Raw genomic sequence first — 288,358 nt, 5'->3', positions numbered from 1 at the left:
GCCCTCCCCCATCCTGGTTGTCGTGCGAGTTCCATTGTTTGCATCCATATATAGACAGGAGAAAATAGACAATAGGTGCAAGAGGAGGCCATTCGGTCCATCGAGCCAGCACCGCCATTCAATGTGATCATGGCCGATTATGCCAAGGGTTCCCAACCTGGGGTAAATTTCACCTACCCAGGGGGTACATTTGTTGATTCTGAATCTGTACATATTTTGTCTCATTGACTGGACTGTGTTTGGTTCTGGTATCTGTTCATCATTAGTTGTTCATAAATTTAGTGAAATAACATTGTTATGTGCCATTAAAATTGCCAGGGGTAAACGGGACGAAAAAGGTTGCGGACCCCTGATATATCCCTTCGCTATCAACTCCTCCACAGCCAACAATGGACCATTGTGGGCTCCACTTTTCCTTGGCCGTTGGTGCCGGCTCTGATTTGTTCCGAACTTTATCGCACCTCTAGATTCTCTCTCCTCCGACCCAAAACGTCACCTTTTCACCAGAGATACTGCCTGACCCGCAGAGCTACTCCAGTGTTTTATGTCTGGCGAATAAGCCACGCTGGTTTCATTATTTCTATAACATTCAGGAAGTCGGAGACTTTTCACTTTGAGCAGTTCTCACTATGTAACCGACTGCTGTTTCTGCATTCACTCACTGGTGACAGTCATTTCAATTCCTCAATGCTTTCTGAGAATGAAAAAATGTGCAACCACACAATCGTCTGTACATTTTCAAAGGACAACCTGCATTTAAATAGCGCAAACCATTCAATCATTGACAGATACAGCGTAGAAACAGAACCTTTAGTCCACACGGACTGTCAATCACCAGTTCACACATTGCCCCAGGAGAAGACACAAAGTGCTGGAGTGACTCAGTTGGGTCAGGCAGCATCTCTGGAGGACAAGGACAGGTGCGGTTTCAGGTCGGAGTCCTTCACTCCACTTAAAAAAAGGACACAAAGTGTGCTGGAGTAACTTAGTGGTTCAAGCTGTATCTCTGGAGGACAAGGACAGGTGCGGTTTCAGATCGGGACTCTTCTTCCTGCACTGTAACCTGGTCCCAGCACTTTGTGGGGCGCATGTTCCGACCTGAAACAACATCTATCAATGTTCTACTCAGATGCTGCCAGACCCACAGAATTACTCCAGCACTTTGTGTCGTCTGCTACAGGTAATGACATTTTTTTGGTTTGTCCCCGTTTTGGAAAACCCTTGACAACTGCTAATAAAACTAGACTGGACGTCACATGGTCCATTTAAACCCAAGGGCAGCACGGTGGCTCAGCGGTAGAGTTGTCCCCTTACAGCGCCAGAGACCCGGGTTCGATCCTGACTATGGGTGCTGTCTGTACGGAGTTTGCACGTTCTCCCCATGACCTACGTGGGTTTTCTCCGAGATCTTCGGCTTCCTCCCACACTCCCAATATGTAACATAGGCTTCACAAAAAAGCTGGAGAAACTCAGCGGGTGCAGCAGCATCTATGGAGCGAAGGAAATAGGCAACGTTTCGGGCCGAAACCCTTGGTTTCGGCCCGAAACGTTGCCTATTTCCTTCGCTCCATAGATGCTGCTGCACCCGCTGAGTTTCTCCAGCTTTTTTGTGTAACCTTCGATTCTCCAGCATCTGCAGTTCCCTCTTAAACACCAAAGTAACATAGGCTTGTAGGTTAATTGGCTTTGGTAAATGTAAATTGTCCCTCGTATGTGTAGGATAGTGTTAGTGTGTGGGGATCGCTGGTCGGTGCAGACACGGTGGGCCGAAGGGCCTGTTTCCGCGCTGTATCTCAAAATTAAACTCAAATGAATGAATTCAGAAATACACCATGAACGTATCTAGTATATAGATCAGAGGCCGTCTCGATGGGCTGAAGGGCCTGTTTCTGCGCTGTACCTCTAAAGTAAACTAAACAAAACAATCCTTTCTGCATGGTGTCAGTATAACCTTCCAAAAACACATGCTATTTCTTAGAAGCTTTAAATGAAGCAGCAAATCATAGTAGGGGATGCCCTGGAGGTGTGTGTGCTAATTTATGACTGATTTTAAAATGAAATGGTGACGCTAATCTGAAGGAATGTTTCAGGCAGGGACTCCAGCAACATTGGAAAAGTTACCACTGGTGATTTGAACAAAGTGGATGAGCTGTGTTGGTTCTTGTCTAACCACACCCAGGCAAGTTTGTTTAGTTTAGAGATACAACGCAGAAACAGGCCCTTCGGCCCCCTGAGTCCATGCCAACCAGCGATTCTCGTACACTAGCACTATCCAACACACACTGGGGACAATTTACAATCTATACCGAAGGAAACTGTGTCAGAGGAAACCGGTGCACCCGGAGAAAACCCACGTGGGTCATACTAGGAGGACGTACAAACTTCGTACAGTCAGCACCCGTAGTCGGGATCGAACCTGGGACTCTGGCGCTGTGAGGCAGCAACTCTACCTCTGCGCCACCGTGCCGCCCTGATTGCAGATTGTGGAAAAAGAGTTCAGAGTGTTTGCTGTCACCCGAACTGTAACAGAACACTGAAATTCCTACTTGCAGCAGCACAACAGGCATGCAAACATGTCATAGAAAGGACCTGCAGATTACCAGACCAGCTCTGTCCTGCCCCTCCTCTCTTCCAGCTTTCCTTCATCTCTCCCCCCTACAATCAGTCTGAAGAAGGGTCCCAGCCCGGAACGTCACCTATCCATGCTCTCCAGAAATGCAGCCTGACCTGCTGAGTTACTCCAGCACTTTGTGCCTTTCTTTGACTTCACTCAAGTTAATCTGATTTAGTTGTACAATCTTTGATTACTCAGAATCTCAAGTTTCAAAATTGATTGACTGATACTTTATTATCACATGTGACAGGTCACAGTGAAATTCTTAGTTTTGCACACCACACACAAGGTATGTAAAGGGGCAACACATATAGGGCGCTGACAATGTTACAAGTATTCTAATGTGGTCCCAATTGGCCCCCTATTTTCCCCCACGCCGTGAGTGTGGAGTATAGGAGTAAAGAGGCCCTTCTGCAGTAGTACAGGGGCTCTAGACCACAACTGGAGTATTGTGTGCAGTTTTGGTCCCCTAATTTGAGGAAAGACATTCTTGCTATTGAGGGAGTGCAGCGTAGGTTTACAAGGTTAATTCCCGGGATAGCAGGACTGTCATATTCCCCGAGAATGGAGTGGCTGGGCTTGTATACTCTGGAGTTTAGAAGGATGAGAGGCTATCTGATTGAAACATATATGATTATTAGGGGATTGGACACGCTAGAGGCAGGAGGCATGCTCCCGATGTTGGGGGAGTCCAGAACTAGGGGCCACAGTTTAAGAATAAGGAGTAAGCCATTTAGAACGGAGACGAGGAAACACATTTTCCTCACAGAGAGTTGTGAGTCTGTGGAATTCTCTGCCTCAGAGGGCAGTGGAGGCCGGTTCTCTGGATGCTTTCAAGAGAGAGCGCTAGATGGGGCTCTTAAAGATAGCGGAGTCAGGGGATATGGGGAGAAGGCAGGAACGGGGTACTGATTGTGAATGATCAGCCATGATCACATTGAATGGCGGTGCTGGTTCGAAGGGCCGAATGGCCTACTCCTGCACCTATTGTCTATTGACCCTATTTGTTTTCTTAGCGGCCCCCCGGTATACAGAGTTGCCACGAAAAGGGCGCCCAGTTACAAGTGTTCAACGTGGTCCCTCTATTCTCGGCAGCCCCCTGTCCAGGCAGGATTGACTAGCAGAGTGTTACTCCTATATTGCTTGCATTTGATCCACTCTGCCCTCAGGAGTGCAGTTAGTAGAATCAGCGCGGAATGTTGGCTGAAGGGATTTCGTGGAAGAGATCGAGGCAAATAATATTTAGACAGAAACCTGGCACACATCTTCCACAACCAACGCCATGAACGGCTGTTTACATGAAAACCTCGGCCTGTATCAGGAGAACTGCTGCCTGCCAGTTACAGAGACCCAGGTTCGATCTATACCTCGCTTGCTGTCTGTGAAGAGTTTGCACGTTCTCCCTGCGGCCATGGGTTTCCTCCCACATCCCAAAGACGTGCGGGATTGTAGGTCAAAATTGTGTAAAATACCCCGAGTGTGCGGGGGGTGAATGTGAAAGTGGGATAACGCACAACTAGTGTGAACAGGTGATGGATGGCCAGGATGGGCCGAAAGGCCTGATTCCATGCTGTGTCTCTAAATGAAACGAAAATACAACTAAATTACCTCCCACTTGGTGACGTATCAGTAACATCAATAGATACAGAGTGCTGGAGTAACTCAGCGGGTCAGGCAGCATCTGTGGAGAACATGGATAGGTGACGTTTCACAGAGTGCTGGAGTAAGTCAGCGGGTCAGGCAGCATCTGTGGAGAACATGGATAGGTGACGTTTCAGGTTGGGGACCCTTCTTCAGACTGAACAACCTTCTCCAGTCTGAAAAAAGGGTCCCAACCCAAATGCTGCCTGACCTCTTGTGTTTCTCCAGCACTTTGTGTCTTTCTTTGGTACGAAGCAGGATCTGCAGCTCTTTGGCTCCACGTTCTGAAGAAGGTTATGGCTGTCTACTCTATCTAAGCCTCTCATAATTTTATATACACTTCTATCTGGTCCTCCCTGCAACCTCCAAAGAAAACAATCAAATAGTCACTGTGGTGGATGTTCAATGTTAAAAGGTGTTTTGTTTGGTTTGACTCCAATTGTTTGGTCTCCTAATCTGAGGAAGGACATTCTTGCCATAGAGGGAGTACAGAGAAGGTTCACCAGACTGATTCCTGGGATGTCAGGACTTTCATATGAAGAAAGACTGGATAGACTCGGCTTGTACTCGCTAGAATTTAGAAGATTGAGGTGGGATCTTATAGAAAAGTTCAAAATTCTTAAGGGGTTGGACAGGCTAGATGCAGGAAGATTGTTCCCGATGTTGGGGAAATCCAGGACAAGGGGTCACAGTTTAAGGATAAAGGGGAAAACTTTTAGGACCGAGATGAGAAAAACATTTTTCTCACAGAGAGTGGTGAATCTGTGGAATTCTCTGCCACAGAAGGTAGTTGAGGCCAGTTCATTGGATATATTTAAGAGGTAGTTAGATGTGGCCCTTGTGGCTAAAGGGATCGGGGGGTTATGGAGAGAAGGCAGGTACAGGATACTGAGTTGGATGATCAGCCATGATCATATTGAATGGCGGTGCAGGCTCGAAGGGCCGAATGGCCTCTACTCCTGCACATATTTTCTATGTTTCTATGTAAAATGGCTGCCGGAAGGGAGAGTGAATGTTTGCGCGTTTAGCTGCCGCTGCTGTCTTTTTGAATTGTGTGTTGTCCCTACTATTTTTTGTTTCTTGTTTTATTCTGCTTATATGTTTTGTAATCTGATTATTACATTTTGTAAGGCCTCCTTGAGAGTCTTTGAAAGGCGCCCATAAGTATAATGTTAATAATAATAACAGATGCCGGTATACCAGAACCAAACACATTTCAATTGAACACAGTCAATGAGAAAAACATATGTCCAGATCCACAATCAACAAATTTACCTCCCGAGTAGGTAAAGGTTACCCCAGGTTGAGAATCCTTGGTCTAATCCAGGGGTGGGGAACCTGCGGCCTTCTAAGGTTCATAAGGTTCATTTATTGTCATATACACCAATTGGTGTGGTGAAATTTCACTGGCCAGGTCAGTCAAACAATTTAAAGACCATTAAGTGCGGCCTTTTGAATGAATCCAAATTTTGTAGAACAAGTCCTTTTATTTTTATTTAAGAAGGAACTGCAGATGCTGGAAAATCAAAGGTAGACAAAAATGCTGGAGAAACTCAGTGGATGAGGCAGCATCTATGGAGCGATGGAAATAGGTGACGTTTCGGGCCGAGACCCGTCTTCAGGTCTGAAGAAGGGTCTCGAACCGAAACATCGCCTATTTCCTTCGCCCCATAAATGCTGCCTCACCCGCTGAGTATCTCCAGCACTTTTGTCTACTTTTCATTTTTATGAATATGTTTTTGTTCGTCTTTTATTATTTTTATTTTAATCTTAAAATGAACGTATTTAAAATACCAAAGAGTAAAAGAAGATTCAACTAAATAATTCTCCCAGACTGACGGCCACAATTAAAACATTAGTAAGTCACGAGGGCTATTTTAACAAAATAATGTACATTTTGAAGTATGTCTAATTGAAGTTTCTTGGATGCGGCCTTATTCAATTACAGCTAACTATTAATGCGGCATTCCAACATGAAAAGTCCCCACCCCTGGTCAAATCCATCTTCACAAATTCCCAAACTTTGAAATGTTAGCCTGGAGTCCTCAATGTTTTCCTCTCTTCCTGCCTGTGGCTCATCAGACAACTTTACTGCATGCCTTTTACAAAATAAGTAATTACACATTTGTTTTGCATTAAGAATCTACATGCAAAATCTAGCGGGCGAGTTTGAATGAGTTTGAATAAGTTTAATGGCCAATCCTCATAATCTAGTTGCACTAATTCCACGAGTTATTTACTCTGCTCCCTCCGTTGTCCATTGCAGAGGTGAGCGAGGTGTGCACTGTATCTTAAAAACACTTTTAACAATAAGCATACAATGATGTGCTTTAAATGCCACACATTCTTGTCACTAGGGCCTCAAACGAAAATAGAAACACGAGTGAACAAACCGGACTGTAAAGTCAAAGTGCAACTGGCACAACTTGCTTCAACTCTGAACCTATCCACACACTCTCTCTCTCTCTCTCCCCCCGTTCTTAATCAACTACAGCCAAACCACCTGTCAGGAGGATAAAATTAACCAACGGGAGGTAAAAGGCGACTTCCTCCCCCTATCCCCATAAGGGCAATAACAAATTGCACACATCACGCCAGCTGTCGTGAGAGGCAGGAACTCCGGAGAAGTTTCGCCCAGTTAATTTCAGTCTTAAAACTGCAACAAGCGCTGCGACAATGTAACATTTCACAAAGTGTCAGAGTGAAATGCAGCATCGGTGTTGCAAATGTTTGTTTAAACAAAATAATTAGTAAGGTCTTTGAATTGTGAGGGCACATGATGCAGCGCTTCAGAGTTCCCGAGGGTTTAAGCAACTGAGTGAAATGAATGCCCAGCCAGGCTCGCCGACGTTGTGTTTGCTGGAGAGACCCAGACCCAGACACAGACCCTGGGTGCTGAGTGTACACGGTGGGCGCCTGCCTTACCTGCTTGTCTTGCCCGCCGCGACCACCTCCGCACCCTGGCCATCCTTGGCAGCGCCTCCCGTCTCGTTTTCAGCCATTGTTCTTCCTTGCACCGCGGGGATCGGGCTTGCTGGATTGTGTAGTCCAGGCTAGCACAGGCGGAGCATTCAGCCGGCCCAGAACTGCTCGCTGCCAAGACTACAACGCCACCAAACCAACGCGCTTGCTGGACGACCGGTCAAAATAGCAACCTCCCCCAAGTAGCAACTGTGAGAAGCTCCACCTCTCTCTCTCTCTCTCTCTCTGTGTCAGCCGTGCAACCCACTGCATCCAAAACAACAACAAAAACCCCATTGCCCGAGGACATCACAACCTGCTGTTCAAAGTGTGGAGCGGTTAACAAAAAATACCCTGCATTAATCTATCCTTTTGTAAATGTAAATGTCCATTTCATCCCATTATGTCCAGCAGTCAGGTACACAAACATGCTGGAGAAACTCAGCGGGTGCAGCAGCATCTATGGAGCGAAGGAAATGGGCAACGTTTCAGGCCGAAACCCTTCTTCACACCTGCATCTGACTGAAGCATGTTATTTACCCAAACATTACAGGTCTTCCCTACAGGAATATTCCTTTTTTTTCCAAACTGGTAGAATATCCAACAGACAGGGATATTTCTGTAGGGAAGAACTGCAGATGCTGGTTTAAACCGAAGGTAGACACAAAAAGCTGGAGTAACTCAGCGGGACAGGCAGCATCTCTGGAGAGAAGGAACGGGTGACGTTATGTGGTCAAGACCCTTCTTCCAGTCTGAAGAAGTCCAACCCATTCCTTCTCTCTCCAGAGATGTTGTCTGTCCCACTGAGTTACCTACCTTCCAGGGGTCAAGACCCTTCTTCAGACTGAATATCCAACAGTACAAGGACCATCGCAACGTTTAAGAGGCACTTAGACAGATGCATGGATGGATAGGACAGGTTAAGAGGGATATGGGCCAAACGCAGGCAGGTGGCACTACAATGAGTGTAGATGGGGCATGTTGGTCGGTGTGCGCAAGTTGGGCCGAAGGGCCTGTTTCCATGCTGTGTGACTCAATGATTCTACAGCACAGGAACAGGCCCTTCGGCCCGCAATGCCTGTGCCACACATGATTTTTCAATTTCAAAATGTAACTTTATTCAGAATATAAAGCTTGTACAAAACTAAAACTGTGTAAAAACTCTTCCGACGTGACCTTATATGTACTGGTGTCAGAGGTTATGGGGAGAAGGCAGGAGAATGGGGTTAGGAGGGAGAGATAGATATGCCATGATTGAATGACAGAGTAGACTTGATGGGCCGAATGGCCTAATTCTGCACCTATTCCTTATGTCCTATACTGTTTAAGAAAGAACTGCAGATGCTGGAAAAATCGAAGGTCGACAAAAATGCTGGAGAAACCTAGCGGGTGAGGCAGCATCTATGGAGTGAAGGAATAGGTGAGGTTTTGGGTTGAGACCCTTCTTCAGACTGATGTGGGGCGGGAAAAAGAAAGGAAGAGGCGGAGACAGTGGGCTGTGGGAGAGCTGGGAAGGGGAGGGGAAGGAGGGAGAAAGCAGGGACTACCTGAAATTGGAGAAGTCAATGTTCATACCGCTGGGGTGTAAACTGCCCAAGCGAAATATGAGGTGCTGCTCCTCCAATTTACGGTGGGACTCACTCTGGCCATGGAGGAGGCCCAGGTCAGATTCGGAATGGGAGGGGGAGTTGAAGTGTTGGGCCACCGGGAGATCAGGTTGGTTAATGCGAACTGAGAGGAGATATTGGGTGAAGCGATCGCCAAGCCTACGCTTGGTCTCACCGATGTAGAGCAGCTGACACCTAGAGCAGCGGATGCAATAGATGAGGTTGGAGGAGATGCAGGTGAACCTCTGCCGCACCTGGAACGACTGCTTGGGTCCTTGGATGAAGTCAAGGGGGAGTTAAAGCGACAAGTCTAGCATTTCCTGTGGTTGCAAGGGAAAGTACCAGGGGAGGGGGTGGTTTGGGTGGGAAGGGACGAATTGACCAGGGAGTTACGGAGGGAGCGGTCTCTGCGGAAAGCCAAAAGGGGAGGGGATGGGAAGATGTGGCCAGTGGTGGGATCCCGTTGGAGGTGGCGAAAATGTCAGAGGATTATCTGTTGTATGTGACGGCTGGTGGGGTGGAAGGTGAGGACTCTGTCCTTGGTATGAGTGGAGGGATAGAGAGTGAGAGCGGAGTTTACAGGGTACAGAAGAGACCCTGGTGAGAGCCTCATCTATAGTCGAAGAGGGGAACCCCCGTTCCCTAAAGAATGAGAACATCTCCGATGCCCTGGTTTGGAACATCTCATCCTGGGTGCAGATGCGGCGTAGATGGAGGAATTGGGTGTTGGGGATAGAATCCTTACAGGAAGCAGGGTGGGAAGAAGTGTAGTCCAGATAGCCATGGGAGTCAGTGGGTTTGTAGTAGATGTCGGTCAGTGGTCTGTTAGCTGCGATGGATGACCTATATTGGTCTATAAAATCTTGAGGGGAATAGGTTGGGTGAATGCACGGTCATTTGCTCAGGATAGATGCTCAAACAGCAGAGGACGTGGGTTTAAGGAGAAAGGTGAAAGATTTAATAGGATCCCAAGGGGCTATTTCCAATCAGAAGAACAGCTGGTAAAACTAAATATAATAAAGATTTTTAAAAAACATAAAGGCTTGAGTTTACTGACAAAACTTTTGCAAGTTGAATGGAAGTTTCATTATATACGACTAATGTCTTTCACTGTACCTCGGTACACGTGACAATCATCTGAAATCAACTCAAGATAGACACAAAGTGCCGGAGTAACTCAGCAGGACAACTCAGCAGCATCTCTGGATAGAAGGAATGGGTGACGTTTCAGATTGAGCGGTCTGAAGAAGGGTCTTAACCCGAAACGTCATCCATTCCTTCTACCCAGAGATGCTGCCTGTCCCGCTGAGTTACTCCGGCACTTTGTGTCTGTCTTCGGTGTAAACCAGCATCTGCACTCCGTTCCCAAACGAAACTCACCTTCCACATAGACTCATGGACATGCAGGGAATGGAGCGATATTGATTACGTACATGGTTTGGCATTGTGTGTGGCACAGACATTGTGGGCTGAAGGGCCTGTTCCTGTGCTGTACAGTCTGTGTTGTATGGAATGGATACTTGGTAAATTGTGGTTGTATCACAAGCTTCTTCCTTGTGGTTCACTCATCCATTTGCACGTGCAACATTTCAGTTGTCTTCTACTTTAAGACAGCAGGCAGCAAGGAACATGGGTTCAATCCTGACCTCGGGTGCTGGCAGTGTGGAGTTTGCACGTTCTCCGTGTGACCGCACGAGTTTTCCTTGGCTTTCTTTCACATCCCAAAGACGTGCGGGTTTGTAGGTTAATTGGCCTCTGGAAAAATTGCACTGCGCGTGTAAGGGAGTGGTTGAGAAAGTGGGATGACATAGAACGGGTGATCGATGGGCAACGTGGACTCGGGTGGGACAAAGGTCCTGTTTCCATGCTGTGTCTTTCAATTTTAAGAATAAGGGGCAAGCCATTTGGAACGGAGACGAGGGAAACACTTTTCCACACAGAGAGTTGTGAGTCTGTGGAATTCTCTGCCTCAGAGGGCGGTGGAGGCTGGTTCTCTGGATACTTTCAAGAGAGAGCTTGATAGGGCTCTTAAAGATAGCCGAGTCAGTGAATATGGGGAGAAGGCAGGAACGGGGTACTAATTGTGGTGATCAGCCATGATCACATTGAATGGCGGTGCTGGCTAGAAGGGCTGAATGGCCTACTCCTGCACCTATTGTCTACAATTAATCAATTAATTGAACACACCATGTATATAAATATGGATAATAAGAACAGGTTCAGGTGTGAGGTCCCTGGAGCTGATACAATATGCAACTCGCCTTTGTTTTTTTAGAAGGGAGAAAGAGCATCATGCATGCTGTAATCTAAGACGAAGGTTCCATGTACTATTCACAACAGCAAACAATTAGATTATTTTCCCCAATGAATAGCAGGCAACAACAGAGGAGATTTGCACGGTTTGTTTTATTGCAGTTGATTGCTTTCCACAAAGTATAGATTGTAAATCTTTCTGCATTTATCTCAGGCAATCGACAGAATGTCTGAAGAAGGGTCCCGACCCCGAAACGTCACCTATCCATAGTCTGAAGAAGTGACCTGACCCGGAATATCACCTAACCATGTTCTCCAGAGATGCTGCCTGACTCGCTGAGTTACTTTGTTTATGAAAGAACTGCAGAAAAGCTGGAAAAATCAAAGGAAGACAAAAAGCTGGAGATACTCAGCGGGTGAGGCAGCATCTATGGAGCAAAGGAATGGGTGACGTTTCGGGTCGAGACCCTTCTTCAGGAGGGTTTCGAACCGAAACGTCACCCATTCCTTCAGAAGGGTCTAAGAAGTGCTCAGAAGGGTCTCAACCCGAAACGTCACCCATTCTTTTGCTCCATAGATGCTGCCTCACCCGCTGAGTTCCTCCAGCTTTTTGTCCACCCCAGAGTTACTTTGTGTCTTTTTTGATAAACCAGCATCTGCAGTTACTTGAATCTACAATCGAAAGAATGTCCTTGGTAAATTTAGGGTGGCACGTTGGTGCAGCGGTCGAGTTGCTGCCTCACACAGCGCCAGAGAACCGGGTTCGATCCTGACTACGGGTGCTGTCTGTGTGGCGATTGTGCGTTCTCTCCATGACCCACGTGGATTTTCACCCGGTGCTCCGGTTTCCTCCCACATTCCAAAGGCATACGGGTTTATAGGGTTAATTGGCTTGGTAAAATCGTAAATTGTCCTTAGTGTGTGTAAGGTGGTGTTAGTGTGCGGGGGTCGCTGGTCGGCATGGACTCAGTAGACCGAAGGGCCTGTTTCCGTGCTGTATCTCTGAACTAAACTAAATGAAAAATAAACTTGGGAAATTTGTTGACTTACCTGGAAATAACAGCTTGATGGAGTTTGGCTGAAACAGTTGAGGAATAAGCTGAGGTAAATAATTGATCCCATGTGGAATAGAGATGTAAGGAATTAAATCTAATGTTCCGTCGAAACTCATTTATAAAGTCAATTTCTAAATCAATAGAGCTTTAAAAAATGGCGCCTTAACTTGGTCTCAATAAGAAATGGCTTGTGTTTTATCCAATCTCCATTGGAATAAATTGCATCGTTTAACTTGAATTTGATCATACTCAATAGGGCGGCACAGTGGCGTAACGATAGAGTTGCCGCCTTACAGTGCCAGAGATCTCTGTTCTATCCTCAGTATGGGTGCTGTCTGTACTGAGTTTGTATGTTTTCCCCGCGACCTGTGTGGATTTTCACCGGGATCGCTAGTTTCCGCCCACACTGCAAAGCCATGCAGGTTTGTAGGTTAATTGGCTTGGTATTATTGTAGATTGGTGTGTGTGTGTGTGTGTGTGTGTGTGTGTGTGTGTGTGTGTGTGTGTGTGTGTGTGTGTGTGTGTGTGTGTGTGTGTGTGTGTGTGTGTGTGTGTGTGTGTGTGTGTGTGTGTGTGTGTGTGTGTGTGTTCGGTTTCCTCGCACACTCCAAAGACACACAGGTTTTTTAGGTTAATTGGCTTGGTAAATATTTTTAAAAAGTTGTCCCTAGTGGGTATAGGATAGTGTTAATGTGCGGGGATCACTGGTCAGCGCAGACTCGGTGGGCCGAAGGGCCTGGTTCCGCGCTGTATCTTTAAACTAAACTAAACTCAAAGCATGGCAATTACAGCAGGTTTGAAACAGACACATTAAGTGAACATCCAGTATGAAATCGAAAGAACACACTCATTATTTAACATCACTTTAATAAAAGAGATGGGGTTTCATAAGCCGGTAACATAACAAAAAAAAAAAAATCATAATTTTTAAAATAGTCTCGAAGTGATTTTGAACACTCGTACAGAAAATGAATAGTGTTGGCCACAATTTGTCTGTTACTCTGTTAACTTGCACTTTATACGATTCTCTCATGTTTCTAGCTACGCCTTAAAACATACGAGACACTATAACATCGGTATAAATTTTAATGAAGTGAAATCTTTTGCGTATACTTGTATCGTTGCGTACAAATAAACATACATTATTAATAAAGGTACAAAATTGTGGTTTGAAAAACAATGCAGACTTTGCAAATCAAACAGCAGGAATACAGAGTTTACTTAAACGAAATACGGTCCAGTGATGCTAACGTTAATCTTTCATTTTAATCTCGTCCAAACTAGCGTTGTCAATATCACTTGACATTTTCAGACACCAATGATAAACCATACATTCATTTAACAGTAAAAAATCCTTAAACCTTAAATCCCCCCTCCTTCAAACATTTGAGATTTTGAACAGTGTTCACACTGAAAAGCCCTGTTTCCCCAATATATGTAACAACAGCATGTCCAGGTATCTTTTGCACTGCGGTTCTCGATCTTATAGATTTAAATGCAAAAAAAAAAAAGGTTTCCCCACATTTAATAAAATTTCAATCAAAAACAGTTTTATACATATAGCTTGTCAGATGTGACAATAAAGGATTCAATTCAATTCAACATAGCAGTACTGCAAACTGAACTGTAGGACTAATTGGTGGGAGAAATCCGAGAAACCCTTCCATAGTTGGATTTCGTCTGGTGGTACTGATCAATAATTCAGAAACCACGCACTCAAGTGATTTGTGAACCAAAGGGATTTTAATTCGAGCACGCAGTCATCAATAGAAAGGTAGACTGTTTAACAGTAAACAGGTAAGCACATTCAGACAAGCTCAAGAACAGTGCCCTAGCAATTGATTTCAACAGTAATCAAATCTTGATTATGGTTTTAAGAATTTCGAAGTTTAATGGCCCTGTCCCACTTACGCGACTTTTTCGGCGACTGCCGGCACCCGTCGTGGGTCGTTGCAGGTCGCCGAAAATTTCCAACATGTTGAAAATCCAGCGGCGACCAGAACAAGGTACGACTCTTTGGGCGACTGAGGAGACGATTCACGACCATACAGGCGACATGTCGCGGGGTGAAGCCTGTACGGTCGTGAGTAGTCGCCCAAAGAGTCGTACCTTGTTCTGGTCGCCGCTGGATTTTCAACATGTTGAAAATTTTCGGCGACCTGTTACGACCTACGACGGGTGCCGGCAGTCGCCGAAAAAGTTGTGCAAGTGGGACAGGCCCTTGAGGATAACTGCAGCATAAATTTGCATTATTTTACCTTAAATAGGAAACTGATGCGCTACAATGCTGAGAACTATATTCTGCAATCTGTACCTTCTGCTTTGCTCTCTCCATTGTACTCGAGTTTGAACTGATTGTATCTATGTGTGGTATATCTGAGCTGTGTGGGTAGCATGCAAAACAAAGCTTTCCACTGTGTCTCGCTGCGTGTAACAATAATAATCCTGAACCTAAAAGATATCACGACTATTGGTTGCTAGATGGCTCCATACCAAGCCGCCCAATCGGCAGCTATTCTACCGACCCGTCACTTGGACGTTGACCAGCAAGATATTTTGCTGGTGAACATGGTTCACAAAAGGCACTCACCTGTGGGAATAGAAACTATCGGCCAAAACAAAGGAAGGCACGAGGTGCTAGAGTAACTCAGTGGGTCAAGCAGCATCTCTGGAGGATATGGATAGATACAAAGTGCTGGAGAAACTCAGCAGATCTCTGGAGAACGTAGATAGGTGAAGTTTCAGGTTGGGATGCTTCTTCAGGCTTATTGTAGTGGGGTGGGGAGGAGAAAGCTGGAAGAGAGGGGAGGCAGGCCAAAGCCTGGTGAGTGATAGGTGGATATTAGCACCCCTCCCCTACCCCCACCTGTATCCACCTATTGGCCTATTTCCTTTATTATCGTTACTTTTTTACATATCTTGTATTTATTGTTCTTTATCTCTCCACATCATCGCCAAAATCTGTCGCTTCCCTTATCCCTAACGAGTCTGAAGAAAGGTCTCGACCTGAAACGTCACCCGTGCCTTCTCTCCGGAGATGCTGCCTGTCCCGCTGAGTTACTCCAGCTTTTTGTGTCTGCCTTCGGTTTAAACCAACACCCGCAGTTCCCTCCTGCACAATAAACGGTGAGTGCCGTTGTACATCGTCACATCAATTTTCTGGCCAGAATCAGCTTTCAGAAGCTGCTGGCTTTGGAATCCTTGCGTTTACACTTGCACTGGGTAAGGGCCAGTTTGAATCCCACTCACCCCTATGGCGTTCCCCAACACTGTTGTATTTCAGAGACGGTGAGAGAGTCAGAAATGCAGCAGCTCATCATTGAAGATCAACGTACATTGCGTTAGTTCCCCAATCCTAATTCAATCCTATTTTAGAGTTAATGTACTCTAACCTAATGTACAGAAAGTGCACTAGTTGAAACCAGTAGGTAGGAACTGACATATTTATTTTGCACTATAGTCTAATAGGCCACAGTTAGGCAGGATAAAATCTTTACAAACAAAAGATTCAATATAATGCTTGCCATTTTATTCAGTATGTCTAAAGATTACAGTAAATATAGATGGAAACCTACATATTTGGCAGAAGTATGCATTTCTATCAAGTGATAATTCTGATCAGAAAATGTACCTTAAAGTGCATTTGCTACATACTCATTTGGACTGAGACCTGTACGACTCAAAACTTAATTTACACATTAATATTCCACCTCACACGGTATATAAAGCCACAACCTCTTTCTAAATTCACCCTTTTCACTGACTTGCTAAAACAGGACAAGTACTTTTTTAAAATATATATAAGTGCTGTTAAAATTTATTTATGAAGGTGCAGCTGTCAATTAATTTACATAAAACATTTTTTTTTTCTCTAAAATGAGTCAATCACATAATAACATGTACAATTCAATTTTACTGAATCACAGGTAGGAGAATTTCACAAAACATAAAGACTTCCAAAATACAACAGAAAATACAAATCTTCTTTTTCAAAATGCATTTAATTAAAAATCTCATTGCATCTCACTGTCACTCTCAGTGTTTCACAATTAAATGTCAATCAGACTGAAGAAAGATAGTGGTCATTTTACATTAGTCCAGAAATCAGATTGGCCACTTCATAGGTTCCAGAAGCAGAATTAGGCCATTCGGCCCATCGGGTCTAGTCCGCCATTTAATCATGGCGGATCCATCTTTGCCTCTCAATCCCATTCTCCTGCCTTCTCCCCATAACCCCTGACACCTGTACTCATCAAGAATCTGTCAATCTCCGCCTTAAAAATACCCAATGACTTGGCCTCCACAGCCGTCTGTGACAATGAGTTCCCCAAATTCACCACCCTCTGACTAAAGAAATTCCTCCTCGTCTCCTTTCTAAAGGTACGCCCCTTTATTATGGGGCAATGGCCTCTGGTCCTAGACTCTCCCCCTAGTGGAAACTTCCTCTCCACATCCACTCTATCCAAGCCTTTCACTATTCGGTATGTTTCAATGAGCCCCCCCCCCCACCCTCATCCTTCTAAACTCGGGTCTCAGGCTAAACCTCCAGGTCTCAGTCATCCTTGCATCTCCGACATGATCCCCTCATCTGGGATACCATGGTGACTTCATTCCCTGGGCAGAACTTCATTTGGAGCATTACACCGGCCAGATTTAAGTTTAGGAGCAAAGAGGTCCTACTGCAGTTGTACAGGGCCCTGGTGAGACCGCACCTGGAGTATCGTGCCAATTCTGGTCTCCTAATTTAAGGAAGGACATTATTGCTATTGAGGGAGTGCAGCGTGGGTTCACCAAGTTAATTCCCAGGATGGCGGGACTGACATATGATAAAAGAATGGGTCGACTGGGCTTGATTTCACTGGAATTTAGAAGGATGAAAGGAGATCGCATAGAAACATATAACATTCTTAAAGGATTGGACAGGCTAGATGCAGGAAAAAATATTCCTGATGTTGGGGGAGTCCAGAACTGGGGTCACAGTTTAAGAATAAGGGGTAGGACTGAGATGAGGAAAAACCTTTTCACCCAGAGAGTTGTGAATCTGTGGAATTCTCTGCCGCAGAAGGCAGTGGAGGCCAATTCACTAGATGTTTTCAAGAGAGAGAGTTAGATTTAGCTCTTCAGGGTAAAGGAATCAAGGGATCTGGGGAGAAAGCAAGAACGGGGTGCTGATTTGGGATGATCAGCCAGGATCACATTGAATGGCGACGCTGGCTCGAAGGGCCGAATGGCCTACTCCTGCACCTTTGTTCCTATGCCCCTGCTTGAACACAAGATCAGCATCCAGATTGTCTGATCTGTCTGGTTTCCCCCATCATCCCCATCAAATTGCTGGCTTGATGTCCATCCCCGTATCCCAGGCACCCTCCCAACTACTGGTCCTGCCTCCCACCAAATCATCCCATGATCTTCAAATCCATTCCTCTCCCCATGGAGAACATGCAAACTCCACATAGACAGTACCCAAGGTTAGGATCGAACTGGGGTCTCTGGCACCGTGAGACAGCCTTCCCCTATCAGCCTCCCCCCCCCCCCATGTCGAGTGTTTTAACTATGCCCACAAGCATGTCTTGTTATATAAAGTGTTTCTACATTCCCAGTAAACTGCACCAGTGCAGATCAGCAGAAAGATCTGGGATCCAAGGAAATCACAAACCCACACTGGCAAACTATAAAATATAAAGTATAAAGAATTTAGAGTATAAATGGGCGAGAGTACAAAATGCAACACAGTGCTTGCTTAACCATCCAACATTCATGTGAAAGAAATTGCACTTATGGAAGCCTTTCAGTGTTCAGATAAGCGCCAGTTTGCAATGAGGATGGATTTTAAGGAAATACTCCCATTTAATCAGAAGCTGAAAAACATTATCTTGTATAAGAAGGGACTGCAGATGCTGGAAAATCGAGGGTAGACGAAAATGCTGGAGAAACACAGCGGGTGCAGCAGCATCTATGGAGTGAAGGAAATCAAGTCTACTCCGCCATTCAATCATGGCTGATCTATCTCTCCCTCCTAACCCCATTCTCCTGCCTTCTCCCCATAATCCCTGACACCCGTGCTAATCAAGTTCAGACACTGTTGCAGATTTTGTAACCCGTCATTCTCTTAAGTAGGTTGAATAAATGCCAAATCTAATAGATTTTCTTGTACTTTGAAAGATACAGCATGGAACCAGCCGCTCCATGCCACCGAGTTTACTCCCTACACACTAGGGAAATTTTATAGAACGCCAATATCCTACAAATTTGGGCCGCAGGTGGAAACCTGAGCACCCGAAGGAAAGCCACGCGGTCACACAGAGAACTTGCAAACTCCACACTGACAGTACCCGAGGTCAGGATCGAACTCGGTTCTCTGGCGCTGTGAGCAGCATCTCTACCAGCTGTGCTACTGCGCTGCCCAATTAATTTCTTCAAGGTCCTGCCACTGTGCTCTGAAACAGGAAGTTCATACTTCCTTTGCCTTATTCGTGTTTAAAGAGACACTGATGCAAACCGTGTTAGCAAAACCTAATCCGAAGAAAGTGCAATCTTGTTTTTTTCCCCCAACCTGCAACTGTCCACATTCCTGTTCTTCCTGTTTGAAGCTGATTTAGATATTTGTGGTTAAGAGGTGTGTAATGCCTTACTCCTCCGTGGCCAGAGTGAGCCTCACTGAAAATTGGAGGAGCAGCATCTCATATTTTGCTTGGGTAGTTTACACCCTAGCGGTATGAACATTGACTTCTCCAATTTCAGGTAGTCCTTGCTTTCTCCCTCCTTCCCCTCCCCTTCCCAGCTCTCCCACAGCCCACTGTCTCCGCCTCTTCCTTTCTTCTTCCCCCCCCCCCCCCCCCCCCACACCTCCACATCAGTCTGAAGAAGGGTCTCGACCCAAAACGTCACCTATTCCTTCGCTCCATCGATGCTGCCTCACCAGCTGAGTTTCTCCAGCATTTTTGTCTACCTTAGATATTTGTTGGTGTCTATTCTACAGTGCATACACTGGGATGAAGATAGTGGAAGGGGAATTAGTGCAGATAGGGCAAGTGTAGTTGAACAGCAGTGAACAAGATTTCTCCTGTTTATTTAAAATCTCTGGCAAGACATTGTTAGCCTGTCTGTTTTACAATGCGCCAAGGTTAATTACAGAAAATATCAGATGGTGTATTTCCTTCATTAACTCAACACACAAATGTGCCTAAGGTAGACACAAAGTGCTGGAGTAACAGGCAGCACCTCTGGAGAAAAAGGACGGGTGATGTTTCGAGTCGGGACCCTTCATCAATTTGAAGTTTCAATTTCAATTTGAAGAAGGGTCCTGACCTGAAACAACACCCGTCCTTTATGTGTTGCCTGACCCGCTGTTACTCTAGCACTTTGTATCTATCTTTGGTATAAACCAGCATCTGCAGTTCCTTGTTTCTGCTGTTTATACAAATGTGCCTTCGCCGGTGCTGAGGCATCATCAAAGTTTAGTTTAGTTTCCAGATACAGCGCGGAAACAAGCCCTACAGTCCACTGAGTCCGCGCCGACCAGCGATCCCCGCACACGAACACTAACCTACACACGAGGGACAATTTACATTTACACCAAGCCAATTAACCTGCAAACCTGTACTCTTTGTGGAGTGTGGGAGGAAACCGGAACACCTGGAGGAAACCCACGCAGGTCACGAGGGAGAACGTACAAACTCCGTACCGACAGCGCCCGTGGTCAGGATCGAACCCGGGTCTGTGGTGCTGTAAGGCAGCAACTCTACCTTCCTACCTTGGACCTCCAGAACAAGGGGTCACAGTTTAAGGATAAGGGGGAAGGAAGTCTTTTAGGACCGAGATGAGAAAATCATTTTTCACACAGAGAGTGGTGAATCTGTGGAATTCTCTGCCACAGAAGGTAGTTGAGGCCACAGTTCATTGGCTATATTTAAGAGGGAGTTAGATGTGGCCCTTGTGGCTAAAGGGATTAGGGGGTATGGAGAGAAGACAGCTATGGGATATTGATTTGGATGATCAGCCATGATCATATTGAATGGCGGTGCAGGCTCGAAGGGCCGAATGGCCTACTCCTGCACCTGTTTTCTATGTTTCTATGGATTCTTGGATAGGTCTGCACGTCATCCTTCAATTACTAGACCCTGAAACCGGGCGCTAAATCATTCGAAAATAATGAGCCTATGAAATAAGGCATTCTGCAGTAATTCCAATGCACTGAACCTAGAAATAAGAAGTCACATTCACCATATTCAAGGATTAATTTGACTATACACGTTGCCCTTAAGGAAGCTGCCCACAATTATTGATATGAAAATCATGCACCTGCCTATAAAAATTACCCCTACCACCTTCAGTCCCACCATTTATTATATATATGTATATTATATCATTTATAATAGTTATTTTTTGGAAATATATACACAGCCTTGGTTCTATAGTTCTATATAAAAACATTAGTTTATATTGATAAATAATTAGAAATATAAACTAATAGACTTGGATTGCAGTTTAATTATTAAATTTGTCTGTTTAAATAATAAAAAGAATTTCACCGATATAAATAAATAACCAATTTGATCAATGTGCAATCCAATACTAGCTATAAACCAACATTTTTAATATTGTTAAAAAGCGTAACAAATCTCTTTTTTTTGTATTTAACACCTTTTGCCCCGTAATAGTGCCTACTTTATTAAAAAAAATGATAAACTATTAATTCATAGAGCAGTATATAGTAACAAAGCAGTATTAAATAGCCATATAACCCTTTGTGCTAAAACGACTTATGGATTATTTCTCCATTCATTTTTAACCTAGATGCAAGGAGTGGCATTTCTCTGCAAAGACACTCATCCTGTCTGGGCCCAAATGCAGGTGCGTAATATATCGTACTACTTGTTAGGTAGTGCTATCTTATATTAATTTATCATTCTTCATTTATCGTACTTGGAGGCCGGGCGAACATGTCCCCAGAGTAGTGAAGCTGTACCTTAATGTGTACATTCATTGTGCTCCTCCTTGCATCTTCCTTTTTTGCTGCTGGGTAAGGTGTTCCTCCGTTTCACTTTGCTATTGCTCTTCAGACCTGGGGCGCACTGGCTGGTGGTGTGATCTGTCGTGGTCTGTGCTCCCCCAATCTCCTTGTCCCTTCTCGAAAGCTCCAACGTTTTCTCCTTGGGCTTGCGACCCCTCTTCTTGACTGACGAGGGTTCCTTCCTCTCCGAGTTTGCAACCTTCAGTTCTCTTCTGCTCCTCTGTTGGATTTCTGCAGAGGCCCTAAACCAGTTCTGTCAAAGGATATTGAACCTTTAAGTGTCGATTGCGTTTGGACCTTTGGGAAACCTGCATAGCATAATTGTCACTCCAACTATTTTCAGGATAAAACATGAAGTATTAGTGCAACGTGTGCATTTCTGCTACATGTTTACCTTCCTTAATGCAAATTTGTGCAAACCTGTATTTTTATTTTGCTTTCCCAAATCCCAGAGCAGACATTTTCATGCTTTTACAAACATTTAGTTTAGTTTAGTTTCGAGATACAGCCCGCATACTGGGCCCTTCGGCCCGCCAAATCCACGCCATACACTGGTGCTATCCTACACACTAGGGATAAGGTTACAGAAGCCAATTAACCTACAAACACGCACGACTTTGGTGTGTGGGAGGAAATCGGAGCACCCAGAGGAAACCCACGCGGTCACAGGTAGAACATGCAAATTCCACACAGACCGCACCTGTCGTCAGGTTCAAAACCGGGTCTCTGGAGTTTTAAGGCAGCGACTTTACCGCTGCACCAGCGTGCCAACCTGGCCAAAAGAAATCGTGAGATATTCCGCATGAGTAATCCTCTCTCTAATTTCCCCTAACTTTGTAGGAACAGCATCTCATATTTCGCTTGGCCAGCTTTCAGCCCAGTGGTGTGACTATTGATTTCTTTCACTTCAGGTAGCCCCGACATTCCCTCTCTCACTTTCCCTCCTTCACCCAAACCGCACCAGCTTCTCATTTCCACCCAACAAACAGCCTGTTTCCTTTATCATCGGTACTTTTTTTGCCTATCTTTTATTCATTGTTCTTTACCTCTCTAAATCATCATCTATTTCTCTTGTTTCCCTTATCCCTAACCAGTCTGAAGAAGGGTCTCGACCCGGAATGTTACCCATTCCTTCTCTCCAGAGATGCTGCCCGTCCCGCTGAGTTACTCCAGCTTTTTGTGTGGTCTATCTTCGGTTTAAAACAGCATCTGCTGTTCCTTCCTACACTAATTTCCCCTGTATCAGGGCAATATTTATTTCCCACTCAGCACCTCACAGTAAGTGTATGAGTCTTGTCAACACCTCAGCATCCTGAGCTCCCATGTGCTGATGCTCCATGTATAATTGCAAATAAACTAAATCATTTTAATTGAGTTTATTACAAGACTTTTTTCTGCAAATGATAAGCAGAGCAAACTATAATGACCCAGTTCTAAAATCGTACCAATTTGAATTGTTAAGGAAAGATTAAAGTTATATTTTCTCGTTAGAAACTATTTCACCATAATTAGAAAATAAATATGGATTAATGTCCGTCTCTGATAATAATGGCATATTAGCTGATAAACTGTGATTGTTGTTTACATTAGATTATAAATTAATTTTTATATTTATCTTTGAGGGTTGTACATACACTAATCTGTAACAGATCTTGAAGTTTATTTTTAAATTGTCGGAAAAGATGTATTAAACAAAATTAGGATGATATGGTAAACTTACACTAAAGTTTAGTTTAATTTAGAGATACAGCAAGGAAACAGGCCCTTCAGCCTACCGAGTCTACACCGACCAGCGATCCCCGCACACTAACACAGTCCTAGCCACATTCGGGACAATTTTACATTTATACCAAGTCAATTGACCTATAAACCTGTACAACTTTGGAGTGTGGGAGGAAACAGAAGATCTCGGAGAAAACCCACGCAGGTCACGGGGAGAACGTACAGGCTCCGTACAGGCAGCACCCGTAGTCGGGATCGAACCCGGGTCTCCGGCGCTGTGAGGCAGCAACTCTACCGCTGCACCATCATGGTGGTTTGATCGTACAGCAAGGAAATCTAAAATCTGTCATGGTTTAACAGCAAATTTCCAGCAGTTTTGCAATCTCAGCCACAAATGTAGTTCTTAATTTCAAATCCTGTGATGGAGATTTAAATGTAATGGCTTTAGACTTTAGGCTTTAGAGATACAGCGCGGAAACAGGCACCTCGGTCCACCGAGTCCGCACCGACCAGCGATTCCCACACACTAGCACTATCCTACACACAAGGGACAATTTACAATTTTATCAAAGCCAATCAACCTGCAAACCTGTATGTCTTTGGAGGAAACCTGGGCACCCAGAGAAAACCCACGTGGTCACAAGGGAGAACGTACAAACTCTGTACCCATAGTCAGGATCGAACCCAGGTTTCTGGCGCTATAAGGCATCAACTCTACCGCTGCACCACCGTGCCACCCTCAAATGAAAAAGCATGTCAATTATGGACAATCAGTCCATAAATACAGGGAGAAGCTATTCCTGCTAAATTCTTTTGTTATGGGATAGTTCATGAAATGATGTTAGCTTACCTCAGAGTGTGAATTGTTGATGTGATATTTCACTCCACTTTCCGAGCTAAACTCCTTCTGGCAAATCAAACATCTGTATTTCCCGACCAGGTGCTCGCCCTGCCACAAAACAGATTATTAAATTTTTTTTTTTAAACTGTAAATCGCAGAAATGCCGCAAGACTTCACCCCGAGGTCTGCATTTAAGAGGCATCCTTGCATCTCTGCATTGTCAGTAGAGATTGTGCAGTAACGGCTAAAAAACAGCAGAACCTGACTAAACACACTGTGTGGTATATAGAAACATAGAAATTAGGTGCAGGAGTAGGCCATTCGGCCCTTCGAGCCTGCACCGCCATTCAATATGATCATGGCTGATCATCCAACTCAGTATCCCGTACCTGCCTTCTCTCCATACCCCTGATCCCCTTAGCCACAAGGGCCACATCTAACTCCCTCTTAAATATAGCCAATGAACTGGCCTCAACTACCCTCTGCGGCAGAGAGTTCCAGAGATTCACCACTCTCTGTGTGAAAAAGGTTCTTCTCATCTCGGTTTTAAAGGATTTCCCCTTTATCCTTAAGCTGTGACCCCTTGTCCTGGACTTCCCTAACATCGGGAACAATCTTCCTGCATCTAGCCTGTCCAACCCCTTAAGAATTTTGTAAGTTTCTATAAGATCCCCTCTCAATCTCCTAAATTCTAGAGAGTATAAACCAAGTCTATCCAGTCTTTCTTCATAAGACAGTCCTGACATCCCAGGAATCAGTCTGGTGAACCGTCTCTGCACTCCCTCTATGGCAATAATGTCCTTCCTCAGATTTGGAGACCAAAACTGTACGCAATACTCCAGGTGTGGTCTCACCAAGACCCTGTACAACTGCAGTAGAACCTCCCTGCTCCTATACTCAAATCCTATGTGTACTAATCACTCAACAGAAAGCTAGTGTGGTACAGAGTGGAGCAGAAATTCCACATAAGGGAGGTACAAATGCCAGTTTACATAAACTAAACCGCACCTGAACAGTAGGTCGGAGTGTTACTATTTGAAGAAGGGTCTCGCCCCGAAACGTCAGTCTGGAAGAGGGTCTCGACCCTTCCCGATGTTCCCTATGTTGGGGGAGTCCAGAACCAGAGGCCACTGTTTAAGCATAAGGGGTCGGTCATTTAGAACGGAGATAAGGAAAAACCTTTTCACACAGAGAGTTGTGAATCTATGGAATTCTCTGTCTCAGAGGGCAGTGGAGGCTGGTTCTCTGGATGCTTTCAAGAGAGAGCTAGACAGAGCTCTTAAAGATAGCGGAGTCAATGGATCTGGGGAGAAGGCAGGAACGGGGTATTCATTGTGGATGATCAGCCATGATCACAGTGAATGGCGGTGCTGGCTCGAGGGGCCGAATGGCCTACTCCTGCACCTATTGCCTATTGACCATAAAAACGTCAGTCTGAAGAAGGGTCTCATCCCGAAACGTCACCCATTCCTTCTACCCAGAGACGCTGACTGTCCCACTGAGTTACTCCAGCATTTTGTGTCTATTCCCCGTGTAAACCAGCATCTGCAGTTCCTTGCTACACGTGTTATTATTTAACGGGGTGCCTCTGTTACACACCCCGTTAAATCTACCCTATATATTCCCCTCATGATCATATACACGTCTATAAGATCATCCCTCATCCTCCTGCGCTCCAAGGAATACAGTCCTAGCCTGCCCAACCTCTCCCTATAGCTCAGGCCCAAAATCCTCGTAAATCTTCTCTGCACTCTTTCCAGATTAACAATACCTAATTAATTAATTTCAGGTTGTTCTTGCTTTCTCCCTCCTTCCCCTCCCCTTCCCAGCTCTCCCACAGCCTACTGTCCCCACCTCTTCCTTTCTTCTTCACCCCCCCACCCCCACATCAGTCTGAAGAAGGGTCTCGACCCGAAACGTCACCTATTTCCTTCGCTCCATAGATGCTGCCTCACCCGCTGAGTTTCTCCAGCATTTTTGTCTACCTTGCAGCTTAACAACATCTTTCCTCGAGAAGGGTGACCGAAACTGAACACAAATGTGGCCTCGCCAGCATCTTGTGCAGCGGTGATATAATGTCCTCACATCTGCTTTGCTCCAGATTCCAACATCTGCAATCTCTTGAGCTTCTGTGATAATAGAATCCGACTTGTTTGGGCTTCCATGCCCCCTACTGGATGTCTAGAGAGTGACACACGAGGACTCCACAGAAGCACCTCTGGATCTCAGCACTTTGCATCTCTGTCATATTAACATCTTCCTCCCCTCCAATGTACGTAAAAGAATGCTACATGACCCTACAATTCTAATGCCCCTGTCCCACTTAGGAAACCTGAACGGAACCATCTGGAGACTTTGCGCCCCACCCAAGGTTTCCGTGCGGTTCCCAGAGGTTCCCGGAGGTTTTTGTCACTCTCCCTACCTGCTTCCACTACCTGCAACCTCCGGCAACCACCTGCAACCTCCGGGAACCGCACGGAAACCTTGGGTGGAGCGCAAAGTCTCCAGAGGTTTCCGTTCGGGTTTCCAAAGTCGGACAGGGGCATAACCCTAAAGAATGGAAGTGTTTAGAGCGGATCTGATAGAAAAGTATAAAATTATTAAGGGATTGGAGAGGCTAGATGCAGGAAAAATGTTCCCGATGTTGGGGGAGTCCAGAACCAGGGGTCACAGTTTATGAATAAGGGGTAGGCCATTTACAACTGAGATGAGGACATACTTTTTCACCCAGGGAGTTGTGCATCTGTTGAATTCTCTGCCACAGAGATGGCAGTGGAGGCCAATTCACTGGATGGTTTCAAGAGAGAGTTAGATATAACTAATGGCCCACTCCTGCACCTATTGTCTATTGTCTATTGTCAATCAAATAAGATCAAATAGAACAAGTTGACCTATAACTTTAGGCTGTGCACGCCATACGCAAGAAGAAGAAGGATGAGTTACACCCTGGCCACTCCCTATCCTCTCCTATCAGGCAAAAGTTACAGAAGTGTAAAAACGCACACTTCCAGGTTCAGGAACACTTTCCTCCCAGCTGTTATTAGGCAACTGAACCATCCTACCACGGCCAGAGAGCAGTGCTGAATAGCTACCTCCCTCTTTGTAGACACGCGGGCTATCCTTGATCGGAAATGTGGCTTTACCTTGCACTAAACGTTATCATGTAACTATACACTGTAAATGGCTCGATTGTAATCATGTATTATCTTTCTGACAACTGGTTAGCACGCAACACAAGCTTTTCACTGTACCTAGTTACCTTGGTACATGTGACAATAAACTCAACTGGAACTGAACTGAAACTGAAGTTTAGTTATTGTTGCTAGACCAAGAAATTCACCTACTAGATCATAATGAGCCAAGCAAACACGTTCACACATTTATTTTCCAACTGACCTTAGTACATGTTGCTAGATGAGCCTTCAGTCCAGAAAAACTTGAGTAAATTGCTTCACAATGCTGAAACAAAGAACGTGCAAAATGTTCATTTGTTCCATGTGTCTCTCCATCACCGCCTCTATCTCTCTAATTCATCCGGTCAGGCAGCATCTCTGGGGAAAAGAAGTAGGTGACGTTTCCCTTTCCTCTGACTCTCAGTCTGAAGAATGGTGTCAACCCGAAACGTCAACTATTCCTTTTCTCCAGAGACGCTGCTTGCCCCGCTGAATTACTCCAGCTTTTAATGTCAATGTTCGGATTAATCCGGCATCTGCATTTCTACACACACACACACACACACACACACACACACACACGCGCGCATGCGCGCGTGTGTGTGTGTGTGTGTGTGTGCGTGTGTATTTTCATCAGACCCAACAGATAGATAGATAGATAGATAGATAGATAGATAGATAGAGATATGTCATTTATTGTCACTATACATGTACAATGAAATTAAAAGCTGCTCGTACTCAGTGCATACATATAATTTAGTACAAAAAACAAGAAACAGAAAAACAAAAACAGAAGGGAGAAGGGGGGGGGGGGATAGGTGCACAATTCTGCGGCGCTATATATGTAATATACATATATACAGATGGAAGTCCAGTGGTGAGTTGTGGATAATATTGTGATGCAGACTGAGCAGTAAAAATGAGGCTCAGAGAGGGAAGATACATTTCTTGCTGTCTGCTCTGAAGCTGGTTCCAATGATAATAATAATAATAATAATAATTTTATTTATAGAGCACTTTAAAAACAATCATAGTTGCAACAAAGTGCTGTACATCACTAATCATTGACAAAAAAGCTAATACACACCAATAATAACAATCAAAAGAAATAGTAGGAAAAGACATGTAAAATAAAGAAACATTAAAAACAATAAAAAACAGAAGCAAAGTCTCAGGCATGGTCAAAAGCCAGGGAGTACAAATGTGTTTTAACACTGGATTTGAAGATGGACAGTGAGGGGGCCTGTCTGATGTGCAACGGCAGGGTGTTCCAGAGCGCCGGAGCAGCAACAGAGAAGGCTCTATCCCCTCTGAGCCTCCGATTAGACCTCGGTACCTCCAGGAGCAGCTGACCAGCTGACCTGAGGGACCGGGCAGGAGCGTATGGGTGGAGCAGCTCAGAGAGGTACGGCGGGGCGAGTCCATTCAGAGATTTGGCAAGGCAGCAACGAAATAGTTCATGACTGCAAACCATCCTTAACATTCATACTATTGTTTGCTTTTATGCGTGTGTGTATATATAAGTGAGTATATATATATATTAAAATGTGCGCGTATGTGTGAGTAGGTGTATGTATACACACACTGAACTTGTTTTTCCTCGTTTATTATATTGGTTACCTACAGTGTACCATGTTTCCATATTCTGTTGTGCTGCTGCAAGTAAGGATTTCATTGTCTACCTGGGACATATGACTCTTGACTCTTGACACCAGGTGTGCTTGCCCCTATTTGCTCCTGAAGTGAACTGAATACCTCAGCAAGTCACCAGTCATGTCGCGGTGGACTGGGATCGGGCAAGGAAGGAAATGTCCTTCCCAAAAAGACATCATCATATTGAATCTGATGGCCTTTTGGTGGCTGCTCCAAACACAGGGACACAAGCAACATTGGGGTGAGTTTGAAGTTAGAAAAAGATGTAGATAAGATGTGGTTTCATTTAGTTTAGAGATACAGCACGGAAACAGGCCCTTCGTCCCACCGGTTCCGCGCCGGCCAGCGATCCCCGCACACTTACACCATCCTACACCCACTGGGGACAATGTCTACATTTACCAAACCAATTGACCTACAAATCTGTACGTCTTTGGAGTGTGGGAGGAAACCAACAATCTCGGAGTCCGTAGGAGGTCGGAGTAGTTCGTAGATATATCGTAGCGGCTCGTTATGCCGGCCGTAGGTACTTGTGGCATCAGGTAAGTCTGGACATTTTTTCCAGCCCGATAAAAAATGACCACGAGTAAAAAAATGGTCGGGATGAAAGAAATTGCAACTTTTTACTCGTAGGGAGGGCATCGAAATAGTCGTGGGAATACGTAGACATACTCGTAGGAGTTTGTGAACATAGTCGTGGAAGGTGGTACGAGTTCGTAGATCACGACGATCGTGATTTTTTTTTTAGGTTCTTTAAACTCAGCTGAAGTTTTGAATTAAGTTGTGAAAGTGGGACAGGCTCTTTATGCCCCTGTCCCACTTAGGAAACCTGAACGGAAACCTCTGGAGACTTTGCGCCCCACCCAAGTTTTCCGTGCGATTCCTGGAGGTTGCAGGTGGTTGCCGGAGACTGACAAAAACCTCCGGGAACCGCACGGAAACCTTGGGTGGGGCGCAAAGTCTCCAGGGGTTTCCGTTCAGGTTTCCTAAGTGGGACAGGGGTATGAGGATGCAACTCTACCACTGCGCCACAGCGCCACCCTGCTGGAGATGCTGTGTATTATTTTAAGGGGAGCGTTTATAACAGCAGTTTTAAGAGTGGATGGAGAAAAACGTCAACAGGACCCAGTAGCGTGGGAACTGAGATCGGAGGTTGGGTGGTTAATTTGCTGGAAATTGGGTCAAGGAAGGTATACCAAAGATAGAACGGGAGAGTCAGGAGTGAAATAAGATAACACAAAACACCGCTGATGTAGAGATGGAAATATCGAAAATATAACTAGTGCTGCTTTAACTTACGTTATTTGGGCAGCAGATCTGACCATTTTCTTTGACTTCATTTTTCCAACTTTCCAGTTGTGTGGGGTTGAACGTGGGGAATCCAGGACGGGTGTACTTAAGCTGCATCAAAAAAAGAAAGAAGATTTCACTAAGGTAGGAGTATCTGGAGTATCTCAGCAGGACAGGCAGCGTCTCTGGAGAGAAGGAACGGGTGACGTTTCGGGCCGAGACCCTTCTTCAGGCTGGATGAAGGGTCTCAGCTCGAAACGTCATCTGTTCCTTCTCTCCAGAGAGGCTGCCTGTCCCGCTGAGCTATGGGCCTGTCCGACATGGGCGACTGTTCAGGCGACTGCCAGGGACTAGTTTTAATGGAATTCACCTATGACACCTGGTGGTAACCTACAACAACACCTACGACAGCAACAATTGTCAGCGAAAAAATTTCAACATGTTATTTTAGAACGAGGCAAGATGGCGCCCAAGCCAGATGACTCTTTGCGTGTTGGTTTTTTCAACAGTGTGAATAATTTCCAAGAGTAAAAAAATACTCAACATGAAGTACCACGAGTTTGATTTTTTATTAAACTCGGGAGAGCTCTTAGGTAAACTCGCTTCATGGGATAGTGGACCAAGGGGAAACAGCTTTTACAGGTATGTTCCCAACACTTTGACAGATAAATAACTCCCATCTTCGAAAGGAGATGAGGAGGAATTTCTTTACGGTGAATCTGTGGAATTCATTGCAACAGAAGACTCTGGAGACCAAGTTAATAGATATTTTTAAGGTGGAGATTGATAGGATCTTAAATAGTACGGGTGTCAGGAGTTGTGGGGAGAAGGCAGGAGAATGGGGTTGAGAGGGAGAGATAGATCAGTCATGATTGAATGGCAGAGTACACTCAATGGGCCAAATGGCCTAATTCTGCTCCAAGAACATCTGTACTGATCAACATTTTTTAATTGAAGTTGCATTAACAATTATCATGGCACCTTAATTGAAATAAATAGGCTCTTACTCGCTTGATGTCCGGGACTAGGTCATCTTTATTTCTTCTTCTAGTCCAAAGTTTTGACAGCTCATCCTCGGCAATTTCTTGGAGATGGAAGACAGCCACTTGTGCAGATCTTCGGCGAATACGCCCACTCGGAGTCTTCTCAAATGAATTCTCCAACTCTTCATCAACCGACTTGTGATCAGAATCATCAGTTACCTGAACGGTATTCCATTGGAATAGCTATCATCAATGTCATCGCTTCAAAAACACATACTATCCATTTCTCCCCTATTACTAAGGTAGACGCAAAAGCTGGAGTAACTCAGTGGGACGGGCAGCATCTCTGGAGAGAAGGAATGGGTGACGTTTCGGGTCGAGACCCTTCTTCAGACTGGTTAGGGATAAGGGAAACGAGAGATATAGATGGAGTTACTCCAGCTTTTTGTGCCTTATCTTCGGTTTAAACCAGCACCTGCAGTTCCTGCTTGCAGATCTCTCCGATCACTTAATTGATGCATAGCTCATTGATACATGATTCATACTTCATATAGAGTGGCACATTGGCGCAGCTGTGGTGCTGCTGTCTCACCGCGCCCGAGACCCAGGTTCCATCCTGACCTGGGATGGTGGAGTTTGCATGTTCTCCATGTGACCACATCAGTTACCTCTATTGGCCTCTGTAAATTACCCCCCTGGTTTGTAAGGAGTGTGTTTGAAAGTGGGATAACAGAACTAGTGTGAATGGGTGATGATTGGTCGGTATGGACTCAATGGGCCGAAGGGCCTGTTTCCTTGCTGAATCTCTAAATGAAACCGAAGAAGGGTTTCGGCCCAAAACGTCGCCTATTTCCTTCGCTCCATAGACGCTGCTGCTTCACCCGCTGAGTTTCTCCAGCATTTTTGTCTGCCTTCGATTTTCCAGCATCTGCAGTTCCTTCTTAAACAAATAGTTCCTATAGATGTGATTCTTCTCTGAGATGAGAACGAACTGCATATTACAATAACATGCATGTAAAATTATTTCCTCATCTTATTTGCTCTTAATGTTGACCATCAGGTTTAAAGGTGGGTAGATAATTAATAAAGAATGTCTCATGAAGTGAAATCATTTTAAACTGGCAATTATGTACAAAACAAGGAACTGCAGATGTTGGAATCATAAGCAAAACACAAAGTGCTGGAAGAACTCAGCAGGTCAGGCAGCATCTGTGGGGAAAATGAATAAGAAACATTTCAGGTGGAGGTTCTTCAAGACAAATTGTAAGTTAATCCACAAATTGTACGTTAAATCACAGATCGGTTTATTATAAATCATAATCCCTCAATCAAGTGTGTTTAGGCATTTTTGGAGAATAGGATTCGCTACAGTGTTTAAGAAGGAACTGCAGATGCTGGAAAATCGAAGGTAGACAAAAAAGCTGGAGAAACTCAGCGGGTGCAGCAGCATCTATGGTGCGAAGGAAATAGGCAACGTTTCGTCCCGAAACGTTGCCTATTTCCTTCGCTCCATAGATTGGCTACAGTAATTGATGAGGAACTGGTGCTTTTCCAAATAAAGTCGGAAAGAAAGATTATAAAACTCTGCCAATGTTGTTTGCATTCTGTGTTTAATTTCTGCAGTTGGCCCCGTACCTACAAATATCTGACCTGTGAATAATAGTACACCAAGTCAATGTGGCAGAAGCATGTTTACTAAGATTGTGTTGTAAGATTAATGTTTCTGCTGCATAAACTTTGCAGAATGTATGATATGTTTGATAATTCCCATGGAAACATCCTTTCTTTAATAATAGTAGTCTTTCTTCCCAAGTAAAGGTCAAGTCCTAATTAAATGTTTTTTTTAGAGATACAGCATGGAAACAGGCCCTTCAGCGAACCGAGTCCGCGCTGACCAGTGATAGAAACATAGAAATTAGGTGCAGGAGTAGGCCATTCGGCCCTTCGCGCCTGCACTGCCATTCAATATGATCATGGCTGATCATCCAACTCAGTATCCCGTACCTGCCTTCTCTCCATACCCCCTGATTCCCTTAGCCACAAGGGCCACATCTAACTCCCTCTTAAATATAGCCAATGAACTGGCCTCGACTACCCTCTGTGGCAGAGAGTTCCAGAGATTCACCACTCTCTGCATGAAAAAAGTTCTCATCTCATCTCGGTTTTAAAGGATTTCCCCCTTATCCTTAAGCTGTGACCCCTTGTCCGGGACTTCCCCAACATCGGGAACAATCTTCCTGCATCTAGCCTGTCCAAACCCTTAAGAATTTTGTAAGTTTCTATAAGATCCCCGCACACTAACACTATCCTACACACACTAGGGGCAATTTACATTTATACCAAGCCAATTAACCTACAAACCTGTATGTCTTTGGACTGTAGGAGGAAACCGAAGATCTCGGAGAAAACCCACGCAGGTCATGCGGGGAACGTACAAACTCCGTACAGACAGCGCCCGTAGTCGGGATCGAACCCGGGTTTCTGCCGCTGTACGCGCTGTAAGGCAGCAACTCTACCGCTGCACCACCGTGCCGCCCCGAAACTTAATCTAAGGCCTAACATTTTGCTATGTCGCTCTTCCAGGGGGATGCTAAATGCATTTCGTTGTCTCTGTACTGTACACTGACAATGACAATTAAAATTGCATCTGAATCTGAATCTGAATCTGAATCTGAACTGGAAGAGAGGGCTGCACTTTGAGTTGCATTTTCTGTGAAGATGTTACACCAGGGGCTTGGAATTAATGTCTGGCACCATTCCGAGGACATTTTCCAGAGCCTTTATTGGATAGCATTTCGCCCATATAACTAAAGCTAAGTGTTTTATATCTCATTTGTTTGACCGTTTCCTGCTTCTGGTTCCTGCTCTCCCCCACCCCCGCCCTCTATTTTCAGTCTGAAGAAGGGTTTCAACCTGAAATGTCACCCGTCCTTTTTCTCCAGGTTGATTGCATTCATCGAAACAGGGCGGACCACGTGAAGGTTGCAATCTCCCACCCCCATGCCAACCAAGATATCCCACCTAAGCTAATCCTGTTTGCCCACATTTGCCCCATGTCCCTCTAAACCTTACCTATCCATGCAACACCCATTCCTTCTCCCCAGAGATGCTGCCTGCTCCGCTGAATTACCCCAGCATTTTCGTGTCTATCTAAGTCCTCTGGTTCTTGATTCCAAGCCCCTGGATAAACTATACTGTACATTCACCCTTCATCAGTCCCCTCATGAGTTTCTAGGCTTCTATTAACATATATATAACATATAACAATTACAGCACGGAAACAGGCCATCTCGGCCCTACAAGTCTGTGCCGAACAACTTTTTTTTCCCCTTAGTCCCACCTGCTTGCACTCATACCATAACCCTCCATTCCCTTCTCATCCATATGCCTATCCAATTTATTTTAAAATGATACCAATGAACCTGCCTCCACCACTGCCACTGGAAGCTCATTCCACACCGCTACCACTCTCTGAGTCAAGAAGTTCCCCCTCATATTACCCCTAAACTTCTGTCCCTTAATTCTGAAGTCATAGCCTCTGCTATTGAGATTAAGATCATCCCTTAGCCTTCTGCGCTGCAAGGAATAAAGTCCTAGCCTGCCTAATCCCTGTGAACAATTATCCACTGTGTGAATACAAGAACTCTTACCTCTGTATGTTCACATTTTACATGATTGTCGTGACCAGCCTTTGATTTGTATTCTTTCTCACAATGCTCACAAATGAAAACAGCTTTTTCAATATCTTGCGGTTCCTTCCCACATCTTTTTAGATGATATTGGTAGCCCATTAGGCTGGTAAATGTTGTTGTACATCCCTAGGAAGACAATATATGTAAAGACAGTGCCACAAATCCAGAGACAGGCCCAAGGAATATTTTTTCAGATTACTCTGTTATAGTTGTTTTATTTCATAATTGCTTCCAATCAGAAACTACGAAACATAGAAGGATTTGAGTATAGGAGCAGGGAGGTTCTACTGCAGTTGTACAGGGTCTTGGTGAGACCACACCTGGAGTATTGCGTACAGTTTTGGTCTCCAAATCTGAGGAAGGACATTATTGCCATAGAGGGAGTGCAGAGAAGGTTCACCAGACTGATTCCTGGGATGTCAGGACTGTCTTATGAAGAAAGACTGGATAGACTTGGTTTATACTCTCTAGAATTTAGGAGATTGAGAGGGGATCTTATAGAAACTTACAAAATTCTTAAGGGGTTGGACAGGCTAGATGCAGGAAGATTGCTCCCGATGTTGGGGAAGTCCAGGACAAGGGGTCACAGCTTAAGGATAAGGGGGAAATCCTTTTAAAACCGAGATGAGAAGAACTTTTTTTCACACAGAGAGTGGTGAATCTCTGGAACTCTCTGCCGCAGAGGGTAGTTGAGGCTAGTTCATTGGCTATATTTAAGAGGGAGTTAAATGTGACCCTTGTGGCTAAGGGGATCAGAGGGTATGGAGAGAAGGCAGGTACGGGATACTGAGTTGGATGATCAGCCATGATCATATTGAATGGCGGTGCAGGCTCGAAGGGGCCGAATGGCCTACTCCTGCACCTAATTTCTATGTTTCTATATACAGTGGCTTGCAAAAGTTTTCATACCCCTTGAAAAAAATTCCAATTGCACCTCCCCTGCCCGCTGCAGCAATTCCAATTGCAATACCACTTGGCCCTCACCCTCCTGTTGAAATATCCCATTGAGGTGAAAAGTTCAGAGTGTTCCTGTCTTGCAACTACAGCGGCTTGCAAAAGTATTCATACCCCTTGAACTTTTACACATTTTGTCACATTACAACCACAAACGTAAATGTATTTTATTGGGATTTTATGTGATAGACCAACACAAAGTGGTGCATAATTGTGATGTGGAAGGAAAATGATACATGGTTTTCAAATTTTTTTACATGAGAAAATGTGGAAAAGTTCAAGGGGTATGAAAACTTTTGCAAGCCACTGTATATAACTTAAAACTATAAATGATATCAATGTAATTTCCGGGTGGCACTGTGGTGCAACAATAGAGTTGCTGCCTTACAGTGCCAGAGGATACGATCCTGACCACGGGTGCTGTCTGTACGGAGTTTGTACGTTCTCCCCGTGACCTGCGTGGGTTTTCTCCGGGTGCTACGGTTTCCTCCCACACTCCAAAGACGCACAGGTTTGTATGTTAATTTTGCTTCGTTAAAAATGATAAATTGCCCCTCGTATGTAGGATAGTGTTAGTCTACGGGGTGATCTCGTCAGAGTGGACTCGGTGGGTGGAAGGCCTGTTTCCGCGCTGTATTTCTGAAGTCTAAACGATGCCTCTGCTATTGAGGGGTTTGTGATTGTTGCCATGTGGTTCCAGCAAGCAAGAACAACTATTCCCACTATTAACCCCAATAACTATCCAAAATAAAACATTTTGAGAAGCAAATTCAGCATTAACCTTCCATTTAAAAAAAAATTTGGAACGAATTTCACCTCATTGGGGCATTTCAGTTTTCCCATTTGTTTCAGAACACTTCGGAGTCTGTCACGTTCCTGCTGTTCATCCAGTAACTTCTCTGTGTTCATCACAGGCTGAAAGATAGGCCATGAAAAATCTTGCTTTAATATAACTTCAGAATTTCGTGTTTCCATTTTATTATTTCATCCATTGTGTACAGTGTTTATGTTCATAGAAGTCGTAGGAGCAGAAGTAAGCCATTCGGCGCATCGTGTCTACTAGGCTGTTAGGTCATGGCTGATCTATCTCTCCCTCTCAACCCCATTCTCCTGCTTTCTCCCCATAATTCCTGGCACCCGTACTAATCAAGAACCTGTGAATCGCCACCTTAAACATACCCATTGACTTGGTCTCCACAGCCGTCTATGGCAACAAATTCCAAGATTCACCACCCTCTAATGAAATTACTCCTCATTTGCCTTCGAAAGGTACGCCCTTTTATAACGAGGCTATGACCCTTGGTCTTGGACTCTCCCACTAGTGGAAACATCCTCTCCACATCCACTAGTGGGAGAGTCTTTCACTATTCAGTAAGTTTCAGTGAGGTCTTCCCTTCATCCTTCTAAACTCCAGCGAGTACAGGCCCAGTGCCGTTAAAGTTTTGGTCTCCATTGCGTATAGTTTTGGTCTCCTAATCTGAGGAAAGACATTCTTGCCATAGAGGGAGTACAGAGAAGATTCACCAGACTGATTCCTGGGATGTCAGGACTTTCATATGAAGAAAGATTGGATAGACTCGGCTTGTACTCGCTAGAATTTAGAAGATTGAGGGGGGATCTTATAGAAACTTACAAAATTCTTAAGGGGTTGGACAGGCTAGATGCAGGAAGATTGTTCCCGATGTTGGGGAAGTCCAGAACAAGGGGTCACAGTTTAAGGATAAGGGGGAAATCTTTTAGGACCAAGATGAGAAAAACATTTTTCACACAGAGAGTGGTGAATCTCTGGAATTCTTTGCCACAGAAGGTAGTTGAGGCCATCATTGGCTATATTTAAAAGGTAGTTAGATGTGGCCCTTGTGGCTAAAGGGATCAGGGGGTATGGAGAGAAGGCAGGTACAGGATACTGAGTAGGATGATCAGCCATGATCATATTGAATGGCGGTGCAGGCTCGAAGGGCCGAATGGCCTACTCCTGCACCTATTTTCTATGTTTCTATGTTTCTAAACGCTCATCATATGTTAACCCAGTTTACAGACATGTGAGGCTGCTGCACAGAAGAGTCTTATTGTTCCTGAAATATGTGTAAAAAGGAAACATTTGTAACTTTGTCGTGCCCTTTAGGTGGTGACACTTTACATACCCCGCATGCAAAACAAATGATCTCACTGTGACTTGTCACAAGTGACATTAAAGTATCATCAATTAATCAATCAATTAATTGATTGATTAATTAATTGATTGATTCATTTACTCATTCATTCATTCATTTATGCATTCATGTGTTCACTCATTTATTCATACATTAATTCATACATTCATTCATTCAAATACCAGGAGCTACTTTATAGAATCTGTGCGTGGTCCCATCAAGGAACCATGCCTGTTGCAATTTGTAGGGCCCGAATATCTTGTTGCCCTCTTCCAGCAGGTAAGATTTATCGAAGAGAGCTGAAATTTACCAAATTAACTTGGGATGGGTGTACAGGTCCACCACTGATTTTCCGGCACACTTGGTTCCAGAGTCTTTCCGGATTGTCCATGTTGCTGGACCAAACAGAGGTCACGGCCTCCGAGAGGAGTCCATCGGTACTGGAACGTTCCGCCTTGGCCGAGATACCGGCCCGCAAAGTCCGGCCTCGGCAGTCGGCTATGGGAACGGTTCTGCCGGCTCGGGCCGGGCCGGAGATCCAGAGTCCCGGCCGCAGGCGGCAAATTCCACCCGCCGATCGGCCGCGGAGGTCCCAATGAGGTCGAGATCGGCCGTCTCACCCGGCCTAGGGGACACATTTGCGGGGGGAGTTCTGGGGGGGGGGGGGGGGATATAAAGTGCATTTTCATGATTTTTTCTGGATGAAAGGAAGTGCCGGACCACGAGTTGCCGGAAAACCGATGGTGGACCTTGTATTAATTAGCATAAAGACAAAGATAAAGTAGATGTCATGAACTTACTTTATTGTTGTGTTCTGCCAGCATGTGATACTTCAGACCAGCTTTAGATTTAAACTGCTTGCCGCAATGTTGGCATTTCAATGCATCCTGCAACTGCAAGCAAAAAAGCAAAGTGTTTACCCAACTAGTAACACTGCCTCGTATCCTCGTATCACAACCGTCGCAGATCATCTCAAAGAATTAACTCTAATTCTGCAAGAAAATCTATATAAAATAATTAACGTAGCTATTAACGTAGTAATACGTAATAACGTAGATATATCGTAGCGGCATCGTTTTGTCGGCCGTGGGTACTCGGGGCATCAGGTAAATCGGGACGTTTTTTCCAGCATGGCGAAAAATGTCCTCGAGTAAAAAGATAGTCGGGAGGAGAAAAATTGCAACATTTAATGCCCCGAGTCCATACAGCTGACATAACGAGCCGCTACGATATATCTACGGCCTCCTACGGACCTGTTCCGAACATTCTCCGAGTTTGAATCAAGGGGAAAACTCGGGAGAATTCGCGAAAGTGGGACAGGCCCTTTAAGAGCGTGGCGCGATTGTAATATGTGTTTGCAGATCTGCTTCCGCGGCGAGCGCGCCAAGAGTCGCCTGGGTTGGCCGCCATCTTGGAATGCAAACCTATTCTCAGATACGGATCCCAAGTTCCCTTCCGGGAGACTACGGAGACAAATCCTTGGTGTTGCGGGAATCTATTAGGAATGCAGTTTTCATTTCCTGGTGCAGAAACACATTCTAATAAAGACAAGACAAGGGTCACTTCAGTTCAAAGAGGTTCAACTAATTACAGTACTGTCAAATGTAGCCCATTAGGCTGGTAAATATAGATTAATGAAACCCTTTAATTACGGGTCGTGAGTTATCCAAGTGATTGGGATACCAATCCATCAAGTTAATTGGAAAAAAAAACCCTGGAGTCTGCCTTGGGTTAATTCGGCCCGAGACTGCTGCAGGAACTGCTCAGTAGCTTTATGCTATCCTGCTACATTTTTCCTTGCAGTATTGGCCTGCACGGTGGCAAGGGAGCAGTGGGGTAGTGGTAGAGTTGCTGCCCCACATAGCCAGAGACCCTGGTTCGATCCTGACTATGGGTGCTGTCTGTATGGAGTTTTACGTTCTCCCCATGGTCAGCGTGGGCTTTCCCCGGGTGCTCTGGTTTCCTCCCTCATTCCAAAGACATGTAGATTTGTAGGCTAATTGGCTTGGTACGATTATATATTGTCCCTAGTGTGTCGGATACTTGGGCGTCGTTTGCGCGTCACGACGCACGTGATGCGCATTACGCGCGCATGGTGCGTGGTGATGTAGGCAGTGACGTGCGGTTGCGCATGGCGCCCCAGGATTTTGGGATGTACAAAATCTTCACACGCCATCTGCGTGATGCGCAAATGATGCCCACGTGGGAGAGGCCCTTCAGCGTGCTGGGTCGCTGATCAGCGTGGACCCGGCGAGCCAAAGGGCCTGTTTCCGTTCCATATCTCTAAACCAAACAAAATGACACTAAATATTGAAAGTGAGACAAGATGGACATTTTATTTGCCAAAAGGCTGAGATGCCTTCGTTATTTAGTTTCAAAGTTAGGTCAGTGGAGGAACATGACCAACAGCCGGAGGGGAGATAGAGAATTTGAAAGCAGCAGATGGAATCATGAGGGAGGAATGTTGGAACAAGGAACTGCAGGTGCTGGGTTACACAAAAGGACACAAAGTGCTGGAGTAACTCAACGGAGGGCAGGCAGCATCAAAAACATGGATGGGTGATGTATTGGGTTGGGATCTTTCTTTAGACTGAGGAAGGAAGGTGACCCACATATTCACCATGATAGTCTGATCAATTAAGCAAGTCATACACGTTAAGGACCCAAAGCCAAATGAGTTCCCAATCCATTGTCTACAATTGATGTAAGGCATTCCTTCATCCTGCCCACTAACTGCACTCGTGGTGAAATTGGAGTTTAGAAAGTGTAGGCAGAATGGCCTGAATCATTCCCAATTCCCTAGTTTACTGCCTCCCTTCTCCGAGATCTCAATTTGGAAAGGGATATATTTGCCATGCACCTCAATTAAGCTGTCCCAACTTGGAAAATGATGGGGCTCGTTTTTTTGTGTGTTCATTTGGAAGAATGAAGCCTTGCATACCTCCTTGCAAATTTCCAGGTGCTTCTTCAAACCTGCCACAGTCTTTCGGTGCACAGTCACACAGTTAGGACAGATGATCGCTCCTTTCTCTGTAATCTCCTGATGCCACTTTTCTTCCTGGCTACCTGTGATCAGCAGTGTGAGCACAACATTAACAGCAACACGAGGGATCTGTTTCCATCATATTAAGCGCATATCAAGTGTTTCATTTTACATAATACATAATATAGCCTTGCTTGTTAATTACTTATTCAATTATTCAATCCAGCTTATCCAAATACTTAGATACAAGTAGCGAGACACAACGTTTCAGAAACATTTTACAACATTTAAGAAACATTAAGGTACATGGATAGGACAGGTTTGGAGGGATATGGACCAAACACAGGCAGGTGGGACTAGTGTAGATAGGGCATGTTTCTTGATTAGTACGGGTGTCGGGGTCAGAAGTTATTGGGAGAAGGCAGGAGAATGGGGTTGAGAGGGAAAGATAGATCAGCCATGATTGAATGGCAGAGTAGACTTGATGGGCCGAATGGCCAGATTCTGCTCATGACCTCACTTATGACCTTATGTTGGCCGGTGTGGGCAAGTTGGGCCATAGGGCATGTTTCCACACTGTACGACTCGACTGGGCCTGTCTCACTTAGACGACTCTGTAGGCGACTGCCAGGGACTAGTTAAATAGAATTCACCTACGCACCCTACGACAGCACCTATGTCAACCTACGACAGAAAAAATTGTCGCCACTTTTGCCTAAAAATTTTCAACACGTTGAAAATCTTGCGGCAATCGCCTATTGTCGCCCAAAAAATCGCCTAAGTGGGACAGGCCATAAGACTCCATGACAAGGAACTACGTATTCTGGTTTGTACCAAAGATAGACACAAAATGCCGGAGTAATTCAGCGGGTCAGGCAGCATCTCTGGGGAACATAGATAGACACCATTTTGGGTCGGGACCCTACTTCAGACAAAATACTTATATTGCATAGTAAGGAACTGCAGATGCCGGTTTATACCGAAGATAGACACAAAGTGCTGGAGTAAGTCAGCGGGTCAGGCAGCATCTCTGGAGAAAAGGATGAGCAAAGTTTCGGGTCGGGACCCTTCTTTAGACTGAAAGTAGGAATGTATTTAGGACAAATACTTGCATCCTTGGAATGAATTCACTAATTATTCATTAATCCAGCAAAGGGTACTTTAGACATTGACACGGTCGATGGGGTGATGCCTGTTTGGTGGTGAGTAGTCGCCCAACGAGTCGTACCTTTTTCTGGATTTTCAACATTGTGAAAATTTTTGCTGCGACTATGACGGGTGCTGGCAAGTCGCCAAAAAAAATTGCGTAAGTGGGACAGGCCCTTTCTATCTGAGCATGTTAAGGTGGAATGAGCCCAGAGAGGATTTACGAGGATGTTCCTGGTAAACCTCTCAGGGGCTGAGAGGTTGGGCAGTCTAGGGCTATAGTCCTCTAGTCTTATAGATATGCATAGAATATGCATAGAATCATGACAGGAATAAATAGGGTGGATGCACAGTCTTTTACCCAGAGTAGGGAAATCAAAAACTAACGGACAGAAGTTGAAGGTGAGGGGGGAAAGATTGAATAGGAACCAGAGGGTCAACATTTCCACACAGAGGTTGGTGGGCAGATGGAACGGAGGTAGTTGAGGCAGGTACTACAACAATATTTACAGGATAATTGGACAGGTACATGGACAGAAAAGGTTCAGAGGGATATGGACCAAATGGAACTAGCAGAGATGGGGCAACTTGGTCAGGATGGGCAGGTTGGGCCGAAGGGCCTGTTTTGGTACTGTACAACTCTGTGACTCCATTAAACATTTTCACCACAATCACCATTATCTATCTCTGTTTTTTGAATTGTTTAAAGCTGGTTATTTAACTGGCTTTTATGGGTGTTAGCATTGCACATCACAAGTTAAAACAACTGCACACAGCTGTCAGATTCAGCAAAAGAACGATGCATAAGACCAGAACATTGGGAGCTAATGGGATTTTAAACCCAAACAAAGGCAGTAAACAGCTTGAAAATCCAGGCTTTAAAATTCATTAGCTCCCGCTATCCTAGTGAACAAACCACTAGAAGAAAGCGGCATCATTCTTTAAATATATGAATATAGTTCTGATGATGTGATTTTAAGCTGATGTCTATGTAAGGTAGCAATTGAAGTGCATGATATTTATTTTTTAATCAAAAATTGTCAGCATGCTGCTATCTTTGCCTGGAGTAAAACAATCTATGAAAGATATACAATAACCCTCATGTGTGTTTTTTATAGAGACATCGCATTTCATCATTTCGTATTATAGTCAGATATTAGATTATGAAATAGAATCGTTATTTGTTGGATACAATCAGTGGATATTATAAAACTGCACAAACAGTTCTAGAGGGAAACAAGGAAATGCAGAATGCTGGTTTGTAAAAATAACACAAAGTGCTGGAGTAACTCAGTTGGCCAGGCCAAGGATAATCAGCCATGATCACATCGAATGCCGGTTCTGGCTCGAAGGTCCGAATGGCCTACTCCTTCACCTATTGTCTATTGTCTATTGTCAACCTGTCTTCTGAACAAGGAATAGACACCAAAAGCTGGAGTAACTCAGCGGGACAGGCAGCATCTCTGGAGAGAAGGAATGGGTGACGTTTTGGGTCAAGACCCTTCTTCAGATCGAACAAGGGTCCCGACCCAAATTGTTGCCTAGCCATGCCCTACAGAGACGCTGCCTGAACCACTGAGTTAGGTCATAAGTGATAGGAGCCATATTAGGCCATTCGGCCCATCAAGTCTACTCGGCCATTCAATCATGGCTGATCTATCTCTCCCTCCTAACCCCATTCTCCTGCCTTCTCACCGTAACCCCTGACACCCCCTATGTTAGTCCAGCACGTTGTGTTTAAGCAATTCTACACTCGAGTTTAGCGAAGTGCCTCAGTATTTTCAGCATGGCTAATCAATAAGACTTTGAAATGCCCTTACCTGGTAAATGCGTGACAGGTTCTTTTTTTACATGGACTCCCACAGGTTTTTGTTGCACATCTTCAGTGCATGAGCTCTTATTTTTCTTCTTGCCTTTTCCCCTTCTCTTGTCATCTGATTTTGACAGGCCTTTAATTAAATGAAGTAATAAATCCTCAGAAACCACAGAACACCTTCAGAAAATCATGGCCTTCGTCCAACACTATATTTAATTACAGCCTCTGCTATTTCTCAGGGTGTTTTTTTTTAACCCTAGATTTTCCACTCAAAACTATAGGTATTTTATTAAATCTGTTTGGAATGCATTTTCCAGAGTCCCGTGCTGATATGAAACTAAAGGGCCTGTCCCACTTGCGAGACTTTTTCGGCGACTGCTGGCACCCGTCATAGGTCGTTACAGGTCGCCGAAAATTTGCAACATGTTGAAAATCCAACGGCGACCAGAACAAGGTACGACTATTTGGGAGACTACTCACGATCATACAGGCTTCACCCCGCGACATGTCGCCTGTATGGTCGTGAGTCGTCTCCTCAGTCGCCCAAAGAATCGTAGCATCTTTCTGGTCGCCGCTGGATTTTCAACATGTTGTTACCTTCTATGTAGGAAGGAACTGCAAATGCTGGTTTAAATCAAAGATAGACACAAAATGCTTGAGTATCTCAGCGGGACAGGCAGCATCTCTGGAGAGAAGGAATAGGTAACATTTCGGGTCGAGACCCTTGCTAGGCCACAAAGTGGCGGTAAACATAACTATTCACGCACGCTGTATATCACCACACTGGTCTAGTTTTTTTTAACATTTTAACAAGGTGTTGGTGTGGTGTAGAGGCATGTATGATCACAAACAAAACACTGCTATTTATCCTTCATAAGTTTCAAAATTTAACACGGTCAATTTCCCTCCTGGGATAAATAAAGTTCTATCGTATATCGTGTCGTATGGTATCGAGTAATCCCAATTATATAAAATGAGATTGAACTAACGGCAGAGTGGCACAGCTGGTAAAGCTGCAGCCTCCCAATACCAGAGACCCGTGTTCAATCCCAATCTCAGATACTGTCTGTGCGGAGTCTGCAAGTTCTCCCTGTGACTGCGTGGGTTTACTCCGGGTGCTCCGGTTTCCTCCCACACCCCAACACGTGCAGGTTTGTCCCTGGCGTGTTGGAAGTGCATGTGAAAGTGGGATGACATACAACTAGTTTGAACAGGTGATCGATGGTTGGCGTGGACTCGGTGGTCTATTTCCATGTTCTATCTTAAAATAAATTCAATTGATTAGTTCTTTTACCTTTCAGTCCAAAAGTGCCGGATATGGATGGCTGTTCTCCTGTAAACTTCTTAGGTGTCTTCTGTTTCCTTCCTTGCTCAAACAAATGATTGTTAAAAATCAGTGAAGTCTTTTTAGTTATACTGTATATTCACCCTAAGTAACATTCAAACACGTGCTTTTCAACTGATGCCCAAAATGCTTTCATTTAATCGAAGCTGTGTTATAAACAGTCAAAAATTTAACAGGTAGAGTCATTTTAAAATATATATATTTTTTAAAATATCAAAAAAAAGTTAGATAAAGCCATTGGAAGTAGTTAAGAACATCTGAAAGAATTTTACTCAGGTACATTGTTAGGAAAATGTTTAGAAAGTTTAGATAAAATGTTTAGAAGGATACGGGCCAAATTGGACTAGCTTAGATCAAGCATCTTGGTTGGAGTAGACTAGTTGGGCCCAAGGGCTTTTTCCGTGTTGTAAGACTTTATGATTCAATGATTGCAATAAACATTGCACAATAACATTATTAATGGTTTTGGCAGCATCACTTTTTAAATTAATCTTGGAATAATTTTGAGGAATAGTATTTCTCATTTTTCACTGCAATTAATTTGTCGACCAAAGTGAATTACAGGGGGTTAACCTCCACAAGGTCGTGAAGGTCCTACTAATCTGAGGACCAGAAGGATATCTACACTCAGGTGGGAGAACAGTAGTTTATGGGCGGTAGACAAAAACGCTGGAGAAACTCAGCGGGTGCAGCAGCATCTATGGAGCGAAGGAAATAGGTGACGTTTCGGGCCAAAACCCTTCTTCAGACTGCAGCAGGATGTGGCGGTGATGTGCATTTAAGCTGCTGATGTTGTTAGCTTGGTGAGTGAAAAGGTAGAAGCAATTGAGGTGAGGCTCGGGAAAGGTAGATGAAGTATGAGATCAACTTTTTGAGACAAGTTCAATTGGACAATCAGAAATAACAAATAGTATGATGGAGTTATTGATCATTCATAAAGTGTACAGATTTTTAGCAACATTTTTGTTGCATGTCCATAAAACACTAACGAATCTCTCAAAATAAGTACATTTATGTCATGAATATATGTCTTTTGTCATCGAACATCGACATTATATTATGTCTTTGTCATCGAACAAAGAAGCATTTGAGTTGATAAATGTCCCGAAGGGCGACTTAAGTCCAGCAAAATGCCCCAGTGGACAACCTAAAAAATCACTGCAGGGAGGCAGTGCTGCATCAGCTGATGTGAGCAGAAATATTTTGAGAATTTTACGAGAGCACTGAGAAATCGACAGTGAAATAATACTGATATGATAATATTGAAATCAAAAGTCGAACAATGATTCCCTCAAATGAATGAGCCTATTCTCACGTGATTTTGCACCTATCCACAAGATCGGCAGAAGAATCATAAGGTCATAAGTCATAAGTCATTGGCTATATTTAAGAGGGAGTTAGATGTGGCCCTTGTGGCTAAGGGGATCAGAGGGTATGGAGAGAAGGCAGGTACGGGATACTGAGTTGGATGATCAGCCATGATCATATTGAATGGCGGTGCAGGCTCGAAGGGCCGAATGGCCTACTCCTGCACCTAATTTCTATGTTTCTATGTTTCTAAGTAACAGGAGTAGAATTAGGCCATTGGGCAAATCAAGTCTACTCCGCCATTCAATCATAGCTGATCTATCTCTCCCTCCTAACCCCATTCTCCTGCCTTCTCCCCATCACCTCTGACTCTTGTACGAACCAAGAATCTATCTTTCTCTGCCTTAAAAATATCCACTGACTTGGCCTCCACAGACTCGTGTGGCAAAGAATTCCACTGATTCACCGCCCTCTGACTAAAGAAGGTGCTGCCTGCTCCTCAAAATCTTGTTTGTCCGAGCACTAATCCTTTCACGTGGCTGAATCACCTCCGATCTATATAGATGCATTTGTGTGTTTAAGAAGGAACTGCAGATGCTGGAAAATCGAAGGTAGACAAAAGTGCTGGAGAAACTCAGTGGGTGCAGCAGCATCTATGGAGCGAAGGAGATAGGCAACGTTTCACCACTATAGGAAATATTCTCCAATGAACAATCACCACTTTAGGAAATAGGCAACGTTTCGGGCCGAAACCCTTTTGGGTTTCGGCTCGAAACGTTGCCTATTTCCTTCACTCCATAGATGCTGCTGCACCCGCTGAGTTTCTCCAGCACTTTTGTCTACCATAGATACATTCATGCTGTGTGGCTGAATTCATTTTGTTTAGTTCAGTTGTGCTGTTGCAAGTAAGAATGTCATTGTTCTGTCTGGGACATGTGACGATAAAACACTTGACTCCAGAATTGTTTTTGAAACGTCAAAGAAATAACTCACATTGTTTCACCTTTGCGCGTTGCTTAAGCAGAATATTAAATAGATAAGTCATTTCTGTTTTGCACAAGAAAAGCTCGAAGTTCCCTCTCAACCCCATTCTCCTGCCTTCTCCCCATAGCAAAAGGATTTGAGTATAGGAGCAGGGTGGGTTCCACTGCAGTTGTACAGGGTTTTGGTGAGACCACACCTGGAGTATTGAGTACAGTTTTGGTCTCCTAATCCGAGGAAAGACATTCTTGCCATAGAGGGAGTGCAGAGAAGGTTCACCAGACTGATTCCTGGTATGCCAGGACTTTCATATGAAGAAAGACTGGATAGACTCGGTTTGTACTCACTACAATTTAGAAGGTTGAGGGGGGGATCTTATAGAAACATACAAGATTCTTAAGGGGTTGGACAGGCTAGATGCAGGAAGATTGTTCCCGATGTTGGGGAAGTCCAGAACAAAGGGGTCACAGTTTAAGGATAAAGGGGAAATCATTTAGGACCGAGATGAGGAAAACTTTTTTCACACAGAGAGTGGTGAATCTGTGGAATTCTCTGCCGCAGATGGTAGTTGAGGCCAGTTCATTGGCTATATTTAAGAGGGAGTTAGATATGGCCCTTGTGGCTAAAGGGATCAGGGGGTATGGAGAGAAGGCAGGAACAGGATACTGAGTTGGATGATCAGCCATGATCATATTGAATGGCGGTGCAGGCTCGAAGGGCCGAATGGCCTACTCCTGCACCTATTTTCTATGTTTCTATAACTCCTCAGATTCAGATTCAAACTATATTCTCATTGTGCAGTACAGAGACAACGCAAAGCAGTTAGCATCTCTCTAGAAGAGTGACAAAGAATATGAGCAATAAATAAATATATTTACATGCATCCAGTCATAGTAGTGCAATTATTTTTTTCCTGGTGGAAGGAGTGTCCAGGGGGGGGTGATTGGCAGTCACCGAGGTACATTGTTGAGTAGTGTAACAGCCGCAGGGAAGAAGCTGTTCCTGGACCTGCTGGACCGGCAACGGATGGTAGGAGGGTAAACAGTCTGTGGTTGGGGTGATACACCCCTGATACACTCGCTAATACTGGTGCACGCAGGTTCCACCAAGATGCAGGACCGAACGCCACAGGAGATCCTTCTTCCCCGCGGCTGTCAAATCTTCCAACTCCTCCCCCTTCTGTCGTGGGGTAGACTGGGACCGGCTCCCCTCCCCAATCTTTGCACATCCCCCGAGCCTTTGCACTCGTCACTTTAATTTTATGTTTCGTGTATTTATTCATGTGTGTATATATTTATATTATGGTATATGGACACACTGATCTGTTGTGTAGTAAATGCCTACTATGAAGCAAAGCAAGAATTTCATTGTCCTATACACGGACACATGACAATAAACTCACTTGAACTTGAACTTGAACTATTTTGTGTGGTTTTTTTTTATGACTGTTGTCAGATCAATTTCCCTCCTGAGATCAATAAATTTCTATCGTATCGTATCATGATCAATGTACGCATTTATGTACAACTAGAATTGTAGTTGTCTTACTGTGTTTTGTTCGCTCTGGGTCTTCCTCTGGCAATAATATCTGTTTCTTGCTTTTGTTCGGCTCATTAGACACCAGAGCATCTTGAGCGTTTGTGGCTTTAGTTACGCTGTTGTTTCTGCTCTGCGGCGAACATTCCCCATTCTCAGAGGGCCGACTTAAATCTCTCTTCTTCTTCTTGCACTTCTTCGGCGAGGTTTCTGCATTTTCAGTTGCCCTGAAGTCAGTAAAACCCCCTTTATCTTTTAGAATGTGGAAACAAAGAACTGCAGGTGCTGGTTAATACACAAAAGGACACAAAAGTGCGATAGCGTGTCAGAGCATAGGCAGGTGACGCTTCAAGTCTGAAGAAGGGTCCCAACCTGAAACGCCACCTCCTGAGTTACTTCAGCACTTTGTGTACCTTTATCATGTACATTACTTGTATGTAAACAACAAACATGTCTGTTACCCTGACGAGAATCTTGAAGTTTCCTTAACAATAATAAGGAATTAATTGAACAAAGGTCATTAAGACCAAGTGGACACACAAACAAACACTTCAATGAGAATGTATTCAATATCACACTCTTCCTCTTTAGGTCATTAATGATATGCCCTATATAAAACTGGTATATTCTATCAATTAAATTAGTGCATTCCAATTTTTCATCCGTTTTGCCCTGACTAGACTTACAGCCAAAGAGTGATTTTAATTACCACCTATTGTATACAACCCAAACAAGTCACTTCTGTTAAGTGCATTTAGTGCCAACAGCTTAATTAAAAAATTAAGGCGAAATTAAATTTAATTACAAAATTTGTATTTGTGAAAATTAGACACAATAACTAAAACTTAAATGGCTCAATGCACAGAGTCAATCATTGCCTCTCATCTATGGAGCACTTTTTAATGAGATTAATTTCAAGCTGAAGTTTAGAAGGATGAGGGGGTATCTCATTGAAACAGACAGAATAGTGAAAGGCTTGGATAGAGTGGATGTGGAGAGGATGTTTCCACTTGTGGGAGAGTCCGAGAGTCCAAGACTAGAGGTCATAACCTCAGAATTAAAGGACGCTCCTTTAGGAAGGTGATGAGAAGGAATTTATTTAGTCAGCGGGTGGTGAATCTGTGGAATTCATTGCCACAGAAGGCTGTTGTGGCCAAGTCAATGGGTATTTTTAAGACAGAAATAGATAGATTCTTGATTAGTACGGGTGTCAGGGGTTATGGGGAGATGATTGGTCAGCCATGGTTAAATGGTGGAGCAGACTTGATGGGCCGAATGGCCTATTTCTGCTCTTATCATTTATGACCTGATGACTTTCTGCAGCACATGGAATTCTGGGTAAGTACCGTCACCATTGTCGGCTTGTTCCGATGTAAACTTGAGCGATCGTACAGAGTTGTGGAAATGACAAACTGCCTTGATTGAACTAGGGACTGAGTACAGAATTGTTTACGTAAGTCCGTGGTTACGTAAGCCGCCTATTGCGTAAAAAAACAGGGAATGTCTGTATATAAAATGTAATGGTGGCACGGTGGTGCAGCAGTAGAGTTGCTGCCTCACAGCGCCAGATACCCCACGTTCGATCTATGACTGCAGATGCTTGTCTGTATGGAGTTTGTCCCTTCCAGAACAAGGGGTCACAGTTTAAGGATAAGGGGGAAATCTTTTAGGACCGAGATGAGGAAAACATTTTTCACACAGAGAGTGGTGAATCTCTGGAATTCTCTGCAACAGAAGGGAGTTGAGGCCAATTCGTTGGCTATATTTAAGAGGGAGCTAGATGTGGCCCTTGTGGCTAAAGGGATCAGGTGGTATGGAGAGAAAGCAGGTACAGGATACTGAGTTGGATGATCAGCCATGATCATATTGAATGGCGGTGCAGGCTCGAAGGGCCGAATGGCCTACTCCTGCACCTATTTTCTATGTTTCCATGCTTCTATGTTTCTCCCTGTGACCTGCATGGGTTTTCTCCGAGATCTCCGGCCTCCTCCCACACTCCAAAGATGTACCGGTTTGTAGGCTAATTGGCTTGGTATAAATGTAAATTGTCTTTAGCTTGTGTGGGATGTGTAAATGCGCGGGGATCGCTGGTCGGTACGGACTCGGTGGGCCGAAGGGCCTGTTTCCTTCCTGCATTTATCACACTAAAACTAAAAAGGCTGACACAGTGGATAAAACTTTAAAAAATGGAGAAATACTTAAGCCCCAAAAAATGACCTCAGCCCATTATAAACCCGATGGAAGATAAACAATGTCTGTTATATTCCAGGCAAAAGCAACATACCTTTTTCTACCTCGACCTCGACCAACTGTTTTTACAACTTTCACATCCACTGCTGCCTGCGTTCTTTCTGCATGTTTCCACTGAATATGCTTTTCCAGTTGGGACTTCGATACAAATGAGGCTTCACACTGCAGGCAGTGGTGGCTATATTTCTTTGCGTCGATGACCTGTGATAAAACAGTCTGGTTTCAGCATGAGTTGCAGCTTTACAGGCAATCCCCGTGTTACACAAGAGTTACTTACGTTCCTGCCTGAGAACTATCCATAAATTGATTTAAAGTCAAAAATATTCATTTTCTACGGGTGCTACGACTGGGCTTGTATTCACTGGAATTTAGAAGGATGAGAGGGTATCTTATAGAAACATATACAATTCTTAGGATTTGGACAGGCTAGATGCAGGAAAAATGTTCCCGATGTTGGGGGAGTCCAGAACCAGGGGTCATAGTTTAGGAATAAGGGGTAGGCCATTTAAGACTGTGATGAGGAAAAACTTTTTCACCCAGAGAGTTGTCAATCTGTGGAATTCTATGTCACAGAAGACAGTGGAGGCCAATTCACGATGTATTCAAGAGAGTTAGATATAGCTCTGAGGGCTAACGGAATCAAGGGATATGGGGAGAAAGTAGGAACGGGGTACTGATTTTGGATGATCAGCCATGATCATATTGAATGGCGGTGCTGGCACGAATGGCCTACTCCTGCACCTATTTTCTATGTTTCTATATCATAAACTTTTGCATACACTTCCTATAATTCTTTCATTTCAAGATTCAAGATTCAAGTGAGTTTACTGTCATGGGTCCCAGATAGGACAATGAAATTCTTGCTTTGTTTCAGCACAACAGAACATAGAAGGCATGAATACAGAACAGATCAGTGTGTCCATATACCATTATATAAATATATACACACATGAATAAATAAAACATATAAAGTGCAAATAAACTGATAATGGGCTATTAATGTTCAGAGTTTTGTTTGAGTTGAGTTCAATAGCCTGATGGCTGTGGGGAAGAAGCTGTTTCTGAACCTGGACGTTGCAGTCTTCAGGCTCCTGTACCTTCTACCTGAAGGTAGCGGGGAGATGAGTGTGTGACCAGGATGGTGTGGGTTGAATATCGTCCATGCATTAGCCATGATTAATTTAATGGGGCACGTACTCCACCTGGGACATACAAGGAACTGTAGATGCTGGAATCGTGGCTGCCTCTGGGTCCTCCACTTTGCTCCCACATCCCAAAGACGTGCAGGTTTGTAGGTTAGTTTGCCCTGTGTAAATTGCCCCCTTGTGCGTAGGGAGTGGATGAGAAAGGGGGGGATAACATAGAACCAGTATAATAGGGTGATCGATGGTCGGCGTGGACTGAAGGACCAGTTTCCATGCTGTATCGCTAATTAAAAAACCATGACTGTATCGTTCAAATGCACATTTACTATAAAAACATTAAATTTGTCCGTTAAAACAGGACACACAGAAACTTGTTAAACATTCACTCATAATATATTTTTATTGAAAGTTCTACCCTAATCATTATGTTGCAGTTAGGTTATGAATTATACAATGTGCATTTAAATGATGCACTATCCTACATGGCTTCAATGACCTGTATTCATATTTATATTGATATCACAATAATGCATATTATCAAAGTGAATTTTAAGGTTTTACAAACATTAATGGTTCAAACTACCTACTGGGAGTTCCTTAAGATCGTTGTCCTCAGCTTTGTGCCTTCCCTTCCATCTGTTTGGCACTTTTGCACTATGTCCTAAATGATAGAAAACAATGTTCAGACAATAATAATTTTATTATGTTTAAATATTACATAACAAACATTTATCTGCACCTCAAGGAATAATTACATGTGGTTCTGCCCCATTATAGCGAGTAATTCAATGACGTTTTGATTTTTCGAATCTTAAAAGATATATGACTCAAAGAAAATATGTCAAAAAACTATTTTCTGGAGGAGACAGGTTCCGACCTGAAATACGCTCATCATTTTTTCACCGAGACGGTGCCTGGCCCGCTGAGTTACTCCAACACTTTATGTCTATCTTCAATCTAATTGTAGTGCATCAGAAAGGCAAAGTGGCACAGAGGTAGTGTTGCTGCCTTGCAGCTCCAGAGACCCGGGTTCGATCCTGACTACGGGTGCTGTCTGTACGGAGTTTGCACGTTCTCCCTGTGACCTGCGTCGGGTTTCTCCGAGTGCTCCCACACTCCAAAGACGTACAGATTTGTAGGTTAATTGGCTTCTGTGATTTGTAAATTGTCCCTAGTGCGTAGGATAGTGCTAGTGTATGGGGCGATCACTCATAGGTGCAGACTCAGTGGGACTATGGGCTTGTTTCCACACCGTATCTCTAAAGGGCCTGTCCCACTTCCACGACCTAATTCACGACCTCTGCTGAGTTTGCCCTTGGCTGATACTCGTCGCATGGTCATCACGAGGTCATGGGAGGGTCGTAGGTAGGTCGTGATATTAGTTGTAGCTACTTGTGGCATCAAGTAGGTCGGGGCATTTTTTCAACACGATGAAAAATGTTCACGAGTAAATAAGGTTGTGAATTAGGTCGTGAAAGTGGGACAGGCCCTTAAAGTAAAGTCCTCCAGATTTTCAATTAACATATCATGCCACAACTAGCTATAAGTTTGTTGGAATTTCTGAGTTCAAAATATAACAGATCAACGAGTCAAAAGAAAAAGAAAATTGTATAATAATTTTTGATTAAGTTTGACAATTAAATACGATAAACTTGGTTAAACTAAGTAAGAAGAGAGAATGATATAAAACATTAAATATTTTGTTACTACTTGTGAGCAATGAGTTTCTCTTGAGGAACAAGTATTTAAGTATATGATTCAATTAAATTATTGTTCATTTCATTTCATGCACAGCTATAATTAAGCAGTTCTGATCGATCACAGAGTAGATATTAAAAAAAGGTATTGCTGACAAGAAGGGTTAGTCTCAGACTTAAGATAGACACAATGAGCAAACATAGAAACATAGAAATTAGGTGCAGGAGTAGGCCATTCGGCCCTTCGAGCCTGCACCGCCATTCAATATGATCATGGCTGATCATCCAAACCTAAAGAATTGGGTGGTCTAGCACTTCCTAGCTTTATGTACTACTACTGGGCAGTAAATATCAAAAATATGATTCACCTGCTGGACAATTCTGCCCAGCAGGTGGATTGGATTATAATGGAGAGAGAGGACTGCTCCCCTTGTAACATTTGAGCGATCCTCCTCTCACCAATGAGCTTGAATAACACAAAATACAATAAAAATCCAATTATACATAGTACAATTAGAACCTGGAAACAAATAAAACATAACCTGAAACTAAGAAATCTATCTCCGTTATCTCCAATAGCTAATAATCCGGCGTTTAAACCCTCTATTATAGATAAATCATTTACACAATGGGACAGAATAGGAATTAAAACGTTCGGAGATTTGTACGAAAATGGAAAATTATTATCATTCCATCAATTACAAATAAAATATAATCTGTGAAATAATCATTACTTTAAATATCTTCAAATATCTGACTATCTGAACAAATATACACAAGATTATCATAAAATGCCACCAGATTTACTGGACGAAGCAATGAAGACAAAGGCTGAATCAGCAAACTTAATATCATACTTGTATAACATTATTTTAAATATAGAAATACCTTCAACCGACGGTATTAGAAGAGACTGGGAACAAGAACTAGCTATAAAAATTTCAAAAGAGAGGTGGGATAAACATTTACAATATGTGCATAAATGCTCGATTAACGTTAGACACTCTCTAATAAAATTCAAAATCTTACACAGATTATACTATTCAAAAACCAAAATAAGTAAACTTTTTCCTAATGTTTCACCTATTTGTGATAAATGCCGATCTCAAGAAGATGACATGAAGCTACCATAGCGCACTCATTTGTTTTTTGTATAAAAATACAAAACTTTTGGACTGAAATTTTTGAAATCTTCACAAAATTATTCAAAATAAAACTGATACCAAAACCTGAATGGATTATCTTTGGAACAATGGAAGGTAGCCCTGAACTAAATGTGTTTCAAAAGAATCTATTTAATTATGGGCTAATAATGGGGGAAAAAAGCGTATACTTAAATTCTGGAAGAATGCTCCTGTACCAACACTAAATATGTGGATTTCAAATATGTTTGAAACATTACACCTGGAAGATATGAGACTCCTCCTTGCAGGCAAATCAGTCGACTTCCAAAAGACGTGGTCTGCATTTATCGACTCACTACATGAATCAGTACTTCAAAAAATAAATGGTGTCAGGATCTGGTAAAGGGGGAGGAAAAATATGAAGTTGGTATATCCCTTTTGCGCAGTTGTTATTATAGCTTTGTTTTGTTTTTTTTGTTTTTTTTTCTAGGGTTTTTCTTAATTTTTTTCTCTAACCAATGGGTCTCTATTTTTTTCTCATCGATCACTCTTTTATGAATGAATGAATGAATGAATCTCTTTATTGTCATTGCACATGGTACAACAAAATTTAAAAGTCAATCCAACGGTGTGATTCAAAAATATATATATGTAAAAAAATTACAGATAAATAACACTAGCAGCTGAGGTATTCGGTGTTGTACAGTTATATACAGTTTCTAGACCAAGTGCAGACCCGTTGGGTCTGCTCCCCCAATGGTGTGATCCCCCAGCCCAATATTCCACCATGCACCCATCTCCTCCAACGGAACTGAAGCCGTCCCCAAATGTAAGATTCCAGCACTCCCCTGCCTCCCTCAGCAGTGGATTTAAAAAAAATCCAATTGCACCTCCCCTGCCTGCTGCAGCAGTGAAAAGTTCAGAGTGTTCCTGTCTTGCAACTTTGTTTTGAAGTGTGTTGGAAGCTGATAGGAAGGAGCAGCCGTCAACGAATCAAAAGGCAGAAAGGCAGCCGGACGGACGGCAGGCGGCAGCCACAGACTTTTATATATAGATAGATAGATAGATAGATAGATAGATAGATAGATAGATAGATAGATAGATAGATAGATAGATAGATAGATAGATAGATAGATAGATAGATAGATAGATAGATAGATAGATAGATAGATAGATAGATATAGTAGTGCAAATGGTTAAGTACATTCAGGATGTTTTTAAGGTGCTTGTGAGTAAGAACCATTCAGTTGAATGTGAGTGTTATTTCTTATTTTGCATTGTTAAGTTCACGTATGGCTATGGGGTAGAAGCTGTCTCTGAGTCTGTTTGTGTGAGTTTTGAAAGACCTGTACCATTTGCCAGAGGGCAGCAGGTGGAACAGGTTGTGTCCAGGGTGGGAAGGGTCCTTCAGGATGTTGGCTGCCCTGCCAAGGCAGCAAGAGCTGAAGATGTCCTTCAGGGAGGGCAGTGGGCAGCCAGTGATTTATTGTGCGGTGTTGATGACACTTTTACACAAAAACAACTTTCTTTCTCTACTTTCTTTATCTATATCTTTCCTTAAAGCTTAAAAAATGAAGGGGCACAATAAATGTAATAAGATATATCTGGATCGTACTATTGTAATTTACTGAACTTCTAATAAATAAAAATATTAAAAAAAAAAAAAAAAAAAAGATAGACAAAAAAAGTTGGAGTAATGCCCCTGTCCCACTTGAGAAACCTGAACGGAAACCTCTGGTGACTTTGCGCTCCACCCAAGGTTTCCGTGCAGTTCCTGGAGGTTCCCGGAGGTTTTTGTCAGTCTCCCTACCTGCTTCCACTACCTGCAACCTCCGGCAAGCACCTGCAACCTCCGGGAACCGCCCGGAAACATTGGGTGGGGCGCAAAGTCTCCAGAGGTTTCCGTTCAGGTTTCCCAAGTGGGACAGGGGCATAACTCAGCGGGACAGGCAGCATCTCTGGAGAGAAGGATAGGGTGACGTTTCGGGTCGAGACATGTCATTAGACCAGTGTCAGGCTTGCATGACTGCGATTTCTACATTTTTTGGGGCTGTGGATGCCATTACCAATCCCAACATTGACTGTTCACCCCTTACGGCTATCAATGGATGGTGGGGAATGACGTCCCTTAGTTCACCCAGAGACGGAAAACCCACAAGGTCTAAAATTTAAACTCGTCACAATAAAGGGAGCAGCTTAGTTTAATTTAGTTTAGAGATACAGCGTAGAAACAGGCTCTTTGGCCCACCGAGTCCGTGCCAACCAGCGATCCCCCGTACAGTAGTATTATCCTACACTCTGGGGACAATTCATCAAAGCCGATTAACTCACAAGCCCACACGCCTTTGGAATGTGGAAGGAAACGGGAGCACCCGGAGTAAACCCACGGGGTCACGGGAGAACGTACAAACTCCGTACAGACATCAACCTATGGTGAGGACCGAACCTGAGTCCCTGGTGCTGTGAGGCAGCAACTCTACCGCTGTGCCAAAACCAGAGATTTGTCACACTTGCTTCCAAATGCATTCAATAATCTGCAGTTAATGTGAAACGGTCGGATCTGGGGTTGCATATTTCAAGATTGAAGTTAAACACTAGATTATTCTATACTTAAAATATCGCCTGCATGATGGATAAAATAATGAGATTTTGATCCATGCCACAAGGCAGTTAAGTGTATGGTCAAATAAGGACTCGGAGTATTACCTATTGAGATTTCCACAATTACTACACTGGGTCGGCATTAATAACTGCTCGAAAACAGACCAGATTTAAATGAAAACAATAAATTAAAATATTTACAAAAATGAAATTATCGTTGGACATTTTAATGACACGTTTTGTTTGAAAGGTTATTACTATCCTGCCCTTCCCCTCCTCACCAACCATCACAGACAGGGTGGCTTTTATTAATAAAGAAAAGCATGAACATCATTTGTATTCTCCTCAACTGCACATACATGTATGAAAATGCATAAAAGAAGCCTGCCTTTGTTTGAAAAAAAGGAGCTAAATATATCTGGTTTCTGCAATTGGATGATTTTTTTTTCTGGATAAGCCAGGCTTCCGAACACAACGCGGTAGGTCAGACGCCTCACTGAAAAACCACTAATTAAAAAAACATCGCAACACAAAATCATTCAGCTTTATAATAAAGCTGACCTCAAAGTGGCCACAGGGAGAAATCTGGCTGTGTTGAAACAAGGCGGAATGAAATACAACGTGCCAATAGTTGTATTCATTGGAAATTACTGCAATCCAGTTTAAATAAAATCAACTGTTTAGCAGATATAAAGTGCTACAATCCAAACAAACCAATACTTAATGGTCCATGTAGTTTAATTTAGAGATACAGCGCGCAAACGGGCCCTTTAGCCCACCGAGCCCACACCAAGCAGCTATCCCCGCACATTAGCACCATCACACACGCACACACACACACACACACACACACACACACACACGCACACACACACGCACACACACACACACGCACACACACACACACAGGGACAATTTTTACATTTATATCTAGCCAATTAACCTAAAAACCTGTACGCCTTTGGAGTGTGGGAGGAAACTGAAGTTCTCGAAGAAAACCCACGCAGGTCACGGGGAGAACGTGCAAACTCCTCACGTACAGGAGAACGTACAAAACTCGGTTTGTGGTAGAATCTTTCCAAAACTAAAATTATTCATTTGTATAATTTTATCTTTGTTTTTTCTTGTTTCAACCGTTCTTGAATTTTCTTCCAAAGGCCTTCACCATCTGTGATCTACCATGGGAGCAATGTAATCGTGACCCCAAAGGCACAGACCTCTCACCAGTAACAACACCAGGGGTATGTATAATGATTTCTCTAACTTCAAGTAACCCTTGGTTTAAATCTCTCTCCATCCCTCCCCCTCCCTAGTTCTCCGACCAGTTTTGCTGTCCTCCTGATTCATTTTACTGACTGTATTAAGAAACAGTTAGACAGGTCTCGAGGGATATGGACCAAAAGCGGGCAGTATTGTTGGGGCATGTTGGCCGGTGTGTGCAAGTTGGGCCGAAGGGCCTGTTTCCATGCTGTATCCCTCGAGGACTCCATCAGCAGATATGCGACTGACAGATCTGTAAAGGTTTACTTCCATTGCTGATATCCAAGTTAACAGCTAGTATGACTAACTCATCGATGGCAACAAGTTGGAGGATGTCCTTGAAGAGATATCTATCCATTTCTTCATGTATTATTTACACTGTTCTACCTCTCCGGGAATGCTTTGATGTTGTCATATGAATAATTAATTGGAGTTCAACAAATACAAATGTGATAGATGCTTTTTGTATCGTGCGACGAGGGAATATTGGCATCTGAACCACGAGGGTCAAAACTCAAATGCAACATATGCAATCTCCCATTCCATTGCTTGTGTTAACCTGCATTGGAGTAGAAACAAGGAACTGCACATGCTGGTTTCATAAATTCATGGGGTAGGAGCAGAATTAGGCCATTCGGCCCATTCAGTCTACTCCGCCATTCAATCATGGCTGATCTATCTCTCCCTCCTAACCCCATTCTCCTGCCTTCTCCCCGTAACCCCTGACACCCGTACTAATCAAGAATCGATCTATCCCAGCCTTAACAATATCCATTGACTTGGCCTCCACAGCCTTCTGCTGCGATGGATTCCACACATTCACCAAAGATAGACACAAAGTGCTGGAGTAACTCTGCAGGTCAGGCAGCATCTCTGGAGACAAAGGATGGGTGAAGTTTCTTTGCAAAGTCCACAGCAATATTGTCCTGGAAACTGGATCACATACATGTATCTAGTCCGCATGCCTTAATGTCAGGGAACATGGAAGTCATGGAACTATACAGATCACACTCAGTCTGAAGAAGGGTGCCCACATCACCTATCCATGTTCTACACAGATGCTGCCTGACCCGCTGAGTTAAACCCCTGTCCCACGGTACGAGTTCATTCCAAGAGCTCTCCCGAGTTTGCCCTGATTCGAACTCGGAGATTTACGGTAATGGCCACTCGTCGGTACTCGGGGCTCTCGTGGACATTTTTCATCACGTTGAAAAATTGTCACGAATCTACCCGTGCTTACCTGCCGTTAGCGAGTCTTCCCGAGTACCTGCCGTTAGCGCTAAGAGACGTCCCCGAGCTCTGACATACCCACTACGTTCATTCTCCGTGCTTACCACGTGTTTGATTTTTTTTTTAAACTCGGGAGAGTTCTTGGAATGAACTTGTACCGTGGGACAGGGCTATTACTCCAGCACTTGGTCCTTTTTAAGATTTGCGACACCCCATTCCTCTGGTACCAGCCCTGAATCCAACAAGCGAATGTAAGTGCAATTTACAAATTTAATTTAATTCAGAGATACTCAGCCCACCGAGTTCACACCGACCGTTGATCCCCACACATGAACACTATTAACCCACTCACAGCAGGGGACAATTTACCACCAATTAACCCACAAACCGGTGCATCTTCGGAGTGTGGGAGGAAACCGAAGATCTCGGAAAAGAAACCCACGTAGGTCACAGGGCAGGGAGAACGTGCAAACTCCGTACAGACAGCACCTGTAGTCAGGATCGAACCCAGGTCTCTGGCACTGTGAGGCAGCAACTCCACTGCTGTGCCACCCTGCCACCCTGCCACTGTAAGTAATATTATTACTACTCCTTCTAATACTTAATTTCCATCAGTTACTTTGAGGCCCAAATGAAATCAGAGAATAAATCACTCTTGAAGAAAATATTGAGTTTAGCTGCTTCGTTTTTCAGTGATGAAGTCATTCGCTGTCTGAAATGTCCTGAGATGCTGCATCTCTGAACAAGAGATGAGGTGAACTGGATTAATTGTACTATTGTCAGTAACATCGCAATGCAGCCGAGCACAGCAACCAATATCCTTCTCATTGGCCTGCATAAGCATTTACAAAGTAGTGAGTTTTCCCCGATTAATTTAAATTAATTTATACCCTCAACTGGAAAACAGACGGTGGCACAGCGGTAGAGTTGCTGCCCCACAGCGCCAGAGACCCAGGTTCCATCCCGACTGCCGGTGTTTGTCTGTACGGAGTTTGTATGTTCTCCCCGTGGGTTTTATCCGAGATCTTCGGTTTCCTCCCACACTACAAAGATGTATAGGTTTGTGCATTGGCTAATTGGCTTGGCATAAATGTAACTAGCCACCAGTGTGTAGGATAGTGTTAATGTGCGGGGATCACTGGTCTGGATACTGGATACTCGCGGCATGGTCGACACGAAGTCCTAGGAGATCTTTGTAACTCTCCTTCATGCTCGAGAGTAGTCCCCGCGTACTCGAGGCCTCAGGTAGGTCGCGGCGTATTTTTCAACATGCTGAAAAATGCCCGCGAGTAAAAATAGGTCTCCATGGAAAAAATCAATACTTTTTTTACTCGTAGGTTTAGTCGTAGTAGGTCGTAGTAGGTCGGCATGTTATTCGAAGATAATTGAAGGTAGTTGAAGGTAGTCTTCAACAAGGTCGACGGGAGGTCGAAGGAGGTTGAAGGAGGTCTTCACTCTCCACTAATCGGTGTCTAATTTTCCCGAAGCTAGTCGAAGCTAGTCTTCACCATAGTTGAAGGAGATCTTCTGCATAGTTGAGTGAGGTCTTCAACATGACATTTTTTCAAACTCTCCTAAACTCTTCTAAACGCACCAATTAGGTCGCTGCAGTGGGACGGCCCCTTAAATGTACTGCGGTAGTGTATATATATATTTCTCCAAAGCAATACGTTTGTTTGTAACCAGATGATATCAAGTCTCTAACATCCCTTCAAAAGACAACGGTACATTACATAAAGGCCCTGACAAAACAGTCATGATGTTACTTGGTAATCCTTCCTCCGGCTTCACAATTCGTACTTCCTCTATCCTTTTCTCACACTTTTGTCTTTTTATCATTGGCCATTGTTGTGCCATGTGCCGATCAGAAATCCTCCTCACCTGTTGCAACACCTGTCCCTGTACCTCCTCCCTCGACTCTGTCCAGGGACTCCAACAGTCCTTTCCGGTTAGGCAGAGGTTCGCCTGCACACCTCCTCCAACCACATCTACTGTATCCGTTGTTCAAGATGTGGACTCTTATACATTAGCGAGACCAAACGTCCGTTTCGCTGAACACCTTCGCTCAGTCCGCCTGGACCCAACTGATCTCCCAGTTGCCAAACACTTTAATTCCTCTTCCCATTGCCACACTGACCTTTCCGCCCTAGGCCTCCTCCATTGTCGGAGCGAGGCTAAACTTCAAATTGGAAGAGCATCATCTCATATTTTGCTTGGGCAGCTTACAACCCAGTGGTATGAATATTGATTTCCCTTCTTCTTCTTCTTCCGTCGTGTGTCTTTTAGACCTGCAGCGCCGTTGAGGCGAGCTAGGCCAACGTGTCAATCAGACTTAGTTCACCATTCGGTGGCCGGTGTTTGGGGCAACTGGTGACTATGTGCTCCACTGCCTGTGTTGGGTCCCCACACTCGCACGAGGCCCCTCCTCTTCATCGCTACTCCATAGCGTCTGATGCCTGTCCTCAAGCGGCTGAGGGTTGTCCACTGCTTTCGGGGCAGGTCCTGGCCAGGGACGTCTAACTTCAAATAACCCCTGCCTTCCCTCTCTCTCCATCCCTCCCCCACCCATGTCGCACCAGCTTCTCGTTCTCACCTAGCAAAAACAGCTAACAGAGGCCTGCTTCCTATATTGCCGCTACTTTTTTGAATATCTTTCATTCATTTGTTCTATATATCACTACATCACTGTCTATAACACTTGTTTCCCTTTTCCCTGACTCCAGTCTGAAGAAGGGTCTCCACCCAAAACATCACCCATTCCTTCTCTCCAGAGATGCTGCCTGTCCCGCTGAGTTACTCCAGCGTTTTGTGTCTATCACTTGCCGGGCTTTGTCATTAGACTTTACTGATACAAGCACAGAAACACCAGTCTACTCTGCCATTCAATCATGGCTGATCTATCTTTCCCTCTCAATCCCATTCTCCGGTCTTCACCTCATAACCCCCAACACCCATACTAAGCGAGAATCTATGCCTTAAAAATATCCATGGACTTGGCCTCCACAGCCATCTGTGGCAATGAATTCCACAGATTCACTATCCTCTGACTAAAGAAATTTCTACTCATCTCCTTTCTGAAGGCAATTTTTTTTTAATTCTGAGGTTATGGCCTCTGGTTCTAGACTCTCCCACTAGTGGAAACATTCTCTCCACATTCACTCTATACAGCCCAATGAACTGACTTCATATTTCACTTCATACAATTCTCATGAAATGCATTATGATGCACAAACTTTCAAACACAAAGACTATTGGTGAAGTCTGTGCAGTGAGCAATGTTCAGGACATTATTAGCTCATTAAATGCACCATCAACTGCTAAACAAGTTGGTTGGCGTAATTGTCATCGAAGCTTTTGATTTAGATGAACTGTCATGGTTTCTAATAATCTATTGACATACACATTATTCACAATACTGTATCCATGCAACCTTAATTGAAGATAATCAAGATGACAGCAACAAGGGATACTTTCCATAAGTCACCGAAAAAGCTGCTTGCAATATATTCACATGAGGAATACCTATCAAATCATTGAACAAGTTATTGAAACATATAAGATTATTAAGGGCTTGGACACACGCTAGAGGCTCAAAACATGTTCCCGATGTTCGGGGAGTCCAGAACCAGGGGCCACAATTTAAGAATAAGGGGTAAGCCATTTAGAACGGAGATGAGGAAACACTTTTTCTCGCAGAGAGTTGTGAGTCTGTGGAATTCTCTGCCTCAGAGGGCGGTGGAGGCCGGTTCTCAGGATACTTTCAAGAGAGAGCTGGATAGGGCTCTTAAAGATAGTGGAGTCAGGGGATATGGGAAGAAGGCAGGAACGGGGTACTGATTGATACACATTGAATGGCAGTGCTGGCTCGAAGGGCCAAATGGTCTACTCCTGCACCTATTGTCTATTGTCTAAGTCTGAAGCTGGACACTGTAAAGCAGATACCTGTATGAAAAGTTTGCCTCTATCTCAAGTGGTGGGGAAGCCCGACCTGTAACAGCTCATACTGGTTTTAGTTTAGTTCAGAGATACAACGTGGAAGCAGGCCCTTCGGTCCATTGAGTCTTTGTCGACCATCGATCACCCTTTTACACTCGTACTATCCTAGACACTAGGGACATTTTTCAATTTACAGAAGCCAATTAACCTACAAACCTGTGTGTCTTTGGTGGGTGAGAGGAAATCGGAGCACCGTCAAAAACACATACAGGTCACGTGGAGAACGTACAAACTCTGTAAAGACAGCACCCATAGTCGGGATTGAACCCGGGTCTCTGGCGCTGTAAGGCAGTAACTCTACTGCTGCGCCACTGAACCAGTTTTGTTGAGGAACTACTGAGGGACATTTTGTATAAGAAAGAACTGCAGATGTTGGAAAAATCGAAGGTAGACAAAAAATGCTGGAGAAACTCAGCGGGTGAGGCAGCATCTATGGAGCGAAGGAATAGGCGACGTTTCGTCGCCTATTCCTTCTCTCCATAGATGCTGCCTCACTCGCTGAGTTTCTCCAGCATTTTTTGCCTACCTACTGAGGAACATTGTTCATCCAGGAATGAAAGAGATTAGAAAAAGTAGTGGACACTGTCGGGTTCACCAATGGTAACAAGGAACTGCAGATACTGGTTTACAAAAAAAGACACAAAGTGCTGGAGTAGCTCAGCGGTTCACGCAGCTTCTCGGGAGAACATGGGCAGGTGATGCTTCTGGTCGGGATCCTTCTTCCGATCTTGCAGGTGGGTCCCAAAGGAAAAAGACACCTATCCATGTTCTCCAGGGATGCTGCCTGACCCACTGATTTACTTCAGCTTTTTGCCTCTGGTTCATTATTGATGATGTTTGGGAACAAACTGAACATGAACAAGGATATCAATGAACAGGATGAAAAAAATATCAAAGGCAGACACAAAATGCTGGAGTAACTCTGCGGGACCGGCAGCATCTCTGGAGAGAAGGAACGGGCGACGTTTCGGGTCGAGACCCTTCTTCTGACTGAAAGTCATGGGAAAGGGAAACGGGAGATGTAGGCGATGAGATAGAGAGATATAGAACAAAAGAATGAAAGATATGCAAAAAAATCAGCAAAACCTAGTTATGTGAAGGCCATCAACATAAACATCATACACCATTGCTGTAGTACTAGCGCTGAATCTGTTCATGCTGTGTTTGTTCATGTCAATAGGTATTAGCATAAATAATAGAAATATAATTCTATAACATTTAATGTATTTAGATTATTATCTATCTATGCATAACTAAAAGTCTTTGTCTTGTTTGTGCCCACGATATGTCTCTGCATGTGTCCCGGAGTCAATCTGGTTAATTCCTATCTTCTTCCAAACGCTACGCCACAGCCTTCCCATTTTCACACATCCTACTCACATTTTTCCCGTGGTGGCGATAAACATCTTCCCGTCGCATTTCCACCTATATTTCCGAAGTTATTCGCGATTAAAGCTTTAAAAATGTCAACCTTAACAAGAATTTTTACTGTTGAAATCCTTCCTCCCAGCTTCCAACACACATCGATACATAGTTGCAAGACAGGAACACTCTGAACTTTTCACCTCAATGGGATATTTCAACAGGAGCGGGAGGGCCAATTGGTATTGCAATTGGAATTGCTGCAGCGGGCAGGGGAGGTGCAATTGGAATTTTTTTTTTAAAGTCCACTGCTGAGGGAGGCTGGAATCCTACGTTCGGGAACGGCTTCAGTTGCATTGGGGGAATGGGTGAGTGGCGGAATATTGCGTTGGGGGAACCACACCGTTAGAGGAGCAGACCCAATGGGTCTGCACTTGGTCTAGTATATCAATAAATATTAGGGATAAACACAAAGTGCTGGAGTAACTGGCCGCAGTTGGCGCAGCTTTACAGAGAACGCAGTAAAGACCCGGGTTCGATCCCGACTACGGGTTGTGTCTGCACGGAGTTTGTACATTCCCCCCTGTGATCTGCGCGGGTTTTCGCCGAGATCTTCGGTTTCCTCCCACACTCCAAAGACGTACAGGCTTGTAGGTAAATTGTCTTGGTAAATGTTTAAAGAAATTGTCCGTAGTGGGTGTAGGATAGTGTTAATGTGCAGGGATTGCTGGTGGGCGTGGACCCGGTGGGCCGAAGGGCCTGTTTCCGCGCAGTATCTCTAAACTAAACTAAACTAAACTCAGTGGGTCAGGCAGCATCTCTTGAGAAAAGGAAGAGGTGACGTTTTGGGTCGGGACCCTTCTTCGCACGGTACGTTTCGGGTTGGAATCCTTCTTCAGACCTAACGAGACCTTCTTCGGGCTCCGACCCGAAACATCACCTACTCCTTTTCGCCAGAGATGCTGCCTGACCCGCTGAGTTACTCCAGCAGTTTGTGAGTATCTTCAATAAAAACCAGTAACTGCAGTTCCTTCCTACTCACTAAATGGACCACCAGTGAGGTGGGGATGGGTGGATGCGGTGACAATTGGAGATTCGGAGAATGGTTACTAATAAATTAAAAAAAAAACTAGATGCAATCGTACCATATGTGGCGGTGTGAGCAGATGTTTTTATTCTGGTTGCCGCAGTTTTACCGTGATCACCAAGCGCTCGGTCATTCCGTCCTTTACTTCCACGGACTTTCCCCACCTGGCCAGGAGCTGCCATTTCTGCAAGACGAGCAAAATATCAAACTCTCACTCAGTTCAATTCAGTTTAGAAACATAGAAATTGGTGCAGGAGTAGGCCATTCGGCCCTACGAGCCTGCACCGCCATTCAATGTGATCATGGCTGATCGTCCAACTCAGTATCCTGTACCTTCCTTCTCTCCATACCCCCCCGATCCCTTTAGCCACAAGGGCCACATCTAACTCCCTCTTAAATATAACCAATGAACTGTGGCCTCAACTACCTTCTGTGGCAGAGAATTCCACAGATTCACCACTCTCCGTGTGAAAAATGTTTTTTCCTCATCTCGGTCCTAAAGGATTTCCCCCTTATCCTTAAACTGTTACCCCTTGTTCTGGACTTACCCAACATCGGGAACAATCTTCCTGCATCTAGCCTGTCCAATTCTATAAGATCCCCCCTCAGTCTTTTAAATTCTAGCGAGTACAAGCCGAGTCTATCCAGTCTTTCTTCATATGAAAGTCCTGACATCCCAGGAATCAGTCTGGTGAACCTTTTCTGTACTCTCTCTATTGGCAAGAATTTAGTTTATTGTCACGTGTACCGAGGTACAGTGAGTTGGATGATCAGGTTCAGCAGAAAGACAGTACATGATTACAATCGAGCCATTTACAGTGTTTAGAAACATGATAAGGGAATAACGTTTAGTGCAAGGTAAAGCCAGCAAAATCCAATCATGGATAATCCTAGGATCACCAGAGAGGTAGATAGCGGTTCAGGACTGCTCTCTGGTTGTGGTGGGATCGCAGAATCACTCAATGAGCTTCTACAAGAACTCAGATATCATTAATATAAGGCAATGAAACATATAATTTCATGTTCATCTTCTACAGGAATAGAAAATAAATATATATATATATATATATCAGAGCATGTCCAAAAAAAAATGTGTTTAGTTTGGAGATACAGCGTGGAAACAGGCCCTTCGGCCCATCAAGTCTGCACCGACCAACGATCCTCATACACATCAAGTGTACAACGTTGAGAGTTAGAATTTTGTTGTTCTATCTGGGACATATGACGATAAAATACTTGACTAATGCTATCCGACACGCTAGGGACCATTTACAATTTTACCAAGCCAATTAGCCTACAAACCTGCACTTCTTTGGAGTGTGGGAGCAAACTGGAGCATCTGGGGAAAACCTACACGGGTCATGTGGAGAACGTACAAACTCCATACAGACAGCCCCCGTAGTCAGGATCAAACCCGGGTCTCTAGCGCTGTAAGGCAGCAACTCGACTGCTGCGCCACCGGGGCCCAAATATCCTATGCTGAAATATCACATCCTACGATACTTTCTGAGCTCTTTCTCGCTTATCGTTAAGTGTTGTATCAACTCTTCAATTGTCTCTTTACTTCCAATAATTGCATTTGTCAGATTTGTTGCAGTGATAACACAATTTTGTCCTGAGACAGTTATTGCAGGTTTAAAACACCGAGGAGTACATAATGCAGAGTGAAATTTCAATCCAATAAAATGAAGTGCTACAATTTTGAAGGCACCATCTTCTGAATCAGACATCAACTTCCTTGTCCCGATGTTCCTGTGAAACGTTAGAGGTCTCATGGCCACAATTTAGGAGATTGAGAGGGGATCTTATAGAAACGTACAAAATTCTTAAGGGGTTGGACAGGCTAGATGCAGGAAGATTGTTCCCGATGTTGGGGAAGTCCAGGACAAGGGGTCACAGCTTAAGGATAAGGGGGAAATCCTTTAAAACCGAGATGAGGAGAACATTTTTCACACAGAGAGTGGTGAATCTCTGGAACTCTCTGCCACAGAGGGTAGTTGAGGCCAGTTCATTGGCTATATTTAAGAGGGAGTTAGATGTGGCCCTTGTGGCCAAGGGGATCAGAGGGTATGGAGAGAAGGCAGGTACGGGATACTGAGTTGGATGAATAGCCATGATCATATTGAATGGCGGTGCAGGCTCGAAGGGCCGAATGGCCTACTCCTGCACCTAATTTCTATGTTTCTATGTAATTGAGAAACAGCAATAACTTGCTTATTGCGTGAGGCAGATTTATAAGACTTTGGTTAGGCCGCATTTGGGGTATTACGTGCAGTTCTGGTCTCCCATTACAGGGAAGATGTGGAGGCTTTGGAGAGAGTGCAGAGGAGTTTTACCAGCAAGCGGCCTGGATTAGAGGGTTTCAGCTACAGGGAGAGGCTGGATAGACTTGGATTGTTTCTCTCTGGAACAACAGTGGTTGATAGCACCTCCTCAAGTCCCAGCCAACATGATTTGCTCAACTATCTCTGAACTAAACTAAACTAAGCAGTGCCAAAAAAACTCAAGGGTTCTATCCAACTCACCTCATGGAGTTGTTAGCATTCCTTTACAACATTGTTTCACTCCCAATCCTTACATGAGCCTAAGACTAGTTCCAAACGGAAGCTCCTATATATCAGCGAGACCATGCACAGGCTCGGCGATCGTTTCACTGAACACCTCCGCTCAGACATACATGATCTCCCGGTTGACAAACACTTTAACTCCCCCTCCCATACCCACACTGGCCTTTCTGTCCTGGGTCTCCTCCACTGTCAGAGTGAGGCACAACTCAAATTGGAGGAACAGCCTCTCATCTTTCGCTTGGGCAGCTTACAACCCAGCGGTATGAATGTTGACTTCTCTAACTTCAAGTAACCCTTGTGTTCCCTCTCTCTCCATCCCCTCCCCATCCTAATTCTCCGACCAGTCTGACTGTCCTCCTGATTAAATCTTACATTTTATGTCTCGTTGTCAACTTCCCCGCGCTAACAATGATCTATTCTAGTTAGACACAAAAAGCTGGAGTAACTCACACTCAGCGGGCCAGGCAGTATTTCTGGAGAGAAGGAACGGGTGACGTTTTGGTTCGAGACCCTTCTTCTTTGTGTCTATCTTCGGTTTAAACCAGCATCTGAAGTTCCTTCCAACACAATGATCTATTCTACATTGTCCTTGAACTGTGTCCCCTTTGATCTATCGTTTTCACACCATATCCTTTGATATCTCCTTTTTTCACTCTCCCCTGACTCTCGGTCTGAAGAAGGGTCTCGATCTGAAACGTCACCCATTCCTTCCAACCAGAGCTGCTGCCTGTTTCACTGAGTTACTCCAGCATTTTGTGTGTTTTTGGTGTAAACTAGCATCTGCATTTCCCTCCTACACAACTGCCCATAAAAAATACACCCCCGGTCCCCTGAAATGCTTTAGAGTTGAGAAAAACTGCACGGAAATAGGTCCTTCGGCCCACCAAGTCCACACGACCATCGATCACCCATTTACATTAGTTCCATGTCCTACACACTAGGGGTAATTTATAGAAGCCAGCATCATCAAGGACCCTCACCACCTTGGGCATGTTACACCGGGAAGAAGGTGCAGGAATCTAAAAACCCTGACCTCCAGGTTCAGGAACAGATTCTTCCCAACAACCGTCAGACTATTGATCACTGAAAACTCCAACAAGACTTCAATCTACGAACTGTCTTGGCTGCACGAGGGACTTTAGGCTTTTTTGTTTTGTACTGTATTTACGGAAGTTTTTTTTGTTTATGTTATTTATGGGGCACTGTCGTTACAAACCTGTTGTGCTCTTCAAGAGAAGGGCCTGTCAAATGACGCCAAAGTGGGGCTGGCCCTTAAGACTTTTATTGTTTTGTTTAGGCACCTACGACAACTAAACACTCTTGACTCCATCCGGGCCATTATTCTCCATGGGCGGCACGGTGGCGCAGCGGTAGAGTTGCTGCCTCACAGCACCAGAGACCCAGGTTCGATCCTGACTACGGGCGCCGTCTGTACGGAGTTTGAACGTTCTCCCCGTGACCTGCGTGGGTTTTCTCCAGGAGCTCCAGTTTCCTCCCACATTCCAAAGACCTACAGATTTGTAGGCTAAACGGCTTGGGTGGCATCCCTAGCGTGTGTAGGATAGTATTAGTGTGCGGGGATCGCTGGTCGGCACGGACTAAGTGGGCTTGTTTCCACACTGTATCTCTACACGAAACTAAACTAAATTAAATGAATCAAGGCACTGAAGTAGGGCCAGGTCTAATTTGTAGTGGGCTCAGCAGATAGATTTCTCGGAAACACTGTTGAGAAATTGCAGGAAACTTGTGCGGAACTCCATGAGTCAGAGCACAGTGAGAAAGCTGGTGTTGGGAATTCCACAGGGAGGTTGGGACTCTATATGAATGACCCTCAGAAATGCTTTAGATTATCATTTAGGTTTAGTTTATTAATGCCACGTACATAGTGCATGCTATCCACACAGCTCGGATGTTGCAGGCGGCACGGTGGGGCAACAGTAGAGTTGTTGCCTCACAGCGCCAGAGACCCGGGTTCGATCCTGACTATGGGTGCTGTCTGTACGGAGTTTGTACATTCTCCCCGTGACCTGCGTGGGTTTTCAATGGGTGCCCTGGTTTCTTCCCACACTCCAAAGACGTACAGGTTCGTAGGTTAATTGGCTTCGGTAAAAATTGTAAATTGTCCCTAGTGTGTAGGATAGTGCTAGTGTACAGGGACTCAGTGGACCGAAGGGCTAGTTACTGCGCTGAATCTCTAAACTAAACTAAGACACACCTAAGGTTGCACAACTTGCCATTCATATGTAGGGCACACCTGGGCCAACATCTGGGCCGAGAATAATATAAATCACTATAAGGTGGCTGGCATCCTCAAAGCAAATAAAGCCTGAGCAGTTTTTTCACCTGCTGGTTCATTGAAGAGATGACCTGGGACCACTGGCCTGGGGTTCTGTTTTAGCAGAGTGAGAGGAAACCCAAGGGTGAGGGGGAAAGAGAAGGTGGGATGGGGAGGTTGAGGGGCAATCTGAGAGGAGAGGTGATACAGAGAGGGTGAGAATGAAAGGTTTGGAGGGAGGAAGAAGGGGAAGGGGGGTGTGAGAGGGGAGGGTGAGTTGGAGCTGTAGAGGGAGTGTGAGAGTGAGGGAGGAGAGAGTGGGAGGGTGAGGGAAAGAGGGTGGGGGTGAGAGGGAGGGAGTGGGAGGATGAGAGAGAGAGGGAGAGGGTGTAAGGGAGGGCGTGAAAAGAGAAAGGGAGGGGGAGAAGCTGGGAGTGAGAGGCCACGGTCACGTGTACACAACCCCTGCCCAAAGTTGGCACCTGTCGACACAACGTGGAACCCGGGGAGAGAGGGAGAGAGTAGAGAGTAGGAGAGAGGGGGGGAGAGAGAGGGAGAGAGAGGAGAGAGAGAGGGAGAGAGAGTGAGGACAGGGGGAGAGAGGAGAGGAGAGGGGGAGAGGGGGGGAGGGGGGGAGAGGGGGAGAGAGAGAGAGAGAGGCTGAGATGGGTGAGAGAGGGAGAGACAGAGAGAGAGAGAGAGAGAGGGGGAGAGGAGAGAGGGAGAGGGAGGGGGAGAGAGGAGGAGGGGGGAGAGAGAGGGGGAGAGAGGGAGAGGGGGAGGGAGGGAGAGAGGGAGAGAGAGAGAGAGGGGGAGGGAGAGGGAGGGAGGGGAGGGGAGAGGGGAGAGAGAGAGAGAGGCTGCACGAAGTTGACACATTCAGCCCCCTGTCCCCCGGGGCTGGGACCCGCCGCCCCGCTGCATCAGCACCCACTGAGCGGCGCCGGACACACTGTATCGGCGGCGATGTAGCAACAGCGCGGCTCTGCACCAGCGCCCGGCAAAATGGCGACATTGTATGAGAAGCGGGCGAACTATAAGAAGCTGGCAGCGGCGACGGGAGAGGGAGAGAGACAGGGGGAGAGGGAGGGAGAAGGAGAGACAGCGAGAGAGAGGGAGACAGAGAGAGAAGGAGACAGCGAGAGGGGGAGAGAGAGGGAAGGAGGGGGGATAGAGAGAAGGAGGGGGAGAGAGAGAAGGGGAGAGGAGGAGGAGAGAGAGAGGAGGAGGGGAGAGAGAGAACGAGAGAGAGAAGAGGGAGAGAGAGAGAGCGTGGGAGAGAGAAGAGAGAGTGGGAGATAGAGAGAGGGAGAGGGACCGAGAGATAGAGAGAGGGAGTGAGATGAGGCAGAGACTCGGGAGGAGAGGAGAGAGATGTGGGAGAGAGGAGGAGGGGAAAGAGAGAAGGGGGAGAGGAGGGGAGAGGGGGGAGAGAGAGACAGAAGGAGAGGGAGGGAAGAAGAAACGAGAGAGAGGGAGGAAGGGAGGGAGAGGGAGAAGGGAGGGAGAGGGAGAAATACAAAAATAAAAAGAGGCATAAACGAGCAGTTTAGCAGCGGCTGAAGTTGGCCCTGCCGCTGCGGGAGCAGAGGGAATGGTGGCAAATACCTGCGGGAGGCGGCACCAGAGACGCGAGTCTTACCTTCAGTTTTCTCTTTAGATTATTATCTTGCAAGGCCTTACAGTAGAGTCTATTCCCGGGTCATGCGCGGTTCCACTTGTCCTTTGACAGTTGTACAGTGAGGAGGTAAGTTTCCAACTCTCGCGTTGCTGTTTAATGTTGCACGAATCTCCACAAACAGCAAATCAACCAAATCCAAATCCCTGCTCCCCCGCTCTTATTTTTCTTGGCGGCAGCATTCGGCAGATTGCATATTTCCATCTCAAGTGCCGAGAGTTTTTTTTTTATTGTCATATGGTCCCAGACAGAACAATGAAATTCTTGCTTCCAGCAGCACAACAGAATATGTACTCTTGGAACAATATAATAAACGAGAAAAGTTCAGAATGTGTGTGTGTGTGTGTGTATATATATATACACACAAGTGTGTGTGTGTGTGTGTATAATATACACAAGTGTGTGTGTGTGTGTGTGTGTGTGTGTGTATAATATACACAAGTGTGTGTGTGTGTGTATAATATACACAAGTGTGTGTGTGTGTGTATATATACACAAGTGTGTGTGTGTGTGTATTATATACACAAGTGTGTGTGTGTATACACAAGTGTGTGTGTGTATTCACAAGTGGGTGTGTGTATACACAAGTGGGTGGGTGTATACACAAGTGTGTGTGTGTGTGTGTGTATACACAAGTGCGTGTGTGTATGTATATATATATACACAAGTGTGTGTGTGTATACACAAGTGGGTGTGTGTATTCACAAGTGGGTGTGTGTATACACAAGTGGGTGGGTGTATACACAAGTGTGTGTGTGTGTGTATACACAAGTGGGTGTGTGTATACATATGTATACACAAGTGTGTGTGTGTATACACAAGTGTGTGTGTGTATATACACTAGTGTGTTTATGTATATACACAAGTGTGTGTGTGTGTATATATACACAAGTGTGTGTGTGTGTGTGTATACACAAGTGTGTGTGTGTGTGTGTGTGTGTGTGTATACAAAAGTGTGTGTGTGTGTATATATATATATATATATATATATATATATATATATGTGTGTATATACACACACACACATATATATCCATACATATGTGTAGGAAGGAACTGCAGATGCTGGTTTAAACCGAAGATAGACACAAAAAGCTGGAGTAACTCAGCGGGACATGCAGCATCTCTGGTGAAAAGGAATGTGATATTTCGGGTCGGTACCCGCTGAGTCTCTCCAGCTTTCTCTGTCTATCTTAGGTTTAAACCAGCGCCTGCAGTTCCTTCCTATACATATATGTATACTAATATATCAAAAGTACACACACACAGACAATAAAAGTGCAAAAAGCCAAAACCCTCTGCCCCCAAGTTTAAGAAAGAACTGCAGATGCCGGAAAATCGAAGGTAGACAAAAATGCTGGAGAAACTCAGCGGGCGAGGCAGCATCTACGGAGCGAAGAAATAGGTGACGTTTTGGGTCGAGACCAAGTCTATGTAGTTCAGAGCTTACTTGAAGGTTGTAGTTCATGACCTCATTTGCATTAAACAGCACCATCAGCCCCTTGTAGAAATTATACATTAACCTCCACCCACCCCCCACTTTAAAATTCAAGCAGCTACATTTTTCAGCTATCTTTTGCATTTTTACTCCTCATATTATTTGTTTTGGTTCTCGTGTTCATAAATCATAGGAACAGAATTGGACCATTTGGCCCATCAAGTCTACTCTGCCATTCAACCGTGACTGGTGGATCTTTCCCTCTCAACCCCATTCTCCCCCCCCCCCCCCCCCCCCCCCCCCCCCAGCCCCCGGCACCAATACTGATCAACAATCTCCGTCTTAAAAAATACCCATTGACCAGGACTCCACCTCTTATAGATCTTAAGTGTGATGTACATCGAAGTGTCTCCATATATATATATATATGTTTCATTTTTGTTGAAACAGTATGCTGGAATTGACCAAAGTTGTAACATCTCAATCTGAATGCACAGACTATTCAGGGTGTGAATGTTGTGTGGTTTGATGTATTTTTGTTGTTATATGCAGAAGTGGGAAGTTCGTCTTTTTTTTTAATAAAAACCAACATTTTAATCCACGCAACATATACTCAACATGGCAAGCAACATCCGTGGCGAAAGAAACACTTAACTTGTTCTAAATCGGTGAAAGTTCCCTTTGACCTAATTATTTTCCCCCAGATTTTCAGCAGCTGCTTATTTCCTGTATTTTTGAAACATTGTTTTGCTTCATTATGAATGGAAAACACAATTTTGCACTTGAAGAGAACGTCGACCGTTTGGAATGAAGTTGGCGTTGAACCAGGGGACACGAGGAACTGCAGATGCCCGAATCTCGAACAAAACACAAAGTATTGGAGATTGACACAACGTGCTGGAGTAACTCAGCGGGACAGGCAGCATCTCTGGAGAGAAGGAACTTGTGAATTTGTGAACTTGTGATCTCTCGGCTTGTACTCGCTAGAATTTAGAAGATTGAGGGGAGGATCTTATAGAGACTTACAAAATTCTTAAGGGGTTGCACAGGCTAGATGCAGGAAGACTGTTCCCGATGTTGGGGAAGTCCAGAACAAGGGGTCACAGTTTAAGGATAGGGGGGAAATCTTTTAGGACCGAGATGAGAAAAATATTTTTCACACAGAGAGTGGTGAATCTGTGGAATTCTCTGCAACAGAAGGTAGTGGAGGCCAGTTCATTGGCTATATTTAAGAGGGAGTTTGATGTGGCCCTTGTGGCTAAAGGGATCAGGGGGTATGGAGAGAAGGCAGGTACAGGATACTGAGTTGGATGATCAGCCATGATCATATTGAATGGCGGCGCAGGCTCGAAGGGCCGAATGGCCTACTCCTGCACCTATTTTCTATGTGATGTTTCGGTTCGAGACCGAGTTACTCCAGTATCTTGTGTCTCTCTTCGGTTTAAACCCGCATCTGCAGTTTCCTTCCCACGCAAAGTGTTGGAGATGGGCTCAAAGTGCGAGATTAAATCAGCGTGACCTCCAATTTCAGGTAGTCCTTGCTTTCTCTCTCTTTCCCCTCCCCTCCCCTTCCCAGCTCTCCCACAGCCCCCGCCTCTTCCTTTCTTCTTCCCGTTCCCCACCCCCACATCTGCCTGAAGAAGGGTCTCGACCCGAAACGTTACCTATTCCTTCGCTCCACAGATGCTGCCTCACCCGCTGAGTTTCTCCAGCATTTTTGTCTACCTCAGCGGGTCTGGCAACATCTCTGGAGAGAAGGAATGGGTGAAGTTTCGGGTCGGGACCCTTCTTCAGAATGAAAGTCCAGTTGCTCCTGAAATTTGTGTTTTGCTGAACATTTTCTAAGTTGCGTTCAAGAGGATGTTTTTATTGTCATAGGTCCCGAAATGGAACAGTGAAATTCTCACTTGCAGCAGCGCCTTATATGCGAACATGGTACTGTGTGTGTGTGTGTGTGTGTGTGTGTGTGTGTGTGTGTGTGTGTGTGTGTGTGTGTGTGTGTGTGTGTGTGTGTGTGTGTGTGAGTGTGTGTGTGTATGTGTGTGTGAGTGTGAGTGTGTGTGTGTGTGTATGTGAGTGTGAGTGTGTGTGTGTGTGTGTGTGTGTGTGTGTGTGTGTGTGTGTGTGTGTGTGTGTGTGTATATGTGTGTGTGTGTGTGTGTGTGTGTGTGTGTATGTATGTATGTGTGTGTGTGTGTGTGTGTGTGTGTGTGTGTGTATGTGTGTGTCTGTGTGTGTGTGTGTGTGTGTGTGTGTGTGTGTGTGTGTGTGTGTATGTGTGTGTGTGTGTGTGTGTGTGTGTGTGTGTGTGTGTGTGTGTGTGTGTGTGTGTGTGTGTGTGTGTGTGTGTGTGTAGAAACAGACAAATAAACAAAGAATAATTGTGTTTGAGAAGGAACTGCAGATGCTGGAAAATGGAGCGAAGGAAATAGGCAATGTTTTGGGCCGAAACCCTGGTTTCGGCCCGGTTGCCTATTTCCTTCGCTCCATAGATGCTGCCGCATCCGCTGAGTTTCTCCAGCACTTTTGTCTACCAATGAATTATAGTGTAAAATCAAATATATTTCATAGAACGAAGAACTTCCATTCAATCATCATGGCCTTTTCATTTGGGATATCAACACGTTTACTCTTGGAAACATATACTGCATGCCATTTTATATATTTTGTCTTAAGTTTACACGAAACTGTCCTTTTATCCACTTGAGGTTCTCTGAAAATTCGCTTAGCCTGGCTGGCAGCGACTATAATACAGAATTAACCAGACGGTAACACACACACACACACACACATATATATATATAAAAATTACAAAACACTGCAACGCTACGCATCTCCGGTTAAAATCTATTGTGACCCGAGACGTGGCCTGCCCATTCCCTCCACAAACGCTGCCTGACCCGCTGAGTTACTCCGGCACTTTGTGTTTTGAGATTCCACCATCTGCAATTCCTTGTTTTTTTTTCGCGCTTAAGTACTGTAGAAACATAGACAATGGGTGCAGGAGTAGGCCATTCGGCCCTTCGAGCCAGCACCGCCATTCAATGTGATCATGGCTGATCATCCCCAATCAGTACCCCGTTCCTGCCTTCTCCTCATATCCCCCTGACTCCGCTATTTTTAAGAGCCCTATCTAGCTCTCTCTTGAAAGCATCCAGAGAACCTGCCTCCACCGCCCTCTGAGGCAGAGAATTCCACAGACTCACAACTCCCTGTGAGAAAAAAAAGTGTTTCATCGTCTCCGTTCTAAATGGCTTACCCCTTATTCTTAAACTATATGGCCCCTGGTTCTGGACTCCCCCCAACATCGGGAACATGTTTCCTGCCTCTAGCGTGTCCAAGCCCTTAACAATGTAGGACAAATAGGTGGAAGGTGTGTTTTAAAAAAAAATGAATACAGGTAAGTTGTACATTTAATAAAATGCAAGATAAGGCAAAGGTGAATACGCCGAGGTTTGGTATCTAGGCCGCGGGAATGAAGGCAACGTTACAACCTTGCAGTGGAACGCTAACAACATGAACACTAAACCGCAACGCCAATGACAACGGGATTGCTTGGATTCAGAACAGAGGCAGAAAGGCTCTATTCCGTCGCCTGTGAACTGGTTTGTCGCTGTACATTGAAAGTGCGCCGTTTGCTAGTCTCGCTCACACAGCGAGGGAGGGAATGTCCAGAGTCGATTTCTCTTTTGACTTTGAGAACAGGTAAAAATCATATTAAGACACCAAGTGCTGGAGTAACTCAGCGGGACCGGCAGCATCTCTGGAGAAATAGGATCAGGTGACATTTCCGGACCCGAAAACACCACCTATTCCTTCGTCCAGAGATGCTGCCGGTCCCGCTGAGTTACTCCAGCATTGGTGTCATCCAACCAGCCATCTACGGCGTGAACCAGCATCTGCAGTTCCTTCCTACACGGGGAAAACCCACACTGACGGCCACGTCCAGGAATAATGCGTTGGCGATACTTTTTCAAGTCGGCCTTGGTTGAATTTCTGGTTTAGGAAGGAACTGCAGATGCTGGTTTAAACCCAAGGCAGACACAAAAATCTGGAGTAACTCAGCGGGACAGGCAGCATCTTTGGAGAGAAGGAATGGGTGCGTTTCGGGTCGAGACCCTTCTCTCCAGAGATGCTGCCTGTCCCGCTGAGTTACTCCAGCGTTGTGTGTCGATCTTGGTGGTAAGAAGTTGCCTATTTCCTTCGCTCCGTAGATGCTGCCCCTCGCCCGCTGAGTTTCTCCAGCACTTGTGTGGAGAAACTTTGGTGGTAATGCATTTGTACAACAGTTGTCTGTACGTCTGACAATGAAACCGAGGGTAGACACAAGGTGCTGGAGTCACTCAGCGGGACAGGCAGCATCTCTGGAGAGAAGGAATGGGCGGATTCTCCGGTGAGAAGGAAATGAATTAAACCCTCTTGACTGAAGTGTGCCGGGCCCAAGTTAAATTATTCATCTTTGCAATGACACACGTGGAGACAGTGGGTAAACATATACATCATTATGACCGTGATGATGCACGGTTTTGAAGGGGGTTCCCCTCGCTGTCAGCGTAGTTGCCTTGTTTCAAGGATGGAAAATGGAAGCGACGTTTGGAAAAGCTCCCACAACATCCTCTCCACCTTCAGACCGCCCCGCTTGCCCTGGTGCCCCTGCCTTTGCGATGTGTTTGTGTGTATGTCCAATCTCACAGTCGCCGTTCCCGTTCCCGGTTTTTCAGGCGACTGCCGGCAACTTGACAGTGGCCGGCACTCCGCTGAAAAATCGCCTAAGTGGGACAAGCCCATAAGGGGTAACTAAATTAAAGAACTAGACATGTCAATAAAGTATCATTGAGTAAGCTGGCAGCTTAGGTAGTGGATAGACACAAAAAGATGGAGTAACTCAGCAGGTCAGACAGCATGTCTGGAGAACAGGAATAGGTGATAAGGTCCGGTGGAGTCTGAAGAAGGGTCGCCTGTTCCTTCTCTCCTGAGATGCTGTCTGACCCGGCTGAGTTACTCCAGCTTTTTGTGTCCATCTTCAGTTTAAACCAGCATCTGCAATTCCTTCCTATGCAGTTTGGTTAGTAACATGGGCAGCTATGTTTATCTGCTATTGGTTAGAAACATAGAAACATAGAAATTAGGTGCAGGAGTAGGCCATTCGGCCCTTCGAGCCTGCACCGCCATTCAATATGATCATGGCTGATCATCCAACTCAGTATCCCGTACCTGTCTTCTCTCCATACCCCCCTGATCCCCTTAGCCACAAGGGCCACATCTAACTCCCTCTTAAATATAGCCAATGAACTGGCCTCGACTACCCTCTGTGGCAGAGAGTTCCAGAGATTCACCACTCTGTGTGTGAAAAAAGTTCTTCTCATCTCGGTTTTAAAGGATTTCCCCCTTATCCTTAAGCTGTGACCCCTTGTCCTGGACTTCCCCAACATCGGGAACAATCTTCCTGCATCTAGCCTGTCCAACCCCTTAAGAATTTTATAAGTTTCTATAAGATCCCCCCTCAATCTTCTAAATTCTTGTAAGGTTGTTCTTGTAAGGTTGTTGTCTAAACCCGCCTGATAGATTATTAAAGTCAAAACAGTCAATTAAAAGCCAGTCAGGAGCCAGCCTTCCACATTTGGAGCCTGAACTCTGGGCCACACCAGGCAACTGGCAATAAGCCAGATGCAAACATCATGTGAATAGAATGCAAATTGATAGCAATGAATCTCGGTGGAAAGTTATAATGCAGCTGTTTGCTGCCTTCCATTAAATCAGTGCTCAAGTGTCTAAAATCCAGTCAAAAGTTTCAAGACCAATGTATAATAATTGATATCAATAACGCTGGAGGGATTTAAAACTTTTTATTTGTGTTATTACAATTTTTATTTGTCTGTCTTTAAACCTGCAACCAACTAATAGGAATGTTACACAATTTTGAGATTTTAAAAATCAAACCTGTAATTTATCCCATCAGATAAAGCATAAAAATAATTTTAATTTGACACCTAATTCACTTTCATATCTTCAGTACTAAAAAAGTTATGGTCATTTTCATACTCGGAAATTAGCATCTTGTTCCCTATTGCTTTTGCATTGACTTAACACAAAAGCTGTGATCAAGGACAGTCAAAAGCCCATAACTTTCTTAAAAATTAAGAGAACTGGTTGAAATAGGTTGAAGCATTCTGAAACAAATATGAAACATTTTACTTGGATGACCTGAAATTAAAGCATATAATTAGTTAGCTACCTAATTGTAGCTAATTACAAAATTGACCATTGTGACGTAAATAGTAACACCCAGACTGCCTTGAAAATTCAACAATGTGAAATTCTCAAGATCAGAACTTTAATATTATTGTATTATATGCTGTTTGTCCGTAACAGATAGGTAAATAAATTACAATCTCCAAGTCTTTATGGAGAAGATCAGTTGCTAGCTGGTACATTGGCATATCGTAATCAGTAGCATCAACATACTCCTCAAATTGTAACCAATAAGCAACTCTGTACACCTTGTTTTTCCTCAACTTTCAATTTTGGCATTGTAAACTACAAGAGCAAAGCATTCAAACCACGCACGACATGTCTTTCTACCCACTACTTTCCCATTAAGAATGTCCTGTAGATCATCCTGCAGTTGTACAGGGTCTTGGTGAGACCACACCTGGAGTATTGCGTACAGTTTTGGTCTTCTAATCTGAGGAAAGACATTCTTGCCGTAGAGGGAGTACAGAGAAGGTTCACCACACTGATTCCTGGGATGTCAGGATTTTCATATGAAGAAAGACTGGATAGACTCGGCTTGTACTCGCTAGAATTTAGAAGACTGAAAGAAGAAAAAACACTGAACAGCATTAACAGAAACAAGTTATTATTTGCAGTTTTAGAAAAAAAAGATAGAAATGACAAAGTTAAACGCTAAAACAAATAGTAAATACCCAACAAAAATGTATATTCATCAGTTTCATCAATTCATCTAATCAATTAAATTCATCTAAATTCAATTACTAGATCCAAACATCTATCCATTTCTTAAGAAAAGGCTAAAATTTATAAATAGCCTAAGTATCCAAATAACAAACTGATCCCATTCACACAAGAATTCACAATATAGCATGATTTTTAAATCTCACTTTGTCATGAATTTATATGCCAGATGGAAGGAATTTAATGATTAATTCCCATAAATTAATCCAGAAACATCCACTCTCAAGATAATCTAAATCATTATTTTTTGCACAAAACATCTGACTAAAACTACTGTGGATATTTAGGTTGAAAATATTGATCATGGATAGACAATTGATAGTGGAGGGAATGCATCTTCCAGTTTGTCCTTGACGTTACTGAACAACTTGTGTGTTCTTAGATCTATAGTAATGCAGTGGAAGGTATTCCATCGAGCTCCTGACTTGTGCCTTGCAGACGTTGGAAGCTTTTGGGGTGACAATGGAGGACTCACTCCCACAAGTCGACACCCAGCCTCTGACTTGCTCTTGGACCCACAGCGATTACATGACGACTCCAAGTGAGTTGAACCCCACATACGGGGCAGCACGCTGGCGCAGCGGTAGAGACCCGGGTTCAATCCTGACTACGGGTGCCGTCTGTACGGAGTTTGTACGTTCTCCCCGTGAACAGGTGGGTTTTCCCCAGGGAGCTCCAGTTTCCTCCCACACTCCAAAGACGTGCAGGTTCGGAAGTTAATTGGCTTTAGTAAAAATTGTAAATTGTCCCTAGTGTGTCAGATAGTGCTAGTGTAACAGGGATCACTGATCAGCATGGACTGGGTGGGCCGAAGGGCCTGTTTCCCCGGTGTATCTCTGTATCTGTATGTATATGGCACGGGGAGAAAGCAGGAACGGGATACTGATTGTGGATGATCAGCCATGATCACATTGAATGGCTCGAAGGGCCAAATGGCCTACTCCTGCACCTATTGTCTGTTGTCTATTGGTAGGAAGCAACTGTGGATGCTGGTTTAAACCGAAGATAGACACAAAAGGCTGGAGTAACTCAACAGGACAGGCAGCTTCCATGGAGAGAAGGAATGGGTGACACTGAGAGTCTGAAGAAGGGTCTCGACCCTAAACGTCATCCATTCCTTCTCTCCAGAGATGCTGCCTGTCCCACTGAGTTACTCCAGCTTTTTGTGTCTATCTTCTGCATATGGCATGGGGCAGTGGAAAGGGTGGGGGTGTTGAATAGTCAAGCTACTGCCATTGAATGAGTAATATAAATGTATTGCACAGCACGTCATAATATATTGGTGTAGAAAGGACATATTCAAGGAGGCTTTTTTTTATTATAGATTGGAGAATTTATACCATTCTTTCTGAATTCCAGGATTCATAATAATCCACAAAATGGTGCTTAATTGCAAACTCATTTGGCATGAAGGACAAATGGTGTAAAGGTATTTTGAGGGTAACCAATCCAAGTTCGTGATATTATGATTTAACGAATGGAAAATTAAGGTCAGATGTCTGCGATTATTTAATACATCTGGCTGGTGGGTGTGACTTCCTGCCAATAGCATGCATTCGGGAAATTACAGCTCGATTCGGGGGCTGTTAGGTGATGGCCATAAATTGCTTGATAAGTTATGGCAGAGCATGCGAAAAAAAATCCCGTCAACTGAGTTACAGAAACGCTCTACAGATTCGATTCTTCTCCATCTGCCAGCTGATTTATTCCACTGTACAATTAGTCTCGCCAAACCTCCAATAATTGGCACCTTGCGCTATATATAGACTATACATAGTCTGCCTATATACAGTGTATGTCTGCTGTTCCCTTTCTCCAGAGGTGCCGCCTGACCCCTTGAGCTACTCCAGCACTTTGTGTCTATCTCTACGCGATACGATATAATTTTATTTTTCCCAGGAGGGAAATTGGTCTGCCAACATTCATAAAACACAATTAGATACATGAAACATGAACTTAAAGTGACGAGTGGACAGGCCAGGATCGCAGATGTGTAAAGATTGGAGGAGGGGGAGGGTGGGAGGAAAAGGAAGTCAGTCTACCCCACAACAGAAGGGGGAGGAGTTGTACAGTCTTATCTATCTATCTATCTATCTATCTATCTATCTATCTATCTATCTATCTATCTATCTATCTATCTATCTATCTATCTATCTATCTATCTATCTATCTATCCTATCTATCCATCCATCTATATCTATCTATCTATCTATCTATCTATCTATCTATCTATCTATCTATCTATCTATCTATCTATCTATCCATCTATCCATCTATCCATCTATCCATCTATCCATCCATCCATCCATCCATCCATCCATCCATCCATCCATCCATCCATCCATCCATCCATCTATCTATCTATCTATCTTTCCTTGTATACTCTGGAGTTTAGAAGGGTGAGAGGGGATCTAATTGAAACATATAAGATTATTAAGGGTTTGGACACACTAGAGGCAGGAAACATGTTCCCGATGTTGGGGGAGTCCAGAACCAGAGGCCACAGTTTAAGAATAAGGGGTAAGCCATTTAGAACGGAGACGAGGAAACACTTTTTCCACACAGAGTTGTGAGTCTGTGGAATTCGCTGCCTCAGAGGGCGGTGGAGGCCGGTTCTCTGGATACTTTCAAGAGAAAGCTAGATAGGGCTCTTAAAAATAGTGGAGTCAGGGGATATGGGGAGGGCAGGAATGGAGTACTGATTGGGGATGATCAGCCATGATCACATTGAATGGCGGTGCTGGCTCGAAGGGCCGAATGGCCTACTCCTGCACCTATTGTCTATCTATCTATCTATCTATCTATCTATCTATCTATCTATCTATCTATCTATCTATCTATCTATCTATCTATCTATCTATCTATCTATCTGTCTATCTGTCTATCCGTCTATCCGTCCGTCTGTCCGTCTGTCCGTCTGTCCGTCTGTCCGTCTGTCTGTCTATTATATTGTTTACAGAGTACTATGTTTACATATGCTGGTGTGCTGCTGCAAGTAAGAATTTCATTGTTCCGTCTGGGACATATGACAACAAACGCTCTCGACTACAGTTACGGGAAGTTTGCGACCAGTAGGCGGCAACCCTGCCCGTGCGATATCATTTGGTTTACATGGAAAAGACCAGGATATCTGCCTAACCAATAAACACTGCACTAGCGACAGCTACATTCACACTTAGATGAAGTGCTGCATAATACATCTTAGCATTTGCAGCAATTACATCACAGACAGTAAAAAAATGTGGGACGTCGCCCAGGTTCCAGCAAATTAGTAAGATAATAAATAAGAAAAGATCTAAATTACTGTATCGTTTTAAGAATTTTCTCATGATATGCACATTTAAAACTGCTCCTTATAAAGTTGTTTCTGCTTTATTGCAATAATATCATAATGTCCTGGTGCCTCTTTGTTGTAATAATCTGATGAACAGAATCAATGTTGTTAAAAAATGTGCTTGTAATGTGCCACCAACCTCATTTCTTGTTTGGACACCATGAACTGCAGATGCTGGTTTACAGAAAAAGACAGTAACTTTGGAGTAACTTTGCGGGTCAGTTTCGGGTTGGGACCCTTCTTCAGACTGATTGTAGTAGGGGGGAGAAAGCTGGAAGAGAGATGGGATGGGACAAAGTCTGGCAAGTGATGGCGGGGATACAGGTGAGTGGGGGGGGGGGGGGGGGGGGGGGGGGGGGGGGGGGGGGGGGGGGGGGGGGGGGGAATGAAAGATCGTGAACAAAGGCCGGAGATGAAAAGACAAAAAGTGTGAGATAGGAAGATAAGGATAGAAGAGGCTTGAAATGGGAAACTAGAGGAAGGAACTTATCCATGTTCTCCAAGGATACTGCCTGACCTTCTGAGTTACTCCAGCACTTTGTGTGTTTTTTTTTTATCTACAGAACTGGGTAGAACCGACTATGCATGCGTACCATGATACACAGTGACGTATGTATGAAGGAACTGCAGATGCTGGTTTAAACCAAACATAGACACAAAATGCTGGAGTGACTCAGCGGGACAGGCAGCATCTCTGGAGAGAAGGAATGGGTGATGTTTCGGGTCGAGAACCCTTCTTCAGACTGAAGTATGATCCCTTACTGAAAATTCCTTTGTTTAATGAAGTTTTATTAGCATAAATCACTGGTTATCACCCACCACATTTATGCATTAAAGAATAAAAGCTACTCACTGCAAAAAAATGTATACTTAAATTTTGGAAAAACGCTCCCACACCAACGATAAAAATGTGGATTTCAAATATGTCCGAAATGTTACACCTGGAAGACATGAGATTCCTCCTAGCAGGCAAAGCAGACCACTTCCAAAAGACTTGGTCTCCATTTATCGACTTATTGCAAGTATAGGGTGCAACATAACTTTGAAAATAAACGGTTTCAGGACCTGGTGAGGGGTGTGCAAAGATACGAAGTACGTATATCCCTTTTATCTTATTTTATTTTCTTATATCTTTTGTTCTCTATTTTTCTCCATTTTTGGGGATTTTTTTTGTTTTGGTTTTTTTCTTTCCTTTGATTCTTTTTTTAAAATCTCTTCTTCAGGTTTTATGTTTCTACGGGTCTCTCTCGATCACTCTTTCACGCACTTACTATCCTATCTAACTCTCTCTACATTCCTTCTTTAAAAAAAAAGAATTAAAGCTACTCGACAAATATGACACAATAAAATTATTTTGATGCATCATCTCAACATTTTGGGAACGGAACCTCCATATTGTCTAGAACAAACAGGAATATCATAATCAGGTCATCAGTTTTTGGGAAGTCGATTGAGAAATTAATTCTGCTCAGGACATCGAGTTGAACCTGCAATTCTTCTATGAAATAGTTCATTTATCTCGGTCTTGTGCCTTAATTGAACAGGTAACATCTCAGTTATCTCATCTGAAAGATCTCAGAATCTCGGTGATAGAGTGTGTCTTTCAGTTTAAATGTATATGTATATGTATGTATGTATATATACGTGCGATATAAAACGTGCTGGTTTTAAATCGAAGATAGACACAAAATGCTGGAGGAACTCAGCCGGACAGGCAGCATCTCTAGAGAGAAGGGAATGGTAACGTTTCGGGTCGAGACTGCAGAAGTGTCTTGACCCGAAGCGTCACCCATTCCTTCGCTCTGGAGATGCTGCCTGTCCCCGCTGAGTTCCAACGGCTTTTTGTGTCTATTTTTTTTCACTATATTGTCACGTGTACCGAGGTACAATGAAAAGACACAGGAATACCCGCGGAATGAGCTGCGGTTTGAGTCGAGAGTGTTTTATTGTCATGTGTCCCAGATAGAACAATGAAATTCTTACTTGCAGCAACACAACAGAATATGGAAACATAATACACTGTACACAATATAATAAACGAGAGAGAAAAATAGCAGAGTCAGGGGATATGGGGAGAAGGCAGGAACGGGATACTGATTGGGGATGATCAGCCATGATCACATTGAATGGCGGTGCTGGCTCGAAGGGCCAAATGGCCTACTCCTGCACATATTGTCTATTGTATACATATATATACATACATACATATACACATACACATACACATACACATACACATACACAAGACCAAGTGTTCCCCCAACGCAGCCGTTCCCTACGCGTGGCCCCCACGGGAGACGTGGTCCTCCAACTCAAGCCGAACATAAGATTCCAGCACTCAGCATTGCGGCTGTTTTTAAATGGCGTCTTCGAGGCGAGAGGCGGGCGCCAGCAGCCGTTATGGTCGCTGGCCAGCAGGAGGCGACAAAATGAGTGAGTGGGGGGGGGGGGGGGGGGGGGGGGGGGGGGGGGGGAGAAAGGATTTAATTTAAAATGTGTACATAAACAGGACAAAATCTAATCAGGAGTGGATACTTGGAATGAAAAGTGAAATCTCTATCGAAATGGAAAAAATCTCGGCGTTTCTGCGCTGGTGTTGGCGTAGCAACGAATCAAAGGCTGGCACCCACAAAGTCAGGCACACACACACACACACACACACACACACACACACACACACACACACACACACAAATACACACACACACACACATACAGAGACACCAACCCACACAAAAACAAACACACACACACACACACACCAAACACACACACACACACAGTTTTAATATGATATATATATATATATACACGCACACAAAAAACAAACATTAATAGTGCAATAATAACAATAATAGTCTATGTATTTCAGGGCTTATTTGAGGTTGCAGTGTTTAATAGACAAATAACTGGGGAGAAATAGCTCCTTGAAAGCAATTGAAAGAAGTAGAATGAGATTTCGGTTTGCATCCCTAGAGTTGACCTTGAACCACAATGAAGGAGAACTGATATGAAGGGAAATATTTAGATAAGAGAGGAGGCAGATGGTGAGAGGACAGTCGCTGAAGCCAGCAGGTGCTTCCTGTTGAAGTGAACACACATTATCAGGAGCCAGCTGCGGATAGAAGTACATGTGAAAAACCAGGTGCCCTCATACATACATGATTGGTTTAGCGAAAGAGCATGGAAACAGTGTCAGAAGGAACTGCAGATGCTGGTTTACTCCGAAGATGGTCACAAAATACTGGAGTAACTCAGCGGGTCAGGCAACATCTCTGGAGAAAAGGAATAGGTGACGCTTCAGGTCAAGACCCTTTTTCAGACTTTCACTGAGTTGCTCCAGCATTTTGTGTCAATCTTCGCTGGAAAGGGGCTCTTCAGCCCACCAGGTCCACACCAGTCAGCGATCACCCGTACACTAGTGCTATCCTACAGACTAGGAGCAATTTACAGAAGCCAAGTCACCTACAAACTTGCACGTGTTTGGAATGTTGTAGGAAATCGGAGAGCACCCACGCGGCCACAGGGAGAATATAGGGTGATTTCACCAAAGGTCAAATGAGCGTAGATCCCCCCTCACGTGACCGAAAATTTTAACTGGAGGACATATCTCAGTTCGGTACATGTTAGTGAATGGGGAAACACACACTTTCCCACCCGTTAAAAACATGGAAAACGGCCGATTTTGGAGCTGAAATTTTCTGTGCTAGTCGGGGTGACCGTGAAGCACAGCGACCTAAATTTTCAGGCAAAAAAAAAGATAGAAAGTAAGGTAATTACAAGAGGGAACTGAAGGTAGAAAACAGCAGAAGTGAACAGCAAACATTTGCCGTGGTGATTTAAAGATCCAAAATATCGGGAATTATCGCGTTTGCTCGCTGAATTTCATCAAAAGTAAGGAATTATTAACTTACTTTTGATGAAATTCAGCCAGCAAACGCGATAATTCCCGATATTTCTGATCGCTGCCCCGCGGAGTACGACATCCTGAAGCCGCGGTCTGCGGAGCTTCTAGCCACGGGCGCGGCGTGGACTTTAAGAGCTCCGTCTGCCGGACTGCGGCCTCTGGTAGGAGGCGTTCGATTCGGGACCGTCCATCGCGATGTCGGAGTTTCGAGCATCCTGACGAGAGGGCCTGTACATCGAGTCATCCGTAGCGGTGACTGCGGAGGGTTCATGGCCCCGACCACGGACGAACAAAGGAGGAGGACTGACAAAGTTATTGCCGTCCTCCACAGTGATAAATGTTGATTGCACTGGGTTGGGCGTTCATGTTGTATTCTATTGTGTATTGTGCTGTTTTATTTATATGGCTGCATGGTATGTCAAATTCCACTGCACACTAATTGGTGCATGTGGCGATAAGTGTGAACTTGAACTTGAACTTAATTTCAATTCCAAAGCTGCCTTGGTGGGTTTAAAGTCAGGACTCTGGATTGTTGGTCCATTCCTTTGGATTACCTGGAGAACATGGATAGACGATGGTTCGGGTCAAGACCTCTCTCCAGAGATGCTGCCCGACCTGCTGAGTTTCTCTAGCACTATGTGTCCTTTTGTGTATTAACCAGTATCTGCAGTTCCTTGTTTCTACCCATGGGTTACCAGTAAGGACACAAAGTGCTGGAGTATCTCAGCAGGTCAGGCAGCATCGCTGGAGAACATGGATAGGCGACATATCTGGTTGAGACTCATCTTCTTTTCCTTGTCTTACCATTGCCTCTTGTAATATGACCACGATGCTCAATCAATACCCATGAAAATGTCTCTGTGGCCAGAACAATACAAAATGGGGATGTTTATGTTCATGTTAAACTCTATAGTGTTGTGTGTCTGCATGGTAACGTAAATTTCAATTGGTGTATGTGACACTAAATGTAACTTGAACTTGAACTTGAAATGAGAAGTGAATTCAGTTGCCAAAGCAGAACATATTTGACAATTAGTTCCTATTTGTATCCACTGCTGAACCTTTATAATTATTGAATTAAGACAAAATGCTTCAAATCTGGTGAACTTTAATATGTTTTTAGTTTCCAGCTAGAGTTTCAAGAAAAACCTCTAATTGGTGCAGAGGAAAGCCAGGGAAGAATCTCATTATTCCCCGAACAGCAGAAGCAAGTCTGATGTTAATACAAACAGATGGCATAATGGCCATGATACACTAATACTGGCGAGGGCACATTGTGCTTCATGTTAGTGATGTGCTGAGTCGAAAAAGGAACAATTATGAGGGGGGGAAAGATTGTAAACAGACTAAGAACCTCTCAAGACCGTTGCCATTTCAGGCCTGTCAGCTGCAGTAATTTTATCCATAAAAACACTTAAAAACGGACCTAACAGAATCAACATAAAGAAGCCTTTCTTACTTCCCAAACAAACGTACAGAGAGATGGATAAAATCCCCCTGGTGCTTCATGTATCAAATGGTAAAAGCATTAGGCAACAATAGGTCAAAGTGAACCTGTAAATCTATAGGTTCTATTATTAAGCACAGTCCATTTTTTCGGAGTCATTTTGATATTCTAGGTTAGATAATATATATTAACAGTCCTGGCTTACTAAAGCTTGTGCATCTGGTATGGACACAGAATATGACTCCCCCTTTAATTTTACAGCACTCTTCAAATTTCTGATATATATATATACACATATATATATATATCCCTTTTGCATAAAATTCCAAGCAACAGCTTATAAAATCTACCCTTACATATATATTGTAGATTACAGGTACAAATTTACAGCAGACATGTATAATTTTACAACACAATTCATTTCTTACAACAATCCTTATCTAATTATTTTGTCAGTTGTTCTGGAAAAATAATCAAGGATCATTTTACGATATTTTCTTCCAGCAAAACCCACGGAAGAAGCAGAATTTTGAAAAAGGAACCTTAACAAAAACGAGGGAAGAATTATCCTCCGTTTGTGATACGACAATACCAAAGAACATTTAGTCTCACGCAGGTACAGTAACAATTATAAAATGTTAGAAGATTTGTTAACGGACTTTATCATGCACACTTATACAATTAATTACAACATGGGGAGGTGGGGAGTGCATTGTGAGCAGGAATCCCTGCATTTCGAGGCATATATTTACTACTTAGTAAAAAGTGAGATGAATTTTTACAAGTCCCTGATGATCATCAATAGTCTTTCCATTTTAGTCCATTGTCCATGCATGGATTTTTTTCTAACAGTGATCTTGCCAAAGAACCAAAAACAGCAAAAAAAATTACATTTATCATCAAACTAAACTAGTTTTACATGTATTTATTAAATATTAGTTAATGATGATGAATTAATCAATTCTAGATTTTATAAATGAGATATTGGTAAGACTAAAAAGTCCGAATATGCACTCACTATCTTGGAAGTGTCCAATGGTAGTTTGATGTCAGCTGGGAAAATCATTTATGTTTTCACCTCAAATGGAAAACATTCCCATATTTCTTTCTCTAAAATACCACTGACCTAGTTTCTGCCCACCCACCACAAAGATACAATTTAATGCCCCAGTATCTGTTGTGTGAAAACCTAAATCTTCATAATACTTCGTTTCATGAGTGTTTGACATGCTGAAGAACTGCAAGGTTTTTATTTTTTTTTAAACCCAGCTTCATCTACATGTCACCCAAAATATCACAGTTTATACAGTATTTGAAATGTTATCCCAGCTTTGATGATGTGGTGATTGTTTAACTGGGAAAAATATTTTGAAGAAAGGACACATGAGAGAGTGGAAGATTCCTAGCTCAACGTTTTGTATTCCTTTAGTTTTCATTCTTCCTCACTTTTTTTTTGCACCGATCTTGAATATTTCTTCGTACTTGCCTTGGCCACATCCTTTCTTGAGGGTTTTAAATAACATGCCAAGCTTACTTGTCAGTATTGTTGATGCAAAAGGGGTGAGATCAAGAATATTGTAGTCAATGTTGGACAAATCTGCCATTTTTTACACATTTCACTTTTGTGCAGAATGTTTGTCCTGGGCCCTTCATTCACTTTGTGTAGGAAGGAACTGCAGATGCTGGTTTAAACTGAAGATATCGACACAAAAAGCTGGAGTAACTCAGCGGGACAGGCAGCATCTCTGGCGAGAAGGAATGGGTGACATTTTGGGTCGAGACCCTTCTTGAGACTTACACTTCAGACTTTATTCCACATGAACCACTCCCCCCCCCGAGACTTATGCATTGTACGATATTAGTTTGATTTATGCCAAACTTAAAACATTCCACTCAAGGTTACTCACCCAAGTCAAACACTATGTGTGAAACAAAGCCTCTACATTGTTGGGAGATGGAAGAAACTGAGATGCTGGAAGCTGATGGAAAACACCAACTGCTGGAGGAACTCAGTGGGTCAGGCAGCAACGGTGGAGGGAATGGTCAGACAACGTTTGGAGTCGGGACACTCCTCCAGACTGATAAAGAGTCCCAACACGAATTGCTATTTGTCCATTTCTTCCAAAGGTGCTGCCTGACCTCCTGACTTCATCCAGCAGTTTCCTTATTGCTTTGTATTAAAGAATTACATCAACATGTCGAAGCAGAACATAAAGCCACGATCAGTTACACTGGAATCTTGATAACTTCAACGTGTGACAAATTTGGTTCATTACCACTCTAAATACTCCCCTTTATCCTTTAATTGCATCTGTGGACAGTGGACGGCTTGATTGTATTTATGTGTTGTCATTCCTTTGAATGCGCAGTGCCCTAACAAACGCTTTTCACCGTATCTCGGTACACATGACAATAATAAACTGAACTATACTTGTCCAGCCAGAAGTGACCAAATGAAAATTGGACGGCATAGCTTAACGCCATTTGCTATACTCCATCCTTATATATGTGCTTCAGTCATGACAAAAGTTGCAGCAATAAAAAACTAATGTGCAGAGTCGTTAGGTAGTTTCTCAAAGTTAAGTTCAGAGGGGAACATTTATCCAGTTTATGTTACAATCCAAAGTGTTTTTATTATATCAGCATCTATTTTATATCCATCTTGTGCCATTTATCCCTGCCCTTTTCAACAAGACACCATTAGTTCTCAGCTTCAAAATGACAGGCTCATTCTGGGCTGCGTATCTGTAACCTAATTCAATGATGGTCAAATGCATAAGGACAAGCCTCGGATAGAACTGTGGAAACAAGGAACTGCAGATGCTGGCTTACAAAAAAAGGACACAAAGTGTTGGAGTAACTCAGCGGGGTCAAGCCATGTCTCTGGAGGGCGATCTTAACAAGGGCCCCGAACCGAAACGTCACCTCTCCATGTTCTCCAGAGATGCGAGCTGACCCGGTGAGTTAAGGGCGTGTCCCACTTGGGCGTCATTTGCCCGTCATTTACGCCACATCATTTCCACGTCACGACGCGCGCATGGTGCGTGGTGACGTAGGCAGTGACGCACGGTCGCGCGCGGTCGCCCCAGGATTTTGGACTGTACAATATCTTTGCGCGCCATCTGCTTGACACGCAAATAACGCCCAAGTGGGACAGGCCCTTTACTCCAGCACTTTGTGTCCTTACACAGAACTAACAAGTTCAGCAGATTCATAGAAATAAGACAAGAATACTGTCATTTTAGTTTGTATCAGAATTTGTCAAAATGATTCGTATAGAACCATAGAAGCTATTGTGTTAAATTAATTCATTAGTGATCGACATTAATGAGAAAGAAATCCTTTCCCTAAATATACAACCGTATTTATAAATAACAGCACGGCATCAAGGTGGAAAGGATACAGAGAAGATTTACAAGGATGTTGCCAGGACTCGAGGGCCTGAGCTATAGGGAGAGGTTGAGGAGGCTGGGACTCTCCTCTCTAGAGGGGTACAAAATCATGGGAGGAATAGTTCGGGTAAACACACAGTCTCTTGCCCGGAGTAGGGGAATCGAGATCCCGAGGACATACAATTAGGGTGATAGGGGAAGATTTAACAAGGACCTAAGGATGGTGGGTGTATGGAACGAGCTGCTGGAGAGGCAGTTGCGGCAGAGACTATCGCAACGTTGAATAAACATTGAGACAGGTGCATGGATAAGACTGGGATAGAGGGATATGGACCAAACACAGGTAGATGGGACAAGTCTAGATGGGACATACTGGTCGGTGTGGGCAAATTGGGCCGAAGGGCCTGTTTCCACACTGTATGACTCTACGACTTCAGTCTGAAGGAGGGTTTCGACCCGAAACGTCACCCATTCCTTCTCTCCAGAGATGCTGCCTGTCCCGCTGAGTTACTCCAGCATTATGTGTCTACCTTTGACTCCATGACTCTATCTGTCTGTCGGTTAATTTGCTCGGTAAAGATTGTAAATTGTCCCTAGTGTGTAGGATAGTGCAAGTGTACGGGGCTTGCTGGTCGGTGTGAAGGGCCTATTTCCACGCTGTATCCCTAAACTAAACTAAAAAAAATGTTGGAGTAACTCATGGTGGCAAGTGAAAATTGTATCTGTTTATACGTGATCCATATCCATCTATTCACATGCCTATCCAAAAGCCTCTTAAAGGCCACTATCGTACCTGCCTCCACCACCACCACTCTGGCACTGTGTTCCAGGCACTGTCTGTGTAAAATAAAACATTTTGGCACGTCTCCTTTCAACTTCACCACTTTCACATGACATCTGAGCCCGCTGCCATTTGATATTTCAGGAGCATCAGTCGGGAAACCAGGAAGCATTCCACATATTGCTGCCTGCAAATGACATTCATGTTTATCCTCTGTGTGTGTGTGTGTGTGATCGTATTTGGTTATTTCGTGAACAGCACTGTTTATGGTCCTTGCTTTCCCAACACACAGACCCATCACTGTGCTCAAAACATGCATGTAACCACAAGCCAACTTCAAGCTCGGCCAAAACTCAACGGCATGTAAAACCATCTGTGGGAATTCTTCACCAAGTGTCTGTTTTGGCCGCAGCGTTTATCTGAGCAAACATTTCCGAATTTTGTAACCTTCAAGTCGGGTTACTGGAAATATATTTTCCATTACATCTTTTTCACACAGAGAGTGGTGAATCTCTGGAACTCTCTGCCACAGAGGGTAGTCGAGGCCAGTTCATTGGCTATATTTAAGAGGGAGTTAGATGTGGCCCTTGTGGCTAAGGGGATCAGGGGGTATGGAGAGAAGGCGGGTACGGGATACTGAGTTGGATGATCAGCCATGATCATATTGAATGGCGGTGCAGGCTCGAAGGGCCGAATGGCCTACTCCTGCACCTAATTTCTATGTTTCTATGTTTCTATGTAGCTATTTTCTCAATCGTTAATCAGAGTTTTGATTGAGTGATATTCCACAAGGAAGCATTAAGCCCAGAGCCGTCAGAACATAAGATTAGTCCAAGGAATTAGCAAAACCTCATCAATTGTGTGCAGTTTTGGTCCCTTAATTTGAAGAAGCACATTCTTGCTATTGAGGGAGTGCAGCGTAGGTTTACAAGGTTAATTCCCAGGATGGCGGGACTGTCATATGCTGAGGGAATGGAGCGGCTGGGCTTGTACACTCTGGAGTTTGGAAGGATGAGAGGATATCTCATTGAAACATACAAGATTTTTGAGGGCTTGGACACACTAGAGGCAGGAAACATGGTCCCGATCTTGGGAGAGTCCAGAGCCAGGGACCACAGTTTAAGAATAAGGAGTAAGCCATTTAGAATGGAGATGATGAAACACTTTTCCTCACAGAGAGTGGTGAGTCTGTGGAATTCTCTGCCTCAGAGGGCGGTGGAGGCAGGTTGTCTGGATGGCGGGACTGTCATATGCTGCAAGAATGGAGCAGCTGGGCTTGTACACTCTGGAGTTTAGAAGGATGAGAGGGGATCTTATAGAAACATATAAAATTATAAAAGGACTGGACAAGCTAGATGCAGGAAAAATGTTCTCAATGTTGGATGAGTCCAGAATCAGGGGCCACAGTCTTAGAGTAAAGGGGAGGCCATTTAAGGCTGAGGTGAGAAAAAACGTTTTCATCCAGATGCTCCCAGATCCACAGATTCTTCCTCACCCACTGAGTTACTCCAGCATTTTTAGTTTTGTTTTTTATGTTTAGTGCAGAGATATAGCATGGAAACAGGCCCTTCGGCCCTCTAAGCCCGCGCCGACCAGCGATCCCCGCACACTAACATTTTCCTACACACTAGGAACAATTTACAATCATTACTGAGTCAATTGACCTACAAAGTTGTACGTCTTTGGAGTGTGGGAGGAAACCCACGTGGGTCACGGGGAGAACGTACAAACTCTGTACAGACAGCACCCGTAGTCCAACTTCCTAGTCTTCCTGGTTTACGACATTTCATCAAGATAAATAAGTATGTCATTATTCAAAATTCACAGTTTCACAATCTCATGTACATAGCAAGAACAGCTTCTAGAGCAGTGGTTCCCAATCTTTTTTTGGCCATGCCCCACCTAATCACCTCTAAAATCCTGATGCCCCCCCCCCCCCCCCCCCCCCAATGTGGTGATATATAATTCTTATCATTTAAAAAGTGAACTCCGTTTCAGCTGAAGAAGCTTAAAACGCCAATACCTTGGTTTAAACAAGCTTCAAAAGAACATGGCATCCATGAAAAAGAAAAATTAAATAAACAAAAGACAGTTAAAGTTCTGAGCAAGAAATTACTAAAAAATTGTAAAAAAAAAAGAAAAAAACTTTAGGTGGAAATTGCCCCCCTTAAAAATCAAATTGCCCCCCTGTGGGGCGTACACCCCACATTGGGAACCACTGTTCTAGAGGATAGACACAAAATGCTGGAGTAACTCAGTGGGACAGTCAGCATCTCTGGAGAGAAGGAATGGGTGACGTTTCAGGTCGAGACCCTTCTTCAGACTTGACCTGAAACGTCACCTATTCGGGGTGGGAGATTGCAACCTTCGCGTGGTCCGCCCTGCTTTGCCAAATACAATCAACCCGGCGTGCACAATCAAATAAGATAAAATAGAACAAGTTGTCCTACAACTTTAAGCTGTGCACAGCATACACAAGAAGAAGAAGTTGCCTATTCCTTTTCTCCAGAGATGCTGCCTGACCTGCTACTCCAGCATTTTGTATCTATCTTCGGTTTAAACCAGCATCTGCAGTCCCTTTCGGCATGTTCTATGTTGTCCCACTCTCTCATCCATATTGACACACTACGAGCAATTTACAGAGGACAATCGACCTACAAACCTGCACGTCTTTGGGACGTGGGAGGAAACCCACGCGGTCACGGGGAGAATGTGCAAACTCCGTGCAGACAGCACCCAAGGTCGGGATCGAACCTGGGTCTCTGGCACTGTGAGGCAGCAGCTCTACCAACTGCGCCACCGTGCCGCCCTTTCATGCTCAAGATGCAGTGGTAATATTGAAATCATTCAGATAAAATTGTCGGTAAATACAAGCTGTGGATCAAACCCGGAGGCTTGAATTATAATTCAGGAGCAATTATAATACATTTCAGGAGCACTTTCATTTTATTGTGTTGCAAAAGATTGATTAGCTCCCTGCCTGGTCTTACAGCAAACTGTGAGCAGGGGGATGGAGGGCCAAGTGTTTAACGGAGCAAATTTAGTGAATTGTAGAACCTCTCCATCCTCACCATCAGCTGACTGGATGTTTTTGTATTTAATTTACAAACCTATAAAAGAAAAATGTCAGTGTTTTTTTTTTGTTTTGTTTGCCTTGAAGCTGGGAAAGAAAATTGTGACGAAGTTTCGAGAATCAGCTGAGCCCAAGAGTTGCTGCGTTGCAGAGTGATGACATGAATTCACTGCAAGAGACTTCACAGTTTCAAATCTCCTCCCGCACAGATGATCCCATGGCGTTGATGGTCATAGCAGGGAGGTGTCGGCTAGGAGCCACTGTCAAATGAGGCTGAAAAGAAAGAAAGAGATCCTGAATGAGTAACACTGATAACAGGAAGCCATTAATGTCCACTTAACTCTAAGCGTAGATTTGCCAAGCAGAAAATCGGATGCATTTTGTGATGCCCCAGCCGAGGGAAATAATTGATTACCTGATGATCACCTTTTGATAATATTGCACCCAGTCATCTTGATTTTAGTTACACGTGGAGTGATTTATTGTGGAGTTCAAGTCAAGGTCAGGTCAAGTCACTTTTATTTCTATAGCATTTAAAAAACAACTCTCGTTGGCCAAAGTGCTTTACATTGGTGGAGGTACTAACGTTATACAACAGTGGTTCATAGATTAAGTACATACATCACTACATACATGTAGCCCTCACTCAGAGGACGTCAAGAAAGGCTTGAGAGTAAAGATGAATTTTAAGTCTCGACTTAAAGGAGACGATGGAGGGGGCAGTTCTGATGGGAAGGGGGATGTTGTTCCACAGTCTAGGAGCTGCAACCGCAAGGCTCGGTCGCCCCTGAGCTTATGCCTAGACCGCGGGATGTTCAGTAACCCCAAGTCGGCCGATCTGAGGGACCTGGAGGTGGTGTGGTGGGTGAGCAGACCGTTGATGTAGGTGGGGGCAAGGCCCGTTGAGGGCTTTGTAGACATAAAGGAAGAGCCACAAGTCAAGAGTCAAGAAAGTTTATTGTCATGTGTCACTGATAGGACAATTAAATTCTTGCTTTGATTCAGCACAGCGGAACATAGCAGGCATGAATACAGAACAGATCAGTGTGTCCATATGCCAATATATAAATATATACACACGTGATTAAATAAACTGATAAAGTGCAAATAAACAGATAATGGGCTATTAATGTTCAGAGTTGTGTCCGAGCTGAGTTTAATAGCCTGATGGCTATTTATTTATAAAGGACACAAAGTGCTGGAGTAACTCAGTTGGTCAGTTGGTCAGTTGGTCAGGCAGCATCTCAGGAGAACATTGTTAGGTGATGTTTAAGTCAAAAATCTTACTGTCCCTAATATCAGTTTAGTTTAGAAATACAGCATGGAAACAGGCCCTTTGGTCCACTGCTCGTGCCGACCAATGATCGCACATACACTAGTTCTGTCCTACACTCTAGGGCAGTGGTTCCCAACGTGGGGCGTACGCCCCACAGGGGGGCAATTTGATTTTTAAGGGGGGCAATTGAGCGCGACTGAGGAGGTCTGGGTCCAAATTTTTGATTTTTCGTATGAGACAATCCACAAATATTTCAATATTCTAATATAGAAATTTTCTCTCTCTTTATTACCTGTGAATACTCTTTTATGATCATATTTATCATTATTATTATTTTAATACCACCTAATGTTTTTTTCTTTTTTTTTTACAATTTTTTAGTAATTTCTTGCTCAGAACATTAACTGTCTTTTGTTTATTTCATTTTTATTTTTCGTGGATGCCATGTTCTTTTGAAGCTTGTTTAAACCAATGTATTGGCGTTTTAAGCTTCTTCAGCTGAAACGGAGTTCACTTTTTAAATTATAAGAATTATATATCACCACATGGGGGGGGGGCATCAGGATTTTAGAGGTGATTAGGTGGGGCATGGCCAAAAAAAGGTTGGGAACCACTGCTCTAGGGACAATTTACAGAAGCCAATTAACCTGCAACCCTGCACGTCTTTGGAATGTGGGAAGAAACCGGAGCGCCCGGAGAAAACCCACGCGATCACGGGGAGAACGTACAAACTCCGTACAGAAAGCATCAGGATCGATCCCAGGTCTCTGGCGCTGTGTGGCAGCATCTCTGCCGCTGCGCACTTTTGACACTGGCTCGCGAATTACCAGTAAACTCAGACAGAAGGAACCAAACTTCACCAAACAATCACACTCAGCATGGCGTTAACATTTCCACGCTGGGAACAAGGTTCTGTCCATCCTATTTACGTCTCCGCTCAGCAACTGATGCTCCAGAGACTCTTTCCCAGTCATTCTTAATTTTTATCAAATGTATCAATCTCAAAATCAACTCATAAATAGTTGTTATTAAGCCTTTCTGATAAGGGTTTAAATGTTAAAAAAATTCCAAGATTTTGGTTTGATGTGGTAACGGAAAAGAGAGTAGCCTTTCAAGAAATGTCTAATTTGTGAATATCTAAAATAATGTGTTAATAAATTATATTTATTGGAGAGTTGTTCAAAAGACATAAAACAACCATCCAAAAACAAATCACGAAAAGCTACTAATCCCTTCCTCTTCCATAACAGAAAGGCTTGGTAGGAAGAACAAATTAGATATGATAGGACTTGATAAGATTCAATCCAAAAAACTCACGAAATTGACACCATATTCGGAATATATGTCTTATAATTGGATTAATCGTATATTTATTCAATCTCGTAGTTGTAAAAGGTAACGAGGCCCCTAGAATAGAAGCCAATGATAGCCCTTGCATAGAATCACGTTCAAGATGTATCCATCCTGGGCATTGGGAATCTTCGAAATCTTTTGTCCAAAACGTTAAATAACGAGCATTAACTTGCCCAATATTAGAATCTAAGGTTCGGCAGTGCCAAACCACCGTCTTTTTTTGATTTCTGTAAGTATTTTTTACTTGGGACGACAGATAGCACAATGGGCTAAGAGTTTGGCTGGCGACCGGAAGGTAGCCGGTTCAAATCCCGCTTGGAGTGCATACTGTTGTTGTGTCCTTGGGGCAAGACACTTCACCCACCTTTGCCTGTGTGTAATGTAATGTAATTATGTGAAGCACTTTGGGGTCAATGCAAGTTGACTGAAAATGTGCTATATAAATAAGATTATTATTATTGTTATTATTATTATTAGTCTGGAATTTTTATTGTCCTATATATGAAGAAATTTTGGAGTCAATAATATCGAAGAAAGATTTAGCAATATAAATTGGTATTGTCTGAAATAAATACAAACATTTCGGTAAGATAAACATTTTAATAGCATTGATTCATTCGGCCGATTAAAGATAAGGACATTGGTGACCATTTAGTAAACTGTTGTTTGATATGGTCAATTAGAGGTGTAAAATTAGCTTTAAATAAATCCTTGTGTTTCTTGGTAATCTTAATACCTAAATAAGTAAAACATTTGGTAGTCAATCTAAATGGAAACTGTCCATAATTCGAAACTAGATTGTTTAATGGAAAAAGCTCACTCTTACTAAGATTTAGTTTATAACCAGAAAAACTAAAATTGATTAAGTAATGCTACTATTGCCGGAATAGATTTCTCAGGGTTAGAAATGAATAATAACAGATCATCTGCATAAAGAGATAGCTTATGTGTCTTATTCCCGCGGACAATACCAAATATTTTAGGGGATTCCCTAATAGCGGTGGCCAAAGGTTCCAAACGATATCAAACAGTAAAGGACAGCCCTGTCTAGTACCTCGAAAGAGCCTGAAAAAAAGGGGATCTCTGATCATTGGTAAGTACAGAAGCCTGAGGTATATGATATATCAGCTTAATCCAAGAAATACATTTTGGACCAATTTTAAATATTTCAAGTGTATTGAATAAGTATTCCCATACTACTCTATCAAACACCTTCTCAGCATCAAGTGAAATGACACATTCTGGAGTTTTATTTGATGCTGTATATACGATAGTCAACTTTTTATTTCACACAGAGAGTGGTGGGTGCCTGGAACGTGCTGCCAAGGGTTGTGGTGGACACAGATACAATTGTGGTATTTAAGAGGCTTTTGGACAGGCACATGGATATAAAGAGGGAATTAGTTTAACTTGGCATCATGCTCGGCTGGGACATTGTGGGCCGAATGGCCTGTTCCTGTGCTGTACCGTTGTGTGTTCTAACTGTGCAAATTCTACATTCACATAGAAGTCCTAAAGTCAATCTTGATTTAGTTTAAGTTTAGAGATACAGCGGGAAACAGGCCCTTCGGCCCACCGAGTCCGCACTGAACACTAATACTATCCCGCACACACTGGGTACAATTTACAGTTATTCCAAGCCAATTAACCTACAAACCTGTGCGTTTCTGGAGTGCGGGAGGAAACCGGCGAAAAGCCACACAGGTCATGGGGTGAACGTGCAAACTCCGTACAGACAGCACCCACAATCACAGTGTGTAAAAAGGAACTGCAGATGGTTTAAATCGAAGATAGACACAAACAGCTGGAGTAACTCAGCGGGCCAGGCAGCATCTCTGCAGAGAAGGAATGGGTTGGCGTTTTGGGTCGAGACCCTTCTTCAGGCTCTCAGTCACCTACAGACATGATCGAACCCGGGTCTCTGGCGCTGCAGGGCAGCAACTCTACCACTGCGCCACCCTGCTGCCCGATGAAGCATGGAAACATCATCAGTTACACACAAGCCAGGTAGGTGAGTTACAGGTCAGTGTACAATCAGTAACATATACCCCCCACAAACTTCCCATCTCATTTATGACTTTAACAGTTCATGGAAAAACGCGAAGATTTTAGCCAAGGAAAAATAGTGAATGAAAGTAAGTGCAGTGCAGTGCAGCTGTTCACCTTACAGCTGTGCTAAAGCTGCTCTGTGTGTGCCCAGAGTGTCATTACTGAGATGATGTGAGTTTTGAGCAAATGATTCCAGATTCTGGAAATGCTGGCACCTCGTCCAGAGTGGAAAGGGGTAATTACATTGAATTCCTGGCACACAAACCCATTCAGAGCTTGATGTTCACTTCATAATGATTGGACATGGAGCACTGATGCCGATCCCAGCACACAAATGTTTTTCTGTGCAATAATCTGCAGTCAGAGTGGTGGTGAATCTGTAGAATTCTTTGCCACAGCAGACTGTGGAGGCCAAGTCAGTGGATATTTTTAAGGCAGAGATAGACAGATTGTTGATTAGTACGGTAGTCTGGGGTTGTGGGGAGAAGGCAGGAGAATGGGGTTGAGAGGGAAAGATAGATCAGCCAGGTTTGAATGGCAGAGTAGACTCGATGGGCTGAATGGCCTGATTCTGCTCCTATGACATGAAGTGACGAACATAGGTATACCATCCTGTTCCACCACCATTCGGGCCAATTCCATCTCTCCTGCTCCCTTTTATTCCCTTCACCTCTCCTGCTTTTCTCTGAAAACTCTCTAAGGTTTCCCACATCCGATGTCAAGTCTTTGACCTGAAACGTCTCTTCTTCTTCACTCTCTCTCTCTCTCTACTGCTATCCTGCAGTTCCCTTCTCTCTCAAGGCGAGTATGGACAGGAGAAGTTGTAGCCACAAGGAACTGCAGACGTTGGTTCACAAAAAAAAGACACAGAATGCTGGAGTAACTCAGTGAGCCTGGCAGCATCTTTGGGGAACATGGATAGGTGACTTTTTGGGTCAGGACCCTTCTTCAGACTCTCCAGGAAAGTGGGACTCAGCATAGACTAAGTGGGGCTCTTAGAGATAGCAGAGTCAGGGGATATGGGGAGAAGGCAGGAATGGGGTACTGATTGGGAATGATCAGCCATGATCACATTGAATGGCGGTGCTGGCTCGAAGGGCCGAATGGCCTACTTCTGCACCTACTGCCTATGGTCATATAGATCCCTCCTGAAACTGCAGATGCTGGAATCTTGAGCAAAGCACAAAGTGCTGGAGGAAGGAACACAGTGGGTCAGGCAGCATCTGTGGAGGCAATGAAGAAGGGTCCCACCCCGAAATGTCACCTATCCATCCCGCCTGACCCATTGAGTTAACCCAGCACTCCATGTTACAATGCCTGATACACTGCTTCCATTTTCTTCATTTCTTCATTTCGTTGCTTCGCATGTAATTCTTTACCATTTATATTTTTTGACACTTGAATTATTGGAAGCGAGCAGCTATAAAAACACATTCAGGCACAGTGTCAAAGGCAGTGTGTGAATCCCGCGGCAGAATAATTGCTGTGGCCAGCCGCAAAGCTATCAGTTTTTCTGGCAGCTCAATATCATTTGCCCAATATTTCAAAGTGGAGGCTGCTGGAGTTATTTCCTTTGTGCGTTAGTTACAGCTGTAAATTACATAATAATTTCAAACAGTTCTCACTGAAGCATGAATGTGGCATTTCCAGCAGGAGTTACTGAACCAAAATGTCATGTCATTTTTATGGGGTGACACTTTGCTGTTTCTCATTTACATCTCACATCTGCATTAACTGGGAAAGTAAACAGGGTGTGTGCGAAAGGAACTGCAGATGCCGGTTTGTGCCGAAAATAGGCGCAAAGTGCTGGAGTAACTCAGCGGGTCAGGCAGCGTCTCTGAAGAAAAAAGGACGGGTGACGTTTCGGGTCGGAAATCTTCTTCAGACAGAGGAGGAGAGCAGAAGTTGGAATCTGACCAGAGGACTATGTGTCCTTCAGAGAGGACCTGTTGAAAGTTCCTCTTGTTCATTTTAATAGTTGAATGAAACTGATTTATGCAAATTTATGATGATTTATGCTGCTAATTAGGTGGAGAAACAATCAGAATGGTGGACAGTATGAAGTGATTGGAAGCATTTAAAAGGATGAGGCCAATTAAAAAGGTAAGTTTTAATTAGGAAATGAGTCTGTAGAATATGAATTGATTTTAATGTCAGTTCTTCCTCAAGTTGTGATGTCATTGTGTTGCAGCAGAGAGTTGCTGCCTTGCAGTGCCAGAGACCCGAGTTTGATCCTGACTTTGGGTGCTGTCTGTATGGAGTTTGCACGTTCCACATTGATTTTCTTCGGTTTCCTCCCACACTACAGGTTTGTAGGTTAATTGGCATCGGTAAGTTGTAAACTAGTCCCCAGTGTGTACATGAGTGTTAGTGTACAGGGTGATGATCACTGATCGGTGCTGACTCGGAGGGCCGAAGGGCCTGTTTCCGCGATGTGTTTCTAGTCAAAAGTCAACCATTCCTTCTATCCAGCCGCCGCCTGTCCCACTGAGTTGCCCCAGCATTTTGTGTCTACCTTAAGTCTACCATGTGGATCCAGAGCCAGGCAGCAGTGGTAAGAACGTTCAGACGAAAGTGTAAAATGGTGCAAGTAGCGTAAGTGTTGCCCTTCTGCCCTTGTGTCTGAGGAGCAGCAAGAATTGGCTGGAGCAAAGTGATGCAGTAGATGGGAGTGTAGCAGCGACAATCCCAGTCTAATCCCAGGGAAGGATCCGATCTTTGGGTGTCAGATGCTTCCTATGTTGCTGTTCATAGAGTCACCGAGCCATACAGCATGGAAACAGGCCCTTTGACCCAACTGACCCTCACCAGCCAACATGCCCCATCGACACTAGTCCCACCTGCCTGCATTTGGCCTTCGTCCCTCTAAACCTGTCCTATCAATGCACCAAAAGTAGACACAAATTGCTGGAGTAACTCAGCAGGACAGGCAACATCTCTGGATAGAAGGAATGAAGGACATGCGTGATGATGTCAGGGGAGAGGAAGACAAATAGAGATATGGAAGGGTAAGGTGTGAAAATGAGAGATCAAAGGGGACAAAGGGTTCTTCTCTTCTGTCAGCGCGTACAGCCATCACTCGGTGTGGGTTTGTTGCTTGTTTACCAAGAAGATCTGGAATGCCTCACCCAGTAGTCTTGGTCAAGGTTCATCCCAAGCTGCTGCTGCACGATGCAGGAATCAAGCTCTTCCAGCTGGTCCCGGGGTTGTATAATGAGACAAACATTGACTGCTGCTGGAAGATCATCAACTGAGTGAAAGATGCAATTTGCTGTGCCTGGATCTTTCTTCTGGATCCAGTTCAGTTTACAATGGAGTACTGAGGCCTGGGACATTCCCAGCAGCTGTAGAACGTGCTCTGGAACGTGGTGAAGCACGCTGCACAAAGGCTGTCGGGTAAAGTCATGGGAAAGGGACCACCAGACTCAGGAACACTTTCCCGTCCGTTATCAGGCTTCTGAACGGCATTCCTTCAATAAGCTGGGTACTGTCCGATTCACCTCTACCCCATTCATAAGGTCACAAGGAATTGGAGTAGAATTAGGCCATTCGGCCCATCAAGTCTACTCTGCCATTCAATCATGGCTGATCTATCTCTCCCTCCTAATTCTCCCACCGTCTCCCCATTCATGACATTGGCCTTAGTCTATGGGACTGGTGTTCTACCATGCTGAGAACTATATTCAGCACTCACTATCTTCCCTGTTTGCTCTATCTATTGTACTTGAGTTTGAACTGATTGTAGCCAAGTATGGTTAATATTTGATGTGTTGGACAGCATGCCAAGCAAACTCTTTCAATGTACCTCGATACATGAGATGATGACAAGCCGGGAGCTGAATCTTCCTTAAGGTGCTGACCCAAAATGCAACCTATCCATGTTCCCCAGAGATGCTCTCTGACCCAAGTCAAGTCAAGTCAAGTCAACTTTATTTGTCACTTACACATACAAGATGTACAGTGAAATGAAAGATGCAATGCCTGCAGATTGTGAAAAAACAACAGAACAGAATAGAACAGAATCAGTATTTATATGTTAGATAAAAACCCAACAATTTAAAAAAGACACAACACAACAGTAAATTAGTCCCTGGTAAGATCAGAGTTTATAGTCCTGACAGCCTGTGGGAAGAAACTCCGTCTCATCCTCTCTGCTTTCACGGCATGACAGCGGAGACCGTAGCAGCTGGAACAGTCCATTGCTGGGGGGGAAGGGGTCCCCCATAATGTTGCTGGCTCTGGATCTGCAGCTCCTGGTGTATAGGTCCTGCAGGGGGGCGAGTGTATTTCCCATAGTGCGTTCGGCCGAACTCACTACTCTCTGCAGAGCCTTCTTGTCCTGGGCAGGGCAGTTCCCAAACCAGATTGTGATGTTGCCGGACAAAATGCTTTCTACAGCCCCTGAGTAGAAGCACTGGAGGATCCTCAGAGACACTCTGAATTTCCTCAGCTGCCTGAGGTGGTAAAGGCGCTGCCTTGCCTTACTCACGAGTGCTGCAGCGTGTGATGTCCATGTCAGATCCTGCGTGATGTGAATTCCCAGGTGTTTAAAGCAGCTCACCCTATCCACAGTAGCCCCATTTATCTCCAGTAGCGTGTGCATCCTCGGATGTTGTGCCCTTCTAAAGTCCACAATCAGCTCCCGCTGAGTTACTCCAGCATTTTGTGTCTTTCTAAATAAAGCTAGCCCTGATCTTGAGAGCCGCTCTAACAAGATGCCTTGCCTGGTGCCTTTGACCAGGAGCCAGCAGAATTATAAGCAACTGTAAATCTACAAACTTTCATCAGTAGCGGTAATTAGTCTCCATTTGGCTTCATCGTGTGTCTACTCACAATGATGAGGCAAGAGGACAGGCAAGATTAAACACATTTTTTAAAGTGGAATTTGCATTACAAAGTACACACTCCTGTCATTAAAATGCAGTCAATCTTCAAGCCTACTGTGGAGAATATACTGGGGATCCTTTATTGCAAGAGAGAGTTAGATAGGGCTCTGAAAGATAGCAGAGGAGATAGTAGCTGAGGAAGGGGAGGCAGGCCATATGGGGAGAAGGCAGGAACGGGGTACTGATTGTGGATGATCAGCCATAATCACATTGAATGGTGGCGCTGGCTCGAAGGGCCAAATGGCCTCCTCCTGCACCGATTGTCTATTGTCTATTTATTAGATTTAAAACTCTGATGACAACTCTTAATGATAACCTCGAAATAAAGGTTAAAGCAAGTGGGGTCACACAGTGGCGCAGCGGTAGAGTTGCTGCCTCACAACGCCAAAGACCGGGGTTCGATCCTGACCACGGGTGCTGTCTCTACGTTCCATGTGACCATGTGGGTTTTCTCCGGGTGCTCCGGTTTCCTCCCACACTCCAGAAAACGTGCAAAAATGTATGTAGGTTAATTGGCTTCGGTGAAATTGTAAATTGTCCCTAGTGTGTAGGATGGTGCTAGTGTACGGTGGGGGGGGGGGGGGGGTCGCTGATCGGCAGGGTGGATCATAGGGCATGTTCCCGTGCTGCATCTCCAAAATAAACTAAACTAAAGCGAGGCAGAGGTTCACTTGCACCTCCTCCAACCTCATCTACTGTATCCACTGTTCCAGATGCTCAACTTCCTGATATCAGCGAGACCAAGCGCAGGCTCGGCGATCGTTTCGCTGAACACCTCCGCTCAGTCCGTCTTAACCTACCCGATCTCCCGGTGGCTCAGCACTTCAACTCCCCCTCCCATTGCCAATCTGACCTTTCTGTCCTGGGCCTCCTCCATTGTCAGAGTGGGGCCCAGCGCAAATTGGAGGAACAGCACCTCATATTTCGCTTGTGTAGTTTACACCCCAGCGGTATGAACATTGACTTCTCTAACTTCAGATAGCCCTTGCTTTCCCTCTTTCTCCATCCCCTTCCCTTTCCCAGTTCTCCCACTAGTCTTCCTGTCTCCGCCTACATTCTATTTTTGTCCTGCCCCCTCCCCTGACATCAGTCTGAAGAAGGGTCTCGACCAGAAACGTCACCCATTCCTTCTCTCCAGAGATGCTGCCTCACCCACGGAGTTACTCCAGCATTTTGTGTCTATCTTCATGCAAGCTCCACCTTTGCATCCACTCCCTGCACGCGCTAGGGGCAATTAACCTATAAACCCGCATGTCCTTGGGATGTGGGAGTAAACCTGAGCACCCGGAGGAAACGCAGGCGGCCACAGGGTGAACGAGCAAACTCCACACAGACAGCACACATGGTCAGGATCGATCCCACATCTGTGAGGCAGCAACTCCACCATTGCTCCACCGTGCCGCCCAAATAATTAATCTAAAATAACTAGAATTACGCCTGTTCTCTGTCTGCATATCTCTTAATTAAGTTGCTATAAATATTCTATCTTTAAATTACTTTAGAATTTACATCACTGGTAATAGAGTGAGATGGGCATTAAGGCTCTTGAGGCAGTTTCACATTACAATGCAACAGCAGTTTATCTCAATTATATTCAAGGAAGTAGGCTCCATAATCCTTCATATTCTTGTCCAACCAAAAGATATATTGATTTCAGATGTAAAATGAGTAATTGAGCTTGTACTCACTCGGTAGTTCTGGGAGTTTCATTGCCCTTGGCACAAAGGAGAGTTTATGTAGGTTAAGGGTTATTAATTTAAGGATACAACATGGAAACAGGCCCTTTGCCCCACCAAGTCCACATCAGCGGTACACAAAAAAGTCTGCAGAAGGGTTTCGGCCCGAAACGTTGCCTATTTCCTTCGCTCCATAGATGCTGCTGCACCCGCTGAGTTTCTCCAGCACTTCTGTCTACCTTCGATTTTCCAGCATCTGCAGTTCCTTCTTAAACACTTTAAACTATAAACTAAATGTCAGGCAGGGTGGTGCCCTGGTGGGCCCCATTGTTGGTTAGGGAATGTGTGAAATCAAGATGGGTACAGTGCGGAAGGCTGAGTATGTGGTTTCAGGGGTTATGGGGAGAAGGCAGGAGAATGGGGTTAGGAGGGAGAGATAGATCAGCCATAATTGAATGGCGGAGTAGACTTGATGGGCCGAATAGCCTAATTCTGCTCCTATCACTTATGACCTTATGACTCAGCCGCCCTCGTGATTTAACCAGTTCCTTAGCTCTTTACATTGTATCCTTGAGTTGAAGAAGAAGGGTCCCAACACGAAACATCACATATACTTTTTCTCCAAAGATGTAGCCTGACCCGCTGAGTTAAGGGCCTGTCCCACGAGCATGCGACTGCATGCGACAAGCGCGACCAAACCGGAAGCGGGGGCCGCGCGGAGGTCGAGTGATCCCGTACGAGTTGACGTGAAGTTCGAGCGAAGGCATACGAAGGCATACGCCGTCAAGATGCTGCGTACGGCCTCAATGCCTCAATGCGGCTGCGGGCCGTGCAGGCCGTTGCCATGAGGGATTTTTGGACAGTGTCAGTTTTTGGAGCCCCGCGCGATGTCGGACCAGCCCCGCGCGATTTTGACCGGCCCCGCGAGGCCGTACGGCTCAAGCGACAACGTTAGGTCGCGCTTGCCGCATGCAGTCACATGCTCGTGGAACAGGCCCTTTACTCCAGCACTTTGTGTCTATCTTTGGTATTATCTAGCACCTGCAGTTCTTCGTTTCTACAAATTAATTACGCCAGTTGATTTAACCTAAGATTACGGCTGGAGGTTTTATTATCCTAGCCTGTTTAGACTTTCACTTATTTTGCTCTCATACAAAACCAATCCAAATTGTAGACAGACACAAAAAGCTGGAGTAACTCAGCGGGTCAGACAGCATCTCTGGAGAAAAGGAATTGGTGATGTTTCTGGTCGAGACCCTTCTTTAGACCCGAAACGTCACCTATTCCTTTTCCTGTCTGACCTGCTGAGTTACTCCAGCTTTTTGTGTCTACCTTTGGTTTAAACCAGCATCTGCAGTTCCTTCCTACACCATCGATGTATTCAAGAGAGAGTTAGATTTAGCCCTTCGGGGTAATGAAATCGAGGGATATGGGGAAAAAGCAGGAACGGGGTACTGACTTTGGAGGATCAGCCACGATCATATTGAATGATGGCCTTACTCCTGCATCTATTTTCTATGTTTCTATGTTTAATCCAAATTGCAAATTGAAATAGATAGAATAGGGTAAATGTTACAGATTGAAATGGAATGAAGCCAGGAGAGCTACTTAAGTGGCATCACACTTTCTAAGTAACAAGAGTTGAAAGCCAACTTCAAGTGCCAGTTGACTTTTGTCACATCCACAGGATCAAATAAGATACTTTAGCACAACTAATAATTATCTGCATGCGCTTTCATATTTAGTTTGAATTATCATGTCTAACATTGCCATTTCTTTCTGCTCCACAAACTCGACAAAATAGACCGAAAGGCAGCGACAGAATAGTAGACAATTGTAACATTCATCTGACCGCAAATTAAAAATTCTGGAATACAATGAAATAAAAGAGAATTTAACATTCACTGTAAGACCGTAACCTTAGTGTTCTTATATGAATCATTTAACCCTTTGACACCATATCCATTGCTGTAGGAAATCTATTTTATATTATTACATTTCAATTATTGCTTCTGTACTGAAAAGGCCTGGAATCTCATTAGGATTCTTTGCCATGGAAAAATGGTACGGCACGGTGGCATAGCGGTAGAGTTGCTGCCTAACAGCGCCAGAGACCCGGGTTCGATCCCGACCACGGGTGCTGCCTGTATGGAGTTTGTACGTTCTCCCCATGGCCTGCGTGGGTTTTCTCCGGGTGCTCCGGTTTCCTCCCGCACTCCAAAGACGTACGGGTTTGTTGGTCAATTGGCTTGGTAAATAAAAAGTAAATTGTCTGTAGTTTGTGAAGGATGGATAGTGTAAGTGTGCGGGGATTGCAGACCGGCATGGATTCAATGGGCCGAAGGGCCTGTTTCCACGCTGTATCTCTAAACCAAACTAACAGTTGGATATGGCCAATCTTGAAGTGATTATTTTATGCAAATGCTCACCATAGGGAAATAGTAACTTGATAATTTCTTGCCGACATTCAAGTTGTTGGGCAGAGAGTGATGATATGTATGGAGATAGACTGTCATAGATAAATATAGCAAGGTAACAGGCCCTCCGGCCCACCTTGTCCATGGCGACCAAGATGCTCCATGCAAACCTGAAGAAGGGTCCTGACCGAAACGTCACCTATCCATGTTCTCCAGAGCTATTCGACCCTTCCAACCAGCACCACCATTCAATATGATCATGGCTAATCATCCAAAATCAGTACCCCGTTCCTGTTTTTTCGCCATATCGCTTGATTCCGTTAGCCCTCAGAGTTAAATCTAAAGGGCCTGTCCCACTTTTACGAGTAATTCACGAATTCTCCCGAGTTTTCCCCTTATTTCAAACTCGCAGAATGTTCGTAATGAGTCCGTAGGAGGTCATAGGAGTTCATAGCGGCTCATAGCGCCGGCCGTAGGTACTCGTGGCATCAGGTAAGTCGGGACGTTTCTTCCAGCCCGATAAAAAATGGCCACGAGTAAAAAAATGATCGGGGTGAAAGAAATTGTAACTTTTTACTCGAAAGGAGGGCGTCGAAATAGTCGTGGGAATTCGTAGACATACTTGTAGGAGTTAGTAGGAGTTTCTGAACATAGTCGTGGACGGTCATAAGAGTTCGTAGATTAACACGATCGTGATTTTTTTTTTAGATGCTTTAAACTAGGCAGAGGTTTTGAATTAAGTCGTGAAAGTGGGACGGGGCCCTTAACTCTCTCTTGAAAACATCCAGTGAATTGGCCTCCTAGGGCAGAGAATTCCACAGATTCACAACTTTCTGGGCGAAGAAATATTTCCTCATCTCAGTCCTAAATGGCCTACCCCTTATTCTTAAACTGTGAAATCAGGAACATTTTTCCTGCATGAGTCTACATCTTTAGCTGCGTATTTCAGGAACAACGTGTATGAAGCTCGTAAAAACCGCCCTCACACACACACACACACACATGAGCCACACTTGAACTGGTTATAAACTGACCCTGAAATACATGGTTAAAGATGTAGACTAAAGTTTTGTCTAAACTGGCCTTAGACTACATAGAACAATACAGCACAGAACAGGCCCTTCGGCCCACAATGTTCGTGCTAAACATGTTGCCAAGTTAAACTGGCTGTACATGATCCATACGCCTCTATTCCTTGCACTTCAATGTGTCTATGTGAAAGCCTCTTCAACGCTACTATCGTGTCTGCCTCCACCACCACCCCAGGCAGCGCGTTCCAGGCTCCAACTACACTCTGTGCAAAAAAAAAACTTGCCCTGTACATCTCCATTAAACTTTCCCCCTCTCACCTTATAGCTGTGCCCTCTAATGTTGGTCATTTCCACCCTGGGGGAAAAAAAGGTTCTGACTATCTACCTCTTTTTATGCATCTCATAATCTTTTGACAATGGTCAAAATAGTTAAATATTTATATTTAGTAATTTATATCGCAAAGCGGCCACTGTTCAATCTTTAATATTGAAAATTGAAATAAAAACTCACTATGTAGAATGTTCTTTTAAATTGTCAGCGACAATGATTGATAGATGTATGGAATGATTTACGCGATCGAGTAAGAGTTTGAACGCACTCCTTCCATTTATTTTGTTGAGTATGTGCAATGACAGGTTTACAATTAACCGTAAATGGATTTGAAAACCCATTCATGAACATTTTAGACTTAATGTATCTCTGGGATGTGGTTGTAATATGACTGATTGGTATGAAATTGTTCTGTTACTTTTTAATGAAGGCAATGAGGAAGAAAATCATACAAATTCATTAATTACTAATGTGGTATGACACATTTCCCACCCAGCTGATATGTACCCATTACTAGATTCAAGTTATTATTCATTACTAAATGATCTTAGTTTACAATTGTGGATATGTCTCTCAAGATATATGAATTAGAATGAAAATAAATGATTCAATTTTCTTGTCACTTCTTCCTCCACTGATGCCTATATTTCAAGTTCAAGTTCAAGTAAGTTTATTGTCATGTTTCCCTGTATAGGACAATGAAATTCTTGCTTTGCTTCAGCACACAGAAAATAGTAGGCATTTACTACAAAACAGATAAATGTGTCCATATACCATGATATAAATATATACACACATGAATAAATAAACTGGTAAAGTGCAAATAACAGAAAGTGGTTATTAATAATCATAGTTTTGTCCGAGCCAGGTTTAATAGCCTGATGGCTGTGGGGAAGTAGCTATTCCTGAACCTGGTTGTTGCAGTCTTCAGGCTCCTGTACCTTCTACCTGAAGGTAGCAGGGAGATGAGTGTGTGGCCAGGATGGCGTGTGGGTCGTTGATGATACTGCCAGCCTTTTTGAGGCAGCGACTGCGATAAATCCCCTCGATGGAAGGAAGGTCAGAGCCGATGATGGACTGGGCAGTGTTTACTACTCTATTTTCTCATAGGGTCATTCAGCATAGAAACAAACCTTCTGGTAAAACGCCAAGTATCCTTTACAAACATACAACGTAATCCCTTCTTCCCCCATATCCATTGACATTTTCAATAAATTCACAATTTTAATATTCAATGTATTCACTTTAGGCAACATTCTTGATTAGTAAGAGTGGCAAAGGTTATGGGAAGAGACAGGAGTATCGGGTTGAGAGGGAAAGATGGATAGATCAGCCATGATTGAATGGTGGACTAGATTCAATGGACCGAATGGCCTAATTCTTCTCCTATCACATATGAGCTTATTATTGGGGTGGAAGATTGCAACCTTCACGTGGCCTGCCCTGTTTCGACTAATGCAATCAACTCGACGTGCACACACAGAACATCAAATAGAACAAGTTGTCCTACAACTATAGGCTGTGCACGCCACACAAAAGAAGAAGTAGAAGAAGAGGCTTATTATTAAGTTGATTTTTTTAAATAATAGTGTCCATTAAATGTTTTGGGGGTTGGGAATTACAAATGTCACATGAACAACATGCATAAAATGAGGCAACATCAAGGTTTTGGCCTCCTAATCTGAGGAAGGACATTCTTGCCATAGAGGGAGTACAGATAAGGTTCACCAGACTGATTCCTGGGATGGCAGGACTTTCATATGAAGAAAGACTGGATAGACTCGGCTTGTACTCGCTGGAATTCAGAAGATTGAGGGGGGATCTTATAGAAACTTACGGGGTTGGACTGGCTAGATGCAGGAAGATTATTCCCGATGTTGGGGAAGTCCAGAACTAGGGGGTCACAGTTTAAGGATAAGGGGGAAATCTTTTAGGCCCGAGATGAGAAAATCATTTTTTACACAGAGAGTGGTGAATCTGTGGAATTCTCTGCCACAGAAGGTAGTTGAGGCCACAGTTCATTGGCTATATTTAAGAGGGAGTTAGATGTGGCCCTTGTTGCTAAATGCATCAGGGGGTATGGAGAGAAGGCAGGGATGGGATACTGAGTTGGATGATCAGCCATGATCATATCGAATGGCGGTGCAGGCTCGAAGGGCCGAATGGCCTACTCCTGCACCTATTGTCTATGTTCTATGTGCTGGAGGAACTCAGTGGGTCAGGCAGCATCTGTGGAGGGAAATGGACAGACGACGTTTCGGATCAGGATCCTTCTTCATTGTCCTGCTGCCTCCACAGATGCCCCTCGACCTGCTGAGTTCCTCCAGCACTATCTTGTGCTCAAGACTCCAGCATCATAAATTGGATACATAAATAGTCACCAAGGCTATGTAAGAAAATAGATGGGGTTTATTGACGAGTTAAAACTTAAAGGCATGGCTGTTGTTTGGATGCAGCTGCAAATCTTGTGCAAAGGATGCTGAGTTTTCGTTAAACAATATAGCATGGAAGGGTTTCGGCCCGAAACGTTGCCTATTTCCTTCACTCCATAGATGCTGCTGCACCCGCTGAGTTTCTCCAGCACTTTTGTCTACCTAGCATGGAACAAGGCCATTTGGCACACCACGTCCACGCTGACCATCGATCGCCCGTCCACACTTGTTTACTTTAGTTTAGAGATACAGTGTGGAAACAGGCCCTTCGGCCCACCGCGTCTATGCCGACCGATGATCACCGTAGACTAAAGATAGACACATAAAGCTGGTAGACAAAAATGCTGGTGAGGCAGCATCTATGGAGCGAAGGAAATAGACAGTTTCAGGACTAGACCCTTCTTCAGACTTGAAACGTCGCCTATTTCCTTCGCTCCATAGATGCTGCCTCACCTGCTGAGTTTCTCCAGCATTTTTGTCTACCTTCGATTTACCAGCATCTGCAGTTCCTTGTTAAACACAAAAAGCCAGAGTAACTCAGTGGGTCAGACGGCATCTCTGGAGAAAAGGAATAGGTGACGTTTTGGGTCGCGACCTTTCTTCAGGATCACCGTACACTAGTTTTATGTTATCTCACTTTTGTATCCACTTTCTACCCAGGAGGGGCAATTTTACAGAGGCCAATTAACCTGCAACGATCTCCCCTGGTCCAAGCTCTCCCGACCTATGTCCAAGATACCTCACACGCACTTTGTCTCCTTAATGACTTCCGCTTTCCGAACCTCTACTCCCTCATCTTTACTATTTAAAAAATTACTACCGCCATGGAACCTACAAACCCGCACGTCTTGGTGATGTGGGAGGAAACCCTCGCGGTCACAGGGAGAACGTGGTAACATTGCTAAACACTTTAACCCCCCTCCCATTCGCACACTGACCTTTCTGTCCTGGGCCTCCTCCATTGTCAGAGTGATGCTCACACAAATTGGAGGAACAGCATCTCATATTTCGCTTGGGTAGTTTACACCCCAGCGATATGAACATTGACCTCTAACTTGCTTTCCCTCTCTCTCCATCCCTCCCCTTTCCCAGTTCCCCGACCAGTCTGACTGTCTCCGACCACATTTTATCTCTGTTTGCTTTGTTGTGAATTTCTCCCTGCTAACAATGATCTATTCTACATTTTCCATGGTTTCCATTCCCTTTGTCCTGTTTTCACACCTTCACACTTCCTTATCTCTGTATCTCCCTCTCCCCTGACGTCAGCCCGAAGAAGGGTCTCGACCCGAAACGTCACCTATTCCTTCTCTCCAGAGATGCTGCCTGTCCCGCTGAGTTAAGGGTCTGTCCCACTTGGGCGCCATTTACACGACATCCTAAAAATTGGTTGGCGCATCGTGACTCGCGCATGGCGCGCGGTGAGGCGTGGTTGCGTATGTAGTGACGCGCGGTAACAGACGGCGCCCCAGGATTTTGGAATGCTCAAAATCCTCGTGACGTATCCCTTGCGCACGCTGACGTACTGATGGCGTACGTGTAGCGTGTGGTGACGCATGGTTACGCATGGTGACACACGAAAATAGCCTATGCTGATTTATTATGCGTCACTGAGCGTCAACGTCCGTAACCATGCGCCGTCCGTACACCGTCTGCACGCTATTTACACGTAATTTTAACGCCGCACCACGTGACCACCCGGGTATAAAGCGCGCGTAGTTTTTGAAAATATTTTCACTGGGAAAATCCTTGCCACGGAGATCGGACTAAGTACGAACAACATCGCAAATGGCTCCCAAAAGAAGCAGGGCCCTCTTGAGCACTTGGCGCGCGAATGTCGTACTGCTAGACGATTTTTGCGTGTCAGTCACTACCGGCCTGTCACGTAAATGACACGCAAATGACGCCCAAGTGGGACACGCCCTTTACTCCAGCATTTTGTGTCCATGCACTTACAACAACTGGGACTTGAAAATGCCGCCAAGACTGGCGACTCTGTATACCAAGGGTTCCCAACCTGGGGTAAGTTTACCCCCAGGGGTTAACCTTTGCCTACCCAGGGGGTAAATCTGTTGATTCTGGATGTGTACATATTTTTTGTCATTGACTCGACTGTGTTTGGTTCTGATATACCTATTCCTTCTCTCCAGAGATGCTGCCTGTCCCGCTGAGTTAAGGGTCTGTCCCACTTGGGCCAGAGATACAGAGATATATCTGTTCATCATTAGTTGTTCATAAATAAGTGAAATAACATTGTTATGTGCTATTAAAGTTGCCAGTGGTAAACGGGATGAACAAGATTGGGAACGCCTGCTGTGTTCTATCTCAGTGTCGCACTATTGTGTACTAATACAGTGCTCTACTATCCCAATGTCTACAGATCCTTGTGTCTCCATGCATCTCACCATGGTTGTTGCAAAGACCCACTGTAAAAGTGCAGAGACGGTCTTTAGCTTCCAGTCGAGAGCTGAATTTACCTTGTCTAAGTAGTTGTAGGTTTCTCACTTCCTCTCGTACCTGCAGCTGAAGAACCTGTTGAAGTACCTCTTGCCGTTGTCCGTCTTGCATTATTCCCATCCGTTCCAGCTTCTCACCATTCAGCCGAAGGAGGGCCCGACCTGGGGAGAGAAGAGGTTTTCTTTTAGAACTAAGATTTGAAGATTTTACTGAACACTCATAATGTAAGCAGAAAGCGCTGGACTTACTCAGTAGATCAGATCAGAAGTGATAGGAGTAGAATTAGGCCATTCGGCCCATCAAGTCTACTCCGCCATTCAATCATGGCTGACCTATCTCTCCATTCTTCTGCCTTTTCTCCATAACCTCTGACAACGTACTAATCATAATTCTATCTATCTCTGCCTTAAATATATCGACTGACTTTGCCTCCACAGCCTCTGTGGCAAAGAAATCCGCCGATTCACCACACTCTGACAAAATAAATTTTCCTCATCTCTTTCCTAAAAGAACGTCCTTTAATTATGAGGCTGCGACCTCTAGTCCTAGACTCTCCCACATCCACTCTATCCAAGTCTCTCACTATTCTGTACGTTTCAATGAGATCCCCCCCATGGTCAGGCAGGAAACACAGTGCTGGATTAGCTCAGCAGGTCAGGCAGCATCTGTGGAGGAACAAGAATGCTGGAGTAACTAAACAGGTCAGGCAGCATCTGTGGAGGAAAAAGAATGCTGGAGTAACTCAACAGGCCAGGCAGCATCTCAGGAGATCACTGCGACCCTTCCCGACCGTAAAATATCACCTATCCATGCTGCATGATCTACTGAGCTACTCCAGCACTCTGTATCTTCTTTTGTAAGCCAGCTTCTGCAGTTCCTCGTTTCGGCAACTCTCGAGGACACGGAAAGGCGATTCTTCCTGACCAAAAAGTCACCTACCCACGTCCTCCAGAGATGCTGCCGGACCCGCCGAGTTACTCCAGCACTTTGTGGTTTTTGCTCAAGATTCCATCATCGGCAGTTCTACATAAGCTTTTCCCTGAAGTAAAATTAAGATGCAATAATATCTGTGGAAATAAGTGTGTGTAATTAGTTAGAAAATGTCATAGTGACATTGAAATATGTTTTCCCTTTATGTTCACTATTAAGAATTCCCACTACAATGTGAATTCTGAAAACAAAAGCCATTAATTCATCTTGGTTGCACTAAGGTCTTTGTTTGTTCTTTGTACTGGTATTACGGTTATCAGTTTATTTAATTAAAAAATATTATTATGTTTTATTTGCACGCATGCCTGTAAAGCTGCTGCAAGTAAGAATTCCATTGTTCCACCGTTGCTACATTTGACAGTAGAATCCCTTGATTTTATTGCTAAATGCTTTCAAGAGAGAGCTAGATAGGGCTCTTAAAAATAGCGGAGTCAGGGGATATGGGGAGAAGGCAGGAACGGGGTACTGATTGGGAATGATCAGCCATGATCACATTGAATGGCGCTGCTGGCTCAAAGGGCCGAATGGCCTACTCCTGCACCTGTTGTCTATTGTCTATTGACTCTTTTGAATTAGCATCACTGCCCAATGAGGGATTGCTCCATGTTCTGAGCTAAATGAGGGTCGATGAAAGAAAGAGCGTACTCGATAAGAAGAAGACATTTCTAACTCGTTTTGTCTTCGTTTTTTCTTCAAGACAGCAAGGGATTGGAATACCCTACCAGCCAGCATCAGAGATCTACAAAACATCGACACATACAAAGATGCAACTCCAAAAGCATCTCCACTCTGACTACACAAAAATGCTGGAGAAACTCAGCGGGTGCAGCAGCATCTGTGGAGCGAAGGAAATAGGCGACGTTTCGGGCCGAAACCCTTCTTCAGACTGATGGGGGGGAGAAGGAAGGAAAAAGGGAGGAGGAGGAGCCCGAGGGCAGGGGGGGGTGGGAGGAGACAGCTCGAGGGTTAAGGAAGGGGAGGAGACAGCAAGTGCTAGCAAAATTGGGAGAATTCAAGGTTCATGCCATCCGGACGCAAGCAACCCAGGCGGAATATGAGGTGCTGTTCCTCCAATTTCCGGTGTTGCTCACTCTGGCAATGGAGGAGGCCACTCTGACTAGATCATCCCCCACCATCAGAGTGCTGAGTCATGCTCTAGTTAGAGTGTTTTTCAGCATACTACATCCAGATCCTGATCCAGATCTAAATGAAGCAATTATTCAATGTGCGTAAAATCATCATGGATTATAGTTCCACCGTGAGCAAGTGTTCTGTTGGTCTTCATTCGCTACTCGTTCATTCTGACACACCACCCTTGCCTCGTGGCATTTTCAATTCAGTAAATGAAACAGGGATCAATTCGATCAAGTCGATTTCTTTCAGAACGACAGGACATGCCTTGTGGTAACTTCTACCAACACCGCACACTCATTTCAGTACAAGCTGATGAATGAATGAGTCCTGGAATGTATTGAAATTATTCTAGAATGCAGAAATATGTCACATCTGTCAAGAGTCAAGAATGTTTAAATGTCATATACACACACAACGGAACAATTAATTTCTTACTTGCAGCAGCATTATTGTAGAAGTTGGTGAAAGTTCTTGGGAACATGCCGAACTTCCTGAGGAAGTTCTAAGCCTTCTACCAGAGATGCTGCCTGATCTGCCGAGTTACTCCAGCACTTTCTGCAAACCAGCATCTGCAGTTCCATGCTTGTACTCTCTATGCATTGTGTTTACAGGCCTGTTATGGGCCTGTCGCACATAATCGACTTTTTCGGCAGCATGTTGAAAGTTTTCGCCGATCTGCGACGACCTATGACGGGTGCCGGCAGTCACCGAAAAAGTTGCGTAAGTGGGACAAGCCCATAACAGGCCTGTAATAACAACATCTTTGTGTATAGAGAGTACAAGCATGGAACTGCAGATGCTGGTTTACAGAAAGTGCTGGAGTAACTTGGCAGATCAGGCAGCACATCTGGAGAACCTGGATACTTCCTTAGATGGCTTAGTACTTCCTCAGAAAGTTTGGCATTTCCCCAACAACGCTCTCCAGCTTCTACAGATGTGCCGTGGAAAGCATTTTATCAGGCTGTATCACAGCCTGGTTTGGAATTCATAAGTTCACAGCTTAGAATTCGCAAGTTCATAAGAGATAGGAGCGGAATTAGGCCATTTGGTGTATCAAGTCTACTCTGCCATTCAATCTTGGCTGATCTATCTTTCCCTCTAAATCCCATTTTCCTGCCTTCTCCCCATAACCCCTGATACCCGTACTAATCAAGAATCTATCTATCTCTGCCTTAAAAATATCCATCATCTGTGGCAATTAATTCCACATCCATGAATTGTGGACACAGTAGGAAAGAGGTACAGAAGTGTGAAAACGCACACCTCCAGATTCAGGGACAGTTTCTTCCCAGCTGTCATCAGGCATCTGAACCATCCTATGACCAACTAGAGAGCGATCCTGACCTACCATCTTCCTCATTGAAGACTCTCATCAGACTATCTTTAATCAGACTTTACTGGACTTAATCTCACACTAAACATTATCCCTATTATCCTGCACGTGCACAAGGCCTGATTGTAATCATGTATTTGTAAGCAAGACAAAAGCTTTTCACTGCACTTTGGTACACGTGACAATACTAAACTAGGTGATGTTTCAGGATGGGACCATTCTTCAGACTATTGGGTAAACACAATAAACAATAGACAATAGACAATAGGTGCAGGAGTAGGCCATTCTGCCCTTCGAGCCAACACCGCCATTCAATGTGATCATGGCTGATCATCCCCAATCAGTACCCCGTTCCTGCCTTCTGCCCATATCCCCTGACTCCGCTGTTTTTAAGAGCCCTATCTAGCTCTCTCTTGAAAGCATCCAGAGAACCTGCCTCCACCGCCCTCTGAGGCAGAGAATTCCACAGACTCACCACTCTCTGTGAGAAAAAGTGTTTCATCGTCTCCATTCTAAATGGCTTACTCCTTATTCTTAAACTGTGGCCCCTGGTTCTGGACTCCCCCAACATCGGGAACATGTTTCCTGCCTCTAGCATGTCCAAGCCCTTAACAATCTTATACGTTTCAATGAGATCCCCTCACATCCTTCCAAACTCCAGAGTGTACAAGCCCAGCTGCTCCATTCTCTCAGCATATGACAGTCCCGCCATTCCGGGAATTAACCTTGTAAACCTACGCTGCACTCCCTCAATAGCACAAATGTCTTTCCTCAAATTGGGGGACCAAAACTGCACACAATACTCCAGGCAATCAGAATATACATAGAAATATATAGATAAGATATCGTTCGATCGTGTGTTAGACGATGTAGCTCGCTGTTGGCTTCTGTCGTCTTCCAACATGCTGACAGAATAGTCGCCCGATGCGTCAGAGAGTGCGTCGTGTCGTCGCTTCCAACATATAGCTTCAAGATATATAACAAAATAAAACTGAATAAATAACCACAATACTAGTACCCCCCCCCCCCCAAAGGCCACAGCGCAATGAAAGACAGTCTATAGTTCACGGTTGAAGTTAGTGTTGTGTGGTGTTTAAAAGCCTGATGGTTGTTGGGAAGAAGCTGTTCTTGAAGTTGGTGGTCACGTATTTTTTTGTTTGTTGTCATTGTCTCTTTGTATCCTGTCTTAAAAAAAGTGATTTTCAATAATGTTTCAATCCGTCATTGAGTATCGCCACTAGACATGGAGCTCAATAAAGCAACAGTACTCGCTGCAACTGGAGAGGTTTTATTACCAATATTTTACAGCGAGTTGGCAACAGGATGATACATTCAGAAACTAGATATTCCAAAGTAATACCAGGACAACTCAATTAGTCACGCTGGAACATATCCTCCATGTAAGGTGTTTAAGAAGGAACTGCAGATGCTGGAGAATCGAAGGTTACACAAAAAAGCTGGAGAAACTCAGCGGGTGCAGCAGCATCTATGGAGCGAAGGAAATAGGCAACGTTTCGGGCCGAAACCCTTCGGGTTTCGACCCGAAACGTTACCTATTTCCTTTGGGTTTTGGCCCGAAACGTTGCCTATTTCATTCGCTCCATAGATGCTGCTGCACCCGCTGAGTTTCTCCAGCTTTTTTGTGTAACCTCCTCCATGTAAGGGCTGAGCTCATGGAGAATCTTCAGTAAATTAAATGGGGAGCTGGAAGATCAAAGTGAGAGAGGGGTTGTTGGCCTGGTATCGTGGCTGCCTAATGATTCCATTAGATTATTCTCCAGCTAACCTTGGAATGCTGCAAAAGGACCGAGTTCCAGCAAAGTTCAAACGTGGAAAAATGATCTGTGTCTCATGTAGAAAGTCTGATCGATGGAATGGGAGATAAAATCAAAAGAAAGATGTTCAAAATATATTTGCTAAAATGGCAAGTGTACAAAATCATGAGAGGAATAGATCGGGTCAATAGACGGAGTATTTTGCCCAGAGTATGGGGAATCGAGAATCAGAGGAAAGTTGTGTAAGGAGAGGGGGGGGAAAGATTTAGTCGGATATCTATTCCCCTCCTGATTTTGTACTCCTTGACAAGATCACCTCTCAGCCTCCTGCGCTCCAAGGAATAAAGTCCTAGTCTGCCCAACCGCTCACGAAAGCTCATCGCTTCAATAGACAATAGACAATAAGTGCAGGAGTAGGCCATTCGGCCCTTCGAGTCAGCACCGCCATTCAATGAGATCATGGCTGATCATCCACACTCATTATCCCGTTCCTGCCTACGCACCATATCCCCTGACTCGGCTATAAGAGCTCTATCTAACTCACTCTTGAAAGCATTCAGAGAATTGGCCTCCACTGCCTTATGAGGCAGAGAATTCCACAGATTCACAACGCTCTGGGTGAAATAGTTTTTCCTCATCTCCTGGAAACTTCCTCGTAAATCATCTCCAAACTCTTTCCAGCTTAATGGCATCCAGCGTAGTTTAGAGAGAGCGTATGCGTTAACAAAATTCACAATTATAATTACTGCTGCAACGGCTCATTAAGTGCTGGCATCGATTTCTTGGCTGCTATCGCCCTATGAATGAAGCAGTGTGGTGCCTGCGAACCCTGTGTTACAGTTCAGTTTAGTTTATTGTCACGTGCACCGAGGTACAGTGAAAAGCTTTTGCTGCCTGCTAACCAGTCAGCAGAAAGATAATACACAATTACAGACTATCCATTACAGTGTATAGATACATGATAAGGGAATAACGTTTAGTGAAGGTAAATCCAGCAAAGTCAGATCAAGGATAGTCCTAGGGTCATCAAAGAGGTGGATAATAGTTCAACACTGCTCTCTGGTTGTGGTGGGATGATTCAGTTGCCTGATAACAGCTGGGAAGAAACTATCCCTGAATTTGGAGGTGTGTGTTTTCACACTTCTGTACCTTTATCCGGATGGGAGAGTGGAGAAGAGGGAGTGGTCAGGCTGCGACTCGTCCTTGATTATGCTGCTGGCCTTGCCGAGGCAACGTGAGGTGCAAATGGAGTCAATAGAAGGGAGGTTGGTTTGTGTGATAGTCCGGGCTGCGTCCACAATTTGCTGCAATTTCTTACGGCCTTGGATGGAGCTGTTCCCAAACCAAGCCGTGATGCATCCTGATAAAATGCTTTCTATGGTGAAACTTTCTTCACTCTGCCCACTGTATGAATGCCACCCTGCAGCTCTCAAGGCAGGGGCAGAGTCACAGCATTACAAGTGCCAGCTGACTTATCAAACTACCAGAGAGAAAGAAAATTCAGAGAAAAGCCTGGATAGAGTGGACGTGGAGAGGATGTTTCCACTAGTGGGAGAGTCGAGGACCAGAGAGTCAATTCCACAGATTCACCACCCTCTGTCTAAACAAATTCTTCCTCATCTCCTTCCTAAAGGAACGTCCTTTAAATCTGAGGCTGTGGCCTCAGATTTAAAGGACGTTCCTTTAGGAAGGAGGTGAGGAAGAATTTGTTTAATCAGAGGGTGGTGAATCTGTGGAATTCATTGCCACAGACGGCTGTGGAAGCCAAGTCAATGGTTATTTTTTAGGCAGATTCTTGATTAACAAACATGTCAGGGGTTATGGGGGGAAGGCAGGAGAATGGGGTTAGGAGCGAATGATAAATCAGCCATGATTGAATGGCGGAGTAGGCTTGATAGGCTGTATGGCCTAATTCTGCTCCTATCACTTATGAACTGATGAACAATATTGGAAAAGTCATTTGCATTTTGCAGAGTCATCTTAGGACTTAAGGGTGCAGGTGCTCGTGTTGATATGAGAAGGATCTGTCTGGACGAGAGACTAAAAAAAAGTAATGACAATACTTAGAACTGCAGATGCTGAAATCTTGAGTAAAACACAAAGTGGGGGAGGAATTCAATGGGACAGGCAGCACATGTGGAGGGTATGGACTGATGATGTTTCTGGTCGGGACACTTCTTCAGAGTCTGGAATGTCATCTGTCCATTCCCTCCACAGATGCTGCCCGACCCATTGCGTTCCTCCAGCACTTTGTGTTTTGCTCACGAAAATAATGACAATGGCTTTAAGAGATATTGCATTAAATGTCAGCCTCCACAGTCCCACAAAGCTGAAGGCACAGTTGCTGCCTTACAGCGCCAGAGACCCAGGTTCAATCCTGACTACGGGTGCTGTCTGGGCAAGGTTTGTACGTTCTTCATGTGACCACGTGGGTTTTCTCCGGGTGCTCTGGTTTCCTCCCACACTCCAAAGACGTACAGGTTTGTAGGTTAATTGACTACAAGTTGTTAAAAGTTGTAACAATTTTCCTAGTGTGTGGGAAAGTGTTAGTGTACGGGGTGATCACTGGTCGGCATGGTCTGGGTGGGCCGAAGGGCCTGTTTCCGCCCAAAGTCTAACCTGGTTTAAAAAGTTCCCAAGGGAAGAGGAATCATCGGGAACACCAGAACATGTTTGAACACCGACTCAGAATTTAGCGAAATGTTTAGTAAGTGTAGGAATGTTGCCCAGACTCCGAAACACTTAGATTTTATTGCATGAGAACCCAAATATGCTCATGAATTGATCATACACAAAGCACTCTCATGAGGAGGGGAAAGTAGTTCTAAGCAGAATGCAGTAGAAATGAAATTGCAGAGATCTATGTTGACTATTATTAGATTTGTGCCGCTGCGCCTTTGATTTCACATAAAGAGGACATGCTAATTGAATGTAAAATGACCACCAAGCGAACAGCAAAATGAATTTCTCAGCATTTATTATCTCCTGGAAGCAAGCAATATTACATATAACCTTTTGTCCTCAAAACCCCACCACATCTTGTCCTTAGTATCGTTTTTCACAAGAAGGTTTAGAAATACATTGGTTTGTAACGTCCGTTTTGCAATTCATGAAAGTCACATAAATTATAGATCCACCTTCTTCTAAAAGCAGAGAACTTTGTGTTATTTATTTCATCAGCAATAATAATGGAAAATATATTTTTTAAGTTCTTTTTATTAATATCCGCCTCTGTTATAAAATTAGTGACCAGCAGCTCCTGTGGCTATGATGAATATTCGAAGAGCAACCTGCACATTTTGCATTAAGTAGTAGCATTTCAAGTGCGCAAAAGTACATTTTCAATTTCAATTTGCGGAAGGAATGCTGTGAGGTTCCGGTCTATTTACATTTAAAGAAGAATCCATCAAACTCTGCAGTAGTTTTAACAGCTTTAAAGAATTACTGATCAGGCACTCTGATCAGGAAAGTCACCATTGCATCACTGGCCTTTGCGAAATTAGCTGGAGTAAGATAGCTAGTTGGCCTTCGCGTCCCCATGATAACAAAGGCACGTTCTCAAAGCAAATTTAGTTTGGTTTAGAGAAAAAGTGCTGAAACAGGCTCTCCGCCCCCCCCCCCCCCCCCCCCGAGTACACATCGACCAGCGATCACCCGTACTCGAGTTCTACCCCACACACGAGGGAGTTCTATCCTACAGAAGATTTACAGAAGCCAAGTTGGAATGTGGGAGCAAACCGGAGCACCTGGAGAAATACCACATGGTCGCAGGGAGAACATACATACTCCACACAGACAGCGTCCGTAGTCAGGATCGAACCCGGGGTCTCTGGCGCTGAAAGGCAGCGATGCTACCGCTGCGCCACTGTTTGCCAAGGTTGCAGCCAACAACCTTCTTAGCTGATCGGACAATTTGCTGCAGCCTCCGGATGTCGTGCTTGGTGGCGGAGCCAAACCAGTCAAACCAAAAAAGCAACCAGACACACAACTACACAAAAGTTAACATAAACATCCACCACAGCGGCTCCCCAACATTCCCCACTGTGATGGAAGGCAACAGTCTTATCTTCTTTCCTTTTCATTCTCCCGCGCGGACTGGGAAGTCGAACCATGCGGAATCGATTATTGTTGATAATATGACAATATATTATATTATTGTTCATTATTATACCTAACAATATGACATTATAATATTATATGATATTGTCATGTTGTTAAGAATAATGATTGAAGATGATCATTATGAATAATGAATGTAAATTATAATATTAATTACAATATTATATTTACATTATAATATTTAATTCTTCATATAAATGAATATAACTCTTCCTCTATATAAAGAATCACATGATTTATTATTTATATAATGTTACATTGTATAACGAATAATTTAATATCTAAGAAGGGTCTCGACCCGAAACGTCACCAATCACTTCTCTCCAGAGATGCTGCCTGTCCCGTTGAGTCACTCCAGCATTTTGTGTCTACCTTCGATTTAAACCAGCATCCGCAGTTCCTTCCTACACAATTTAATATCTATAATATCCTTTATATGGAAAGAATATATAAATAATATTATTTTATTTGTGAGGATAACAGGATATTTGTAAAGATCAGCCAATTAGCTTGCTCAAAGGAAGGGGATTAGCCTAACAAGTAAAAAATGTCACTCGTATTAAAGTCTGAGTTGGAACTAAATGGCCAATTAGGAAGAAATGCTCAAGTTCGGCCACAAATGCTGTGATGATTTATTATATTTCTCTGCTATGCAGTGTAAATTGAATTTAATGAATGAAACGAGATTCAATTATGTTCAATAATTTGTATACAAATTAATTTCCATAAAATTATGCAGTTTGATAACTTGCATCCGGCCTCATCTCACAGAATTGTTTTAGTTTACCACTGGACAATTGGGATGTGGTGCATAACAGCTACTAACCCCGGTAAAGGTTATTATCACAAGCATCCAGGCACACTCTTGCCGTAAGTCAAATCTAATCCCTGCCCACCCAAAATATGGGAAAGAAATCTGGTTCACAAAGGGAAACTATTGGCCTAGGTTAGTGATTAATTATGTTTTTGTTCAGGGAACACTCCTGAGTTCCATATAATTGGATCGTTTAATAGACTGATCAGCACTAGAGCCAAAACTATATCAATGTCATGCCAAATTTGTGGCAACTATCTTTATGAAACCACAATTTTAGACCCATCTTCCAAGATATTAATGACACTGTGAAGACATGCTTCCTACACTATTTCAGACTTGCTTCATATTGTTTTATCACATGCTAATCCCTGTAGAAGGGTCTCGACCCGAAACGCCGCCTATTCCTTCCCTCCATAGATGCTGCCTCACCCGCTGAGTTTCTCCAGCTTTTTTGTCTACCTCCCAATCCGTTAGATAGGCAAAGAAGGAACTACGTATTTCTTCATTTTAGTTTAATTCAGAGATATAGAGTGGAGGCAGGCCCTTCGGCCCACTTAGTCCATGCCGACCAACGATCACCCGTGGACTAGTTCTATCCAACACACGAGGGGCAATTTAAGGAAGCCAATTAACCTACAAACCTGCATGTCTTTGGAATGTGGGAGCAAACCGGAGCACCCGGAGAAAACACACCACATCACAGGGAGAACGTGCAAACTCCGTACAGACAGCACCTGTAGTCAGGATCGAAATCGGGTCTCTGGCGCTCTAAGGCAGAGACTTTACCACTGCACCATCTTCAAAGGATATTACTTAATAACACTTTTTATTACATTTATTATTTAAATAATCTTTCATAACATAGCATAAACAATAGCTGGAGTCTCATAAAGATCAAATTGATTGAAAGATACAGCGTGGAAACTGGCTCTTCAGCCCAGCAACGCCACGCCAACCATCGATCACTCGTTCACACTAGCGCGCTATGTTACCCCATTTTCTCACCCACCCCCGACACACTAGAGACAATTTACAGAGGCCAATTAACCTACAAACCCACACGTCTCTGGGATGTGGGAGGAAACCCACGTTGTCACAGGAGGAACGTGCAAACTCCACACAGAGAGCACCCGAGGTCAGGATTGAACTCGTGTCTCTGGCGTTGAGAGGCAGCGGTTCACCGGCTGTGCCCCTTGTGCTGCCCTGAATATCATAGAGATGAGAGAATTTGAGAAAGAACTGGGGGTGCAGAGCGGAGGTGAAGATATTTGAGACCGAACCTGGAGCGATGGTTATTAAAATGCAGAAGAGTTTAACCAGAACCAGCAAAGAGTAGTAAACCTTCTGTAAACATTTGATTCCAATTGCAGAGTTTTATTTTTCATGACTTGTTGCTCAGCATGTTGCACTGAATTTATACCACAGATATAACTGACAATTTCACATTGGCAGCAGCTTGTACATGTTCATTCTTTGCTGCCAAGTGGTAAGTTTATCTCGAGTGAATACAAGGGAAGAATTCAGTCATGTTTACTTCAGTTGAAGGAGTGGGTCTCCAGGCACAAGGATGAAGGACATTTCACAGCTCAGCTCTGTGCATCTTGTGAATCCCTTAAGTGTTTAAATGGAAGACTTGAAACGTGGAGCCTAAGCCGATGGCTTTATTTACCATGTTACTTCGGAGTAGTGCGCAAACCTGCTTTGATCTGCTGTTTCTTGTCCAATCCCGCCATCCTGGAGCAGGAGAAGCCAGGGTTGGCTGTGGCCACAACTGAAGAGCCCGAGCAAGGGGTGGATGACAATAAACAATAGACAATAGGTGCCGGAGTAGGCCATTCGGCCCTTCCGATGAGAAAGCAGAAGGGGAGTTAAGACGTCCAAAGACGTACAGGTTTGTAGGTTAATTGGCTTGATATAAATGTACACTGTCCCTTGTGTGTGTGTGTGTGTGTGTGTGTGTGTGTGTGTGTGTGTGTGTGTGTGTGTGTGTGTGTGTGTGTGTGTGTGTGTGTGTGTGTGTGTGTGTGTGTGTGTGTGTGTGTGTGTGTGTGTGGGATAGTGTCAATGTGCGGGGATCGCTGGTCGGCGCGGGCTCTGCTCACCCGAAGGTCCTGTTACCACCCTGTATCTCCAAAACTAAAAAAACTAAATCTAAAAACTTTTGTGGCTGGGTTATTGTGGTGTCGTTCAAGCATTGATTGGTGCTGCCACACGTGTGGACTGGAGTGCAAAGGATGGTGAGATAGGAAGCCAACGGATGGATGCCCTGTGACACTCTGCAGTTGCGTCTTCTGCAGTTGTGCAGGGCTCTGGTGAGACCACATCTGGAATATTGTATACAGTTTTGGTCTCCTAATTTGAGGAAGGACATCCTTGCGATTGAGGCAGTGCAGCGTAGGTTCACGAGATTGATCCCTGGGATGGCGGGACTGTCATATGACGAAAAATTGAAAAGACTATGCTTGTATTCACTGGAGTTTAGAAGGATGAGAGGGAATCTCATAGAAACATATAAAATTATAAAAGGACTGTACAAGCTAGATGCAGTAAAAATGTTCCCAATGTTGGGTGTCCAGAACCAGGGGCCACAGTCTTAGAATAAAGGGGAGGTAATTTAAGACTGAGGTGAGAAAAAACTTTTTCACCCAGAGAGTTATGAATTTATGGAATTCCCTGCCACAGAGGGCAGTGGAGGCCAAGTCACTGGTTGGATTTAAGAGAGAGTTAGATAGAGCTCTAGGGGCTAGTGGAGTCAAGAGATATGGGGAGAAGGCAGGCATGGGTTATTGATAGGGGACGATCAGCCATGATCACAATGAATGGTGGTGCTGGCTCAAAGGGCCGAATGGCCTCCTCCTGCACCTATTTTCTATGTTTCTATGTTTCTATGTTCCAACCCAATGATGGAAAGTTTTTTTTTTTGCCTGGGTAGTTTCTTCTGTCAGGGAGTGTTGCCAACTGGCCCACTCCAGACTGTGGGAGTACGTGCTGAGGGACGCACTGAAGCTCGGTGTAGCCAACAGCAAGGCTCTGTGGGGGAGGACTGAGATGACTGAGATGGCAGAGATGTCCCTGCTGTACTTGGACACGGTGTGACTGCCAGTGGTGCTGCGATGTTTAGTTTGGGATACAGCATGGAAACAGGTCCTTCTGACCGTCGATCACCCATTCACACTAGTGCTACGCCATCCAGATTCCTCACCCACTTCCAACGCAATTTGCAGAAGCCAATTTACCTACAAATCTGCACATCCTCAGATGTGGGAGGAAACCGGAGCACCCGGAGGAAACCCACGTGGTCAGCGGGAGAACGTGCAAACTTCACGCAGACAGCACTCAAGGTCAGGATCGAACCTGGGTCTCTGGCGCTGTGAGGCAGTGACTCTACCAGCTGCGCCACTGTGCTGCCCTCAACCAAAACTATCCAGCTGAAGCAACCGGCCACACAAGCATGCTAATTAAATCAGCCATGACTTCCATAAGTTCTTGGAGCAGAATTAGTCCATTCGGCCCATCGCGTATACTCTGCCCATTCAATCGTGGCTGATCTATCTTCGACAGGTACGTCTTTTTTAGTCTAAGGCTATGGCCTCTGGTCCTGGTCTCTACCACTTCTGGAAACATTCCCTCTATACATTCACTCTCTCCAGGCTGTTCGGTACATTGCAATGAGGTCCCCCCTCATTCTTCTAAACTCCAGCGAGTACAGGCCCAGTGATCATTTCAAACACTGATCATAAGTTAACCCACTCATTCCTGGGATCATTCTCGTAAACCTTCCCTGAACCCTCTCCAGAGCCAGCACATCCTTCCTTACATGGTGCCCAAAACTGCTAACAATACTCCAAATGGTCTGACCAGTGCCTTATAATTAAGTGCCTTATATTTCAGGTAAGGATAGGTTCCAGGCAATGGCTGTTGCAGTGTGTGTAGGAAGGAACTGCAAATGCTGGTTTATACCGAACATAGGTACAAATTGCTGGAGTAACCCAGCGGGTCAGGCAGCATCTCTGGAGAAAAGGAACATTAGACAATAGACAATAGGTGCAGGAGTAGGCCTTTCGGCCCTTCGAGCCAGCACCGCCATTCAATGTGATCATCCCCAATCAGTACCCCGTTCCTGCCTTCTCCCCATATCCCCTGACTCTGCTATCTTCAAGAGCCCTATCAAGCTCCCTCTTGAAAGTATCCAGAGAACCGCCCTCTGAGGCAGAGAATTCCACAGACTCACAACTATCAGGTGATGTTTCAGCACAGAACCCTTCTGGAGCAAAAAAAAAGGAATCAGTTCCAACCCGAAGCATCACCTATTCCTTTTCTCCACAGATGCCGCCTGACCCGCTGAGTTACTCTAGAATTTAATGGTTAGAACGGGACTCAACGCGTTTTTTTCAACTGTACATAGCTTTCCACACTTACAATTTTAGTGCAGCATAAAACATTTTTGTAAAGTCTCATTATAAAAGACTCCACGTACATCCGTCAAATCCAAATTTAATTTGGCGGCTTGGAAAATGCGCTTAAAACACATGAATTCATTGCGTTAGCACCTCCTGTGCTGAGTTCTGAGCGTGTACCTGTTATTGCATGGTGAGAGAATGCCTCCACGTAGGTCAGGTAATTGTGCGGACAGTGTTTCTTCAGCCATTTACAGACATCCTGCTGTGTCCACAGTACTACGGGCTTGGTGTGTCTTGTGAAGTTTGGACTTGTGTGAAAACTATAATATCCATCACTCGATCCGATCTGCAAAATAAAAGATTTGATTGTCTTATTACACTTTTTGTTTTGTTTTTGGCTCTTTGATTCCCATGCTCAGCTTTGACAATAGACAATAGGTGCAGGAGTAGGCCATTCTGCCCTTCGAGCCAGCACTGCCATTCACTATGGCTAATCATCCACAATCAGTACCCCGTTCCTGCTTTCTCCCCATATCCCCTGACTCCACTACCTTTAAGAGCTCTATCTAACTCTCTCTTGAAAGCATCCAGAAAATTGGCCTCCACTGTCTTCTGAGGCAGATAATTCCACAGATTCACAACTCTCTGGGTGAAAAAGTGTTTCCTCATCTCTGTTCTAAATGGCTTTACCCCTTACCTCTTAAATAAGAATGTTTGTGATTCTAGGGCATCATAAGAAACGACTATGAATTGTCAGAAATCATTTAGTCTCTAAAAATCGCATTTCCATCCGCAATATAACCAGTGACAATGCTGCCTTTGAAGAACGACATTTTACATAACCACTATGCATCTCCCACAAACAAATCAAAAGATCATCCGCAGCGCAGTGGGAGAGTTGCTGCCTTACATCGCTTGTAGCGACTGGAGAACCTGGGTTCGATCCTGGCTAAGGATGCTGTATGGTGTTTCTACGTTCTCCCCATGACCGCGTGGGTTTCCTCCAACGATCTCCCACACTACAAAGATGTACAGGTTTGTAGGTTAATTTGCTTTGGTATACAGCAAGTGTAAATTGTCCCTAGTATGTGCAGGAGAGTGTTAATGTGCAGGGATCGCTGGTTGGTGCGGGCTCGGTGGGCCGAAGGACCTGTTTCAAGTTCAAGTCGAATTTATTGTCACATGTACCAACAGACAATAGACAATAGGTGCAGGAGGAGGCCATTCGGCCCTTCGAGCCAGCACCGCCATTCAATGTGATCATCCACAATCAGTACCCTGTTCCTGTCTTCTCCCCATATCCCTTGACTCCGCTATTTTTAAGAGCCCTATCTAGCTCTCTCTTGAAAGCATCCAGAGAACCAGCCTCCACCGCCCTCTGAGGCAGAGAATTCCACAGACTCACCACTCTCTGTGAGAAAAAGTGTTTCCTCGTCTCCGTTCCAAATAGCTTACCCCTTATTCTTAAACTGTGTGGCCCCTGGTTCTGGACTCCCCCAACATCGGGAGCATGTTTCCTGTCTCTAGTGTGTCCAAGCCCTTAACAATCTTATATGTTTCAATTAAGGCACAGTGATATTTGAGTTACCATACAGCCGTACTCAGTGAAAAGCAACAAGCCACACAGCCACATGCAATAAAATAAAATAAAATAAAATAAAATTCCACGCTGTGGGACACTAAACTAAAACACTAAATCATCGTGCACAATTAATAATCAATACCTTTTTAAACTCAATGGGAACCAGAAACCATGTCATGAAAGTGTGGCTAAATTATGCAATTGTGTAAGCTGAGGGTTGCAGTATTTAGCATGCGGAGATTTCAAATAATGTTAAGTGAACTGCGACCACTTGTATCAGAAAACAGAGCCCTCATCCAAAATGTAGTACTGTACCTCAGGCAAAATAGTTCTCTTTTGATTTTGCAAAGTACTAGTTCTGACTGTGGACTCTGGTAAATTGGAAGTGAGTTATACGAGGGTTGGCATTGAGAGCATAGAACATAGAAAAGTACAGCACAGCAACAGGCCCTTCAGCCCACAATGTCTGTGCTGCTGAACATAAAGCTTAATTTTCTTATCGAGTCCACGTACAGGATTACAAGTTGTTCAGCCAGAGATGAACACACTTCTCGGCCTCTGCATACAATGGTGTCTATCTTGTCGCCTCCCGTGCGCGGCGGTGGGAGCAGGGCCGCGACGTGAACGCTCGTTCCTTGGCCCCATTATGTGTCTATCTTTGGTGCAAACCAGCATCTGCAGTTCTTTCCTGCACATGCTGCCTGAGCAACTGAGTTACTCCAGCACTTTGTGTTTGCAGCGCTATTTGTAGTTCTCCAACACTGACACGACTGTGGGCTTACTGATAAGGTTTGCTCTGCCCCTGCAGATATACATGACCCATTGTTCCATATAGCAAATTGTTTGCCGGATAAGAAGCTTGCCTTTAAATCCCTTGATTCAGCGCTCCATTTCTCATCTGTTTCACAGGATTAACAACCTGGCAATTTGGAATTTGCCTTATCCCTTTGTATCCATTTCATGAATCAATTGGCGAAAGACAATGACTCTGCATTTCAAAGCTCCCCTGAGATTAGGTTTAATAATTTGCCACATCAAACTTCAGAGGGGAATGGACGCAGGAGAATTGCGTTTACAAGTCGCTGGTGGATCCCTCTCCAGTATCCATTCAGTTGCATTATTATGATCAATGATGAGCAAAGGACTCGAGACTAAGGTGTAGGAAACAATACATACAACTAAAGTAAATATACAGGTTAGGAAGTCAAGCCAAGATCCAACGCGTGCAAAGTACTGATAACCTAAGCCCCAGAGACCCCAAAGTCAGCACTTGGGGAGATTGAGTTTCTCCTCGGGAAATAATAACAAGGGGGATGAAACAGGAACTCGGTGCCTGAGAGAGAGAGAGAGGAAGAATTGTGTAGGAAGTGTAGGTTAGTATGTTTCTACCATACATATATATATATATCACCACACAGATTATGCATGGTACACATTCCTTATGTAGTCCAGTCCAGATCTTCATCCCTACCCGCCCTCTAACCCTCTCCCTCTCTCTCTCAGATTAGATGTGGACCGTGGAGATGAAAGCACTTTGTGTTTCCTCCGTTGTACTTCAATAAAAAAAACTATGAGTTCTAACCTCTATGTGTGAGTCTGATCATTTCAACAGGAAGGAACTGCAGATGCCAGTTTGAAACCGAAGAATATTCGGTTTCAACCGAATATATTTTTTGATTAATAAAAAAAAAGATCAGCAGGAAGGAGGGTCCCAAATCGAAACGTCACCTATCTATAATCTCCAGAGATGCTGCCCACATGGCTGAGTTACTCCAGCACTTTGTGACTTTTTTTCACTCATCAGTTTGATTGTCAAACTTACTGTGCTTTGCATACCTTAGAGTCTTTTTTATATTTGGCATGTTAGATGCACTGGGAAAGGACAATATGGAGTCGGGGCCACAGAGAGTGGCACAGAGGGCATTGTTATTAACGGAATAAAATGGAATAAAACCCGTTTCACTGAAAGATCTTTGACTTGAAACATTTAACTCTTTCTCTTTCTACATTCTGCAGTTGTACAGAGCCCTAGTGAGACCACACCTGGAGTATTGTGTGCAGTTTGGTCTCTGCAAATGTCAGGAAGGACATTTTTGCTATCGGCGGAGTGCAGTGTAGGTTCACAAGGTTGATTCCCGGGATGGCGGGAGTGTCATATGCTGAGAGAATGGAGCGGCTGGGATTGTGTGCTCTGGAATTTAGAAGGATGAGAGGGTATCTTATTGAAACATATAAGATTATTAAAGGTTTGGACACGCTAGAGGCAAGAAACATGTTCCCGATGTTGGGGCAGTCCAGAACCAGGGGCCACACACACACACACACACACACACACACACACACACACACACAGTTTCAGAATAAGGGGTAAGCCTTTTAGAAAGGAGACGAGGAAACACTTTTCCACCCAGAGAGTTGTGAGTCTGTGGAATTCTCTGCCTCAGAGGGCGGTGGAGGCCGGTTCTCTGAATACTTTCAAGAGAGAGCTAGATAAGGTTGAAGATAGCGGAATCAAGGGATATGGGGAGAAGGCAGGAACGGGGTACTGATTGTGGATGGATGATCAGCCATGATCACATTGAATGGCGGTGCTGGCTTGAAGTGCCGAATGGCCTACTCCCGCACCTATATTCTATTAAATCACTGCATTTTTCTAGCAATTTCGATTTTTATTTCTCAAATTTTCAGTATCAGTTGTTTTGCCTTATTTTCACTTTTGTGATGAATTCCTGCTCTCAGATTTGTTCCCATTTCATGATTTAAATCGTCTGGATTTTGGGGGAAATAATATTGATCGCACCTAAATTTCTAAGCATTAGATTGGAAAACTACAATGAGCTTTATCTTCAGTGAATGGGTGGATTTAAGTCATTGTAGGGAACATGCAAAGGAGATTTAGATGAGGATTTAAAGTAATTGCTGCCGCTTAGGCCATGCAGCTGGGACGTGGTCATTTCATTGTGATCCAGAAGAAATGGTTCAGTGCGTATCAGAGGTTTGCTGAGCTTGTTTGGATATGCTGCGCAATTGTTGGCACTGAAACAGCACACCTTTGCCAGCTGGTTATTTGATACCTGACTTCAGGGATTCCACGCACTTCAAGGGCATCAATTCCATTTGTTGCCCATCATCAAATGAAGCAGTTCATGTTGCCTTGTAGATGTGTCCTCCTGTACATCGGCGAGACCAAGCACCGTGTGGCCCAAAACTTCTGGATCTCCCAATTCGCCTACTGGATCTCCCAATTCTTATTTTAATGTGTAGGATAATGTGTTAATCTATCAAGCGGGTTTAGACTGAGTTACTCCAGCACTTTGTGTCTCTTTTTTTGTAAACCAGCACCTGCAGTTCTCTTGTTTCACCAGTAATACATTCACCAGTAAATATATCACCTCTTGAGCTATGTTGTTGTCTGATTTTTTTCCCCCAAATGTGAAAATTATAATCGCCTATTAAAACTCTCCTGAGGCATTGAGTTACTCCAGCACTTTGTGTTTAGCTCAAGGTTCCAGCTTCTGCAGTTTCTTGTATCTTGACAAATGATCACAAGTCCTCGTGATGCCTGGCACAATATCTAAGATGGTGGTGAAAGCAGATTTAAGTAATGAATATAATGTTAACATTCATTAAGATTAAATGAATCGGACGTGGACTTGAATAGTTGACATTGGCTTGGCAAAAAGGGAAAAAAATCAAGAGAATGGAACTAATTTGCTCGATTATTCAGTCAGTAATTATCATTTAATGGGGTAAGGTGCACATAGGAAAGATAAGGGAAATGGTAGAGTGAATAGAACAAAAATTCAGCATGAATTCACATAATTGTTATGGAGGTATAATGAGATATAAGCGTACAGCCATGCTTACATGTGTTGAATTAAGTATCGGGAAGGATTTAAAAACTCGAGTGGGAGTTGTGCACTCTTTGCTGCTTCTGTGAAGTCGCTGAATACAAATTCGGAGGTTAGGTCATCACTTATAAAAGGCAAGAAATTGTAGTTTTAGTTTAGTTTAGAGGTACTGCGAGGAACCACTGAGTCAGCGCCGACCAGCGATCACCCCGTACGCTAGCACTATCCTTCACACACACACACACTAGGGACAATTTACAATTTTATCGAAGCCAATTAACCTGCAAACCTGTACGTCTTTGGAATGTGGGAGGAAACCAGAGGTCCTGGCGAAAACCCACACGGTCACGGAGGAGAACGTACAAACTCCGTAGAGACAGAGTGTTTATTTTCGGAGGGAGGGTTTCGGCCCGAAACGTTGCCTATTTCCTTCGCTCCACAGATGTTGCGCCGCCCGCAGAGTTTCTCCAGCACTTTTGTCTACCTCCGTAGAGACAGCACCCCTAGTCAGGATCGAACCCGGGTCTCTGGCGCTGTAAGGCAGCAACTCCACTGCTGCGCCACCGTGCCGCACAAATGGACAGATGGTTTGTGATGGACAGATTTCTGAAGGTCCCGATCTGAAATGTCACCTCTCCATTCCTTCCACAGAAGCTGCCTGACCCGTTGAGTTCCTCCAGCACTTCACGTTTTGACCGTGATTATTTCTCATCTTCTCACTCTGGCTCTTGGTTTCGCAAGTTCAGTCACTGCGGGGAGGTTGACAGCATTGCATTGCATTGCTTGGCTTATTCATGCAGCAGAAATGGTGCAAGATCAGATATAAGGCATGCTCCAAAATTACTCTTGGAACATTGCCTTCATACCTGCTCTCAAGCGCTTTTCCTGATTGCCTCTGTTGCTATATCTACCTATGGTAAAGAAAACCTAAACGTGTGGATTGACAAACTGAAGATATCATAACTCCCACTGAGAAACAGATGCAGACACGAGTTACACTTTTCATTCACAAGGACAAGAACAATTCAAGCAGGAACGATGTAAGTGCACTGAAGCTTAGGAGCATGAGTGTAAGAAGGCTGTTTTGAGTTTAGAGATACAGCGCGGAAACAGGCCCTTCAGCCCACCGGGTCCACACCGACCAGCGATCCCCGCACATTAACACTATCCTACACCCACGAGGGACAATTTTTACATTTACCAAGCCAATTAACGTACAAACCTGTTTTTCTTTGGAGTGTGGGGGGAAACTGAAGATCTCGGAGAAAACCCACGCAGGTCACGGGGGGAGCGTCAAAACTCCGTACAGACAGTCGGAATCGAACCCGGGTCTCCGGCGCTGCATTCGCTGTAAGGCAGAAACTCTAACACTGCGCAAACGTGCCGCCCTGTCTGTACGGAGTTTGTACGTTCTCCCCGGGACCGCGTGGGTTTACTCCAAGATCTTCGGTTTCCTCCCACACTCCAAAGACGTACAGGCATGTAGGATAGTTGGCTTAGTAAATGTAAAACTTGTCTCTGGTGTGTGTAGGGTAGTGTTAATGCGTGGGGATCGCTGGTCGGCACGGACCTGGTGGGCCGAAGGGCCTGTTTCTGCGCTGTATCTCTAAACTAAACACTAAGAATAATTGGTATATTGAGTCTATCCTGCACTGTTATAGGCTAAAGATAGATAGAAAATGCTGGAGTAACTCAGCAGGTCAGGCAGCATTTCAGGAGAAAAGGAATAGGTGACGTTTCAGGTCGGAACCCTTCATCAGACTCAGTTATACAGGAGCTACCTCTCACTTCAACCTTCCTGTCACTCCCGTACATCGACCCCACAATCTTCAACAACAAAAACGGAAGAATGTGCAGGAAGGAACTGCAGATGCTGATTTACACCGATCTAAGACACAAAACGTTGGAGGAACTCAACGGGACAGACAGCATCTCTGGAGAGAAGAAATGGGTGACGTTTTGGGTCAATAGACAATATACAACAGACATTAAGTGCAGGATTAGGCCATTCGGCCCTTCGAGCCAGCACCACCTTTCAATGTGATCATGGCTGATCATCCCCAATCAGCACTCCGTTCCTGCCTTCTCCCCATATCTCCTGACTCCGCTATTTTTAAGAGCCCTATCTGGCTCTCTCTTGAAAGCATCCAGAGAACCTGCCTCCACCACCCTCTGAGGCAGAGAATTCCACAGACTCACCACTCTCTGTGAGAAAAAGTGTTTCCTCGTCTCCGTTCTAAATGGCTTGCTCCTTATTCTTAAACTGTGGCCCCTGGTTCTGGACTCCCCCCAACATCGGGAACATGTTTCCTGCCTCTAGCGTGTCCAAGCCCTTAACAATCTTATATGTTTGAATGAGATACCCTCTCGTCCTTCTAAACCCCAGAGTGTACAAGCCCAGCTGCTCCATTCTCTCAGCATATGACAGTCCCGCCATCCCGGGAATTAACCTTGTAAACCTACGCTGCACTCCCTCAATAGCAAGAATATTCTTCTCCCTCGAGAAGAAGTCTGAAGAAGGGTCTCGACCCGAGACGCCACCCATTCCTTCTCTCCAGAGACGCTGCCTGTCCCGCTGAGTTACTCCAGCCTTTGAAAATTGAAGATTGGTCATCGAAGAATCGTGACTTGCAAAATTAAGCAAGCCCTAATATTCTTTTTCTGGTCATTCTTTGGGGAAAATGATACAATCATTTATTCTCTGGCATAGTGTGTGAATTTGATTAATATTACTGAATTCCTCTTGTGGAAATACCAATATATCCACAGCTGTCAGCGTCCAGTTCTCATTGATTTGATGATAACTTGTAATTTATTTAAGATGCGTGCTGACAAATGTTACCACATGATGAAAGACAGGATGTAAAAACAATCTTCAAGGAAATGTTTTTATGGCATATCTTGCGTCTGTGTAACAATTTATTATTCACAGATAAAGGCACAAAGTGCTGGAGTATCTCAGTTACAGATTGGTGCTGGAAATATTATGCAAACACACTCAGATTCCTCTGCAGTTTATCACTATTTAGATAATGTGCTTTTCGAAACGTTTTATAGATGCAGGAGTGGGCCATTCGATCCTTCGAGCCAGCACAGCCATTCACTGTGATCATGGCCGATCATCCACAATCAGCACCCCGTTCCTGCCTTTTCCCCATATCCCCCGACTCCACAATCTTTAAGAGCTCTATCCAACTCTCTCTTGAAAGCATCCTGAGAACCTTCTTAACTATGTTCTGTCATTGTCATTACGCCTCGATTTGAAGATTGTGCGATCTTGTCTCAACCCACTGTCAACGTGTGTTTCCTCTTCAGTGTTTGATACCACACCACTTCTGAGATCAAATTTTCATCGCACTTTTCTTCACTGTGTTCAGATATGTCTCCCTCCACAATTACTTGGTCAACATGGGCACGTCTAACCTCGCCTCCACGATATTGCGTTTGACGACTTATTATACAGTTCCACCAATGTCCCAGTATTTTGTGTCATACTGGCATTACAATTCTTTACAGTCACTTGTGTAGGAAGAAGGGTCTCGACCCGAAATGTCACCCATACCTTCTCTCCAGAGATGCTGCCTGGCCTGCTGAATTACTCCAGTGTTTTGTGTCCACCTTTACAGTGACTTGTTCACTGTCTGAATTGATTCTCTTTTCACTTCCCGCCAACTGCCCCCTTTTCACTCTCTCCTCCATGAAGACCATCCCAAAATGAAGAAGTCTACTATGGTTTATCCCAGGAATGAATGGGTATGATGAGCGTTTGACGGCACTGGGCCTCTACTCATTGGAGTTTCAATGGATGAGGGGGGGGACCTCATTGAAACTTACCAAATTGTGAAAGGTATGGCAAGCGTGATGTGGAGAGGATGTCTCCACTAGTGGGAGAGTCTAGGAGCAGAGGGGCATAGCCTCAGAATTAAAGGACATTCCTTTAGGAAGGAGATAAGGAGGAATTTCTTTAGTCAGAGGGTGGTGAATCTGTGGAATACATTGCCACAGAAGGCTGTGGAGGCCAAGTCAATGGATATTTTTAAGGCCATGCAGAAACATGGAACCTCAGATGCTGGTTGACAAAAAAAAAGACACTGTGTGCTGCAGTAACTCAGTAGGCCAGGCAGCATCCCTGGATAACATGGATAGGTGATGTTTTGGTTCCTGGCATTTGGACAGGTACATGAATAGGAAAGATTCAGAGGGACATGGACCAACTGCAGGCCAATGTAACCAGCTCAGATGGACATCTTGATAGACTGAGGGCTGAGGAACCTGTTGCCCTGCTGGACGCCTCAATTAATAATTCCAGCAAGCATTTTAAGATTTAAACACATCTTTGGAGTATGTGTTAGTAGGTTTTCTTTTGAACTAATTCAGAATATTGATAATATATTCAAGCCTACTCTCCCCCTCTTCCTTTTCTTTTTCCCACCGCCCCCCCTCCCCCAACATCAGCCTGAAGAAGGGTCTCGACCCGAAACGTCGCCTATTCCTTCTCTCCAGAGATGCTGCCTCACCCGCTGAGTTTCTCCAGCATTTTTGTCTTCCTTTGATTTTTCCAGCATCTGCAGTTCTTTCTTAAACATTTTGTCTACTCCACTGCAAAACCTCCTCAAGGTACGTATACTTTGAAGAAGTTCTCCTCCTCTCTCTGAAGACATTTTAGCAACCTCCTCTCTCTCCCACAAGCCCACTATATCCGCCTCTTCCTTTCTTCCCCCCCCCCCACCCCCGACATTAATCTGAAGAAGGGTCTCGACCCGAACCTCGCCTATTCCTTCGCTCCACAGATGCTGCCTCACCCTCTGAGTTTCTCCAGCATTTTTGCCTACCATCGATTTTTCCAGCATCCGTAGTTTTCCCTTAAACAGAATATTGAGACATCGGCCAGTGTTGGTGTTCCAAGTAAAACTCGAGGTTAATTTAACTCAAATTGGGTAACAATGTGGCAAGGAATGGATAGAAAACCAAAATAACATTTGATGATATTCCACACCACCTTTCCTTCGCACAGTCAGTCATTTCCACCTGAGAGACGAATTACAGGGGCTAATTTAAATGGGTTTTCTGTTTGTATATTGTAGCAGAATTAGAAGTGGATCAGAGAACCTTGCGCGGAGAAGTCACAGTAACTGCTGTCTGAGCTAATATTCTCCCCACTTTGGATGTGAATGAGCTGCTGGATTAAACAGAAACCATGCTGCGATTGTGTCCGCGTGATTTAATCTAAAATACACGGCTGCAAAATTACCAATTAGAAACTTATATTGACATCATTTTCACTGCTTTGCCCTGAAGACCCAGGTCCATCGCTTGGTAATTATGGCAGCAATTGAGGGCTTGTGATTTATTCGGCTTGCAAGGAAGCAGCATACTAATGTTTGCCAAACCCAAAGCTGATTTGAAACACTTAATTTGGCACCACTGCCTCCACTGCGAGTTGATTGAATTCTACTTCAGATCGTGATCAGCGACAGGGTTCAGGCACCTCTCCAATCCTGTACGCTTGGTGCAAAAGTGCCAAGATGCCACATGGACAAGTACCAATGGGTGAATATCCAGAAAATCAGAATATATGTGTGAGTGCGCGAGCGTGTGTATATATATTCAGTCTGAAGAAGGATTTTGACCTGAAACATCACCCATTTCTTCTCCCCATGGATGATGCCTGGCCCTCTGAGTTACTCCAGCATTTCGGTTTAAACCAGCATCTGCAGCTCCTATACTATATATATATATATACTACGTCTTTTATTCGGTTCAATCAATCTAAACTGTTTTTGCAACAAACTCCGCAAACCAAACCAAAGAGCTCCGACCGCCGGCCTGCAGCCCATAACATCCTGAAGCCGCGGTCTCCGGTGGGAAAGTGCCGATTCGGGCACGCCAAGCCGTGCGCGGAGTGTGTTCGACTGTCCCGACGTCGGAATTTGGATCATCCCAACGAGAGGGCCTGTTCATCGGGCTGCCCATAGCGGCAACTACGGAGGGTTCATGGCCCCGACCACGGGTGAACAAAGGAGGAGGACTGGCTGAACCTTGTTGCCTTCCACCACATAACAGCGATGAATGCTGTGGTGGATGTTTGTGTTAAATTCTATTGTGTATTGTGTGTTCTTTTTTTAAGTGTGTCGCTGCTGGCAAATTCAATTCACTGCACCTTCGTGTGCATGTGACGAATAAAATTGACTTTGGCTTTGACTTTGAATTAGATCCCTCAATTGGACCAGGTGGTAGAGCTGCTGCCTCACAGCACCAGATACTAGGTTGCCCAAAGTGAATGAGAACAGGGTTGTTACGGGGAAATTGGAATCAAAATATTGGAATATTGTCGTCATATGTACCCAGATACAGTGAAAATCATTGTTCTGCATGCTATCCAGGCCATGCATGCACCTTACATGTAAGGAAATAGACAAGAGAACACAGTATTACAACTACAGAGGACGTACAGGCAATAAAATTGCAAGGGTCGCTATCAGGTAGATTACACAAAAAAAGCTGGAGAAACTCAGCGGGTGCAGCAGCATCTATGGAGCGAAGGAAATAGGCAACGTTTCGGGCCGAAACCCTTCTTCAGACTGATCGGGGGCCGGGGTGGGTGGGGACAAGAAAGGGAAAAGCAGGAGGAGCCCGAAGGCTGGGGGATGGGAGGAGACAGCGGGGGAGCTGAGGAAGGGGAGAAGACAGCAAGGACTAACAAAATTGGGAGAATTTGATGTTCATGCCCCCTGGGGTGCAGACTCCCCAAGCGGAATATGAGGTGCTGTTCCTCCAATTTCCGGTGCTGCTCGCTGTGGCCATGGAGGAGACCCAGGACAGAGAGGTCGGAGACGGAGTGGGAGGGGGAGTTGAAGTGCTGAGCCACCGGGAGGTCAGCTTGGTTATTGCGGACTGAGCGGAGGTGTTCGGCGAAACGATCGCCCAACCTCCGCTTGGTCTCACCGATATAGATCCGCTGACATCTAGAGCAGCGGACGCAATAGATGAGGTTGGAAGGTATAAGGTAGATTGGGAGATGATGAAGTCATTCGTTCGAGTTCAAGTTCAAAGATATTTGTCACATGCACCGTAAGGTGCAGTGAAATGGAATTCACCATGCAGCGATACAATTAAAAAAGGAGACAATATACAACATCCACAGACATCCACCACAGCATTCTTCACTGTTATGTGGAGGAAGGCAATACAGTTCAGACAGTCGTCCTCCTTCTCCTCCCTTGTTCACCCTTGGTTGCCGCTATGGATGGTCCGGTGTGAGAGGTCAGTGTAAGAATCCGATGACAGCGGGGAAGAAGCTATTCTGGAGTCTGGTGCTTCTGCCCAGATGGAGAGGAGAGACAATGACCGACAAGGGCGTGGTCCTTGATAATGTTGGTCGCGTTCCTGAGCCAGTGTGAAGTATACATGGAGTCAATGGGGGAATGGCTGGTTTGGTCATAAGGTCATCAGGCCATAAGGGATAGGAGTAGAATTAGGCCATTTGGCCCATCAAGTCTACTCCACCATTCAATCAGGGCTGATCTATCTCTCCCTCCTAACCCCATTCTCCTGCCTTCTCTCCAAAACCCCTGACACCTGTACCAATCAAAAATCTATCTATCGCTGCCTTAAAAATATCCGCTGACTTTGCCTCCACAGCTTTCTGTGGCAAAGAATTCCACAGATTCACCCCCTTCTGACTAAAGACATTTCTCCTCATCTCCTTCCTAAAAGAACATCCTTTGATTCTGATGCTATGACCTCTAGTCCTAGACTCTCCCACTTGTGGAAACATCCTCTCCACATCCACTCTATCCAAGCCTTTCACTATTTGAAATATTTCAATGAGATCCCCCCCTCATTCTTTTAAACTCCAGCGAGTACAGGCCCAGCGCCGACAAACGCTCATCATTGGTTAACCTACTTATTCCTGGGATCATTCTTGTAAACATCCTCTGAACCCTCTCCAGAGCGTGCACAAATCCTTCTTCAGTGCGGTGCCCAAAATTGCTCACAATATTCCAAATACGTGCCTTATAGAGCCTCAGCATTACATCCCTGTTTTTGTATGCAAGCCCTCTTGAAATAAATGCTAGCGTTGAGTTTGCTTTCTTTACTACTGATTCAATTTCACCCAGTTTGGTGATGGACTGGGCTGAATTCACAACTCCGCAATATCGAGCCGTCTCGAACAGAGTAGTTGCCACACTAGTGGATGATGGAGATGCAACCAGATCTGATGCTTTCTATGGTGCATCCGTAATGCATCACCGAAGGCATCCAAATCATGGCATGCTATAAAGACCAGCAGTGAAACTTGGTGTACCATTGTTTCATAACCCGATACTTGAGTTTAACCTTCGAAACTCAATTTACACCCCTGCATTTTTGAGTAATGACATTTTTCCATGGAGGCACTGCTAATGCAAGATCACACTCAAAGAAAATCTCTGCAGAAACATAATGTTTACCACTTAACATAATGTGGATGCTAAAAATAAAAATGAAACACGCAGCATGGAAACAGGTTGTACAGAGTCCACGCGAATCATCAAGCACACATCTACAACGTTATAGAGAGATACAAGATGAGTTATAGAGTGGGTGAAGGTGGCCCTTCAGTCTATTCCATCTCCTTTGCTTTCTCCCTCCATCACTTCAGATAGCCCTCGCTTTCTCTCTCCATCCCCTCCCCCTTCCCAGTTCTCCCACTAGTCTTACTGTCTCCACCTCCATACTATCTTTGTCCTGCCCCCTCCCCTGACATCAGTCTGAAGGAGGGTCTCGACCCGAAACGTCGCCCATTCCTTCCCTTCAGCGATGCTGCCTGTCCCGCTGAGTTACTCCAGAATTTTGTGTCTACCTTCAATTTGGTCTGGACAACGTCTGCTTGGTCTAGACAAGCTAGATGCAAGAAAAATGTTCCCAATGTTGGGCGAGTCCAGGACCAGGGGCCACAGTCTTGGAATAAAGGGGAGGCCATTTAAGACTGAGGTGAGAAAAAACTTTTTCACCCAGAGAGTTGTGAATTTGTGGAATTCCCTGCCACAGAGGGCAGTGGAGGCCAAATCACTGGATGGATTTAAGAGTTAGATAGAGCTCCAGGGGCTGGTGGAATCAAGGGATATGGGGAGAAGGCAGGCATGGGTTATTGATTGGGGATGATCAGCCATGATCGCAACGAATGGCGGTGCTGGGTTGAAGGGCCGAATGGCCTCACCTGCACCTATTTTCTATGTGGTTCTTCCTTACACATTCTATCTACCAAATACCTATTTCGACTCATCCTACATTATTTTTTTTTTTCTCTACACATTCCCATCAATATATAGAACACAGAATACTAAATCACAGGAGCAGGCCATTTGACCCATAATGACAATGCTGAACATAATAGCACGCATCCATATCCATCCATTCTCTGCATATCCATGTGCCTATCTAAAAACCTTTCAAGTGTGGCTGGTGTATCAGTCTCCACCACCATCACTGGAAGCATGTATCAAGTACCTGTGTAAAAAAAAACTTACCCGCACATCTCCTTTAAATTTTAGACTTTAGAGATACAGTGCGGAAACAGGCCCTTCGGCCCACCGAGTCCGCACTGAGCAGCGACCACCCCATATACTAACACTTTCCTACGCACTACGGACAATTCACAATTTCACCTACAAACCTGTATCTCTTTGGAGTGTGGGAGGAAACCAGAGGTCCTGGAGAAAGGCCACGTGGTCACAGCGAGAATGTACCAACTCCGTCCATACAGACTTTAAATTTTGCCCCTTCTCACCTTAACCCATGCCCTCTAGTTTTGGGCTTTTCCACCCTGTGAAAAAGGTTTTGACTATCTACCCTACCCTGACTATTATTCCTCCCAGATTCTCCCATTTACCTACACACCGGGGACAAGGACCTCCACATCTCCCGGACGCGGGAGGAAACAGGAGCTGCCGGATAAAATCTACATGGTCATTGGGAGAACACACTTGAATAGACAACACCAGGATTGAACATGGTCACTGAAGCAGTGAACTTCTAGTTGTGGTATTGTGCAGACCACAGTAGTAGCAGCAGAGGTGTGGTACATCCTAAACTACCTTGGTTGCAAGCGAAGATAATCTATTTTCAAGAAAGAACTGCAGATGCTGGAAGGGGTGGGAGATTGCAACCTTCACGTGGTCCACCCTGTTTCAACCAATGCAACCAACCAGGCATGCACAATCAAAATAAGATCAAATAGAACAAGTTGTCCTACAACTTTAGGATATGGACCCCATACGCAAGAAGAAGAAGATGCTGGAAAAATCGAAGGTAGACAAAAAATGCTGTAAGAACTCAGCGGGTGACCCACATCAGTCTGAAGAAGGGTCTCGACCCGAAACGGCACCTATTCCTTCGCTCCATTGATGCTGCCTCACCCACTGAATTTCTCCAGCATTTTTGTCTACCTCTAATCTATTTTCAATTTATTTATTTACGTTGCCTTTGATAAGAAAGGCTTCACGCAGCAGGTATTAATTTTATCTTTCAAGGTAGCCTGTTTTATTGTTCAGATTCCCGATAACACCAGTCTTCCTGCATCAGACCAAGCCATCAGATTCTGTTGCTAAAATGCATCATTGTTTAGTGGTAGACAATAGACAAGAGACAATAGGTGCCGGAGTCGGTCATTTGGCCCTCCGAGCCAGCACCGCCATTCAATGTGATCATGACAGATCATCCCCAATCAGTACCCCCGTTCCCCATATCCAATGACCCCGCTATCTTTAAGAGCCCTATCTAGCTCTCTCTTAAAAGTATCCAGAGAACCTGCCTCCACCGCTCTCTGAGGCAGAGAATTCCACAGACTCACCACTCTCTATGAGAAAAACTGTTTCCTCATCTCCATTTTAAATGGCTTACTCCTTATTCTTAAACTGTGGCCCCTGATTCTGGACTCCCCCAACATCGGGAACATGTTTCCTGCCTCCAGCGTGTCCAAGCCCTTAACAATCTTATATGTTTCAATGAGAGACCCTCTCATCCTTCTAATCGCCAGAGTGCGCAAGCCCAGCTGCTCCATTCTCTCAGCATATGACAGTCCCGCCATCCCGGGTATTAACCTTGTAAACCTACGCTGCACTCGCTCAATAGCAAGAATGTCCTTCCTCAAATTAGGGGACCAGTGGTAGAGTCATACAACACAGAAACAAACTCTAATTCCAGATTGTAATGTCTTAACATTCCACAGACAATAACTCAATGGGATAATTTAAATGTTGTTCTTTTAATATGAGAAGAGTTTAAATGTTTTTCTCTCCAGAAATTGCACAAATGGCCACAATTAATGGAAGTACGCACTGCCTGTGGGCTTTCGTAAACTGAAATAATTGTTGAGCGCACCAAGCACTTGTGGAATTACAACAATTGGAGAAGAAAATTGATCAGAAAAATAACTGGGATGTAGCTGAATGTTGAGATGCTGCCGAAATTGCAATCCTGGGAAAACTCCCGATTCTGTAACGAATAAGCCTCCATCACAATGGGTCAGCTTGTCACAGCCAACTCCTCTCTTAGATCTAGTTTAGTTTAGTGTAGAGATACAGCACAGAAACAGGCCCTTCGGCCCACCCAGTCTGTAACGACCAGTAGTACGCCCCTCTCAGTCATGACTGACCATGGGTGATGCCTCCTGGTCGGATGCAAGCCTGGGCGATGTCATATAGAGGACAGGCTGTTGCCCATGCAGCACGTCCCCCCTCTCCACGTCGCTGATCGATCCAAAGGAACAGCAGGGCCGTTACAGTTTGGCACCAGCGCCATCGCAGGAGCTGCCAGAGCGAGGTTGGCGAACTGCCTTATGGGCTCCGACTCTGAATTTTCTTGAGGTTTTACTCCTGGAGCCTTTTCCATGACTGGACACGGCCACAAGGCAGTGGAGGTTTTCAATCAGAGTTTTCCCTCTCCTAGATGGACTGCCTTCCCAGGCTAACGAGCCCCGTCTGCCCGAAACCCGTGGGGGCGGGAGCGTCTACCTTCCCGTGCAGGTCTATAGCACCTGCCCACTGCCCTAACGACCAATGATCTCTCGCATATTAACACTTTCTACACACACTAGGGACAATTTTTTTTTACATTTATATATTTATTCCAATCCAATTAACCTACAGACCTGTACGTCTTTGGAGTGTGGGAGGAAACTGAAGGTCTCGGAGAAAACCCACACAGGTCACGGGGAGAATGGCCAAACTCTGTACCAGGATCGAACCCGGGTCTCTGGTGCTGTAAGGCAGTTGCTCTACCCGTTACACCATCGTGCCTTCCGGAGGTCTGTGACCTCCATATCTGCTGCTCTTAAGGTCTCTAATCTCGCTCTTGAACACTTGAACAAGCCTGGGACTTGTCATCGTTTACTCCATCTCTGAACTCAAAATGGGGCACAGAGGCGCAGTTGGGAGGCTTCTGCCGCACAGCACCAGAGACCCGGGCTCGATCTTGACCTCAGGTGCTGTCTATGTGGTGTTTGTAAGCTCTGCCTGTGATCACGTGGGTTTCCACGGGGCGCTCCGGTTTCCTCCCGCACGCCAACGACGAGCTGGTTTGTAGGTTAATTGGCCTCCGAGTGTGTAGGGAGCCGATGAGAAAGTGGGATAACATGGAACACGTGTCAACGGGTGATCAATGGTCATAGCGAGATCTGTGTCTCGTTCCGTCCTGCACACTAGGGACAATTCACAGAAGCCAATTATGTTCCCGATGTTGGGGCAGTCTAAAACCAGGGGCCACAGTTTAAGAATAAGGGGTTGGCTGTTTAGAACGGAGATGAGGAAAAATCATTTCAACAGAGAGTTGTGAATCTGTGAAATTCTCTGCCTCAGAAGGCAGTGGAGGCCAATTCTCTGGATGCTATCAAGAGAGAGTTAGACAGAGCTCTTAAAGATAGCAGAGTTATGGAATATGGGGAAAAGGCAGGAAAGGGAAACTGATTGTGGATGATCACATTGAATGGCGGTGCTGGCTCGAAGGGCCGAATGGCCTAATCCAGCACCTATTGTCTATTGCCTATTGAAGCGATGAGCTTTCGGGAGAGGTTGGACTGACTAGGACTTTATTCGTTTTGGAGCGCAGGAGGCTGAGAGGTGATCTTGTCAAGGAGTACAAAATCAGGAGGGGAATAGATAAAAAGTTATCTTTTGTCTATTGTCAAACCAGCGCGTCTTTGGAATGTGGGAGGAAACCCACGAGGTCACATGGAGAATGTGCAAACTCCGCATAGACAGCACCCAAGGTCAGGATCGAACCCGTGTCTCTGGCTCTGTAAGGCAGCAACTCCGCCACTGCGCCACTGCGCTGCCCACTGTACATTTCTGTAACGTATTGTGAAATTAGCAACACAAAAATGCAGTGAAATTAACAACCACACAAAAAGCATAATTTTAACCAAAGTCCACGTGAGATTTTGTCCAAAAATTTTTTTTTTTCTTCTGTTTATGACCTTATTTTGAATTGTTAGATTAATTGAATTCTAGTTAGGGGGTCTGTAAAATCCCGTCGAATAACATAGACCTTTAAGTAGATCTGCTTGGCCTAAACATTTATTGAAAACAATCTATGGGAGATAAAACTATGGCTAAGGCGGATTGCCCAGTTTTCTTTCCTCCCCAGTGTAAATAGAATTGAAATCTCAAGTTCAATGGTTTAAAGTGAGAGAAAAAAAGATTTAAAGGAGTGTATAGAAGAATGAGGGGGGAACGGACCTCTTTGAAATGTAAATAGTGAAAGGCTTGGATAGAGTGGATGTGGAGAAGATGTTACCACTAGTGGGAAAGTGTAGGACTAGTGGTCAAAGCCTCTGAATTAAAGGATGATCATTTAGGAAGGAGATGAAGATGAATCTCTGTAGTCAGAGTGTGGTGAATCTGTGGAATTCTTTGCCACAGGAGGCTGTGGAGGCCAAGTCAATGGATAGTATTAAGGCAGAGATAGATAGATTCTTGATTAGTACAGGTGTCAGGGGTTATGGGGAGATGGCAGGAGAATGGGGTTAAGAGGGGGAGATAGATCAGCCACGTTTTGAATGGCGTAGTAGACTTGATTTTGCACTTATCGCTACTCATGACCTTATGACCAAGGGGCAGATTTTTCACACATGAAGTGGTGAGTGTGGTGTGAGAGTGGTGTGTCTATGAAAGCCAGTTAGCAAGACATTTAGGCAGGTATGTGGATAGGAATAGTTTAGAGGGATACAGGCAAATGCAAAAAAAAATGGGACCAGTTCTGGAAGACACCATGGCTGGCATGAATGAGTTGGGCCGATAGGCCTGTTTCCGCTCAAAGCTAACTCAAATTCCACTGTACCTCAAGACAAGTCAAGAGTCAAGAGTGTTTTATTGTCATATGTCCTGGATGGGACAATGAAATTCTTACTTGCTGCAACACAACAGAATATGTGAATATGTAAACATTGTATAAAACGGGAAAAAAAGAAAAAGTTCAATAAATAACAAATACAGTGCAAATAACAAATAATAATATAGTCTTTTGCAGTTCAGAGCTCATAGCTTATTCGTCATGTTTAATAGCCTGATGGCTGTGGGGAAGAAGCTGTTCCTGAACCTGGACGTTACAGTCTTCAGGCTCCTGTACCTTCTTCCTGATGGCAGTGGTGAGATGAGTGTGTGGCCAGGATGGTGTGGATCCTTGATGGTTTTGGCTGCCTTTTTGAGGCAGCGACTACGATAGATCCCTTCGACGGGGGGAGGTCAAAGCCGGTGATGGACCTTAATTGGTACATGTGACAAAAAAAATAACCTTGACCTTGAAACCTTGAAACAACTCTATGACTCTCCAGGGATAAGTGTTACCCGCATGGAAATAGATAGAAGTCGAGCCATCCTGCACTAAAATAGGAAAGTCCATTACATCGCAAACAGTAAGAGGTCAAGAAGGACTGCAGTAACTTGGCATCTAGGTACAAACTTTGACAGGGGGAAAAAATGAATCAATGTAGAAGGGTCCAAGCAGGATACGGTGGAAAAGATCATCATGAAGATTGCTGATGTTGACATGTACAAGGGCTGGAGACCAAAAAAAAACAGCTTTATCATCAGTTCTTTTGAAGGGCGGGAGTTGAGAAATGTGGTGCTGACATTCTTGCTGACACAGCGCAGGAGAGATGGTGTGGAAAGGGAGAGGAATGGGGAAAAAAAAACGAGTAGAATCTTGTAATCTTGCCGTGCGAGAATAAGCAATAGTGGAGAGTGGATAATAGTGGAAAATAAATGTGGCAATCTCCACAAGATTTCTGAAATGTCAAAAATAATCAACATTCTTCCTAAATAAAATTTTTGCTCAATGTGCAATTGCAATTAGCAAGGAAAGGAACTGTCTTTCTGCAAAAGGAATCACTGCTTATTTTGCCTTTGAAAACGGTGGATATTTTCCAGAGAATAGAATTATTTTCCACTTGAGGAGCAATGGCAAACATTTTAAGAAAAGGGTTCTAAAAATAAAAATTGTAACATAAATTACAAAATTGCTTCGAAGCTGCCACAATACATTTTCCTAGTTTCATTGTTACTAATTGAATCTTACTGTTATTCTGGATTTGAATTTGATATTCAAATATTAAATAAAAGAATAAAGTATATCAAATTCTGTAGAGGCATAGATGGGATAGACAGCCAGAGCCTTTTTCTCCAAGATGGAAAAATCAAATGCTAGAGGGCAAGTCAAGATTAAAGACATCTATACTCCCAAGCCTTTCCTGACGTCTTCCGAGGCTACATGTATATATGTATGTAGTCGGATTATGTTGTGCTATTCTTATAACAAATGTAAAGCACTTTGGCCAACGAGAGTTGTTTTTTAAATGTGCTATATAAATAAATGTGACTTGACTTGACTTGACAGAGGTTTCGGGTGAGAGGGGCAAAGTTTAAAGGAGATGTGCGGAGCAAGATTGTTTTAACCACAGAGGCTGGTTAGTGCCTGGAACATGCTCCCAGGGGTTGTGGTGGAGGCAATTACGAAAGTAACCATATAACCATATAACATTATATTATAGAAAGTAGCATTAGAGACTTTAGAAGAGGAAAAAGCAGGAACGGAGTACTGATTTTGGATGATCACCCATGATCATATTGAATGGCGGTGTTGGCTCGAAGGGCCGAATAGCCTACTCCTGCACCTATTTCCTGTTTCTATTTAAGAGCCACATGGAATGGAAGGGAATGGAAGGATATATGAGGTTATCCACTTTGGCAGCAAGAACAAGGAGACAGATTATTATCTCAATGGTGTCACATTGGGAAAAAAGGAAGTACAACGAGACCTGGGTGTCCTTGTACACCAGTCACTGAAAGTAAACAGCAGGCAGTGAAGAAAGCTAATGGCATGTTGGCCCTCATAACGAGACCAGTTGAGTATAGGAGTAAAGAGGTAGTTCTGCAGTTGTACAGGGCCCCGGTGAGACCACATCTGGAGTATTGTGTGCAGTTTTGGTCTCCTAATTTGAGGAAGGACATCATTGCTATTGAGGCAGTGCAGCGTAGGCTCACAAGGTTAATCCCCGGGATGGTGGGACTGTCATATGAGGAAAGATTGGAAAGGCTGGGCTTGTATTCATTGGAGTTTAGAAGGATGAGGGGCGATGTTATAGAAACATATAAAATTATTAAAGGACTGGACAAGCTAGATGCAGGAAAAATGTTCCCAATGATGGGGGAAGTCCAGAACCAGGGGCCATAGTCAAAGAATAAAAGGGGGGGGGGCATTTAAAACTGAGATGTGAATCTGTGGAATTCTCTGCCACGAATGGCAGTAGAGGCCAATTCACTGGATGAATTTAAAAGAGAGTTAGATAGAGCTCTAGGGGCTAGCGGAATCAAGCGATATGGGGAGAAATCAGGCACGGGCTACTGATTGTGGATGATCAGTCGTGATCACAATGAATGGTGGCGCAGGCTCGAAGGGCCAAATGGCCTCCTCCTGCACCTATTGTCTATGTTTTCTATGATTTATGTGCAGGCAGATATGTATGTGTGGCACAGACATTGTGGGCTGATGGGCCTGATCCTGTGCCTTACTGCTCCACGTTCTACGAAAGACATGCAGCAAATGACACTGTTCCTGCATTCTTATATTCTTCCTATCGAGGCTGAGATCTGAGACTCGTTTTCCGTTCAGCCAGTGTTGCTGAGTCGGCCTCAGTTTCGACTTTCAATTAGAATCTATGACAAATATGCAATTCAAACAAAGCCTTGTGTTCAACGTGAAATGCCTCACGTAGCGATCTTACTCGACACACGAAAGAGCAGAAAAATACAAATTATAAAAAATTGAATTTAGTCACAGAAAAAGGACACAAAGTGTTAGAGTAACTCAGCGGGTCAGGCATCATCTCCGGAGAACATGGATGGGTGACTTTTCGGGTCGGGACCCTTCTTCAGTCTGAAACGTCACCTCTCCATGTACTCCAGAGATGATGCCTGACCTGCTGAGTTACTCCGGCACTTTCTGTCAGTCTTTAATAAATCAGCATCTGCAGTTCCTTGTGTCTCCGATTAAGTCACGAAACTGATTGTAAAATGTAGATAGTCTTTTTGAGTTATTTATTGCAGCATTTTTAAGAAAAATAAAGTGAAATCATTATAACTGATTCATAATGTCACACTCTAAGAATACTCCTTACGTATGTAGAATTTTGTGTGTCTTTTTAGATTTCATATTCAGACTAATAAGCAATAAGTTTGAACTTGGATGCTTTTCCAATATGTCTCAAATTTCAACTCCCTCTTGATTTTATGGATATGGTATGAAGGTTACTACATCTTCAGATTTTATTAAACACATATTGGTTTCATCTTAGATAGACACAAAAAGCTGTAGTAACTCAGCGGGTCAGACATCATCTCTGGAGAAAAGAGAAAAGGTTCAGTTTCGGGCTGAGACCCTTATTCAGACTTCAGTTGTCAGTCTGGTGAAGGGTCTCGACCCGAAATGTCACCTATTCATTTTCTCCAGAGATGCTGCCTGTCCCGCTGAGTTACTCCAGCTTTTTGCGTCTATCTTCGGTTTATACCAGCGTCTGCAATTCCTTTCTTCACATCTTGGTTTCATCTTTCTCTGTACAATTATGCTCACAGTCTTTATCCCAGAGTAGAGGATTCAACAATTAACGGGCCTGTCCCACTGTACGAGCTAATTCAAGAGTTCTCCCAGGTTTCCCCTGATTCGAACTCGGAGAATTACGGTAATAGCCGCTCGTAGGTACTCGGAGCTCTCGTGGACATTTTTCAACATGTTGAAAAATCTTCACGAGTCTTCATGAGCTTACCGCGTTTCCCGAGTACCTGCCTTTCGGGTTTCGGGCCGAAATGTTGCCTATTTCCTTCGCTCCATAGATGCTGCTGCACCCGCTGAGTTTCTCCAGCATTTTTGTCTACCCACAACAGTTCCCTTGACACACACGGTGAAGATATAACTTGGCCATAAAGAGACAATGGAGAGATAATAAAATATATTGATGAAGAGAATTTTAATTGCAGAATTCTCAGTCACAGAAATATAAGTTGAAGCAGAGTCCGTAAGTTGTTTATAAATGGAATTAGTTCAAAGCATAAAAAGTACTGAAGAAAACATGAAGAGAAAAAGAAAGATTGTAATAAATAGCTTGTGAATAAAAATATTAGCAACCAAATTAATGCCGTACGATTCTATGAATGTTCTGGCCAATTCTGAGAAAAATGGGAGAATTTAATATGAGCAACAGAATATTTCAGACTAAGACCTTCGTCAGTCTCTCAGTCTATCCAGAGATGCTGCCTTTCTCGCCAATACTTTGTTACTCCAATATTTTGGGTCTATTTGCAGGACCCAGGGGGAGATGGACTAAAAAGAGAATGAATTAGAACTTGTGAATCAAATATATTGTGCAGAAGGAGAAATAGAGAGACAGAACTTTGTGTGTGTGTGTGTGTGTGTGTGTGTGTGTGTGTGTGTGTGTGTGTGTGTGTGTGTGTGTGTGTGTGTGTGTGTGTGTGTGTGTGTGTGTGTGTGTGTGTGTGTGTGTGTGTGTGTGTATATGAGTAAGTGTGTATGTGTATATGTGTGTGTGAGTGTATGTGTATATGTTTGTGAGTGTGTATGCGTATATGTGTGTGTATGAGTATATGTGTGTATGAGTGTGTATGTGTATATGAGTAGGTATGCGTATATGCGTGTATGTGTGTGTATACGTGTGTATGTGAGTAAATGTGAATGTGTATATGTGTGCATGTGTGTGTGAGTGTGTGCGTGTGTATGAGTGTGTGTGATGTGCGTATGAGTGTATATGTGTATATGTGTATGTGAGTATGTGCACGCATGTAAGAATAGTCTCAGAAACAGAAAATAAAAATAAGTCGCATTAGGTATTTTTAAACATCCTAAAACTATTTACAAGCTAAAGTAATGAGGTATAGAATTGTTCCCTCCCTGGGCTACAGATGTTCGCTGGTAATCATTGGCACATGTATTGTTCGAAAGGCGTTTTGGTGCTGATCATTAAACTTAATTTTCTGTGATCTCTTTAAATACTGAATCAACTGAACCACCTACTTTGGTACTAGACTACCAGACTGTGGTCCTCAGCTGCTATCTACCTCATTGGAGACCCTCGGGCTACTTTCAATAGTACTGAATTTATCTTGCACTCAATGTTATTGCCTTTATCAGATATCTGTACACTGTGGACGGCTCGATTGCATTTTCTTTCAACTGACCGGTTAGCATGCACCAAAAAGCGTTTCACTGTACTTTGGTACACGTGGCAATATACTAAACTAAACTAAACCAGAGGTGATAGAGTGGTAATGCACTAACTTCAAGAACATGACATAGTGGCGTATGTCAGTCAGCAACTTGTTGCAGCCACTATTCCATCATTGCCACATTTACTGGATGATTTTTGATTAATAATGCCATGCAATATTTGGATTTCCTTGCTTTGTTTCATCAAAGTCAGGGTCATTACATATAGATAACCTGCTGTGCTCATAGGCAAGGCAACACAGCTGCGTTCACAAAACACTGCTACAAATAAACATGGGTCTTATACAGCAGTTTTTGTGCTGAATAGAAATCTGGTAAACGATAATGTGTCTAACATGAATCCCTGAGGCCTTCAGTTATGTATTGTGCTCAATGACCCACAGGCATTACTTCAAAACGTGTGTGGGAAGGAACTGCTGATGCTGGTTTATACCGAAGATAGACACAAAATGCTGGAGCAACTCGGCGGGTCAGGCAGCAGCTCTGGAGAAAAGGAATAGGCGACGTCTCGGGTCGGGACAACTTCTTCATGCTGAAAGAGACTGGCGGGGGGAAGGGTGGGGGGGGCGGGGAAGGGGTGGAGGGGGGGGATAAGCTGGGGGCAAGAAAAGGCCAGAAAATATCAGTGGCAGCAACAGCAACAGTTGATCTCAGGAAGGGTGGAGCCCACAATGGTCCATTGTTGGCTGGGGAAGGTGTGATGGCAAGATGGAGACAAGGATGAGAACAGTGGAACTGGTAGGACGGCGAGGGCGAAAGAGGGGGAAAGAGAGGGGAGGGGAAGGAATGCAGGAGTTACTTAACATTTAGAGAAATCAGCATTCATGCCCAAGAGAAATATGTGGTGCTGTTCCTCTGATTTGCATGTGGCCTCTTTCGCTGAGGATGATCAGGTATGCTCACATTGAATGGCGGTGCTGGCTCGAAGGGCCGAATGACCTCCTGGAGGGTGGGAGGAGACAGCAGGGGAGCTGAGGAAGGGGAGGAGACAGCAAGGACTAACAGAACGTGTGTGGGAAGGAACCTGTTCCAGGTGCGACAGAGGATGCAGACTCCCCAAACGGAATATGAGGTGCTGTTGCAACCTATTGTCTGAGTTTCTCCAGCTTTTCTGTGTATCCTCCTGCAACCTATTGTCTATTGGAACCCTTCTTCAGTTTCCAGCAATTTGTCATTTTTATTGTTACTCCAGCATTTTGTGTATATTTCTATGGTTACACCTCCATTTTGTGTGTTTTGTATGCTCCAGTGATGCTGTCTGACCGGCTGAGTTACTCCAGCACTTTGTGCCTTTCTTCCTCTGAAGAAGACAACCTATTCATGTCCACTTGTGATAGACAATAGACAATAGGTGCAGGAGTAGGCCATTCGGCCCTTCTGTCTGAACCGCTGAGTTACTCCAGCACTTGGTGTTTTACCTTCCATTCATACCTGTCTGAACTATAGAGCCATTCCAGTCTAATTGATGGAGGAAGAAATACAGAACATATAATCTTTGTAATATGACTGCCACAAGTCAGACAGTGTATGTAATGAATGTCATTTAAACAGCACCAAGTAGGAGACAATGTGCACTGTTCTGGTAAAAACAAAGACATAGTAATTTAACTGCTGCTGAATAAATCAACTCTTATCATGAATTGAGTTTGATCTTGACATTAACTACATGACACACATTCCATAGTTTCCTCTGTATATTAAGTTTCATTATAGGATTTTAAAACAAATAATTAAACAGACACCTGATTGACACTGATGGACTTGCACAATGTTAGGTATCATATAATTTTTTGTCTAACAAAATCTTTATCCATCACTTAAGATCTGCAAAGAATCCAACTGCAGTACAATCTGTTGTGTCTTAATTAGTACCTTGGTTTGCTGAGAACACAAAGTGCTGGAGTAACTCAGCAGGACAGGTGGTATCCCTGGAGAAGATGGATGGGCAATGGTTAGGTTTGGGTCATCGAAATGGCCTATTCCTTCACTTCATAAATGCCGCCTCACCCGCTGAGTTGCTCTCTCAAGATGCTGCCTGACCCACTGAGTCACCCTCTCAAGAGATGCTCAAGATGCTGCCTGACCCACTGAGTTACTCCAGCACTTTGTGTTCTTTCTTCACTAAATTCCAGCATCTGCAGTTCATTGTGTCTCCGCCTTGGTTTGCTTGCCTTATACAATAAAATGCCCTCTTTCTAAAAGACATAAGAGACATACAGCACAGGAGCAGGTCCTTCAGCCCAACTTACACATGCCAACCATGATTGCCTCGTCTACGCGAATCCCGCCTGCCTGCGTTTGTCCAACATCCCTCTAACCTTTTCCTGTCCAATCTATTTTTAAATTGTGGAACACTACTGGGCACAAATTAGCCTCCATATATCCCATACACCAACAATGACTACTTTGCAAACATGCCTACATGACGGCCTCTGAGTAAAAAAGTTGCTCCTCATAGACAATAAACAATAGACAATAGGTGCAGGAGTGGGCCATTCGACCCTTCGAACCAGCACCGCAATTCAATGTGGCCCTGGCTGATCATTCACAATGAGTACCCCGTTCCTGCCTTCTCCCCATACCCCCTGACTCCGCTATCATTAAGAGCTCTATCCAACTCTCTCTTGAAAGCATCCAGAGAATTGGCCTCCACTCCATTCCAATGCTCTTATTAAATCTCTCCCCTCTCACCTTAAATCTATGTCCTCTGGTTCTTGATTCCCTTGCCCTGCGCAAATTATTCTGCCGTCATTTCCCCTTATGATTTTATACATGTTTAATACGTTTTGCTAAGATGTTGTTCCACATAGACTAGGGCAGTGTTTCCCAACCTGGGGCCATGGCAAATTTCAGGGGGGGGGGGGGGGGGGCACAGAAACATTTTGGGATTTAGGGGGCCACAGGTTCAATGAAGGGGGGCCACAGAGCTACCTAAATTTCAGTTCTAATAAATTTAAATAATGTAGTTGAAATATTTTTGATGTTTGAGGAATAGAATAAAAGAGAATGTGTGTGCAATTAATAGACACTGATATTTTTATGGAAGGTATTATAATATTGAAGTCCTTTTTTTCCACTAATAATGTCAGGGGGGGGGGGGGCACAGAAAAATTAAAAGATCCCAATGGGGCCATGAGCTAAAAAAGGTTGGGAACCACTGGACTAGGGAACCAGGAATAGCTAAAATTGAATGGAAAGTAGAATTGGACGGGACACAAAGAGGTGCTGCTCTAATCTCATCAATCGCAAAGTGAGCAGATTCGTTAAAACTGAATGAAATTATATATTTCAATATGCATGCCTGGATAGCTTCAGATGTAGTCCCATTTGCCTTAATTTGGACCATCTTCCATGAAACCATTGCTATCCATGTACTTGTTTTGTTTAGTTAGAGACACGGCACGGAAACAGGCCCTCCGGTCCACCGGGTCCGTGCCGACCAGCAATCCCTGCATATGAACACTATCCTACACCCACTAGGGACAATTTCTACATTTACCAAGCCAATTCACCCACAAACCTGTACTTCTTTGGAGTGTGGGAGGAAAGCGAAGATCTCAGAGAAAACCCACGCAGGGCATGGGGAGAACGTACGTACTCCGCACAGACAGCACCTGCAGTCGGGATCGAACCCGGGTCTCCGGGGCTTCATTCGCTATAAAGCAGCAACTCTACCGCTGCGCCACCGTGACCCCTCCACCCCCACCCCACCCCCCTCCTGCTACTTTCCTCCATCTGGCTTCACAATCCACAAAGCTTTAAACCCGTCTCACACCTTCTGTTCTTTTCACTGAGCTTTGTTCCACCCATCTGCTTATTAAACCCCCCACCCCCTACCAATGTTGATCTATTGCCTGCCACACTTTGTCCTGCCTCTCCTGTTTTCCAGCTTTCTTCTCCCTCCCCCACAACCAGTGTGAAGAAGGGTCTCGAGCTGAGACAACACCCATCTATTTTTCTCCAGGAGCTGCCTGACCTCTGCTGCCTGAGTTACACCAGCACTAGGTGCCCCTGTGTGTCTTCACCATCCTGTCTACGTGTCGCTACTTCCAGGGAACTGTGTCCTTGTCACTCAAGGTCTCTCTGCTCTACGGCACTCTAAGGCCACGGCCATTTCCCATGCAAGTCCTGCCTTGGTTTAATTTACTAATATGCGTCACCTGAATTTGTAATTTCAATGCTTCGAATCATTTATCTAACGCATAAAGGATTTTGACCATTTCATTTACAAGGTTAAGCGCTGAATTATTGAAAGCAGGCTCACAATCCTTCATGAACCTTATTACATTAAGGATAAAGTTCTAAGGTTTAGCAAGAAAAAAAGCCACTTGCCAGAAGGATTTTATGCTTCACCGCTTTCATTATCACTCCTGCATGGGATTTCTTCATCATGGTTAATTAAAATTTGTCTGGATTCATTGTGTGATGTTACTGATCAGTAGTTCCTGGTGACTGATGATGGTTGGACTGCTGAAAATTAGGATAACTAGAGGAACTCTTGTGTGGGGTTTTTTCAGACGTTTTAATAAATTTAAGGCACGGCAATCCATATACTTTACTTACACCATTTTCTTTAGATTAAATATTTAGATTAAACTACCTTTATTTACACGAGAAGCCTTTTCCATATTTGCGCAGATTATCTTACTCAATTCTTTGGACAGACTTTAGTGGTGTTGTAGAGACAGAGAGTAGTTTAGATTAGATTAGAGATACAGCGTGGAAACAGGCCCTTCGGCCCACCGAGTCCTTACTGACCAGCGACCCCCGCACAGTGACAGTACCCTACACACACTAGGGGCAATTTACATTTATGCCAAGCCAATTAACGTACAAAACTGTACGTCTTTGGAGTGTGGGAGGAAACCGAAGATCCCATGCAGGCAACAGGGAGAACGAACTAACTTCTACAGACAGCACCCACAGTCAGGATCGAACCCGGGTCTCTGACGCTGTAAGGCAGTAACTCTACCGCTGCACGAATGTGCCGCCATAATACAGCACAGAAAGAGGCCCTTCGCCCCCAACTCATCCATGTTGACCAAGGTGCCAGATCCAAGCTAGTCCCATTTGCCCTTATCCCCCTAAACTTTCCTATCCAGGTATCTGTCCACATATCTTAAAGTCCCAGCCTGCCCAACCTCCCGCTGTAACTTATGCCCTCAAGTCCTTCATTGTAACATCCTTCTCTGCACTCTTTCCGACTTCATGGTATATTTCCTATAGCAGGGTGACCAAAGCTGAATGCACTACTTTAAGCACCATCGGCTTGTACAACTGTAAACATCACGTTCCAATCCCTAATTCAACGAACGATGAAGGTCAGTGAGCCAAAAGCCTTCTTCACCACCTGATCTATCCTTCTTTTGAAAGCACGATTAACTTTTGTGAATTTGTCGGTATTAAGTTACTGTTAATTAAGCATTGTTATCTGAACCAGGGTGACCAGGTGAGAAAGCTGGACATTGCATCACATAATATCATTACGCAGCAAGGATGCTAATTGTATCCCCTGGCTTAGCCAGTGAAGTAGATTCTCAGGCCATGTCTTGACTATTTCTGAATACTCTTGCCACTTGGCAACATTGAAAAACATCTAAAAACTGCACAAAGTCCATTAAACTATTGAAAATCTTTTTAAAAATTGGAACAGAATGAAACTAAAGCATTTAAAATGACATAACGTGCCTGTTGACAGATCAACATGTGTAGAGTGTTTCTATCGAGAGCAGTTAGTCTGGGAACAAAACCTAATTGTAGTTCTCTTAGAGTCAAAGGCCATGGCATTTTCGCTACTACAACAGCATGAATACAGAGTGAGTACAGCCTTTTGATCTACTGTTTAAAAAGTTCAATGGATTTCATCCTGCAATTAAGGAATTCATTACATTCTAACTCCATGCATCTGGCAAACAGTAAAAATAAAATCAATTGACAGTCTGACATACTCCACATAAAGGCCACATAGACTCATTCTTGTGTCTCAAAAGCCCTTTTGTCTCCTGCTGAGAAAAACAAATGTCTTCTACAAATGTGAATTACTTTTTGGTGACGAGTTTGGAGAATATTGGTGAAAACAATGAAATTATTATCAGCCTCTAGAACATTCCCAAATGGGTCGTTGATATTCCCCATGGCCTGTTCATTCATATCACCAAAGCAAAAGGAGATATAACCTGCAATTCGTGGTGTGTTTGTGAATCTTAAGCATGATACCAAACATGCTGTTCGTGACGATACAATGATCTGTAAATTCTGGTTCATAAAAAGAGAAACAAAGTACTTGACTAACTCAGCGGCTTCCACCAGCACTTTGTTATTTTTTTGCTCCCAGATTCCAGAATTGGCAATCTCTTGCCCATGTCATCCAACATTCCCCATCCATATTCGGCCCACTCACCTGTGTTTGATCCCGATCCCTCTAAACCTATCCTTTCCAAGTGCCTACCTAAGTGTTTCTTAAATGTTGTGATAGTATCTGCCTCATCTACCTCCTCCGATTCAGATTCAGATTCAGATTCAATTTTAATTGTCATTGTCAGTGTACAGTACAGAGACAACGAAATGCATTTAGCATCTCCCTGGAAGAGCGACATAGCATAATGATTTGAATAAATAATAATAAGTGTCCGGGGGGGGTGGTGATTGGCAGTCACCGAGGTACGTTGTTGAGTAGAGTGACAGCCGCCGGGAAGAAGCTGTTCCTCGACCTGCTGGTTCAGCAACGGAGAGACCTGTAGCGCCTCCCGGATGGTAGGAGGGTAAACAGTCCATGGTTGGGGTGAGAACGGCAGCTCGTACCACCGTTTGTGTAAAAAAAAGTTGCCCCCTTGAGTTACCATTAAATCTTTCCCCCCCTCACCTTGAATCTATGTCTTCTGGCTCTCAATTCCCCTACTCTGAGTACAAGATTCTGTGCATTTACCCTATCTATTCCTCTCCTGATCTTGTACACCTCTGTAAGATCACCACTCATCCTCCTGCACTCCAAGGAATAAAGTCCTAGCCTGCTCAAAGTCTTCCGATACCTACATCCCGGTAACATCTTCGTAAATCTTCTCTGTACCTTTTCCAGCTTAGCAACGTTTTCCCTATAACAGGGTGACCAAAACTGAAGCCAATGTCTTATACTGTAACATGACCTCCCAACTTCTCCCATTTTTGTCCATAGATGCTGCCGCACCCGCTGAGTTTCCCCAGCACTTCTGTCTACCTTCGATTTTCCAGCATCTGCAGTTCTTTCTTGAACATTTTATCTACTCCACTGCGATATCTCCTCAAGGTATGTCTACTTTGAAGATGTTGCCTATTTCCTTCGCTCAATAGATGCTGCTGCACCCGCTGAGTTTCTCCAGCATTTTTGTCTACCTTCGATTTTCCAGCATCTGCAGTTCCTTCTTGAACTCAATACTCTGACTGATGAAGGCCCACTTTTAGTTTATTTTAGTTTAGAGATACAGCGCGGAAACAGGCCCTTCGGCTCACTGGTCCGCGCCGACCAGCGATCCCTGCACATTAACACTATCCTACACCCACAAGGGACATTTTTTACATTTACCAAGCCAATTGACCTTCAAACCTGTACGTCTTGGGAGTGTGGGAGGAAACCGAAGATCTCTGGGAAAACACACGCAGGTCACAGGGAGAACGTACAAACTCTGTACAGACAGCACCCATAGTCGGGATCGAACCCGGGTCTCCAGCGCTGCATTCGGTGTAACGCAGCGACTCTACCGCTGCGCCACCGTGACCGCCCTATCTACATGTACTTTGGCTTTGTTGAACTCAACAAAGGATTGGTCAGAAGTAAGACTGGTAGGTCAAAGAAAAAATAAGTGATTTCAACAACCTTTAGAGGCTGCTATCTTTCAGATATTAATGGAGTGACATTAACTGAAAGATAAGAGACAAAAAAGGGATAAATGAAAATAAATGACAAAAGCATAAATTCACCAAACAGTTAAGTAATAATGTAGCTAAAACCAGCACAACAAAGAAAGGGCCAAGAACATAATAGTTTAAAGATATTGAGAGTTAAAATAAACTGACAGAAAATGTGTAAATAAAATAATAGGTAAGAGATATAAAATAGGAAATTGGATTAAGTTTTTAATAATGTAAAAAATGGGGAAAGAGTGAAGGATAATGAATAGATCGTTTAAATGACACAGAAAGAGGACAATGGCATTTTTAAGCAGTATTTTATCAGATTTTTCATTATTTTGGGTACAAAATAAAATCTATGTTTCAGCTGACTGTTGGGCAACATCAGTCTGCAGAACTCACTATTAGATGCTGTAAAGTGTCAAACAAGAATGATACAAATCACTCAGACTACCTGGAAATGTTCTGTTCCTGGCTGTTGTAGGAGTTTTATGTTCCTAGTTCCCGATGAGCGTTGACCACCTCCGCCATTCCAGGCGGAGTTATCGGAATCGTCTTGCAAGCCGCAGTTTAAATCATCGGTTGGCACGTTTTGATCCAGGGTATTTCGGCAAAAGCTGAAATGGGAAGCCGCTGAAAATGGAAGGGAAAGTGAGCGGGTGAGTTGCTGAGGAGGAACGCTATAAACCTTATCCACATTCGTCTACACAACAAGAAGAACTGTATCACAATCAACAACTTATTAATTGAACACTTCAAACTCCAACGTTGTAATGAAGCAAAGACACTATCAGCCTGCCAAAGAGGCCAACTGAGGCATGAGCCTGCCCTGGAGCTCCTGTGCTATCGATTCCAAGAAGAAAGATATTTAGCTATTTCTAAATGATTGTGTGTATATGTCAAGTGAGAACTAAATTAGCTTTGACTCCAGTCTCAGATGGCTTGCTGACTCTCATCATTTTGATTCACATCTGGATACTTGGGTGACACACTGGAGGGGAAGAGCGACAGAGAAACTATACAATTAGAGGTTATACCAAGCAAGTGTGAGATGTTGCACATTTGGAAGATTGTTCCCGATGTTGAGGAAGTCCAGAACTAGGGGTCACAGTTACAGTCACAGTTTAAGGATAAGAGTGGACTATCTTGCTCGCTATAGGATCTTTGGTCAGTGGTGGTGGTGGTAAAGAGGACAGTGGCATGTAAGAGACCTTTGGATAGGCACGTGCATATGCAGGATATGGAGGGGTAAGGATCATGTCCAGGCAGGGATTAACTAGGTATCATGTTCGGCATGGACATTGTGGGCCAGCGAGCCTGTTCTTGTATTATCCTGTTCTATGTTCAGATAAGAGGAAAACCACAATGATGGAAATCTAAAATTATAAATATGTACGAACATATTTCTCTAACATCCACAGAGCAAACTGAAGGGGAACTGAAGAGTAAAATTGTGGGACCTGTCGAAACAATGGAAGTTCGACATCAGCATTACAGTTCACAAATACCTCCAGAGAAAATAGTCCAAGACTTTAGCTTACTTTACATTGTACCTTGTACCTTCCGAAGATTCCACCAGGGACTACACTGGAAGTTGGACAATTTTATACCGGACAATTTTTACATTTTTATCAAGCCAATTAATCAAGCCAATTAAGCTACAAACCTCATCAATACTCTGACTGATGAAGACCGGTGTTTAGTTTAGTTTAGATACAGCGCAGAAACAGGCCCACCAGGTCCGCGCTGACCAGTGATCCCTGCACATTAACACTATCCTACATCCACTATGGACAATTTATCCATTTACCAAGCCAATTAACCTACAAACCAGTACGTCTTTGGAATGTGGAAGGAAACCGAAGATCTCGGAGAAAACCCACGCAGGTCACGGGGAGAATGTACAAGCTCCACACAGACAGCACCCTAGTCGGGATCGAACCCGGGTCTGCATTTTGCTGTAAGGCAGCAACTCTACTGCTGCGCCACCGTGACACCGTACAGCAGTACAAGCATTGGTGAGGTGGAGTACTACGTGCAATTCTGGTTGCCCTGCTATAGGAAGGAGGCAATTAAGCTGGAAATGGTTCAGAGAAGATTTACCAGAATGAAACCAGGACTCGAGAGCTAAAGTTATGAATAAGGAGGGGTGGATAGGCTGGGACGTTATTGCCCCGTGGAATGTTGGAGGCTGAGAGGTAATCTTATAGAGGCTTAGAAAATCGTGAGGAGCATACATAAATCAAATGGTCATAGTCTTTTTCCCAGGTAGAGGAGTCCAGAATGAGAGGGCGTAAGCTTAAGGTAGGAGGGGAAATATTCAAGAGATCATGAGAAGAATAGATCGGGTAGATGCACAGAGTCTTTTACCCAGAGTAGGGGAATCGAGGACCAGAGGACATAGGTTTAAGGTGAAGGGGAAAAGACTTAATAGGAATCCGAGGGGTAACTTCTTCACACAGAGGGTGGTGGGTGTATGGAACAAGCTGCCGAGGAGGTAGTTGAGGCTGGGACTATCCCATCGCTTAAGAAACAGTTGGACAGGTACATGGACCGGACAGGTTTGGAGGGTCACGGACCAAGCGCAGGCAAATGGGACTAGTGTAGCTGGGACATGTTGGCCGTGTGGGCGAGTTGGGCCAAAGGGCCTGTTACCACACTATATCACTCTATGACCATGACTCTAGGGACCTGACGGGCAATTTCTTCACACTGAGGATGGTGCCGGTCTGGAATGAGCTGTCTGAGAAAGCTGCAGAGGCATAAACAATGCAATCTTAGACAGGTAACTGTTCTGGAAAGATTTTGTGGGAAATGGGCCAAATGCAGGCAAATGGGACCAGCTCAGTAATAAAACCTGTTTAGCATCAGCAAGTTGGGCCAAAAGGCCTGTTTCGATGCTATGACTCTACTTGCGTTACTTAAAAACTCAGGAAAGTTGCGTTGAATATTTAGTGAATGACGTACGACTCAATTAGTGATGGAGGTCCAGTTATTCGCAAGAGTAGGATATTCCCCATTCAGAACAAAATCATGACAAAAGTCAGGAGTTAATTTATTTTTGACAAGGACCAATTTGCCTTAAGATTGGAGGGAAAGGTCCAATATACTCTGTAATCGGATTCTGTTTTCCATGAACATCATTATTAGAAAGGTGTGAAAAAAATAACTCCCTAGAGTATAATACAGGCATTAAAAATGAGCTGGTAAAATATTGAACTTGTAAAGGCTGGGTTAGGTTTGGAGCTGTGTAAATTCTTCTCACAATAGCACAGATCCATTAGTTGCAATACACTGCTATCAATCAGATGAAAAGAGGCCTGGAGAGAATTAGAAAATCAATGCATCCCTACCATAGTACCATTATGCATCATATGCATGGCAATTCACAATGATTTTTATGTTCAAAACATTGTTAAGATTGCCGTCTGAAATAAATGGATTGGTTATTCCTTATGCGATAAACGCTTTTTTCAAAATACTAATAGCATTCTCCTGTGGAAATTAGGCAGTTTGAAGTCAGAGCAAACATACATATAATATATATACAGTTCTATTTCATTTCTGAATGGGAAAACAAAATTGATATATTTTTGTTAAGCTTTTGTATCTATGTGATCTGCCTTGTTTGATTTTTTTCCTTCTTCACTTAGCCCACAATGCATTCAATCTGCCACTCATTCTTTTTTATACCCAAGGAAACTGCAGGTGCTGGGGGTTTTTTTTTTTTAAGTGCTGGAGTGACTCAATGGGTCAGGCAGCATCTCTGGAGGACATGGATAGTTGATGGTTTTGGTCAAATTTTAAAATGGTCCTGATGCCAAAATATTTCCCATCCATTCCCTTCACAGATGCTGCCTGACCCACTGAGTTACTCCAACACTTTGCATCTTGCTCAAGATTTCAACATCTGCAGTTCCCTATGTCTCCATTTAACTTTCTAGATTCTAATCATGTACAAATAGTCTAAGAAAGAACTGCAGATGCTGGAAAAGTCAAAGGTAGATAAAAATGCTGGAGAAACTCAGCGTGTGAGGCGGCATCTATGGAGCGAAGGAATAGGTGACGTTTCGGGTCAAGACCCTTCTTCAGACTGATGTGGGGGGGGGTGGGGAGCGAGTAGAAGAAAGGAAGAGGCAGAGACAGTGGGTTGTGGGAGAGCTGGGAAGGGGAGGGGAAGGAGGGAGAAAGCAAGGACTACCTGAAATAGTCAATCATTTGAGAAATTTAAAGATGCAAATTTTTATTTACTACATGTGCAAGAAAAAATAACCAAATGCAAAATTATAATTGTTCTTTGTATAATTAGGTTTCCTAATATTTGAAAAATATCAAAGCCTGCATTTTCTTTACATAGTGAAATGTGTTGAGCAATGTTATCTGCATTTAGTAAAATTAAGTATAGCCAAGTAAAGCTTAAGAATGATTCGTTGATAGACCCTAATTACTTTGTTTAATAGACAATAATCATTTTGCTCCGTGTAGCATGCTTCTTAACTACAACTAATCACCAACGGGAATATCTCCAACCTATTCATGAACTGGATAGTTTTTACCTTCCTAATTGCTCCATTTATTAAAATTTCAACAGCTTTTACGTGCAATGTTAAAACTAAAAACTGCAAAGTACATTTCTCAGTCTGAAAATTGCCACTGTTTAACATTGAGATGACACAAGCCTGTGACTGGCTTGGCAGAAATTCAATGTGGCACAAGGAAAAAGTCCACTAACTCTTCATATTAGTTATATGAAGTCATGAACAGGCAAATGGCATTTGCTAAATCTTTGCAATTAGCATTTTTTAAACAAAGGAGCAATTATTGATGATTAATTTATTTTTCATTATTATTGATGATTTCCTCATTATCATTTTAACTTTGAAGCCCATTGTTACATTGTTAAACTATGTAATCATCTTTATAAATATCTTGCAATCAGCTGCCTCACAGCACCAGAGACCCAGGTTCCATCCTGACCTTGGGTGCTGTCTTCATGGAGTATGCAGGTTCTCGCTATGTGTGGATTTCCTCTGAGTGCTTCCAAAGATGTGTGGACTTGTAGGTTAATTGGACCCTCTGTAAATTGCCCCTAGCGTGTAGGGAGTGGATGAGAGAGTGGGATAACATGCAACAGGTGATCGATGGTCAGCATGGAGTTGGTGGGCCGAAGGGTCTGTTTCCCTGCTGTATCTTCCTTTCAATCGACCATTTATTCAATCATTCAATCGGCCATTCAACCAATCAATCAACCAATCACTCATAAATTCAATCAATCAACCAATCGCTCCCAAACCATCCCCCTTGAATGATTATAGAATTGTTTAATATAAAGTATTTTACTAAATGCTGACTGATCATAAAATGTGAAAACTACAATTACAGAATGAGGTGGGTGATAAGTCTGGCATTTTCTGAGCCCAGAAAGACGTGATTGAGTTTAAGGACATTTTCTCCATAACTGTTTAAAAGGTTACAAACAAAAAGACAGCAACTTGATTGCTGATATTGACAAGCTTAAGATGGGTGAGATTCTTTGTACTATTCACACAAAGTCTAAATTTGTTGCATTCATTCAAAGTCAGCAGCAACGCTGATTTTAGAAACAGAGCAAGAAAACCTGGGAAATAGAGAAAAAATAAAGATGAGGCTGGATAATTCATGACGAGTTTGTACAATCAGATGTCAAGCTGTTTTATGAAGCATCTGGAGAGGCTTTTAGATCACTGGTGATTAGGAAAGAAGGTCTCTCCTACCTGTTGAAGGCTTTAATATTTAATTGCTACATGCTCTGTAAGCACTCATATGCATTACACACTGATGGATACAGTAACTGGGAGTGCAAATAAGATCATAGCACATCGAAGAGTACACTGCAACAACAGGCCCATTTGCCCAATGTCCATGCCGAACATGATGCCAGGTTAAATTAATCTCCGCAGCCTACATGGGATCCATAACCCCTCATTATTTTGCATATGCATGCGCCTCATATTGTCACGTGTACCGATAGACAATAGGTGCAGGAGTAGGCCATTCAGCCCTTCGAGCCAGCACCGCCATTCAATGTGATCATGGCTGATCATCCCCAATCAGTACCCCGTTCCTGCCTTCTCCCCATATCCCCTGACTCTGCTATTTTTAAGAGCCCTATCCAGCTCTCTCTTGAAAGCATCCAGAAAACTAGCCTCCACCGCCCTCTGAGCCATAGAATTCCACAGAAATACAGTGAAAATCGTTTGTTGCGTGCTATCCAGTCAACAGCAAGACAATACATGATTATAATCGAGCCATTTACAGTGTACTGTATAGATACATGATGAGGGAATAACGTTTAGTGCAAGGTAAAGCCATCAAAGTCTGAAATATTGCTGAAGGGATTTTAAAAGTGTGGGGCAATGGGAATATGTGATAGTAGATCTGTGGCTAGTCGCCTGGGTTGGGCACCTTCTTGGAAATCCATGATCATATACGCCTCCACCATCACCCCATGTAACACATTCCAGGCTCCCGCCACTAAAGACTTTACTCCTGTCACCTTGAAACTCTGCCCGCCAGTATTTGACATTTCTGCCCTGCAGTAAGGGATCTCACTGTCTGTGCCTCTCATCATTCAATATGCTTTTGTCTGGCCTGCCTTCATCCTCTGGGAATACCGGAGAAAACAATCCAAGCCTTTCCAACCTCTTGCGGCACTGTGGCGCAGCGGTAGAGTTGCTGCCTCACAGCGCCAGACACCCGAGTTCGATTCTGACAACAGGTGCTGACTGTGCGGAGTTTGCACGTTCTCCCTGTGACTGCGTGGGTTTTCTCCAGGCGCTCCGGTTTCCTCCCCCACGCCAAAGATATACAGGTTTGTCGGTTAATTTAGCTTCAGCAAAAAATTGTAAATTCTCCCTAGTGTGTGTACGATGGGACTACTGTACGAGGATCGCTGGTCGGCGGGGTCGGTGAGCCGAAGGGCTCGTTTTCGCGCTGTTTCTTGATTAGAACGGGCGTCAAGGGTTATGGGGAGAAGGCAGGGAAATGGGATTTGGAGGCAGAAATCAGCCATGATTGAATGGCGGAGTGGACTCGATTGGCTGAATTGCCTAATTCTACTCCTATAACTTGTGTACTTGTGAACTGGTATCACTAAACTAAACTAAACACTCCTTCTTGGAATTCACTTCTATTTTCTCTTTGCACTCTTTCAATGGCGATTTAATTCCCTCCCTTCTTCCCAGAAAAAGTGCGCTGCACGTCGAAGGAGAAGAGCATGTTTCCAGGTTACAAACATGTGTCTGATTGTTCCATAATTTAAATGTATTAACTGGTATGTCAAGTAGGACTTTAATATTCATATTCTATCCTCAAAGGAAATGGTCTGAATATGTATTCTCTGTCTGTGCTACGGTATTAGACATCAGAGATTGACTTCTAATTGTAGCCATTGATTTGGTTACATTTACAATGCAGCAGAGTTTGCTTTCTGATTTCATGGTAAGTATCTGCAAACTGTAGATTATGAAATATTATTGATATCTCCGTGCCTTAAGCAAGTGGTTAAGCAGCTCCAACATATCACACATATTACATCCTCATTTGCAGAATGACATTATTCTTGTAAAACTGAGTATAACATTTGAACACTGAGAGAAAGCTATAATAATTTGTGTGAAAGTACCCACTTAATAAAATAAATATGCACTTCACCTTTTGAAAATTTGCCATATGAGCTATTTTAATCATTGTTCCAAACACCATTGCAGGAATTATGAAGCTGCCCATTTATGTCAATCTTTCCAAATGTTGAAATACTGCAATGTAGAAACATTGAATGTTCTTGGAATATTTTATGTCAATATTTAATTTTTATTATTTAGAAATAATTGGATCAATCAATATTAATCAATAATTATTTTATCAATTATTTGTAAATCAATTATCTTTTGCTTTGTTAATAGAGAGTTACAGCAGGGATCTAGACCTTTCGGCCCATCAAGTCTGTGCTTACTACCAACCGCTCATTCACACTCATCCCAGATCTCAACTACATGGCAGGGGGGCAATGTACAGAGGCCAAATAACCAGCGGACTGGCATGTCTTTGGGAAGTAGGAGGACACTGGAGCATTTGGAGGAAACCCATGTGGTCACAGGCAGAACGTGCAAACTCCACAAAAGGTAGCAGCGGAGGTCGGGATCAAACCCTGGTCTCTGGAGTTGTGAGGCGACGGTTCTGCCAGGTGTGTGGAAGGAACTGCAGATGCTGGTTTAACCCAAAGAGACACAACATGCTGGAGTAACTCAGCGGGACAGGCAGCATCTCTGAGTTGAAGGAATGGGTGACAATAGACAATAGGTGCAGGAGTAGGCCATTTGGCCTTTCGAGGCCAGCACCGCCATTCAATGTGATCATGGCTGATCATCCCCAATCAGTATCCCGTTCCTGCCTTCTCCCCATACCCCCTGCCTCTTCTATTTTTAAGAGTCCTATCTAGCTCTCTCTTGAAAGTATCCAGGGAACATGCCTCCACCGCCCTCTGAGACAGAGAATTCTACAGACTCACCACTCTCTGTGAGAAAAAAATGTTTCCTCATTTCCATTCTCATACTCCCTATTCGTAAACTGTGGCCCCTGGTTCTGGACTCCCCCAACACTGGGAAAGTGTTTCCTGCCTCAAGCGTGTCCAAACCCTTAACAATCTCATATGTTTCAATGAGATTCCCCTCCAGTCTGAAGAAGGGTCTCGACCCGAAACATCACCCATTCCTTCATCCCAGAGATGCTGCTTGACCCGCTGAGTTACTCCAGCATTTTGCGTCTGTCTTCGGCTCTGCCGGGGTGTGTCACTGTAATTCTGCTTTAATGCCTTGAATTGATTATTTTCACATTCTACAATGTTGTGTTGACCCTGACTAATTCACCAGTGTGTAACGTGATTGAAGAATTTTAAACTGCACACGTCTCCACACACACTCCCCCACCAGTCAATCTCTTCCTCTCAAACCCACTCAAAACCAACAGCTTGGGGGAGAAATAATGTCCAAGTGTTTATAGCGTGCTCACTGTTCACCTTGGCCTTTGATTTGGCTGTGAACAAATGTCTATTCCAGCTGTGTGTGAGTGATTGCGAAACCTGCACGTCCCTTTTAATAGAATTAATTTCATTGACATTTGTTTTAGCTTTGCTTTCTGGCAGGGGCTTACACTCAGCAAATTAACAATGAGAATCCAACAAGCATTTTCCAATCAAGTCACGCCTCCACTTCAGTACATCCATTCACCAAGTTCAATTATGTTTCTTGAGCAATCTCTCTCTATTACATTAGCCTCATTTACTGCCTTTATTTCTGAATGCTGAGAAGACAAATTACTTCATTAAATTTCTCCATGTCAACAACTGCAGATTATTAAGTAATTTTATCCCGGAAAGCCATATTTTATATTCAATTACTGCATTTTTTCCAGAAATTTAAATGTCATTTATTTTCAATAATTAGAAAGCTAACACAGCTGAAGAAGGGTTTTGGCCTGAAACGTTGCCTATTTCCTTCACTCCATAGATGCTGCCTCACCTGCTGAGTTTCTCCAGTATTTTTGTTTACCTTCAGTAATAATTCTTTTTTTTCAATTGGCTGGGCAGTTTATTCACAAAATACTGGGATTCAACTCTGAACGGTGGTAGAGGTTTTATTTCAAATACTCAATGTATTTTAATAAAATGCAATAAGCTAAAAATATATGTTACACTTAAAGCAATATATCTATATTCACATTAATAACACAGTGTTCATAGCTCGTTAACTGTATCTGTAGCTCACACAGAATCCATTATTGATCTGTTCTCTCATCCAAATCATATTAAGCCTTGGGGTAGAGTGAAAAGAGAAATGAGTTGATCTATTGCAGATGGATACTTCTCTGTGAATTAATTAGTTTGTTTGTCTAGCGATATCCTATGAAGTTTGCACGTCGTCCCTGAATTCCTCTTTTATTCTGAAACCAGTTTAAGCACGAGAAATAACACATCAAAATGCAATAACAATATCCCTCCGTTGTCCTCAGTCTCATTGCTTACAGGACCTTGAACTGCAAAGTTGTCCTCAAATTTAAGAACTTGGCCTCAAATAAACTATTTTGACAAGCAGACTATTATCTAAATGGTGGCTGATTGGGAAAGGGGGAGATTTGCAGCGAGACCTGGGTGTCATGGTACACCAGTCATTGAAGGTAGGCATGCAGGTGCAGCAGGCAGTAAAGAAAGCGAATGGTATGTTAGCTTTCATTGCAAAAGGATTTGAGTATAGGAGCAGGGAGGTTCTACTGCAGTTGTACAGGGTCTTGGTGAGACCACACCTGGAGTATTGCGTACAGTTTTGGTCTCCAAATCTGAGGAAGGACATTATTGCCATAGAGGGAGTGCAGAGACGGTTCACCAGACTGATTCCTGGGATGTCAGGACTGTCTTATGAAGAAAAGACATGATAGACATGATTTATACAATCTAGAATTTAGAAGATTGAGTGGGGATCTTATAGAAACTTACAAAATTCTTAAGGGGTTGGTCAGGCTAGATGCAGGAAGATTGTTCCCGATGTTGGGGAAGTCCAGGACAAGGGGTCACAGCTTAAGGATAAGGGGGGAAATCCTTTAAAACCGAGATGAGAAGAACTTTTTTCACACAGAGAGTGGTGAATCTCTGGAACTCTCTGCCACAGAGGGTAGTTGAGGCCAGTTCATTGGCTATATTTAAGAGGGAGTTAGATGTGGCCCTTGTGGCTAAGGGGATCAGGGGGGTATGGAGAGAAGGCAGGTACGGGATACTGAGTTGGATGATCAGCCATGATCATATTGAATGGCGGTGCAGGCTCGAAGGGCCGAATGGCCTACTCCTGCACCTAATTTCTATGTTTCTATGTTTCTAAACGAGAAATATAATTTGAAGCAAATACTGAGATGATGTGGGGGGATTAAAACATTTTTTTTTCTAATATTCAAAATAATTTGGGTACAGGTTGGGTCTTTATAAAACACAGGTGATGGCTAGACATACATTGCGGTTTTCAATGTGTTCAGCGCTGACCAAAACAATTAGGTCATCATGGAAAGACACCAAATGCTGGAGTAACTCAGCTGGTCAGGGAGCATCCCTGGGGGACATGGATTGGTGATGTTTTGGGTTTTGATCCTTCTTCAGACTGATTGCAGGGGTGAAAGAAATCTAGAGTGCAGGGCAGAACAAAGTCTGGCAGGTCTTAGATGAAGATAGACACAAAGTGCTGGAGTAACTCAGCGGGTCAGGCAGCATCTCTGGAGAAAAAGGATGGGTGATGTTTCGAGTCGGGACCTTTCTTCAGACCCACACAGTGCTGGAGTAACTCAGCGGGTCAGGCATCATCTCTGAAGACAAAGGATTGGTCTTGTCCTGACCTGAAACGTCACCTATCTTTTTTCTCCAGAGATGCTGCCTGACCCACAACTGAGTTACTCCAGCACTTTTTGTCTATCTTCGGTATAGACCAACATCTGCAGTTCCTTTTTCTACATGGTCATGGACGAACTGGGGCAAGGGGTGGGGGAGGATTGATCGGCAGATGGTCGGCCAAAGACCAGAGATGGTATGAGACCAGAGGATCAGAGAGTTGCGATTTGCCTCGTTAGAGGATTGACATAGAAACATAGAGAATAGGTGCAGGAGTGCAGCCCTTCGAGTGCACCGCCATTCAATATGATCATGGCTGATCACCCAACTCAGTATCCTGTACCTGCCTTCTCTCCATACCCCCTGATCTCTTTGCCACAAGGGCCACAACTAACTCCCTCTTAAATATACCCAATGAACTGGCCTCATCTACCTTCTGTGGCAGAGAATTCCACCACTCTCTGTGTGAAAAATGTTTTCCTCATCTCGATCCTAAAAGACTTCCCCCTTATCCTTAAACTGTGACCCCGTGCTCTGGACTTCCCCAACATCTGGAACAATCTTCCTGCATCTAGCCTGTCCAACTCCTTAAGAATTTTGTAAGTTTCGATAAGATCCCCCCTCAATCTTCTAAATTCTACACATATTGACGAGATGGGAATGTTGATGTCTATTTTCATGAAATATTTGACAAGTCAACTTTGCCTCCAAAGAACTGAAGAGGCAACAACTTGTATATGTAACACCACCTTTTATCCCAATGCAGCAAGGCATTCTAATGGCACATCATGCATGATGTGCAGAGAGAAGCTGGGAGCCAAGGTACTAAATGCCCTTGGGTTTAATATTACTTTGTTAATCCATTATATTTACATTTAAGATCCTTCAGTTAACTATATTTGGAGATGATGGAGACAAGAAGAAATATTTTTTTCCTCACTAGGACATGAAACCGTTTGAAACACGATTACATGCATTCCTCTACACAATGTAATTGCAATGTAATTGTTAGTCCTATCTAAATTAACAAATAAATCAATACAAATTAACAAAAAGGAACGATTTTAATCGACTACCAAGCAAGGCGAGGTTGGTCCACAAATCGAGGCGGACGAATTAACAAATAGCCACCTCTAAGTTTTAAACTGCATTTTAAAAAAGTGTTCTTTGGTCAGATAAATCACTGCAGACTCGTATCCATACACAGCAGCGACAAGCGAAAAGAGATCCCAGATTAAAGCTTCCCAACCGCGGAATACAAGGGAAGAAAAGACAAATCCGCGCCGTGGGTGAATATCGATCAATTGGGATCATTACTTTGTCACAGAATCTTTTACCCACATTTGCTTATGTTAAAAAAAAACTACGTTAAGGGACCTGATGAATCGCCGTCGGCAACAGCTGGAAGCCTCCGGATACTTTAGTCTCCAGCTATGATCTGTGCACCAGAATAAAAATCAACGACAAGATAGCGGGTTACCCTTATGTTCGGATTAACATTGCAATGAATGTCTTCAGCGAGCACAGTCTGTCACGCTGTGAACAATGCTCAGCCTCCACAAAGCACACAGTGCCTTGTCTCTCTTTGTGCCTTGCCTGACTTACCGTCCACAGCCATTGCCTCGGATGCTGACAGTTCACAAGCTTGCCATCCTGGTCTGTGCGGGCGGGCGGGCGGCTGCTGCTGCTGATGCTGCTGCTGCTGCTGGGCTGGTATCTGGATGTTTTTCAGGTCATGCACACACACACACACACACCCCTTTCCCTGATCGCCTTTCAGGCCACCGGAAATACACCCGGTGCCTCCTCTCAAAACTGCTGGGTTTGTGACAATCTGCACACACACACACACACACACACTAAATCCCCAAACGTCACGTCGCCAGTGATGTGAAATGGTTCTTTTGTGTGTGTGTGTGTGACAGAGACACAGTCTTCCAGCCAGGCGGCGGTTCAGCACACGAGGAATGGGATGCCGGCGGTCCTTAAAATGCAGGTCACAACTTGCATATATCCCTGGAAGGAAAAAGGTTCCAGTCTTTCCCCACCTGAGCTTCAGTCCAGGAGAACAAATGTACAACGGCGACCACATACCGATTATTGATGCCTGTGTGTGTGTGTGTGTGCGCGGAATCCGGACAACTTTCAAAGGCACCGTCTGAATGCAGAAAGTTATTTTTTTTTAATCGCAACCGTCAAAATATTATACACAGTTCCAACCGATTAGGGCAAAAATATAAGCTTGCATGCGCTTCTTTTATACAGTCAGGTAGCGTTCATAACATTTAGACCATTCGTTTTGCACCACTGGTTCTTGCTACCTCGACATTCATACCAGGGTTTCAATGGAGCTGTGAATTCCTGATCACACTGACTGATAATCGATAGCTCCTCGCCCCATTACCTTCATGACTAGGTTGAAGTTTCTCATTGTAATGTCTCACCGAGGTACAGTGAAAGGCTTTGCTTTGCATGCTATCCAAACGGAGCAGGTATACCATACATAACTACAGTCCAGTCAAACTCACATACAAAAACCAAGGGGAAGATGCAGAGTTACTCTAGCACTTTGTGTCTTTTTTTTTGTAAACCAGCATCTGCAGTTCATTGCTTCTACCACTAGCGTGAATGGTCGATAGGTGCTCGGCATGGACTTGGTGGGCCAAAGAGCTTGTTTCTAAGCTCTATTACTTTGGTTTGGTCTAGAGACGCACCAAGTCCACGCCGACCAACGATCCCCGCACACTATTGGGCCTGTCCCACTTAGGCGATTTTATGGGCGACTACAGACGACTGCCGCAAAATTTTCAACATGTTGAAAAATATTCGGCAACAGTGGTGACAAGTTTTGCTGTCGTAGGTTGTCGCCAGGTGTCGTAGGCGAATTCCATTAAAACTAGTCCCTGGCAGTCGCCTAAAGAGTCGCCTAAGTGGGACAGGCCCATGACACGATCCTACACACTAAGGACAATTGTGGGGGGGGGGGGGGGGGGCCACAGTGGTGCAGCAGTAGTGTTGCTGTTTTACAGGGCCAGAGACCTGGAATCAATCCTAACTACCCACAGGTGCTATACAGAGTTTTGCGTTCTCTCGGTGATCGTGTGGATTTTCTCCAGGTGCTCTGGTTTCCTCCCACAATCCAAAGACAAGACAGGTTTGTAGGTTAATTGGCTTCGGAAAAGTTGTAAATTGTCCCTCATGTGTAGTGCTTGTGTGAGGGATAATCGCTGGTTGGCACGGACTGTTTTCCGTGCTGTTTCTCTAAACTAAAAACTAATCTCCAAATGCTGGTTTATACCAAAGATAGTCACAAAGTGCTGAAGTACCTCAGCGGGTCAAGCAGCATCTCTGGAGGAAAAGGACCGGTGACATTTTGGGTTGGAACCCTTCTTCATATTTAGCATTTGTATCACCTTGTCTAGATGGTACAAGGTAATAAATTAATAATGAGATATTTTGATTCCACATTATTAATGTGTCTGTGCTATTGAAATTCCTTAATTACACACACTAGATATATTATTTTGCAATATATATGACAGAGCATTTCACGCCCAATGCCAGCTTTTAGGCAGTAAACAAAAATCTTCACTGGGACTTTGTTTTAAATTATAGGGAACAGCATGGTTATTCTGAATTTAACAACCAGTTGTGGTAGGTGTGAAGCTTTGATGCATTCCCATAAAATTGAGAGCAAAGGTGGAGAAGAATGGAGTTAGGAATGATCAAAGAAGCTTGCAGGGAGGTTAATTACAATTGCGTTTTCCTGACTGTCGCCTTTCCTCAGGTAATAAGCTTTTGTCTTTTGAAATTGTGCTTGGTTAAACAAAGATCCAAAGTGCTGTAGTAAGGAGAGAAGGCGGGAGTCTGGGGCTAAGAGGAAATGATAGATCAGCCACGATTGAATGGCGGAGTAGACATGAGTATTTGTTCTCTACGTACCTTTTATATCTCTATTTTCCCTTCCCCCTGACTCTCAGTCTGAAGAAGAGTCTTGACCCAAAACGCCATCGATTCTCCAGAGATGCTGCCTGACCCGTTGAGTCACTCCAGCTTTTTGTATCTAATTTTGCTCCAATGACTTCTGAACTTATGAACTCAGCAGGTCAGGCAGCATCCTAGGACAAGATGGATAGGTAGCGTTTTGGGACGGGACCCTTCTTCAGATCCGAAATGTACCCTATCCATATTTGGTCTGAAGAAAGGGTCCCAACCCGAAATGTCACCCATTCCTTCTCTCCAGATGCTGCCTGAGAGACGAGTTACTCCAGCTTTGTGTGGCTTTCTCCAGACATGCTACCTGACCTGCCTGACCTGCTGAGTTACACCAGCACTTTGAATCTTTATTTGTAAACCAGGACATGCAGTTCCTTGTATCTACAAGTTTGGCTTTTTAAAATTCACTGTATTTTTCTTTTTTTTTGTCTAACTTTCCCATTGTAGGTTTAGTTATCAATTCTTGTAGCTTTACTGGTAGACACAAAATGCTGGAGTAACTCAGCGGGTGAGGCAGCATCTATGGTGACGTTTCGGGCCGAGACCCTTCTACTTTGTAGCTTTACTCTCGAGTTTCAAAATGGAACCTGTTAGCAGTGCACCACCATATTCTGTTACACACAACTTGACAATTATGTTGCTTTCCAGTTAACTTTACATAGAGACATAGAGTCATACATCATGGAAACAGGCCCATTGGCCCAATGTCCATTCCAACAAGATACCCCATCTAAACTAGTCCCATTTGCCCGCGTGTGGGCCATATCCCGCTAAACCTGTCGAATGCATAAAGCTAATAACTAAAAAGCATAAAATCAACAAATGTTGCTAATTTAAATGCTAAAAATGTGAAAATACAGCTTTTAACTGTTCCGAGGCGCTGGCTTGGTGTACAACGTACCGTCACAGAAACAGCTCTGTTAGAAATTGATGTTTAAGGAGGAACTGCAGATGCTGGAAAATCGAAGGTTGACAAAAATGCTGGAGAAACTCAGTGGGTGAGGCAGCCTCTATGGAGCGAAGGAAATAGGCAACGTTTCGGGCCGAAACCCTTCTTCAGACGTGAGGGTGGGGCGGGAAGAAGCATAGATGCTTCTTCATAGATGCTGCCTCACCCGCTAGGTTTCTCCAACATTTTTGTCTTCCTGTTATAAATAGAGTTATGTTAACATTTTTTATAAATATCTAACTACTTACTAACTACTTACTTTTATAATTGTAGAGAAACCATCTCTTACCTTTCTACAGCCCTTGATGTTTAAAGGGTTATTATTACTAGCCTATGGATCCGCAGTCGATGTGCCACAATGCAGAGAACTATATTCTGTTTAAGAAGGAACTGCAGATGCTGGAAAATCGAAGGTTGACAAAAGTGCTGGAGAAACTCAGTGGGTGAGGCTCCATAGATGCTGCCTCACCCGCTGAACTATATTCTGTGCTCTGTATCTTCCCCTTTGCTCTGTCTATTCTACTTGAGTTTGATTTCATGGTATTTATTTATGGTACGTCTGATCTGACAAAAAGTGTTGGAGAAACTCAGGTCAGGCCGTCTGTCCATTCGCTCCACAGTTGCTGCCTGACCTGCTGAGTTCTTCCGGCACTTTGTGTTTTGATTCCTGTCAATCATTCGCCTTCTGCAACAGCGTGATAATTCAATCCTGCAGGTCAACTCAGGACAAGGCGAATCGACTGCCATGGAAGTAAAATGACATGTCAGCAATGACAGCCAAAGTATTTACTTATGGTAGATTTAATATTGTATCAGATCATTGAAAAAAATAAGCTTCAAAATTGGTGTTGCCATTGGTGTAGCACTTAACATAGTCATTTCTGATGCTTCAGTCTGCTGTTTATCCATTCATTTTATTCTATTAAAATAATCATCAAAAAAATGTCAGTCAATTTATTTGTGCATTTAGCTGGTAATTTTTGTGCTATTATACTATGAAATGCTTGTTACATTCTATACTTAATTGAAATAGCTTGCATTTTTAGCAACTGCATTACAAGGCTTTAATTTAGCCTTTTTAAAGCTTTTTTTTAACATCTGCATCTGGAATGGCATTGTGTTTGGAAGTCTATTGTGTCGCAGGGCTGTTTGCAAGAATGCAAAAAGAAATGAAATATTCATAAATCTTCCTGGAGCTAGAACGGGGCTTTCATCTTTTGAAGTATTGGTATCAAAACAATTACAAACTGTGTGCTTTCTGGTTATTCTTTTGGCTTGGGAGCTTTGCTTCACCTTTCCCGTCGTTAATCCTAAGGCACAGATACAAGATTATAGCTTCTGTCAAATCTTGAAGAAAGAATGCCGTTAACTGGAAAAGCACACACATGAGATCTGTAAGTTAATGTCCTCAGAGCAGCCATGCACAGCTTATTTCTCCTTCCCTAAGTTTGTTTGGTGCAGAACGGCACAAGGATAAAAGATTCATAGGATTTGCTTGGATAATTGCCACATATGCAAACTACAGTTATGTGGAATGAATGACAGTCAGAGGCTTCAAGCCTATTGGCATGATAGTAACAGCAGTTCTTTGTCGGTAACATTAATGGCAGCATGAATTTGGGGGAAAGTAGCAAGGAGAGGTGAATTTATATTAGACTATGCTGAATCAAATTCCAGTATTATAATGAACAAAAATATCAAAGGTGTCAGATATATTGTAAACAATGTAATTATATTCACTGCCAGCAAGAAGGTATAAATGAATAATATATACTACATTCCAAATTTAAATCTTCAATTAATTAAAAAAATGTTTTAAATCTGAAATGTTTTGAAAACTGCTCTTTTATTAATATTTATGTTGGTTTCACCAATACTTTATCATCAAAGTATTAATTAACTAATTGATGTTATCACCATCTGTACTGTGCAATATCAGATCTTCCTCTTCGGATTATAGTGAAGCTATATTGGTTTATTTTTGTCACGTGCACCGAGATACAGTGAAAAGTTTTTTTATTGTGTTATTCCATCAAATCAATAGAAGAGTACATGAATAAAATCAAGCCAACTGCAAGTACAGGAAGATTAGATACATTCGCACATTTTCTATCCTTATCTCACATCATTTCATCTTTGGCCTTTGTCCAACCATTTCAATCTCAACCCCTCCTCACCTGTATCCACCTATCACTTGCCAGGGTTTGTTCTGCCCCCACCTCTTCCAGCTTTCCTCCCCACCCCACCACAATTAATCTGAAGGGTCCCTACCTGAAATGTCACCTATCCATGTTCTCCAGAGATGCTGCTGGCCCGCTGAGTTACTCCAGCACTTTATGTCCTTTTGTGCAAACCAGCATCTGTAGTTCCCTGTTGCTATATCACCTATCCATGATCTTCAGAGATGCTGTTTCTCCAGCTGAGTTACTCCAACACTTGTGTCTTCTTTCCTAAACCAGCATCTGCAGTTCATTCTGTCTCTAAATGATAAACATGGTGGGTTTGGAGTATGTATTGACATTGTCTATATGGATTTACAGAAAGTTTTTGGCAAGAGACTATTCAACAGCTTATTAATCATAGCAAAAAAACGTGGAATTGCCAGTAAACTTTGCAAACCTTGGAACTGAAATAGCTCACATGGGATTCTACAGAAGTGTCTCACCCTGCACATAAGGTCATAAGTTCATGTGATAGGAGCAGAATTAGGCCATTCGGCCCATCAAGTCTACTCCACCATTTAATCATGGCTGATCTATCTATCCCTCCTGACCCCATTCTCCTGCCTTCTCCCCATAACCCTTGACACCCGTACTAATCAAGAATCTATCTATCTCTGCCTTAAATCTCTGCTGAAGAATGTGCATCATCAAAACAATATTAATCCGATTTTAATTTTAAAAACAGTTAAAATGATTAGGAAATTGAGACAGTGTTAGGATCACAGGTGCTCAGCTAAGTTGGTCAATTTCATCCTGGTCAGGCAGAAAAAGGATGGGTGATATTTCAGGTCAGAACCCTTCTTCAATCTGAAGAAGGGTCCTGACCCGAAACATCACCCATTCTTTTCCTCCAGAGATGCTGCCTGACCTGCTGAGTTACTCCAGCACTTTGTGTCTATTTTTGATATAACCAGTATCTACAGTTCTTTGGTTCTACAATTTCATCTAGATTTGGCCCAGAAATCCAAAGTAAATCACTACATACAAAAAGGAAGATGTTGCTAGTAATGTTTCAATGTGTCACTCCTTGGCTAGGTGAGAATTCTTTATCCATGAAATAATTCATATTTAATGTCTTTTCAATTCAAAAGGGCGTCAACAATTGCGCAGCAGTAGAGTTGCTGCTGTACAGCGCCAGAGATTCATCCGTTCAATCCTGACTATGGGTGCTGATTGTACGGAGTTCGTACGTTCTCCCTGTGACCTCGTAGGTTTTCTCCGGGTGCTCCGGTTTCCCCCACGTCCCAAAGACATTCAGGTTTGTGGATTGGTTGTTCCTCTGCAAAATTGCCCCTAAATGTGCGGGAAGTGGATGAAAATGGAGGATACCATAGAGCTCGTGCGAGCGGTTGATCGATGGTTAGGGCCTAAGCTGAGCATAAATATATGAATATTTTCACTGTTGCCTCAATGGATTCCACTGTATTGCAGCATGTACTCCTCATGTCTTCGATTTCGAAGCTTCTTCTAATTAGTTCTAACGTTGCAGTCTTTTTCATATTCAGTTTTCTCTCTATAAGATACTTCCCTCCCCAAAGCTATGTTCAACAGGCTTCCAGATCTAGTTTCCTGCAGGATTCACGGTCTGCCCTCAGGCTATTTGCTTCATTTGTGTTGCTGCTCTGATAAATTCATTATTATTCCTAACATCCTCCTAATTAATAACCAGAAACACCTATTGACTTACCAAAAGTTTTGAAAAACCCTTAACACCCACATCTAGGATAGATTTTTTTTTCTCGGAAGTAATTGAAAGCAGACCCCTGGTTCACACTTGATTCTCTTTGCTTGCGCATTTAGTAAACATCTAACCGAAGTCTGAAGATGGGTCCTGATCCGAAACATCACCTATTCATGTTCTCCAGAGGCACCATCTAACTCACTCTGAGTTACTTCAGCATTATTTGTTTAAAAAAATATATTTAACATTATTTATAACACACACACACACATCAATATTACCAATATCCAGAGCAATAGGATATCAATGTTTAGGAAAGCACTGCAGATGCTGGAAAAATCGAAGGTAGACAAAAATGCAGGGGAAACTCAGCGGGTGAGGCAGCATCTATGGAGCGAAGGGATGTATTAATGGATCATTCTCCTTGATTTTTACTATAGCGTCTAATTTATTTCCCCCTTAAATTCACTCTTGTAATTTGTATGCCTGATTATTATCACTTTTATATTCATTGACTTTGGGTACTTTCTCGAAACACTAACACTTCAATGCATTCCTTGTCCCCTTTCTGAATTGTGAAGTTCACCTCTGCATTCTCATTCATCCTCTTAATCATCAGATCCTCTTGTTCCAGTGCTGCTGCTGTTCACAGCTTCCCCTGTGAGTATTTAGTCCTGCATTTCGTGTCTCTGCTTGTCCAGCAGGCTGCTTCAGCGACTGAGCCAAAATCATCAGCAAACTACTGGGCTCCATTTCTTTAAACAGGTCTAGCTCCTCCACTGGCAGCAGAGACCTCCAGAAGGAATCCATCTTTGTCGTCAATGTGGAGCACTACACTCATTTTGCACTCACACCGTGCAACACTACACACTGTCAATCACTTAGATTGGGATCAAAGAAATCAAGGGAGGCCATTTATTGTTGCAGTTGATACACAGCAGAACTGAAGCATACAATATTGCCATGGCTAAACTGCAAGACACCCAAACTAAAGGTAATAGCAACCTCACCAACAATGAGTCTACCAGGCACCACCCTGCCTGAGGTCATTTGTGGCTTCATTGGTCCTGATGTTTTTTCTCGCCTCCAGCTCTTCAACCCCCCCCCCCCCCCCCCCCCCCCCCCCCCCCCAACTTTAAGTCTGAAGAAGGGTCCCATCCCGAAACGTCATGCAACCATTTTCTTCAGAGATGCCGCATGATCCACTGAGTTACTCCAGCACTTTAGTATAAAGCAGCATCTGCACTTCTTTTGTTTATACACATTCACATTATTAGTGGTCCCTAATGTCAAAGGAATATGAACCACAAGCCCAAACCAATATACAGCAATGTGCTCTCCTTTCAATATATCCTTAGCACATTAACGGATTGTGTTCCTCGGCAGATACTGAAAGCACAACGCTACTGGTGGAATTTTGGGATTGCATATTATTTAGTTTAGTTTAGAGATACAGTGAGGAAACAGGCCCTTCAGCCCATAGAATCCATGACCTTTGATCACCCGTCAACATCAGTTCTATGTTATCTCACTGCCTCCACCTTAGGTGTAGTGTATCTGGACTTTCAAAAAGCCTTTGACAAGGTCCCACACAAGAGATTAGTGTGAAAAATTAGAGCACATGGTATTAGGGGTAGGGTATTGACATGGATAGAGAACTGGTTGGCAGACAGAAACCAAAGAGTAGGAATTTACGGGTCCTTTTCAGAATGGCAGGAAGTGACTAGTGGGGTGCCGCAAGGCTCGGTGCTGGGACCGCAGCTATTTACAATATATATTAACGATTTAGACGAGGAAATTAAATGTGACATCTCCAAATTTGCGGATGACACAAAGCTGGGTGGCAGGGCGAGCTGCGATGAAGGCGCTATGAGGTCGCAGGGTGACTTGGATAGGTTGGGTGAGTGAACAGATGCAGGGCAGATGCAGCATAATGTTGATAAATGCAAGGTTGTCCTCTTTAGTGGCAAGAACAGGAAGGCAGATTATTATCTGAATGGTCTCAGATTAGGAAAAGGGGAGGTGCAACGAGACCTGAGTGTGCTTGTACATCAGTCACTGAAAGTAAGCATGCAGGTACAGCAGGCAGAGAAGAAAGCTAATGACATGTTGGCCTTCATTGCGAGATAATTTGAATTTAGGAGCAAGGAGGTCCTACTGCAGTTGTACAGGACCCTGGTGAGACCGCACCTGGAGTATTGTGTGCAATTTTGGTCTCCTAATTTGAGGAAGTACATTATTGCTATTGAGGGAGTGCAGCGTAGGTTCGCCAGATTAATTCCAGGGATGGCGTGACTGACATATGATGAATGAATGAATGGGCATGTATTCACTGGAATTTAGAAGGATGAGAGATCTTATAGAAACATATCTTAAGATCCAATTCTTAAAGGATTGGACAGTCTAGGTGCAGGAAAAATTTTCCCGATGTTGGGCGAGTCCAGAATAGGTCACAGTTTAAGAATAAGGGGTAGGCCATTTAGAACTGAGATGAGGAAAAAACGCTTCACCTAGAGAGTTGTGAATCTGGGGAATACTCTGCCACAGAAGGCAGTGGAGGCCAATTCACTGGATGTTTTCAAGAGAGTTAGGGCTAAAGAAATCACGGGATATGGGGGAAAAGCAGGAATGGGTTACTGATTTTAGATGATCAGCCATGATCATATTGAATGGCGGTGCTGGCTCAAAGGGTGGAATGGCCTACTCCTGCACCTAATTTTCTATGTTTGTATGTTTCTATTACGGGCAATTTTACAGAGGCCAATTGACCTTCAAACCCACACATCTGTGGGATGAAATCGGAGCACCCAGACGAAACCCACGCGGTCACAGGAAGAACGTGCAAACTCCACACAGACAGCAGTGGGGGCCAGGATCAAACCCGGGTCTCAGGGGTTGTCCAAACCCTCTTCATGAGCAGCAGTCCGGCTAACAATCTACCACGTATATTCGTAATAACTCGTTGCCCAAATAACTATGTTGAGATTGGAATAGATTCAGACATTTTCAGTGAGATGTCTGCTCAAGAACATCCCTCATCAGAACCTCGTGGACCAGCAGAGTGGGCCGAATGGCATAATTCTAATCCTATCACTTATGACCTTATGATCTTCTGACTGAAGATTATTGTCCAGAAAAATATCTCCAGGAACTTATGAACTTAAGTGCCTTAATTCCTTTCAATTAATCAGTCCAAATAAATCCTGAGGAGCCACTTGTTTTCTTGTTTTTGTCCTTGCCAACAGTCTGTGGAACTATTTAGTGGTGAAAGTATTTGTTGTCTTGCTCTGGAGTGTTGCTCCAAACTCCAGGGGCCTGGGCGGGTTAATTATGCGTAATGTATGGAGATGTATGCGCGGAATATGTTAATGCAGGGGGTTAATGAGGTTCCCAGCATGCCGCGCGGCCGCAGTGCCAGTCGGGATGCAGCCCGGGTCCAAGATGGCGGCGGCGGCGGGAGCGGCACCGTCCGCCCCGGGCTCGGCCTCGGCCTCGGCGGCGACAACGGCAGCAGGAGCGCCCGCGCCCGCGCCGTCCGGCGGCCCCACCCTCACCGGCACGCTGAACAAGAAGAAGAAGCCGTTCCTCGGCATGCCCGCGCCGCTCGGCTACGTGCCCGGCTTGGGCAGAGGGTGAGTGGCTGGTGGCTGGTGGCTGGCGCCGAGCATGAAGTGGGGGGGGGGGTAGATGGGAGTGTGGTGTGAGAGAGAGAGGCGGCTCCTCCCCCCACCTCCCCCCCATCCCCCCCATCCTTCTCCTCCCCCCCATCCTTCTTCTCCCCCCCCCCCCCCCATCCTTCTCCCCCCCCCCCATCCTTCTCCCCCCCCCCCCCCCACCTCTTTCCCCCCACCCTTCTCCCCCCCCCCCCCCCCCCCTTCTCCCTCACCCCCCCCACTCCCCCCACCCCTCCCCCCCCCCCCCTCACCCCCTCCACCCCCCCCCCCCCCCCCCCCGGGGCTTAGAGTAGCCCAACCCCCCCCCCCCCCTCCTCCCAGGGTGAGAGAGTAGGACCCAGGGAGGAGCGGGGGAAAGCCCCCTAAGGGGTATAGAGTAGGGCCCTCATGGGGTAAAGAATAGCCCCCCCCCCCAAGAGGTAATGGGTAGGGCCCCCATGAGGGAGCGAGGCAGGCACCTGGGAGGGGTAGTGACGGGTCCAGGGAGTGGGGGAGGGAAAGCCCCCTCCCCCAGCGGTAGAGATTAAGGTCCCTGAGGGGTAAAGAGACAGCCCCTGGGAGGGAGACGGATGGGACCACGAGGGAGAGTGATGGGCTATGGGAGGGGGGGGTGGGAGACTGCAGGGGGAGCCCACGGGGAGACTCTCGGTCCGGTTGAAGATCCAAGCACACACACACCACGAATGGCATTTACAATACTGTTACATAGGCACATCCGTATACAGCGAATGGAGGGATATAGATCATGTGCATGTGTTTAATAGTTGGTCTTGGCATCATGTAGGAAAAATAGGGATGCTGGTTTACACAAAAGGACACAGTGCCGGAGTAACTCATCTGGTCAGGCAGCATCCATGGAGGACATGGATAAGGGACCCTTCTTCAGTCTTGGCGTCATGTTTGGAACAGACATTATGGGCCGAATAACGTGTTCCTGTGCAGTACATGGCTTGCTCTAAATGCAACTGAATGTAAATGTTGGTTTACAAAAAAGTGTGGAATAACTCTGTGGATCATGCAGCCTCTTTGGGAGGAATGAAATTGAGAATTCCAATGGTTTGGAACCCTTCAGACTAATCTTAGTCAGTCTCCCCTCTGTTTCATAATTAAGACACTTCAAGCTGTCATCTTACCTTCATCGACTTGTTCAATTTTCCCAGTCATATGTCACTGTGACAGGATGCTTCATTGGTTGTATTGACATGTGAACAGCATCCTATATTAAACTTGTCACAGGGATTGGAGACTTGTTGGAATAAAAGGCAGACCACAGAACTGCAGACGCTATTTTATGTATAAAAATCAGAATGCTCAAACTCTGCAGGTCAGGCAGCATCTGTGGAGGAAGTGGACAGGTGACGTTTGGGGTCTAACATGTCTCTATCCACGTGTTGAGTTTGTGAAGTGAATGTGGCCAGAGTCAGCTTTATAGTTCCCAGGCTTGAGTCCAAAGACAGTCGCCCCATAATCGGTCAGGCCATTTTCTCAGGTAAAAAAATACAAATGAGCACTTTCTTGGGCAGTTCCTTGGGATTGAAGATAACTTGTGTCCACTCCATTTTTCTGTTCTGAGTATCTAATTAGGCTAATGTGGGAACGCAGAATCTTCCACCGATGGCAGAAAGTGAGTAATTGAGTCATATGTGAGGTAGTCTGTTCCTTCCAATGCTTACAAAGGCTTTGTGATAGATTTTGTCGATAGATTTTTGAGATTCTCAATACCCTCCTGCAAACTGCTCCTCCACTTTACAACACAACAACTGGCCCTTCAGCCTACTATATCTGTGCCAGACAGGATGCCAAAATAAACTAATCCCTTCTGCCAGCACGTAAACTGTATAACTCCATGCATGTATATTTGTGTGGCCCTTTAAAAGCCTCTTAAATGTCACTATCGTAAAATCTGCTGTCAATCTATGCCACTCATAATATTTAAAACTTATATCACGTTGTCCCTCTACCGCAGAGAAAACAATGCGAGTTTGTCCAACCTCTCCTTATAACTAATACACTCCAAACCAGTTTTAAATCCGAACTACCAAATCACAGTGGATACCAAATTACAGTAAATCCCGTACATTTTACACCTCCTGGATTAGTCTACCATGAGGGATCTTGTCTACGTGGATTTTTAGTACGTAATTTGACAACATTGACTGCCCTAACCTCAAATCACCTTTGTCGCCTCCTCAGAAATCTTGATCAGGTTTGTAAGATGTGACCTGCCCCATGCAAAGCCATGCTGACTGTCCCTAATTGAAATTAAGTCTTCTTCCATAGCTTCCCAACTGCTGATTGGAGGATCATCGCCCCCAATTTTGTGAATTATCTCTATTTTCCTTCTGGGACAAAAGCACAATGTTGGCACCATTCCACTCCTCCAGGACCTTGCCTGTGGCTTAAGAGGGTACAGAGGCCTTCATTCAGGTCCTATCAATCTCTTGCTTCCCTCAATAAACTGGGATAGATACCATCAGACCCTGGGGACTTATGCACCTTAATGTTCTTCATGAGATCCAGCACCATCTCCTTCATTATCTCAAAATGCCTGACCTATTAGTATACCCCACACTGATCTCTCTTGCCCTTCCATGTTTTTCTCCTTGGTGAATGTGATGCAGAATATTTGTTTAGCACCCCGCCTGCCTACATCCTCTGATGACAAGCATAAATCCCCTCCTTTATCCTCGGGTGATACTACTCTCTCCCTTGTTACCACCTTGATTTTAACATATGGATAAAAAGCCTTGAGATTCTCTTTAATCTGACTTGCTGCTAACATATCGTGTTCCCTTGTTACCACCTTGATTTTAACATATGTATAAAAAGCCTTGAGATTCTTTTTAATCTGACTTGCTGCTAACATGCCATGTTCTCTACTGGCCCTCCTATTTCCCTGCTTGAGTTTCTCCTGCTTTCTTTATATTCATGAAAGGACCTGTCTGATTTCTTCCGAAACCTTACATATGCTCCCTTTTCATCTCTGCTCAAAATGACAGTCTCCTGCGTCAACCAAGGTTCCCTTACCTTGCCATCCGTGTCCCTCTTGGTCACTGGGACATGCCAGTTCTGAGCTCTGACCAGTTGGTCTTTAAAGGACTCCTGTCAGATGTATACTTGTCCAACAACTACTCCCAATTTACTTTCCTTATCTCCTACCTAATAATCCTGTAGTTTGCCCTCCCCTAATTTAGTACTAGGACCCCCAGGTCCAGACCTATCCTCTTTCACAACCAAAGGAGTTGAGGTCACGCTTCTCATTTATATGCCATCCACTTGGCCAGGCTCATTTTCCAGTGCAAGGTCCAGTATTCACCTTCTTGTAGAACTATTCACACACTGTTTCAAGCATCCCTCTTGGACACACCCAACAAATTCTGCCCTAACCTCTGTAAAAAAACAAAACCTGTTTGATAATTTAGAATGGCTTGTCCTTTACATTTCATATTTAAAATTATTTCTGTTGTAGAAACATAGAAACATAGAAATTAGGTGCAGGAGTAGGCCATTCGGCCCTTCGAGCCTGCACCGCCATTCAATATGATCATGGCTGATCATCCAACTCAGTATCCCGTACCTGCCTTCTCTCCATACCCCCTGATCCCCTTAGCCACAAGGGCCACATCTAACTCCCTCTTAAATATAGCCAATGAACTGGCCTCAACTACCCTCTGTGGCAGAGAGTTTCCAGAGATTCACCACTCTCTGCGTGAAAAAAAGTTCTTCTCATCTCGGTTTTAAAGGATTTCCCCTTTATCCTTAAGCTGTGACCCCTTGTCCTGGACTTCCCTAACATCGGAACAATCTTCCTGCATCTAGCCTGTCCAACCCCTTAAGAATTTTGTAAGTTTCTATAAGATCCCCTCTCAATCTTCTAAATTCTAGAGAGTATAAACCAAGTCTATCCAGTCTTTCTTCATAAGACAGTCCTGACATCCCAGGAATCAGTCTGGTGAACCGTCTCTGCACTCCCTCTATGGCAAAATGTCCTTCCTCAATTTGGAGACCAAAACTGTACGCAATACTCCAGGTGTGGTCTCACCAAGACCCTGTACAACTGCAGTAGAACCTCTCTGCTCCTATACTCAAATCCTTTTGCAATGAAAGCTAACATACCATTCGCTTTCTTTACTGCCTGCTGCACCTGCATGCCTACCTTCAATGACTGGTGTACCATGACACCCAGTCTCGCTGCATCTCCCCCTTTCCCAATCGGCCACCATTTAGATAATAGTCTGCTTTTCCTGTTTTTTTGCCACCAAAATGGATAACCTCACATTTATCCACATTATACTGCATCTGCCAAACATTTGCCCACTCACCCAGCCTATCCAAGTCACCCTGCAGTCTCCTAGCATCCTCCTCACAGCTAACACTGCCCCCCAGCTTAGTGTCATCCGCAAACTTGGAGATATTGCCTTCAATTCCCTCATCCAGATCATTAATATATATTGTAACTAGCTGGGGTCCCAGTACTGAGCCTTGGGGTACCCCACTAGTCACTGCCTGCCATTGTGAAAAGGACCCGTTTACTCCTACTCTTTGCTTCCTGTTTGCCAGCCAGTTCTCTATCCACATCAATACTGAACCCCCAATGCCTTGTGCTTTAAGTTTGTATACTAATTTCTTATGTGGGACCTTGTCGAAAGCCTTCTGGAAGTCCAGATACACCACATCCACTGGTTCTCCCCTATCCACGCTACTAGTTACATCCTCGAAAAATTCTATAAGATTCGTCAGACATGATTTACCTTTCGTAAATCCATGCTGACTTTGTCCAATGATTTCACCACTTTCCAAATGTGCTGCTATCCCATCTTTAATAACTGACTATCATTTTCCCCACTACCGATGTTAGACTACTGGTCTGTAATTCCCCATTTTTCTCTCTCCCTCCCTTCTTAAAAAGTGGGGTTACGTTTGCTACCCGCCAATCTTCAGGAACTACTCCAGAATCTAAAGAGTTTTGAAAGATTATTACTAATGCATCCACTATTTCTGGAGCTACTTCCTTAAGTACTCTGGGATGCAGCCTATCTGGCCCTGGGGATTTATCGGCCTTTAATCCATTCAATTTACCCAACACCACTTCCCGGCTAACCTGGATTTCACTCAATTCCTCCAACTCCTTTGACCCGCGGTCCCCTGCTATTTCCGGCAAATTATTTATGTCTTCCTTAGTGAAGACGGAACCAAAGTAGTTATTCAATTGGTCCGCCATATCCTTGTGTTTAAGGACCTCAATTAAAGGATCACACTTTAACAGTATAATTTATAAGGCATTGCAAACCAAATTTATGCAACATGTCTTCAAGTGATCTCTTTAACAACAGTCATTTTGAACCTTTGCTGTCCTCCCTCCAAGGTCAATTTATCCTTGAAGATGTAGGGGGTGGGAGAATACTTAAGCAGTTTATTACAGCCTTAGAAGAATAACATGAGCAATTTTGGTGCCATTTGAAGCATTTTGGTTGAAAGACTTTGAAGCATTTTGGTTGAAAAATCTTGTGTTTTTGTTAAATTGTAAATGAGTGAAAATGGCCCACCTTACAAATGGCCCCATCCTAAAGCAATCTTGTTAATTTGATAAATAGTCATGTAGACTTTATTCTTGGTTTGCCTGGAGCATTGGGGAAATATATATAATATATGTTCTCATTAATAATGGTGCTACATTAGTACATTACTTTCAGGGATCCCACATAAAGTAAATGCGAGGCAAAGAATTACTAATACATGGTTGGATCCTTAGAATTTTAATAAGGGATCTCAAAAGAATGATACATGGTCCACTTAACCACCACGTGGTTCTTCTTGCGTACGGCGTGCACAGCCTAAAGTTGTAGGACAACTTGTTCTATTTGATCTTATTTGATTGTGCACGCCAGGTTGATTGCATTCGTCGAAACAGGGCGGACCACATGAAGGTTGCAATCTCCCACCCCACCACCATGTGGTCAGAGCCTGCAACAATAACTTTACTGGATAATTTGCACATTAGCTGTTAATATAAAACAAAAACAGCAAAGAAATGGAATGTAGTTTGTGCATGAGAGATATTTTGTTTACATCTAGATGCACGTGAACATGAAAAACTGTTGATACACAAATTTGCTGGAGAAACTCAGCGGGTGCAGCAGCATCTATGGAGCGAAGGAAATAGACCCTTCTTCAGACTTCAGAAAAATTGTTGCCTGGGCACAGAAAGCTAGCAACATTTAGTTTGATATCATTGCTTGTGTGTAAGTTTATTATTGTCACATGCACTGAGGTACAGTGAAAGGCTTTGTTTTTGCATGCTCTCCAAACAGATCAGATATTATACATAAATACAATCAAGTCTAGTACAATAGATAGAATAAAGGGTAAGATACAGAATGCAGAATATGGTTTTCAGCTATATAAAGCTTCAGTTCCCTAGACAAACTCGCCTTACGTTAAGTCTAAATGTTGAAATGTAGCATGTTGCTTAACCTGAAGAACGTTTACCAGCACGACAGAATTTGAAAATATTTAAATATTGATGAATACGTGTTCAGATTTCTCATTTCTCACATGAAAAGTTGAAACATAATTGCAATGCAAAGTTTTCTATCAAAAGATAAAACTTTAATTGCTGATCAGAACAGTTAAAAAAAAGTTAGCATATTCTTTACACAGAGTGGTGTAACATAGAAAACATAGAAACATAGAAAATAGGTGCAGGAGTAGGCCATTTGGCCCTTCGAGCCTGCACCGCCAATCAATATGATCATGGCTGATCATCCAATTCAGTATCCTGTACCTGCCTTCTCTCCCTGATCCCTTTAGCCACAAGGGCCACATCTAACTCCCTCTTAAATATATGCCTGGAAAGCCTTGCCTCAGGGGTGGTGGAGGAGGCAGTTACGATAGTGACATTCATGAGGCTTTTAGACCGGCTCTTGGATATGCAGGGACAGGAGGGATATGATCAAGTGCGGGAAGTTTTGTTTAAATTGTCATCATGTTTGGTACAGATATTGTGGGTCTAAAGTCTTGTTTCTGTTCTGTTCTGTTCTATGTTCTAGTTGGGAATATTTAAATACAATATTTTTTATTCTATATTCATATTGACAACTACCATCAATTATAAACTAAAGCTTTTATTATTTCAGTAACTACACTTTGTACACACACATGGTAAGATTTCCCCTTCAGGGACAAAAAAAGCTGATATGAACTATAACTATAAAATAGACGGGATAATACAAGTACTTAATCACTTCATTCCCTGCTTGTTAATTAAATCTTGTACTTGATTAGTGCCACTGGTTTCACAACCCGTTCGGATATTGGACCTGCGCGAGATGCCAATGACCCAGTTGATGATCGGCATGCTCCCCCTGGGAAAAGAACTGTCGGCGATCAAATGAAAAAGAATCAAGCAGATGATGACGATGAAGATTTGAATGACACCAATTATGATGAGGTACTAACAGCTCATTTGTATACACACGAAAAAAAGAAAATATTTTTGTCCCAGATTAAAAGTGAACATATGGGTAGTACAACCAGATGCTCCATATTGCATGTGGGGGCTTTGGGGGTATATGCCTTGCATTCTACAGTTTTATTTTGCTTTATTATCTTTGTTTAAAATTGCCACTCATATCTTCTACACATGGTGATGATAAAAGATTTTTCGCGCTGGAGGCCTGTGACTAGTGGCGTGCATCAGGAATCTGTGCTGGGCAAATGATTTGGATGGGAATGTAGAAGGTATGATTAGTAAGTTTGCAGATGACCCAACATGTGGTAATGTAGACAGCATAGATGGTTATCAAAAATCGATCTGTATCCATTGGGCAAATGGGCTGAGGAATGGTTAACGTTTAACGCAGATAAGTGCGAGGTGTTGCATTTTGTGACGTCGAACCAGGCAGAAGCTTCAGTGTGAATGGCAAGGCCACGGGGAGTGACGTGGAACGGAGGGATCCTGGCATATAGATACATTGTTCCTTGAATGTGGTGTCAGAGGTAGATAGGGTAGTTAAGAAGGCTCGTGGTAGTTTGTCCTTCATCAGTCAGGTTATTGAGTATAGATGTTGGGATGATGTATTGCAATTGTACAAGATTTTGGCAAGGCCATATTTGGAGTATTGTGTTCAGTTTTGGTCACCCTGCTATTGGAAGGATCTTAAGCTGGAAAGTGCAGAGAAAAATGATGAGGATGTTGCCAAGACTTAAAGGTCTGAGCTATTGGGAGAGGTTGGGCAGGTTACAACTTTATTTCTTGGTGTGCAGGAGGCTGAGGGCTGAACTTAGGGAGGTGTACAAGATCACGAGGGGAATAGATGGGGTGAATGCACAGCCTTTTACCCAGAGTTGGGAATCAAGAACCAGAGGGCATAGGTTTAAGGTGAGAGGGGAAATATTTATTAAGAACCTGAGGGGCAACATTTTCACATAGACGTTGGTGGGCATACAGAACAAGCTGCCAGTGGAGGTAGTGGAGGCAATTACAATAACAGCATTTAAGACATTAGGAATAATGGATAGGAAAGGTTTAGAAGGATATTGGCCAAATGCGGGCAGGTGAGACTAGTGTAGATGGGGCATCTTGGTCAGCATGGGCAAGCTGGGCTGAAGGGCCTGTTTTTGTGCTGTATGACTCCATGACATTCTTTATGATGAAACAGGCCATTCAACCATGCTGGCGTTCTATCTTTATAAGGCTCTTCAATTCACCTACTACTTTCTTCCTTGTTTGCTCGTGCTTACTTCACCTGAAATTTATCAATGCTTCTTGACATAACTATTCCATGGGAATGGTTCTATGCTAAATATGTTAGTGAATGTTAGATTTCACGTGGAACGATGTTTAATTCATCACAAATATACATTCTCATATTCCCCATCCGATAGCACCTTCATCAAAATAATTACAGAGATTTGAAAGGGCTTTAGGAACAAGCTATAAATGCTGACCATTCTAGTGGGTCCCCACACTCCATGAAGTTATGAGATACCGCCAGAACGCAGTCTGCTGTCATATTCCGCCTGGGTTGCTTGCGTCCGGCTGGCATTAACGTTGAATTCTCCCAGTTTTGCTAGCCCTTGCTGTCTCCTCCCCTTCCTTAATCCTCGAGCTGTCTCCTCCCATCCCCCCGCCCTCGGGCTCCTCCTCCTCCCTTTTTCCTTCCTTATCCCCCCCTCAGTCTGAAGAAGGGTATCGGTCCCAAACGTCGCCTATTTCCTTCGCTCCATAGATGCTGCTGCACCCGCTGAGTTTCTCCAGCATTTTTGTGTACCTTCGATCTTCCAGCATCTGCAGTTCCTTCTTGAACATCTTTGGGTAAAGATTCCATTCAACATCACTGATGTGTCCAGCTGGAGATTTTGTCCACTGGCACGCATTATTAATGTTCTGCTTATCTATGATTGATAGTTTGGTGTTACTGAAATAATTTTATTTTTAAGTTTAACGGATATGCTGGAAGTTTATTCTCAAGTGGACCATATGAAAAGGATGACGAAGAAGCTGATGCAATCTATGCTGCACTGGACAAGAGAATGGATGAAAGACGAAAAGATAGAAGGTATGAAAATTACATATGCATGTAGTACAGAAGTAGGCCACTCAGCCCATCTAGTTCATGCTGGGACATTTGCCCACTGAAGTCTCATCCTATTCTTCCGCATAGTGGCATTGTACTCGCTAATGGTTACTTCATTGAATAATTTTTTTAACCCTATTCTCTACGGCTCGTCTACACCCGTTTGCATCAGACTCACGAGCCGCTATATGATTCTTCTAAATTTCCTATTTGATTATTTAATGACAATTTAAAAAAAAAACAGGAGTCGGTGTTGTGTTTCGGCTGTTGTAATAACTGAAGCCTTACACCATGATAAAGGTCCAAAGACTTTATTAACGACATAGCATATATAACTTTAAACCAGCACGCCTTTCTAATTCTAAAGGGAACAGGCAGGGAGGACTACTGTAAAAGCAAGTGGGCATAACTACCAAAGCATGACTCGTAACATGAGTGACACTGATCTACATCCTCCCTCTTAAAGAATCAATAACATGACAAACCCATTAACAAAGTAAGGCATGCATAGCAATTGATAATAGACTGGAGGAAAGTCAAACATAGCCTTGTATCCCACTTCTGACACCATGTTGTGTTTCGGCTGTTGGAATAACAGGCCTTACAGCATGATAAAGGTCCAAAGACATGATTAACGACATAGCATATATAACGTCATACTAGCACATCTTTCTAATTCTAAAGGGAACAGGCAGGCAGGACCACTGTAAAAGCAAGTGCGCGTAACTACCAAAGCATGACTCATGACATGAATGACACTGATCTGCAGTCGGCCAGTTGGTCTCTTAAACCTGCTCCGTAATTCAAGATCACAGCCAGCCCAATCTTGAGTTCAATATCACTTTTCTCCTCCCTCCCCATATTCCTTGACTCCCGTAAAGTTCAAATGTCTGTCACTGTCTGCCTTAAATATATGTAGTCAATGACTCTGCCTCCTAACTCTTGGGTAGAGAATCCCAAAGATTCACAACACTCAGTGGGGAAAAAAACCAATCCTTCCAATATCCATCATAAGATGCCAATCTAGTAAATGCACCAGCATTGATTCCTCTACTTGTCTTCATGCTCAAGGAATATAATTTGTTGGTCAATCATCCTCTTAGGGTTCATCCATACTCACTGGGTTGGTAGAACCTAATTTCTGTTAGATTTGTAAGCCTCTCTTTGCACTTTATCCAGTGGCATTGTAATATAGAATGTTTGGCACGGCTGGTCTGGTAATTTATGTACTGCTTGAGATAAAGTCCCGTTCTTGGTTCGCTTTCCATGTGCCTTTGCACTTGTTTGTGTTTGTTCTTCACCCCAGTTAGTGTTAATATGTGGTAATATTCTTTTTTAGGACAAAACTCAACACAAAGATTAAAATATGAGTTGTTCATTTTTAGTGAATTTTTGCAGCCTCCGTCAGCATTGACTTATGTTTCCCTTGGAAAAACAACACAAATGTCTGCAAATTTGGAAATTGTTTTTGTTACAAATTTTAAACAGTAACAATCCCTGCAATGATCCTTAATAAAGTCTACTTGCAGCTTCTACTCTGACTACTGCCATATTTGAATCGGGTGTTGCATTTCAATATGATAAAGTGCATGTCTCCATTGCATGTTTTCAATGGGCTATATAATTGGAACTGCTTAAGAGTATAAATTATAGCTGATTTTGCATGATATGGAACAAGGGATATTGTTGCATGTTAATCCAGATATGTGCTGGCTCTAACTTGTTTTTATACTTCAGCTTTGGGTAATGGATATCATATGGATGCTCACGAGAATACTTTACAGAAATATGATAGATGAAGCATAATTTCACGGTTTTATCAAATATTTATTTCTATTTCGCAGAAGTATACTGTGGTACATATCTAATGCAAATTTCTGCCTACCACTTAATATCTGATTAAGATTGCACTGACTTTCATTAATTAAAACTGAGTCTTATGTTATAGTTTCATCTGTAAGCTATAGTGCAATTCATTCAAAAATGATGAGTAATTATAGCAAATATTTGGGTGGCGCAGCGGTAGAGTTGCTAACATGCAGCGCCAGAGCCCCGGGGTTGATCCTGACTTTGGGTGCTATCTGTGCAGAGTTTGCACGCTCTCTCTGTGACCATGTAGGTTTTCTCAGATTGCTCCGGATTCCTGCCCCACACCAAAGAAGTGCAGGTTTGTAGGTTGACACAAAATGCTGGAGTAACTCAGTGGGGATAGGCAGCATTTCTGGAGAGAAGGAATGGGTGACGCTTCGGGTCGAGACCTTTCTTCAGACTTCTGATCATGCCGAAGAAGGGTCTCGACCTGAGACGCCACCCATTCCTTCTCTCCAGAGATGCTGCCTGTCCTGCTGAGTTACTCCAGCATTTTGTCTACCTTTGATTTAAATCTGCAGAATCTGCAGTTCTTTCTAAAGCGACACAGGTTTGTAGGTTGATTGGCTTCAGTAAAATTGTAAATTGTCCCTAGGGTGTAGGATAGTGCTAGTGTACGGGGTGATCGCTGGTCGGCACGGATGCTGGTGGGCCGAAGGGCCGGTTTCCCCGCTGTATCTCCCAAGTCTAATTTTTCCTCTGCCATAACTGACATTAAGGGGTAATATATATCAGCCAATTAAGCTACCTCTTTGAAAATGTGCAAAGAAAGTGTCATACCCAAAGGATGCCCATAGGGCCACAGAGAGAGTGTGCAAACTCCACACAGCTACACAGCTCTGGATCATATCTGAGGCAGCAGGTCCAATGGCTGGACCATAATGTCACCATTGCGTCCACTCAAGCACTTTTTGTGACAAATTACTGGGTGAAAACATCATCAAGAAACACAGCATTTATTGCTATCCCATAATGAAAGGAGTTGAAAATGCAATTAATGTCAAGAGCAGCAAATTAATAAAATTACGGTTGAAATGAAGTGCCTTTTTCTCTAAGCTATAGCAAGGAGGTGCAAACCATCCAGCAAATTGGTGCAATTTGTCATTTGCACGCTATCCTGCAACATTGCTGACCTGTTAGTCCTGGAGTAATCGCCTGCATCTTTCACATGCCACTTTAGCAGTGGATTTTACCATTATACATTTTAATTTGCTGTTCCAGCACAATGTTTGCTGCGGACAACAGGGAGAGAGAGATTTGTATCAGTTTTATTTTTGGATGGATAAAGATTTATTGAGCACGTGTTTGTCCCACTCCTGTTATCAATGGTTCAATGGATATTTATTGTCATATATCCAATTAAACATTACATAGTGAAATTCATTTTGCATATGATGTTGGCACCACCATGTTTAGTAGTTTTTTTTTTAATTCCTGCTTTTATTTTTCACAAAGGAATTTCAATTTGATGTTAAATTGCACTTCATTTTTAACTGGTTCTTTATTATCATATGAATATGTGTACAGTGAAATTCTATTCTTCATACAGTTCAGTAGAGTATTGCCATACCCAAGCACAATCCCCCATTTGTTTAAAATGCAGAGAAATAATCCACTGACATGCAAGGGTCACCAGGTTTTGGAGCCATTTTCAAAGTCCTGCCCAGTTTTGATCAGAGCCAGGCAGATCCATTGCATCATGGAACACAATTGCCTAGAGCTGGGCTGTGGTGTTCTTCACTATGTTTCATGACACTCTTGCCTTTACATAGTCGTAGAGAGTGCCAATAAATTGCACCTCGCCATGTGTTATAACAGATCAAGAGATCAATTTTCAAACTTCAACTAACATCAATGCTTCCCTTGGAAGGGATTAAAAAGGCTCCCTTCTGGAGTAACTCAGTGGATCAGGCTGAGCACCCCAGGAAAACATGGGTTGGTGACGTTTTGGGTCGGGAGCACCATCAGACTCGTTTCCCCATGTTCTCCAGGGATGCTACCTGACCTGCTGAGCTACTCCAGTACTTTTTTGTTGTAAACCAGCATATGCAGTTCATTGATTCTAAACAAGCATGGCCGGCTGATTTCCTCCACCAGTTTCTATTTTGTTCTTCATTGTGTCTCCTTCTTACAACATTAATCATTGTGAAGGAGTAATTAATAATAGTACCTCGTGGTGGGGGTGGGGGTGGGGGGGAGGCTAAATAATGGTTGCAATGGACCAGCTTTGTTTAATGCTTAAACGTTGAAAATCTTGGTCCTTGGTATTTAATGTATGAGTTAAATTAATTGGTACCTGTATAATTGCTTCTAAATCTAATTAATTTAACCAGATGCTGTAAAGTCATTTTAAGACATCTTTGCAACATTTCATTGTAATGACCTCTTGTATTATACTGCTTTGGGTTTAAAGTTAATTTATAATCATTTAAAAACATGAACTAAAATAAAATCATCCGTATTCCATCAGCTGAGAATCCCCAATTAATGAGTTGTGTCTGCACTCTTATCCTAGCTGAATGGATGGATTTTTTAAATCCAAAACATTAACATCAGCAAAGTTACTGTGGTCATCCATGAATGATCATATTATGTTTTAGTGCTTACCATAATGGCAAACAATGTTATAATACATTGGCTCCGAATCTCTATACGTTTGTATACTATGGGTATATTCTGCGCCTCCTTGCTATTATCAGCAGATGTATTATGTTATATAAAAGGTTTCTCATGAAAATAGCTGTAGTGTAAGTTTAAATTAAGTTTTTTTTGGATGCTGATTACTTTTAAAGTTGGTTACAAAACTTAGTTGAAAAATATATTCAATGCTATGAATTGAAGGTATTTTCTATTTGCCTGTGTTTTTAATATAAAATTATTCTCCCTTTCCAAGGGAGCAACGCGAGAAGGAAGAAATTGAGAAGTACCGTATGGAGCGTCCAAAAATCCAGCAGCAGTTTTCTGATCTAAAGGTAGTTAGTTTGCCTTTTAGGATAAAGCTACATCCCTAATGCTATTTTCTCCACATTATTTCTTTACTTAATCCTAAGAGTCTGGCTAATTCCTGCATAATTTGTGATCTCGTTCCGCTACGCGGGCACATAGTTCACTAGCTTTTGGCCCCGCACTGGGTGATGTGGCTGCAAATGGGAGCCAAGTAAAGTACAGATAATGTGGACCCGTGTACTATTCCTTTATCGCAATGTGTGCAAGGTTCTGTTTTCTGTTATGTTTTAATTTTAAAGTAAGTTTGACTGGAGCAGAGCGACTGGCATTCATCACTTAAATGGCAGGAATCCCGCAACTTTGCGTGTGTTGTCAAATTTGTTGTGTTAATGAGCCAGGATAGCTCCAAGCAAGTAAGAATTTCATTAATCCATTCCTGGTGCATCTGGCAATTAAACGCTCTCGGCTCTCTTGAAATGCTCTGATGTTTGCAATCTCTCCAGAGGAAACTTTCCGAAGTTACAGAAGAAGAATGGCTGAGTATTCCTGAAGTTGGTGATGCTCGTAACAAACGTCAGAGGAACCCTCGCTATGAGAAGCTGACACCCGTACCAGACAGCTTCTTTGCCAAACATTTGCAAACTGGAGAACAGCACACCAGTGTGGACCCCAGACAAACAGTCAGTATTACTTGATATCTATCACCCAAATATTTAATCTATTCCACCCCTGAATGTGACTCCCTGAAAATTGCAGTCTCCTCACAATTATCTTTGACTTGGACCACCAGATGGCAGTGTATCTTTGCCAATTTTAAGTATTAATTGTGTTATCTGTTAGTGGCACAGAGCAAACATCGACAACAAATTGAACTCTTGTACCTCTTCATGGTTTAATAGCCAGGAATACAAATAATTTGTAGGTGCTTAGTGTTGGATCTGGTTTACTTAACAGTAAGGTAGTCATAAAGCACAGAAACAGGCCATTTGTCCCAACTTGTCCATACCACCAAGATGCCTCGTAAGCGAGTCCCATTTGCCCACATTTGGCCCATCTGCTTGAATAGCCTGAAAGATACAGTATGGAAACAAGCCCTTTGGCCCACCAAGTTCACACCGGCCATCTGTCACCCATTCACACCTGTTCTGTTATCTCATTTTTTTTCATCCACTCCCTGCACCCTAGAGGCAATTTACAGTTACTATTTACAATCAACCTACAAACCTGCACTACTTTGGGTAGTGGAAGGAAACTAGAGCACCTACTAAACCTTTCCTATCCATGTACCTGTCCATGTATATTTTAAAATGCATTCAATGTGATCATGGCTGATCATCCGCAATCAGTACCCCGTTCCTGCTTTCTCTCCATATCCCTTAACTCCGCTATCCCTAAGAGCTCTATCTAACTCCCTCTTGAAAGCATCCACAGAACCAGCCTCCACTGCCCTCTGAGGCAGAGAATGCCACACACTCACAACTCAGTGTGAAAACGTTTTTCCTCATTGGGTTCCTTATTCCTTATTAACCATGAATCTGCCCATTTCTGCCTTGAAAATACCCAATGACTTGGCCTCCACCACCATCTGTGGCAATGAATTCCATAGATTCACCACCATCTGTGGCAATGAATTCCACAGATTCACCACCCTCTGACTAATGGAATTCCTCATCTCCTTTCTAAAGGCATGTCCTTTTATTCTCCAACTCTCTGCGTTTCTCAGGGATGCTGCCTGCCCTGCTGAGTTACTTTAGCGTTTAGCGTCTTCCCTTGTCAATGATCTGTTGAGTTTGTTTTCTGATTTTCAGCAAAGTTTTGTGAATTTAAAAGAAAAGAAATGTAATCAGTTGCCATGAAAGCAAATACTATGAAAGTAAATTCTAATTTAATTTTGGTTACAACACATTGTGGCATAATTAAGAGGGTTTATATTTTTTCCTATTATGAGTCACTTAACCCGGAGCAATGTTTAATATGATTAATGTTTTTGCAGCAATTTTCTGGATTGACATCGCCATATCCCAGTGGCTTGAATAGCCCTTACCCGGGCGGGGCAACACCTGGATCAGGAGAGTTGGACATGAGGAAAATTGGTCAAGCCCGAAACACCCTGATGGATATGAGATTGAGTCAAGTACGTTGATAGCAATATGGTTCGATGGGTGCCAAATTTATACCAAATGTAAAGCGGAAAACCTCTGTGCAATTTAGAAAAATTGAAGAATTACCACGTTGTAAAATATAAAATTCTCAACTAATTAGAATCAGGGAAAGTTTCCTGTGGCTAACGAGTCTAGAATTAAGGAATCTCAGTCTCATTGTAAGGTGTTGGCCATTTATGTTTAAAAAAAAATAGGTAGCAATTTGGTCACTTTGAGTTGTTAATCTTTGGAATCCTCCACTATAGAACTGTACAGTTGAGTCGTGGATATATTTCTGGGAATTGGAGATATGAGGACTGGTCAAAAAAATCGTATTTGATGTTAAAATATTAGCCATGACCTGGTTAAATGGCAGAGCAGCCCACTTGACGGGCCGAGTGGTCTATTCCCGTTTCATAGAAACATAGAAATTAGGTGCAAGAGTAGGCCATTCGGCCCTTCGAGCCTGCACCGCCATTCAATATGATCATGGCTGATCATCCAACTCAGTATCCCGTACCTGCCTTCTCTCCATACCCCCTGATCCCCTTAGCCACAAGGGCCACATCTAACTCCCTCGTAAATATAGCCAATGAACTGGCCTCAACTACCCTCTGTGGCAGAGAGTTCCAGAGATTCACCACTCTCTGTGAAAAATGTGGATCCTAAAGGCTATTTGACAGATTTGAACTCGATGATTCCAACACATGGTGGAGATATTAAGTAAGTGTATCGTAATTGTAAGTAAAATATAACTTTGATCATTATCATACATCTAGTTTCATATGTTCTCTTGCTAAATGGGGATAACATAGTTACAATTTCATTAAACTTTTGTACAAAGATGTCTAAAATTTGCTTCCTATTATTCCCCAGACAACATAAATATTATTATTTTTCCTGAAGGTGTCTGATTCTGTCAGTGGACAAACTGTTGTGGATCCTAAAGGCTATTTGACAGATTTGAACTCGATGATTCCAACACATGGTGGAGATATTAAGTAAGTGTATCGTAATTGTAAGTAAAATATAACTTTGATCATTATCATACATCTAGTTTAACCCGATTTGAGTCCTTGGGATCTTAAAAATATATTTTTAATTTTTAATATTGGTCTACTCTGAAATGAAACGACACATCAAAATCCGTGGCTTGCCTTGATTACATAACTTCATTCCTTTCCATCTGAAAATTTCAAGTTAAATCATATAATAGATAGGAAAATATTCCTGTTTTGAGGTTCTTGAAGGAAATGAAAATATCCAAAATTCCACAATCGGGCTACGTAGTGTGGCCATATAGGGCGTTCATTGGCGACACAAGACTGCAAATACTAGATTTTGAGCAAACTGCTGGAGGAACTCAGCTGGTCAGACAGCATCTGTGGAAGGAAATGGATATAGACAAGTCTGAAGAAGGGTCAAAACCCGAAAGCAAAGTATCTATTCCTACCGTAGATGCTGCCTGGCTCACTGAGTTCATCCAATACTTTGATTTTTTTACTTAGGAATTAAGTTGATAAGAGTCTGTGTCATACGGCATAGAAACAGGCCCTTCAGCCCAACTCATCTATTCCGACCAAGTTGTACCATTTTCGCTAGTTCCATTTGCCCAAGTTTGGCTCGTATCCCTCTAACCCTTTCCTAACCATGTACCTGTCTGAGTGAAAAAGTTGCCCCGCCGTTTTGTATTAAATCTTGCCCCTCTCAACTTAAACCCAAGTCCTCTGGATTTTGATTTCCTTACCCGTGATAAAAGACTGCATTCATCGTATCTATTTCCCTCGTGATTTTATACACCTCTATAGATCATTCCTTGGCCTGCCAAGGAATAAAGTCCCCGCCCGTCTAACCTCCGTAGCTCAGCATCTCAAGTCCTGACAACTTTGTAAATCTTCCCTTCACTTTTTCCAGCTTAATAACATTCTTAATAACAGCAGGAAGCTGAAGAAATGCTCTTTAATTATCAGTACAGAATTGTCTCTTTTTACACTCTAGACGACTAGATATCTTTCATTTCCTTGCATTGTACTTTAATAGGTTTTAAGCAATACTTACTTAATGTGTTAACTATTTTGTTACAGTGACATAAAAAAAGCCAGATTGCTTCTTAAATCAGTGCGTGAAACCAACCCTCATCATCCTCCAGCATGGATTGCATCTGCAAGACTTGAGGAAGTAACTGGCAAATTGCAAGTGGCTCGTAATTTAATTATGAAAGGAACAGAGATGTGTCCAAAGGTAATCTATATTTTTAGATGACTTGGTATCGAGCTCTGAGCATGCTTTTTCACTTGGGTATTTGATAAGGACTTTATACTCAATACAATTTTAGGTTAATCAAATTATCTCCATTCTTCATCTTGTATGGGGAGACACAGTGGCACAGCGTAGAGTTGCTGCCTCACAATCAATAGAGACCCGGGTTCGATCTGGTTCCTCACAAATTCCAAAGACGTGCAGATTTGTAGATTAATTGGCTTCTGTAAATTGCCCCTATCGTGTAGGATGTAGAACTAGTGTACAGGTGATTGTTGGTCGGCGTGGACTCGGTAGGCTGAAAGGCAGCATGTCTGGAGAAAATGGATAGGTGATGTTTTGGGTCAGGACCCTTCAGGCTGTTTGTAAGGAAGAGGAGCTGGAAGTAAGTAAAGGTTAGAACAAATCGGGGCCGGCAACAGATGACGTCAGACAGAGTCATGGATTTATTTTCAGTATGTATTTGTGCATGTTTCTAGAGTGAAGATGTTTGGTTGGAGGCAGCTCGACTACAACCTGGTGACACGGCTAAAGCAGTGGTAGCTAATGCTGTCCGCCATCTGCCACAATCCGTCCGCATATACATACGTGCAGCTGAATTAGAGACTGACATCAGAGCAAAGAAGCGTGTTTTGCGAAAAGGTACAAACCAAGTTTATGTTGGAACATTTTGCATCTTTTTGGTCAAATCGCCTCCATTTACAAATAAGACACCTGGAGTTGGTGACACATTTTTCATTGGCCATCACTTTAATGAATCCAGAGGTAGAATATTAGCTGCAAGGATCCCATCCAAAACAATTCGCCAATTTGAATACACATTCTACATTATTTACTTTTTTAGTTTAGTTTATTGTCACATGTTCCATGGAACAGTGAAAAGCTTTTTGCGTGCTAACCAGTCAACGGAAAACATGATTACAATTAATCTGTCCACAGTGTAGAGATGCATGCTGCTTCCCTGCAGCCATCAGGCTATTAAACACGACAACAAATAAGCTCTGAACTGCAACAGACTTATTATTGCACTGTATTTGTTCTTTATTGGGTATGTGTGCATGTGTATGCACACACTGAACTTTTTTCCTTCTCCCGTTATGTGCTATGTTTGCATATTCTGCTGTGCTGCAGCAAGTAAGAATTTCATTGTCCTATCTGGGACATATGACACTAAACCACTCTTGACTAACGGGAATAATGTTTAGTGCAAGGTAAAGTCCGGTCCAAGGGTCTTCAATGAGGTCGATAATAGCTCGGTACTGCACTGGATCTACATTTTTAATAAATAATCTTAGAATATTAGCAGCAACGACCCTTCCCAAAATCAACTAGCCAATTTTAAGCTATTGTACTGCACAAAATTATTTTATGTATTCTTTGGGCAATTAATCATTTATAGATTTTAATATCCTAATGATGATACAAATTTGTTATATGTACAGTAGCAAATCTATCACTTTCAAATAATTATTCAGGCTTCCACCCTATACGAAATGCAGACATATAAATGCAATGAAAGTTTTAAGTATTTTATTACAGACCAGTTAAATTTGCTTTTTGTATATGTGGTGGCGGAAGTGGATGGTTTAGGCAATCTATAATTGTCCAATTATATAAAACATATTTTCTCCAGCCCTAGAGCATGTACCAAACTCTGTACGGTTATGGAAAGCAGCAGTGGAACTGGAGGAACCAGAGGATGCACGGATTATGCTCAGTAGGGCCGTCGAATGCTGTCCTACAAGCGTTGAGGTAATTCCCTGGGTCAACGGTTAAAGAAAATAACTCTTTGGTACTTCAGGTAGACTGTTCGTCAAGTTGGGAATCTGATGTTCTTCTGTTTTCTAGCTCTGGCTTGCTTTAGCAAGGTTGGAGACCTACGAAAATGCTCGGAAAGTGCTGAACAAAGCAAGAGAGAACATCCCAACCGATCGGCACATCTGGATTACTGCGGCAAAACTGGAAGAAGCGAATGGAAACACTCAGATGGTCGACAAGATCATTGACAGAGCTATAACTTCACTTCGAGCGAATGGAGTGGAAATTAATAGAGAGCAGTGGATTCAGGTAATTACATCTGAACGTGAGCCCCAGCAGTCATTTCTCGGGTCGAATTATCTCTTGAGTTCGATTGTCGGGCGAATCTGATATACCTGCAGTCTGCTAGACCCAGACTAAAATGTAATGGTCTGCTACTCATATGCTTTGTACTGTGAAATAACCAGTAACTAGATCATGTAAGTTATTGGGCCACCAGGTAATGTTATTGATGGCATCAAAGAGCTAACAATGTCACATACCTCACATGAGGATAAGGTCGGAGAAGTGCAAAGCTTTTCCACAAGAATAACGAGATACTTTGACATTTAATGATTTCCTTCTAATTGAGGATATTTGAGATCTTCGAGTCATGGCTCCGTCTGAACACTATCTGCAGCCCTTCGTGTCTCAATATCCCATTGTTTGCTTCCTCTGTTTGCCCCTCCTAAAGTTTGCTTAAGAATTTGATGATTCGGCCACCGACCTTTAACATTTTTAGCCACTTTTCCCTGTGAACTATGAAGAAAGCTGAATTCCCTCAGAGCATATTGCACGCTGTGGAGGTTCGGATTACTCTACCGATTACAATTGACACGGCAAAGAGAAAAGCAAGAGGAAAAACTAGCATCTTGTGGCCAATGCGTTTCGCTGCTCTCATCAAAATGGATATCAAACTGCACTCAACAAAATTAATCTGATCTTTAGAAATTCATAATCCTAACAACTGCTTTCCCAACTGAGTGGAAATGAAATTTCTAACAATGATAAGCTAATTGTGACATCTTGAGCCATCATTTAGTTAATATTGCAAATTATGAATCGGATAACTGGATGGCTTCCAAGTGTAGGTTTTGAGAAGTCTCACCCAGCAACCTGCATATTTAAAACCTTAGTAATTAATTTTCTACAGTGTCATGCAAAATGAATTTTTGTGTAATCTGAAGTTAGTGTATTTTTTATTTTGAGAAATGAAGCATAATATTTTTTTCTCCCTGGTAATTGCGTGCAGAACTGACTAGTATGCTTTTGGATGTGACTCACTGCTAAGTTGATCAAAGACACTTTTGATGTTAAAATGAATTTTCTCCAGATGTTATGGCATCCTTTGAATGTTTTAATTTTTTTTCTTAACACCACTATGATTTTGTTTCAGCTGCCTTTGGTTGTTTTAAAATAACTAGTTCATTCACGTCTTATTTATTATAATGCTATAACAGCGCTATAAATTATATTTTGTGGACATGCCATTGGATTTATTAACAAAACTAACTTTGTTAATGGTGTGTAAAATAGCACCACGCGTGTATCTAGGTAGTTCTTAACGAATAACAATCATAGATGAGACCTGATAGCCAAAAATTACAATCTTTATGTTGGGCATACAGAAGGGAAACAGGCCCTTCGGCCCGACTTCCCATGCCGATCAAGATGCCCCGTCTCCACTAGTCCCACCTACCTGAGCATGGTCCATATTCTTCTAAACTTTCCTATCCATGTATCTGTCCAAATTTCCTTTATATGTTGTTGATATTACCCCCTCTAGCAGCTCGTTCCATATGCCCACCACCCATTACGTGGAAAAAGTTGCTCCGCAGGTTCCTATTTAATCTTTCCCCTCTCACTTTAAACCTATGCCCTCTGGTTCCCCTCCCTTGGGTATAAAAACCTCTGCATTGACCTTATCTATTCTCATGATCTTATATATTCTTCTGTCCACTGGTCAAGAGTGGATAAGGAAGTGGGACAATATTGAACTCGTGTGAATGGGTGATCAATGGTAAGCGTGGACTTAGTGGGCCGAAGAGCCTGTTACCACGCTGCATCTCCAAACTAAAAGCAACCATAAGTTTAGGTTAAAGATACAGACAGAGTGGAAACAAGCCCTCTGTCCACTGAGTCCACGCCGACCAGCGATCAATTGCACACTAAATGGCCTGTCCCACTTGGCCATCATTTGCGCGTAATTTACGCGGCACGTTGCTTGCGTGATCAACGCATGGTGCGTGGTGACATAGGCAGTCGCGCATGGTGCCCCCGGAATCCGGGGGCACCATGCGCAACTGCCTATGTCACCACGCACCATGCGCTGATCACGCAAGCGACGTGCCGCGTAAATTACGTATGTACAAAATATTTGCGCGCCATATGCGTCACGTGCAAATGACGCCCAAGTGGGACAGGCCCTTAACACCATCCTACATGCACCAGGGATAATTTTTACAGTTTTACCTAGCCATTTAACCTACAAACCTGTACATCTTTGGAGTGTGGGAGGAAACCGGAGCTTCCAGAGAAAACCCACGCAGGTCACTGGGAGAGCTCACAAACTTCGTATAGACAGCACCCATCGTCAGGATCGAACCTGGGTCTCTGGCGCTGTAAGGCAGCAAACTCTGTGCTGCCCAGCATTCTTGAAAGAAAGCCAATATTTTTTTTTGTGGTGACTTTCCCAGCAGCTGAGTATGAAGCTGATAATGTTGCAGAGTTGTTGAGTTTCTGAAGCAATTTCCTCTGCAAGATTGTGATATATTGAAATGTTGACATCTTGAAGTAGATTGCAAGGTCCGTGGACAAGAAATGCTACTGAAATGACAGCTGATCCTCATCCTGCCAAGCCCATTTCTGGAATTAAAGCAATTATATCTGTGGGATTGATGATGCATAGCTGCTGAGATATGTTTCCTGGGTTCAAGATTGAGAGGGTGGCTTCCTGAATGATTTTGCCACTTACAAGCAAGTTTCACTTTCTGCAACATGTAGTTAACAGCAAAATTGACAATATCAATTACAGTGTTCATTCTGGAAAAAAAAATTGTAAGCCTTTTAACTGGAACTAAAGCAACATTAAATGTTATTTTAATACTTGTTTACACTATTTCAACAAGAGCAGCGAGTGATTTAGCGGCAGTAAAGATATGTTTTCGGTTTTCCAATTTCTGCGAAGTGGGGAATTTTTTGAATTATTCATCAATTCTGCAGTTGTGCTGCAGAAATGGGTCTGCAGTTCACTCGCCACTGCCAAAGCATGTTGGTTGCTTTATCCTATGGTCTACAATTTTGGTCTAATTGTACCATCTGCATAACAAGTCTGACATAAATTTCATAATCAACTCACGAATGTCTGTTCTGGCAGATGTTGAAAAGAAATTAAACTGAGAACATTTGCCACATGTCATACTCCAGAACCGCAAAAAAAATGTATTGACTGTTTCCTTTGGCGGTAATGTAGTAACGAGAATAGTGATTTGTGCGATTGGTACCTCCTGCAAATCTGGTGCTATTCTCGTTGTTGAACATCTATGTGTGATCTTTCGTCCTTTCCCTTTGAAGGATGCTGAAGAATGTGACAGAGCAGGCAGTGTTGCCACTTGTCAGGCGATCATTCGAGCTGTTATCGGAATTGGCATTGAAGAGGAGGATCGAAAGCATGCTTGGATGGAGGATGCAGAAAGTGTAAGTGTGAAGGTTTTTGTAGAAAAATACACATACAAGGGAACATTAAGATTCATGGTAGATAAAAATGCTGGATATTAATGTTCAGAGTTTTGTTTGAGTTGCGTTCAATAGCCTGGTGGCTGTGGGTAAGATGCTGTTTCTGAACCTGGACGTTGCAGTCTTCAGGCTCCTGTAACCTTCTACCTGAAGGTAGCGGGGAGATGAGTGTGTGGCCAGGATGATGTGGGTCCTTGATGATGCGGCCAGCCGTTTTGAGGCAGCGACTGCGATATATCCAGATTAATGGTTCAACCTATTATATTTTTAGTTTTGTAAATAGTTCCACACCTATTTGTTCCGAAAAATGTCAGATTCTGATTTTCACAATGTAATTTGTTTCCCTCTTTTTATCGTTTCATCTCATAGTGTATTTCTCACGGAGCTCTTGAATGTGCAAGAGCTATCTATGCTCATGCACTCCAGGTCTTCCCAAGCAAAAAAAGCGTGTGGTTACGAGCTGCCTACTTTGAAAAGAATTACGGCACCAGGTACTATGAAGTTGAAGTATAACACCAGCACCGTTGTACTTGGCGAACGGGGTCTGAAATTAACCTCGTTATATTTAAATAAAAAGGCACAAAATGCTGGAGTAACTCAGCGGGTCAGGCAACATCTCTGGGGTACATGGATAGATGAAATTTTGGGTCGGGGGCCTTCTTCAAACTGGATTTGTAGTCTGAGATAGAAACATAGAAATTAGGTGCAGGAGTAGGCCATTCGGCCCTTCGAGCCTGCACCGCCATTCAATATGATCATGGCTGATCATCCAACTCAGTATCCCGTACCTGCCTTCTCTCCATACCCCCTGATCCCCTTAGCCACAAGGGCCACATCTAACTCCCTCTTAAATATAGCCAATGAACTGGCCTCAACTACCCTCTGTGGCAGAGAGTTCCAGAGATTCACCACTCTCTGTGTGAAAAAAGTTCTTCTCATCTCGGTTTTAACGGATTTCCCCCTTATCCTTAAGCTGTGACCCCTTGTCCTGGACTTCCCTAACATCGGGAACAATCTTCCTGCATCTAGCCTGTCCAACCCCTTAAGAATTTTGTAAGTTTCTATAAGATCCCCTCTCAATCTCCTAAATTCTAGAGAGTATAAACCAAGTCTATCCAGTCTTTCTTCATAAGACAGTCCTGACATCCCAGGAATCAGTCTGGTGAACCGTCTCTGCACTCCCTCTATGGCAATAATGTCCTTCCTCAGATTTGGAGACCAAAACTGTACGCAATACTCCAGGTGTGGTCTCACCAAGACCCTGTACAACTGCAGTAGAACCTCCCTGCTCCTATACTCAAATCCTTTTGCAACGAAAGCTAACATACCATTCGCTTTCTTTACTGCCTGCTGCACCTGCATGCCTACCTTCAATGACTGGTGTACCATGACACCCAGGTCTCGCTGCATCTCCCCCTTTCCCAATCGGCCAAAGATACTTTGTTGGGTTACTTAACTAACATATACAGACTGAATCCAGTTGCTGTTTTTGCATTTAAATAAAGCAGAAGCAAGTAAGATTGTTACCATTGTAAATCTGGATTAGCCAACAGTGAAGTGATTTAAGCACTTTTGAAAAGTAGTTCATCATGCCCTATATTTTCCTTTTATGTTTCCTTTTGCCGTTTCTCATTCATAATGTGCTGCAAATCAGTCCATGGCAGTTTACTCCTGAAGGGAAGAACAATGTGTTGAGATGAAATATCTGTGACTTGAAACATTATTTTCTTTCCAGGGGTGTTAGCGGCGTGTCTTGTTTTTCAGATTTCCAACATCAAGTTTTATTGATTCTTGTGGTCATCTGACCTGGGATGTGCATCAGTCTTCCCATGAGAATTCAATGCTTGTTTTTAATCCATTGTTTTATGATTTTCATGTATCTTCCACCTTCAGATTAGATTAAACAGTTTCACAACTTAAAAGTCGGGGAAGAAACTTCCTTGCATTCCTTTTTTATCCTTTTGACCTTGCCTCGGTTCAATGATAAGCCCTGGTGTAGAAGAGCAAACATCTTATGAAATAATTTAAACAGGTGTCCCTTCCATGGTAGTCCAGTTAATAATTTTTGTTTGTAACGGGGCGTAATTGCTTGGTTTGTTAAAGCTGTACAGTATTAGGCAATCAGTTTAATTTACTGTGGAAGTTGATCTGGGTGATCCAGCACTTGGATATGCTCTGAAGGTAGAAACTCAGCGGGTGCAGCAGCATCTATGGAGCGAAGGAAATAGGCAACATTTCGGGCCAAAACCCTTCTTCAGACTGCTCTGCCATTTTCACACTTGATACCTTGAGATTACCTTTTGAGCTTACGACCTCTTTAATAAATAATACACGGTCCTTGGGGAAAATGTTCATGTAGTTTTGACTTTGTTAAAAATCTGGACAGTTGTGCATTGTTCTTCGTTTTGGTGTTAAGTTATTGAAGTTTTATTAAACAGTTCTAACATTGATAATTAGCAAAAAAAACACCTATAGCTCTGGATGTTAGAAATCAATGTTAATAAACGATTGAGTGTTCGGATTAGTTTGCATTTGTTGTATTTCATTATCGTGGAAATTGCCAGTACACAGTCACATTTCTAACAATTACTTAATGTTATGGACAGAAGGAACGGGTGACGTTTCAGACCCTAGTCTGAAGAAGGGTCTCGACCCGAAACGTCACCCATTCCTTCTATCCAGAGATGCTGCCCGTCCCGCTGAGTTACTCCAGCAATTTGTGTCCACCTTTGGTGTCAACCAGCATCTGCAGTTCCTTCTGACACTTAATGATATGAATTGCACAGCAAGAAATGTTACAAACATTGATTATATCTTTAAACTTTTTGGCTAAAAAATGTTTGGGAAGAATTGGATAAGAAAGATTTAGAGGGATGTGGGCCAAATGCGGACAAATGGGACTCGCTTAGATAGGGCTTCTTGCTCAGCATGGACAGGTTGGGCAGAAGGGATGTTTCTGTGCTCTATCACTTTATGAAGAACTGGGACAGAGTGGGACGGTGTCACGTTGATATATTCAAAATATGTGTGGAGGAAGCAGGTTAAGAAATTAATTATTAATATAATTAATGCATGGGTGGAAGATGCAAATTAATTTTAATACAGTAAAACTAGTAAACGGCACACACGACTATTGGAATAGTGTCTATCATGATTTAATAGGAACCCGAAGTGGTAACATTTTACCCAAAGGGTGGTGGGTGTATGGAATGAGCTGCTGGAGGAGGCAGTTGAGGTCGATACCATCGCAAAGTTTAAGAAACATTTAGGGATAGGACCGGTTCAGAGGCGCAAGGTCCAAATGTAGGCAGGTGGGAGAAGTGTAGATGGGGCATGTTGGCCGGCGTGGTCAAGTTAGGCTGAAGGGTCTGTTTCCGTGCTATATGACTGAATATTACACAAGTTTTCTTGGATTGATGATGAGAGGAATTTTTTTTTTTTTTTTTTTTTTTCAGGGAATCCTTGGAAGGGCTTTTGCAGAGGGCTGTGGCTCACTGTCCAAAAGCCGAAGTTCTTTGGTTAATGGGCGCCAAGTCCAAGTGGTTAGCTGGAGATGTTCCTGCAGCCAGAAGTATTCTAGCCCTTGCTTTTCAGGTCAGTCTGGGTGAAAATTAATGGCTTTGCTGAAAATGTGGAGTTTGCACATTCTCCCTGTGGACGAGTGGGTTTCAGCCATGATCATATTGAATAGTGCTGCTGGCTCGAAGGGCCGAACGGCCTACTCCTGCATCTGTTTTCTATGTTTCTGTTTCCATATCCACTCCCTGGACAGTAGCAGCAATTTTACAGAGCCCAATTAACCTACAAAGCCGCATTTCAATGAGACATAGAAACAGAAAAATAGATGCAGGAGTAGGCCATTCGGCCCCTCGAGCCAGCACCACCATTCAATATGGTCATGGCTGATCATCCAAAATCAGTACCCTGTTCCTGTTTTTTCCCCATATCCCTTGATTCCGTTAGCCCTAAGAGCTAAATCTAACACTCTCTTGAAAACATCCAGTGAATCAGCCTCCACTCCCTTCTGTGGCAGACAATTCCACAGATTCACAACTCTCTGGGTGAAAATGGTTTCCTCATCACAATCCTAAATGGCCGACCCCTTAATGTTAAACTGTGACCCCCTGGTTATGGACTCCCCCAACATCTGGAACATTTTTCCTGCATCTAGCCTCTCCAATCCCGTAAGAATTTTATATGTTTCTATAAGATCTCCTCTCATCCTTTTAAATTCCAGTGAATACAAGCCCAGTCGACCCATTCTTTCATCATGGATAAGTGTGAATTTTGTATGACTTTTGTTTATAGAATTGTCTCATTCATTTTGTATGATGTATACAATGAAATGAAATTGTATACATCATACAAAATGATATATGTTTTATTGTATTTTGCCAGCAGCTAAATAACTTTCCTTTAAATTATATTTAAAGTACTTGAGACATTTAAAAAAAAATTGGGACATAATATGTTTATTTTAAGATGATTTTGCTTTAAAATTAGTTCAGCTACAAAAGATGAGTGAAATATTTATGTATTTAGTAAAGATATTTCTCATGCCCCTTCCATTTTGTCATGTAATAGGCTAACCCCAACAGTGAAGAAATTTGGTTGGCAGCTGTTAAATTGGAGTCTGAGAACAATGAGTATGAAAGAGCACGAAGACTTCTGGCGAAAGCTCGGAGCAGTGCTCCGACAGCAAGAGTAAGTTAATGTCGTGGATAAGAAACGCTCAAAGATGTGCGGGTCAAAAGCGGCCAAATGTGACTAGTTTAGATGGGGCATTTTGGTCGGCATGGATGAGTTGGGCTGAAGGGTCTGTTTCGTTGCCCGATGACTCTAACCTGGCACTAATCCAAAAGCCATTCCTCTAGCCACTGCCCCATACTTTTTTTTTTGTCCACCCTTCAAACTCTATCCCCCACCACCATCACACAGTGTGAATGTAAATGCATAGGTGCCTTAGGAATCAGTCCCTGGATATTGGAGGGAAGCCAGCAGTGAAGTAAATTTTCTAATGATTGCTGATTAATTTAGGGACTTCTGTATTTGTCAGTGCATGCACAGGAGTTGCAGACCCTCTGCCTTTTACCAACAGCAAGTGTTGGGTCCATGCTCTAGCAAGGAATAATAATTGATTTTACACAAACGAGATCAAGAATAATGTAAATAATGTCACACATTTCACTAACGTTTATTCTAAAGCCCAACGATGACTGGGCAACACGGTGGCGCAGCTGAAGAGTTGCTGCCTTACAACGCCAGAGACCCGGGTCTGATCCTGACGACGGGTACTGTTTGTACGTTCTCCCCGTGACCCCGTGGGTTTTCTCCAGGTACACTGGTTTCCTCTCACATTTTAAAAACGTACAGGTTTGTAGGTTAATTGGCTTCTGTAAATTGTAAATTGTCCCTGTGTAGATTGGTGCTGGAGTTATGGGATGATTGCAGCGGACTTGGTGGGCCAAAGGGCCTGTTTCCACGCTCTTTCTGTAAACTAGGACTGACTTTAGATCATTTTTCATGTCGCCCAGCAAAGAATTAATCCCAATAAAAATGTCTGGAACAAGCCAAGTGATCCACATTTTGGTCTCCAGTTGGCCGGTGCATGCTAATTATATTGGTTTTCCTCTTTTAGCTGAAATAAAGGAGTCATTTCTGGTGATTTTAATGCACGTTGTAGGTTTTCATGAAATCTGTGAAATTGGAATGGGTGTTGGGAGACATCCCTCGTGCACGCGAGTTGTGTGATGAAGCACTTAAGCATTACGAAGACTTTCCGAAGTTGTGGATGATGAAAGGGCAAATTGAAGACCAGGTTGAAAATGCAGAGAAGGCTCGTGAATCTTACAATCAAGGGGTACGTATGATTTGTAGCCATTAAATGTACAATCATTTACAAAATATTTACCAGAAATCTTTACATTCACACAAATAGATCATCTCAAATAGTTTTTTAAAACCATGTTAACTTCGCTCCCTTAATATGTATTGTTTTTCCCTCAATATTGGGTGGCCTTGTGGCGCAGCGGTAGAGCTGCTGCCTCACAGCATCAGAGACCTGGGTTTGATCCAGACCTTGGGTGATGTCTGTGTGAAGTTTGCACGCTCTTCTTGTGTGGGCACAGGCTTTCTCTGCACGCTATGGTTTCCTTACACATCCCAAAGCCGTGTGGGTTTGTGGGTCAATTGGTCGCCGTAACTTGTTCTTGGTGCGTCGAGAGTGGATGCAAACGTGAGATAACAGAGGTGGGCTGAGCCAGTTGAATGTGATGGAGGCCCAGTAGTATCCTGGGGGCCGTGCCAGTGCATCCAGCAGGTGGACCGAACTTTGCGATTTTTCTTTGTGTAAATGGCGCCAAAATATGGTGACTTGTACACGAGTAAGTTATTTTAAAAGAGTATGGAAAAACCATTGAACGTGTGATCAATGATCAGCATGGACTGGATGGGCCGAAGGGTCTGCTTCCATGGGGTATCTCTAAATTCCGTGCTGTATCTCTAAAAACTATTAAAGTTACGTTGCTTGCATTCATACAGTCCCCTCCATAATGTTTGGGATTAAGAACCATCATTTATTTATTTATCTCTGTACGCCACAATTTGAGATTTATAATAGAAAAAAATTGCACGTGGTTAAAATGCACATTGTCAGATTTTAATTAAGGCCATTTTTATACATTTTGTTTTCACCATGTAGAAATTATAGCTGTGTTTATACATAGTCCCCCCGTCCCCCCCATTTCAGGGCACCATAATATTTGGGACACATGGCGTCACGGTGTTTGTAATTGCTCAGGTGTGTTTAAGCTGGAAAAATCGAAGGTAGATACAAATCTGGAGAAACTCAGCGCGTGAGGCAGCGACTATGAAGCCAAGGAATAGGCAACGTTTCGGATCAAGACACTTCTTCAGATGCGATTGTAATTTTCTATTAAAAATCTCAAATTGTGAAGTACAGAGGCAAATAAATAAATGATGGGTCTTTGTCCCAAACATTATGCATGGTATTGTATGTGGAAAAGGCCATGAAATAATGTGTTGTATGTGTTTTGTGCACAGTTAAAGAAATGTCCCCATTCCAGCCCCCTATGGTTGCTTCTGTCCAGACTTGAAGAGAAAGCTGGCAACCTTACAAGAGCTCGAGCCATACTAGAGAAAGCACGCCTGAAAAACCCACAGAATCCGGAGTTATGGTATGAAAAACAACATGAGACTTTAATTACCAACACGACAGTGGCAGATGCCTGCGTGATAGAACACAATTTAGTAAAATAGTGCAATGGGGCCTTATGTTGCTTCTGTTTAAAATGTTCAATTAAAACAGATTGCTTTTTATTTGCTCACACCGTTTCATTTAATTACGCCTTTGTTTTTCTGGGGGATTTTTACTGAATAGTTTCTTGTTAAATGTTTATATTTTACCAGGTTGGAATCTGTAAGATTGGAATATAGGGCTGGCCTGAAGAATATTTCAAACACATTAATGGCAAAGGCTCTTCAAGAATGTTCAAACTCTGGTAGGTTATTTAAAAGTACAGGATTATAATGTTTACACAGATTATCTGGTGCTTTCATTTAATAAACACATGACAATTAATTATCATTTTGGTATGTTAGTTGGCTTCCATATTGTTTTAACAAATATATCTATAAATAGAAGAGAGCATGCACAGTGTTTAAATAATGTCACACATGTCACTAATGTTTATTCTAAAGCCCAATGACAACTGGACAGCACGATAGTGCAGCGGTAGAGCTGCTGCCTTACAGCACCAGAGATCTGGGTTCGATCCTGACGACGGCTGCTGTCTGTATGGAGTTTGTACGTTCTCCCTGTGACTGCGTGGGTTTTCTCCGGGTGCTCCGGTTTCCTCCCACACTCCAGAGGCGTACGGGTTTGTAGGTTAATTGGCTTTGGTAGAAATTGGAAATTGTCCCTTGTGTACAGGGATCGCTGGTCGACGCGGACTTAGTGGGCCGATGGACCTGGTGGGCGGATGGACCTGTTTCCACGCTGTATCTCTAAACTAAACTGAACTAAACATGCTTATGTAAATTATTGACATTGTTGTGAAGCCTGATGTTCTCTGTTTACTTAGATTTTGGAGAATTAGCCATATGTTTATATTAATAGTTGCACGGTGGCGGTTTGCTGACTCCTGCAGTCAGAATAGTGGACATTGTAACCATCAAAAGTTGCCCGAATTGGTGAAGAGCTTGTACAATTTTTCCCCATCATTTATTTATTTGCCTCTGTCCACCACAATTTGAGATTTGTAATAGAAAATTACAATCGCATCAGTGGCAGAACCTATTTTCCTTTGCCTTTTCCCCCTGGAACAGTTGAAATTGGAAACTGGTAATTTGTGAGAGGTTAATTGAAGTGAGAAGTTGCAGTCTTTGAATTTGCACGATAAAACCTGGCAGCAAAACTGTGTTTGCAATAACACTCACTTCCCACCCAGCCAAAAAATATTTACTTGGTATTGTGCGTTAATCCACATTTCGGGGGGTAGAGGAGAGAGAGGGGGGGGGGGGGGGGGGGGGGGTGGCGGGGAGATCAAAGTTCATCAAAAGAACAGTATTTAAAAAAAGGGTTTAGGGCTGCCACGGAAATGAGCGCCAAAACTGCTCCCCATAAAGAGTTTGTGATCCCTGGTATGAACCTCCCCGTCTCTGATATTACTTTGAGGGAATCCTTGTTTACCAACTCTAATGCAATCCAGAAGTTGAAGAATTCTTACGGACAAGTTTCAATTTCTTTAATGACCGTTTTACAGACCATGAGTTAATAATGTGAGCGTGCATAGAAAGTGATACCAAAGCTTTTGGTGGATTTTTCAGGCGTGCTTTATATCTTTTTAATGAACAAGGGAATTGCATGGCAAGATGGCACCTAAACATGCTGTTCCAGAAGAGGATCCAGTGTCCTTGTGTATAATCCGATTTGACTAGAGAACTAGCATTTCACTGTATCTTGGTACACGTGATCATAAACTGGTGATAAGAAAAGATGGCGCCCTAGCCAGGAGACTCTCTGTGTGCTGTTCCCAGAAGTGGACCTGCAATAATTCTTTACTATTACTAAAACTCTCATCTTGACCACTTCCTCTCTGCGTTGTAATTAAATTTGCACAAAAATGATCCCCCATAGCGCTACAATTTTTTGCCACCTTACTCGCCATTCTCCTCTGCTGCAAGTCAAATAAGTTTTGTTCCGATCGGTGAAATAGTACAAAAGTTATGAAGGTTTAAAAATCGTAAAAAAACACCCCTTCCGGAACCCGCTGTCAATAACGTGGCGAGGAGAATAAAAAGCTGAAGGGCGGAGTGTGTTGAGCAGCCCCCCCCCCTCCCAACACCCCCCCCCCCCCCTTCCCTGAGTGGTGGATTATTGCTTTGGGGGAACAGTTGAGTGGTGGAATATTACGTTGGGGAATTGGGTGGACCAGGCCTCCCGTGTGGCTGGGACCCAACGGATCCCACTTAGTCTATTCTTTACTAAAACTAAACTAGTCCGAAGAAGGGTTCCAACCCAAAACGTCATCTTTCCTTGTTTATCCAGAGATGCAGCCTGGTCTGTTGAGTTACTCCTGCACTTCATCTCTGGAATCTTTGAGTTCATTGTTTCTGCATTCTCTCAAAACCTCTTACTCTCCCGAAATGTGATGCCCAGAACTGAACAAACTACTCCCAATTGTAGCATGACTTCCTTGTTCTTCTAACTAACCATTTTCTCAACCTGCACCATCATCTTTGGTGAGACGTGCGTATTTGTCCCCAGATCTCCTCGATCTTACAACAGTTATAGAACTGTTGTCTTTAGTTTGTATTGCCATTTCCCATTCTTGCTACCAAAGTACTTTCAGGAGGCGTATAAATTGTTACACATTTTAGTTTCTCCAGGGACAGCACGATGGCGCAGCGGTAGAGTTGCTGCCTTACAGCGCTAGCGAACCGGGTTCGATCCCGAGTGGGTGCTGTCTGTACAGAATTTGTACATTCTCCCCGTGACCGCGTGGGTTTTCTCCAAGATCATTTGTTTCCTCCCACATTCCAAAAGCGTACGGGTGTATAGGTTAATTGGCTTGGTATAAATGTAAATTGTCCCTAGTGTGTGTAGAATAGTGTCTGTGCTGGGATCACTGGTCGGTGCGGATTTATTGGGCCGAAGGGCCTGTTTCATAGAAGGTGATACCAAATGATCAGCCATGATCATATTGAATGGCGGTGCAGGCTCGAAGGGCCGAATGGCCTACTCCTGCACCTATTTTCTATGTTTCCGTGCTGAGTCTCTAAACTACACTAAACTAAAATGATCATGACCACATTACGCACAGCATGTTTTAAACTTTATTTTCTAGATTTATGGATTTCTCCCTCGTGCAATAGTAAAAACTCGAAAAACTGACTACAATTTGGAACAAAATGTGACAATAACCAAGGGAAATGCAGGTTTAAAGATAATGGTTTTCATTAATGCTAAGATTATTCTTTTCAATTCAATGATACTTTATAAACTTGGTATTAAAATGGCAACTTCATGTGGGTTATCGTATTGGGTGGAGCAGCGGTGGAGTTACGACCCCACAGCGCAGGAGACCCGGGTTCGATCCTGACTATGGGTGCTGTCTGTACGGAGTTTGCACCTTCTCCCTGTGACCACGTGGGTTTTCTCCGGGTGCTCCGGTTCCCTCCCACACTCCAAAAACGACTAGATTTGTAGGTTAATTGGCTTCTGTAAAATTTTAAATCGTCCATAAAGTAGGTTAGTGCTGGTGTATGGGGTGATCATAGGTTGCCGCAGACTAGATGGGCCGAAGGGCCTGTTTCTAGGCTTTATCTGTAAAGTGTAAAATAAAGTCTAAAGAGTGTATGAGTGGTTAAACTAAAATAAAAGCAAATCAGATTTCCTCATCCAGGAAAATAGACACATATATAAAAAACAGGCATTCACAGCAACACCAAGGTTCAAATTTTACTTGGCAAAATGGACTTGATATTTTTAAATAATGAAATGTGATCCTCGTGAACTGATTCAGTTTATATTTTGGCCTTGCTGCGAAATAATATGAGCATATCCAGTTAGCTTGGCAATTTTGTCCACTTTACCTTGTCATTATGTCAAATAGCTCGTTACACTTGGTTGCATTTGAGAGAGGTTTTCTTTCATTTCCTTTAGAAATTTGGTTTGCTTTTGCTGCGTGTAATTTAATATGAGTGAAGCAACGTGTTTACAGTGATCGATCAAGGTCTCGCATTCAAAAATTCCCACTGTAAATGACCCATTTGGAGTTTTTAATGTGTGGGCCAATATTTATTTAGGCTGATGCTTGGGAAGCAGCGGTATCAGTTAACACAAATTTTGTTTGACTGTTACCTGAGCATTCGTTCAGGTTTGTTTAAATTAATGTTTATGTCAAAGTTTAGTTGCAGTTTAATTGCAGAATTAATTTAGAGATTTAATTTGCATTTTGGATTTTTCAATTAGCCTGTCACCTGAGCCCAACAGCTGCCATACCAATGTTAGAACCATTTTATTCTTTAGCCTGGTTTGCTTATCTCTTTGAAAAGATGTAGGATTATGAAAAGGTGAAAATGAGGGGACTGGCAGAAAGTCGCTGAGTCCCGACACATTGGTATAACAATTGAAAGGCTGTCCAAAAGAGCAGAGCAATGAGTCCAGCTGAATGGTTGTACCTAAGTAACTCAGTGTGAATAACATTCTTTGTTCACCGAGACATGAATGTGCTGTAGCTACGTGGAACAGAAGTAGCTTTCTATTTAACAAAATGTTGTTTAAATGTAAATATTCAACTGTAAATTAAGTGATTTACCAGTCGAACATCAATGGATAGAATTTGTCAGTAGTTTGTATGGGATAGGAGTAGAATTAGGCCATTCAGCCCATCAAGTCTACTCCGCCATTCAATCATGGCTAATCTATCTCCCCAATCTCCTGCCTTCTCCCCATCACCTCTGACACCCGTACTAATCAAGAAATGTAATTTGTATTGAAAGTAAAAACATTAAGCTTATGAAGTTTTGTGCTGGAACTAATTGGAGAGAGACAGAGGATTCAATGTTCCGGTGGTTATTGTCAGATATGCAAATGCACAGTCTGATTCTTTTCTTATTACAATCCGGTATAATATTGCCAGACCATTAGCAAAGTGTACAGAATTGTACAAGGGATCAGAGACCAATGTGAACAGAATATCAACAAAGTAATTTGTTGTTTCTTCATGTACTGAAAAGTTGTTGATGTGAGCGCAATCTTAACCTTAGTCAATCAGTCGTCAATTCAATGTCAGATCTGACACGTAGTGAAAGAAAGAAACAGTTTGGGGAGGAAGAACAAACTATTTTAAGAATGGGTTTAAAAAATGCAGAAATAATTAATTGAGAAAGGAACTGGACTTCCTGACTCTACAAGTCAATTTTTTAGTCCCAGAAACATTGTTTGAAAAGAATTGCTTTATTGTGTCAGCAAAATTCATCTAACCTGTAGAGGGCTGTCCCACTTCCGCGATTTTTACAGCGACTCTTTGGGCGACTACTCACGACCATACAGGGTTGTACTTTTTTCTGGGCGGCGCTGGATTTTCAACATGTTGAAAAATTTCGGAGACCTGCTGTGAGTATGACGGGTGCCGGCAAGTCGCAGAAAAAATCCCGTAAGTGGGACAGGCCATTAATGCTCCGAATACAAGGCTTTGTCAAGCCCTTGCTAACATATAAGATTATTAAAGGTTTGGACATGCTAGGGGCAGGAAACATGTTCCCGATGTTGGGGGGTGGAGTCCAGAACCAGGGGCCACAGTTTAAGAATAAGGGGCAAGCCATTTAGAACGGAGACGAGGAAACACTTTTTCTCACAGAGAGTGGTGAGTCTGTGGAATTCTCTGCCTCAGAGGTCGGTGGAGGCCGGTTCTCTGGTGTACTTTCAAGAGAGAGCTAGATAGGGCTCCTAAAGATAGCAGAATCAAGGGATATGGGGAGAAGGCAGGAACGGGGTACTGATTGGGAATGATCAGCCATGATCACATTGAATGGCGGTGCTGGCTCGAAGGGCTGAATGGCCTACTCCTGCACCTATTGTCTATTTTGGCATGTTGGGTTAGTTTAGGCAAATATTGCAACTTCATCCCATTCAATGAGTATAAATGTTAGATCGCTTGGCAAAGTATCCAGATAGCACAGCACAGGAATGGGGCAGTTTGGACTAACTCCTGGGCTTTCACATTCATATGAATGAATCAGACATTATTGTCACATTTGACACGATTGGAAATGTATCCAGAGATTGTGTTTCATAATGAACAGCATTGTTCTACTTGTCATGTTCTTTTCATTATAAAAGCCATCCGATTACATAGAATATATTACTCAATACCAGCAAATGGCATCGTAGTGCTGGCAGCATGATTTCCTCCCTCCCAATATGTGTTTGAACTCTTTCATATAACAATTGCCACTTTTGGCTTTCATATAACACTTTTGGCCATGACATTGCATGAAACCTGCTCCCCCAGTCCTAGTATTGTTCAATCTAATTTGTGCTGGATTGTAACATGGGAGCCGTGATGTAGGCCTGATGCCAATCATGTCAATTTTATAAACGGGGGTCCCATTGATTTTTCCTGAGTGATTTTCTGACTGCATCACAGATTGCAGTTTTCTTTGTTCGAGCAATTATGGTTCTACCTAATGGAGTATAATTAACCAATAATGTTAACTCTGAAGAATATGAAACTGTAATAAACTGATTAATGTGTCATGTTATAACATTTATTCTCCATTAAAACAGATTTGTGCATTCTTCCTGCCATTAATCTTCCCTGTACCACTCGTCAAACCAATCCATGGGTTGTGGCAAAGAAAGCAATGCAGTCATGTGCTCCACTACTGACTTAGAACCTCTGAGTCTGAACACTACCTCCTCAACAAGGCTGCTTAGAATAGAACCACTATTGTTGCTTGTGGCTCTCGGTCTGGAATACAGTAGTTTATAAGATAATGAGAGATAGAACAGAATAGTTGGTATGTCCTTACTGTGGGCTCTGACGTTTAGTTTCGTTTAGTTAAAAGATACAGCGCGGAAACAGGCCCTTCCGTCCACAGAGTCCACACTAATCAGCAATCCCCGTACACTAACACTATCCTACACACACTAGGGACGATTTTTAACATTTACACCAAGCCAATTAACCTACACACCTGTACGTCTAAGGACAATTTATTAGGATCTAACCTATTATTCTACCTCCAAATGTCCCACCCTGTATAAATGTGAGGTTATCCATTTTGGGAAAGCAGACTATTATCTAAATGGTGGCCGATTGGGAAAGGGGGAGATGCAGCGAGACCTGGTTGTCATGGTACACCAGTCATTGAAGGTAGGCATGCAGGTGCAGCAGGCAGTAAAGAAAGCGAATGGTATGTTAGCTTTCATTGCAAAAGGATTTGAGTATAGGAGCAGGGAGGTTCTACTGCAGTTGTACAGGGTCTTGGTGAGACCACACCTGGAGTATTGCGTACAGTTTTGGCCTCGAAATCTGAGGAAGGACATTATTGCCATAGAGGGAGTGCAGAGACGGTTCACCAGACTGATTCCTGGGATGTCAGGACTGTCTTATGAAGAAAGACTGGATAGACTTGGTTTATACTCTTTAGAAGATTGAGAGGGGATCTTATAGAAACTTACAAAATTCTTAAGGGGTTGGACAGGCTAGATGCAGGAAGATTGTTCCCGATGTTGGGGAAGTCCAGGACAAGGGGTCACAGCTTAAGGATAAGGGGGAAATTCTTTAAAAACGAGATGAGAAGAACTTTTTTCACACAGAGAGTGGTGAATCTCTGGAACTCTCTGCCACAGAGGGTAGTTGAGGCCAGTTCATTGGCTATATTTAAGAGGGAGTTAGATTTGGCCCTTGTGGCTAAGGGGATCAGGGGGTATGGAGAGAAGGCAGGTACGGGATACTGAGTTGGATGATCAGCCATGATCATATTGAATGGCGGTGCAGGCTCGAAGGGCCGAATGGCCTACTCCTGCACCTAATTTCTATGTTTTCTATGTTTCTAAACCACGTAAGATTTATGCAGCTCTATAACTTTTGAATTACACTCGGTTTGACAATTGCAAAATGTTCCCGACCTTGTGATTTATCATTTTAGCAACATTATTATAGTAGAGGCATTTTGCGTTTTACGCATGTTTGATTTGTACGCTATTGAAATAACGCTTTTTTAAAATTATTACCAAAACCTAATTTACGCGCTGTACTTTTTAAATAGCGGACTCACATTTAAGCCTGTTTAAACGTATATGTTTTAATTTGCACGATTTTGAATTATGCGCTGAGAACGTAACCCCCCACACAATAATCCTGATGTGTCTATTTTGGCTGAATTGCCTGAATTTAGGCACATAGTGGTTGGATATCACTGTAAAAAATATAATGCAATGTTCCAATATTGTTGTAACCAATATTGTAAGATCTAGAATTGCTTATTTCATACATTGCATTGTTCCATTGAGTGTCCCAATGTTTCACCTGTAGGTATACTTTGGGCTGAAGCTGTTTTCTTGGAAGCAAGACCACAAAGAAAGACCAAAAGTGTCGATGCTCTGAAGAAATGTGAGCATGATCCTCATGTCCTCCTGGCGGTGGCCAAGTACGTTGACACGTTTGTCTTTTTGCCCGGCGGGGATAAATGTGATGGTTTAGTTTATTGTCACATGTGCTGAGGTACAGAGAAAAAATCTTTTGTTGCCTGCTAGTTAGTCAGCAGAAAGACTACACATGATTACAATCGAGCCATCTGCACTGTACAGATACATGATAAAGGGAATAACGTTTAGTGAAAGATAAAGTCCGATTAAAGATAGTCCGGAGGTCTCCAATGAGATAGATAGTAGCTCAGGACCACTCCAGTTGGCGATAGGATGGTAGGTGCCTGATAACAGCTGGGAAGAAACTCCCTGAATCTGGAGGGGTGCATTTTCACAATTCTGTACCCCTTGCCTGATGGGAGAGGGGTGTATGAATAAGGTGGCGTAGTGACACAGTGCTTCTTCTGCCTCACTGATACCGCACTGACCTTGGCTGCTTTCTGTGTGGAGTTTGCACATTCTCCCTGTGACCACATGGACTTCCTCCCACATCCGAAAGACGTGCGGGTTTTGCAGGTTAATTGCCCCTAATGTGCAGGGAGTGGATGAGAAAATTAGTTAACATCAAACTAGTGGGAATGGGTCGGTATGGCCTCGGTGTGCTGAAGTTTCAATCCTGTGTCTCTCAACTAAGAATCATCACATGGTCCGAATTGGCATTGTGGGAAAATGAGACATTTGTCCCGAGTTCTGTATCCGTGTAAATATGGAATCTGAATCGACTTGACAAAGTGTCGTTGGAAATGATCAGACGATAGCTCTACATTTGGACTAAGCTTGAACGACCGTTAAATAGGAGTAGCTCAGAATTAGCAGGGTATATTTAAAAAATTGAAATGCATGTCCAGTTCATATGAAATAATTATGCAATTTAAAAATCTACAATTTACCTTTATTATTTAAAAATTGAAATCAAGGTAAGGGTATTCTAAATGGTTGCAATACATGGACAATAACAACCAATCTGTACATGGCCAGATACTTCAAGGGTTAATGAAGGGTTCCTGACCTGAATCGTCACCTGTCCATGTTCTCCAGAGATGCCGCCTGAATCACTGAGCTACTCCAACACATTCTGCCCATCTTTGGTATAAACCGGTATCTGCAGTTCTTTGTCATCACACTCAAGGGTGCTTTTGATCACTTAGTATCTTGTAATGTAGAGAGATACAAATCTATCCCCTCCCTCCCTCCCTCCCTCCCTCCCTCCCTCCCTCCCTCCCTCCCTCCCTCCCTCCCCTCCCTCCCTCCCTCCCTCCCTCACTCTCCAACTCTCCCCCCCTCTCTCTCTCTTTCCCCTCTCTCTCTCCCTCTCTCTCCCTCCCTCTCTCTCTCTCTCTCTCTCTCTCGCCCTCTCCCTCTCTCCCTCTCTCCCTCTCTCCCTCTCTCCCACCCTCTCCTCTCTCCCTCTCTCTCTCTCTCTCCCTCTCTCCCTCCATCCCTCCCTCCCTCTCTCCCTCTCTCTCTCCCTCCCTCCCTCCTTCCTTCCCCCCTCACTTCCCCTTTCCTCCCTCCTTCCTTCCCCCCTCACTTCCTCCTTCCCTCCCTCCTTCCCCCCCTCCCTTCCCCCCCCTCCCTTTACCCCAAACCCTCCCTCGATTTGACTTTGATTCCACAAAACTATTTACAAACACAAAAAGTAATTATTATTTAAACTTACTAACATTTGTGAGTCTGACTTTTCTTCCCCATTCTCTTTGATGCACCCAAGCGCTCCATCTCCCCCCCCCCTCCCCCCCCCCCCCTCCCCCCCCCCCCCCCCCCCCCCCCGCCCCCCCCCCCCCCCCCCCCCCCCCCCCCCCCCCCCCCCCCCCCGCCCCCCCCCCCCCCCCCCCCCCCCCCCCCCCCCCCCCCCCCCCCCCCCCCCCCCCCCCCCCCCCCCCCCCCCCCCCCCCCCCCCCCCCCCACCCCCCCCACCCCCCACCCCCTCCCCCCCCCCCCCCCCCCCCCCCCACCCCCTTCCCCCCCCCCCCCCCACCCCCCCCCTCCCCACTCCCTCCTCCCACTCCCTCCCCCCCCCCACCCCCCCCCCCCCCTCCCCCTCTCTCCCCCTCCCACCCCCTCCCCCCTCCTCCCTCCCTCCCTCCTCTCTCCCCCCCCCTCTCCCCCCTCCCCCCCCCCCGCCCGCCCCCCCCTCCCCCCCCCCCCCCCCCCCCACCCCCTCCCCCCCCCCCCCCGTCCCCCCCCTCACTTCCTCCCCCCCCCTCCTCCTTTCCCCCCCTTACACTGACTTTGATTCCCCATTCTCCAAACACACCCCCCCCCCCCCCCCCCCCCCTTTACTAACAATTTTTGTGAGTCTGACTTTTCTCCCCCATTTCTCTTTGATGCCCCGCATTTGCTCAGTCTATCTCCCCCCCCCCCCCCCCCTTCCCCCCCCCCCCCCCCCCTCCCCCCCCCCCAAACCCCAAAGCAATTAATTTTCGCTGCTCGGTATTTCAGAAAATTGGAGAGCAGAGGATTACGAAGGCTGCCTTTTTTTTGCTTTTCAATTTTTTTTTGTGTTTGTGATTCAGATTATTTTGGAGTGAGCGTAAGATAACCAAGGCCAGAGAATTGTTCCACAGGACTGTGAAAATCGACCCTGACCTGGGAGATGCTTGGGCTTTGTTTTATAAATTTGCGTTGCAGCACGGCACGGAGGTAAACTAACCCCTTATCGACGCACCCACTGGGCATTTCAATGTTCATGCTTGAATTAGAGGCAGGAACATGTTCCCGATGTTGGGGCAGTCCAGAACCAGGGGCCACAGTTTAAGAATAAGGAGTAAGCCATTTAGAACGGAGACAAGGAAACACTTTTTATCACAGAGAGTGGTGAGTCTGTGGAATTCTCTGCCACAGAGGGCGGTGGAGGCAGGTTCTCTGGATACTTTCAAGAGAGAGCTAGATAGGGCTCTTAAAGATAGCGGAGTCAGGGGATGTGGGAGAAGGCAGGAACGGGGTACTGATTGGGGATGATCAGCCATGATCACATTGAATGGCGGTGCTGGCTTGAAGGGCCGAATGGGCTACTCCTGCACCTATTGTCTATTGAGTCATAGAGTCTTAGCATGGAAATAGGCCCTAAGGCGCAACTTGTCCACACTGGCCAACATGTCTCATCTATAGTTTCACCTACCTGCGTTTGACCGATGTCCCTCTAAACCTGTCCTATCCATGTAGCTGTTTTAATGTATTCTTAAGGTTTTGTGATTTGTTTAGTCAGGGGAAAGTCTCCCTTCTTTCTTTTCGCCCCTCCCCACCTGGAATGCTGGCTATTTCTACCTCCTCCCCCGTGTCCCATCTGGCCTAAATGGCCTACCTCTTATTCTTAAACTGTGACCCCTGGTTCTGAACTCCCCCAACATCGGGAACATTTTTCCTGCTTCTAACCCGTCTAATCCTTTAAGAATTTTATATGTTTCTGTACGATCTCCTCTTACCTGTCTAAATTCCAGTGAATGCAAGCCCACTCGACCCATTCTTTCATCGTATGTCTGTCCCGCTATCCCGGGGACTAACCTGGTGAACCTACGCTGCACTCCCTCAATAGCAATAACGTCCTTCCTCTAGTTAGGAGACCACAAAGTTGCACACAATACTCCAGGTGTGGTCTCACCAGGGCCCTGTACAACTGCAGTAGGACCTCCTTGCTTCTAAACTCAAATCCTCTCGCAATGAAGGCCAACAGGCCATTAGCTTTCTTCACTGCCTGCTGTACCTGCATGCTTACTTTCAGTGACTGATGTACAAGCACACCCATGTGTCGTTGCACATCCCCTCTTTCTAATCTGACACCATTCAGATGATAATGTGCCGCCCTGTTCTTTCCAACAAAGTGGATAACCTCACATTTATCCACATTACACTGCAACGGCCCACTTACCCAACCTATCCAAGTCACCCTGCAGCCTCATAGCATCCTCCTCATTGCAGCTCACACTGCCACCCAGCGTTGTGTCATCCGCAAACTTGGAGATGTCACATTCAATTCCCCACGTCCAAATCCTTGATATATATTGTAAATAACTGGGGGTCCCAGCACCGAGCCTTGCGGCCGCCCGCTAGTCACTGCTGATCTATTTCTTCACAGGAGCAGCACGAGGACGTAAAAAGGCGGTGTGAAAACGCAGAGCCGAGACACGGGGAGCTGTGGTGTGAAGTATCCAAAGATATCAGGAACTGGCAGAGAAAGATCGGGGAGATTCTTGTGCTCGTGGCCACTCAAATAAAAAATACATTTTGAATGAATGTGTCGAGATATTAGTGTTTATATTTTTTATTGGAATAGTCGATAGTACTTTAGCACAGAGATCAGAATCTGTGCTCTGTCTTCCTGTCCCCTGTGTAATTTAATTACATGATATTTATCCCAACTTTCCTGCACCTTTTTCTGCCGGGTAAGAGTTTTGTCATTGTGTACGATACTTTTGTTTTTAAATGAATGAGTGGTATTGACCAGTGGGGACTTTTATTTTAAAAAGCTAACTTGATGCCGTTTAGTGTAGGAGCTATTAAACGTTAAAGGGATAGACTGTGAAGTTAAATATCATTTTAAGAATTGATCCTGTTGCTGTAGAAAACATAAATGATACGAGCAAAAGTGTGAAATATTTCAGTGTTTTGTCTGAGCAAGTTGTTTAAATTTCCTTTATTATCTGTCAAAGGACATGTAAGCATGTTTACTTTTTAATAAAGATTTAAAGTGAAAATAATTCCAGTGAATACGTCAACTATCTACATTTACAGAAGTTTTTCACACAAGGTGTTGGATGTGCAGTCTTGCTGGTTTTTTTTGTGCGATCACGCAGCTTGCGATACAGCTCGTGGTCCTTTAACGAAAGATCATGCAATACTGATGGTGGACAAAAATGCTGGAGAAACTCAGCGGGTGAGGCAGCATCTATGGAGCGAAGGAATAGGTGACGTTTCGGGTCTCGACTCCAACACAGGTACCATGTAATCCTGTGCTACCTGCTCCATGGTCAGATAGTCGGTTTGCCAGGTGAGGAGGGGGCTGTGGACCCCCAGCAGGACCAAAAACAAGATGGATGTCAAAGGGCGGATGAGCTCCTAGCGAGGCAACGGCCATCCACATTTCAGTAGAAGTTGCGATCGCTGTCGTACACGGCATTGTAAGGCACCGTGCCCGTTGATGTTTTCAACCAAGATGATGATGAATAGTATATGTTTTTCAACGCAGAATGACAGGCTGACCTCTAATTGTCCCCTTGAGCAATGCTGATGATTTGCCCTCTTGACCTGATGGTGTCCATGTGTTGCTGATGCTCCCACAACACAAGAGTGTCGTTGCCAAGATGCAGACCCAGGGACCTCGCAGGCACAGCGACTAATGGCTGGGGAATTTGCGGATGGTGTTCCTAAACGCCTGAAGCTATTTTTCCGATTCTCATTCTTCATAGCTTTCTGATGTATAACATTTGCACACTTGGTTTCAATCATGTATCAAAATGTTCTCAAAAGACACACACACACACATCAATGACTGCACGGAAACCGGCCCTTTGCCCAGAGTCCATGCTGACCATCTTTACACAGATTCTGCACCTATCCTATTTAATTCTTCCCTACATTCGCATCAACCCCCCCCCCCCCCCCCCCCCCCCCCCCCCCCCCCCCTCTACACAGCTGGAGACCGCACAGTTGTGCAGCTGGTAGAGCCGTTGTCTCACATCGCTGGAGACCCGGGTTCGACCCTGAGTTCGGGTGCTGTCTGTGTGGAGTTTGCACGTTGAATGTGTGGGTTTCCTCTTGTGTCGAAAGACGTGCAGGCCAATTAATTGGCTTTTGTGAATTGCCCCTGGTGTGAAGGCAGTGGATGAGAAAGAAGGGTTACATGGAACTAGTGTGAACGGGTGATCAAAGGCTGGCGTGGGCCAAAGGCCTTTTAATCTATAATGAGCTTTGGTCGGCACTGGGCCTGTACTCGCTGGGGTTTAGAAGAATGAGGGGGGGTCTAATTGAAACATACAGAACAGTGAAAGGCTTGGATAGTGGATGTGGAGAGGATGTTTCCACCAGAGGGAGAATCTAGGAATAGTGGTCTTCGCCTCAGAATTAAAGGACGTTCTTTTAGGAAGGAGATGAGGAGAAATGTCTTTAGTCAGAGGTGGAGTTCTTTACCACAGAAGACTGGAGGCCAAGTCAGTGGATATTTTTAAGGCAGAGATAGATAGATTCTTGATTAGTGCAGTAATGGGGTTAGGAGGGAGAGATCGATCAGCCGTGATTAACAATAGACACTAGGTGCACGAGTCGGCCATTCAGCCCTTTGAACCAGCACCGCCATTCAATGTAATCCTTGCTGATCATCCCCAATCAGTACCCCGTTCCTGCCTTCTCCCCATATCCCCTGACTCCGCTATCTTTAAGAGCCCTATCTAGCTCTCTCTTGAAAGCATCCAGAGAACCTACATCCACTGCCCTCTGAGGCAGAGAATTCCACAGACTCACCACTCTCTGTAAGAAAAAGTGTTTCCTCGTCTCCGTTCTAAATGGCTTACTCCTTATTCTTAAACTGTGGCCCCTGGTTCTGGACTTGAATGGTGGAGTAGACTGGATGGGCCAAATGGCCTAATTCTACTCCTATTCCTTCTGACCTTATGATCTTCTGTGCTGTATCTCCAAGCTAAATGACAATTGACAGTGACTGCTTCACCTCCAGTGCATCTTTGGCATGTGGAATAAAACCCAACACAGTCCAGGGACAAATTGCAAATGTTCACACAGCCCAGGATCGAACCTGCATCGCCCCCGGAGAAGTGAGGCTGCAACTTCACAAGCATCATTCATAATAATTTTGTCAAATACAACATCTGTTCAAACATAAATGAAGATGCAGGAGCACGTGTTTTGGATCATTGATGTTTAATGGTTTGTGTTATTATTGCACAATCGTATAGTTATACTTTTTTTTAATTAAACCATGAGAATATGCTGCCCAGATGAGAACAGAACATTAAATCTATTACTACGGTGGAAACATGTTAAATCTATCGACATTTTTGCTAGTAAAAACAAAAGTAGAAAGCCAGCACTGGCTCGAAGGGCCGAATGGCCCACTCCTAGTGTCTATAACTTTGCAGTGAGGATAAAGGACAAGCCCATTGTCAAGAAAACGGTTAAAGGCCGTGATGCCAAGTTTTTTTTAATTCTTCCCCCAAACATCAGGCGAAAGTGAAAGTGGTGACGGAAGTTTGTCGAAGTTAGTGAAGCCTGAAAGGATTGATATCGAGGGTGTGAGCAGGCAGCGAGTTGTCTCTGTCTCTGACTCTTACTCTGGTCATGGCACTCGGCGCAGAACAGGAGGCACAGCCGACGCAAAATGAAGTTGACTGAAGGGGATTAATCAGAAACCGACCATTGCATTGACGTTCAGTGGGAGAGGTGCTCGCTCAGGTCCGTGGAAATCAAAGTGCAATTATTGCACCAGAGAAGTCTGACAATGATCACTAATTGCTCCGATTCACAGTGTTGCGGACGACCAAGTGTACCATGCTAAATGGTAAGCAAAGGAAGCTCGCTTTCTGCTTGACTTTACTGTTATGCATCTTTGGAAAAAATATATATATATACATTTTCTCGAATAATCATTTAATTTGAAATGCCTGCATATTGTCTCAAACCAATAATCATAAATGTTCTCATGGCCATTTGGTTCATATAATCGATCCGAATTCCAATTTGCTTTGGTGCAAACGAAACGTGTAAGAAGGAACAGCAGATGCTGTTTCGAACCGAATGCTGGAATAACTCAGAGGGACAGGCAGCATCTCTGGTGCAGGGTCTCGACACCATTCTTCCTTCTCTCCAGAGATGCTGCCTGTCCCGCTGAGTTACTCCAGCTTTTGTTGTTGTTGTCTACCTTTGCTGTGTCAGAATTGAGAAGCCTAGGGCGCAGCAATGAAAACCAGACCATACTGAATTATGAATTTCAGCTTTGCAAGCATTTGGTCCCGTCCTTGAATTTGCAAAGGTATAGTGTGCTTACTGTGCCCTTACTTACACTGTTCATTTAGAATTACTGCAGGTCATTGCATTTAACACAAGGCAACAGAGAATCTCTCAGTGTATACGTTAAATTTACAAAATGTTTAGGCGGTTAGAATTCAATACGGAGGCAGACAGTAGACTAAGATGCTGAAATAGTCTCTCGGGTAGCAGAAGGACCCAGCGCTGGAGTAACTCGGGTCAGGCAGCTTAACCTGAAGTGGTGATGTTTTGGATCAAAAACGTTGCCTATCCACGTTCTCCTGAGATGCTGCCTGACCTGCTCAGTTACTCCAGGACTTTTGTGTATTAACCAGCAACTGCAGTTCCGTGTTTCCATTCTCTGGAGCAACCAGAGTCAGAACCACAGTAGGTGAAGAATCAAATCCAATTTTAACATACAAACAAGGAACAGCAGATGCTGGTTTACAAAAGAAGACACAAAGTACTGGAGTAACCCAGTGGGTCAGGCAGCATCTCTGGAGAACATGGATAGGTCACCATGTGGTTCGGCACTCAATCCAGTCTGAAGAAGGTTCCCGACCCAAAACATCACCTATCCATGTCCTCCAGAGATGCTGCCTGACTTGCGGAGTTACTCCAGCACTCTGTGTCTTCCATTTTCTATACATCGTTCTCAGAATATTAATATGTAATAAGATTCTATGTTTTAATATATTGTCAATAGACAATACGTGCAGGAATGGGCCATTCGGCCCTTCGAGCCAGCACCGCCATTCAATGTGATCATGGCTGATCATCCCCAATCAGTACCCCGTTACTGCCTTCTCCCCATATCCCCTGACTCCGCTATCCTTAAGAGCCCCATCTAGCTCTCTCTTGAAAGCATCCAGAGAACCCGCCTCCACCGCCCTCTGAGGCAGAGAATTCCACAGACTCACCACTCTCTGTGAGAAAAAGTGTTTCCTCGTCTCCGTTCCAAATGGCTTACCCCTTATTCTTAAACTGTGGCCCTCAGAATTTACTGGCCATTACAAAATTCCAATGGCAACTAACATACATTTAACTGATCCAAAATTCCTCTACTTGTATGTATTTGAGTATGACTATTTAGTGAATCTATTTTAGATTTGAAGTTAAGTAATGTTGAACAATGGTAGAGTTAGCGCCTGATATGTTTACAATCCCGTTTACTGTTTACAGTGTGATAGTCTTGCAATTGAGCATATTGCAAAATAAATTACATGTTTAATTGAGCATGCCTTGAGTTTTAATAACTAAAAGCTGTATGATGTGCGAACGTGTATGATGTGTACAACGTACTCTGCCGTTTTATTTCCTAGTATAGATAAACAACTGGAAACCATGGAATGGGTATTTGATTAATTTTCTGATTGCATTGCAAAATTAAAAAAATAATGCATGTAAGGTGTTTGCAAGAAGTGTTGATAATTTGATTGGGAAGTAGAGGACAGAAAGAAGAAATGTGGAAAATGTAGTCTTTTGTGCCACTGACTCGTAAAACTAAGCACTAAGGATAGGGGCAGCATGGTGGCACAGTGGTAGAGTTGCTGCCTTACAACTCTAGAGACCCCGGTTCGATCCTGACTACGGGAGCTGCCTGTACGGAGTTTGTACATTCTCCCTGTGACCTGCGTGGGTTTTCACCAGGTGTCCCAGTTTGAATTAATAAGTTTCTTGGCCAAGTATTCACATACAAGCTCCACCCGCAAGTGGCAACATGACATACAGTAACAGTTAGGAGTGACACATGAAGTATTAAACATTAATCATAACACATTATTGATTCAATATGTGAATTAAATAAAACACCAGAGCAAACGGATGCTACAGATTTTTGGTTATTGAGTAGAGATGCCTCAAGAATGATTTATACAAATTTGCAAACACATTTAACAGTGCCTCCCATCGCTTGCTAAGAAATGCTGCACTGTAGAAACTAAAACGGTGGAAAAAAAAATCTGGTTTTATGTCTGGCTGTGGCAGCTTTGACAGTCCGGAGTTGCCTTCTAGAGGGAAATGATTCAAAGAGTTTGTGGCCAGGGTGAGAGGGGTCAGAGATGATCTAACCCGCTGGCTTCCTGACCCTTGCAGTGTACAGTGTTTTCTCCCACATTCCAACGATGTGCAGTTTTGTAGGTTAATTGGCTTCTGCAAATTGTCCATTATGTGTAGGATAGAAGATTGCTGATCGGCATGGGGGACTTGGAGGGGCCGAAGGGCCTATTTAGACACTGCATCTCTAAACTATACTAAACTAATAGGGGATTGGATTTAAAAGTGGGGAAGTTAGACTAAACTTGTAATGAATCATGGCTAGAATGCACTGAAGTAACTGTGTACATTTCTGGTTGTCATATTATAAACTGGGGGATTGTTAGAAAGATATGTAAAGGGGCCTCGAGGCTAAAGTCTCCATCTAGGAAGATTGTTCCCGATGTTGGGGAAGTCCAGAACAAGGGGTCACAGTTTAAGGATAAGGGGGAAATCTTTTAGGACCGAGATGAGAAAAAAAAATTTCACACAGAGTGATGAATCTCTGGAATTCTCTGCCACAGAGGGTAGTTGAGGCCAGTTCATTGGCTATATTTAAGAGGGAGTTAGATGTGGCCCTTGTGGCTAAAGGGATCACGGGGTATGGAGAGAAGGCAGGTACGGGATACTGAGTTGGATGATCAGCCATGATCATATTGAATGGCGGTGCAGGCTCGAAGGGCCGAATGGCCTACTCTTGCACCTATTTTCTATGTTTCTAGACAAAAACCCAGAAGGATGTGGTGTTATTTCCATGGGTGTTTGATTGGGAAGTGTTGATGGACACAGAGACTTGGTTGATCTTGTACACAAGTCACTGATGGCAAATATGCAGAGGAGGCAAATAGTTGGGAAGTCAAAGGGTTTGGTTGCCAAATATTTTAACTCCCATTCCCATTCCCATGCTGATCTTTCTGTCCTGGGTCTCCTCCACTGTCAGAGTGGGGCCCCACACAAATTGGAGGAGCAGCACCTCATATTTTGCTTGGGTACCTTACAACCCAACGGTATGAGTATGGATTTCTCTTCGTCTTCTTTTGTGTGGCGTGCGCAGCCTAAAGTTGTTGGACAACTTGTTCTATTTGATCTTCCGTTTGTGCACGTCGAGTTGATTGCATTAGTCGAAATAGGGCGGACCACGTGAAGGTTGCAATCTTCCACCCCATGGATTTCTCTCATTTCAAGTAACTCCTGCATCTCCTTCCCCCTCCTCTCCCTACCGCTCCAACCCACCAGTTCCACTGTTGGCACCCTTGTAGACGCTGTTTTGACTGTCTACCATATCTATGCCTCTCATAATTTTATAGAATCTATGAGGTCTCCTCGCAACCTCCGGCACTCCAGAGAAACCATTCCTAGTTTGTCCAACCTCTCCCTGCAGCTAATACCCTGTAAACCAGGCATCGTTCTGGTAAACCTCCTCTGCACCCTCCCCAAAGCCTCCTCATCCTTCCTGTAATGGAGAGACCAGAACTGCATCATAGAAACATGGAAAAATAGGTGCAGGAGTAGGCCATTCGGCCCTTCGAGCCTGCGCCGCCATTCAATGTGATCACGGCTGATCATCCACAATCAGTACCCAGTTCCTGCCTTCTCCCCATATCCCCTGACTCCGCTATCCTTAAGAGCCCTATCTAGCTCTCTCTTGAAAGTATCCAGAGAACCGGCCTCCACCGCCCTCTGAGGCAGAGAATTCGACAGACTCACAACTCTCTGTGTGAAAACGTTCCTCGTCTCCGTTCTAAATGGCCGATCCCTTATTCTTAATGGTTTTCATTTTTCTTTCTCTGTAGCACAGTTAATTATTTTGTTTATTTAGCCGTACGGAACAAACTTGTCAAAACAAGCTTGCGTGTTTGTCAAATACAGGAAATAATGATACATTAATGATAGTGGCAGATAGATACAACATGCTGGAGTAACTCAGCGGGTCAGGCAACATCTTTGGAGAGAAGGAATGGGTGACGTTTTTTGGGTCGAGTCCCTTGTTCAGACTAGAAAGGGAAATGATTGGTATAGATGATGCAGTGTTGTAGAGAGATGCAGAATGAATGAATGAACGATATGCAAGAATGTAAAGATAATAAAGGAAACGGGCTGTCGTTAGCTGTTTGCTAGGTGAGAATGAGAAGCTGGTGCGACTTGAGGGAGGGAGGGGGATGGGGAGAGAGGGAATGCAAGTGTTACTTAAAGTTAGTGAAATCAAAATTCATACAACTGGGCTGCAAGCTGCCCAAGCGAAATATGAGATGCTATTCCTACAATATGCTTTTAGCCTCACTCTGGCAATGGAGGAAGCCAAGATCAGTGTGGGGATGGGATGGGGAACTAAAGTGTTTGGCAACTGGGAGATCAGGTAGGTCTAGGCGGACTGAGTGAAATGTGGCATGTGGTGCTGGAACCTGATACAACTTGAATATAGTCTTGTTCTTTCTGCTATTTACATGCATGTGATGAAAGGCTTTGAAGAAAGAAACATGCCCTCTAGTCTTTAACGTTTCCACCCTAGGGGAAAAATAGTTCTGACTGTCTATGTCTCATCATTTTATAAACTTCTATCTGGTCTCCTCTCAAGCTCCGATGTTCGAGAGAAAACTATCCAATCGGCCACCCGTTCACACTAGTGTTATCCCACTTCCATATCCACACACTAGGGGGAATTTACAGAGGCCAATTAACCTACAAACCCGCACGTACTTATAGCACCCAGTGGAAGGTCGCAGGGAGAACGTGCAAACTCCTTGCAGACAGCACCTGAGGTCAGGATTGAACTCAGATCTCTGCCACTGTGAGGCAGCAGCTCTAACAGCTGCGCCACTGTGCTGCCATATTGCTTTAACTTCTGTCAACAAGATGATAAATGAGTGTCGTGCCGACTGAAGATATCATCACCTGCAAATGATTCCTGGGATTATTGCCAGCAATGTTATAGTGAATTAGGCTCCCATTTTATGTTGGGTGGGACCTTCAGCAACAGACTGGTTCCACTAAGATGCAGTGCAGAACATCAAGGAGATCCTTCTTCCCTGTGGCTATCAAATTGTACATCTCCTCCCCCTTCTGTCGTGGGGTAGACTGACTTCCCCCCCTTCCCCCCTCTCCCCTTCCCCCTCCCCAAATCTTTTCACATCCCCAATCCTTGCCACTCGTGACTTTAATTTAATGTTTCATGTATCTTTGTGTGTGTTTTATGACTGTGACAGATCAATTGCTCTCCTGGGAGAAATGAAGTTACATAGAAACATAGAAAACAGGTGCAGGAGGAGGCCATTCAGCCCGTCGAGCCTGCACCGCCATTCATTGTGATCATGGCTGATCGTCCCCTATCAATAACCCGTGCCTGCCTTCTCCCCATATCCCTTGACTCCACTAGCCCCTAAAGCTCTATCTAACTCTCTCTTAAATCCATCCAGTGACTTGGCCTCCACTGCCCTCTGTGGCAGGGAATTCCATAAATTCACAACTCTCTGGGTGATAAAAAAAAAATTCTCACCTCAGCCTTAAATGACCTCCCCTTTATTCTAAGACTGTGTGTGGCCCCTGGTTCTGGACTCGCCCAACATTGGGAGCATTTTTCCTGCATTGTGCTTGTATCGTATCGTACCGCCACCAAAAATGTGCAAACATGTTTTATTTAAAAAAAAAAGAAGAGAACTGATTTCTATGTGATATCCTTTAAAATGCAGCAACTAGACAGTCTAATTCCTCGGCTCATATTCCTTGTTGGCTGCACTGAACTTCAACTTGCATGCAAATACTTGCGGTGTTGATCATATCTTGAAGCTCTCGATTTTTAAACGTTGACTCATTGGCCTCTACAATGGCTGAAGACGGCCTCACAGAGGTCTCCCACTCAGATTACAACTCCGATGCACAGCGTCATTTCAAGTTTGGAAAGAAATCTGAGCTTTCTAAGTACAACAAGATTAATGAACTGTCTGTACATCTGTTTGGATTATTACAGGAAGGAATGCTGGCAATCAAATCTTCGAGTTATGATGAATTCACCAGCAGATCAAACAGATCCCATTACATTATTATTCAGTAGGAGGAGAGGCACTGTAACAATCAAAAGATATTCTAAAACTTCAGCACCTCCAGGGATGTCTAGAAGGTTACTACCTGTAGTAAGGTGAACCTGTTCATCAAGTCTTCTTGCTTTGACACAATGGCCTAAGAATGGGGAAGCAGGAAACATGTTCCCGATGTTGGGGGAGTCCAGAACCAGGGGCCACAGTTTAAGAATAAGGGCTAAGCCATTTAGAACGGAGACGAGGAAACACTTTTTCACACAGAAAGTTGAGAGTCTGTGGGATTCTCTGCCTCGGAGGACGGTGGAGGCCGGTTCTCTGGATACTTTCAAGAGAGGGCTAGATAGGGCTCTTAAAGATAGTGGAGTCAGGGGATATGGGGAGAAGGCAGGAATGGGATACTGATTGGGGATGATCAGCCATGATCACATTGAATGGCAGTGCTGGCTCGAAGGGCCGAATGGCCTACTCCTGCACCTATTGTCTATTGTCTATTGTTTTATAGTCACAAGAATCTTATAGAGTGATACAGCGTGGAAACAGACCCTCAGCCCAACTTGCCCACACCGACCAACATGTCCCAGCTACACTAGTCCCACCTGCTGGAGTTTGGCCCGAATCCCTCTAAACCTGCCTTATCCATGTATCTGTTTAATTGCAATTGCCCCTGCCTCAACTACCTCCTCCAGCAGCTCGTTCCAGACACCCACTACCCTTTGTGTGAAAACGTTGCCCTCAGACTCCTATCAAATCTTTCCCCCTTTGCCTTAAACTTATGCCCTCTCATTTTCAACTCCCCTACTCAACCCAAGAGACTCTGTGCGTCTACTCGTTTAAGAAAGAACTGCAGATGCTGGAAAAATCGAAGGTAGACAAAAATGCCGGAGAAACTCAACGGGTGAGGCAGCATCTATGAAGAGAAGGAATGGAAGTGTCTCGACCTGAAACGTCGCCTATTCCTTCTCTCCATAGATGCTGCCTCACCCGCTGAGTTTCTCCAGCATTTCGTTCTACCCGCGCATCAACTCGATCTGTTCTGCTCATGATTTTATGCCCAAAGATGAAATCTTGAGCAAAAACACAATCAAAGTCAATTAACCTATTGTCTTTGGAATGTGGGAAGAAACCGGAGCACCCGGAGAAAACCCACAAGGTCACAGGGGGAGAACGTCCAAACTCTGTACAGACAGGACCCCGTAGACAGGATCGAACCTGGGCCTCTGGTGCTGTGAGGCAGTGACTCTACCGCTGCACCACAGTGCCGCACCAACTAGCGGAGTTGTCCTAAGAATAAGCATGTTACCCTTTCACATTTGAATGCTTTGAATTCATAGAAAGATTCGACTGAAATAAAACTTCTAAGTGCACGCAAGTCCTTTCTAGTGTTCCTTGAATTCGGTTTCATCTCCCGACAATAAACACAAAGTCTGAGTTTCAAAGAGCAAACCTGCCTAGATTTTCACGTTTGCTGTCGGCTTTTCAAAGCAGAACATCAGACACAGACAAAGTGCTTCTGTCAACTTGTAAGCCTTTGCCAGAGTTAAAGTGGAATACTGTTTCTCGAAGAAGAAAAATGTAAATGTTACAGAGAAAAGGACAGGAGCTTAGGGAATAGACTAGTCCATTAGGGAATTGTCTTGCTAATTAGTTTAACCATATAACCATATAACAATTACAGCACGGAAACATCTCGGCCCCACAAGTCCGTGCCAAACAACTTTTTTTCCCCTTAGTCCCACCTGCCTGCACTCATACCATAACCCTCCATTCCCTTCTCATCCATATGCCTATCCAATTTATTTTTAAATGATACCAATGAACCTGCCTCCACCACTTCCACTGGAAGCTCATTCCACACCGCTACCACTCTCTGAGTAAAGAAGTTCCCTCTCATATTACCCCTAAACTTCTGTCCCTTAATTCTGAAGTCATGTCCTCTTGTTTGAATCTTCCCTATTCTCACAGGGAAAAGCTTGTCCACATCAACTCTGTCTATCCCTCTCATCATTTTAAAGACCTCTATCAAGTCCCCCCTTAACCTTCTGCGCTCCAGAGAATAAAGACCTAACTTATTCAACCTATCTCTGTAACTTAGTTGTTGAAACCCAGGCAACATTCTAGTAAATCTCCTCTGTACTCTCTCTATTTTGTTGACATCCTTCCTATAATTGGGCGACCAAAATTGTACACCATACTCCAGATTTGGTCTCACCAATGTTTAGTTTAGTTTAGAGATACTGTACAAAGTGGAAACAGGCTCTTCGGCCCCCTGCCCACACCAACCATTCCTTACCCATTCACACTTGTTCTGTGCTATCCCGCCTTCATATTGGTCCTTACCATTAAGGATAATTTATAGAGGCCAATTAACGTATAAACCCGCACGTCTTTGGGATGCTGGAGCGTAGCGGTAGAGTTGCTACCTCACCGTGATCGACCCTGACTACGGGTGCTATCTGTACGGAGTTTGTACGTTCTCCCCGTGACCCGCGTGGGTTTTCTCCGATTGTTCCTGTTTCCTCCCAAACTCCAAAAATGTACAGGTTTGTAGGTTCATTGGTTTTGGTAGAAATGTACAAATTGTCCCCAGAGTGTGTAGGATGGTGTTAGTGTGGTGGTGGTGGTGGTGGTGGGGGGGGGGGGGGGGGGGGGGGAATCGCTGGTCAGTGGGCCAAAGGGCCTGTTTCCACGCTGATCCCTCAACCAAACTAAACACAGCACCCAAGTGAGCCCCACGGAAATTGGAGGAGCAACATCTCATATTCTGCTTGGGCAGTCTGCACCCTAGCGGCATAAACATTGACTTCTCCAATTTCTGGTAGCCCTTGCTGTCTCCTCCCCTTCTCAGCTCTCTCTCAGCCCTCGGGCTCCTCCTCTTCCTTTCTCCTTTCTTCTCCCCCCCCCCCCTTTCTGCCCCCCCCCCCCCATCAGTCTGAAGACGGGTTTCGCCCCGAAACGTTGCCTATTTCCTTTGCTCCATAGATGCTGCTGCACCCGCTGAGTTTCTCCAGCACTTTTGTCCACCTTCGATTTTCCAGCATCTGCAGTTCCTTATTAAACAAAACACCCGGAGGATGCCCACCTGGTCAGGGAGAACGTGCAAACTCCACATACAGACAGCCCCTGAGGTCAGGATCGAACCTGGGTCCCTGGCATTGTGAAGGAGCTGCCGTGCCACCCTAGCCGCCCAGTAGAACGCTTTGTTGAAGTTCCAATCGAACGCAAAAGTTGAAAAGTGTTCCTGTCGAAACTGTTCGCCTAGGGTGCTATTTCGGGATGTGCATTACGAACTTTGCTGATAACTTGTGTTCTGGTGAAAACATGACCCATGCAAAAGTGATTGTTTCCTGTTGTGTTACTCTCCTAGTTTGCCCGAGGCTTGCGACCAGTGTTTGCCTGCTCCTACTGCCGATGCTAATGTCTTCCGTCACGTGCAAGTGTAAAGCCAACAAGTGCAAGATCGGGGTCATCCTAGAAAATTATAAAGCTGTCATTTTTGACGAATTAAGAATCCTAGTATGTACATGAACATTTAGATTTTGTACATTTAAAGCAATTTTACATCGCGTTACGTTAAGTAACCAGAATCACACTGCCATTTCATGTTTTGCAGAAGAATATCACGGGAATTTACGAAAATAACGAAATGCGGAAACTCCCAAAAATATTTAGTTGTCAATCGAATAAGGTACGGCTGGAAATTCAAGATTCAAGAGAGTTTATTGTCATGTGTCCCAGATAGGACAATGAAATTCTTGCTTTGCTTCAGCACAACAGAATATAGTGGGCATAAATACAGAACAGATCAGTGTGTCCATATACCATTGAATATATATATATATATATACACACATAAATAAGCATATAAAGTGCAATAGGCTGTTATAGTTCATAGTTTGTTTGAGTTGAGTTTAATAGCCTGATGGCTGTGGGGAAGCAGCTATTCCTGAACCTGGTTGTTGCGGATTTCAGGCTCCTGTACCTTCTACCTGAAGGCAGCGGAGAGATGAGTGAGTGGCCAGGATGGTGTGGGTCCTTGATGATGCTGCCAGCCTTTTTTGAGGCAGCGACTGCGATAGATCCCCTCGATGGTAGGAAGGTCAGAGCTGACGATGGACTGGGCAATGTTCGCAACATTTTGCAGACTTTTCCGCTCCTGGGCGCACAAGTTGCCGAACCAAGCCACGATGCAACCGGTCAGCATGCTCTCTACCGTGCACCTGTAGATGTTCGAGAGAGTCCTCCTCGAAATATCGCAAATTTAAGGATTTCTATTAGGTATTTTGTCAAATTGTAAATTGTTTTAATTGTATGTAATGAATGAATGAATAAGTTTATTGGCCAAGTATTCACATACAAGGAATTTGCCTTCCCTACTATCATGAGAGGCATAGATAAGGTAGACAGCCAGAACCTTCTTTGCCCAGGGTGAAAATGCCCAACTGTAGAGGGCATAACCATAAGTTGAGAGGGGGAGAGTTTCATGGAGATGTGTGGGGCAAGACTTGTACACAGAGGGTGGTCAGGGCCTGGAATAGACTGCTACTGGTGGTGGTGGAGGCAGATATGATAGTGGCATTTAAGAGGCTTTTAGATAGCTTGCAATAGACAATAGACAATAGGTGGAGGAGGAGGCCATTCGGCCCTTCGAGCCAGCACCGCCATTCAATGTGATCATGGCTGATCATCCCCAATCAGTACCCCGTTCCTGCCTTCTCCCCAAATCCCCTGACTCCGCTATCTTTAAGAGCCCTATCCAGCTCTCTCTTGAAAGCATCCACCGCCCTCTGAGGCAGAGAATTCCACAGACTCACCACTCTCTGTGAGAAAAAGTGTTTCCTCGTCTCCGTTCTAAATGGCCTACTCCTTATTCTTAAACTGTGGCCCCTGGTTCTGGACTCCCCCAACATCGGTCTGAACTCCCCCAACATCGGGCTGGACTCCCCCAACATAGCTCATTCAGTCTTGGGCACCTTGAAGTCCCTTCATGATTCACATCATATCACCCAGTTTATTGCTGTCGGCATCCAAATGCCTGAATCTGATCCACCATCCCAGAGACATGGAACTGTACAGCATGGAAACAGGCCCTTCGGCACACCTTGTCCATGCTGACCAAGTCGGCATAATGGGCTGGTCCCATATGGCTCGTATCTCCTCCTATCCCTATTTCTGTCCAAATCTCTTTTGAAGGTTGGAACTATAGCGGCTTATATCGCCTCCTCTGGCCAGAGATGAAGATTGCATTTGGGGTGAGGAGTCCCATCACTACTGCTGAGATTCACGGATCTCCGGAGTCCAGTCTACAGCCCCAGGGCAGGAGAAAGGTCTTGGACAGACTAGAGTCACAGAGTGATACAGTGTGGAAAGTGGCCCTTCAGCCCAACTTGCCCACACCGGCCAACATGCCCCATCTACACAAGCCCCGCCTGCCTGCGTTTGGCCCATATCCCCCTAAAACTCCCCCTGGGTATATACACCTCGAAACCTGTCCTATCCATGTACCTGTCTAAATTGTTCTTTTAAAATCTTTTTATTTGTTTTTTTCAAAAGCAAAAACAAAACAACAACAAAGTAATGATAAACATTGCAGTGATATTGATATTATAGGGATCATAGAAACATAGAATATAGTGCAGGAGTAGGCCATTCGGCCCTTCGAGCCTGCACCGCCATATATGATCATGGCTGATCATCCAATTCAGTGTTACATTAATGGCAGGTATTACCCAAATAGGAGTCCAGTGTCAAAATACACATTGAATATAGACCTCCCGGTCTCTATATAAATATTGTTAAGTGGTTAAAAGAGAACTTGTATGTATAGAAACAAAAAGAGAAAGAGAAAAAACGAAAAAACAAAACCCCCTAAACTCCCAGCACCGCCATTCATTGTGATCATGGCTGATCGTCCCCAATCAATAACCCGTGCCTGCCTTCTCCCCATATCCCTTGATTCCACCAGCCCCTAGAGCTCTATCTAACTCTCTATTAAATCCATCCAGGGATTAGGCTCCACTGCCTTCTGTGGCAGGGAATTCCACAAATTCACAACACTCTGGGTGAAAAAGTTTTTTCTCACCTCAGTCCTAAATGGCCTCGCCTTTATTCTAAGACTGTGGACCCTGGTTCGGGACTCGCCCAACATTGGGAACATTTTTCCTGCATCTAGCCTGTCCAGTCCTTTTATAATTTTATACCTTTCTATAAGATCCCTATGTATAAGAAACCTATGTAAACTTGTTCTTGATTTCCCAAATCTGGATAAAAAGACTGTGTGTTCACCCTATCCATTCTTGTGTAAAACAATATCGGACTTAACACAGAACAGCCACAAAGTGCTGGAGTAATTCAGCATCTCTGGCATAAAAGGCTGGGTGACTTTTTGGGTCGAGACCCTTCTTGAGTCTGAAGAAGGGTCCCGACCCAAAACATCACCCAGCCTTTCTCTCCAGAGATGTTGCCTGACCCGCTATGTTACTCCAGCACTTTGTGTCTATCTTTGGTATGTATCAGCATCTGCAGTTCCTTTCTACACATAAAACAGAATAGCATAGGAACACAATTTGGTCCACAATATCCATGTCTAAAACATTATGCCAAGTTCAATATTATCAATAGTAACCTGTATTGAAATTATTTTTGAAATACTAAGTACGTTTTCCACATTTTGTGCTCTAGGAACAAAGGATACTTCAGTCAATTTATTGTATGACGTTATTCCTAAAAAGTCAAGTGAACTGCACTGCAGCAAGCAATGTATATTCGGCTTTGTGCAAGATTTGTAATCAAATGGAATCTGTAATAAAATGTCACTGTAGTAGAGTGCATCAGGTTGGTATCAGTTGCCTATCATATTCCCGCAAATCCTCACCTTTTCCGTGACTATCATAGAAACATAGAAACATAGAAATTAGGTGCAGGAGTAGGCCATTCGGCCCTTCGAGCCTGCACCGCCATTCAATATGATCATGGCTGATCATCCAACTCAGTATCCCGTACCTGCCTTCTCTCCATACCCCCTGATCCCCTTAGCCACAAGGGCCACATCTAACTCCCTCTTAAATATAGCCAATGAACTGTGGGCCTCAACTACCCTCTGTGGCAGAGAGTTCCAGAGATTCACCACTCTCTGTGTGAAAAAAGTTCTTCTCATCTCGGTTTTAAAGGATTTCCCCTTTATCCTTAAGCTGTGACCCCTTGTCCTGGACTTCCCTAACATCGGGAACAATCTTCCTGCATCTAGCCTGTCCAACCCCTTAAGAATTTGTAAGTTTCTATAAGATCCCCTCTCAATCTTCTAAATTCTAGAGAGTATAAACCAAGTCTATCCAGTCTTTTCTTCACCTCTACACCTTGTATCTATTTTCATCTCGCCAGATTTTCATGTCTGAACTATCATTGAATGTGACCTGATTTCTGTAGCCAGAGGCTGGTGAATCTGTGGAGTTCATTGCCACCAACAGCTGTGAAGACCAAAGGTCTCCGAGGACCAAAATGGGTATTTTTAAAGTGGAGATTCTTGATTAGTCGTGGGCCTGTCCCACTTGCCGACTTTTTCAGGCAACTGCCGGCGACTGTCGTAGTCGTAGCAGGTCGCCGAAAAACAGGCGACAACCTACGCCATCCCGGCGCCAACACCTACGTCAGGAGAAGTCAAGCTACGCTCATTGGCGTCAAACCCGCTGTCGCTGAAAAATGTTCAACATGTTGAAAATTTAGCGGCGACCAAGAATACGTTTTGCGCGATTGAGGAGATGACTCCTGGCGAACACTGGCGAACATGTGGTGACAAACTAGTCGCCTGTAGTTGCCTAAAAAATCGCCTAAGTGGGACAGGCCCATTAGGGCAACAAAGTTTACGGAGACAAGGAAGGAGAATGGGGTGAAAGGGAAAAATCGATCAGCCATGATCGAATGGCGGAGTAGACTCGATGGGCCGAATGGCCTGATTCTGCTCCTATGTTTTATGGCCTTATCAAGAATACTTATATTTGGGTCATGGCAGTTTTTCAGTCCAACAGAGATGGCATTGTAACCTGCACTCCACATCAACACTTAGCCAAGGTCCACTTCAACTTTTCATCTTGTTTCGTTTAGTTCAGCGATCCAGGCTTTTGGGCTCACCGAGTCCACGCCAACTAATGATCACCCGTTCACACTAGCTCTATGTTATCCCACATTCTCATCCACTCCCTACGCACGTGGTGCAATTTACAGAGACAATAGACAATAGATGCAGGAGTAGGCCATTCAGCCCTTCGAGCCAGCACCGCCATTCACTGTGATCATGGCTGATCATCCACACTCAGTACCCCGTTCCTGCCTTCACCCCATATCCCTTGGCTCCGCTATCTTTAAGAGCTCTGTCCAACTCTCTCTTGAAAGCAGGCAGAGAATTGGCCACCACTGCCTTCCGAGGCAGAGAATCCCACAGATTCACAACCCTCTGTGTGAAAAAGTGTTTCCTCATCTCCGTTCTAAATGGCTTACCCCTTATTCTGAAACTGAGGTCCAATTGAGCTGCAAACCTGCAAGTCTTTGGGATGTGGGAGGAAACCGGAGCATCAGGCGGAAAACGTGCAAACTCCACACAGATAGCACCCGAGGTTAGGATCGAACCTGGGTCTCTGGGGTTGTGAGGCAGCATCTCTAGACTCTCCCTGCTGTTTCTTCGCATCTCCTCTATCTCCTCTCACCATTTTCCTCCCGCACGTCATCCTCGACCGACTTAATTGCATAAAGTTCCTGAATCGCACGTCAAGATTTTGTGTAACCATTATCTTTCGGTTTAACTTTCAGCAGCTGCACAGAAACACGAGGTGTGACACTCGTCACGCTGAACACAAGAAGAGAGGCAAGAAGCGCAGAAAACTAAAAGCACAAAAAGAAAACAATGAGCAGCTGAGAATCATCACAAACTTGTATTTGTGCTGGGAGAAGTTAATTGTCGGACCCTGTAAAAGCTGCCACCGGACAGGATGAAAAGTCAAGGCAACAGGCCACTCTCTGGCATGGACACCACTAACGTTGCTGCTTTCCCCCACTGTATAAGAAGCTACCATGTATTAAATCATTATTTACCCAGATTGTGATATTGTACATAGTTTAGTGTTTGCCGCTTGATGTTATTGCAACGTGTACAGTGGCTGGTGGGGATGATGACCGACTGTTCAATGTCTGCTGGTCTCAGGCCACACGTTGCCTTGCAGAAACAAAGAACTGCAGATGCTGGTTTATACCCAAGATAGACACAAAGTGCTGAAGTAAGCCAGCGGGTCACAGGCAGCATCTCTGGAGAAAAAGGACGGGTGACTTTTCGGGGTCGGGACCTTTCCGCAGACTGCGATGTTACTCCAGCATTTTGTGTCATCTTTGGTAAACCTGCATCTGTCTGTAGAAGGGTCCCGATCCGAAACATCACCTATCCCTTTTCTCCAGAGGTGCAGCCTGACCTGCTGAGTTACTCCAGCATTTGTGCCTAACTCGAGGCAGGTACTATCGCAACGTTTATGAAACATTTAGACAGGTGCATGGAAAGGGTGGGTTTAGAGGGATATGGGCCAAACGCAGGCAGGTGGGACTAGTTTTGATGGGCATGTTGGTCAGCATCGACAAGTTGGGCCGAAGGGTCTGTTTCCATGCTGTATGACTCTATGATTCTATAACTCATCGCCTTGACCTGCTATTTAAACTTTTTTATATTTCCCCCCAGTTTGCAAATATAGTGGAACACAAATTACTTAAAGGCAAGCTGCCAGCTGTACATGTGGTTAACAATATCTCTGAAACTTTAGTGTATATCTGTACCAACAGTCTATACCCTTGCAATCGGTCTGAAGAAGGGTCCTGATCCAAAACGCCACCTATCCATGTTCTCCAGGGATGCTGCCTGACCCACTGAGGTACTCCAGCATTGAAGGATTGACCAAGATACAGAGAAATTGCAGAGGAGAAAATCTGATGAAATCAGTGCAGACAGGTACAGAAAGCTAAAAGCGGGAAGCTAAGAAAGATTTGATTTAGCAAGTGAAAAATCCAGAAAGGAATCATTAATTGAGTTTAGTTTATCATCATGTGTACCGAGGTACAGTGAAAAGCTTTTGTGTGCTACCCTGTCAGTGGAAAGATTGTACATTATTACAATCGAGCCATCCACAGTGTACAGATACAGGATAACGGAAATAATGTTTAATGCAAGATAAAGTCCAATTAAAGATAGTCCGAGGGTCTCCAATATATTTTCTTCTCCCCGCTTCTCCCACCTCAGGATAAAACGACATACCTTTCGAATGGAGATGAGGAGGAATGTATTTAGCCAGCGGGTGGTGAATCTGTGGAATTCATTGCTACAGACACTGTGGAAACCAAGACATTGGGTATTGATGACACCATCAATGCACAATTGATGACCCAATACCCCAATAGGTTATTAACTAGTCAGGGCGATAAAAGGTTATGGGTGGAAAACAGGTGCGACTGGGGGTTGAGAGGGAAAGATAGACCAGCCATGATTGAATGGTGTAGCAGACTCAATGAGCTGAATGATCTAATTCTGTTTCTATGTCGTATGATCTACAACAGTATATATGAGTTACAAAAGCAAATATGATTTACAACATCATATATGACTTTCCTCAACATTACCTTGAAAAGTTCAATGAAGAACAAGTCTGCAAATATAATTCTTCAATGGCCACCTCCAATAACAGAGGTGCAACTGTGGCAATCTGTGACCCTGTGCTACTAACTATACATGTAACTTCTACTCAGGCAGTCATAGAAGAGGAAACAAACAAAAATGGGACTTTCGCAGTCAAAATTGTCTTTGTAATATGCATCCCCCAGTTGGTGCAGGTACACATGTCAACACTCATATTGGTGAAGGTGTTCACATGTTACATAGAAACATAGAAAATAGGTGCAGGAGGAGGCCATTCGGCCCTTCTAGCCAGCACCGCCATTCATTGCGATCATGGCTGATCGTCCCAAATCAATAACCCGTGCCTGCCTTCTCCCCATATCCCTTGATTCCACTAGCCTCGAGAGCTCTATCTAACTCTCTCTTAAATCCATCCAGTGACTTGGCCTCCACTGCCCTCTGTGGCAGGGAATTCCATAAATTCGCAACTCTCTGGGTGAAAAGGTTTTTTCTCACCTCAGTCTTAAATGGCCTCCCCTTTATTCTAAGACTGTGTGGCCCCTGGTTTTGGACTCGCCCAAAATTGGGAAAAAATTTCCTGCATCTAGCTTGTCCAGTCCTTTTATAATTTTATATGTTCTTATAAAATTCAACCCCCTCATCCTTCTAAACTCCAGCGAACACAAGCCCAGTCTTTTCAATCTTTCCTCATATGACAGTCCCGCCATCCCAGGCATCAGGGTGTCAGTACAGGGAGGGTGAATCCTGTCCTGATGAGAGCAGGCTTGCGTCCCTTTGGTTATGGTGGAGCATGGAGCCTAGAACAGTACAACACAGGAACTGGTCCTTCGGCCCACAATGTCTGTGCTGAACGTGATGCCAAGACCAACTCTTATCAGCCTGCACGTGATCCATATCCCTCCATTCCCTGCAATTCCGTGTGCCTATCCAAAAGTCTCTTAAAAGCCACTATCGTACCTGCCTCTACCACCACCCCCGGAGGCACTCACCACACCTCTCAGTAAAAAAACTTGCCCCATACATCTCCTTTAAACTTTACCCCTCTCACCTTAAAGCTGTGCCCTGCAGTATTTAATTTTTTTTTGTTTCTGCCCTTGGGGTGGGATCAGCCATCCAGTTAATCTGCTGGAGGTCAGATTGCTGGAGTTGGCTATGGCCCAAAGATTGAAACATGTAAGATTGTTAAGGGTTTGGACACCCCAGAGGCAGGAAACATGTTCCTGATGTTGGGGGAGTCCAGAACCGGGGGCCACAGTTTAAGAATAAGGGGTAAGCCATTTAGAATGGAGATGAGGAAACACTTTGTCCCACAGAGCGTTGTGAGTCTGTGGAATTCTCTGCCTCAGAGGGCAGTGGAGGCCGGTTCTTTGTATACTTTCAAGAGAGCTAGATAGGGCTCTCAAAGATAGCGAAGTCAGGGGATATGGGGAGAAGGCAAGAACGGGGTACTGATTGGGGATGATCAGCCATGGTCACATTGAATGGCAGTGCTGGCTCGATGGGCCGAATGGCCTAACCCTGCACCTATTGTCCGATGTCCGACCTGCATTCTGCTGTGTTTAAAAAGCCCAATTTAACCTCGCAGTCTCGCTTTAACCAGCTAATTACTCAATGATATTGGCTGATGCATCTGGCCAGTCAGCAAAATGTCTTGTTGTGACTGGCCACTGCAAGCATTGTATCCGGCAGATAGTTTGAAGCTGAGGCGTGGATGGACACAGGTTAGACAGGTAGGGAGTGGGCCTAAACATTTTAAAAGACTATTGCATTCAGCTGCATTGCTTGGTATTTAAACTGGTGAGTTAAAACAGTGTTCAGCAGCTAAACACCTGATATTGTTGGAATCTGTTAGTTTAGAAGTTACTTTTCTTTATTTAAGTAGCTCCGACAGTATGTATTGGGGGGGTTTGTAATTTAATGTTGCATTCAGTGTTTGTGTGGTGTTACTTACATTTTCATGGTTACGCAAAGTTTATTATGGAAAATGGTGTCAAATGTGTTTGTCCTGAGCTTCCTACTGGTGAGATCGGTAATGTTGAACTGTTTCCACCATGTCGAAGCAGCGGGTGGCACAGCTGGTAGAGTTGCTGCCTCACAGCACCAGAGACCAGAGTTCGATGCTGACCTTGGGTGCTGTCTGCGTGGAGTTTGCATGTTCTCCCCGTGACCATGTGGGTTTGTAGGTTAATTGGCCTCTGTAAGTTGTCCCCAGTGTGTTGAAGTGGATGTGAAGGTGGGAGAATGTGGAACTAGTGTGAATTGGTGATCGTGGCCGGCATGGACACGGTGGGCCGTGGCGATACATGGCGTATCAATCAATCAATCAATGTAGCAATGTGAGGGGATTGTTTAAAAACAATTATGAATGATAAGACAATGTTCAGAAGAATGTTCAACTGAGCTTCCATTGATAGAAATCTGAAGTACCAAGAAATCATTTAGGTGTGGGATTGAATTCCTGCATTTGCAAAAGTGTCAATAAGTTTATTGAAAAAACACTATTTGATGTATTTTGAATATTCTAATTTTAATAAGAAAATATGCAAAGGTAGATCCTTCTGATTCTTAGAAAGTTGTTTGAGATTATCGGTAACTGTTACCCCAGCTTGTCAAGGCCAATGCGATGTGGAATCTGCAGGCTCTTATCAGATGGAAGGGTGGGTCTCTGAGGCGTTTGTGTCAGTTCTCTCCATTGCTCGCTGTGTGTTTCCAATGAATGGTCTTCAGGTTCTCTGTCTGTCCGGAGGGGACCGTTCCACATTGATGGGGCAAATGCTGAGATTCTCAGGCGTTAGTGGGGATGTTGCACTTCTTCAAGGATGCTTTGAGCGCAGCCTTAAACCAGTTGACGGGCACAAAAGGCTGGAGTAAGGCAGCATCTCTGCAGAGGAGGAAGGACACACAGTTCCCCTGCCTGTCTGATAATCTCTTCCTACAGCTCAGCACAGAGTCGGGCATTGATCTTGGGAACAACAGGGGTACAGCAGAGTCTATTGAGCTAACAAAGGCTTCAATGCTGACTGCATTACCCTTGGAGAGGACAATACTAAGTGCAGGTTTATTATTGGCAGGTGTACTGAGGTAGAGTAAAAGGCTTTGTTTTGCATGCTGTCAGATAACACTGTTAATGAATACAATCAAATCAAATCGGACAGTACCCTAGCTTATGGAAGGGCCGTTCAGAAGCCTGATAACAGAGGGGAAGAAGCTGTTCCTGAGTCTGGTGGTGCGCGCATTCAAGCTTCTGTACCTTCTGCCCATTGGGAGCGGGGAGAAGAAGGAATGATCAGGGTGGGACAAGACTTTGATTATGTTGACTGGTTTTCCAAGGAACATATTAAGGAACATGAAATGTTTTTTCTGAGTGACTGCCTGCAAACTAAGAATCCGTGTGTGCGTGTGCGTGTGCGTGTGCGTGTGTGTGTGCGTGTGCGTGTGCGTGTGTGTGTGTGTGTGTGTGTGTTCCCTTGGAAACATTTTTTGCAAAGCCTGTGTGATTGATTTCTCTAACTTCAAGTAACCACGACATTCCTTCTCTCTCCATTTTCCCCCACCCAAGTCGCAGCAGCTTCTCGTTTTCACCCAACAAACATCCAAGAATGGCCTGTTTCCTATATCATTGTATATCCTATATCTTTCATTCCTTGTTCTATGTCTCGCTACATCACCGTCTGTATCTCTTGTTTCCCTTTGCCCGCCACTTTCAGTCTGAAGCAGGGTCTGGACCTGAAACGTCGCCCATTTCTTCTCTCCAGAGATGCTGACTGTCCCGCTGAGTTAGTCCAACTTTTTCTGTCTATCTTCTGCGTGCTACCTTGTTATCGACCTGAAGAGGTCTTCAAATTTTCGCTGTGATTTAATGCCCCTGTCCCACTTAGGAAACCTGAACGGAAACCTCTGGAGACTTTGCGCCCCACCCAAGGTTTCCGTGCGGTTCCCGGGGGTTTTTGTCAGTCTCACCACCTGCTTCCACTACCTGCAACCTCCGGCAACCACCTGCAACCTCCGGGAACCGCACGGAAACCTTGGGTGGGGCGCAAAGTCTCCAGAGGTTCCCGTTCAGGTTTCCTAAGAGGGACAGGGGCATAAGGAACTTGTCCTGGCTGTGATTCATGTTTGTTGCATGTGGTGGGGACCGCTGTGAATAATAATGAGGACCCAGCGACCCAGCGTGGGGGGGGGAAGGGGACGGTGAGAGACGGTGGCAGAACAAAGGGGGGACTTGGTGTAGTGGGGGGGTCACTCGAGTTTTAGAATCCTCTGCCCAGGGAATAACCCTGCGTTTGTTTGTTTGTTCCTTTGTCCGTTACGGTGCGGTACTCACGCGAGGGTGGCTGGGACGGTGTTCTGGCGGTGGTGACCTGAGTCTGGGGTTCGGCCGCGGGCCAGCGGCTGCGTTTGCAGGACTGGGGGGCGGCAGCTTCAACCACCCCGGGTGTTTGAGCCGCGGGACTGATTATAACATCGCCCGGGGGGGTATCGCCCCAGCGCAGAGGGACAAGAGGAGGGAAGAGACTGCAGACCTAAGACTTTTGCCTCCATCACAGTGAGGAGATGCTGGGTGGACTCACTGTGGTGGATGTTAATATGTGTTTATTGTTGTTTTTATTGTATTATATGTATGACTGCTGCAATTTTGTTCAGACTTTGGTCTGAATGACAATAAAGGCTATCTAATCTAATCTAATCTAATGTGGATAAGCCTTTTCCATTGAGAGTAGGGAAGATTCAAACAAGAGGACATGATTTGAGAATTTAAGGGACAGAAGTTTAGGGGTAACATGAGGGAGAACTTCTTTACTCAGAGATTGGTAGCTGTGTGGAATGAGCTTCCAGTGGAAGTGGTGGAGGCAGGTTCGATTTTATCATTTAAAAATAAATTGGATAGGTATATGGACGGGAAAGGAATGGAGGGTTATCGTCTGAGTGCAGGTAGATGAGACTAGGTGAGAGTAAGTGTTCGGCACGGACTAGAAGGGCCGAGATGGCCTGTTGCCATGCTGTAATTGTTATATGGTTATAAAGGGATCAAACCTGCATCAGACAGGAACATTAACCTGGTTCACATTAACCTAGTGTACATTGGCCTAGTTCGCGAGAATATTACTTTTTAATCAGTGTTCAATTGCTAATTTAAATCCTCTCAGTTCACCAACAATTAGATCATTTTCATGACCAAAGATAGATAAGACAAAATGTAAAGAAGTACTATAATTCAAATCCTTTTGTTCAATATCACCATGGCAACAAACACCATTCTCTTCTCTGCAGAGATGTATCAACAATAAATTATATCAATGATATCAACTCCACTGCAAAAAACTTGCAGTGTTTGTGAATTTTAACCATGGATTTTGCAGAATAGAATATTCACAGCCATAAACCACTGCACCACTTTAATGTGTTTAGAGATTACAGCGCGGAAACAGGCCCTTCGGTCCACCCAGTCCGTACCGACCAGCGATCCCCACACATTAACACTACCCCACACACACACACAAGGGACATTTTTACATTTATGCCAAGCCAATTGACCTACAAACCTGTACGTCTTTGGAATGTGGGAGGAAACCAAAGATCTCGGAGTAAACCCACGCAGGTCACGGGGAGAACGCACAAACTCCGTACAGACAGCACCCGTAGTCAGGATCGAACCCGGGTCTGTATTGATTACTATTGGCAGTTGTTTTATAAGTTAAAGCCACCATGAAGGTTTATTACTGGAATGGACCACCAAAACTTTCTGACTTTGTTAAAAGCAAATTACATTATCCATGACAGGGTATTGTACGGAATTATGCAGATTACTTGTATATAATTAAAAGTCAGACCATATTATTTGCACATTCAAAAACCAAGACGGAATAATTGCAATTACAAAATAATAAGTTAGCAATGTTTCCAGAGTAGATATTTAACAAATTAGCGACACATCTCCGACTGCTTTCGTCCATAATTTAATTATTCATTTTGAATGAATAAATTATTCTGTTAAAGTAATAGGCATGGAATCTAATTTAATCTTAAAATTTGTCAAAGTTCACCATTTCAATAAATTACCGGGCATAAGATAGAAGCTAAGAGTTAGTACGTAAAGGTACATTCCTTACTAAAAGTGACTATTTTTGCTTTTTTCTAGGTTGCTTCCAAGTATTATGATACAATACGACAGAATTTTATTCATCCCTAGAGGGTAATTGGTCTGCAGACAGTCACAACGCACAAGGTACAAGAAAATTAAAATTAAATTAAAAGTGATTAAAATAAAAGATAAATACAAGCGACTGTTATAATCAGTCCCGCGGCTCAAACACCCGGGGTGGTTGAAGCTGCCGCCCCCCAGTCCTGCAAACGCAGCCGCTGGCCCGCGGCCGAACCCCAGACTCAGGTCACCACCGCCAGAACACCGTCCCAGCCACCCTCGCGTGAGTACCGCACCGTCTTCAGCCTCGGGCTGGGCCGCCCCGACATGAGCGCCGCTTCTTCCCCGGGCCGGGCCACCCCGACATGGGTGCCGAACCTCCCTCTGTCCGGGCCGCCCCGACTTGGGCGTCGCTTCTCCCCCGGACCGGGCCGCCCCGACTTGGGCGTCGCTTCTCCCCCGGACCGGGCCGCCCCGACTTGGGCGTCGCTTCTCCCCCAGACCGGGCCACCCTGACTTGGGCGCCGAACCTCCCTCGGGCTGCGAGCGCCGCACCTTCCCGAGCTCGGCCGCTCCGACGGGAGCCTCGTTCCACCCTCGGGCCGGGCCGCCCTCACGGGAGCGTCCCAACATCTTCCAGCCCTGAGCCGGACCACCCTCACGGGAGCGAGCTCAGGGCGAGTCCTGATGGGCTCTGCCTCCGGAGCCTCGAGGTCGTCAGCTCCATTAGGCCTCATCGCAGACGGAGGCAGAGAAGGGGAATACGACAAAAAGGTCACATTCCCCCGCAGGGAGAGACTGCAAACCCCGTTTCAACCCCCCCCCCCCCCCCCCCCCAAAACAAACTAAAAACCAAAAACTAAACTAACAAAAACACAATAAACACAAAAAACACAAACAAACGGGACTGCCGGTGAGCCGCTGCAGCCAGAGCCAGAGCCGCCACTCCGTCAACTCTGTCTATCCCTCTCATCATTTTAGAGACCTCTATCAAGTTCCCCCTTAACCTTCTGCGCTCCAAAGAATAAAGACCTATCTTGTTCAACCTTTGCATCTTGAGAACAAAGATATGTAGTGCGTTTGTACTTCTATGGCAGTAGTTCTTGCTGGAAAATGTTAAACAACATAATTAATATATCAGCCAAAAGACCTAATGAAAGACAGGCTTAAACAAGGGCTGAATATTTGTATATAAAGTCAGGACAAACAACAACCCCTACACATTTCAGTTATGCGTCATCTCTTTATTAATAAAACATGGCAATCCATTCAAATTATGCTTCCAGCAGAATACTTTTTCAACGTTGATTTTTAAACTTTTCCACCCTTTTAGCACAACACAGTAGGCGTTCTTCATAACAAATTTTTTTGTGTCCTGCATTTTACATCAACTTGTTTGGCCATTATTTATTCAAGTGGTGTTTGCTTATAGTTTGCTATAATAGTTTAGTTTGCTTTCGAGATGCAGCGTGTAAACAGGCCCTTAAGCCCACCAAGTCCGTGCCGACCAACGAGCCCCGCACACTAACACAATCCAAGGGACACACTAGGGACAATTTACCATTCTACCAAGCCAATAGACCAACAAGCCTGTACGTCATTGGAGTGTGGGAGGAAACCGGAGCACCCGGAGAAAACCCACGCAGGTTACGGGGAGAACGTACAAACTCTGTACAGACAGCACTCGTAGTCTGGATTGAACCCAAGACTCTGGCGCTGTGAGGCAGTAACTCTACCGCTGCGCCACAGTGCTGCCCCATCAAATAACAATATTGTGACGAGTTTTCCTCACTCAGGCATCTTAGTCAATCAGAGGGTGGTGGGTGTATGGAACAAGCTGCCAGAGGAGGTAGTTGAGGCAGGTATATTAACAGCATTTAAAGGACATTTGAACCGGCATATGGATAGGAAATATTCAGAGGAATATGGCCCTAAAGAGGGGTGGCACGATCGCACAGTTGCTGCCTTACAGCACCAGAGACCTGGTTTTGAGCCTGACTACAGGTGCTGTCTGTATGGAGTTTGCATGTTCTCTCTGTGACCACATGGGTTTTCTCCGGGTGCTCCAGTTTCCTCCCACACTCCAGGTTTGTCAGTTAATTGGCATTGGTAAAATTGTAAATTGTCCCTAAGTGTGTAGGATAGCAGCAGAGTACGTAGTGATCGTAGGTCGGCATGGCCTCGGTGGGCCAAAGGGTCTGTTTCCGGGCAGGATCTGTAAATGAAGACGAAATGGGATTAGTTTAAAAGGGGCATCTTGGTCGGCACGGACGAGTTGGGCCAAATGGCCTGTTTTCATGCTCTGGGGCTCTAGTTCATGCCCTTGTAGATTTTCTAAAGATCTATCCAATCTTGGCAAACAATCTATTGAGGCAAAAGGTTTCCTTTTCCTTTGAACTCCAGCAAATCCTTCTCACTCTTGTTGCTAATTGAGGAAGGAATTGTTTGTCAGGTTTTGCGTAAATCTAAATTAGACAAAATATTTCTGACATTTTCACAAGTAAACGTCTATTTAGAATGTTGACATGTTATTCAGCCGCAAATGCCAGGACAGTACACTCTACTTAAGGAGGACTTTAAATTTGATGAATACAGTCTGTTTGGATTTTAATGTGGAAAGGGTGTAGCCCTCTTGTGGTAGGCGATGTTATGAGGTATTTCTGTCTGGTGAGAATGGACAGAATTTCCTTGTTTGCGGCTGCTCTTTGCTCATCTTCCATTCATTTGTCATTAGTACCGTCTATATCTCTCGTTCCGCTTTCCCTTGACTCTCACTCTGAAGAAGGGTCTCGATCCGAAACGTCACCTATTCCACTTCTCCAGAGATGCTGCTTGACCCGCTGAGTTTAGTTTAGAGATACAGCGCGGAAACAGGCCTTTCGAACCCACCAAGTCCGCGCCGACCAGCGATCCCCGCACGCTAACATTACCCTACACGCACTAGGGACAAAATACATTTATACCAAGCCTGTACGCCTTTGGAGTGTGGGTGGAAACCGAAGATCTCTGAGAAAACCCACGCAGGTCACGGGGAGAACGTACAAACTCCGTACAGACAGCACCCGTAGGCAGGATCGAACCCGGGTCTCCGGCGCTGCAAACGCCGCAAGGCAGCAACTCTACCGCTGCACCACCGCGCTGCCCGATTACTCCAGCTTTTTGTGACTGTCTTTGGACTAAAGCTCCTCCCTACGCATGAATTATGGACCTAGTCATCTTTCCTTCAACTATTTGACCATCCAAACTTTGCGTACATAGGTCATCACGCATTAAAGCTCACGACATCTGAGACGTTGCGTGCATTTGTGTTGTACTGAATAAGCAATATTATTATTCATGGTTGGGTCTGCCATTATTCCATTTGTTAAGTCAACAAATATCTGCAGGTTTTGCTATATTACAAAGCTAATTGCCTCTGCAAGTGTCCAGTATTGTTTTTTTCTCTTTGTAGGATTTTTCTAAAATGACCATGTTTGTCTTTGGGTGGAGTTATGGAGCAGATTAGTCATTGAGACATTGTTTTTAATTTATCATGACTTTTTATAACTGAGGGACTACACTTCCCGGTTTTAGTCCCGCCCCCACGCCCCCCCCCCCCACCCCCCCCCACACCCCTGCCACCAGCGGGGGCAGCAGAGCGAATGGGGAATGATGTAAAAATATTAATATCTCGGTCATATTTGATCGAGGGGAAAAATCCTCGGCACACACGTGGTAGAGGGGGGCTCTGAGGGAGGTGGCCAAAAATGACGGCCGTAGGTCGCGGCGTTCTCTCGGAAATCACGCCAGAGCAAGCCAAAAGCGGTCAAGATCAGACTTTTAGTAATATATAGATTACTACTTTATAGAGTACGATTTTACACAGAACTGTTCAAATAAAATATTTCATGGCAAAATTTCATACAAGTATAGCTTGTGTCCTTTAGTTATTCATGCATGTATTGAGGTACAGTAGGAAGTTTTTGTTGCGTGTTATCCAGTCAAAGAAAAGAGTATACATTATTACACTGTCCGCAGTGGACCGATACAGGATAAAAGAAATAACATTTACTGCAAGGTAAAGTTCGATGAAAAATAGTTCTAAGGTCTCCAATGGGGTAGATGGGAGATCAGGACTGCTCCCTATTTGGTGAGAGGACGGTTCAGTTCCCTGATAACAGCTGGGAAGAAACTGTACCTGAATCTGGAGGCGTGTGTTTTCACACTTCTGTACCTCTTGCCTGATGGGAGAAGGGAGAAGAGGGAGTGACCGGGGTGAGGCTGGTCCTTGATTATGCTGCTGGCCTTGCTGAGGCAGCACTATTAAAGTTTGTGCTCAAAAACCCTGGCCTGTTTCAAAAGTTGATGCCAAGCCTAGTTATTTTTTTAGTTATTTCCATCATTGATTCAATGCAAAGAACACCTTTACAATGGGAATCTGGTGACAATGGGAATCGAATGCAGAGAGAATGGATCGATAATGGAAAGATGGTAAAATAATTTGGGAAGGAGTAAAGAGTAATTAACTCTAAGGGGCTACAATTAACAGGCAGACCGAAATGAATAAGGTAAAATCAGCTGTGCATTTGTAATAAATAATACATCAAAGTTAATGGGATGGCAAACCAAAGCAGGCAGAAATTTAACTTAATACGATAGATTTTTTAATTTTCTTAAATTATTTATTGACCAGTCAGTGGCAATACACCAATAGTCCTTGAAAAGTGGTGCATTATTCATAGATTCATTGAGTTTTGCAGCAATGGAATGGGCTTCCTGGCCCTATATGTCCGTGAGTGCCAACAGTAGGCCTTGGCTGTCAGAGCATGAGGAGCAAAATGATCGCTTGATCTTTACATCGACAAGACCAAGTGTGGACCAGGCGACCATTTTGCTGAGCACTTGCGCTGTGTCCGGCAAGACCCATTGGACCTCCTGGTTGCCAACCATTTTTAACTAGTTTAGAGATACAGCGCGGAAACAGGCCCTTCGGCCCATCGAGTCCTCACCGGACCAGCGGTCCCCGCACGCTAACACTATCCGACACACAAAGGACATCTTACAGTCTTTATCAAAGACAAATTATTTTTTTTTAAAACTTCAAATCTGTACATCTTTGGAGTGTGGGAGGAAAGCTTAGCATCAGCGGGGGACCTGGGCATTAACGGGGAGAACGTACAAACTCAGCACAGGCAGCAGCCGTAGTCAGGATCAAACAGTGCTGTATAAGTAAGTACGTTTATTGGCCAAGTATTCACATACAAGGAATTTGCCTTGGTGCTCCGCCCACAAGTAACAACATGACATGCAGTGACAGGTACGACTGTCTCCGAAAATATACGGCAGCAACTCAGATTCAGATTCAGATTCAATTTTAATTGTCATTGTCAGTGTACAGTACAGACACAACGAAATGCATTTAGCATCTCCCTGGAAGAGCGACATAGCAAATGATTTGAATAAATAATAATAAGTGTCCGGGGGGGGGGGGGGGGGGGTGGTGATTGGCAGTCACCGAGGTACGTTGTTTAGTAGAGTGACAGCCGCCGGGAAGAAGCTGTTCCTGGACCTGCTGGTTCGGCAACGGAGAGACCTGTAGCGCCTCCCGGATGGTAGGAGGGTAAACAGTCCATGGTTGGGGTGAGAGCAGTCCTTGGCGATGCTGAGCGCCCTCCGCAGACAACGCTTGCTTTGGACAGACTCAATGGAGGGGAGCGAGGAACCGGTGATGCGTTGGGCAATTTTCACCACCCTCTGCAATGCCTTCCGGTCAGAGACAGAACAGTTGCCATACCATACTGTGATGCAGTTGGTAAGGATGCTCTCGATGGTGCAGCGGTAGAAGTTCACCAGGATCTGAGGAGACAGATGGACCTTCTTCAGTCTCCTCAGGAAGAAGAGATGCTGGTGAGCCTTCTTGATCAGAGTAGAGGTATTGTGGGTCCAAGAGAGGTCATCGGAGATGTTGACTCCCAGGAACCTGAAGCTAGAAACACGTTCCACCTCCGTCCCGTTAATGTGGATGGGGGTGTGCGTGCCGCCTCTGGACTTCCTGAAGTCTACAATGAGCTTCTACCACTTTGAACTCTACCGCTGTGCCACCATGCCGCCCCGTGGCATCTGTGGAAGGAATGGACTGACACCATTTCTGGTCGTGGTGACGGGTTCTCTTCTGTTCCGATTCTCTTCTCTTCCCATGGAGCTCCCAGACCTGAAATTTGCGCAAGAGATGTCCTGTTGCACGTTACACTATGTGTGCCCAGGCATCGCTGTGCAGCATGGCATTATACACACCAAGGGCCTGAAAACAAAATTAGCATAGACGTTGTAGACAGTCAGAACCTTTCTCCTAGGGTGGAAATGTCAAAGACTAGACGGCATAGCTTTAAGTTTGGGGGGGGGGGGGGGGGGGGGGGGGGGGGGGGGGGGGGGGGGGGTGTGAAGCTCTCCCTGGGACTGTGTGGGTTCTCTCCGGGTGCTCCGGTTTCCTCCCACACTCCACGGACATGCAGGTTTAAAGGTTAATTGGCTTCTGTAAATTGTCCAGAACCAGGGGCCACAGTTTAAGAATAAGGGGTAAGCCATTTAGAACGGAGACGAGGAAACACTTTTTCACACAGAGAGTGGTGAGTCTGTGGAATTCTCTGCCTCAGAAGGCGGTGGAGGCCGGTTCTCTGGATGCTTTCAAGAGAGAGCTAGATAGGGCTCTTGAAGATAGCGGAGTCGGGGGATATGGGGGGGAAGGCAGGAACGGGGTACTGATTGTGGATGATCAGCCATGATCACATTGAATGGTGGTGCTGGCTTGAAGGGCCGAATGGCCTACTCCTGCACCTATTGTCTATTGTATAGGATAGAACAAGTGTATGGGTGGCTTGTTGGGCGGCCTGGACTCGGCAGGCCGAAGGGCCTGTTTCCATGCTGTATCTCTAAACTAAACTGTGGTCTAATGGGTTACAAATGTTAGCCTTGTTCACAACAGTACAGAGATTAACCTGCCATCCACAGACCAGTCAACTTGGTGCCAAGGAAACTATTTGAGAATGTAATCGGGGTCGAAATTAAGTGGTACTTGGAAAACATGGGTTAATAAATTGCAGTCAACCCTGATTAGTCACAGGCAAGTGTTTGTCCAGTTTTGTTTAACTAATGCTTGAGTCCTCTGATCATGAAGGCTGATGAAGCTAGGGAGGGTGACATTCTGCATGTGTAAAGGGATTTGATAAAGTACCATATAATAGACATGCAACCACTGTTAAAACCCATGGGATTAAATCATGCACGCACTTCAGCTTGCCATTTGACTCTTCCACACACAGATACTCGCTTTAGACTGGATAGCATGCAGCAAAAAACTGGTGAGGTAACATTAGTAAAATAACCTGATAAACTAAACTAAACCCAGGTTTGATTCTGACCTTGCGTACTCCCTGTGTGGAGTTTGCAGGTTCTCTCCCTGCAACGGCGTGGGTTTCCTCCGGGTGCTCCGGTTTCGTTCCACATCACAAAGAAGTGCGGGTTTAATCGGCCCTCTGTAAATTGTCATCAATGCATAGGGAGAGGATGAGAAAGTGGGATAACTTTGAACTAGTGTGAATGGGGGATCAATGGGCAGCATGGACTGGGTGGGCTGAAGGGCCTGTGTTGTGTCTTTCATAGGTGATAGGAGTAGAATTAGGCCATTCAGCCCATCGAGTCTACTCTGCCATTTAATCATGGTGGATCTATCTCTCCCTCCTATCCCTATTCTCCCCTCCGTAACCTCTGGCACCTGTATAGTGGAAGATTATTATATTGCTCAAGGAATTGCTCCCTCTAGCCACTGGGAGAAGACACTGGGGGTAAGGAGACGGGACCTCTCCACTAGACATTCTTCAAAACAGTCTCTTGATTAATAGTTTCTTTATTGTCGAAGTAAAACAGTGAAATATTCATCCCAACTTCTTCTTGTTTAAATTCATTCTAATCTTACACATAGTCAAACTCCAGCCTGTAGCTCTAACATGTCAGAAAGCTCCACATGTTAGAAAGCTGCGAATGGCCCAAAGATATGCCTCCTCCGAACTATAAAAAACGACAAGCTTCCGTGCAGGAATCCCAGCAGCGTCATAAATCCCACCCGCATAATTACAGGCCGACAAAGTTTAAATGCCATCATTTTGTGACACACCAAGTTAAGCCAAATGGCCACTACAACCTGTTTCTAGTAATCAATTTGACCTTGCTGCGAGCGTAATCTGTAGGAGGCAAGTGAGGCTTGGTCGCTGTGCTACATGTGGTTTGATTTGTGGATAAAGAGAGCACCAGTTGTGTGGAGCCAGGTTTCACCAGGACCTTGCTGCAGACACGGGCTCGTGTTCTTCATGGTTATATTCCTTTAGTGAATATAGAGCGGAGTGATGTGCATGCCAGTCATCGACAAGCAATCTCCAAACCCACACTGGCTCAAAGAATAGACTCGTTCAGAAATTAGTTTTTTGTTTTGGCAGCCTTTTGCGAGCCAGATGTGTCTGCAATATTCACCAGCATTTGATGCACCAAATACCGACCCCTTTAATTTTCTGGCTCGGTCAGCAAGGCGGCACAGTGGTAGCGACAGAGACCCAAATTCGATCCTGACCTCTGGTGCTTTCTGTGTGGAGTTTGCACGTTCTCCCTGTGACCACCTGGGGTTTTTCTCCGCCTGCTCCGGTTTCCTCCCACACTCCAAAGACGTGCGGGTTTGTCGGTTAATTGGCTTTGGTAAAAATTATTAATTGTCCCTAGTGTGTAGGATAGTGTCAGTGTGCGGAGTGATCGCTGGTCGGCGTGGACTCGGTGGGCCGAAGGGCCTGTTTTCAAACTGTATCTCTAAAGACAAAAATTAAATTGCAGGGGATGGTAACACAGTGCAAGTTAATCAGGTTGCTGTAATGTTATCTGATTTTTAGTTTAATTTAGTGATACAGCGCGGAAACAGGCCCTTCGGCCCACCGAGTCCGCACCGACCAACAATCACCGATACACTTGTCCTATCCTACACAATAGTAGTAGCACAGGAGTAGGCCATTCGGCCCTTCAAGCCAGCACTTGATCATCCACAATCAGTGCCCCGTTCCTGATCCCCACACATTAACACTATCCTACACATACTAGGGACAATTTACACTTACACTAAGCCAATTCTGCACGTCTTTGGAGTGTGGGAGGAAACTGAAGGTCTCGGAGAAAAAACGCACGGGTCACAGGGAGAACGTGCAAACTCCGTACAGACAGCACCCGTAGTCGGGATCGAACCCTGGTCTCCGGTGCTGCAAGCGCTGTAAGGCAGCAACTCTACCGCTGCGCCACCGTGACCGCCCAGGGTGATGATGATCAGCTTCAAGCGTGCGATGTGGAAACGCCATCTGTCCTGACATTATGCCGCGTCCCACATTTCGAGTGCTTTTAGTGTGCTATACCAGAAGCTAATTGTTTGGAGTGGCAGAGAGTGCTCACTTTACAGGTTGTCCGATTATTTTTTTTTTAACTACTCCACATTCAACGCAATCCATCAGAGTTAAATAGTCTAACTGGCCTGGCTGTCCAGCTGAATTGACTCCATCTTAACCTAATGTAAAGGGGGCCTTGAAGTTGCAGTCAGCACTTCATTTGTTGCTAACTTCAGCAAGATTAGACACAGAGTGCTGGAGTAACTCAGCGGGTCAGGCAGCATCTCTGGAAAACATGGACAGGTGTGGCGTTTCGGGTCGAAACCCGTCTTCAGACGAAAGCATCACCCATTCCTTTTCTCCAGAGATGCAGCCTGTCCCACTGAGTTACTCCAGCATTTTGTTTCTTGTCTTCGGTGTAAACCAGCATCTGCAGTTCCTTCCTACACTTGGACAGGCGACATTTTGGGTCGAGACATTTCTTCAGTCTGAAGAAGAGCCCCGACTCAAAACATCACCTGTTCCTTTTTCCCCAGAGATTCTGCCTGACCTCCTGAGTTACTCCAGCACTTTGTGTCTTTTTCTATTGTGGTAAACTTGCATCTGCAGTTCCTTGTTTCTACTGCTTAGTTTGGTCTGACTGTTTTCTGCATGGTGTCTTCAGCAAAGACCTGATGATATCCTTACCCCTGCAGCATAGGTTCATCTCCGTGGATTGTCACCTTGTTGTGGTGGAGAAGCTTGTGTGTGGTCCTGAGATCCTGAGAGCGATGCCGTCTGGAGCTACGCTCCTGGTAGGGCCACCCATGGCGGTAAGGTCGAGGGGGAGGTCTCTGACAAAGAGCAATCCAACCAAGACCTCAACGGTGGAACCAGCGGAGGACGATGGCTGACCTTAGTGGAGCGTCACAACGGCTGGGAAGGTGGATGAAGGCTGCAGCAGAAAAGGGTCTCCGGTCATCTAGGACTCCATGCCACTGGATCCTGACCCAGATCTGTCAAAGACCGTGGGGTGGCTGTCTGTGCACCAGTCTCCCCACGTTAAACAAAGTCACGCACAGGCATCCTCCAACCCTGGAGACACCCATGGTCAGCCATGACCAACAGGGGCCAAAAGGGCCTGTCTCACTTTCCGCGAGTCCTCTGCCGAGTTGAAAGGACAAAAAAAAAAAAAAAAAAAAAAAAAAAAGATTTTTGTGATCTACGAACTCCTCCTCCCGACTATCTTTTCACTCGTGGACATTTTTCGTCAGGCTGGAAAAAACGTCCCGACTTACCCGATGCCCCGAGTACCTACGGCTGGCATAACAAGCCGCTACGATATATCTACGGACTCGCTACAGTCTCCTATGGGCATTCTCCGAGTTTGAATCGAGGGGAAGACTCGGGAGAATTCATGAGTAACTCGGGGAAAGTGGGACCTGCCCTTAAGGAAGAAGAAGCATCGTAGGTGGGCAGCTGAAGGTGCAGATTCATTATCTGCCACTGCACACTCAATCTTCATCACCCCTTGTTCTCTGGCTGGATAGCACGTAACAAAAGCTTTTCGCTGTACCTCGGTACACGTGACACTAATAAATGAAACTAAACTGTTCCATGGAAGAAATGCACCAACAACAACAATCAGTTTTATTCGTAACATTGTGAAATGAATTTGCCAGCAGCGGTACAATAAAAAAGAACGCGCTAAAAATTTAACCAAACATCCACCACAGCATTCATCACCGTGGTGGAAGGCACAGAAATTGGCCAGTCCTCCTCCAATTCCCCCCGCGGTTGGGACCTCAACCCTCCGCAGTTGTCGCTGCGGGTGTCCAGATGTGCAGACAAGGTTAAAAAGTCCAGGTAAGTCCTGAAACGGTCTTTAAAAGAAGCCCTTTAAAGGAAGCCCTTGCCTTCAAATTTCCTGATGGGTTGGGCTTTCCACTGCTGGGCGGGTGAGTAACTTGGTGGGGGAAATCAAGTTCCCCATTGCAAAACCACTCCAAGTTACATTCTGCGCCGAGGTCTTTGTTTATACAATATCTTGTTTATTAATGTGATAGCCTTTATTGATTTAGCAACTTATCACTTCCTCAGCATTTCCCAAAGCTCCATGCCACTGATAGAACTTCACAAGAAAGCCAGCGGTGTTGTAAGGTCGGCAAACATCATCACCGCTTTTCACAGAAGGTCTTGCAAACAGCGAATGAATGAGTGACCAAGTAATCTGCTTGTGGACTGAGAAAGGAATGCTTATGAGGACACCTGGGCCGCTCGTGCTTTGGACCAGCATGGACTGTGGGCCGAGTGGCCTCCCTTCAGTGCAGTGGCCATTCTGTGAGCTATTACTGCAAGGCTAAAGTTCTATAGATGGACACAAAGTGCTGGAGTAACTCAGTCTATCCGGGTCGGGCAGTATGTTCATAAAGTGACAGGAAGAGAATTAGGCCATTCAGCCCATCAAGTCTACCCTGCAATTCAATTCAGTTTAGATTGGTGTCATGTACAGCATGGGCATTGTGGGCTGAAGGGCCTGTTCCCGTGCTGTACTTTTCTATGTTTTAATGGAATACCATCTGAAATGGGCTGGAATAGCAAGGGATAAAACATTGTCACAGTTATGTGTCACAATAGACAAATACGTGCGGGAGTAGGCCATTCGGCCCTTCGAGCCAGCACCGCCATTCAATGTGATCATGGCTGATCATCCACCATCAGTACCCCGTTCCTGCCTTCCCCCCAATATCCCCTGACTCCGCTATCTTCAAGAGCCCTATCTAGCTCTCTCTTGAAAGTTTCCACGATCACATTGAATGGCGGTGCTGGCTCGAAGGGCCGAATGGCCTACTCCTGCACCCATTGTCTATTGTCTATCATCATCATCATGGTTGATAACATCAACGGGCACGGTGCTTTACAATGCTACGTATGACAGTGATCGCAACTTCTACTGAAGTGAGGATGGCCATTGGCTCACCAGATACTCATCCGCCCTTTGACAGGTCTTGTTTTTGGTCCAGCTGGGGGTCGTCCTCAGCCCCCTCCTCACCTGGCAAACCAGGTGGGGGAGACGGTTTAGTTGCCGAATATCCGACCATGGAGCAGGTAGCACGGGACCCGTGGCGGGATTAGACCTCTCCAAAGGCTTCACATCCTTCCTTTAATGGGGTAACCAGTATACAGATTTAATGGGGAGATGGAACAGGTGACGTTTCGGGCCGAGACCCATCTTCAGTGTAGTCTGAAGAAGGGTCATGGCCCGAAATGTCACTCTTTCCTTGTCTCCAGAGATGCTGCCTGTCCCACTGAGTTACCCCAGCTTTTCGTGACCATCTTTGGTTTAAACCTTCCTACACAGAATGTTACACAATGGGTTGACCAGAATAAAGAATTAAAGCAGTAACACTATAATAAGATGCTTCAGATGTGTGTTGCCAGCAAGCCTATGTTCACAAAAATCTGGTGGAGTGCTGGATAGACAGAATAAAATGTGAAAATAATAATTGATAAGGTTTGTAGTAACGAGAAACTGGAGATGCTGGTTTTTTTGTGGTTTTTTTAAAGCACAGAGTGCTGGAGTAATTCAACAGGTCAGGCAGCATCTGTGGGGAACATGGATAGGTGACATTTCACCGAGTGCTGGAGTAACTCAGCGGGTCAGGCAGCATCTGTGGAGAACATGGATAGGTGATGTTTCACCGAGTGCTGGAGTAATTCAACGGGTCAGGCAGCATCTGTGGAGATAATGGACAGGTGAAGTTTTGCACCTGGACCCATCTTCCCAAGGGGCCCGACCTGAAGCATCGCCAATCCATGGTCTCCAGAGATGCTGCCTGACCCGCTGAGTTACTCCAACACTTCGTGACCTTATTGAGATGTTTCATTGTCCCTGTTGCACCTGTTCTGTCCCTTTGACCACTGCTGTCCTCTGCCTCTCCCATCTATTGCTGACTTACTCCAGCACTTTGGAAGTCAATGTTCATCCCACTGGGTTGTAAACTACCCAAGCGAAATATGAGGTGCTGCTCCTCCAATTTGCGGTGGGACTCACTCTGGCCATGGGTGAGGCCCGGGACAGAAAGGTCGGATTGGGAATGGGAGGGGGTGTCGAAGTGCTGAGCCACCGGGAGATCAGGTTTGTTATTGCGAGCGGAGCGGAGGTGTTGGGCGAAGCGATCGCCAAGCCTGCGCTTGGTCTCACCGATGTAGAGCACCTGGAACAGCGGATGCAATAGATGAGGTTGGAGGAGGTGCAAGTGAACCTCTGCCGAACCTGGAAAGACTGCTTGGGTCCTTGGGTGGAGTCGAGGGGGGAGGTAATGCCACTTTTTCTTTGCAAACCAACTGTTCGTACAAGATAACAATGGAAGATAGTGGGAAGAATTGAAAGAATGATATGGAATAACAAGAGTTATAACACGGTAAAAACGAACATTAACATAGAGACACTTGGAGACACAAGTACATCTTGAGATTGTGATTAGTTTGTTAATATCGCCTCCTGGTGGCCACAAGATGATCCTTGCAGTATCTCCTGAGCTAGGAATATATTTTCCATTAGTTACTGATGGAAATAGAAAATGTGCATTTCAATCAAAAGAGATGTCGTAGTGTATGTCATAGTCACTTGCGGGCGGAGCACCAAAGCAAATTCCTTGTATGTGAATACCTGGCCAATAAACTTATTCATTCATTCATACAAAACATCATTGTAATTTCTAATCATGATCTATCTTTGGCTGCGGAAATCGTTTCATAAATATAGATCAGATAACCAGAATAATAAGCAATTCCTTTTGTCTTTGGGGTGCAGGAGACGGAGGGGTGCCCTGATTGAGGTGTACAAGATCGTGGTGGGGGGGGGGGGGTACGGATAAAGTGAACACTCAGTCTTTTTTTCCCCCGTGAAAGAGGATTCTAAAACTAAGGGGAATAGGCTTAAAGTGAGAGGGGAGAGGTTTAGCAGGCATCTTGGGCAACTTTTTCACTCGGAGAGTCGTGTTTGTTCCTGATTACCGGTGTCATCTGTGCAAATTTTGTACATTCTCCCAGTGACAGTGTGGGTTTTCTCCGGGTGCTCCGGTTTCCTCCCACATTTCAAAGACGTACGTGTTTGAAGGTGAATTGCCCCTCTGTAAATTGCCCCCAGTTTGTAGGATGTGGAAGTGGGATAACATAGAACTAGTGTACGGGTGATCGATGGTCAGCATGGACTCGATGGGCCAAACGGCCTGTTTACATGCTGTATCTCTAAACTAAACTAAGCTGATACAAATATGACGTTAAAGATATTTGGATAGGAACGTTTTAGAAGGCAATGGGAACATGGAGGCAAATGCATCAAGTCCAATATGCCTTGGTCAGCATGGCCAAGATGGGCCAAAGGGCCTGTTTCTGTACTGTACAGTTCTACATTCATCTATGGTAGTCTGAAGAAGGGTCTCGACCCGAAACGTCACCTATTCCTTTTCCCCAGAGATGCTGCCTGACCTGCTGTGTTACTCCAGCTTTTTGTGTAAACCAGCATCTGCAGTTCCTTTCTACATAATAAGATCTTATTGAAACATATAAGATTATTAAGGGATTGGACACACTAGAGGCAGGAAACATGTTCCCGATGTTGGGGCAGTCCAGAACCAGGGGCCACAGTTTAAAAATAAGGGGTAGGCCATTTAAAACGGGGATGAAGAAAAACTTTTTCACCCAGAGAGTTGTGAATCTGTGGAATTCTCTGCCTCAGAAGGCAGTGGAGGCCAATTCTCTGGATGCTTTCAAGAGTTAGATAGAACTCTTAAAGATAGCGGAGTCAGAGGATATGGGGAGAAGGCAGGATCGGGGTACTAATTGTGGATGATCAGCCATGATCACAGTGAATGGCGGTACTGGCTCGAAGGGCCGAATGGCCTACTCCTGCACCTATCGTCTATTGCCTATTAGACCTCTGAGTGCAATGTTTTCCAAGCCTGAAAAACAGTAGATGTAACACCACCTTCTGTTTTCAGTCTGAAGAAGGGTCCCAACCTGAAACGTCGTCTATCCATTCTCTCCACATATGCTGCCCGACCTGCTGTGTTCCTCCAGCACTTTGCGTTTCGTTCAAGAATCCAGCATCTGCAGTTCGTTGCACCTCCTTCCAAAACTGTATTGGTCCTGAATCATTCCACTGAGTGGTGCTACAGGCTAAATCCCTTGATATCCACCTCACAATACCTGGAAGAACAATGTATATGCATGTTAATTTAAAAAAATAGATCCCATATTCCCTCTTCCCCCCTCTCTTCCTCCCCCTTGCACATTTTGCAAAACTAACAAAACCATTTTGTAACCTGATTCAATTCAGAATTTGTACATTGATAAATTACAAGCAAAATATTCACTAATCCTTGGGTATTATCTGTACAAGGATTAAATAATTCTATTAGTGTACAAATTGCAAGTTTTTCTACAATTTCAAACTGATTTTAAGGATGCAAATATTATTAATGTTACATATCCAATGCTGCACACACAAAAATGATTATACATAAATTAGGTAGAAATTTAGGATTTCACAGTGGCATGTAATTATATATCTGATTTTACCATATCACAAATTTGATATGCAAAAAAATTTAAATGCCCACAGCTTGTCTGATGTCCACCAGTCTAATATACTGGCTGTCAAGACCAAGACTAATAGCCCTGTCCCATGGTACGAGTTCATTCCAAGAGCTCTCCCGAGTTTAAAAAAAAAATCAAACTCATGGTGAGCACAGAGAATGAACGTAGCGGGTACGTCAGAGCTCAGTGACGTCTCTTAGCGGCTCGTAACGCTAATGGCAGGTACGCGGGAAGACTCGCTAACGGCAGGTAAGCACGGGAAGACTCGTGAAGATTTTTCAACATGTTGAAAAATGTCCACGAGAGCCCCGAGCACCGACGAGTGGCCATTTCCGTAAATCTCCAAGTTTGAATCCGGGCAAACTCGGGAGAGCTCTTGGAATGAACTCGTACCGTGGGGCAGGGGTTTAAGTTTCCATAACTTTAATTTTAACATGTATGAAACAACATTTGGGAGGTGATGATAAAAAAAAACTCAAAGGCTTTGCAATTCCTAGTTTTTCCTGATCTTCAAACAGTGTCGTTCTCAGTGCCCAGGAGTTCAAGAATAAACTTAAATATAATTTGCCTCCTAAAATCAATTAATGAGTTCATAAGTGATAGGAGCGGAACGACACCATTCGGCCCATCCAGTCTACTCCGCCATTCAATCACGGCTGGTCTATCTCTCCCTCCTAACCCCATTCTCCTGCCCTCTCCCCATAACCTCTGACACCCGTGCTAATCAAGAATCAATCGAGCTCTGCCTTAAAAATATCGTGTGTGTGTGTCGCATGTCAGAGGAGTTACTTACTTTCTGATGGGTGGAGCAAGGAGAAGAAGGAATGGCCAGGGTGGGACAGGTCTTTGACGATGTTGGCTGATTTTCAGAGGCAACATAAAGTATAGAGGGAGTAGTGGGTGGAAAGTCTGAGTATCCACTAGGTTATGCCCGTGTGATCTGTGCAGTTCAGCTAAATCAGTGAACAAAAGGCAAAACATTTTTTCCAAGTTAAAGATACATGCAGAACAAACCTATGATTAGTTTTGACAACATTTTGTTAGGCCACCCACTGATCTGATCAAATGTCAAATTGAATTAATTGTCCTGGCTAATCTAATCATGTCTGCTAATCACGCTCAGTTGTGACTCTCTGTAAAGATCTGTTCAGGTACATGCTCGGCAATGAAACTGGAAAACAGTTCAGTACACAAAGTGCTGGGGAACTCCACGGGTCGGGGAGTATCCGTGGTGGGAATGGACATGCGATGTTTCAGGTCAGGACCCTCTGATGACGGGTCATCTGTCCATTCCCTCCTCAGTTGCTGCCTGACCCACTGAGTCTCCAGCACTTGGTTTAGAGATACAGCCAGCCAGCGATCAGCCCGATCAACTATTGAGGGAGTGCAGCGTAGGTTTACAAGGTTAATTCCCGGGATGGCGGGACTGTCGTATGCTGAGAGAATGGAGCAGCTGGACTTGTACACTCTGGAGTTTAGAAGGATGAGAGGTTATCTCGTTGAAACATATAAGATTGTTAAGGACTTGGACACGCTAGAGGCAGGAAACATGTTCCCGATGTTGGGGGAGTCCAGAACCAGGGGCCACAGTTTAAGAATAAGGAGTAAGCCATTTGGAACGGAGACGAGGAAATACTTTTTCTCACAGAGAGTGGTGAGTCTGTGGAATTCTCTGCCTCAGAGGGCGGTGGAGGCAGGTTCTCTGGATGCTTTCAAGAGAGAGCTAGATAGGGCTCTTTAAAATAGCGGAGTCGGGGGATATGGGGAGAAGGCAGGAACGGGGTACTGATTGGGGATGATCACATTGAATGGCGGTGCTAGCTCGAAGGGCCGAATGGCCTACTCCTGCACCTATTGCCTATTGTCTATTGTACACTAGCACCATCCTACACACTAGGGATAATTTACACAAGCCAATTAACCTACAAACCTGCACGTCTTTGGAACGTTGGAGGAAACCGGAGCACCCGGAGAAAACCCACGCGGTCACAGGGAGAACGTACAAACTCCGTGGTCAGGATCGAACCCGGGTCTCTGACGCTGTGAGTCGGCAACTCTACCGCTGTGCCGCCCTTGTGCTTTGCTCCAGGTTCCACCATCAGCAGTTCCCTGTGACCTCCTGCAGTTCTTTGTAATTCATTAAAATCAGGTTACCACATGGCCATCGAGTAAATGATTGCCCATGTTCAGCTGCATTCATAAAAAATGCACCAGGTTACTTCACTTCAACGGACACAAAGTACTGGAGTAACTCAGCTGTTCAAGCAGCATCTCTGGAGACGATGGATCAGGTGATATTTATTGTTGGGACTTTTTTGAAAGATTTCGCAGCCAGCCAGTAAAATTGTGGAAACAAGGAACCGCAGACGCGGGTTTATTTAAAAAAAGGACACAAAGTGCTGGAGTAACTTGGCATGTAAACCAGCACCTGCAGTTCTTTTGCTTCGACATTTTCACCGCTCCAGTATGAAAGCTCCTCAAAGTATGCCTACTTTGAAGAAATCCCCCTCCTCGCATGAAGAAGGGACCCGACCCAAAACATCACCGATCCACAGTTTTCCAGAGATGCTGCCTGGCCCCGCTGAGTTACTCCAGCACTTTCCATCCTTTTTCGTATAAACCCACGTCTGCAGTTCCATGTTTCTACAATTTTGTGCAAACCAGCATCTGAAGTTCATAGTTTTGTCCTTTACCTGAACACATCAGGGGAAAAATCCAATGTGCCCATAATGCACATACACTTTAACATAACTGAAACATAATTTGTGATGCAGCTTACATTATATCATCATACAACATTTAAACAGAACTGTAAATTCTGAAAAGGGGGTGCATTTTGGCTCCAATTTGCTATGTTGCCCATATAGAAACTTTGAGTCTGGAACTGCATTTAGCAACTCCGTTAACCAAATATTTGTGCGTTTATAAGTTCTCCTTATTTAAACCTTGTTTAGAAGAGCTCAGGGCAGTGATATTACTGGTAATTATTAAACCTATCTGTTGCTCAATGATCTCGTATATTTGGATAGATGTTGTTATGCGGTAATCTGTTGTATTTATATAGAAATAAACTTGGTAGATACCACGAATGCTCAGTGGTTTGAAATGTAAGGGTTTTGTTTAGGTCACCTGTGATCTCAGTTTCAATTTTTTTTTTTTGTATTGGTTCCCTCTCTTATCAAGTTATCCAGAGATTTAACCCCCGTCCCATTTTCCCGAGTTACTCACTAATTCTCCGGAGTTTTCCCATCGATTCACTCGGAGAATGTCCGTAGTGAGTCCGTAGATATTTTGTAGCGGCTCGTAATGCCAGACGTAGGTACTCGGGGCATCAGGTAAGTCGGGACGTTTTTTCAGCATGTTGAAAAATGTCCACAAGTAAAAAAAAAAAAATAGCCCCGAGTACCTACTGCTGGCATCTCCTAGTATGGATCAAGGGGAAAACTCGGGAGAATTCGTGAGTAACTCGGGAAAGTGGGACAGGGGTTAGAGACTTTAGACTTTAGAGGTACAGCACGGAAAGCTTTCATTGCAAAAGGGTTTGAGTATAGGAGCAGGAGCAGTTGTACAGGGTCTTGGTGAGACCACACCTGGAGTATTGCGTACAGTTTTGGTCTCCAAATCTGAGGAAGGACATTATTGCCATAGAGGGAGTGCAGAGACGGTTCACCAGACTGATTCCTGGGATGTCAGGACTGTCTTACGAAGAAAGACTGGATAGACTTGGTTTATACTCTCTAGAATTTAGGAGATTGAGAGGGGATCTTATAGAAACTTACAAAATTCTTAAGGGGTTGGACAGGCTAGATGCAGGAAGATTGTTCCCGATGTTAGGGAAGTCCAGGACAAGGGGTCACAGTTTAAGGATAAGGGGGAAATCCTTTAAAACCGAGATGTGAAGAACGTTTTTCACACAGAGAGTGGTGAATCTCTGGAACTCTCTGCCGCAGAGGGTAGTTGAGGCCAGTTCATTGGCTATATTTAAGAGGGAGTTAGATGTGGCCCTTGTGGCTAAGGGGATCAGGGGGTATGGAGAGAAGGCAGGTACGGGATACTGAGTTGGATGATCAGCCATGATCATATTGAATGGCGGTGCAGGCTCGAAGGGCCGAATGGCCTACTCCTGCACCTAATTTCTATGTTTCTATGTTTCTATGAAAGAGGCCCTTCGGCCCACCAAGTCCGCACCAACCAGTGATCACCCCGAAGACTAGCACTGTCCGACACACACCGGTTGACAATTCACAATTTACACCGAGCCAATTAACCTACAAACCTGTACGTCTTTGGAGTGTGGGAGGAAACCAGAGCACCCGGAGAAAACCCACATGATCCCAGGAATAACGTGCACACTCTGCACAGACAGACAGCACCCATAGTCAAGGTCCAACCCGGGTCTCTGGCGTATAGGGCAGCAACTCTACAGTGCTGACCTGGTGAGTTACCCCAGCACTTTGTAAAGTTCATGAGTTATAGGAGCGGAATTAGGCCATTCGGCCCATCAAGTCCACTTTGCCATTCAATCATGGCTGATCTATCTTTCCCTCTCATGCACAATTTATGTTTGTTCTTAGTTCAATTCTGGGAGTTACACCTGAGATAAACAACACATTGGACTTTTCATCCCACAGTCCAAAGACCTCAAAGTTTGTAGGTCCCTAGTGTGTGTAGGGCAGTGATACTGTGCGGGGATCGCTAGTCGGTGCGGGCATGATGGGCCGAGGGGCCTGTTTCCGCGCTGGATCTTTAAACTAAAACTAATGTTTAAGAAAGAACTGCAGAGGCTGGAAAAATCAAAGGTAGACAAAAATGCTGGAGAAACTCAGCGAGTGAGGCAGCATCTATGGAGCGAAGGAACAGGTGATGTTTCGGATCGAGACCCTTCTTCAGACTGATGTGGGGGTGGTGGGGGCAGGAAGAAGAAAGGACGAGATGGAGACAGTGGGCTGTGGTTCACTTCAGAAGGGTCTCGACCCAAAACGTCACCTATTCCTTTGCTCCATAGATGCTGCCTCGCCCGCTGAGTTTCTCCAGCATTTATGTCTACCTTAAACAAAACTAAGGAACGGGGTACTGATTGGGGATGGTCAGCCATAATCACATTGAATGGCGGTGCTGGCTCGAAAGGCCGGATGGACTACTCCTGCACCTGTTGCCTATTGTCTAATCCTCAGTCTGAAGAAGGACTCCGATTTGAAATATCACTGAGAGACACATATCTCCTTGCAATGAAATGTCCAATGGATATGTTAACATTGTTTGTCATTCATCAATAGTACAAGAGTTATCACAACTATAGTGGATTCAGTTATATAAAATTGTTAGTGGAGACACAAGGAACTGCAGATACTGGTTTACCGAAAGAAGGCAGAAATTGCTGGAGTAACTCAGCGAGTCAGGCAGGATCTGTGGAGAACATGGATAGATGATGTTTCGGGTCGGGACCCTTCGGTCTGAAGAAAGGACCCAATCTGAAATGTTTCCATATTCTCCCGAGATGTTGCCTGACCTGCTGAGTTACTCCAGCCTTTTATCTTTCTAATCTATCAGCTGATCCAAACATCACCTTGGAGTTGAGTTTTCACCTGTTAGTTAGGTTGTTGTGGTTCCACTGACACCTGGACACTGTTGGTGATGGAAATTAATTCCTATCCTGCAATGTGAACTTATCGCCCTGGATGAAGTGTTGGGTAAACAGTGATTAAGTTGTCATTTTAACGTCCAAACACACGCCTGCTTGGGCCATGTACAAAGTAAAAATATTGGAAATTTCAAACGCATCCTCCACCTGCGCGGAATAGACTGACGCAAGGTCCCGACCTGAAACGTCACCAATCCACCTTCTCCAGAAATGCTGCCTGACCCACTGAGTTACTCCAGCACTCTGTGAAACGTCACCAATCCACCTTCTCCAGCACTTTGTGTCCTTTTGTGTAAACCAGCATCTGCAGTTCCTTGTTTATAGAATTGTACAGTTACACAGTGTGGAAGCAGTTTGCCCACACTGTCCAACATGTCCCGTCTACACTAGTCCCAGCTGTTTGTGTTTGGCCCATATCCCTCTAAACCTGTCCTATCCATGTACCTGTCTAAATGTTGCGATAGTACCTGCCTCAACTACCTCCTCTGGCAGCTCGTTCCATACACCCGCCACCCTTTGTGTGTAAAAAAAAAAAATACTTCTCGGGTTCTTATTAAATCTTTCCCCCTCACCTTAAACCATCAATGAATAGTCTGATTCTCGATATTCTGGGCGCGAGACTCTGTGCATTTCCCCAATCTATTTCCCCCATGATTTTGTTCACCTCTATAAGATCATCCTCCTGCGCTCCTTAATTCTGCATGGAGCTACCAAGGACGGCAACAAATGACCTTGGACAGTGTTGTGCCCTGGTAGGCCCATTGTTGGCTAGGGAAGGTGTGATTTAGGAGATTTAGGGGGGATCTTATAGAAACTTACAAAATTCTTAAGGGGTTGGACAGGCTAGATGCAGGAAGTTTGTTCCCGATGTTGGGGAAGTCCAGGACAAGGGGTTACAGCTTAAGGATAAGGGGGGAATCCTTTAAAACCGAGATGAGAAGAACTTTTTTCATGCAGAGAGTGGTGAATCTCTGGAACTCTCTGCCACAGAGGTAGTTGAGGCCAGTTCATTGGCTATATTTAAGAGGGAGTTAGATGTGGCCCTTGTGGCCAAGGGGATCAGAGGGTATGGAGAGAAGGCAGGTACGGGATACTGAGTTGGATGATCAGCCATGATCATATTGAATGGCGGTGCAGGCTCGAAGGGTTGAATGGCCTACTCCTGCACCTAATTTCTATGTTTCTATGATTTAGTTCAGTTTAGTTTCGAGATACAGCGCGAAAACAGGCCCTTCACCCCAGCGAGTCCGCCACCGACCAGCGACCCCCACACATTAACACTACCCCACACACAATATGGTCAATTTTACATTTATACTAAGCCAATTAACTTACAAACCTGTACATCTTTGGAGTGTGGAAGATCTCAGAGAACGCACAACCTCCGTACAGACAGCACCCGGAGTCAGGATCAAATCCGAGTCTCTGGCGCTGTGAGGCAGCAAATCTACCGCTGCGCCACCATGCCGCCCTAAACTGTAGGATGTGAGAGTGGAAGTTAACAAAAATACTGGAGAAAACTCAGTGGGTGAGGCAGCATCTAGACTGAGGCACCTTCTTCAGACTGATGTGGGGGGGGGGGGGGGGGGGGGGGGGGGGGGGCCGGGATGAAGAAAGGAAGAGGCAGAGACAGTGGGCTGTGGGAGAGCTGGGAAGGGGAGGGGAAGGAGGGAGAAAGCAGGGACTACCTGAAATTGGAGAAGTCAATCTTCATACCGCTGGGGTGTAAACTACCCAAGCAAAATATGAGGTGGTGCTCCTCCAATTTGCGGTGAGACTCACTCTGGCCACGGAGGAGGCCCAGGACAGAAAGGTCGGGAAGTGGGATAACCTAGAACCAGTGTGAACGGGTGATTGATAGTCGCCACAGACTCGGTGGGCTGAAGGGTCTGTGTCCTCAGTGTATCTTTCAAAACCACATGGCAAATGCTGTGCACATGTTAAAGGAATTTTGACAAAAATATTTTCCTCTCCTCGAACCTGGAACGGAAACATCATCCTTAGGGCCACGGGAGTGTCGAATGTGAGCTGCACAAGGACATTTCAACCATTCTGAAGGCTTTTTTTTTCCCCCCCTAGATGGATAAAAGAGTAACCCATTCTTTCTCCTCCGCCTGAATAATTGACCTTATCAATGTGATTCGAAGGTCGAAGAATGCGAAGATAAATGATCATTGGTTAGAAAATAACAACATCAGGAAATAAACAAGGTTAATGAGAGGGGCCGGTGTGTGTAATGTACACGGGCCCAAAAACAAAAGACAGGGGGGAAAAAAAGTTAAAAGAAAAGTAAGTAGAAATGAGAATCTAAGAACAATGTGCAACTGATTAAATGTGGAATGAAACAAAACAAGATAAAAGATAAGAGACTTTATTCTCTTTCCTGTGCAGGAAGGAACTGCAGATGCTGGTTTAAACCGAAGATAGACGCAACATGCAGGAGTAACTCAGCCGGACAGGCAGCATCTCTGGAGAGAGGGTTTTTTTGGCCCGAAACGTCATCCATTCCTTCCCTCCAGAGATGCTGCCTGACTTGCCGAGTTATTACCGAGCTGGGATGTAATGTTAAAATTGTACAAGGCATTGGTGAGACCAAATCTGGAGTATGGTGTACAATTTTGGTCGCCCAATTATAGGAAGGATGTCAACAAAATAGGGAGAGTACAGAGGAGATTTACTAGAATGTTGCCTGGGTTTCAACAACTAAGTTACAGAGATAGGTTGAATAAGTTAGGTCTTTATTCTCTGGAGCGCAGAAGGTTAAGGGGGGACTTTGATTGTGAGATAGATGTCTTTAAAATGATGAGAGGGAGAGACAGAGTTGATGTGGACAAGCTTTTCCCTTTGAGAATAGGGAAGATTCAAACAAGAGGACATGACTTCAGAATTAAGGGACAGAAGTTTAGGGATAATATGAGGGGGAACTTCTTTACTCAGAGAGTGGTAGCGGTGTGGAATGAGCTTCCAGTGGAAGTGGTGGAGGCAGGTTCATTGGTATCATTTAAAAATAAATTGGATAGGCATATGGATGAGAAGGGAATGGAGGGTTATGGTATGAGTGCAGGCAGGTGGGACTAAGGGGAAAAAAAGTTGTTCGGCACTGACTTGTAGGGCCGAGATGGCCTGTTTCCGTGCTGTAATTGTTATATGGTTATATGGTTATATGGTTATTCCAACATTTTCATGTCTATCTTATTCTCTTTCCCTCCTCTTTCGTTCTCTCTCCATTTCTCCTCACCTCCCTCTCCCCCCCTCCTCCGACCCCCCCCCCCCCCCACGTTTTATCTTTCTCTCAGTATCACTATCTAATCCTTTATAGCTGCCCATCTTGTAAATAGGTCATTCTAAGCTCCACCCAGTCTCGTTTCAGTCAATAAAATACAGAATCGAGCACTGGAACAACTAAACTTTGTTTTGGATAACACAACACAAATTCCCCTAAACACCGCGGGTTCGATCCTTGTATCTGCCTGGCCAAGCCCCTCGAGCCTCGTGGAAGCAAAGACACTCCGAAATGTCACGCAGTCCCAAGCGTTCTTCCAGAGGATCGGCATTGGACCTCGTGGGAGCTACCTTTTACAGGTCCCCGAACCTTGAGGGGCCGAACCACATGGGGGCAGTCTCTATACAGTTCAATAACAAATATCGATTAACACAGTACATGATAGACAGTTCCCTAACCCAATAACACAGTAACTAATACATTGTATTCAAAAGGAGCTTCTAGAAGGAAGCAAACATAGCAACATGTGCCTGGGGATTCAGACAACCCAGACAAAGCTCAACACCTTAACCAATCAACAACTGTCCAAATTAAGCTTCGCAACATTATTTACACTATGTATATCTGGTTTGCAGTGACCCAATCAGTTCCATGCAATTTACACCTTATTGTAAGAACCTGCAGATATTCCATTCTTTCCCTGCAGCTCTTATCTAGGCTCCAGACAAACTGGCACAATTCAGGAGCTTGTCCCAGTTCTGCAAAAGGCACATTTAACTTGACCAAAATGGCCTAGCAGCACACAAGCCTTCACTCAATTTTAATGTCCTGGCAGCTCCAGTTTGGCCAGAATTAACAATTTCACCTCTCTTTACTTTCCTTGTCCCCGGTCTTCTTGCTAGAGCAGCTTCTCAATGCATTCTAATTGAGTTTGACTTAAAAACTCACAATAGTTGTCCCCCGCCCCCCACCCCCCCCCCCCCCCCCCCCCCCCCCCCCGCCCGCCCGCCTACTACTTAAACTTTGCCTCCCACACCTGAAAGCCATGTCCTCTCGTCTTTCACATTCACTCTTGGAAAAATGTTCTGATCTGTGTATCTATGTCTCTCGTAGTTTTATATATTTCTATCATGTCTATCAGTGGCGGCACGGTGGCGCAGCGGTAGAGTTGCTGCCTTGCAACGCCAGAGACCCGGGTTCGATCCTGACCGTGAGTGCTGTCTATACAGAGTTTGCACGTTCTCCCCGTGACCGTGTTGGTTTTTTTTTTCCGAGTGCTCCGGTTTCCTTCCACACTCCAAAGACGTACAGGTTTGAGGGTTAATTGGCTTCGGTAAAAATGCTAAATTGTCACTACACCCCAGCCTGGCCCTTCAGCCAACCAGGTCCGCACCGACCAATGATCACCCGTACACTAGTTCTACCCGACACAATTAACCTACAAACCTGCACGTCTTTGGAACGGCCCGAAACGTTGCCTATTTCCCTCGCTCCATAGATGCTGCTGCACCCGCTGAGTTTCTCCAGCATTTTTGTCTACCCGCTAGACGAAGACAGCTGCAAGGTGAGCAGTGAGGCTGAGATTGACGTATCCAGGAAGATTGGGCAAGGGAACATTGCAAAAGGAGTTACTGGCAAAGAGACAAATACATGAGGTCAGGTCTTAGCTTGGAAACAAGGCATTGCTGGTCTCACGGCAAAGTGCACACTCAGCAAAAAGTTTAAAACCAACTCCACAAGCAGGCTCACTATTAACCCAAGGTGAGCACTGGATCAAAGTCAGCTCTGGATTTGTTCCCGCAGCAGGGAGGGGAAGAAGTGCAGTTTTGTTGCTAATGACTCTGAGGTTTGGTTTTTTTTTAACCAAAGATCTTGAACAATCAGCCGAAATATTCCTTCACACATGGGATGGCTGATATACGATTTTTCTTTTTCATGAATGTCGGAGTGTGAAGTCTTAACGTGGTTTCCTTGAGATTTCTTCATCACCATTAAAATATAATGGGTCACTGCTCGCGAATGTTTCATTTGGAGCGGTTTGCCAAAGAATAGGATTTCAATCACACAAAATCAAGTTTGAACTGCTGAGTGGATTCAGGGCAGAGTTGTGGGCTAGAGATTCTGTAACGTGGGCTGAACCTCTTATGCCCACCATTCTATTAGGGGCAGCGGGCAGGTGCTATAGACCTGCACGGGAAGGTAGACGCTCCCGCCCCCACGAGTCTCGGGCAGATGGGGCTTGTCAGCCTGGGAAGGCAGTCCATCTATGAGACACTTGTGCAAGAATGAACTGCAGATGCTGGTTTAAACGAAGATAGACACAAAATGTTGCAATCTCAGCTGGGTCAGGCAGCAACTCTGGATAAAAAAGAATATGTGATATTTCGGGTCGAGACCCTTCATTAGACAATAGACAATAGGTGCAGGAGTAGGCCATTTGGCCCTTCGAGCCAGCACCGCTATTCAATGTGATCATGGCTGAACTTCCCCAATCAGCACCCCGTTCCTGCCTTCTCCCCATATCCAGAGAACCTGCCTCCACCGCCCTCTGAGGCAGATAATTCCACAGACTCACAACTCCCTGTGTGAAAAAGTGTTTCATCGTCTCTGTTCTAAATGGTTTAACCCTTATTCTTAAACTGTGGCCCCTGGTTCTGGACTCCCCCAACATCGGGAACACGTTTCCTGCCTCTAGCGTGTCCAAATCCTTAATAATCTCATACGTTTCGATAAGATGCCCTCTCATCCTTCTAAACTCCAGAGTGTACAAGCCCAGACGCTCCATTCTCTCAGCATATGACAGTCCCGCCAGATCTTGCCGACACTTGCTTGGTAAGGCAGCAACTCTGCAGAACATGGATAGGTGACTGTATTTGACTGCTGCCACTCTGGTCGAGGGGACTGTCAGGTCGGAGCGCCGCGCCTGGCCCTGCCGCACCCGTCCCGACGTAGTGCAGCCCATGGAGTGCAGCAGCAGCGCCTCGCCTGTGGCCCCGTCTGCTGCTCAGCAGTCCGGCCAGCTGTCCGGCCTTTGGACCTCCGCTCACCACCAACACCACCACCACCCCTCCTTCTCATGGCCAAAACTCCTCAGCTGGCCCGCCGGATGGGCTTTGTGTGTAGTCCAGCACCTGGCCCGACTCATCATTCCCCCAGCCACGGCCGAGTCGCGGCGAATTTGTCCCATGTTTCAACCCGTGACCATTGACATTTGCAGAACATAGATCGAGTGCAAAGTGTCTGATACGGAGATCGCAGGAGGAGCTGGCAATTGCAAGAGACAGCATGGCATCCTAAAAGCCCCAGGCAAAATAAGAGATGGGGGGGGGGGGGGGGGATATAGCAAAGAGCAGAGGGATAGCAACAACCAGAAAGGCTGCCGTGTGTAAGATAAGACAATGTAAACAGCTTCATTCCTGCATGTTTCTGATACAAGAGACTGTCAGACTTTAAGGCCTGTGACTGCTGTGTTTAGTCTGAGTGCCATTCAGTATTAATTCTCTTTCCTGTACCATGGTCTCTCCTCTTCTGATCTTTGCAACCTCCTCTGGTCACTCCGAGATATCTGGCTTCCTCTGACTCTGGTTACATACATGTCGGTGATTTTTAAAAAATTATTCCAGCAATGGCAGATGAGATTTCAGTCACGAAGGAAAAGAGTTCTGCAATGCGTAGGTTCAACCTCTCTTCCCCAATGTACCTCCCTCCATCTTTTAGGAAACTCGATTGAACCCAGTTGGAGACACAACACAAAGTGCTGGAGGACCTCAGTGAGTCCAGGCAGGAGGGAATGGACAGGCGACGTTTTGGGTTGGGGTCCTTCTTCAGACCGATTCATTCTGAAGAA

The 288,358-nt window shown here is 44.2% G+C and overlaps 3 protein-coding genes across 4 annotated transcripts; 1 reads left to right on the top strand and 2 right to left on the bottom strand.

Moving 5' to 3' along the window:
• Positions 1-18,894: 18,894 nt before the first annotated feature.
• znf512b (zinc finger protein 512B) lies at positions 18,895-73,204 on the bottom strand. Its single transcript, XM_055652606.1, has 16 exons — positions 72,957-73,204; positions 66,531-66,656; positions 52,703-52,776; positions 51,005-51,171; positions 48,733-48,947; positions 44,845-44,916; positions 43,555-43,683; positions 40,547-40,671; positions 38,406-38,498; positions 36,269-36,367; positions 34,457-34,624; positions 30,831-31,025; positions 29,833-29,934; positions 27,104-27,166; positions 23,717-23,815; positions 18,895-21,397 (listed from the first exon to the last, which is right to left on the bottom strand). Exons 2-16 carry the CDS (start codon positions 66,652-66,654, stop codon positions 21,101-21,103), a joined length of 2,022 nt encoding a protein of 673 aa, XP_055508581.1. The 5' UTR covers positions 66,655-66,656; positions 72,957-73,204; the 3' UTR covers positions 18,895-21,100.
• A 23,011-nt stretch (positions 73,205-96,215) lies between these two features.
• Positions 96,216-178,381, bottom strand: LOC129707508 (sterile alpha motif domain-containing protein 10-like). 2 transcript variants are annotated; one of them, XM_055652608.1, is made up of 5 exons: positions 177,912-178,381; positions 165,357-165,535; positions 131,990-132,158; positions 117,305-117,405; positions 96,216-97,612 (listed from the first exon to the last, which is right to left on the bottom strand). In XM_055652608.1, exons 1-5 carry the CDS (start codon positions 177,922-177,924, stop codon positions 97,529-97,531), a joined length of 546 nt encoding a protein of 181 aa, XP_055508583.1. In that variant the 5' UTR covers positions 177,925-178,381; the 3' UTR covers positions 96,216-97,528. The 2 variants fall into 2 exon arrangements, with proteins under 2 accessions (XP_055508583.1, XP_055508584.1); XM_055652609.1 differs by having other exon boundaries at positions 117,265-117,405; positions 177,912-178,327.
• Positions 178,382-188,556: 10,175 nt separating this feature from the next.
• On the top strand, positions 188,557-233,529 carry prpf6 (PRP6 pre-mRNA processing factor 6 homolog (S. cerevisiae)). Its single transcript, XM_055652605.1, has 21 exons — positions 188,557-188,786; positions 196,113-196,278; positions 198,270-198,388; positions 203,169-203,247; positions 203,725-203,901; positions 205,215-205,355; positions 206,269-206,363; positions 207,447-207,603; positions 208,101-208,263; positions 209,255-209,373; positions 209,470-209,688; positions 212,992-213,114; positions 213,523-213,644; positions 216,609-216,747; positions 217,738-217,857; positions 218,837-219,013; positions 220,216-220,349; positions 220,582-220,673; positions 228,720-228,834; positions 231,349-231,475; positions 232,908-233,529. The coding sequence occupies exons 1-21, from the start codon at positions 188,578-188,580 to the stop codon at positions 233,058-233,060; spliced, it is 2,946 nt and encodes a 981-aa protein (XP_055508580.1). The 5' UTR covers positions 188,557-188,577; the 3' UTR covers positions 233,061-233,529.
• Positions 233,530-288,358: the final 54,829 nt, after the last annotated feature.

Source organism: Leucoraja erinacea, chromosome 21, assembly GCF_028641065.1.
Source record: "Leucoraja erinacea ecotype New England chromosome 21, Leri_hhj_1, whole genome shotgun sequence".
Classification (NCBI taxonomy): Eukaryota; Metazoa; Chordata; class Chondrichthyes; order Rajiformes; family Rajidae; genus Leucoraja; species Leucoraja erinaceus.
Note: the sequence above shows the minus strand (reverse complement) of the source record. Positions and strands in the feature narration are given on the sequence as shown.

Coding starts and splice junctions, on each gene's coding strand:
- znf512b (XM_055652606.1), bottom strand. CDS start 66,654: ATGGCAGCTCCTGGCCAGGTGGGGAAAGTCCGTGGAAGTAAAGGACGG. Junction 38,499..40,546: donor ACCTGGAAATTTGCAAGGAG/GTATGCAAGGCT, acceptor TTTTGCTTGCAG/TTGCAGGATGCATTGAAATG. Junction 21,398..23,716: donor TCAACAATTCACACTCTGAG/GTAAGCTAACAT, acceptor ATCCTTTGACAG/AACTGGTTTAGGGCCTCTGC.
- LOC129707508 (XM_055652608.1), bottom strand. Junction 117,406..131,989: donor CTCTCACCATGCAATAACAG/GTACACGCTCAG, acceptor TTCTCTCCCCAG/GTCGGGCCCTCCTTCGGCTG. Junction 97,613..117,304: donor AACAGGTTCTTCAGCTGCAG/GTACGAGAGGAA, acceptor CTTTCTTTTCAG/CCTCATTTGACAGTGGCTCC.
- prpf6 (XM_055652605.1), top strand. CDS start 188,578: ATGCAGCCCGGGTCCAAGATGGCGGCGGCGGCGGGAGCGGCACCGTCC. Junction 198,389..203,168: donor GAAAGACGAAAAGATAGAAG/GTATGAAAATTA, acceptor TCCCTTTCCAAG/GGAGCAACGCGAGAAGGAAG. Junction 203,902..205,214: donor GTGTGGACCCCAGACAAACA/GTCAGTATTACT, acceptor ATGTTTTTGCAG/CAATTTTCTGGATTGACATC.